Source organism: Podarcis liolepis, assembly GCF_965112155.1.
Source record: "Podarcis liolepis genome assembly, chromosome: 8".
In the NCBI taxonomy this organism is placed as follows: Eukaryota; Metazoa; Chordata; class Lepidosauria; order Squamata; family Lacertidae; genus Podarcis; species Podarcis liolepis.
Window position 1 is genome coordinate 24,751,187 of NC_139560.1, and position 226,321 is coordinate 24,977,507.

The following is a 226,321-nucleotide window of genomic DNA, read 5'->3' on the forward strand; positions in this document are numbered from 1 at the left end:
GTAAGTATTCTTCAAAGCTGTGTTCATCGCCAAGTCTGGAGAAGATTGTTATGGTTGTGCAGCCCCACTGCACTGTTTTATATGTGAAAATAAAATCTCTGCATCTGAAATCTGTAAAATGAGTTTCTTTATTTATTTTAACAAATGTTTTCTCACAAAGAGTGATTGAAGGCAAGGACAAAGGGCAAGGACAGAAGAACCACATGAGACATCATAGAAGAACAAAAATGAAGTGAAATAGGAATTACAAGTCATGGGGAACAGTGGAACCCAGCCTCTTGGATAATGGCGTTGTCCCAAGTAAATCTCCACCCCACCTTCTCCCCCACTGCTGCTATTTGCCATCTGTCTTTGAGCTCTTTGCTCTCCTACTTTTAAGGCTCGCCATTCCTCCTCTGCCCAGTGCCTGACTCAGATACAGCAGGTGCCTACTGGATTTAGAAAATCTACAAATCTATTTATAGTTAACTATTATGGCATTTAAGAATAGCCTCTTGGACCAGACCAGTGGCCCATCTGGTCTAGCATCCTGACCAACCAGTATAGATGTCAACATTTTCCCTTTTTTAAGGGAAATTCCCTTATTCCGAATAGGATTCCTCGCAAGAAAAGGGAAAAGTTGACAGCTATGCCCACCAGATACCTGTGGGGAACCTGCAAACAGGACCTGACCGGCCTCACATTCTATAGTTTCCAGCATCTGGTATTCACTTTTAACTTTTAATATATTTTGTTATTAAGACTTCAAAAGGACAACAGCACTAGTAAACCATAATAACAATAACATTACACATGCTAAAGAAAGAAAAATCATCAATATGGCTTTGCAGAAAACCAAGGTAAGCACCAAACAGAGATTGAGGCAATAAATGAAAGGGAAGAACACCTTCTTCTTAAGCAGGGTCGAATGAAGGGGACAACCAATGTGTGACTAATCAGTCGAACAGTATGACATATATATTGCCAGATAAAGTCACCCTTCACTGGAATAAGCGGCTTCTTATATTGTTTGTTTATGTGTGTCACAAGCACTGGTGCTAACTGGAGGGGGCTTGGGATCCCTTGGCCCCCCCACAATAATTTTCTTTTGGGGGCACCCTCCAAGGTGAAAGGTTTATATAAGTTTTTAGTCAGTAGTACATCTGGTCATTTTCATTGCCTCGCCGCTTACGAAAGTCCAGGCTGTGCGAGTTCCTTGCAAAACGCAGACTAATAACTGCATGTTTTATGTACCTGGTGGTAGGGGCCATCTTGTCAAAAAGAGGAAGCTTACACCGTAGAGACCAACTAAGTTTGTTATTGGTATGAGCTTTCGTGCGCATGCACACTTCTTCAGATACACTGAAACAGAAGATGCCAGACCCTTATATATAGTGAGAGGGTGGGGAGGGGTATTACTCAGAAGGCTGGTGGGAATGGGTGATTGGCTGATAGGTGTGGTAAACCTGTTGGCGACTGTTAACGACTGCAATTGGTCTAACAGGAAAAAGCAAGGGGTGACATGGCTAAAAATAGCTTTATCATGTATGATGAGATAAGAATCTTACGCACTTAACCAATCTGCTTTTACTTTAATCCGTAGGCATAATCAAAGCTGAAATATAATCAGAGTTGAAATATAATTGAATCACTTTGACCAGCATGAATAATATCTATTATCCATAGGGCTTAAAAGCACGTAACACAAATTGGAACTTAAAGCAAATAAAATCCTTAAAAAATACATTAAATTATATTTGTTTGTTTGTTTTTTTAGAGCTGATAATAAAATATTGCTTAATATTCAATAAAAAGCCATCCTTGTTTCTTGTTATCATCTACAGCTCTTTAGCTATGGAAAGTGCAAAATGTGAACTCTTAAGAAGTATAATAAAAAAAGCTGATGGAGAGATAGGAGGATGAGGGAAAAACCTGGTTGAAGAGGAGAATGTTGAAAATATGCTTTTAATTCTAAATGCATCTGGAAGCTGGAAAGCATAATACAAGCGGATTAGGAGATCCAAGTTGTTTGAATGGCTGTGATTACCCTGTGGGGCTCTCTATAAAATTCCAGAGGAAAAGTTGAGGTAGATTGGTTGGCTTGTTTGACAAGAGCACAGCTGAGGTGAAGTGCTTCTCTAATCTTCCCTTTTTGACAGTTCATTACTCACCTCCACTTGCCGTACACACTATATGTGGCCGCCTTTGCAGGTTCTTGTTTAAACAGAGAGAGAGAGAGAGAGAGAGAGAGAGAGAGAGAGAGAGAAAGCGAGAGAGCCAGTGACACTCTCAATAGACCTCAGGAAAAAAATGTATTTATGATTCCAGGCCACGATATCATCTTTATCACTTGGAGCGGGCCGCAGAGGGCAAGCACAGCATGAAGTCATGGAAATCTCTGAACTAAGTAGAACCAGATCTCCTTTCCAGCATATCAAAGCCCCCTGGTTTCTTCCACAGCCCAACCCCGTGCATGTTTCTTCAGAATTAGCAGTGCAATCCTAAGCATGTTTACTCAGAAGTCTGAATGGGCCCCCCAATTTGAAGTGCTGTTTTTCACCTCCAAAGCTCTAAACCAGGGTTGCCAACCTGTTTTGGGCAAATGGGGACATCTAGAATTTTGAACAAGTGATGTGGGCGCCAGTCAGAAAATGGTTGCCGTGGGCGCGTGGTATACTACAAAATGGCTGCCACTTCAGAAATAGAAGAAAAAGAGACAGGGCCACAGCACAGCATGGACATGCCCCATCCCCATCACTTGGGGAAAGATGCCTATGTCAGCCATTGGGGGGGGGGGCAATAAGTGCAGCTGAACATATTTCTGACATGCATCAGATTGGCTGTAAGCCTTCCTTTGCGGTCCAAACTGCTTACTTCCAAACAAGCACACTGGATTCCAGCCTAAGGTTTATTCCTACAGAAAGAGCAAATTATATATAGATAAAATTTCACACTTCGGTTGTCATCTAACCTGACAAACTGAGTTGCTGTCTTCTCCTCTGCTGCCCCCTCCTACCCACCACACGCAATTGCTGGGCTCCGCGATAGTTTTAAATATGCATATATTTTAAATGAATGGGAGCGTACAGATTAGAAGACTTTTATTTCTTCTGCTAGAGTGAGCAATTCTAATTCACGCTACGGCTTTATTGCACAATAACAGCAGGGAGCGTCTGGGCGAGCGTTTGTCATGAGGGCTTAGCACTGCGTATCACAAATTAAAGTGCACCCTAAGGATATCTGAATGCCCTTTGGAGTATAGCCCCAACTGGTATCTAAATAAGCGACCGAAAGCAGCTTGCCTTGTGGAGGTGCTATGCTCACTTCCTGGATGGCGGGTTGGTGTTGCTTACCAGAAGGGAAAGGGGCAATGCAGCAGGGAAGTTGGCACCAGATTGGCTCTGCCAGTGTATTGGCATCGTGCCACCCTCCCCAACACCTCACCCTTCCACTCTTGGTTGTTGTTGTTGTTTAGTTGTTTAGTCGTGTCCGACTCTTCGTGACCCCATGGACCAGAGAACGCCAGGCACTCCTGTCTTCCACTGCCTCCTGCAGTTTGGTCAAACTCATGTTGGTAGCTTCGAGAACACTGTCTAACCATCTCGTCCTCTGCCGCCCCCTTCTCCTTGTGCCCTCCATCTTTCCCAACATCAGGGTCTTTTCCAGGGAGTCTTCTCTTCTCATGAGGTGGCCAAAGTATTGGAGCCTCAGCTTCAGGATCTGTCCTTCCAGTGAGCACTCAGGGCTGATTTCCTTCAGAATGGATAGGTTTGATCTTCTTGCAGGCCATGGGACTCTCAAGAGTCTCCTCCAGCACCATAATTCAAACGCATCAATTCTTCAGCGATCAGCCTTCTTTATGGTCCAGCTCTCACTTCCATACATAACTACTGGGAAAACCAAAGCTTTAACTATACAGGCATTTGTTGGCAAGCAGCAGCAAACCCACCTGCTGAGAAGCTGATGTAGTGGCTCTGTCCCACTAGCAACCCACTTCTGAAAACCACAATTCCCATGATGCCCTGAGGTATTTCTGAGATCTCCCACCAATGTCATGGCTATTAGGCTCTTTCTTCATGTTTCTGGCACTGGGGAAATGGGCTTTCTCTCTTTCTCTGTAAGCGTAGTTTTCGTTACTGAAAACCGTGCGGGGGTGGGTGGGGTGGGGAACTTCCCTAGCAAAAGAAATTGAAGAAGGGAGGACTACATTTTGAGGATTACCACCACAGGCACTATTCTCTTCCTCACGGCTGCCAGAGCCAGCACATAAACAAGGATCTTCCTGAAATGTCAAAATTCTGCCTACCTACAATGCTGTAATGACATCAAGCTGTAAGTTAGAGGATGGTTCTGTTGCCAGGATTTCTTGCAACGGTCTGTAAACTCAGCCAGATTTCTCAAGTGAGGAAAGAATAGAGACAGCAGTGCATAAAATCACGGTGTAGCTAGCAGCTTCGCAATATTATTAGAATACTGGAACAAATTCCCCACCACAATATTGCGGAAACTAAAACAGTTCTTGGGGGTGGGGCAAGATGTAGGTATAAAAACACATAGCGGGGAATGAAACCACATGGGAATGAACTGATATAATGAACTATGTGGCAGAAATTTTAGTAGCACAATGCATGATAAAAGAATTGTTATCAAAATAGCTTTAACCTTCTTCCTTGGCAGCTCACATACAATATGCTAAAATGTCTGTGCCTGTATATTAGATTTGAAATTGTTCTTATATATGAAATTGTTTTTATTGTTGATGCTTCTGTTTTTAAATCACCTTGAGATATACATTTTGAGAAGCGATTCATAAATGGAATTAAATAAATAGATAAAAATAAACAAATGAAACTGATTTATTCACAGCCATGTGGTATCTATTTGTGATGCATACAGATAAGGCCTGCGACATATGTGTATCTGGTAGCTCAAGGTAAATTCTGGGTTTATGTCTTCTGGAAATAAAGTCTATATAATGAAAAGACAATATTTCACTTAGACGGATTAGAGAAAACAGAAATGAAGGCTTGGGGATGGTATGTTGTATTTTATCATCTTCAGGTTCATATTATGTTAATAGGTTGTAGCCAATGCTAGTTGTACTCAATAATAGATCCATTTAAATTAATTAACATGATTACCTTAGTTCAATTAATTTCAGTAGGTTTACTTTGAGTAAAACTTGGAGACAAGGCAATAACTTATTATCAAGACCCAATATGGGAAAATAGATATGTCTTTTTGATAAATGTTTTCTCTTTCAGAAAGAGCCACCAATGAATTCCCCACCACCACCACCACCACCACAGGAGTGCTTCTGGGCCGTCATGAAACCCAGGTGCATTCTGGGAAAAGAATAAAGAAAATAAATTGTTTAAGTGGCTTGTGTCAACCCCAATAGGCTGTCCTGGGGCTCATGAGCCTTGGCATTTGCCTGGCCAGGCCAGGTGCTTATGCCAAGTTTGGTGTCTTGGCTTGTATAGTTTATCATCTGAATTATCTGGTCTAATTTTTTTAGCTCCTGATTTCAGTTTTTGGGGCCATTTAGGAAACTGCTTCATAGCAAGCCCAACTATTAGTCCATCTAGCTCAATATTTCCACATTGACTGGCAACAGTTCTCCAGGGTTTCAGTCTAGTGACTTTTGCAGTCGGTATCAGGGACTGGTTGGACGCAGAGGAATGGTTGGAGGAACCAGCTTGGGAACCCCCAAGGGAAGAAGGCTCAGAGGCTGGGGAGTGGTGCTGGGATGACGATGAGTGGAGTTGCTGTGCTCATTAGACCTAACTCTTCTGTGAAGACCCTGTTTTTGCTAATAAAGAGTTAACACCAGCTTGCTCAGTGTGATTTACTGCTGGCTCACTCCTGTCACTTGGGAATGTCAGGGATTGAACTTTCAACCTACTTCATGCAAAGCATTTGCTGTTCAGCTGAGCTGTGGTCCTGTAGATATATGATGCATTTTATGTTGGTGTCACTCCGTGAACGTCCATTTTCTTCCATGCCATGCATCTGGGCTACTGGAATCCACCTTGGCCCCTTCAAGGTGCTTGTGCAGAGAAGAAGTATCTCTGAGTCCATCTGTGAAATGCTGAAGAGCAACTATGGAATTCAGGCCACTTCCAGGGTCCCATAAATTGTGCCTTGGGTGTACAGTCCCAACACAGAGAGTCATTAGTCTCCATGACGTAAGCATTGCCATTTCCTGGCAAATTTTCCCAAATACCACATCCCTCCCCTAATGCTAAAGGCAAAGGTAAAGGGACCCCTGACCATTAGGTCCAGTTGTGGCCAACTCTGGGGTTGTGGTGCTCATCTCGCTTTATTGGCTGAGGGAGCCGGTGTACAGCTTCCGGGTCATGTGGCCAGCATGACTAAGCCGCTTCTGGCGAACCAGAGCAGCGCATGGAAACACCGTTTACCTTCTTGCCGGAGTGGTACCTATTTATCTACTTGCACTTTGATGTGCTTTTGAACTGCTAGGTTGGCAGGAGCAGGGACCGAGCAAAGGGAGCTCACCCCATCGCGGGGATTCGAACCACTGACCTTCTGATCGGCAAGCCCTAGGCTCTGTGGTTTAACCCACAGCGCCACCCGCGTCCTAATGCTAATGCTACTTAAACAGAATTCAGTTTTCTACACTTATTATGGATGCTTCCATCAGTATAGAGTTTTTCAGTCAGTCAGAACTTTGTATGCTCTCTTAAAATATTTTGGACTAGCCTTTCAAGGAAAGTTTGCAAATCAAGAGTGTTTACGCAATGAAAGCTAGGATCCCAACAAATATTTGCGCTGTAACTTTGCTTGTATACACAGCCTAAGGGTTTGTACAAAGCAAGTGCCAGCTAGATACGTGTTTCCTTGCACAGTCAAAATGACTACTGTACGTTTGCTGTTACTACTAGCTCTACATACAAATACAGCTTATTTGAGATGGGGAAAAACGCACTGGGAATGTCAGAAACCTAAACTCATGAAAGGTGCTGACCAGAAACTGCAATAATCCTGGATCCCTCAAGGTCACCTTCACCTTGTTAAATATAAGGTGATCATTATAACACTGGCTTATTTATCTCTACCCAGTCCAATGTGGAAGGCAAAGAACTGGCAGTGGGAAAAGAGGAGCTTTATGGACGGGTGAGTTTTATGGCCATTTCCACTTGTTTTGTTTATAAGTAAATGTGGGGACATGTGTGGAACAGGAACCGTCAGAGGTGGAAAGCAGTCAAAGCACTCCCTGTTTGCAGGGCTGGTGAGGCAAAAAAGTTCAAAATAAACAAACATCTCGGTTGCTGCTTTTAATAATTTCTTCTCAGCTGCACTGGAGTTTATTGTGGCCTTCCTCTGGCAGGACTAGGTTGCGTTGCCAAAGTTAGTTTGACGACAGTAAGTCCACTCTACAAGTTTCCATGATATTTTTCCAACACATTTGAGGGATGTGTGAAGAGGATTAACGAACTCCTAATGTGTCAAGGCCTTATTTACAAACTGTTTTTCCCCTGAGTCCTTTGGGTTGCCCTCATGGACTAGGGATTGCATATGGCCCTCCATACCTTTCTATCAGGCCCTCTTTAGGTCATACCCCCTTCCCTGACCACACCCCTCCTTAGTTCATAGAATTTGTACTGCCTGTTGAACCTTAGATATGGAAATCAGGTAACTTAACTGGTTTATTAACAGGAATCTATACAGCTCTCTGGCAGGGCTCTTAACAAAAGCTGGCATCATTTTCTTGAAGTCTGAGGGAAGAAGAGAGAGAAGTGGGAGTCTGGAGACTCGGTTGTGCTTAAGGGTATTAATTCACTGTGCGTGCCTGACTACACTGCAGACCTAAAACCTTGTTTACGCTAAGGCTTTGTTGAAGGTTGATATGGATTAGAGGCCATATGTAATGCACAGTTTACTTGGGATTAAGCCCTCTGAAGACTTAGTTCCAAGTAAATATGTGCAGGATCACGTGATTCATGCTCAGTTGCAGTGAAGCATCACTAAGTCAGCCTAGATTTCTAACCTGTCCTTTTGGTTCTGGTCAAGAATTTCTGACTGAAGTATTCAAATTTGGTTTGGCTGTAAAATCTAGGGAATAAATAGAACTACTTCCTTAAAAGCCCCGGAAGGAAGAGGACTCACTGGTCCAAGAAATGAACCAAAGCCCCTTTCCCTAGTTTTCTCTCAGATCCTTATTTCATCTGGAAGCAATATCGACGATATGCGTAGGAGGCTTCAAAGAACACATTTCTCCCAAGATACCACCCAGAAAAGGAATGAGAGCAGTCTTTCTTTCCAGGAAGCCTGATTAAGTGCCCCTTGTAATAATAGTTACGATAGAATGGGAAGCATCATCATATTCACTACTATGCACTGAAACTAACATCCATTCGTCAGCTGACATTTATTGCTGCGACAAAACAGCAACAACTCTTTATCTGTGTCACAGAGCGATCTCTTAAATACTTGCACTGGGGCAACTGCTCACATGTTAGTGACTGGCTCAGGACCCCAAACTGGAGGCAATCCAGCCTTGCCTCATGGTGAAGACTGGTTACTGGCTGAAACTGAGAGACTGAAAACACTGCCACACCATACCTTCAAATCACATTCAACACATATTTAAAGCACAAGACTTCCTGGGAACTGTAGTGTTCCCCCCTCATATGACTACAATTCCTAGAATCATAAACAAACTACAGTTCTCAGGATTCTGTGAGGGAATTTATGTGTTTTAAATGTGTGCCGAATGAGCTTTAAATGTATGGTGTGGATCTCCCCAAGGTAATCTTATGGGTGTGGCAACACTCTCTTTTGTTCCATGGTGTTGGAGCTCCCACCCCAATCTCCAAATATGCTCCTGATTTACTATTTTTAAAAAATAGTAATTAATTTCTGTTGAATGTCCCACCATTTTTACATTAATATTTAAACCCAGATACAACAAAACAACAATTTTATTATTTTTTCTTTCTTTTTAATAACTTTTTATTCAGAATTAAAACAAAACATATTATCCAGAAATATATCATCCTTATTCCCCCCACTTTGCCTCCCTCCCCCTCCCTCCCCCCACAGAACCCACCCATCCCCACCCCCAACTTCCCTCAGTTCCAGTCTTTGATTTCTCTAAAAATGCTGCTTTCTGCATGTTACACAGTTGTATAGATCCTCAAACTATTTAGCTGATTATTATCAATAAAAAGTTTGTGAATGTTTATTCAAAACCAGCCAAGGAGTCCAGTTCGCTTTGTTGTCTTCAAATACTTTGTAAAGGGTTCCCATTATACTTATCCTTGTCCCGTAGCTTGTATGTCAGCTTTGCCAGTTCTGCATAGTCCACCAATTTTTCTTGCCATGATTCTTTAGTTGTGAGGGCTATCTGGCTGCGACATCTGTCACCTCATTGATCGCCAGGGTTGATTCGGCTGATCTGGCTGGCTAGGCGGGTGTCCCCTTCTTCCCTCACCGCTCCATGTGCGTCCCTCCCGAAGCTGCGCGCTCAGTGGAAGAGGACGACCATCCCAGATAGAAGGAGTGTACCATTCTTCAGTCAAGGGTATATATATATATATATATATATATATATATATATATATATATAGCTGCACTCCCCTGTTAGAACCTCCAAACAATTTTATTATTTATACCCCACCATTCTGGCTGAGGTTTCCCCAGCCACTCTGGGCAGCTCCCAGCAGAATAGTAAAAACATGATAAAACATCAAACATTAAAAAACTTCCCTAAACAGGGCTGCCTTCAGATGTCTACTAAAAGTCAGTTAGTTGTTTCTTTCCTTGACATCTGAAGGGAGGGTGTTCCACAGGGAGAGCACCACTACTGAGAAGGCCTTCTGCCTGTTTCCCTGTAACTTCGCTTCTCACAGTGAGGGAACCAGCAGAAGCCACTCAGAGAAAGACTGAACGATGGGGGAGGAGATGCTAAATGAAAGGACAATCCGTTTTTTTCAAAGAGGCTCTGGAAGATTAAAAAGAAAACACTTTATTTTTAAGTTTTGTTTGACTTAGTTGCCCACTTTCATTTATGAAAAATCCCAACTCCACCAGCCCGAGTTTAGGCAGGCTATGCATCAAAAACTCCCCTGGGCTTTGTGTTTAGGTTCTGTATTTATTCTAAATGAAGTCAGGCAAATCTTATTTAGCCATTGATGAGGGAACCTCAAAAGCCTGGAGTTTCAATTTGGATAAACACTGAAATGTTTAGCGATTTGTCTAAATTTAACCTACCACAGATGTGAGGGAATGAAATGTTAGGCATCTAGCAGGGCATCTCTTAATCTGCTGGTTCCAGATGCAAGCTTTTAAAGTTCACAATCCTCAAAAGTTGCTAAATTACAGTGGCCACCAAAGTGCACTTTTCCATTGATGGATATGAAAACCGTTGTTGTTGTTGTTGTTGTTGTTGTTGTTGTTGTTGTTGTTGTTGTTGTTGTTGTTGTTGTTGTTGCTATACTGCCCTTCATCTCAGGATCACAGGACAGTTTGCAATATAAATACACAAAAATATATACCAAACAAAATCCACAACCCCACCCCAGTTTAAAAGGCCCTAGATTGTTTAATTAGCCAAAGACCTGGGAGAAGAGGAATGTTTTCCCCCGGCACCTAAAGATATGTTATGAAGGTGCATTGACTAAAACAGCAGCTGGAGTTGGATGTCCTACACCTCTTGCAAATAGGAAGGTGGCCATTTGCTATTGCCAAAATCAAGAGAACAGCAGAAACTACATTGAGCAACACCTCATCTGTGTGAAGTTAAGGCACAGACCGCTAGGAAATGTCTTCCTGCGCAAGTCACAATGAATTTGGAAATGAATGTGAACTCTTGTACAGCTCCTGGTCTTTCCAATGGAACTTGCATAGGAAATGTTCTCAGTGGGTGCCACCCAAAATTTTCTCTAACACTAGATCCATTATAACATGGGACTCATTACACAACACATATGCCTGCAGGCTTGCCAGCACACAGTTTGCCTTACAGACCAGGCTGTGCTAGCCAGCAACCACTGGAAACATTTGCAGACTTGAGCCTAGGACACTAGTCATCATGAAACTCTTGCTCAGGAAACACACAACAGCTGTAAATGGAAAAAGAGGAAGTTTTTAGTGTAAATGCTCAGAAGTCTTTTCTGGGAAATAAACATGTCAGATACGAACACACAATATTTCAATTGGTGTCACTGAAAATTGCACAGTGGAGCAAACAAATGCAGACTGCAATCTTATACATGCTTACCTAGGAGTAAGCACCATCAGACTCAATGGAACTTACTTTTGAGCAGACATGCATAGACTCACGTCAGTATTTTCTGTTCTGAAGTATCTCGCCTATCGAAAGAGACATCAATGATTGATAACATTTGAAATAAACATTTTAAAGATTGTCCTCTGATTAAAAGTTTTTTTAATCAGTTGACTATCGTGATTTTAAGTGATTAATTAAACCAATTAAAATAAATGCCATAGTTTATCATTACAGATGACATTTTGGATGTGTTTTAGGGATGTGAAGTTATTCAAAGATGCCCTTAATTGATTAGCCCCTTTGCTTTAACTGATTAAAATAAGTAATGATCATGTTTGGATTACTATCACTTGACATTTACTTGACAATAAAGTAAAACTAGTTCACTGTTGGGGAAACCATCTTAACTGATTTCAAGATGTACTTATCTGACAAATCTACCATCTAGACTAAAAGGAAAGTTAAAAAAAAAACAAGTTCCTGAAGAGAGCCCTAAGTGTGGAGCACTTGATATGGCTGATACAGTTCTACCCCCCTCAATGTACTCCATGTGAGACAAGGACTTTCACTCCTGAGAAACAGTGGGGCTTGGGGGCGGGGTCAGCATGAAAATTGGGGAGCATTTCATAGAAGGATGGAGGACGAGTTTAAAAATTCTAATACAAGTCAATGACATTCCTTACAATCAGAGACACTTGAGATGTATAATTAGGTGCAAATATCAATTGGCTCATTAGCTGGTGCCATTGCCTTCCTATAAATGAAAATAACAGCCTAGACTAATTCTGATCTCCTAGAGGACAAAAAAGAGGGTATCACAGGGATCCTGAGATTATAAACACATACCATAAGCACTTGCCTTTTTCCACCAAGACAGAGGTGGGGAACCTCAGGCCCCGGGGCGTAATGAAGTCTTCTAGGACTCTCTGTCTTGCCCTTGGAACCCTTTGCAGGCTGCGCCATCTTTCCCCAGACTACTTGCACCCCAACTTTCTTTGCCTGACTGGAACATGTCCTTGAACATTGATAACACCCTGCCTTCCAGCATTCTGCTGATTAAATCGGGACACACATCTTTTGGTGCTGTGTGAGCCAGCTTGGGCTTCTAACAACTCTCCTAACAACTCTCAGCACCCTACAGTTCCCAGAATTCTTTGAGGGAAGCCATGACTGTTAAAGTGGCCTCATAGCGCTTTAAATGTATAGTGCAGATGTGACCTATGGAAATAATTATTTTGGTGTTCCCCCTTCCCCCAATTCTACACTTGCTGATGTCATTTGGAAGCCAACTGAGATGCCAGCCATTCTGTGTTTTAGGTCTCCTGTTCTAATTCAACCCTCTAATGTTTAACTTTCCCTGAACGGTGACTTCTTTTCAGACTTAAACATTCCCTCCCTCTCTCTTAGAAAGCATCTGTTTCCTGGCTCCCTTTTTAGGAGACCTGGGTGGCCCAAGTCTGCACTTGTTTGAGAAACAAATCCTCACCTACTGTTCAAAGCCTTAATTTTTTTATTTTTTTAAAAAAATATTGAGTATATATTTTCTCCTCCTCCTTGCTTTCTTATTTTTTTTGTAAGCCTGTAACCAGACTCAGTAAAAAAAGAAAAAGAAGAAAGTCTTTCAGACAAGCCAGCCAAAGTAGAAGAAAAATATTCTGAGGAGCAGCATTTAATGTCCTCTGCCCTCAGGCTGGAATCGCGGGTTTGTTTTCGCACAGCTGTGCCATTTGGAATGTCCCCATGTGGCCAAAAGCAGACTCTGTTCTTCCTTTCTTGCCATTTTTCTCACAGATTACAGAAGTTCACACACAGGGATATCTCACACATTGTTTAGCCTTAAGGCTGCCTTCTGTGTGCCTTTAATGGGCACAGGCTGACTCCCTCAAGTCGCTCCTGGGCTCTGAATACACAAGAGAGAGGCTTGTGTGAACGAACAATTTTTGTGACTGGATTCCTGACAGACCCCAAGAGCCTAGCTAGCAGTTTACATATTGAGCAGATAACCTCATGTGTGTTCTTCCTTCATTCAGCAAAACATGGAGATAACTTTTCAGGGAATTTCACTAGTTTTAAGTGACAACAGCCCTGCTGAGGCATAGTGTTAAACTATGGTTCAGGATAATGAGAATCAGCTGCAATGAGCCTTGGTCACATGTCTTCTTCTCTTCTCCTTTCTGCAGATTGGGATGAGTTCAAAAGCTTGCGCTTTTTCATTTTGAATAAACCACAGTTTCCTGTTACTTGGGAAACTGTAGATTATTTGATTGTAGTTAGTTAACAAACCAGGATTCGAAACCATGGTTTGACTCTGGCTAGTTTGAACTAAACACAAATCTGGATGCAACAGGAAACAATGATGGCTTCAAAACTAGCAGCGTAAGTTTTCAATCTCCCTCTCTTACTGTGCATGTGGATAAGAAGTTGGGGAAGCACCAAAGTTTGCCATGCCTCAATCTCAAAACATGAAATCATTGGTGGGGGATCTTCAGCCCCATTTGGCCCATGAGACAGTTTGTGCCAAACCACAGTCACCTGCCATATGTGATTTTAAGTGTGTGGCAGGTAAAGTTGTGACTCTTGCAGAGTTTGAGTCCGGCAACACCCAGATGACTTCAGACAAAGAAGGCTGTCATAAAGGATCCTTTATTGTCCTTATACTTCACCTCTTTCCTAATTTTCCATGTTTTTCTTGAACATTGTTTATATGCTTCATGCTTCCTGTGGAATTTTCCATCAGGGTTGTATAGTGAAGGACACCGAGGCACTGAACATATTAGTGCTGACACACTGGCGAAGGAACAGAGGTCGAGAGGTCATATAGAAGTCTGGATGCCTATGAAGATTCTTCAGATCTATGAATGTGAAACACATGCTATTTCTCTTTGCAAAAGGGTAACTAGTTGGCTTTTAAATTTATTTCTACTACTTGCTTTATTGATTTCATCTAGTAATAATTTATTCCTCATGCTTATTACTCTTTGACTGAAATAGCTCTTTCGGTCATAATTTCCTTTAACAAAAAAATTCTTGCTTCTCCAGCCTCCTCATCAGTCAGAAGAGTTTCTCTCATTGAATTTGATCAAATCTCCTACAATTTTAAATATGCCTTGTTGCCCACCAAGTTATCCTTGTCATTATCTTTTTTGAAAAAGAAATGACTGTATATCTTGGTGGATTATAGATTCATTTTAACTTAGTCTTTAGGTAAAAAAAGAGCAAAGACCGTGAAAATAATTCACAACTAGATTATAGAGCCACAAGTGCCGGTTTATTGTTCAGATGTGTTGCATTCTCTGATAGCACCACAAGAAACCAAGATGATTTCTGATAGCACTATGTGTTAGGGAGGATATCTTGACTGAGTTGTGCCAACTTTCCAAATGTGAGAGAAATCAGTTGAAGAAGCAGCAGGTTGATGTTGGACTGGTTGGATGCAGAAGAATGGTGGGAGAAACCAGCTGAGGAACCTCCAAGGGAAGAAGACTCAGAGCCAGGGGAATGGTGGTTGGACCACAATGTGTGGTCAGAGGGAGAAGACTGGGAAGAGGAGGCGTTGGAAGCCGAAGAGGAAACAGGACGTAGTGAGCAGGGAGAGTCTGTGGCAAAGGGAAGTCCAGACTTTCCTTCACAACATGCATTTATCAATGAAGAAGATGAGAGTGTGAGTTTGTTTTTTTCCTTACATGTAAGTTATAGCAGCCATTTTGCTCTACTTGCCCATGGCTGCTTTAATTTCCTAGCTGTATTTAGGAAGCGAGTGCTGGGAGTGCAGTGGGAGGGTATCGTTTTTTCCTCTCCTGGGCATTTATTTATTGGGTACCTATAAAAAAAAGGAAATAAAAATGGCAGCATGCTAAAAGTATCTGGTAAATCACACAGCGCTAATTGAACTATAGTGTAGGGTTTTTTTTATATATGAATCTGTTTTATGAGACTCTTCTATTGTGTTTATACTATATTTTTGTATGCCACTTGGAGATTCATATATATACTTATATTCAGATTTATTTATTTTTAATTTTTTTGTGTTGACTTCTGGGCTGGGGGATAAAAAAAGAGAGGATATGAATTGGCTCCTAAATGTCCACAGAATATTTTCCTATGCAGGGAAATGTGTTTTTAAGGAAATGGTGATTAACGAGTTAACAACTGTTGCAGAAATGGGCCAAAAGAAAAGGATATTTTGCTCCAAATGCTTGCTGTTGCGTGCTGTCACCAAGTGTTATCCCATTAGTACAAATTGCTGCTTGATGAGACCAAGCTGAATCAATATGGTGAATGTCACCCATAAGCAGAGGGGTCAGGTTGCCGGTAGGGAATATGATCGTGGAAACCAGTAACGATTATGAAAGATTAGGTGAAAAGGAAAGGCAACAAGGAATTCAGAGGCTGGCATAGCTGGAGTGCAACATTTATCTTTCGAAAAATGTTAGCAGTTTGCAAATATTAAGCTTAAATATTGACAGCTAAGCTTGAGTTCACCAGTTGTTTCCTGAACCCTTTTATCTCAGCATTCAAAACTAGCTAATTCTTTTTGTGCTGTGAGAAAGGACAGCTCTCAATGGTGCCAGAAAGCACCTCCTCCCAATAACATGTAACATTTTTTTTAAAAAATGAATTGCTTCCTATGAAACACCTTGTAGTGATTTAACAACAAAAGCTTTAACTGTAACAAACAAGTACAAAGCAATTTCTTATATAAAAACAATTTCAAATCCAATACAGGCACAGACTGGTATAAAAATCTCTGCTTAAAAGGCTTGTTGTAAAAGAAAAATGTTCCATAGGCATCAGAAAAGACAATAGCATATTTTGTTATCCCAAATCTTGACGTCACGGCTCTTTTGTGTTTTCTTGCACCCACAATGGTGCTTTGGGCAGCAATTGCTGGTGCTGGGAAGTCCATAAATTGAGGGTGGCAGAACATAGTCTAAGTCATGTGAGACATTCTATTTTCCGTTCTTGTTGCTTTAATAACATTTAGTTCTTCCCAAAGCCTTGTGGGCTGTAACCTTGAGTACACACAGTAGGGAGTATGGCTCACTGACTTACCTCTGCATAACTTTGCCAACAAAGCTCCGTATAGTAAAAGCTATGGTTTTCCCAGTAGTGATGTTTGGAAGTGAGAGCTGGACCATAAAGAAGGCTGATCGCCGAAGAATTGATGCTTTTGAATTATGGCGCTGGAGGAGACTCTTGAGAGTCCCATGGACTGCAAGAAGATCAAACCGATCCATTCTTAAGGAAATCAGCCCTGAGTGCTCACTGGAAGGGCAGATCCTGAAGCTGAGGCTCCAATACTTTGGCCACCTCATGAGAAGAGAAGGCTCCCTGATGTTGGGCACAAGAGAAGGGGATGACAGAGGACAAGATGGTTGGATAGTGTTCGCGAAGCTACCAGCATGAGTTTGACCAAACTGTGGGAGGCAGTGGAAGACAGGAGTGCCTGGCGTGCTCTGGTCCATGGGGTCACGAAGAGTTGGACATGACTAAACAACAACAACAAACATGTATTGGAGCATAGGAAGGTGCCTTATATTTTAGACCACTGGTTCATCCAGCACACAATTGCCTACATCAGCTGGCAGTGTCTCTCCTGGGTTCTGGCAGGAGTCTTTCTCAGTAGTACCTGGAGATGATGGGGATGGAACCTGGGACCTTCTGCATGCAAAGGAGATTGTTGACCACTGAACTACGGTCCTTCATAGGACTACACTGCCAAACATCTGATGGGTTTTACCCTTATGGAAGCCATACTTGTTCTTTTTCAGCAAGACTTGTTCTTCTATATGCTTAATAATTTTATCTTTAATAACACTTTCCAGCAGTTTTACTGGAACATATGTTAAATCAATTACAGTGTAATTTATCAGATCCCCCTACATCCCTTTTCAAAATTTGGTTACATTGGCCACTTTCTGGTCCTCGTGAATGAAGGCTAATCTTGGGGACAAGTTACATATTTTTGTTAGAAGATCAGAAATTTTATATTTGAGTTCTTTAAGAACTCTCAGATGGATAGCATCTGGACCCAATGATTTGCTGATTTTTAATTTGTCAATAAGGCCTAGAACTCCATACCTTGTCATTTGCCTCATTTCCTCATAGTCACTTCCTAAGAAAGTTAAGTTAGGCACAGGGATTTGCCCTTCAACTCTGTCAGTAAAGACAGAGGCAAATAATTCATTCAGTTTCTATACAATCTCATTTTTGTCCTTTAGCTCACCTTTGACTCCCTTGTTGGCCAAAGGTCAGCCTCTTGCAGGTTTCCCTTTCTAATGATTTTAAGTATTTTTTCATTGTTGGTCTTAATGTTTTTTAGGTAAGTGTTCCTCAAATTCTTTCTTGCTTTCCGCATCTGTTCTTGTCTGCTTGCATTTTATTTGCCAGAGTTTGTATTCCTTTTCTTCTCCTCATTTGGACAAAACTTTCATTATCTGAAGATAGCTTTCTTGCCTCTAATAGTTTGTTAAACATGACTCCGCTAGTTAACCTTGCTGACATCCTCTTAGTCTTGGTAGTACCTTTCCTGATTTGTGGTACAGGCGAACTAATACCAGTGTACTGGAAGAAGCAAAGATCACCAGTGTTGAAGTGATGATTCTTCAACGTCAACTTTGTTGGGCTGGTCATGTTGTGCGGATGTGTCTTCCAAAGCAACAACTCTATTCCAAACTTAAAAATGGAAAGCATAATGCTGGTGGTCAACAAAAGAGGTTTAAAGACTGTCTCAAGGCAGTTTTTTTTAAAAAAATTGTAGTATAAACACCAACAATTTGGAAACACTTGCCTGCCAGTGCTCCAATTGGAGAACAGCCTTTACCAAAGGTGTCATGGACTTTGAAGACACTTGAACTCTGAATGCAAGGGAGAAACGTGCTAAGAGGAAGGCACGCTTGGCAAATCCACACCCTGATCAACTCCCATCTGGGAACCAATGTCCCCACTGTGGAAGGATGTGTGGGTCCAGAATTGGCCTCCACAGTCACTTACAGACTCATTGTTAAACCATGTTTATGGAAGACAATCTTACTTGGCTATGAGTGATCACCAAAGAAGAAGAAGACACTCTTTGTTTTAGCTGAGTTATTATTGTGGTTTCGAATAACCTTGAAGCATTCTGGAGAGATTTGACCCTCTTGACTTTCTCTTTCAACTTCCTTGACAACAGTCTCCTCATTTTTGAGAAGCTTTGTCTTCTGAATTCAAATGTGAGCATGTTGGACTTTATTGGTAAATGCCCACTTGCATATATATTAAAACTGGTAGCACTGTGGTCACTTTTCCAAGTCAGTTCAACAGCACATCCCGGGTGCCACTTAAAATTAAGGTTCTTCTCTCCTCTGGTTGGTTTCACAACCAACTATTCTGCAGCACGGAATTTAGGGTATCTAGAAATTTAACCTTTTTGTCATAACTGAAGCTTGCATTTATCCCATCCGTGTAAAGGGAATTGTCACAAAGTACTGCCACATTTCCTTCTTGGGGAATCCTTGATTTCATGCCCCATTTTGGTAGCAGATGACACGCTTTGTATGTAAACGTTTCCAGGTCCAATCCTCAACACCTTCAGTTAAAGGCTCAGTTAGAAGGGGGAGAAGCCTCTTCTGAAGACCCCGAGGAATCTCTACCTGTCAGAGTAGACAGTACAGAGTATGGACTGAACTAAGTAGTATGTACTGAACACAGAGTAGTACTGAACTAAGCAGACTAATGGCCTTTCCTGGCAAAAGGCAGTTTCCTATATTTCTGCATCTAGACCACTCATTAACTTAATTTACAGGCCTGTTGCAAAGCTAAAATGCTGCCAGGTATTGGTTGGAAAAAGGTTGTATACAAATTGGACAGTGGAACAGCATTAATCTCCACTGAAATAGACCAGGGCAAAATACCACTGTCAGTTTGAATCTCAGTACTTGGTGAAATTGGCACTTAGGAACAGAAAAATATAAACATGTTTATCATTAGATTATCTGACATCCCGTGACCCTCTGGGACCCTAGAGTGTCTCACAAGAAATGAACCATTAGTTAAAATACATCAAATCAAAACAAGACAAACATCACAAAAACAACCAGGGAGCTTTAATAGTTAAAATTATTAAAATAGAACTACATATGGCACAGTGATTCCAGTAGAACAGCAATGAAAGGAATACAGTGATACTTCGGGTTAAGTACTTAATTCATTCTGGAGGTCCGTTCTTAACCTGAAACTGTTCTTAACTTGAAGCACCACTTTAGCCAATGGGGCCTCCCACTGCTGCCACGCCGCGATTTCTGTTCTCATCCTGAAGCAAAGTTTTTAACCCGAGGTACTATTTCTGGGTTAGCAGAGTCTGTAACCTGAAGCATCTGTAACTTGAAGCATCTGTAACCCAAGGTACCACTGTAAAGGGAACAGCAAGATGAGCCATCTATCAAAATTGTACAGCAGTATGCCCCAGCCTAGTGCAATCCACATGTTGAACTCCAACTCCCATCGTCCTTGACCAATAGCCATGCTGAATGGGGCTGATGGGAGTTGTAGTCTCTCCCCCCCACCCCCCCCTCAAACCCAGAGGGGCATTACATTGGGGGAGGCTGCCTTACAGAATGGCCTTCTGGATCAGTGAGTGATTATTTAGCTGAGTATTTTGCTTGTGGACCACCAGATGTCTCTGGAAAGCTCAATAAGCAGGGAACAGTCCCCACCCAATCTGTACTGTATCCTATACAGGTGGGGTGTAGGTGGAGAGTGTATCCCATGCAGGTGGGGAGGGCATCTAGGGTGTAAAACTGGGACACGAGGTAGCCTACTGGGAGATACATGGGAGAGTGTTTCAAAATGCTACATCCTGAGACACCTGCTGTAGCTAAAGACATTTTCTGCTTGCTGGCAACTAATACAATTTGCATCAGGATGTTGGATGCCAAGTCCTGCTTCGCCAGTGGAGATTTCATGCCAGCTGTGGCGACCAGCATTCATGGCATCTTTTGCCCCAGTGGAGCAGTCACAAGGCTCTCAAAAATATGAGAAATGAACGCATAATAAATTCAGTTCTCAATTACTTGTCGTCTTTTTCTTCTTCTTTTAAACTAAAGATTTGAATACATTGCTTCCTCCAGTTTTCCCTCGCGGCAGAAAGGGACTAATGCTATGAAAGAGACTTTTCTTTTTAAAGAAGAGATGATTAAGAAGACGATGAAGAAATCAGTTGGTGCTCCAACCACTTTGGCCATGAAAAGTGGTAAATGGTTTTTGTTTAATGGTTTTCAAATACTATTAAAAGTCTGTTGCTTGTTGTTTCATCACTGACGTAAAAATAAAACATAGCTGATTAAATTGCATCCATGTGGGTCTAATATTGTCATTTTTTTAAATTTTCATATTTGATATTGGACCTGTATAAAAATCCCCTATGGTATTGCTTTATAAATGATTTAAATCTACCCAGGTGATAAAAAGGTGGATGATTTTTTTAAAAAAATGTCAGGGAAGACACCGGAAGTGTCATTCATTTTAACTCATTCAGTCCAAACCTGCCAGGCATCCTCACTTGTTCTGCCAAGCCATTTTGGCTAAGCCATGCTTACCTGCCAATCACCTGGTGCATAGGCAGGTAGAAAGAAATACAAAATATTATGTTTTCTGATTTTGCATTTTTTTGTTGTGAACTGCCCTGGGATCTTTGAATGAAGGACTGAATAATAATGATGATGATGATGTTGATGCAGGGCAAAAAGAGACTTATCTCCTATTAGTGGGACTTCAACGTGCAGTGCAGGGCTGTTTGCCTTTGAAAATAGCCTTGTGCTGTGCTTTAAAGTCCTGATAATCAGCTGACCTTTGGGGCTTCAAAGCACCACACCAGTCTCTTTGCAAGCCCCAGGGTGGCAATTTGGAGTCCCTATGATCAGCTGATTGTTGGGACTTCAAAGCACCATGTCACTTGACATCATTGTGACACCTGGTGATTAAAAGGAGGGTGAACCCCACCCAACTGCCAAATCTGGCCCACGGACAGGGGAGCAGGGGAGATAAGGCTCTGGCTGGATCCAGTTCCCTACTCCTTGTATAGAAAATACTGAATGAGATGCACCAGTGGTCTGACTCTGTATAAAATAGTTTCCTGTGTCCCTTTGACTGGCTCCATCAGTGATCTGACTCAGTATAAGACAGCTTTACTGGTTCAGAACCAGTTTCTTTAGTTGTTGGGTTAAACTCTGGGGGGAAGCATAGATTTTTTTATTTTACTTTTTTGTTTATTGCACAGTTGTTCTGATGGTTTGGTGTGGTCCTTCCGAAAGCTAAACAGCTCCTCTGTGCTTTCTAGGTACTGACTCCCCAACCATCAAGCCTGATGTGCAGCCAGTTTTTGCAACTTAAAGGATTATGTGAGAAAGTACTGTAAAATATCAAGCATGTTCTCCATCAGCCAGGAAGTCTGCTAGAGCACACTCCTGAGAAGGAAACTGTGAAGCTATTGTCAGAGGCCTCAGCTGACCCCACTCTTGGAATCTTTTCAACCACCTGTTAGTACATTGGCAAAGAGAATGGACTATGAGGAGCAATGACTGAAGAGACTGCTCAGGAGGTCTGTGCTAACAAAAGCCTTCATAAGAAAGAGAGAGAGATGAATTACGAATCTTGAAGAGTGATCCATGGAAACAGGTCGTCTGATTAGGGTTCAGGTAACAAATTCCTAGGCTACGGTAAGTTGCAGTATGAATGAGTGGTTTTTATTATGAGCCACAGCACAGAAGAAGTGGACTGCAAATGGAATCCCAATTAAAGGTTGCTGTGGAATGGAGTATATGAGTTTTTTGTCAATCTGTATTTAGTTCAACCCAGTTGCTAAAAAGGATGGGGTTGATCTATACTGTAGTGTAAAATATAATTTCAGCAGATCTTGCAAGGATGATAAAATCTCTATTTGCCATATCAGATTAGATTCAGTTCACATTTAAAGGTGAACCTGCCAAATTTGCACTTTGTGGACAATTGGCAAACCAAAACACAACCATTTTTTCAAATTATTGGAATTTTGCAATGCAGCTCTCCAGCCTAGTAGTGTGCACAATAATGCACAAACTGTATTTGTGACCATAACTTGCAAATATGCAATATATTAGGGGAAATTGCTTTGCAAAAATGTGTAAATTAGGAGAAATCCACACTAAAAAGCTGATGTATTTTCATGAGAACTTTTTAAAAAATTGCAAATTGATTTGGAAATGTGGAGAACTGAACCAAGAACCGGAAAAAAAGAGAAATGATTCATCCATCACTAGTTCTGATAACCTAAGGCTCAGACAGAAGAATTATGTGTAACCAGCATACATAACCCCTGTAAACTGGTCCAGTGGAGCCCAGCCTTTGGCTCTTCTATTTTACCAGACATCTCCTGCCTGGGCTCTTGCTTCCCTCCTTGTCCCTGCCTATTTCTCCTCTCTTTCATTGCTTCTCTTCATTCTGCATACTCAGCCAAACATTGTCTGAAAATTCTGAGAAATTTCATCTGGGTCTTAGTTTCCTCTCCTCTGTTCCAGTTCCCCCATATCCTGTCTCTCACCACTCACAACAAAAGTAACCTAGAAGTCTCTACAATCCACCACAACCCACTTGGCAGTCATCACTGAATCACACACATGAATAATCCACCAGCCTCTCCTGTTATGAATGACGAACTGTGCATCTTGTCTCAGTCTGCACAGGCTTGAATCTGCATGTGGCACTCTAGGCTTAGGAAATGTCTGTGCCTCTCTCCAAAGCAAGTTTCGGAAGGGTGATTCCTGCTGCTACAAAATCCACGGCCATCAGGATCCTCTCACCATTTCCCTCCAAATGTTTTCAGCCTCCCAGCCAGCTTTCCCACCCCTGCCTGATCCGTATTTGTGTTACTTGAGGTCAGTTATTATAAACCACCATTCGCTTCTCAGGAATGCAGTAAATTCAGCGGCTGTATAAATGGAGTTTCTATCGGCGCTCACAGCTCTCAGGCTTGCGACCGCCAGTAATCCCCCCCATTCCAGTCCTCTGCCCCCTTCTCCCTTCCTCCTTCCAACATTAATGGTTTCCAGCTGTGTGTTCTTTGGATATGTCCCTGCATCGGCTTTTTCCATAATGTGGAGCCAGCCCACTTCCAAATCCCAGATGTGCTATTTATTTACTCTGCAGCATCTGGGTCTCGCTACGGTTCTGTCACTGCAACGTGGCAAACTTGTGAAAAATCAGACTGGCAGCCAGTTAACAAGCTGCATTACCCTGTGAGAACATTTCAAAGGAGAAAGTTAAAAGCCAGGAAAGGGTGTGTGTATGTGTGTGTGTAGGAAAGGAGGGAGGGAATGATGGAAATCAGGAAGAAACAGACAATTTTTTTTTCTGTACCATGTTTTACAAGGTTACAGATGACTAGTAGTGACATTAACGTTGGAAGCCGGGGATTTTGCTCTTTTTGAAGAGGGTGCTGGAAACCCAATAAAGTCTATAGGAAGAAGGATTCATCTAACCACTGCCAAGGCAAGCATCTCATTACTAACTATTCCCTGGTCCAGACTCATAAATGGCACCTTCATGCAATCTATTGCAATGTAGGCAAGTGAAAACTGGAAAGTGAGCGAGAGCCCCCACAAATCCTCTGGCTGCACACACACCATAGATTTAAACAGTGCTCCCCCCCCTTAAAAATGTTTAGGGGTACTCTCATTTTCCTACTCATATTGAAATACTGCCCCTCAATGAGGTCGAACTTAGATTCACAAAATGTTCAGGGGGTATGCGTACCCCCAGAAAAAAGCCCATGACCTCCCCCCCAAAATCCTGGGAACTGTAGTTTGTTGAGGGCGCTGGGAATTTCAGCTTTGCAAGTGGTAAAATACAGCCCCCAGAATTCTTTGTGGGAAGTACTTTAAAAATATGGTGTGTGTGTCTGCAGTTAAAGCACCTTGGCAACTGATAAGCCAGCTATGCTTGCACTCAGGCCTCTCATGCTAGCTCAGGATAGTTCAGGCTAAGTGATAGTTAATAGCCACATAACAGCTGTATTTGGGTGTTCCTTCTACTTTCATTGAAGCAAATAGGTGAGTGGGAGCAGGGGCAGGCTAGCAAGTCACATCCCTTCCTGCAGCACATCTCTATCCTTTAGAGCCCTCAGTGAGTTTGAGGACAAAGGTGTCTTCTCTATTCTTGGAGACCCCTTGTCCAATTTAGAGCCTTGGTTTTGTCCTCCAGGCAACAAGGCAGAAGGTGTAGGGATTGGCAGTACACCTCTACTCTGTCTCATATATTTCTTTTGATGCAAGTAGATTGAATGCCTGGCTAGGAGTAGTAAGGTAATGACAGTGGTAGGACTTGATCCATGCTAACTATAGGAAGGCTAGATTTTTTTTTGTCCAGGATTGTCTACTCTGACAGGTAGTGACTTTCCAAGATCTCAGGATGTTTCTTTCACATTACCAACTTCCTAATCCTTTTAAGTGGCGATGCCCAGGACTGAACCTGGGTTCTGCTGCATGCTAAGCATGGGCTCTACAGCTGAACTATAAGTCTATAAGAGTTTAAGTATTTCTCCCTTCCTTTTGGTGCATGTGCACAATATTCCCTAGAAATGTCAAAGTATGATGGCAACAAACACCTGCTTGGAAAAGCATGTTGGGTATAGCAGGCAGTCAAGTTTGGCCATTACTCCCTCTAAGATGGAGAACAGAAAGCAAAAAAAGGACCTGCAATGGCAAAACCAAACATGAAATAGCAATAACCGATAGTGTTATATTTTCACAAAAGTTCTCCAAAAGCACATTATAATGTTGTGAATATACAACAAACAAGAGCAAAAGCTGAATGGTGAATGCAGTTATGCTAATCAGGGTCTACAGTCCACATCTGAAGATGTTCTAAAATCCATCCATGCCGACATTCCTTAGTATTCTGACTGGTCCATCAATATGACTGGTCCATCAATCCATTTCAGGTTATTCTTATTCTTGCAGTTCACCCCTTTCTCCTGTTTTGTTCTGGGTATTATGACACACAGTATGGCATACGAACATTTCCTACCATGTAATGTGGGAAACAGACTAGACCTTCTGGTTCTGAATATAATGAACTGTGACTCTTCCGTGTTGACTTTGTGAAACTCTGTTTTGGTGTTTCCTTGCTGTATCCTGGGGCAGGCAAGGCAAGGAGGGATATTTGAAAAGAGACACTCAGGGCACATGCCACTAATAAATATTCTAGTTTTATTATAGGATGCTAAGAATTAAACACTGATAGAAACTTCCTCAGAAAAAGTCAGGACAACAACAGTACCAATGTTTGAAATTTTGGCTCGGACATTTTGAACCAAGATGATAATGATGATTTTTACAATGGCACCAGGGCTTACGATTACATTTTATTTGACCCTCGAGGCACATGTTTAAACAGATGTCACAGCTGTTAAAAAAATGGAATTGAAGTTTCAGATGTGAAAGGCCAAAAGTCAAAACTTTATTAAGGTCGTCACCCCAGAAACAAGATGTTCTGTAAATCTGAAATACCTTATATAATCTGACTTCAGTTTAGAAGTTGTTTTTCCAAATTTAAAACACAGCTAGTTTCAGTAGTTGCAGGTTCCACAATGCTCAAGCCAAGTGTCCATCATACATGCCCCAGATAAATCAGGTTGTGTACACATGGTGCGATAATGTTCATTCAGTGCTGGATGCAGGTGCTGTACAAAAGTTGTAGTCCAAGTTACAACTCCACCCACCCCTAGGCAGTGGCTAAAGTAAGGAGTGATGAAATAAACTCAAGCAGAGAATGATCTGGATTGAAAATGGCCACAACTTTATTGATTCCATATGTAGGTGGATTTCGGCTCAGGTATAGAGAAGATATCAACCTCATGGTGTCATTATCCCTCTATCTATCTATCTATCTATCTATCTATCTATCTATCTATCATCTATCTATCTATCTATCTATCTATCTATCATCTATCATCTATCATCTATCATCTCTATCTCTATCTCTATCATCTATCTATCTCTATCTCTATCATCTATCTATCTATCATCTATCTATCTATCTATCTATCTATCTATCTATCTATCTATCTATCATCTATCTATTTCTATCTCTGTATGTCTGTAGGAATACTAATTGATGGGAGAGGAATAGAGAACATCACTGTGTACTGGTTGGATTACATGCCACCTGTGTGTGCAGACAACACAGACAGTAGCTGCCAGTTTAGATGGCTTTATTGCAGGAAGGTGTGTAGAATGGCTATGCACAAAAGTGCATTGTGAAAAAAAATGATCCCAGTGCATTTCAAAGGCTATGTGTGTACACAGCTTAGATTTTAGTAGGGTGGCTAAAAGGAGGCAATTCTGGCCCTAACTGCTCCCCTATGAAAAATTTCACCATGTGCCACTGGTACTGTTACACTGAGCTGTGGCCTGAATAATAGCTTTGCATATGTTGTAGAAATGGTGAGGGTTGGGGAGTGAGAAACACCAATTTTTTTTGTGCAGCCTCTTCCCTCTCCTTCCCATTGAGGCAGCATGCAAAGTGATTCTGTCGTGGCTGCTTTTCTGCAATCAGATTTCATCTGTCTGTGCCTTATAGATGGATATATTTACTAGCTTTTAGTTCTTTGGTTCCTTGTTGAATAACTATGTTTGCGCTGAAGCGCTGCCCTGACTGCAGAAGGAGCAGCTTGGGGATTCTGTCAGTCAAGGTATCCCTTGTAGCACTGCAGTAAAACCTGAGGTTTAACTTTCAGGACCTGCCAAACTGAATATGTTCTGGGAGCTGTGCCCTATCAATTGCAATATCACCAGAGATCCTGGAGTTTGCAAATGTCAGATTGTGCAGTTTCAAAGCATGGAACAAGCATACATATTGGGCTGGACAGCATATGCCAGCTTCTATTTATATATATATAGAGAGAGAGAGTGTGTGTGTTTTGAAGTGCTGGGAATCAGATCTATAGAGAAAATGTAAAAACAAAAACAAACAAACAAACAAACAAACAAACAAACAAACAAACAAACAGGTTTGCTATATAAAAATGTCTTTATTGGTAGAAATTCAGGAACTGAAAGGCAGTCAACTCCAAGAAATGTTCACTTCTCCACACCCAGTGCAGTTCTCCAATCAAAATGATCCAATGCAAAAATTATTATATTAGAAGAAAATTGCTTGCAAAAAGCATAATGGGTTATATCAGGGGAAGTGTACATTAGAAGGCAGATGAATTTTCAAAAATAAAATTTGAATGCTGGTGAAGAAATGTGGAGAGTTGACTTTAAGACTGGGAGAAGACAATTAATCACCACATAATTATCTCTGTTGGTAGAGTGTCAGCAGTAGATGACTAGTCAGCCATCTTTCCTCCCAGAAGTTCCCAATCATCAGCACTTTCAATTGTGCCCGGAAGATTGGTAACCAGGATTGGTGTGACATCATCAAGCACCCACCAACATCCTTGATGCTGCATTCTGGACCAAATGATTTTTCTGAAGTTAGCCTCTTATAGAGTACCACTCTTGTATGGAGAGTGGGATGAGGGATAGGGGAGCAAATGACTTCTCAAGGGGCAAAAGAGAGAAATTCAATAATTTATTGGGCTGCATAATGCAAAAATAAAGTAAAATGCAAGCTATGTTTATAGGGCTGCTTTTATACTGGGCCTGGCTATACTTGAAAAACAGACACTATGATTCTGATGGATTGTTGTCACATAATGGAAGACTGGGAGAAGAAACCACATATTCAAATAGACTTGTGAATGTCGAACAATTCTATGTGGCTGATTGGGAATTCTTTTAATATTTTATCTCATTCCACACATGATATAGGTCTTCTCATCAACCATCTTGCTTTCAACTCAAAAAGGAAACAAAGCAGAGAGTCCAAGGGATGCTTGATCAATGCTTATAACTTATCCATAAATAGAGGAAAAGTCTTATTCCCAAATGCACTCTTTTAAAACCTTTCCCACTGGGCAACAGCCTCCCTATCTATTTCTAACATTATATTAAAGTCTGCATTAGTGTGGCTAATTGTTGCCTGGACTTTTTGAGATAAGCAAAGTTCTTGGGCCCATACCAGCTAATATGCAGGCGGCTGGAGGAATATTCAGCAGAGGAGTGTGTGTGTGTGTGTGTGTGTGTGTGTGTGTGTGTGTTAACCCTTTCCCCCACTTGATATTTGTTTCCTACCCTCTAGCTGCTTTTCTTTTACCAGAAGACAAGTCCCATAATCTGTCCCAGCCCCTCATGGCTGGGAAAGTAGCTTGGGGTGCTGCTGTGTGAAAATGGTGTGAAGTGCAATAATTAAGAAGATCTTCCATTCCACTTTTTTGTTTTGTTTTGGTTTTTGCTCCTGCGTGCAGTCTCTGATACTGCTTTTCAGTTTAAAAACCAGCAGAGGGAAAACAAAAGCCCACCAGGAGCCTTTTAACATGGCTCCTGAACATTGCTTAGTTTTGCCCTGTGAGCCAGTATGGTTCCTTAATTGGACCAGTGGAAGCTGTCTTACAGGAGGTCAGAGCTATTTCTCCCTCTAGGTCAGTGCTGGCTATTCTGACTGGCAACAGCTTTCCCTGATCTCAGACCGAGGTCTTTCCCATCACCTGCAACATGACCCTTTTTAAAAACTGGAGATGCCAGGTATTGAACCTTTGACCTTCTGAATCCAAAGCATGTGCTGTGACAGAGCTATGGTCCCTTCACTTAAAAGTGAGGTGAGATTACATCTGGAGACCCCTGCTGATTCCAAGCCATAGTCATCTGTTTTTTCTTGTGTGGCCTAAGAGAGCCCTATAGCCCTCAATATGTTTGTTGGACTACAATTCCCATCATCCCTCACCATTACCCTTGCTGCCTGGGGCTTATGGCAGTTGTAGTCCAGCAACTTCTGGGCCCCATCAGCACTATACATTTGAAGCAGTATCATACCACTTTCAACAGCCATGGCTTCTCCCATAACTCCTCAGGACTATAGTTCATTAAGGGTGAAGAAGAGTTGTTAAGAGACCCCTATTCCTTTCCTGAAGCTACCATTCTCAGAGTGGTTTAATGGTTGACCTCTCTTCCCAGAGAATTCTGGAAATTGTTGCTCTGCGAGGGGATATTTTGGATATTCTGAAGGGGGAAAATTCTTCTCATGAAATATAACAAAGGGCATATCTAGTGTTAGACTGTATTATTTATGCAAATTGTTATGCCGAATTTGTATTTTCCACAATCTGTATACGGTGTTTGTTTTATAATGTGTGGTTGCCAGCGGCATAGCGTGAGTTGTCAGCACCCGGGGCAACGCAAGTAATTTGCGCCCCCTAATCCGGGGCAAGGCAAGTAACTTGCGCCCCCCTAACCGAGTTGCCGCTGGCGCTGCCGCCCAAACGACGCCGCTTGCCCCGAGGAGGAGGGGGGCAGAGAGGCGAGGAAAATGCAACAGCCCAGCAGCTGCAGCAGCACCGGCAGAGGCGGGGCTGTGAGGAGGAGCTGCCTGGCGCGTCCTCCGCGGCGAGCGCTGAGAGCCGCTGCCTGCCGGGCGCCTTCAGCCCGGACGCGCGCACAGCTCGTCGGTTCCGCGAGACATGCGGCTCCGCTACAGCCTGGCACCCCCCACGCTACGCCACTGGTGGTTGCTATGCCTAATAAAGGAGTGATTGAGAAATCTAGTCTACAGGCTTATATCCATTTTATAGCCCTTTAACTTTCATGGCCTTCTCACAACCATTCCAGAAACTATAGTTTATTTAGGGTGCTGAACAGTCTGTAAGAGATCTCCAGGACCACACTCAGAACTATAGTCCTGTCTGGATAATGCTGTTATACAGTTTAGTCACTAGGTGGCACTGGATTTATATTTGGGTATTATTCTTTATTTATTAAATTTGTATACCATCCTTTATCCACAGATCTGAGGGCAGTTAACAACCTAAAAATACTATGTAAAACACAAAATAGATGATAAAAACAGGAACCAAAAACAAAACAAAACCCCAAACCAATAACTCCTTCCCCCACACCCTCTGTCTACTTTGGTCCATTGTTGGAGAGAAGCAAAGTTTTTGTTTACCCTCCTGGTTGATGTGTCCTCGAAGCCTTTCCATGATAGTCCTGGGATTTGTGTAAAGACAACCGCTATAAAACTAGGCTAAGTCTGTGATGCAAATAATACATCCTTAGGGTAAGATGATAGATGATAGGAGCAATGCGGCAGCGAGCTGCAGCTGGCTGGAAAGCAAAACATGATGGGAATGTTGGGACTGTACCGTGGGAACAAAGGGACAGTCTATTCACAATGCTGAGCACCGGATTTAGCTCAGAGTGTAATTTGACCTGTACAGGAAGTACAGGAGGTGGAGCTTGTCTCTCTGCTGTTGGAGTTTGAAGAGAGCAGACGTGTTTCTCTGTACTGCTGCAAAGACAGAAATAAAGACATGTAAATACATTTCTGTCTATCTCTTTCCCCTCCCTGGGGGGAGCAGGGAGCAGGGAAGAGTGGTGTGTCCTCCTCATGCTGAGGAGGATCGCCGATCGCGACCTAGCCTGTATCCTGCCGGGAAACGCAGACAGGGAGGTCAACAAGGAGATCAAGCCGGGTGCCTGGAGAGTGGCCAGTTTCTCCTGATAAGGCTTGAATTTCCAACAGATAGTTCTTTCTTTCCCTTACATTATGAAAACTGAAGAGACCCTTCCTAAAACTGCATTATCAGATAGCTTTCGCCTGGAATCTTGAGCTAAAGCTTCAGTTCTTTCTGACTTGGGACATTTCTTCCCTGCTTCACAATAGTCTGGTGGTTCTTTAGAGAGTGGAATTGTTATATGTTTTTTCTTAGGAGTGACCATTATTTCTTGTTTTTCAGCTCAGGTGTCATGTCAAATATTTTCAGGGATGTGCTCTGCCTTTGGGGGATAGCGAGATTGTTCCAGTAAGCAGCAGCTAGCACCAAGTTCCATCAAGGGGCCAGGAGATGTTTCCCTTTCTGTTGGGAATAAGTTTTATTTGGTTTTACTATCTTCCGGTTAATGGACATAGCATGAAGTTGGTTAAATTTAATGGAGAAATGTCTACAAGAAATAAATGTGTCTTTTCTGTCACTCTTTTTTAAAAATTTTATTCCAGAGGGCTTTGCAGATCTGACCTGTAGTGATTTTGCCTTTATTTGGTCCTTGCTCAGTCTGAAACAAATGGCTCTTTTCAAGCCATCCCCACCTTTTCTTCTCTTAAATGTATTGTCTGAGAGGGTTTTTTTTGCCTCCAGGGCCTGACATCATGGAAAGAAAAACAGACAAACCAACTTAACCAAAATCCCTCTTCCTCTTCCCTAGGACTTGGCTTTCATTTCTTTCTCATCCTAAACTGGTGTTTTGTTTTAAGTTTGCTTCTTTCTACAATAAAATGTTTGAAAAAGCCAGGGTGGGGGAATGTGACATTTTCGGCGGCTTATGTAATTACTAGAAAAACAAATTGAAAGCTTTTGTCTGCACATTTTAACTGCAGTTTAATAATTCTGGGCCTAAGGACTGACAATTATAGGTAAAGTAGAAAACGCTTTTTGAAATTGTTAGAGAAGGTTTATTCAAATCATCAGCTGCTATTCCATTTAAAATGTGGCTTGCCTCTTCAGATTACCTTGGGTGAGAAGGTGCCTTGCCTTTTCGGCCCTCTTAAAAATGCCCGTTTGTTTCTTGTTATCTGGAATGAGTATATCTGGCAAAGCAAGTGAAGCATTAAAAACCAGATCTTAAAAAAAAAAAAATATTGAGGACAGTAGGTGTAACATTTTTGTTTTGACACTGTGAGGGATTTTGAACTATGTGTAATCAGCAGAGGAATTGTGAAAGCTTTTACGGAGTGTGATGTTTTGCAGTTGTTTTGTAAGAAAAATCCCACTGTGAGGAAGTCAAAGGAAGAGCTTGTTTTCTGAAAGCTTAATGGCTGATAAATGCTTATTAATTTTAAATTTGTGCTCATCGTAGGGCTTGAGGACATTAAAAATCTTGCATTCCTCCCACATAGTCTCAGTTATCAGCAGACACTAATTCCTGATTTGGAGACTGCGGTGTGGCTGGCATGGGCTGCGCAATCCACAGGAATGGTTTCCCTCATGCCCAGTTCCCATGCTCTTGATTCAGCAATATGGTGCTGATTGAATCGGGTTTGTGGGAAGCCATGTTTAGATAAGCCAGAGGTTGGGAACATCAGAGCCAAGGGGCTGAATGCAGCTCACCAGGACTCTATTTTGGCCTCAGGACTATTCCCCAGGGGCACACCCTGTCTCCACCACCCTGCTCCCCTCAAGCACTTCCTGCCTGGCTGGGAATGTGTCTGCCATGAACTGCCAGGATGATGGGGATGCGTAAGAGGAGAGAAAGTATCCTGGTGAGTGGTGTAGCTGGGACTGGGACACACCAGGGCAAGCAGGGTATGGGGAAAGAAGTACACACAAGGGGAATCAGATAGGCCACTGTCTCCATGCACACAGTGGGCTCTGAGCTGTAGGGAGCAGCGGGAGCTGCGCTCTAGGAGGCTGAGGCAGGCAAAGATCCACAGCCCAACTCCCTAGCTGGCCAGGTGGGGCTCACTAGCTGTGGAAGGAGGTGTGTGATTCCTCAGCTGGGGTGGGCTCAGAACAGGTGAAGGCCACATGCCTCATCAAGCCCAGATGCTACAATCAGCAAGCAAAGTGCAAAAGGGAAGCAGAGCTGAGGTGCTGCGTCTGCTCAACTGCCCATGTTGGTGGACCTCAGCCCGGATGCTCCTGGACCTCCACAGGACTGTGCTTCGGGTTTGACTCTGGACTGTATCCTGACTGCTGGACTTTGAACTTGGCCTCGTTTCCTGACCTTTGGACTTTGCTTGTGTGGCTTGATCATCAGACTTAGAACTTTGGACTTGGAGTACTGACTTGCTGCCAGGTAGGCCAGGGGTTCAGGACAGCGTCCTTGAACTGTGCTAATGCTTCTCACTTGCCTTGGTGGAGACATGTGGGTGGGTGGGTAGGTGTAGGTCAAAACCACTGCCCTTTGTGTAGCTTGAATATAACCTACAGTTAAGCATTATATCCATTGCTTTGTTCACTTTTGCTGCTGGTTCTATGGGCACCTGAATGATTGCCACTCAGAATGGATAGCCGTGTTAGTGGGCGAGGAGAAGGTGGACCCACTCAGGGAGGGGCGCCACTGAATATATCTTGCCCGTGGACCCCTCAGAACACGGAGCTGCTCAACTCTGATGATCTGGCACAGCATGTCAGTTTGAAAAGTTCAAAAGCCACGTGCCTTAAGGTATGAAAAAGGTGGCATCAATGCTACTTCTAAGAAAGGGGCTACAATCCATCAGAGTATTTTAGAATTTTTCCTAGGCATAATTTCTCTAGAAGGACAACGTTTTCTCACGTAATGCGCTTGTCTTTTCTAAAAATAAAATGGGAGGTTTCTCTGACTATCACATACAAGCTGCCACAAACTGTGTTTGTTATATATAAAGAAAACTATAAAACTTGCAACTACGCTGAAAAATTATGGTGTCTATGTAACTTGGAACGGGGAAAACCACAAACAGCTTCTTCTTTTTTCCCTTTTTGGTTTGCTGGGAGATTTTTTGTTGACAATGTGGAGATGTAATTTCATAGCTGCCGATGGAATAGGATCTTCTGATTGGTTTACCTTCACTTCTAAGGCCAAATGCAGCTTACTAAGCAAGTGTCATGTACCAACCCCAAATTACTCCATTAGGAGTCATAATTTTTCCTGCAAGGTAAAAGAAAAATCAGCAGTCTTGATTTCTGCACACTTGCATAATTCAAATATGTTATAGAGCTTTTTGCAGTGAACCCGTAGTATGGTAGCCAGTTTAAAGAGAGAAATGCCTAGTCTTTGTTTTCTGAAATTTTCTGGTCTTACATTTTCGGTGCAGTCCTATATTACTGTAAATCCAGTTGAGGGGCTTCAGGATGTGATGTAGGTGCCAGTCTGGCAGCAAAGATGGAGGTATGCTGGTGAGACAATGTTTTTTCCACCAGACATCTTCCATCATGCTAGCTGGAAACTGCCCATGTACATAGGAAGTTATCTCATACTGAGTCACACCAATGGTTTGTGTGGCTCTTTATCATATATACTGAGTAGCAGTGGCTCTCCAGGATTCCTGACATTCCCAGTCCTACTTGGAGATGCCTGGGACTTTCTGAGCACAAAGCAGAATGCTACAGCCCTTCCTATGTAGCTGCTCCACACTTCCTCAACAAACAGCCTCATTGAACTCAGTGCTACTTACTTCTACATAGAATCATAGAATCATAGAGTTGGAAGAGACCACAAGGGCCATCGAGCCCAACCCCCTGCCAAGCAGGAAACACCATCAGAGCACTCCTGACATACGGTTGTCAAGCCTCTGCTTAAAGACCTCCAAAGTAGGAGACTCCACCACACTCCTTGGCAGCAAATTCCACTGTCGAACAGCTCTTACTGTCAGGAAGTTCTTCCTAATGTTTAGGTGGAATCTTCTTTCTTGTAATCCATTGCTCTGTGTCCGCTTCTCTGGAGCAGCAGAAAACAACCTTTCTCCCTCCTCTATGTGACATCCTTTTATATATTTGAACATGGCTATCATATCACCCCTTAACCTCCTCTTCTCCAGGCTAAACATGCCCAGCTCCCTTAGCCGTTCCTCATAAGGCATCGTTTCCAGGCCTTTGACCATTTTGGTTGCCCTCCTCTGGACACGTTCCAGTTTGTCAGTGTCCTTCTTGAATTGTGGTGCCCAGAACTGGACACAGTACTCCAGGTGAGGTCTGACCAGAGCAGAATACAGTGGCACTATTACTTCCCTTGATCTAGATGCTATACTCCTATTGATGCAGCCCAGAATTGCATTGGCTTTTTTAGCTGCCGCATCACACTGTTGGCTCATGTCAAGTTTGTGGTCAACCAAGACTCCTAGATCCTTTTCACATGTGCTGCTCTCAAGCCAGGTGTCCCCCTCAAGCCAGGTGTCCCCCACTCTTGTGTAAAGTCTGTCTCTTAAACATTTGCACTTCTACCTATTGCAACCAAATGGGAGTTTAACGTTTTGATTTTCCTTCAATGAAATGGAACATTCAACTTACTTGAGAAAAACATCTTGGTTCTGAAGTTCTTCATGAAAGGCTTCGAGCTTTGCATTTCCCTGCAGATGGCCCAAGGTGTGGGTGCAGACGTCAGTCGTCTCTATTCTGCTGTCCTGACTCTAGCACACCATGTTCTTTCATACAAGTTCCCTTCTGATTGACAAGCCCTAGGATGACTAACGTAATTCAGGCCACCTATTTCCCATCAACAGTCCATTATGTGCCATACACAATGTACCTGGTATTGATGTCGTACAAGATGAAAAGTGGCTGGAGTGATGGAGAATTACAGGTTGTGATGAGCCTTACAAATCATTACCTGAGCAAACTACTGGGAGACTGCAAAGTAGAGGAAGTAGGAGGCATCACTGTACACCCTGCTAAAGAAAGGATGTCTCTATTTCCCCCCCACTCTGTCTTAATGCGGGAAAGATTATTTGTTCAGTAGGTGATTGAATACTTTCAGACAATGCCAAACTGGCCCAGAAGGAACCAGCGGCAGCAGTTCCACTTGGACTGTTTTGAACAGAGGCATATCTTCAGTTGTCCTAGCTGCCTTTTCTGGGATCAAAGGCACAGGATGTGAAATAAAATAAACGAGTAACTTACTTTCCAGGGGAAATCTGATGAATTGAAATTTCCTATTACTGGCCCATTTGTGATATCTCAGTGACCTGTTTAACAATATTAAGTCCCCATTTGGAAGCACTTGTAGAAAATGACACTCTTGCATGGTGTTTACAGCATAACATATTGCAATTCCAGAATATAAGCTAATGTAAGGATATGTTTGCCACACAACATTGACATATTGAAAGGGAAAGGAAGTTGAAAGGCTTTGCCTAACATCTTGTGGTTAAACTATGTGGACATAATACTTAGGAAAGATTCATAGCACTCCTCCACAAATGGTTGCCCATGTTCTCCCCTGAACCATGCTGTCAGCTTTGTTTTTCACTGTTTCTATGCTCCTATGTTTTTTTCTGTTTTTTCTCCTGCCAGTAAAAGCAGCAGCAGCAGCAGCAGCAGCTGTGTCCTCCACAATGCCCTGGACCTACCATCATTCCAGGACATGGTGTGTGTGTGTGGAAATGATGGACACTACAAAAAAACAGTGGAGATTCTGTGAGGTTGCTTTCTTTTCTGGGGCAAGGAGAAGAAAAACCTCAGATTCCTTCTATCTCAAAAAGTGTATTCAGAAAGATTTGAGCACAGCTCTTGACAAACACAAAAAATGCTTAAAAGCAGCAACAACCTTGCAACATATATATTACACTCTACAATGATGTTTCAATATTTGAGCACCATTTTGAGATTTTGCCACATAAGAACCCTGCATGATCAGACTAAAGGCCTATTTAGTCCAACATTTTCCCAGATGCCTGTGGGAAGCCTCTTTTTTGTTATTTTTGAGAGGAACATTTGCCAAACCTGTGTGCTAAAGGCATGGACCTCTTTCATAAAAGCTGGGGTGGCGGGGATGTATATGTGATATAAACAATGAAATAACTAAAATGAATGCTCTTAACTAGGGTCTAAGTGATTCACTCTTGAATATAGCGAAGAGTTGGCTTTTCAGACTTTGCAGTGAAACCCCTAAAATCTCTGTCCCTCTTTACCTAAAACTGAAATGATGTCCCCTAGTATGTGACTGCTTTTGTTCTCTCCATTTAGCCTTCCCTAGACAAACATAGTAGTAAGCTCGCTCATTTCTTCAGGGATCTATAATAGTCTCAGATTTCTGATGTTTTGATTCTTTACCACTGGTGAGCTCTCTAATTCGTATCCCCATTGGCTGAAGGTAACCAGTCTGCCTGGAAGTGAAGCCTGGCATTTAAATAGGGTGGTCCCCTGTCCTATTTTACAGGGGGAAATCTTCTGTTTGAAGGGCTGCCAGCCCTCTATTTGAGAGCATCCTCTGCTTTTACAGGGTTGACTGGTCCAAGCCCAGTTTAAAGGCAAAGAACCCCAAGAAGAGAGAGCGCAGCAAGAGCCTTGAAGTTGTCTCGAAAACACCTGGGCAGCAAGATTGACACAGGTCACCTGGTCACAGTCATCCACACTGTGGAAAGATGTGTGGCATTTTCATTTCACAGTCATGATTTCTATACTGGCACATCTCCATATTCATACAGATATATTAGCACATTGCAATTTTAACGCAAATATGTGCCCTCTTCTTCTGTTTTGGCAATGCCTAGGTGGTCACCAAGGGCCTGGCTTAGACCTGTACACATTTTGCCCAGAAATCCATAAAAACCAAACTTTGGCAAAAAAAAAACACCCCTTCTCTCTATCTCTCCATCTCGGGAGTTTCGCAAGCCTCTGCTGCATAAACAAGATGCCAACACTTAAGCAAACTCAAGGGAGGGGGGAGCCAAAAGGACTGCAAGGGCTTCAATTCAGTCTCTCTCCCCTCCCCCCTCCACCGTACTATGTAAATACCAGAAAGGAAGTGAGCCAGACCTGGATGCTTTCTGATGTGGATGAGATGCTTTGACATCGGTGCAGATGGAAATGTCTATGTGGTCCAAGTGGGCGAGACGAGCTCCACTCTTGATCATGGGAAAACAACGGATCAGTATGCTATCAAACTCTGCCTAGGGTCAGTCCGGCTTAGATCAAGCAGGAAGTGATGTGCTGACATTCTGGGCAGCTCTGAAACTCCGAGTTCTTTTGAGCACAGTTTGTACCCGGAGGAATGAGGCTGAATGTGTTTGCTATTTTTCTCACTTGGCTTCGAGGCTGCTCACAAACTGACTGCTTTGAAAGGTAGCTGGGGAAGGGCAGATGCTGTCATTGCCTTGAAGAGGTTGCACCGCTTTTTCATTGGATTAGCGTTGAAGCCCCAACAATAAGCTGTCTTTGGGGTTCATCCTTGTAATTAGACGTTGAAAGACACACAAATGCGCAGGCAAGTGCGAAGAAAGCGGAGGAATGCCTGCACCGATCGACGGGCAGCCACTGTCTCGTACGGCTGCCTAGACTCAATGAAGGAAAGGAAAACACCACAGTGTTAGTTGCTCGTCAGTATGACCCCATTTAAGATCAATTGCAATGGGATCTAAGCCAAAAGATTAATAGGAATCTGACAGATCTTGTTTGAAAGTATATTTATTCTGTCAGATTTCACGAGTGGTAGCTATTTCTCCATTCAAGCTGAATGATAGTATTCAGCCTGCATACTTACTCATCCTGACAGCTAGAAAGATAAACATGTCAGCATGTGATTGGCCAAATACTTTCCCATGGAATCGAGGCAGACGCTGCCAGCAGTGCTTGCACTGAAAAAAGAGGGCCGTGGCTCTGGAAGAAATACAGGACCCCCCAATGCTGCAAAACAAGCTTTCAACAACAGCGGCCCAAAGTTTGGAATTAGCGTCACAATATGTCTCTGCCCACCATGAACTTCAGTTCGCATTCTAACTTATTTGCAGAAATGTTTGCTCTTGGAGTGTGTAAGAGCAGGCATAAGGGTAAGACTCACCTGCCCTGAGTGGAGTTCATAAAACAAAGAACTGTGCATTTAAAACAGGCACCCCCAAACTCTGCCCTCCAGATGTTTTGGGACTACAATTCCCATCAACCCTGACCACTGGTCCTGTTAGCTAGGGATGATGGGAGTTGTAGTCCCAAAACATCTGGAGGGCAGAGTTTGGGGGGTGCCTGGTGTAAAACATTGAATGGGAATAGCTGGTACCGCCATTAGGGAATAAATCATTGTTTTAATTTAGGGATGGGGAATCTGTGGTTCTCCAGACGTTGTTGGACTGTGAACACCTCTACCTTGGACATCGCTGGCTGGTGCTGATGCAAGTTGAAATCCAGAAACATCTGGAGGATCACATGTTCCCATTCCTAAATTAAAATAACAATCTGTTGTCTGATGGTTAGGGCTAGCGATCCTTTTCTTTCAGTGCTGTGCATGCACAATTGCCTCTTCCAAGGAAGTGAATGGGAAAATTCAGTCATGCAAGAGTTCTGTGTGTGCTCTGGAGCACATGTGGGGCTCGAGATTACAGTGACCGTTTCAAGGAGGCAATCTGGTTGTTGGTTTTTTCCTGGAAGCAAGCTACTTTATGATTCAATCCATTGTTTTAAAATTGAAAGGTGTGAAAGCTCACCTTGGGGAGATAAGTATGTTGATTCCTACTTTCCTGCAGTCTTGACAAAGACCGATTCCTAAAAACACATTTGAGAAAACAATCACGGAGGGTGATGGTTCATTTTAAAGGTGTAGCATGAGCTTCATCTCTAACTGCAAATACGCACAATTTCCTGTTGCCAGGTTCTGATGGGATTCCGCTTAGTGACAGGATACAATTAAAACCATTTATCAAATCTAAGGCTGGGAGCTGACATGTGCGAAGGCAGGTAACTGATGGATTTGGAAGACTGAATTGCTAGTTATCGAAAAAATCGTTACATAGCTCTTCAAACTTTTCAGCGTTAATTTAGAACTCTGCAAAAAGAGACCTCACTGACATGAATTTTGCTCAGTTAAAAATGATATTAAAGGGACATGTTTGTGATAAGAATAGGATATAAGAGGAAACCCTCAAATAAGTGTGTGTAAGACTCTGAAAAGCAGAGACATCACCTTGCCAACAAAGGTCCGTATAGTTAAAGCTATGGTTTTCCCAGTAGTGATGTATGGAAGTGAGAGCTGGACCATAAAGAAGGCTGATCGCTGAAGAATTGATGCTTTTGAATTATGGTGCTGGAGGAGACTCTTGAGAGTCCCATGGATTGCAAGAAGATCAAACCTCTCCATTCTTAAGGAAATCAGCCCTGAGTGCTCACTGGAAGGACAGATCGTGAAGCTGAGGCTCCAATACTTTAGCCACCTCATGAGAAGAGAAGACTCCCTGGAAAAGACCCTGATGTTGGGAAAGATGGAGGGCACAAGGAGAAGGGGACGACAGCGGACGAGATGGTTGGATAGTGTTCTCGAAGCTACCAGCATGACTTTGACCCAACTGTGGGAGGCAGTGGAAGACAGGAGTGCCTGGCGTGCTCTGGTCCATGGGGTCACAAAGAGTCGGACACGACTAAACGACTAAACAATGGGAGTAAAAAACCATGTCACCTCAAGGCTACATAGGTATGGGACTTAACCCAGGACTCTGCTGGGAAGTGTGGGTGGGTGAGCGTGTGGTTTTGAATCTCTGAAATGCCCTAATTCAAATGCTATAGCCCAGGGGTCAGCAAACTTTTTCAGCAGGGGGCCGGTCCACTGTCCCTCAGACCTTGTGGGGGGCTGGACTATATTTTTTTTGGGGGGGGGGAATGAATCCCCATACCCCACAAATAATCCAGAGGTGCATTTTAAATAAAAGGACACATTCTACTCATGTAAAAACACGCTGATTCCCAGACCGTCCGTGGGCCGGATTGAGAAGGCAATTGGGCCGGATCTGGGCCCTGGGCCTTAGATTGCCTACCCATGCTATAGACAGTGGGAATTTCCCCCACAGTTCTACACCCATAGAGCTTTCTGTAGGCATACTAGGAGATCACTGGAGTGACCCCCCCACTGTTCTTCTGCAACAGACCTTAGGATTGCCCTGTTTTTCTTTTACTTTTGATTTGGTTCAAAGAAACCAAACAGAATTAAAGACTACTTATAAAAGAAACACACCCAAAGATTTGAACAATTGCTTATTTTCTTTGAATGTGATCTTTTATTTTTATGAAAAATGTCATAAAATGAAATGAAAATGTCAAGAGCAGATCATACCTTCTGACTTGAACAAGAAAATAATTCACTCACAGTTGTCAAAAATGCCACTCTTTTTTTTTAAAAAAAAACCTTTTTAGCATTCATTCTGCTTTCCCTCCTTGTTTGCTTTGCATTCCTCTCCTTAAATAATAAAAAGAGTAAGAAGTTAAGATGAAAATAAAATGCAACAAGGCATATTGAACATTGTCACTTCGCTTTTGTTTTTGGTTCTTAAACAAAACTTTGCAATAAATCTGATTGATGCTTATCTTGAGATGACATACTGGTTGCATATTTCTCACAGTTAAGTGATTCCAAAATATGCTTTCTTTATCTTAAATTTTAGTTTTCATCCCATGAGTCTTTTAAAAGAAATATTATGGAGTATGCTTTTCCCCCAGAGAGAGAGAATGAGAGAAAATAAATCGGGCCACGAACCTTAAAAACATCCTTAAATGTTACCACTGGGCAGAGTAATCTGAACTCCCAACTCGCCATGCTGGAGGGGTTTGGATAAGGCAAAAGTCTTCTGGCTCTTGCCCAGACATGCACGTCTCTGCCAGTAAGGAGGTTCCACTGCTGCGGAGAACTTTGCTCTGCCCTCTGAAAGCTTGTGTGGGCAGAAGCATAAATGGGCAACTTCAGGGGAGAGAAAAGGCGCTCAGTTGGCCAAAGATCTGCTGGATTTTAAGCTGGTCCAGCTACCAACAAGTGGCCAAATCCAGGCCTATCTGCTCCACCAGCCTGGAACTGGCACAAACATGTAAGTTTTTTCCTACCCCTGCTCATCGCACTTCTACCCTGACTGGTTTGAGCTTCAGGGCCCCTGCTGCTGCCCTCCAGGGCTTAGAATCGAGCCCTTGGACTATAGGTACCACTATAGGTATAATTCCGAGATGTCCCGTATACATCCCTGCCCTATGTGGTACAGATGGGAGACTGCAGTACAGTGGTACCTCGGGTTAAGAACTTAATTCGTTTTGGATGTCCGTTCTTAACCTTAAACTGTTCTTAACCTGAGGTACCACTTTAGCTAGTGGGGCCTCCTGCTGCTGCCGCGCAGCCGCCGCACGATTTCTGTTCTCATCCTGAAGCAAAGTTCTTAACCCGAGGTACTATTTCTGGGTTAGTGGAGTCTGTAACCTGAAGCGTCTGTAACCCGAGGTACCATTGTAACAGTTTCATATGGGTTGCTATGCAGACAGGAATATGTATCCCCAGCCATTATTGAGTGTGACTATATCTGGATCAAGGCCTATGTACCACTGGATTCTCACATGGTTTGTGCACTCTGCTGAAGTGGTTGTCATACAGTAAGCAGTCGTCTGCATTCACCTGAAGAAAGGACCTTTGAAAAGTCAGTTGAGAGAACTTCAGAAATGGGTACAAGAGCTTTATTCCTGTCAGTGGAAAATATTCTTCCCCTAGATGTCAGTAAACAATGCTAAGGTTATAAAATACCAGGGTGGGGTGGGGGATGTTACTGTGCAATTGAAGTACCCTCTCCAAAGTTTGCTAACTGTTTAATCTTAAACAGATTCAGAAGCATTGTGAAAGATTAATGGCAGAGATGAAGAAAACTTCCATTGACACCTAATACAGACCATAAAGTAAATGTTTAAGCAGCTCCCTCACTTTGAAGGCATTGTCAAGAGCTCTGGTGAAATCTACCGCTGCTCCAGCTTGCTTTGGATGCAGTTCTGAAATGCAGCGATATGAAACATGAAAAGCATTTGATTTCGGTGGTTTCACAATATGGTGACAACATCGTAAATTGAATCCTGACGGCATCTCCAAGTTTGAAAGGTATCCAAGTGGGGTAATTATTAATGGCATGCGATTCCAGCTGCCAGGTGTTATGAGACAAGCTGTGCCCGTCCTCAAGGGCTGGCAAATCTTACACATCTGAGCAAAGCTGCTTAAAAGCTGTCAGCCCAGTTAAAAACCTGCCTTTAAGAAACAGCAGAAACCTCTTTTTTTAAAAAAAAAGTTCTGGAAAATTCACTCTACCTTTAAACTCAGGCTCCAACCAGTAAGTCACATGCCCACCAATGAAAATGGCTGCCATGAATGTGTAGGTCAGGGGTGAGCAACCTCAGTCTGCAGAGAGGGCTCAAATGTGGCTGTCCAGGTTTCTGTATCTGCCCCACAGAACTTTCTGCAGCCCCCCCCCAATTTTCCCAGGCCATTCCCCTAACTGGTCTTGCTTCTCCTGCTCCTTGAGTGTTTACCCCTAGCTGGAAGATCTACTTCTTGCTTGTCTGGATGGTGTTTCCAAGGGTTGTATGGGAAGAAAGATACCTCCTCCATGTGATGATGTGATAATCTCCCCCAGTGCAGTGTGGTGTAGTGGTTAAGAGCGGTGGACTCGTAATCTGGTGAACCGGGTTCGCGTCTCTGCTCCTCCACATGCAGCTGCTGGGTGACTTTGGGCTAGTCACACTTCTCTGAAGTCTCTCAGCCTCACTCACCTCACAGAGTGTTTGTTGTGGGGGAGGAAGGGAAAGGAAAATGTTAGCCGCTTTGAGACTCCTTCGGGTAGTGATAAAGCGGGATATCAAATCCAAACTCTTCTTCTTCTTCACCCCTTACAGCCCTTGGGAACATTGCATAATTATGGAGCACCATTTATGGGGACCTTGCCAGACTAAGTTTGAAGTTATGCTGCAGGAGACATGCTCCCTAGCCTTTCGGTGAGGCTGTTATCTCTAAGGAAGTCAAAGAAAACAAAGAAGAAATCTATTTAAAAGACCACCTTACACTACTGTAAGTTTAGATTTGAAGATATTTGGAAACCTTGCAATAACAAAGAGCTTTCTGCTGATTTTATAATGTTGGATTTGTAACTTGGCCAGCAAACTTGCAAGCTGCCCCTGTCCTTTGTGTGATGTCTATTTCTTCCCCCAAAAGCAGCTCTATAAGGCTGAAAGAGACCCAGCTCTGGTCAATTTATTGTGCGTCCATCTAATGAACTCCACTGGGGCAGTATATCCTCACCTGTATCAAAAGGTGCAGTGGGTCCCAGGTGATGCAAACATTTATCCAAATGCACATTCCAGTCATGCAGAAATTTGCATCTGCAGGAAGCTGTGCCTTGATGACTTAGGGCATTTGACATTAACCTCCATCCAAGTCTCGCCTCTGCCAAGGACTCCCTGGGCACCTTTGCTCACATAATGCAGCTATTTCTCACTTTCAGTTCTGCAGTTGCAGAATGAGTGTAACAGTAACCTATCTCACAGGACTGTTGCAGAGATGAATGTCGCCCATCAAAAGTTCTACAAAAGTTGCTATTATCCTTAGCATCACTCTCAGAACTGCTTTCCAAACCAGACACTTCAACTGAGGTCTGACTGATAATGGTCACACACTACTGGAACTAGTAAAAACTTCCCACACACTATGATGTTGTGTAGTTGGAATCTGACCAAAATATAAGCCTCCACTCCTCATCCCTGCCAAAAAAAGAAAAAAAGAAAAAAAGAAATCACCATGAAGATAAATAAGTTTAAAATATTCCCTGGAAGAAAATGCAAAATACACTGTGAAGACAAAGCCACTTGAACACTGTTATGTACTGAAGTTCTCACCCTGGGCCAGCAGGGGGATACTGTAGATAGTTCAGGTCCACATATGCAAATAAGGGATCAAAAATGACGTTCAGTGATTAGATAGTTACAGAAAATGGTTACTGTTGCGTTCTAGTGGAGCTCTATATAAGCAGGCTGGCTGAACCCTTCAGTTCCTTTCTGTTCTGGCCTGTGAATAAACAAGAGCTGTTTGAAGAATCACTTCCCCACAAATTCAGGCTACAAATACATTTTCCCCAAGTTATGGCAAAAGTGGTATAATACCATAGTTCCCCACAGCATTTGACTTTCACCCAAGTCTCTCTGCAATTTATCCAAGTTAAGGTATTAGTTTCAGGACTAAAAAATCGAGAGCTGAAGCCTCTGTAATACAAGTCGGTTCTCTTCTACCAAACCAGCTCAGGTAATTCATTGGGCGGTGGAAGCCTTCAATGTTACACGTGATTTGGGCTAGTTTGCAAGGGCTAATAAAATGATTGCTTATTTCACAGTCCCGAGTGAGGAGTGGTTGCCTGACCACACCCATGGAGGCTGGAAAGGCCCAATGTGCAGAGCAAATAAGAAAGCTATGCACACAATGTGCATTATGTCATCAAGGAATTAGGCGTACGGATTACTTTCCAGAAAACATCTGCCAGTGTTAAGAGGCGGGCACATACCACTTAGAGATATAAAGATCTTACCTAATTGCAATTCAATGTATTCTTGTGTTTTATGATTTTCCTGATACTGTAAGTGAGCCGGAACTGGTCTGTAACCGTAATAATAAAATTCTTCTTCTAAAGATTTGAGAAAAAAGAAAGACTGAAAGATCATGTCATTAACTGACTCCTCTCTTTCCAAGTTTTGGATGGTCGGGACAAACCGCAGGGAAAGGAAACCCACGTTAACTTTCCAGCGCCAAATTATTTCTTTATTTCCTTGCATTCTTGTCCTGCCCCTTTCTGGAGTTCATGGCGGCTCATGACTTTCCCTTGTGCCCAGTCTATTCTCAAAACAAATCTATGAGGTAGACCAGGCTGCAAAGGAGTGACCAGTCCACCATCACACAGCATGCTTCCCCACTGTGAATACTCCTGCCCCATTTCTGTGCTGCTTTCCCCAACCCCGTGGCCACTCCTTTTCCTCTTGCCCCCTACACTTTCCCCACCCCCTTTTATCCTACCAATCATTGGCTTTGCTTTCAGATTAAGATGGGTGAATCAGTTTCTAATTTTCCATTCTTAAGTTTGGTTCTTCAACATTTCCACAACAGTTTGAGAATTTTTTTTTTGGGGGGGGGAGACCTCGTGAAAATTCACCAGCATTTCACTGTGAATTTCTTCTAATATACACAGATAGTTGGTTTCAACTAATGAATCCCACAAGTGGAAGCCCACACAAGGTCTTCTGTGAGGACAATAGGGCTTTCCCCCCCTCTCCTGCCCCATGTGCCCTAAAGGTAAAGGTAAAGGGACTCCTGATCATTAGGTCCAGTCGTGGAAAACTCTGGGGTTGCGGCGCTCATCTTGCTTTACTGGCTGAGGGAGCCGGCGTACAGCTTCCGGGTCATGTGGCCAGCAAGACTAAGCCACTTCTGGCGAACCAGAGCAGTGCACGGAAACGCCGTTTACCTTCCTGCCTATTTATCTACTTGCACTTTGACGTGCTTTTGAACTGCTAGGTTGGCAGGAGCAGGGACTGAGCAACGGGAGCTCACCCCGTCGCAGGGATTCAAACCACCGACCTTCTGATCGGCAAGTCCTAGGCTGTGGTTTAACCCACAGCGCCACCCGTGTCCCCCCATGTGTCCTAGAACCCCCCAATTGGCCCTGGAGGGCAGATTCAAGAGAATCCTTGGAACATCATGGGAGGGGAAGGGCAGATTGCTCCATGAGGCAAGCAGAATGCTTGTGTTGATTGAGTGACCTGCTTAGCACAATACTGATTTAATTCTATGCAATTTTGCCAAATTTACACATTTTTGCAAAGCAGCTCCCCTAATATAAAGTGGTTTTGTAGGTTGTTTTCACTAATGTACATTCTTTCTTTCTTTTTATTTTTTTATTGGTTTTACATAAATTTATACACAATAACTTTAACCATTCCAAAACATAACAATAAAAAGGTTCTTTCGAACTTTCGGACTCTTTCCTTCCCTCCATGGGTTCCATTTAAAATAATAATTATTCTTTTTCATTTTTCCTGCATCTTTTACCATTATTCATCTATTATATAATCATAGTTACCAAATTTTATTTCACTTTACAAGTGTCATTGCATCCCTGCCAGTGATTTAAACTGTCTGCAGTGGTCTTTTAAACAAATTAAGAAATGGTTCCAATCTTTTAAAAATACTTGATCTTCCTGGTTTCTGATCCTTCCCGTCAGTCTTGCCATTTCTGCATATTCCACCAACTTGGTCTGCCATTCCTCTCTGGTCTGCACTAATGTACATTCATATGAACACTTTACCTGAGTATATATGCCTTTGCTTAGCTGAAGGACTACATTTAAAATTGAAAGAAAGGCAATGTTTGGAGGACGAATGTATTTCCCACATTCAGAAAGTGGGAATTCAGTAAGTTTGCCTTCCAATGGGAACTGAATCAAATGACCCCATTACTTGTCTTATGGGGGGGTTGGTCACCATTAAGACCCCACTTGCTAGGTGAGGTGAAACTCAAAAGCACAGTGCAGCAAGACCCCCAACCAGCTGATGTCTTAATTTGCCCATCAGCACTTTCTGGTGTGCGCAACCAGCTTGTGAACAAAGTGAAAAAAACAATATATATACTGTACCTGCTTAAGTTTTTTAAAAGTGGAAGAAGTGACTGGAGATTGAGGGCCCATCACAAAGACTCATACTCAGCTCCCCTGGGCTCCCTCTTAACAACGCTCCTGCTTTAAGCACTTTTTCCTGTTCTTAATGATAGGGGGAAATATTTCCACCGGGCTGATGTATATTTAATAACCTGGGAGTGAGACACTGGCTGGGTTCAATTTGCGTTCAACACAAGGGCTGCCCCCCACTCGCCAGCAGCAGTTCCCGACCGTTCTTAATGGAATTTATTTTATTCTTTTTGAAGGGAGTGATTGCAAACACATCAGGAACACTTTCTGATTCAAGAAATGTCTTGAATGCCTCCAATACATCGGAGAGAATTGAGACGTGCGCTTCGTTAATTTCTATGCGGGAAACTCAGCTCACTTCAACCAGCGATTAATGGTAACGTTTCTATCTTGTGTTGTCATGAGATTTTTATTATGCTAATCAATAAAGAGCAGAAAATTAGTCATTTGGGTACTGTTGAAGGGGATGTATATTTCATGAGGCGAATATAGATGTTGAGATCCACTTTGATATTCACTGGCAGTAAATGGAAGCGGTTCAGATCTTTATGAATGAAGCATAAATAAATACACGGCCCGGGATTTCTGCTGTGTAAGTGCCTGTCCCATTGATGCATGTGATTCACTCTTTCAGCCCTCAGCCCTGGGCCACAGCTCATCCTGCCATTATGCAATTTTATCATTATGCAAAATGGCCAGTGTTCAAATGGTTTCAAATTCAGATAGCTCTAATACAGAATGATATTCTTTTATGGGGAGAAGGAGAGAGAGAATACAGTAAGTAAAGAGCCTTTGAACTAAAGGTAGTCACAGACCACAATCCAGTATGGTGCCTTAGACAAGTGTAATTGGTTGCACATGTACAAGTTAAGCTGATTCGACCCATTTCTCCTTAGGCACAGTTTAATATGCAGGCAAGAAACTGATGTAGAAGATCACTTTTGTTATATGACCCGATCAGGTGTATTCTGTTGTGAAACATGCCTTTTAGTTGTGCATACTGAAACTCCCTTTAGGCTTTAGTTATAGCCTTGCCATTGATGGTGGACCATGGGCAGTTGGTTGTTCCAATTGGCTAAAATGAAGACCATCCATCCTTCCCTGTCAGTGTGGCTCTGAAGCCAGTTTTCTCCGAGTCTATACTCTCTGTTTTCCAAGTGAGACTGGCCCAACAGCTGGCATTCCTGGGGAGTGGCCAGGGCCCTCAACATGTTGGCAGGGGCCACTGTTGACACCTGCTTTGGTTCTCCCTTCCAAAATATTCCAACCTGATGTTCCAAGTGCCCATGAGCAACTGGGCTTATCTGCCATTTAAAGTTCCCATAATGCCCAGGAGCATAGTGGAGAGCTTAATGAAGGCTAGATCCAATTGCCAGGCATTGTTTGGGCTTCTGCTGCTGCACCACTGCCTCTCACCCCTGTCAGCTAAGCCTATCAGTGAAGGATGGGGTCTGTCAGAGGGCCCTCTCAACCCTAGAACTGGCAACAGCTCCAAGACCCTTTGGAGGAAATGGCTATAGTCAATGCAGAGAGCTGTGATTAACTGGCTCTGTGCTTGTCTGTCCTGTGCATTAGTAAATGGGCTGTTAAACAGATCCCACCATTTTCTTGTGTTCTCTCTCTGCCAGAGGCAACTCAGTTCATTTAGGGTAGCTAGCATGCTATATCCAAAGCCTGCACTCAGCATAAGCAAGACCCAAGGCCACCAATATAGTGGCAAGGGGTACATTAGCAAATTCTTCAGGAAACCATGGTTTGGTTAGGATAAAACAAGGCTAACTGTTGAGCTGAGATGATGGTCTAACTGTGTGCCAGGCTGGCATTCGATGCTGCAAATCCCAGCCTGCTTAGCAGTTAAACTTGAAACTTTAATGAATTCTTCCTACTGTATTTTCCAGTCATTCGCGTTGCAGGGTTGATAATGGACTGGGCAGAGTGCTTTTCTCTCCAGCATGACCCGAGTGCTTCTCCTTCTCTTAGGAGTTTGCTATTGTCACCTGCTCCTGAGGGAAGCCAATTACTACTTTTAGTTACCAGCATGCTCCCTCCCCGCCTCACCTGTTCATCTTGGAACACTGTAGATTTGCTTCAAGTGGGAACGCTCAGGACTTAGCTGTGCCTGTTTCAATAAGCTGAAGTTGCTTCAGGAAAATAATTGGCCTTTTGTTGACTGGCCGACAGGTGAGTGGGTCAGGTTTTGCCCTGATGCTTAAGCCCTCGTTGAGCATTCTCAATGTGAGTGAAGTGAGTGGGACAAACAGTTTCGGAAAGTGTGTGTGTGGGACGGTTGTGCCGGGTGCAAAATTGGTTAGGGGTGCAAAATTTCAACACATGGTACTTCTTCAATATAGCTGTGTGCTTTCATCGCTGGACTCTTTTGAAAACAGCTTCTCCATGTGAACCAAGAAGTGACCTCTTCAGAGAACGGAATGACTCTTTTTTCCTTATCTCTGTGGCTGTGATCTCCTGGGTGATGTGGATGCTGTCAGGCAGTTGAATGAACATGCGTACTCCACCCATTTCCCTCCCATCCCCTCTGTGTGGCCCTGGGCACTGGCAACCCACGCTATGCCACTGGGTGAGGTGACGGTGCTCACCTGCCCTCTAGAGAGCTTAGCTGCTGCTACTTACAGGAAGGAGAGAGGCGAGGTGGTGGGGAGGTCTGAGCAATGCAATGACGCAGGCAGGAGGATTGCCTCCTCTGGTGGCTCACACTGCACTGACTGCTCCACCCCTCCTTTTCTCCTTCCCTTTATGTAACCGTGACTCTGGTGTCAGGAGGTCAGGTGAGTACTGCTGCCCCACCATACCCACTGCTACTGGAGACAAATGACTAGTTCCACCCCATCAGCGTTCCACTCTGAATCCTCAAATCTGCAAGGAACCTCCATGAGTACAGAAGGCTCTCTATTTTGGACAGCTGCCCACCAACTCACAAAGGACAACGAGAATAGCAAGGGGTGTGTAGAGCTCGGATGTTCCTCTCCATTTAGAATGCCTCAAGGGGATATCTACAGAGTGTGAAGTCCTGAATCAAAGTATTTACCACCAAATGTGGCCCCCAGCCCTCTCTCTCTCTCAGTCTCTGGCCCTAGGATTTCTCCCCAGGAGAATTCCTGCTTCACACCCCAAGTATTCTTGCCTAGCTGGAATGTGGCCTTGAACTCTGAACATGCCTCTTGCTGGCCTATATGGAGGGCAGAGAGGTGTGCATGTTAGGAATTAGCCTACAGTACATTTGAATCCATTGCTCCACCCACTTTTGCCTCTGGCCCCTCCCCCTCTCCCCATAACTAGATCCAAGTCTGAGAACTCTTCAAGATGCTTTGAACATCTTTATTTTTCTTCCTTCTCTCTCAGTCCCCCCAAAGTGCATATTAAGCAGAAAGTGTGTCAGAATTGTATGCAACACATTTATTTAAACTACTCAGGAGGTAACGGGTTCACCTGTTTTACCGAAAGCTGCTGTGAGTGGCACAGCAGAGCAGCTCTAGAAAAATCACAGAATTTAATATACGTAGCAGGAAACAATCATCAGGAAATCGAAGCAGGGCTGCATAATTAAAAGAACATCTTTGACACAAGCTTTTAAAGGAAAAACAGGATTTCATCACAGCAATAGGCCACGTGCATTCCTTGTCTGCTCTGGAAAAGATCAATCTTTCCCCTCCTCCTTCTTTTTAATTACATTGGTATCTTCTCATCCATGTCAGCAATTACATAGGACACCACAGTCCAAAGAGCAGCACAGAGATTCATCTGGATAGGATCCTGAACTGTCATTGTGTCCCCTTGGGAATGATGAAACCAAAAGTACCTAGTGAGATCATCACGCAAGCTGGCAGCTGTGAAGAGGAAAAAAGTCACTTTGTTGTTATGAGAATTTTACCATTTTGACATTTTCTTGTACCTTGGCTTTGACTGAATCCAGGTGAGCTACTAACAAACAATGTATGGTGAATGAAACAACTTTTAAGCCAAAGTGTCTGGGTTTTTTATGTCTTCCCTTTTAAATACACTTCCCATAGTTTTCTCAAACTTGTAGGAGTAAACGAGACAGCAAAAATGAAGGCTTCTCTTTTTCAGTTATTTGTAGCACAAATGAAATGTTGTACAACAAACATTAGATTGCAAAACCCCCACTGAATTTCTGTCCTTTTTATTGCATTTCTCGTGAAATCAGTAAAAGCTTGACACTTTACATTCTGCTTCTTACAGAATGCTTACTTACATTCTGAACAGCGAGGTGGTTCTTTGGCAAAGAAGGTGGGCTGGTTCTGCTTTTGTTTCATATGCACATATTTGAAATAATGGCTTGGATACTAAGACAAATTAAGGAAATTTTCTTAATTCCCCCTGTAGCCACCTGTGGCCCCTGAAAAGCCTGTCTAGAGTCTTGGGACCCTCCTGAAGAATGTGGAGTACGGTACAGGGGACCAATGTAGGAGGGGCAATTTGTTCTCCTAATGCCAACCTCCTGTTTTAAATTGTTTTACTTGCTGCCATTGTGCATGCTTGTGAATGCATTGTGCGTGCATTTGCATGAGAGAGATAGCATGCGCCTGCATGCTGTGTATGTGCTGTATGTGTGCATTTTTGCATTGTACATGTGGTGAGTACAATGAAACCAAGTACAGGCACGTGGTCTGCATGAGGGAAGTATGCATGCGCATAGCTGACCACACCCACTACTGGCATGTGGTCTTGATAAGGGTGGCCACCATTGTTGCCATCGGGCTGTGAAAAGGTTAACCAACCCTGCCTGAAAGCTTAAAAATTCCCTAGTATTATATTCTCCACCCATTCATCGTTTTTCGTTCAGCAGTCTGAGAATGAGAATGAATGAATGATAATGAGAGAATTCTGCCGTCGTTCCTTGCCTATGGAGGCCCCAAGAAGGCCCACTTGGCACCAGCGTTTTCTTGTTCCAATGCCAGGCAATTTTGTTTTGTTATTCTAGGCCTCTGGGCAGCACCGATGATTGGATGTTTTGACTTTTATTTTGTTTTCCATTATGTCTATCTTCCTATATACATAAAACTGTAAGGCTGTAATCCCGCTTTGTAGTGCAGCGGCCACCCCAGCTGCAGCGTGACAAATGGCAGGCAATCGGGGTAGCGAGGGAACAGCTGTAGGGTGAGGAGGGGCAGTCGTGGGGTCAAGGGTGGTTGGCAAAGGAGTGGATAGGTGTGGCAAGCAGTGCAGGCATGCGGGGGGGGGGGGAGGCAGCCACTAGCGTATACATATCTACTGTATCACTGTATTTTATTCTTACAAATTGCTTTGGGGCATTCTGTTGTGGGGAGCCATTCGTAAATCCAATGAACTAAACTAACTATTTCAATTGACTTCACGCGGAAGGGAAGAGGAGCCCAATGATTATGGGATGCAGCCATATTTTGTTTCCCAGCACATTTGTGATTAATGAACTTGCATCTCCTGTTTGCATCTGTGCAGGGAGATTTTCTCCCACATGTTGGCAACATACAATCCATGCGCTTAATTGGACTCTGTTGAGCAGCATAGGCCCCGGGTATCAGCACTGGAACCAGCTACAGAGTTTTCTGATCGCTGCTGGTGATTACATGGGTTTCCTTCCAAAATAAAGCTTCAAATCCATCGTACAAGTTCTCCTGAAATTGTTGCTTAAAGTGCTATTTCACACATACATGTTCAGTCAAGCAGTTGCAGAAAATCTTTCTAAAGCCCATCTTTTATGAAAACCCACGGCACAGCTTAATTACACAAACAAACTGCTGGCCAGGTGTTCTCCTCATAAGAATAATTATGTTTTTGTATAAAATAACATTTAAACTTTAATTAATTCAAAGAATGTGCTCAGCTTTTCCCCCCCTTGTAATGGATCACTCCATTAAAAGTTTATGTGCTGTATAGGTTAATAGATTTAAAGTATACCCTGAAAAAATTAAGACGTGGGTTGCAAAACACTGTGGGTGGTCTTCTGCTTGGGTACAGAAGATTTTCAGCTCTTCCTCCATGTAGCAGCTACACTCCCCCCAAAGTCGCCCTCCCCCCTTGGCCAGGGCATCTTCCAGAGTCATATCACATGAGGTACAAGGGGCTGCCACCAGATCTTTCCTCCATGCATGGAAGCACTCTGTTCTGTGAGGAATTGGGTTCAAAGTACTTCAGCTGTGTATTTGGGCAACAGATACACAGTCTACCCTGATGCAAGAGCTAGCGACTCACAATTGTCCCACTGGAGTAAATGAAATCGTTTTCAAGGATGTGGTTTTCATAGTGTAAATTACTCTCCATGTCTCTCTCACAATTATGACGAAAATTGAGTATATGGCTCATATACCAACATACATTCTTGTGATGGGGATGTTGTGGCTTTATTGTGTTACTAGACAAAATACTTCCATCTATGGAAAATAAACGTTTCAATTCATGGAACCCAAAAGAGGCAGGGGAATGCATTCATTCCTTACTATAAGTAAACAGAACGGTTCATAATTTGCTTCTACCCAAGAAATACTTGGCATGTCTCACGGATGACATTGTGGTCAGGACCAAAGGTTGCATAAGCTCCCCACAGCCTTATGGGAGCTTAAAGGTTCCATAGCTTAAGCACATCTGCAAGACTGGGAAATTAGACATTTATCAGCTTCAAAGGAGGAGGAAATGCCAGGGAGGGAATTAAAAGAGACTTTCTTTAAAGTGCCTCTTTAATCAGAAGATGAGTTTCAAACAGATGGAAAGCAGTCCAGGTCATCTTCAAGTGCAAACATGGGAATGAAACAGGGTCAATCCTCATACTTTATAACAATAATATGTATTGTTTATTAAGCATTTATAGCACCTAGGCGCTGGAGAAACATAGGAACATCAAAATACAGGAAGCTGCCTTATACTAAGGCAGGGCACTTCCAAACAACCTGTTTATTGAGCATTTGTCCCAATTTGTTTGCAGGGAGATCAGACTGTGTTGGCTATTTAACGAGCATCTGCCCTGATTTGCTTGGGAGAAGGTAGATGATGTGCATCAAGGCAAGTGTTATTCCACACTTTTGACTGTGTTTTTCTATTGCATTGCTTATTGCAGATAGTCTGGCACAGTCATACCTCTGGTTACAGACGCTTCAGGTTTTGCATTTTTGGGTTGCGCACCGTGCTGAACCTGGAAGTACTGGAACAGGTTACTTCTGGGATTGGGCGCTCGCGCATGCGTAGACAAGGGATCACCTTTCCAGAGGCCCTTGCTCCCACCATTGATGGCAGAGGCCAGAGTGTGCCCACTAGGTTTGTGAAGTTGGAGGAGAGTGCTCTTTCTTTTTTAGTTACGAAGGAAGGTATACAATACGCCTCCTCCACTTTAAAGGGAACAGTCATTGACAACTGTACTCTAAAAAGGGCTCCTAAATATATCCTTTAAAGTGCAAAAGAACTGGCTTGCCCTTTCTCATCATTGTTTTGTACTTACATTTTAAGGCATCACTACAAGCACAGGATTAGTAGGCTAGGCATGGAATGACACACACACACACACACACACACACACACACACCCTAGAGAGGAGAGATACAGAGCATCCATTAATAAATCAAAGCTTCATCATCTCAATGAAGCAAAGGGCATCTGCAATGAAGAGCAAGTTTTAAGTATAACAAACAAGTGCATTCTGGATCTCCAGGGAAGTGCATATTCATATCCTTCTAGGATAGCTGTGTTGGCTAGTGTGTTGTGCTGATAATGCCAAGGTTGCAGGTTCGATCCCTGTATGGGACAACTGCATATTCCTGCATTGCATTGGACTAGACGATCCTTAGGGTCCCTTCCAACTCTACAATTCTCCAGTTTCATGATTCTATGGCATGTCAAGTATCTGTTTTTATTTTCACTTATCAGAATTTTGTGAGGCAGTTCTCCAACCAAATAATGTTCTCATATTGTTTAGGATAAGGTGAATTTGACAGATTAAACACACACTCAATTGAATTTCTCTTGCACCCCTAATGAAGTAGTAACTTGCTTGTGTTCAGAAAAAGGTCATTGCTTCATGAGACCCGCAGGGTGTACAGAGTATCCCCTACTTGGCTTACTCTGAACTCCTTATACTCCATCTCCATCAATAGCATTCCAGCAGGGCAGAGAGCTATAAAGTGCTTGGCATTTATCTTCGAGCACATCTTGCTAAACTACCATACTAATTAGAGAAAGGCCAAGAATAATTGGACCAACGGACCATTTTGTGAACCCCACCCCCACCCGTCCCTCTATCTGCCTCCCTCTCTCAAATGCCTTTTAACTCTTTGCAATAAGAGGTTCCAAGGAGTTGGGGCCACAAGAAAACAAGGAAATCATAGCCCAGTCTTGTCAGAAGCTGCCCAACTTCCACTGGCTGGGATGCCTTTGCTCTGTGCGAAGGTGTTCACACCTTGGCTAGAGATGAATTAGGAATGGTTTAAGGACTCCAGCAGGTGTGAAGCTGGTTGGAGAAACAAGGCATCAAATTCAGTCAAACCTCAGTTCCTGAACACCTCTGTTTTGGAACGTTTCAGCTCCCAAATGCCAAAAAACTGGAAATAACTGCTCTGGTTTTTGAATGATTTTTGGAAGCCGAACATGCTACACGGCTTCCGTTTTGAGTTTCCCTATTGTATTAAGGCTTCTGCTTTCAGTTTTTGGTTGTTGAACGTTTCAGAAGTCGAACGGTCTTCCGGAATGGATTATGTTTGACAACTGAGGTTTGACTAGTAGTAGTATTTCATAACAAAGTACAAAGTACAGGATACATATGCTTTTTGGATAACATCACATGAACAGTGCTTGGCAGGGGGTTGGACTTGATGGCCCTTGTGGTCTCTTCTAACTCTATGATTCTATTCTATCATTCTAACAGGGAGTAAAAACTCGGCACTAGAAATGCAGTTGGTGCTCAGAAAACAAGAGTGTGGCCATATCCTAACTTAGAGCCATTAATTTCAATGGGTCTACTCTGAGTAGGACTGAATTGAACACCACCTAATGAACTTAATTTTGGCAGATCTCCTTAGAATATGCCTTAGTCGGACAGAGACCTGGAAAAGTGGCTTATTTATTTATTTATTGGAAGAGTTATGGCTCACCACCAATTATTATTATTTTTAAGGCCAAATGTGTGTGGAGTGTGTGTGACATTTCAATTTTTCGCTTCAAATGCCGCAACATCTAAAGCTAGCACCATTCCGTAGGATTAAGTGAGCCAATTGGTGCCTTTGGCAGCAGACAACACTGAGAATTTTTGTTTCATTTTGGGTTTTTTTGTCAATTTGAGCCAAAATTATCAAGAAGTTAATGTGGTTCCAGTGGGGCAACGGTGCCATTAGCTCTGTCACTGAGCCTCTGCGCTTGAAATTACTGGGTAAAGTAAATGGTGCTTGAGTTACCCTGCTGCAGACCTTGAAATAGTTTCCGGCACAGAGTTTATAAATAACACCCGAAGTCCTGCTGTTTTTACCTCCTGAATCACTGCTCTTGAAAGCTTTTTTAAAAAAAAAAAAAAAAAAAAGGTTTGCACAAAATGGCAAAAGGGAAGCACCTCCTACAGCTGCTGTGGTGCCTAATTAAACGAGGGTCTGTTGATGGGAGGGAAGGAGAGACGAGAGGCACACACACAGAGAAATATATGCTGCTCATCCAGACATTTCCTGTTCTGTTTAACTCATCTGAGTATTAAGTCGTATTGATACAGTAAATAGGGTAAATTACAGCCCAGGATTATCACAGTTACTTTTGCAGCACATTAACCTTTCGCTCATCGCCGCAGAGCATTAGTGGCAGCTGGAGAGGGAAACGAGGCTTGCATAAAAGATGGAGCGAAATCAGGTCGGGGTTCCACTCTGCGGCACAAAAGCTGACGGGAATCAAAAATAACTTCTCCTAAAGTGCTCCCAAGTTAAACCAAAACAGATATAGCCTTTGTTTTGTGAAAACACTCTGGTGGCTTTCGTAAAAACACTCCCACCCAGCTGCTCCCAAGCATTACATAAGCAGATTTTTACTTTAAGCATTACCAACAACCGATAACTGGCATACACAGATTGACAGGACTGTTAGAGTCCACCCACCCACCCACTCACCACCCGCAACATCCCATAATCAGTATTTTCATCTTTAACAGTAGAGCCCAGGAAAAGGCTCAAAGTAAAGATAATCATGTTGACCCATAAGGGGGGGAAACTCTTAAATCTATAGATGGGGTATATCTTTGTTGGGAAAGAACCAGATATATAATACCTAAGCAATTAAGGCCCCATCTGCACTGTAGCAGGATCATAGCCTTTCAAACATGTTTCCTCATTAGGAGGAGAGGAAGACTATTGAAGGCTACTGACAACAATGCAGCAATGTTTCTGGCTATCAGCTGCTGGAAACCAAAGCAGAGGAGAACGCCCTTGTGTTTGAAACACGCTTGCTGGTTTTTCATTGGACTAGATGGGCCTTTGGATTGATCTAGCAGACTTAAGAAATGTCTGACTTTTGCCCCTGATCTAGTCTCCTCTCTTGTTGTGTCTTTTAGACTGTGAGTCCGAGGACAAGGACTGTCATATTACTGATATTTCTAAGCCACTGTGCTATGGGAACCTTTTTTTCCAACTGAAGAGAGGGGTAAAAATACTTTAAAAATAAAAATGTTGCCTTCTGCTCATCAGCTGGAAAAAAAAAACCCCAGCTAGGCTGTAAAGAATGGAATCTCCAAATATCCCTGGATTGTAAAGTGCTTATTTCTCTTTCAGCAGGCTTCAAATAAGAAAAAACACATTGCAATGGAAGAAGAATTTATATGCAATTAAAATTCCAATTCTCCCACCGGATTAGGCTTGCTGTGGATCCAACCGGCAGACAGCATCCTGAGTTCTGGCAACCCCAGTGGCCACTTTGACGGGATTGTGGGATGTTGGCCGCCTGTCAATCACCTGGCTTCAATATGACACCAGGTGATCATTTTTTCTTGGATAGGATGACAAACCATATTGCAAAAGAAAACCCAAGGCAAGTGAGTCCTGGAGTTGTGGGGTGAATTCAAGCCTGCCGGAGGTCCTCATGTCCTGCTTTGGACAGGGGTTGGCTGAGTCCCCCGTGGAGTACTCAGTAGCCCAGTCAATCCCAACAGGCTCATTCTAACTGTCAATCATCAATGGTAACAGCCTGCCTCTCTTGCCGCTGTACAACCAGCAGCACACTTTAAGGCTACCAATTGCACATGAGCTGCCACATCTCTACATGCCCTGCACTTCACTTGTGACATCAGGTGTAGGGCACCTGAGCATGGTTTCGGGGAGAACCGGAGGACAGCTCAGTCGGTAGAGCAGGAGACTCTTAATCTCAAGGTTGTGGGCTCGGGCCCCACTTTGGGCAAAAAGATTCATGCATGGCAGGGGGTTGGACTAGAGCCAGGGGTCAGCAAACTTTTTCAGCCAGGGGCCAGTCCACTGCCCCTCAGACCTTGTGGGGTCCGTATTTTGAAAACACACACACTCCAATGAATGAATTCCTATGCCCCACAAATAACCCAGAGATGCATTTTAAATAAAAGGACACATTCTACTCATGTAAAAACATGCTGATTCCTGGACCGTCCGCGGGCCAGATTTAGATGGTGATTGGGCCGGATCCGGCCCCCGGGCCTTGGTTTGCCTGCCCATGGACTAGACTACCCTCGAGAGCCCTTCCAACTCTACAATTCTATGAATGTATGACCTACGCCGGGTTTAATTAGACCATCAGGCTGCACCCCACCTTAATGGATTAGTATAAATCATGTGCAAGGTGGATGAAACACATAGAGCGGTTCAGCCCAGCCTGTACTCTGCCAATAGTGCGGAAAAGTATATTCCATGCCAAACTTGCATCTTTCTCCTGCAGCTGAGGGTCTGCCTGCACAATATGTTAATCATGCGATTAGCAATCCTGTTGTGGTTTATATGAAAATAAAATGCCAGGGACGGGTGAGAGGTGAATTTCAGCACCACAGTGTACAGGTTAGGAGAGGTTTAAACTTTCCCACTTCAACAAAAGTCTTGATAAAAATATCCCCTCACCTAAGAGTTAGGTAAGGTTTTTCTTACTGCTAATTGCAGCACGGTGTTCCCCAAGATCATGGCTGGAGGGTGGGGAGAGGCTTAAACCACCCCCCTGTCAACATGCTACAGTGCTCATGGCAAACCCCACCCCCCTCACTTGTTCTTTTATTTTTCAAAATACCGCAATCTGGTGGCTAATCACATCATTAAAGCTAGGTCATCAGAGTGACAAATTGATTCTGTGTCACAGTGAGAGCCTCATAATATTACAGCACATCTGGATATCTAGAGCCCATCCCCCACAGGAGTCACCTGGGTCTCTTTGTAAAGAGGTACATAAAAATCCCTTTTCACGGTTTGCAAACAACATGTTCTGCCACCATTTCATTCCTGTACTTTGCATCTCTCCGTGGTGGATGCTGCGGTTGCATCAGTTGAAGTGCAACATTTTTGGTCAGCCCACATTTTCTACTGCAACATCAAAACTGTATGTGACACAATTGCTCAATCCTGCCTATTACTACTACAGTGGTACCTCTGGTTAAGTACTTAATTCGTTCCGGAGGTCCGTTCTTAACCTGAAACTGTTCTTAACCTGAAGCACCACTTTAGCTAATGGGGCCTCCTGCTGCCGCCGCGCCGCTGCCACACAATTTCTGTTCTCATCCTGAAGCAAAGTTCTTAACCCGAGGTACTATTTCTGGGTTAGCGGAGTCTGTAACCTGAAGCGTATGTAACCCGAGGTACCACTGTACTGCCAATAGTGATATTGCCGATATTCTCAAGTTTACAATGGAAAGCGTTTGCAATAAGCTGCTTCTAAGACATGCACAAATGCCCGGATGTGTTTTCAGATATGGATGTGCATGAGTGTGGCAGCTCCCATCATTCCTCCCAAACTGAAATCAAATTCCATTCTCATTTGAAGGAGAATCTACTTAATCCACACTTTCTGAAACAGTACCCAAACCAAAACACGGCCTGCCTTCAAAATTCACACTTCTCTGAATTTTGCAATGTGCTTCTCCAACCAAGTAATGCATACCAAAATGCATATACTAGGGTAAAATGTGCATATAAATGCATACATTAGCAATAATAACACATAAAATGCATTATACTAGGCAAAACCGCTTAGGAACATGTGTATCTTAGGAAAAAATTGTACTAACATGCTGATGAGTTTTATGAGGGGCTGGAGTGCATGAAAAATTTCCTCTGAATATCTAAATTAGATGTTCCTTTCCTTTCACAATCAGGGTTCCATTCCAAGAGTTACCCAACAATGTCCTAAAGTTATTTCTGTATTATAAAACATTCTCTTTCTTTCTTTTTGGTGGGGGGTGGGGTGGGGGTAAAGCAGTGAATCCATATTTTCAGAAATGTATTATTAATAAGTTGTGATTCTCCTTCCACATAAATATATCCCAATGCAATTTGTATGTTCTGTAACACAAAGGAATAAAAGTTCTGTTTAGCAGAATAAAAAGCTAGGCTCCCTTTCAGGAGGCTGGACCAGCCAGTTCATCAGCACTGAAAGGTCCCCACATCCACGAATGTTTGAAAGCCTATGAAGTAATTAATAAAGGCGTTTGTCACAGGCATTGCAGTGTTTGAAGATAGCAGCACTACATGAAAGCACTTCAGAATCTAATTTATTGGTGCCTTCTTGTGAGAACCGGGAAGATACAGAATCTCCTTGGATCTGTTTGGTGTTGTTTTCTTTGGGGACTTGTTTGTTTCCTCAGTGTTTTGTAGCAAAAGCCTTCAATGCTGAGTGTAGAAATTTATGCATGCCTGTCAATGCATTCTGTCCACCATCTTTTACATAATTCTACTTGAATGAATTCAGACTTGAGTTAAATGAGGTCACCAATGGTTTCACAGCTTAAGAGCAACAAAACAATAAAGTCAATCATTTGCAAATTTCATTTTCCCACCTAGTCTCACCATATGCTGAAGTTTGTATTTCCAAAAGACAAAGTTGTCCCCACACCTGTGATTAAAAGTACAATTGAACATCACTTTTGAGAATAGCAAGATGCTGAAATCAGGACCCCAATGCATGTGCAGACACACCTGTGTACTCAAGCGGTAAGATGAGCAAGCGAAAACCAGTACACTGACTATGATAAAAAGTCATAAGAAGATGTTAACCATGGTTGACTCGAGGCTGTCAAGCACCTGCTGTAAATTTAGGCCTGCACAATTAAAGTGGATTAAAGCACTGTGCCACCGTAGCAAAAAATATCAGTTTTAAATTATTATTTTAAACTGACTTCTTCAGAGAATAAAAGTTCCCAGAGGGCAATGTCCTTCAATTGAAAAAGGAATGCTGCTGGGTTGCTGAGGGCAGGCTAGCTCTAAAGTGGTACCTCGGGTTACAGACGCTTCAGGTTACAGACTCCGCTAACCCAGAAATAGTACCTTGGGTTAAGAACTTTGCTTCAGGATGAGAACAGAAATCACGCCACGGTGGCACGACGGCAGCGGGAGGCCCCATTAGCTAAAGTGGTACCTCAGGTTAAGAACAGTTTCAGGTTAAGAACGACCTCCAGAACGAATGAAGTTCTTAACCTGAGGTACCACTGTACTTGAAATGGCAGCAGTTTTTTTCCTATTAAAAAAAATGCTTGGCAACTTTGTCTTTAAGCCTGCCCACTCACCATAGTTCAGAGAATTCACACACACATTCAAAAATTGCCAATTTCCCCTCCATCTTTGTGGTGAAATCAATGGTCCTCTGTGTGGGGTGTTTTGTGTTTGTGTGTGTGAGAGGGAGAACGAGAACAATGGCCCATTTCAGTGGCGCCAACTTGAATAAAATATTGTGGGGGCCCAGGAAAGCCCCACAGTCAATTGCCACACGCAGCACACACAGACCATTTGAATGGCAATGCCCATCAACTTTGGGGGAGGCCTGGCCCTCTCAAATATTTCATCGGAGGGGCCAAAGGGACCTTGGCCCCTAAGAGCTGACTCTTATGGCCAATCTAGTCCAGCACCCTGTTGTCACAGTTGCTAACCAGATGTCTGTGGGAAACCCTCAAAAAGGCCCAAGCATGGGAGTGCACTCTCTCTTCCTGTGACCTCCAGTAGCTGGTATTCAGAAACATTACTACCCCCTTCTGTGGAGGCAGAGGGGGGGGGTGAGGTAAAAAAGGTAAAGAACCCCTAGATGGTTAAGTCTAGTCAACGGCAACTATGGGGTGTGGGTCATCTCGCTTCAGGCCGAGGGAACCGGCGTTTGTCTACAGACAGATTTCTGGGTCATGTGGCCAGCATGACTAAACTGCTTCTGGCACAACGGGACACCGGACGGAAGCCAGAGCACACAGAAACACTGTTTACCTTCTTGCCGCAGCAGTACCTATTTATCTACTTGCACTGGTGTGCTTTCGAACAGCTAGGTTGGCAGAAGCTGGGACAGACCAATGGGAGCTCACCCGTCGGGCGGATTCAAACTGCCAACCTTCTGATCAGCAAGCCAAAGAGGCTCAGTGGTTTAGACCACAGCGCCACCTGCTCCCTACCTGTGGAGGCAACAGCATAGCCATTGGGACTAGTAGCCATCATGGTCATAACAGAGATAGAGTGCCAGAGAAAGAGGTTTTCCCTCAGCCTTACTTCAGATAGCTGAGAAGGAGCTGAAAGAGTAATGGTCACAGGCAGAGGCAGGGATATATCAGGATATGTGGGCCGAGAAATGAAAAAGAGAGAGAGAGAGAGAGGAAGGGCATGGAGGACTTTTAATTTAATTTAATTTAATTTGGCCATGGAGGACTTTGAAGGAATGACTGAGCATTGTGTGCTGGATGCAGGAGCAGACCCAATGCATGGATATACGTAAGGGGTGTCACATAGTCTGGATAACAAGACAGACATATAGTTCTTGGTGGCAGTTGTGGGGCAGTGGGGGCTGCAGTGTTAGAACGCCAGGGAAGAGAAGTAAAAGAGGGAATCGATGAGAGAGTGATGCAGTTTTCACTGAATGGGCAGAAAGGAAATGCTGTATTTTCTCAGTTCTGCATGGGGAGAACTGACAAGACTCTCTTTAAGGAGCAATTTCAATTTTTTCAAAGCCTATTAGCATTAAATTAAGTGCTCACAAAAGATGGTGTTACAGGTTAACACTCTCTCTTGTAATGCAGCCAATAGTTGTTGTTTTTTCTTTAAAGAGTAATGGATTTAACATTTGCGGTTGGTTCTCCAAGAGCCAAGCAATTAAAATTGTTCTCTTGGCATGGTGCTTCAACTTAATAGCTCCTAGCTGGTCAAAAGCACACTCCTTTCATCCTTGTCTTCCGCTAGGACAAGATAATTTTATGGGAGACTGGGTGGCTCATAGAAGCTGATGGAGTGCTAAAGAAAATACACATACCTGTCGCTTGTGTTTGCAAAAACCAAAACAGAACAAAAACAGCTAGGTTCCTAACACTGTAGCCACACATCTAGGTATGTTTTCTCAGCTTTGGCTTGGCAATCTGTGCTGCAGGGCTCAGAATAATATGGTGCGAAGTGATTTAGTTCTGTACATGGAATCAGGAAGACCCGGGTTCAAATCCTCACTCAGCTGTGAAGCCAGGGTTGGAGGTGGAATTTGTTCAGCCTACTTTTTGCAGAGGACTGGAAAGCAGCTAACAACTGGAATACACATTCCTCAGGACGTTGCAGTGCAATTTCAGTCCACAGAGTGTGCACAAAGATAGACATCGTTTACATTAAATAATGCAATTTTTGGGGGGTGGAATGCACTGCAAAAGCTCTTTACAGCGACTTTCGACACTTGAGATGTATATTCAACTTATTTCTGTAATTTTAAGTTGTTTTCAACATTGCTTAATATTGTGTTTAAATGTCCGGATTTTGTTTTAATTGTTGTAATCCACCCTGGCACCTTAGGAAATAGGGTGGGTAGTATGTTGTTGTTGCTGTTGTTGATGCCATTATTTCTGGGAAGAGGGCACACAAAATGTGTCCCAAATGCATACAATGTGCATGCAGATTTTTCATGCATTTGTTTTGGAAAGGCCACTTTCCCCCGCTACCCATATTTTTAGTCTGATGACAAGGACTGTGTCATTTAGTGATTGTTGTAAGCCATTTAGGGAGGCACTAACTGTCTAAAAAGCAGGATGAAATGTAGTAAAACAGAGCCATCCTAGCCACAGCATAACCTTCACAGGTGTTCATTATTCTTATTCCAAACTCTGCTCAGGAGCCTCTGGGATGAGCTATTGCCAGCCAAGCTGGAAGAGGGGTGTGGGCCAGATTTTTCAGGATTGGGCCAAAGGTCACATGACTGAGCTGAACAGAGTTTGCTACAGGTGTAAGTCTCTCCTTTCTCTGTCCCATCCCTGCCACACCACCACAACTCCCCTGAACTGGTCATGTTGTGTGGATGCCTGATTATCGTCTTCTAAAGCAGCTACTCTATTCCGATCTTAAAAATGGAAAGCGTAATGCCGATGATCAACAAAAGAGATTTAAAGACTCTCTCAAGGCAAATCTTAAAAAATGTAGTATAAACACTGACAACTGGGAAACACTAGCCTGCAAGCACTCCAATTGAAGAACACCCTTTACCAAAGGTGTCATGGACTTTGAAGACACTCAAACTCATGACAAAAGGGAGAAACGTGCTAAGAGGAAGGCACGCTTGGCAAACCCTCACTGTGATCAACTCCCGCCCGGAAACCTATGTCCCCACTGTGGAAGGACGTGTGGATTCAGAATTGGCCTTCACAATCACTTACGGACTCACTGTTAAGACATGTTCATGGAAGACAATCTTACTTGGCTACGAGTGATTGCCAAAGAAGAAGAAAGAACACTTCCCTGGAACACCTCTTTTTGGAAATATATGCTAGCCTAAATTATGCCATTTTAAATTATGCCAGCTGAGTTGGGGGAAAGAGTTACGCTGGTGTATCTCTGGCTCAAAAGGGATGAGAGCTACACTTGCTGATGTAGGCCCCCCCCAGCCTCAGCTCAGCTGAGAAAGGCCAAGATCTGTTGAGACTCCTGTGAGTCTTGGATTCTGCTGCAAAGAACCAATTTAAAAAACACACCTTACTTGTGGTTCTGAAGACTGTTATGCACAGTGCCGCATGCTACAGCGGTAGCACTGTGGAGAAGAAGACGCTCGTTGAATCTGCCTGGGATAGCAGATTGTGTAGAGTAGCTCTCAGTTGGCAGCTAATGACAGCAACCCAACAAGGCTCGGCCTTTCCAGGAAGGCTCCAATCCTTTCCAGGCATATTCGCCACAGTACACAGGCAGCTTCTACACTCAATATGCACTTTGTAGGAGATCTTGGCTTTCCGATGATTTACTAAGTCCATGTAAAGCTTTCAATCATTCAGAATTCAACTGGCCAATTCATAAACTAGGTTGGGTAGGTCATTAAAAAAGAAAAAAAAATGCTTATGGGATTTACTTGCCTAATGAATTTCAGGGAAGTTCCTTCACGTGTAAACAGTTCCTTTCAAATATAAAAGAATCAAGCCGTATTTTTAGCGTCTGCTCCTTGGTCTAACAGAAGGTACTTATGTTACACTTTTAGGGGGGTATGTAGAGAATGGGCTGAGGTGGAAAGGGGTGGGATTGCTGTGTTTACTGAATTGCTGTTTCTAAAATGAGAAGCCGATGGGCAGCGTAGCACCAACTTGTCAGCTGCTCAGACAAGACTAATTATATAAATGAGCACTAAAAGGCAGTGGTTGGTATGACTTCAAAGCGGCACACTTATTCTAGGGTCGCCATATTTCAAACAGTGAAAATCTGGACAGAAAGGTTGTTGAGCTCCCCCCGCAAAGGTGTTGAGCTTTTTGGGCAAAATCTCAAAAGAAAAGCTGTTTTTGAGCTATTTTTATGGGGAAACGGCAGAAATGGCACTGCCGACATGGGCTGCCATATGTTTGGATTTTCCCGGACACTTTCCCGATTTCCACTCAGACACTGCTGCCAACTTCAGCATTCCAGATGTACGGCAACCCTACTTATTCATAGTACAGTTCACTCAAATAGGTATTTACCTATCTAGCTTCTTCTAACCAAATGTGCTGGCTGTAAACACTGGTTTGAATCAAAGGCAACACAGGCGGAATTCTGCTAGTCCATCTTTTCACTTGGGATGGGAGATAAATTAGAAGCAGTTCACTACTGTCAGGAGGAAGCCAGCAGTAAATCACAGGGAGTAGGCGGAGTTAAACTCTTTTTTTTATCTAGAAAAAATGAAACAGCCACAGGATCTGCACATGGGTGCCAGGCTTAATGAGCACAGCAACTCCTTTTGGGTAGGTTTTGCTCACATGTCTGCTTACCCCCTTTTAGGGGTGTGGCAACTTTGTGGGACGGCCAGCGCCTCCCCATGCTAATGATACAGGCTGTGTTTTGAGGTCTCTCCTTGTCAAAGCACGAGCTTAGGCTCATGCTCATGCTCCTGGCTTGAAATTCCACTCCACGTCAGCCTGCCAATTTGGCCAATGGTAGGCTGTTCATTAGACCTTGCCAACAAAGGTCCGTATAGTAAAAGCTATGGTTTTCCCAGTAGTGATGTATGGAAGTGAGAGCCGGACCATAAAGACGGCTGATCGCCGAAGAATTGATGCTTTTGAATTATGGTGCTGGAGGAGACTCTTGAGAGTCCCATGGACTGCAAGAAGATCAAACCTTTCCATTCTTAAGGAAATCAGCCCTTGAAGGACAGATCCCGAAGCTGAGGCTCCAATACTTTGGCCACCTCATGAGAAGAGAAGACTCCCTGGAAAAGACCCTGATGTTGGGAAAGATGGAGGGCACAAGGAGAAGGGGACGACAGAGGACGGGATGGTTGGACAGTGTTCTCGAAGCTAGCAGCATGAGTTTGACCAAACTGCGGGAGGCAGTGGAAGACAGGAGTGCCTGGCGTGCTCTGGTCCATGGGGTCACGAAGAGTCAGACACAACTAAACGACTAAACAACAACAGGCTGGCACGGAGGGCTGGTGTGGTCTGAGGGAACAATCAAGCTGCCCTCCGGTCCACTCCCAGGGGATTTAAAGCAGCCTGCCCAGCCTCCAACACCCAGCTCTTCTTCATCAGATCAACCCACCCATTCCAGTATTTGGGCATTTACTCATTGAACTGACCTTGCTATGGCTGTGGTGCTCACTGTTTTTTTGTGGCCGGGTAGGAATTTGCCTAACAGGCGAATTGGCTATGACCTGGAGGTTTTGCCTACCTCATAGCAATCGTCACAACTTTGGCGGTTTAGGCATTGGGTAACCTTAGCCTTAGGGACGCAGGTGGCGCTGTGGCTTAAACCACAGAGCCTAGGACTTGCCGATCAGAAGGCTGGCAGTTCGAATCCCCTGACAGGATGAGCTCCCATTGCTCAGTCCCTGCTCCTGTCAACCTAGCAGTTTGAAAGCACACCAAGTGCAAGTAAATAAATAGGTACCACTCCGGTGGGAAGGTAAACGGTGTTTCCGTGCGCTGCTCAGGTTCGCCAGAAGCAGCTTAGTCATGCTGGCCACATGACCCGGAAGCTGTACGCATTATAGTGCAAAAATGCATTATAGTGCAAAAATGCGTTATAGTGGAGAAGATATAAATGTTAGGGAAAATACGTTTTGCAAAAATGTGTATATTAGGCCAATTAGCATACAAAATTGGGTACAACAAGAAAAATTCATGATAAAATGCTAATTAACTTTTTTACTAAAGTAAATGCAAACTGATAAGGAAATGTGAAGATTGCAGATTTACTGTTCATTAGACCTTAGCTAGACTCCTTAGACTATAACGATGGTCCAAAGTTGCATGCTTGCTACTTTCAAAACTAATTCCCTGCAGAATAATTTCAAAACCTATGAGGTTGTGAGCATTTACATTCATAAATGGTAATGATTGATTCGTTCAGTGCTATTTATGTTGCTGCTATTGGAATTATAACACATTTTTTCAAAGGATGGCCATAAGTCACACAAGATTCTTGTTTAAACTTTTACAAAACCGTTCGGTACAGGCTAGTTTATTTTGTCCGTAAGACAACAAAGTCCAAAAAACGACCAAGTTTTTTCAGTAAACAGTGTCTGGAAATAAAACTGCTCTTCCCGTAACCCATGTGACTGAGTTTGTTTAGGGAACGGGAGGTGAGGTTCTATCAGCACTGCAGAAAACTATATTGGACAGCTGTACTAGATGAAAGGTTGAATTTATAATCTCCGAGGTTAACATAGGCTCATTACACATACATACACAAATTCTTGAGGAAGCTGCTTTGGAGAACGATACAGACCTGCAGTCTGCTGGAACAGACATCACCTCACCACAAAATCCTTCACTTTCAAGATACTAGAAAAATGTAGCTTTCTTTCCAAGTTAGAAACCCAAAACCAAATTAATAGCTGCGAAATGCAATGTGGAAATCTGATTCTTAAAATTAGAACCTTCCTATTAAGGTGAGGTTTTCTAGGTAAATATTTTTTGTCTTTCAAAGGAAACATAAGCATCGTGAATACTTCTGGATCATGTCGTCATCTAGCAAAAGAAGATGAGAAGCCCTGTATCATTAATTATATTACTTATAGTTATATGAATGCCACAATCAGGCCCAATGGAAGTACATCTAAAGCCCCACTAGGCGCTCCCCCCTCCTGCAATTAACAATCATATGGGCGAAAAGTGGGGGTCACAGTGACTGGCCCTGTCTTCACCATCACAATTTTGGTTGCACTCACAAACCCCATCACCGCAAGGCAATTAGCCCGAGAGGCAGGAAATCACATTGGTACCAAAGACAGCTTTTAAGGCTAAGTGTTGTGCACGGAGGTTTTCCAGTGTGGCTGGGGAGAGAAGGGTTAAACTTCTCCTCCTCGTGTTCTGCAGTCCTGATTAAAATTGCCCCCACCCCACCCCAATGCTTGGTGTTTATTTATATTTTAAAAACTTAGGCATGGTTGCTAGTCATACTACCAATGCCTGGCTTAAGATGCAGACGAAATGAGGGCCAGTCCAACTCAGATGGGGCCCTGATTCAAATGCTGCTAAGTGGTTGTGAGCAGCTCACTTGATTTTGGCCTGGCTTAGAAAGATGCTATAATAAATAATAATTATCTCGGCCTTTCCCAATGACCCGTTTCCCCCCCAAGAAAATCCAGCTGCTCATGGGTTGTGCAGAATGCAAACCCCTTTCATCAGACACTTGCGTTTACATTTTTAAGAGGCACACATGCCAGAACATTTTGACCCCCTAGCTAGCAAACCCATTGTGATGATGAGTGCCAGGGGGAAATGAGTGCTATTTAGAGGAACTTTTCAAAACTTGCCTGTTATTTTTTTTTCATTCTTAAAAGCCCTGTGTCACTAAAATGCTGACCTGAAGTTCAAGCTGACCTTATTTTAAAAATGGAGAACACCAGCAACACAGACATGTTGGCATGCCTTGCCATTGTATGGATCTTTCTGGGTTTTTTTTTTTTTTAAATAATAATTTAGTTCTATAAAAGTGAAGTATAAAGGTTGCATTTTATCTATAGTGATTTTATAGAAAAAGAACTGAAAATGTCAAGGCTAAGCCAGGCTTTGATTATCTGCCCTAGAACATTTTACCCTCAGTCATGGGCAAGAACTTGCATGTAGAACATTCATGTTTTTCAACAACTATTTGATGTCCTTGTTTAAATAAACTGGCCTTGGACTTCAGTTGCTGCTCGTCAAGTACTTGCAAAGAGCATGTCGATCCTTCTGTGAATGATGCAACTTCAGCATATTGCTGGGGCACTGTGTTTTAAGCACAGCATTATAGACTTGAGGGTTCTTTTTGCTGACATTCACTACACTCTGCCCCCTGGGATTAAAATCCAGTGGGCACTGTCCCCACCTACACCCCAAACAAGAGTGAAGAGGTGCAAAGCCACATTGCACAGAGGGATTAGAATCATTCAGAAAGGGGAGCAGGTCTCTTTGTACTAAGGTAATGTAAAGTCAGTACATGCCTTCAAAGGCACCTGGTGGTGGTACAGGTGGGCACCAAGAGACGGGCCCTGAATGCCTGGGAGAGCTCTGGAAGCCTAAAGGGTTCTGTGGCAGTGGTGTGCGATGAATTTTTTTTGTAGAACAATTAGGGCCAGAGGCTCAAGCTTGCAAGGGCAATTGTGGGGGAGAGGGTGCCGACGTCACGTATGACCATCATGCTCTCTAAGCCGGTCAGAAGCTACCTCCTAATTTACAAGGAACATGTAGGAAGAAGAAGAAGATGAGGAGGAGGAGGAGGGGGAGTTTGGACATGATATCCCACCTTTCACTCCCCTTAAGGAGTCTCAAAGCGGCTAACAACCTCCTTTCCCTTCCTCCCCCACAACAAACACTCTGTGAGGTGAGTGGGGCTGAGAGACTTCAGAGAAGTGTGCCTGGCCCAAGGTCACCCAGCAGCTGCATGTGGAGGAGCGGAGACACGAACCCAGTTCACCAGATTATGAGTCCACCACTCTTACCACTACACCACGCTGGCTAGGAGACTAGCCTACAACCCCTAGTCCAATTGTACACACCATTGTACGGTGAACTTTATTCTGAGGTCAAGCCTCTGAGAAGAGAGGGAGAGAGGTCCGAATCGTGTCTTCCAAGAGTTGACAAAACAGTGTTTTCCTAAGAGCCTGCCTGGCTGAGCTTCTGAAACAGGTTGCAAAGTTCCATTACACGACTGAAGGACGGGCTCTGGAGAGATGGAGAGCAAAAGCCCCCTTTGTCACAACAGACGAGTACACCAACACTACACACACTCACCAGGCATGCAGCATTCTCTCTTTCTCTCTCACACACACACTCATGCACACATACAGAAGCAACCAGCATTTCCAGCCTCTTGCACTGTAGTGATGGGATGAGATAGCTTCTCTCAAAGAGCAGGCAGGGGACTTTATCCCTGATCTCAGCACTAGGATTGGATCTAAAAGATCCCTGTGCCTGCTCTTTAGAGAAGATAGCTAAAGAGCAGGCAGAGTCGTTTATCTCCCAGATAAAGCTTTGAGGCTGGTGGAGCACTTCTTGTGGCCAGATGTTGCTCACAAAGTTAGCCATCCTTTCCCTATTGGAAAGACAACCATTGGCAAACATAGTACTCAAAGTTAGGACGCAACTCTTACCTCAGCTGTGGGAATCTGTGGCCTTCCAAATGCTGCTGAACTCCAGCTCCCATCATCCTTGTCCAATAGGATGCTATGGGATTGCCCAATCAGCTTGCTATGGCTGATGGGAGTTGTAGTTCAGCAATACCTAGGAGGCCAAAGGTTCCCCACTCCTGCCCTTGGAGGAAGGATGGGATAAAAATGCGATATGTAAATAAACATCACTGTGAGAAGTCATAGTAATTCCTTCCATAGAACCCTAATTCCCTTTTATCTGTTAGCAGTACCTGTCACTTAAGAGACAGGAAATTATGCTTAACAGCTGCCTTATCTCTTCTTTCCTCTGAGGAGGGATGTAACCATTTCAACAGCACTAGACTGTGGTCTCAGCAGAAAGTCCTATCGGATGAATAAAAGGTCACGAGGTTATTGTGCCTTTCTGCTGGAGAAGTTTCCTAGTGGAAGGAGGAGATGTTCAACGTTAATAGACTTGTTCATACCACAGTGAACTTCTCACCTTTAACATTACTAGCTTCCCTGCAGCCTTTTGAGTCATTACCTATCCGACCAAGATCTGGAAGTTGTAGTCAATAGCCTGTAATCTTCTTGGTTCATCAAGTTACACCTTGCTTCAGGACTCTTTTGATCATACTAAAGGGAACAGGCTTCCTTTCCTCACATCTAATGCCTTGTTTGCTTGCTGTAAATATTAGACTATTTGTCTAGCTGGGGTCCCAGCATGCTTTTTCCTACCAAGAACCCTGAGCAAGCAAGATTGTTTTACAACCACATGCACAACATCACATTCTCATTGCAAGCGATGAGCTGTGCCGGTTGGTTAGAACATATATGGAGTTCTATCTTTTTCTGAACTTTGGTTGGGTCCGTGGGGAAAGTAATACCTTTCCCCCCAGACCCAACCAAAGTTCAGAAATAAAAAACAAATCGAAGGCCATTGATTGAAGTAGATTTCCCTATAATGAAGCTATGTCTCATGGGGCTGATGCTCTGCACAAATCAAAAGGCCATCAGTTTTAAATGATTTTATTTAATGCAATGGCATTTGGTTTGCATTTGCTGGAAAGGAAAAGACCACCCATATACACATATTACAAAGCACTTAAAATTGAGAACAGAATATATATTTTTTTGTACTTTTACAGAAAGAGCGTTTGATTTATAATGAGGTCGTCTTCAGCAATCCAAAAAGATCTGGTCCACTGATAATGGTTCTCTATGTGTTTACTGTTGAGCAGTCTTATTTAGGTTTGAGTGAATTCTCTTGATGGGCATTATGTGCCTGGGTTCAATTTGGAACTGGGTTTGGTATACCAAGCTGTTTCTCCAAAATATCTAAAAATAGCATCCCCCTCCGACCAATCTGTGGGTCCTGTTGAACCCCCACTGACTACACTGAGAGTACAACATGTCCTGAATCCATCTTCAGTCCCCATGAATATGCCAACCTCTCTCAAGCCCTAAAGCCTCTTCCTTCCACTGAAACATCATCTCATGGACAGCAGCAATGACCAAGAGGTCTCTCTGCAAATCTTCCATTCATCCCTGGTACCCAGGACATTGCAGCTGCAGCATCCCAGTTCTGAGAATGATATGGTTTCCCAAGGCATTTGAGGACTTAGGAGGGATACCACTGCTCTGGAAGCTACATATTCCAGGACTCAGTGCACCTTTAATGATGTTGTGAGGATTCATGGAGCAAGGAACTATGAGATATGCAGTTCCCAGGGCGCCTGATGTCTTGAAACTTCAAGCACCCTGGAAAGAATGTGTGTGGTTTTTTAATTTAAAAAAATATTTCTAAATTTCTATATTGCTGATGACCCACCCATGTTCAAAATATCAACTTCTTTTCTTCACTGGAGAATGACACTTGATTCATAATGTGGCTGAACAATATAGCCTGAAGATGTTTGTTTACGGAGCAAAATAGCTGCATATATCTCTAGTGTATTGTTAGGTCAGATACCCCAGTTTAAGTGGTTTGAGGAATGAAATACTGCCCGTGAGTAAGATGCAAGGATGACAATGGTGCTGTAGTCAGAGTGCTGGACTAGGATCTGGGAGACCGGGGTCCAAATCCCCACTTAGGCATGTAGCTCACTAGGGCCAGTCACAGTCTGTCAGCCTCACCTCCCTCACAGGGCGATGCGCTGTGGATAAAATGTGGAGGGGCAGAAACATGCATACCAGTGGTGCCATCTTGAACAAAACATTGTGGGCGGGCTCGACCTAATCCGCCCTCCACTGCTGCCCCCTCACTGCACCAAGGTGGGCCAAGGTGAACCCCGGCCCCCAAGACTTGACACCTATGATGCACACCACCGTGAGCTCCTTGCAGGAAAGATGGATTATAAATGTAATATAACTTTTTTAACTGTGTGAGGGGGTATTGTTTTTGTTTGTTACTATGCTGTGCATTTTTGTGTTTTTATATTGTAAACCACCCTGTGATCCTCAGATGAAGGGCAGCACAGAAATTTAATCAACAACAACAACCAACAAATTTAAACATTGATTATATTTGTGCACGTATGTTATTATTATTATTATTATTATTTGAATAATAATAATAAATTATTATTTATATGCTGCCCATCTGACTGGGTTACCCCAGCTGCTCTGGGCATTTCTTGAAACCTGTATAATCCATCCTATATCTATTCACCTGTATAATCCATCCTATATCTATTCACCTGTATAATCCATCCTATATCTATTCACCTGTATAATCCATCCTATATCTATTCACCTGTATAATCCATCCTATATCAACTCACACAAAATATCGAGTAATGCATGATGCAAAATAGTGTCCAAGGCTTAGGTAAATAGGCAAAAGAGAGCCATGGCTAAAATATATATTTGGTTTGCAGGTCTGATAACTGTGAAAAGAGGGAAAGACGAATTGCCTGTGCCAAAAGAGGAGGAGGTAGATTTCAAAACTGGGAGCAGAAGCTGCATGACCCTAACACAGCTAATTAGTCAATTATAAGAGAACTAAATTCCTGTGATTGAATTTGTGACCAAAATAGCTCTTGTTGATAACAAGACTATTCTGTAAGATTAAAAAGAAGAACAGGGAAGAAAAGGGAAAAAATTACTTTCATCGAAGTAGCAGAGCGAATTTTCAGGAATATATTTAAATGGAAATGATGAAGTGTCAACATTTCACGGCATGCTTAAATTGGATGCAATCGTGCAAGCTGTTAGAATACGTACAATTAGCTGCCGTGGTATTACATACCATAAGTATTCCCCTGGCCTGTTTGCAGCTGAGCGGCATGTGAACTGCGCCAAGACGTTCAAAGCTTTTTCTCTTGGACAGAATATGCATGGTGTAATTTGAAGCAACATGAGCCCTTTGAGGAGGGTCTGCCAGACAAACAAAGCAGCTACTCCATGCATTGTCCCAACACTTACTGTGTATTGTAGCATTAGAGAGGGAAGAGGCGGCTCTAATTGAGGTGGCTCTAGGTTTGCTGTGCGTCCTTGGCACGCCCCCACCCCTATCCTGCCTGTGGGATTCCCCATTGTGTTGGGAGGCTGTGGCTCTTCTTTCATCTTCCCAAACTGCATCTTATAAATCTATGCTCCCTGTGGACCAGCAGACAAGTGGGACCTCCCTGCAGCACACACTGGGCATGGAGAGGAGAAGGCAGTGGTGATAGCCCGAACAAGTACGGCAAAAAGTAGCAGCAAAGTGGAACAGGAGAAGAAGGGACCATGGCAGCTGCCCAACCACGCTGCTTGGTGCAGCTGAGCTCGCACGGAAAGGCTAAAGGGCTAGTGGGAGAAGGAAAAAGGCTGTTAAAATGGCTGGCTGGTAAACTTTCGTCCGTATAGTTAAAGTTATGGTTTCCCAGTAGTGATGTATGGAAGTGAGAGCTGGACCATAAAGAAGGCTGATTGCCGAAGAATTGATGCTTTTGAATTATGGTGCTGGAGGAGACTCTTGAGAGTCCCATGGACTGCAAGAAGATCAAACCTATCCACTCTTAAGGAAATCAGCCCTGAGTGCTCACTGGAAGGACAGATCCTGAAGCTGAAGCTCCAATACTTTGGCCACCTCATGAGAAGAGAAGACTCCTGGAAAAGACCCTGATGCTGGGAAAGATTGAGGGCACAAGGAGAAGGGGACGACAGAGGACGAGATGGTTGGACAGTGTTCTCGAAGCTACAAACATGAGTCTGACCAAACTGCAGGAGGCAGTGGAATGCAGGAGTGCCTGGCGTGCTCTGGTCCATGGGGTCACGAAGTGTCGGACATGACTAAACGACTAAACAACAAAACTTTCGTCTGCAGGTAAATAGTTCAGGATGGTCATTTATGTATGTGACAAAAGTGGCTAGAATATTATATGCACAGAAAAGGAAAGGAAAGAAGGTTCCAATGGAGGAGGAATGGCTCTTGAAAGTAATGGACTATGCGGAAATGGCAAAGCTGAAAGCAAAATTAAGAGATCAAAATGATGAACTTTTTAATGGAGAACAGAGGCCTTTCATGGACTATCTAAAAAAATATTACAGTCAAATGAAATTGTGGGCGGGATTCGAGATAAAAGCAGCAGAAGAAAAATGACAAAATAATTGTAACAGAGAAAACTTTTGTAATAGCTAAAGATATAATGCAGTAGAAAAGGTTTGCGTAAAACCACTGAGTAGGTGAGGGTGGGATGGTCAAATGGTGTTTTATCAACAGGAGCTGATTTTTTGGAGATGGCCTTCTGATAGCTCTGGTTTTGTTTTGTAATGAGACTCCCAAGCCCTGTTCAGGTATTCGCAAACTCCATGTGATTAGACTTTCATAAGGGAGAGTGGGAACGCTAGTCCTGATCACCCCTCTGTCTGGCCCTGCTGCCTTCCATTACTTGGAGGGCCGAATGTTTGCAGTAGGAAGTCTTCTGTACTCATGGAGACTCCATGTGCAACTTAGAACCCTGATCTTCTGACATTCTAAACCAAGCAGCAAACCTCCAAGAGCTCCTTGTTGCAGAAGATCATCTCCTCAACATGTGGAAGGTGGTGGTCAATGGTGGGGATGTGATGGAGCGGGTGAGCCAATGGCTCGTTCCTGCTCTCCCTTCATTCCGCGAGGCTGAACATCTGAAGAGGGGCTTTTGGGAGAGGGTAGATGGGTGTAGGTGTTAGAAACAGTGGTTGGTGGTTTGAGCGAAAGAGTATGCTGAGAACATCTAAACGGAGTTAGCTGAACTTAGGATCCATTCAGAGATTGTCCCATGACTCTCTGGAGGAGCCCCTCTTCTGAAAGAATGCCTCCTTCCCTCCATTCATGCTCTGTTGTATGTTTGTAAAGAAAGCTTATGATTGTAACTGGAAGTACAGGAGTGGATTGCGCCCAATGGGGAGTGTGAACCCTCCTTCCAGCCAACTATTTAATGCAAATAAAGGAGGAAACACAGACTGTATTTCAATGCATTATTTTTGGTTTGTGTGTCTGCCCCCACTTACATTTAAGCAGAGGGAATGCTCTGCTATTTTTAGTCCACTGCTCTAGGAAAGATTATTATAAAGCCTAAAGCCTAAAAGAAGATTGTAGGCACACTGCCCACACATCATCTATAACTTTTCCAAAGAGAAGATCAAGCACACGTTATACCCAAGCTTCTGTAGGTTAGCTCTCAGATATGTGTACATGTTTCATTTCTGGTACGGAGCTGTTCAAGAAAAGTCATTGTCAAAACCTGGGGTTGCCACAAAGGAAGACAAATGAAAAAGAGAGGAAAGCAGTAGGAACAACTGAGCAATTTCCACAACTCACTCAGGAATCTCACCTGGTATTCCATCATGTATCCAGTAGTTAATGTCTGTTCCTTCACCGTTTTCAAAGACATCAGTAACATTGATGGGCTTCAGCAACTTCATGATCTCCTTCATGATGTCACGAGCTTTATCACTGCCTGTGAAAGCCAGGCCGGTGGGCATGAATGTTCCCTCATCAGACTCCATCACCATGTCAAAGTTGGAGATGTTCTCCTGAAAGACATAAAGTGAAAACCTTGGGTCTGCAAAGACCAATTTTAAGGAGGACATTGTTTTGGTAACTGTCAGGGAACTGCCATCAGAGGCACGGGAGAAGGAGAGGGTCTCTGATTCTGCAGGGGAAGGTCCAAGCGCTAGAGGGAGACTCAGCCGGGAAGAAGGGGAAGAGAATGAGTGTAACACCAGGGATCCAGGAGAGTAACGGGACAGGGAGGTGCAGGGGCTCCAGGACTCTTCGTTGGAAGTTAGCGAGGAGAGCCCAAGCACCCCGCTGCCCACGCCCACCCTGCGCAGGAGACTCCCGCGCAGTGAGAGGCGGAGACGATTGGGCGTCAAACAACTCTTATGTTGGCAACGCTTTAAGAAACGCCCACAGACAGATTCTACGAGTGACTAAGATCAGCCATGCTGAGATGGGCTGCGCAGTCTGGAGGGTTTAACCAGGCAATCTAATGCTCAAACGGAGCAGGATTACGCACGAGTAACTCCCAACCATTATAGTAACCGTTTCACTTCCTGCACTACCTGCCATGCAGTTAGACAGGAAATGTGTGTGAACCAGAAATTTTGAGTGGAGAATGACACCATTGTAATGGCTAGGGCTCAGTTCATATGCAGCACTGCCGCTCCAACGAATTGGGCCTTGTTGGAACATGGACAAGAGACTAACTGAAGTGCTCCCTCCTTTCTCATCCGCTCTGCATCTTACCCATCTGTCTTCAAGGAAGACCGTCCAAATTGGTGGCCATCGCTACCTCCTTGTGGGAGCGAATGTCATAGTTTATCTGTGCACTGTGTGAAAGAAAAACTTCTGAATCTTTAACCATTCAGCTTCATTGTATGTCCCTAGTGCTCATATTTTAAGGGGGGGGGAGCTCTCTTCACACAATGCATCATTTTATACACATTGATCATGTCCGCTACTCGCCAGACCTTTCCTCACAATGGAGTTGCTCCAACCCCTTAATCATTTTGGTTGCCTGTGGGGAGACAGTGTCCTGGCAAACTGCCCGTTGCTCCTTTAAACTTGTGTCTTGATTGGCTGCTTCCCATAGCTGTGAACTCATTGGGCAACCTGTGTTTCATAGTGTCCACCCTGCATCTGCCATACAGGGATAATAAACAACCTATTTTATTGGGTTTATGTGTGGATTACAATGTGAGGTGCTTTGAGTAAGGTGTTACGAGTAAGAGAGCACAATGGATGCAATGCAGAAGAGCTCAGCCAGTGTGACACAGTTGTTATGAGAGATCAGCCTATTGAGCAGCGTTATTGAACTTGCAAAGTGGCTTTTGAAAAGCCTCAGAGTTTAAACAGCAGGGTGAAGTTCTGGCATAAGAGCTGCAAAAAGAGAAACTTGCTTTATTATTTACTTGCATACTTATTTACAGAGAACATTCTCTGGGAGGCTTGTACTGTAAAAGCCTTGCAGCATCAATAAAATTTCATGATGCAAAACTCAACTGTAAACCAATACAAGAGCAGATCTGAAGAATAATTTAAAATATTGTTGGGAGTTGGGAGGGGTAGTCTACATGTTTGAGTCCCTTCCAATTCCTGGATCCAGCATGGATTCAGTTTCTGGAATGGATTCAATTCTTGGAATAGCCAGGCTAGCTTCCTGGTGAGGTAATGGCCTAAGTATAGGCTGTTAAGGTAACAAAGGAAGTGGTTTGGTGCCAGAGGACAAACGAGTGCTCCTCCCATTGAACACTCTATTAGTTATAAACACAAAGGCCCAAGTTGTATATGTGAGTTGTATATGGTAGAGGCTGCAGGCTGGGCAGCTGAGAGACAGAGCCATGCCTGATTGTGGGTGAAATCCAAAGCTGTGGTTGTGGGAGAAGCAAGACTCTCTTTGGGGTGTTAATGCTGTGAGCCCCTGCACCATAGGGACAGTTTGTATATATATGTCAATAAACCATATATCATAAAGACAACACAGTCCCCGCTGTCTCTCCTTTCGAGGAAACCAAATCCGGGGTAAGTGCCTGGAACCCCTGGAATCTTGCACTTCTCGAGATTGGAGTGGTGTGTGATAATATTTAAAACAGCCTCCCACAACCTGGTGCCTGGTTGGGGCTGATGCAAGTTGTAGCCCACATCTGGAGGGTGTAAGGTTGAGGTACGTCTTAAAAGTCCTTAAGACAATATAAAGAAGCATTTGCCTGGCACTGAAATGACCCTGAAGCAGTCACCAAGTGAGCATCTCTAGGGAGAGAATTTCACAGCCAAGGTGCCAACACCAAAAATGCCCTCTTTGTGTTTAAAAAAACATGTTCCTACTTTTGGAGGCAGCTTTGCTTTCTTGCACCATTGACAAATCTCCAATTTCTTTTTCTTAATTTAAGGTAACCTGAAGGTCACTGTCAGGCTGACTGTGGGGAGCTATTGATAGGGAATGTGTCTAAATAACATTGACAAGTTGCACGTCTGTGCCTTCGGATCAGACAGGAAGGCTGTAACCCAGAAAAGGGCAGAGGGAAAGAGATTGTGAAGCAGTTTGAAGATTGCACCGGGTAAAATAAATGATGAGCACCCCTTTGCTTTTCTGGGCCATGCACAATATTTCTGGCATCACTTATTAAACAATCACTGAGATATAATTAAGTACTTCACACATATCTCCTCCAACTTCTACACAAACATTCATTAAAATCAGCCTTGCAATAATATTCTGAGGCAAGTAGTTATTACCAAATCGAGTGACTTCATCACGGAAGAATATACTCTGCTGAAATCTGCGGACCCCTTGAGAGGTTAATTTGAAGACTGGCTTTAGGTGTTTCATTTTCTTTCATTCTTTCCTTTCTGACCACCCAAGCAGGTATATTCAGTTTCGAAAAGGAAGGTAGGCAATTAGCCGTTCTATGTGTCTCTGCACTGTAGTAGCCATAAATCAGACATGGTTAAGGAGACATAGAACTTATCTCTCTTAACAGCATAAGGAGGTGTGTGGGTTGGTTTTTTGTTTTTTTTTAACACCACCGTTTACTATGGCACAAGCACCCAAATTTGTCACCTCCAAACTGGCATTTCAGCAGCCATTGGCTAAGATCCTTTGGAAGGCAGGGATGAAGTCTGGCTGGGTCAGAGTGAAAGTGGGTTGCTGATGCCTCTATGGCAAAGAGGCAAGTTTCCTCTATTATTATTTCCAACAAGGAGACTGGGGTGCATGTGTGCTTCTTGAAGAGTGCTCCTGGCAAGTGAGCTCTGTTCCATTCACCTAGTGGATCACAGCTCTTAGGCAATGGCATAAGCCTTAGCTGGATCCCAGCAAATGGCTGTGCAACTTAAAGCCTTCCAAGGTATGGCCACACTTACATATCACTGAAAAAGAGGAAACGCATCACCAAAAGAGAGGGCTCACATTTGCATAAAATGCTGACTGATATGTAGAGGTGCAAATTTAGAAAGAACTACTATAATTTTAATAGAAATACAATGCATCTCACCATAATGGGGGAAGGACTATGAACAGTCTGATGCCCAGGTGCTAATTGTAGATGGGCAATTTCAAGGACCTGTTATCTGTTCCCATGGTTCTTTATCTTTAAAGGACCAGACAGCCATTCAAACAGAGGATTCCTCCAAACAGAAGTCCATCCTTTGTGAAGTAGGCCACTCAATTTCAAAGTGTTGTGGGCGTGTCACTTGCTAAATGGACTAGCTTTAGTTCCATCAGTGTGCTGCAAAAACGCTATTGTTTATTGATGACAGAAGAAGTCATATAAAGTTCCAAAGTTATAATACTTGTGTGTGTGTGTGTGTGTGTGCGCGCGCGCGCGCGCGTGCCTAGTGGCCAGGAAATAAGTGCCATTCTAAAGGAACGCCACAGAATTAGCAATGATCCCCTTCCAAGAAGCGTGGAATCTTAAGAATCTAGGTTTGAACTGTGTAGCATAATCTCTCTTTCTCTAAACGCTTGGGGTGCATTCCAAACATCACAATAAATCTGAAATGCATATAAACCAGAGTGCCATATAGAGAGAGAGCTACGCTGCAACAACTCTGGCTACATCCACATCATACATTCAAAGCACTAACACAACTTTAACAGTCATGGAGAATCATGGGAACCGCCGTTTGTGAAGGGTGCTGGGAATTGTAGGTCTTTGAGATCAGCACCCTTAACGAACTACAGTTCCCATGATGCTTTGGGGAGAAGCCGCGGCTGTTAAAGTGGCAAAAGAGTGCTTTAAATGTGAGGTGTGGGCAGTGCTTCCCCCCACTGGGGGTACTGAAGGGTACGCAGTACTGGCACCTACTTTTCTAGAAGAAAAGAACTGGGTGTGGGTGTAACCTCTGATTGGCAGATGACAGTCATACTTAGCATCTGTACGTGCATTAGAGACTTCAGAGCAGTATGTGCGTTACCTCAATAATCAAGACAGAATGCAAATTGGTATGATTTAAGGTAGATTTTCAATCTTTTCTTTTTTAAAATCCCACTTGTTAATTTAGGGACTGCCCAAATGTTAATTTAGGGATTGCATACCACGTCCCCGCTTGCCCACATTCATCGTTCATGGCTGAAATGAAACTGAAGTGGGGACTTCCTAATTCATAGCTCAGTCCCTTAGCAAGTTTGCTACATCAGAGTCCTGCTCCATTGTCCATTTACACAGCATGACGACAATGAGAGGTGGCGCAATCTCTGCCCCCAGCCTACACGTGTTTGTGAGAATGACTGTAAGAAGTTACATGCAAAGGGACAATAATAATTTATTATTTATACCCCGCCAATCTTGTAGTGGGAATCTGTGCTAGCTGAGGTGGTGGCAGCTGCCCTCACCACCCCTTCCTCCTCCTCTTATCTCTTCTCCTGCTATTTCTGCCTCGTCTTCCTCCCTCCCTGGATGTTAGTGGTTAGTAGTGGTGCCGCACATCCTGCCTCGTCCCCTTTTTGCCACTGCAAGGGCAGAAGCCATCTTTTCTCCTTCTCCATGCCATGGTCAAGAGCGTTGCATTCTGGGCCAGGCAGCTGAGAGACCGCCTGTACTGCCACAACGGTGTGTGTGTGTGTGTGTTGTGGGGGTTACATGCTTCAAGCATGTGAAAATTATCTATTACAATTCCCCTTACCAGTTTTACTGAAGTGATAAATCTGGCAACCAGTACCAAAATTCAGGCTTTCACACACACAAAAACCCTGTTACCATTTGGTGAGTGCTGTCAGGAAAAGCCTGCTTTTTAATGGTGTATACAGCACCACACATGGCTCGCAAAGTTACTCACTGTCATGAGAGTCTGAGGATCTGGCTCATGCTGTTGCTATTATGGGTGCTTGTAAAGCACAACTTTAAAACATTATCTCTGCATATAAATCATGAAAACAGGAACTGAATAAGGGCAGCAAGATGTCTTTTAGGGGCCAATTTGAGCCTGGGTGGTGAGAGTTGCATGAAACAAATATGTTTCCATCTCACAATGGTGGGAGAAGCAACCAAGGATCTCACAGTGCTAATATTAACTTAGCAGGACAGATTATGAGAAAGAGAAAGAGAGAGAGAGAGAGAGAGAGAGAGAATGTTTTATTATGGTAGATTTTTCAGTTCATTGTTATCCATTTTTGTAATGCTTTGCATATGTTTCTAATATGAAACCAAGAACATGAACCACCCTTAGCACATGATATGGCTACACCCCTCACCCACCCCATCCCTCCATCATTCCTCATGTATTACTGTAACCGTTAATTTTGAGCATATGTTGGGAGATGCCTTAAAAACAGAACTTTTCTGCAGAGAGAAACCAGTATGGGGGGAAAACACACACAAGGCAAAACAGATCTCAGATGTGAAAAGTGGGTTCATTGCCTCCTGAAGACCATCCTTTAAGAGTTTATTTCAGCAGAATGAATAACTGTGAGGTATAAGAAGTCTGCCTGGGGGGTGGGGTGGAGTGAAGCAATGCAAACCCCTTCAGAAAGCATTTTTACTTCTGCTACGCAAACACTTTAGAAATGTATTAAGAGTGTATATTTGTATGAATTGTTCTGCCCTTCGTTTCCTGTCAGACGACGAAAAAATAACTGCTGTTTGTCAAAACAAGCTCCGATCAGGCTATATTCTCCTAGGTAATTTAAGTCAAGAGTGACTGTATGAGCCAAAGATTAACTGTGGGCTCAGCTGTTTCCTCCGTCTCTCCTCATATTGGAGGACTCATTCAAATATGCAAGCTCATTAAAATATCAGTCCACTGAGATAATCACTTTCGTCAGGCAACGATCTGAGCTCCTGCCTCTGACTGTACAATGTGACACTCTCACCACAGTACATGACAGCAGGGTGGGGGAAATAAGTCAACACATTTTGTCAAATGGTATAGCTTACTTAACTCTCTGTATGCCTGCTGACAGGGCCAGGCTGTGGGCATTGCAGCCACATCCAAAACTGGAGAGCACATTCTCCACTCCAAGGCCCCAAGATTGGTAGCATCATCTGGTAAAATGGAGGACAGCAAACTGAAGGCACAATTCTGTCGACCATACAAAGGCAGGACATAGGAAGCTGCCTTACAGACCAACTGATTCATCTAGCTCCATTTTGTCTGCACTGACTGGCAGAAGCTGTCCAAGGTTTCGGGCAGAAGTCTCTCCCAGCCCTACCTGGAGATGATGGGGAATGATATTGGGACCTTCCACTTGCAAAGCAGATGCTCAATGGCTGAGCTATGGCCCTTCCTCAAAGGGATGGTTCACCAGTTCTGGCCAACACAGAGGCTTTTTACATAAATGATGGAAATGTAAGGAAAAAGAAGGAACCTTTTACCACATGTGGTGGACGTGCCCCAAGGTAAAAGACTTCTGGGAAAGGATTTATAATGAACTGAAAAAAGTGTTGAGAAACACATTTATTAAGAAACCAGAAGCCTTTTTACTTGGTATAGTGGGGGTGGTGGGGTGAAATCCCCAAAAAGGATGTTACTTTTTTTCCTTTATGGCACAACAGCTGCGAGAATATTACTACTGAAGAATTGGAAGAAATAAGATTTACCAACAATCGAAGAATGGCAGATGAAAATGATGGACTATATGGAACTTGCTGAACTGACTGGGAGACTCCAAGACCAGAGAGAAGAGACGGTGGAAGAAGATTGGAAGAAGTTTAAAGAATATTTGAAAAAAAATGTTAATATTTAAATCTTAGAATAGCTTTGGAAGTGGATACAGGCTGTAGGGTTAGAAGTAGAAGATAGTGTATTTTAAAATAGTATTATTTGTAAAGGATAAAATGTGAAGACTATTGTGGTAAAAGTAAGTGTAATAAAAAAAGGTTAAAAATATGATATATGTAAACTGCTAAAGATGAGGTAAAATGAAAATCAGATGGGGGGACTTGGGGAAGCTCGCCTAACAATGTTTAGAAAAAATAAGGATAAGACAAGAATTTTTTGTATTGTTTGTTTTTCTGTTTGTGTTGTTTATTTGTGTTATAAAATGAATAATTTTTTTGGAAAAAACAAAACACAGAGACTTTTTACTGGTGTTGATGTTGCATACCTGTAGTACTTTTTATGCCCAAAGATGGCTCCAAGGGCTATCTAGTCCACCATCCTGTCGATCAGATGCCTATGGGAAGCCTGCAAGCAGGCATGAGATTAACAGCACTCTCCTCATGTCTGATTCCCAGCAACTGGTATTCAGAAGCATATTGCCTCCGACAATGAAGGTAGAACATAACCATAGAATCATAGAATTGTAGAGTTGGAAGGGTCATCTAGGACAAGGGTCATCTAGGACAAATGAAGGAGTTGCCCTCCTGAATTTAAGCAAGTCTGGGTCTGCATAAATGGCAGTCCTCCTATCGATGCCTCTTTGAGTTACATGATGAAAGAACACCGGGATATAAATGTACAAAATAAATGCAGGAATATAGAAGTGCTAATGGTGGAGTCTGGTGGTACATGTTTGTACCCTGCAAAAGAACTGTAATACTATTATTATGCTTTCCATAAGTTCCGTAGATTGGAAAGCAACAAGGTGTGGTCTTCCTGTGTTTCAAATGTAGAGAACAGCTCTCTCCTAGCCCCAGGAAGCCATGAAGCAAGGTATAGAAGAAGAGTAATTAATAGGTCGTTAAAATCCACGAACTGGCACTTTTGTTATGCATTATTATTTCTCAGCTCCCAGGAAGCCATGAACTGCCATTGCTTCGATATGGTTGAATTCAACTTTTGGCCTTTTTTTGTTCAGATCTGAAGTGAGCTTTTGTTAATATTAGAACTTGACATGCATTTTAAACAGGTCATTTGAAAGCATCCTAAGAATTCAAAGTGGAAATGTGTCCATGTACAATACCAATTCTGGCTGCTCACTTCTTTCTCTACCCAAAAACTCTCCCATATGAGTGATTTTTTATTAGTCTAATATGGGGATGACTAACAGGCAGCTCACAGACTGGATCTGGCCATGAAAGCATTTTGTGCTAAATGCTGTCGCTATTATGAAGTATTAATAAAACACCACACATGATTATAATGCTTGCATTTTAACTACTGTATTTTTACAGCTTGGGTTTATCCAAGCAGAAACATCTGGACAGATTTGCTGTATATCTTAAATCACTTTTGACCCCCTCTGCCTGAAATACAATGCTTGATCAATACTGTCATTACCACTGACAGTAGTACTGCAAGTCTAAGATCAGCATACAAAAAGCCCTCAGTAACACAACTCATTTACAACTCATGCAACTTTAATGGCTTAGATTTGGCACTGAAGGTAAGCAGCTCTCTTGTGGTTTCGACATCTATCTGGTAGGCAGGGTCGACCCATCCGTGATCAGACTGCGGCAGCTGCCTCAGGCGGCAGAATTCAAGGGGTGCCTCTGTGAGTGTATCCCACCATAGCTGCTGGAGAAGTGAGACAGTGGCTTCTGGGTTCCAGTGAAATTTTGAAAGAGCCCTACAGACCACCGTGGGATCTTGCAGGCCTCTTGCAAAATCTCGTCAGGACTCAGAAGCCAAAGCCATGTGATTCCAGTACGGGGGTGGCAGCATATGATGCAAGTGCAGATTGGCATCTTCCTGTTTCGCCGACTGCCACCCTGCCTGTAGCCTTTAAAACTCAAGGAAGTGTCATAACCTGGCTAGCCACAGAAATCGAGGCCAAGCTGAGCATGAACAAGTCATATGAACCTGGTTTCCCAATGCAAATATAAGGATAATATTATCTTCAATCAGAATATCTCCATTATTTGGGAATGTGCTCTTCACCATGCTATTTGGGTTAGCCATGTTTAATGGGCTGTCAGAGAATAGTCCTCTGTTTGAAGGCAACCTCTCTTTAAAGCAGAGTTGGAGAATCTCTGCCCCTGATGTTGTTGAAGTATGACTTCCACCATCCCTGGACACTGACCATGCTTGCTGAGGCTGATGCGACTGGTAATTCAGTGGCATCTGGCTGGGGGAAAGATTGCCCACCGCTTAAATGGTATCATTTCTAACTCCTATTTAAATATAAATGGGGGGGGGACCTAAGAAGGGAAATTAGAGGTATTGGTGTTACCCATTGACAGTTTGCACCTAGGCAGCAGATGGAGCTGGCACCAACATAATTTAGTCACTGATTTCCCCACCATGCTGAGATGTACGACTTTTCCACATAAATCATAGTAGTTATTTCTAAATTTCATCTATATGTATAAATTAGCATATATAATTTTAAGCAAATCTTTGCCCTTTTTCTGGTACCCTTTTTCATTGATGCACTTCCTACCTTCAAGATGTGTGGCTAAATATTGCAATTGGTTTGTTTGCTAGTCTCCTCAGTACATAAGACAAAAAAAATACACTGACCACCTTTGTTAAGTTTTCTACTAGTATGCTAGCAGTAATACCTACACTTGTGTGTCACCATGGAAGTCTAGAAGTTCTGCAGCTAATTATAGCATTGCAGTAGCTTTTCTCACCTCTCCCTCTGTTCGTGTGTAGTGAAATGATAATCACCTTGCTCAGGTTTCTAATAAAATATGCGGATCTGCAAGTTTTGTAGCTTGAAAAGAAACGAGGACGAAATGCAATCTAGATATTCTTATAGGATTAGAATGATTTTGAGTTTCTAATTGTATTCTTATATTTTTGTGTATGACTCTTGTCGGTACATATTGTTTTGATATAAACTGCATTGCGGATCAAAAAAAGTGGTACACAAGAACACAATATGTAAAAATAGCCCAAAGAAACTGAATAGAAGAAGAGGGGGCCATAGGTTCTCCACATTTGACTTAGTGTCGATAAGTGTGTAAAGAGTGCACGTGAAAGGGCTTTGAAAGGGCTGGAAAAAATGCTGTAGAAACAGAAAGCTCTATTAAGATTACACTTGCTATGACTTCTTAAATGCTGTGCCTCCACCCATTTTAGCACTGGTGGACAAATACCACAAGAATGGGGTTATGAGGTTGTTCTCTCCCTAGACCCCCCACACCTCCAGCTGATGTTACTGCCTGAAGAATTAGGCCAATGCAAGTAGTATAGAGGCCAAAGCATCTCCAGAAGAAACTCTGAGAAAGCAAATAAATTCTCTGCCCCAGGCGTCCGTTGCCTGCATCTATTCTTATCTCCCCTCCTTTTCATGACCCTCTACACTATTTCCTTCTCCCTGACTGCACACCTCTTAAAAACATATAACAGTGCTGACATGAAGGGGGTGGAAACACCATTCTTGCTTTTGTGTGATGAAAAATTCCTGCTATCTTTGCTTAAAACACACACATACCAACAATTGCCCATGCATACAAACAAGCTTCACGAGAAGCTGCAACATAACAGGTTCACTATTAAGTCTCCGTTCTATAGTCCTAATTCGCAGTAAGACACTGGAATAAACTCATTCACACCACATAGTAGCCTTTGACTGGATTTAACCGTCCAGGGGTCCTTTACCTTTACCTTTTACTAGTCCCCCCCAAGCTGAAAATCATATTTGTTTGCTACATGAAACAAAGTGGACTCCTTCTGATGTACTGGCCCATGTATCAGTTTGCAAATTGCTGTTTGTCTGCTCACCTTGGTGTAAAGGTAAAGGTAAATGACCTCTGGAAGGTTAAAGGTAAAGATAAAGGACCCCTGAGAGCTAGGTCCAGTCGTGAACGACTCTGGGGTTGCGGCACTCATCTCGCTTTACTGGCCGAGGGAGCTGGCATTTGTCCGCAGGTAGTTTTTCTGGGTCATGTGGCCAGCATGACTGAACCACTTCTGGCGCAACAGAACACCGTGACGGAAACTAGAGCGCACAGAAACGCCCTTTACCTCCTGCCGCAGCGGTACCTATTTATCTACTTGCACTGGCATGCTTTCAAACTGCTAGGTTGGCAGGAGCTGAACAGAGCAATTGGAGCTCACTCCATCTCAGGGATTTGAACTGCTGACCTGATCGGCAAGCCCAAGAGGCTCTGTGGTTCAGACCACGGAGCCACCTATGTCCCTTGGCATATAGCAGCATGTATTTCTGAATGTCTACATGGCAAAGTGCTGCACAACACAACTAGCTATTTAAGACTGCACATAGGAGTGGGCTAGGCATTTGGTTTGGTTCCACCTCTTAATATTAACATATCTGAGTATCTATATCTATCTATCTATCTATCTATCTATCTATCTATCTATCTATCTATCTATCTGGCCTGCACAGTGATCAGTGTACTGCTCTGTATTTTGTTATATTTTAATCTATTACTATGACCGTCTTACATTTTACAGTATTCTATATTGCTATAGATCCTGAAGCTGAGGCTCCAATACTTTGGCCACCTCATAAGAAAAGAAGACTCCCTGGAAAAGACCCTGATGTTGGGAAAGATGGAGGGCACAAGGAGAAGGGGACGACAGAGGACGAGATGGTTGGACAGTGTTCTCGAAGCTACAAACATGAGTTTGACCAAACTGCGGGAGGCAGTGGAGGACAGAAGTGCCTGGCGTGCTCTGGTCCATGGGGTCACGAAGAGTCGGACGTGACTAAATGACTAAACAACAACAACAACAATATTGCTATAGATGGGGATGGGGTATGAAAACATCTGTTGCAATGACTGTTGTTGCTGCTGCTGATTGGTGCGCTTGAATGAATTGATTTGTTAGTATAGTTCCTAAAGAAAACATCAAAGAAAGCTTTCATTTTATCTCAGTCTTAGATGTGTCCTAGCCTTGCTTGTCAAAAGCTGACACAAATCATATTTAATGTGGGGCCATTTGTTGAAAAGAGCAGTTGGTGGCTCTTGAGATGTCTTGGAAAGTAACATGGTTGTATAAAGAGGCTTATTTTGGACAGTTATGAGCCTGCCTTGGAAAATAGGGATAAAATTGATTATTTGACAATGGAACTTTGTAAATGTCAGACACTTACAATGTTTCCAAAGGGCCTCCAATATTCATGGCGTTTCTGACAGTTACCAAAGGATGTATTCTATTACTATTCGGCTGTGCTCCAAAGCAGCGCTCTATGATTATGAATGCATGTGGTATAAATTAATACTATGAGGATATCTGTTTTGCCACCGTATTTGCCTCTTGCTAATAATTATTCTCTTAATTGAAAAGGTTTAATTATGTTCTCCTTTGCAATCAGCCAGTCGCATAATAAATCCATCCTCTTAAATGAATTATCCAATCATCTTTTAAAAAGTAACCTTTAAAACTTAAAAGATGGAAAGTTAAAATGATGGATCATATTTGTCTGTGAATAATTACTATCGACAAGAGATGTTCATATTTTCACAATCCATTTCTTGCAAATGTGTGCGGCAACTCTGCGAAAGGTTAAGATGTTTTTTGTGCAAAAAAGGCATTATTTACAGTATTAATCAGTTTATATTTGCCACCTCATGCTAATTAGACTTCTCTGTCGATAGATACATACCAAACATACAATTACAGCAGACAGAACAGGTTGCATAGAAAAGGGATGGGGGGGGGGGAAGCCTTCGAAAGCACATTTTATCTTGCTGATTTCTTCCCATCCTCACAAAAAGCAATTTCCCCCATCTAGATGGTATACAATAGTTGGGTATAATTCAGTAATGCTCAGGGTCTCTTTTCTACCCCCCCCCCCAATTATTTAGATAAATCTTTCATGCTTAGAATATTAAATGGAATTATTTATAACATTTCCCTGTCAAGATTTTCAATAAATAAGATTAGCAGCAGCACAAAGCAAGGGAGCATGAGTCTATTGGAAAGTGATGCTGAGGGAGAAAACCCAGGGTAGAATAAGCGTTATACATGCATGGATGTGACAAAACTCTGTCATCTTCTTGTTAGAAAAAAGCTGCTTTGAGAGGGGGCAGTTTGAAGTTGTGTGTGTATAATTTTGCCTTCAGAGACCTTTCCCCACGGTTCTCCCCCTCCCCCAATAAACTCATTTAACTCATAAACTTAAATTTAGAACTCCACAGGGAGGGGAGTTGCACAGAAAAGGGGGGAAAGGTTTAATCTCCTCCTTGCCATTTCTTCAAAATGCCACATCTCTCTAATAAAAATGGATTCCACATGTAAAAAACACAACAGGTTCCATTTGGAATGGTTTTACCTGTCTTATAATTGTATCAATTTTATGTTTTCATAATTGTATAGAGTATTGCTACTCTAGGACATTATGGTGAAGGGAAGGGAAGGGAAGGGAAGGGAAGGGAAGGGAAGAAAATCTTGTATACAAATACCATATTTTTTGCCCTATAAGACTCACTTTTTCCCTCCTAAAAAGTAAGGGGAAATGTGTGTGCATCTTATGGAGTGAATGCAGGCTGCACAGCTATCCCAGAAGCCAGAACAGCAAGAGGGATCGCTGCACAGTGCTCCCTCTTGTTGTTCTAGCTTCTGGCTTAGCCTCTCAGTCCCTTCCCCCACCTCCTGGAAAAGCCCCCAAGAGCCGTGCTCCCTTTAAAGAGCCGCGCGGAGCCCTTCTCCCTTCTCGGGGAATGCATGCGCCGCACACATGCTCCACGCGGCTCGTGAAAGGGAGAGCTGAGCAGAGCCTGGGATGCATACAGGCTCGGCTCAGCACTCCCTTTAAAGAATTTTTTTTTTTCTTGCATTCCCCTTCTAAAAACTAGGTGCATTTTATGGAGCAAAAAATACGGTAATTTGTTTGCAGTGTTCAGTTCTGCCCTAGGTGAACACAATTATATTTATTTCAGCAGGACCACATAAGAGAAGGTTGCTAGTGAACCACTCCTATGGGTTGGTGTACACATGTAGACCCATTACTAGACTTCTAACCACCATGGGGGTTCAAGTAAGTCCTCTCCCCCATAGTCAAAGTATTCAGGGGGGTTGCTGGGGTCTCATGGCTCAGTCACACTTCCTCCATTGATGAACATAGCAACTCCACCATCCATGTGTATGCCCGTGTTTCTCTCTCTCTCTCTCTCTCTCTCTCTCTCTCTCGTGTGTGTGTATAAACACAGACATGTATATGAACATATATATGCATACACATATACCTATATAGTTTGCAATTGGTGGCTTCTACATAAAGTTTACTTCTTAATTTTTGAGGAACTAATTATATGAAGTCATAACTAGGTTAGCAATGACATGTTTATACAATGATCACATTGGCTCAGAGACAATTTTATCAAGTTATCCCTCATTTCATACCATCCTTTGAAGAGACAATTGCAAACAAATCCCACAAAAAACATGGAAATGCTGTTGCATGTTACATTCAGCCTAATTTTTAATTTTAAAAGGATTGTTTAAAAATTTATAAGGTGCCACAAAAAATGTCGGCGATTTTCTGAACATGTTTCATTCTATATGGCTAACACTAACTGGCAAAAAAAATCACATTCTGAAGCTGTCGTAGAAGCATCCTTCTTGATCTGAGTCCAACTTCTTGTCATAAAGTACACCGTTAAAAAAAACGAGGCACATAGCATAACCTCTTTTGCTCCTCTTTTCTTCCAGCCCAAATCGCAAACAGTCAATTATTTCTGAAAACCACTGATGATATCCATAAGATCTAGTCATGGCGGAATATATTTTTAAAATGATTTTGCAAGGCGGGACAAATGCAGAGCATATGCGCAACTTGGCATGTAGTAAGCCATGAAAGGAAAACATTGTCACCCCCAGGTTGCAAGGCACAAAGATATCAGAGTCAGCAACCTAAACTGAAAGAACTGCAGGCACTCTGCTGCAGTTTGTAGGAAAGCCTCACAAATCATGATCCTAAGGGCCTAACTACATTTGACTATTCCTGTATGACTTGCAGCCACATCACTGGTTTTACTTTATTTAATTGCAGGCAGCCAGAGAGGGGGGATTTTTTTTTAATATCAGGAATGCAGTGCACAGTGAGGGGTGGTTTAACCCTTTCCTCCCCCATTGCACTCTCAATGAACACCCCCCTCCCCTAGTGTTGCAGTTCAGCTAAGGACAAAAGATCCCATGATGCTAATGGGAGCTTCCTCCTACCCCAAGCTTGACCTCAATCTGTGGAGATTTTAATCAAGATCAGAGTGGGAAAGTAAAGGGTTAACCTCCCCCCTCCAATCTACTGCAGTGCTGATAAAAATGTGGTGTTGTTGTTGTTTAGTCATTTAGTCGTGTCCGACTCTTCGTGACCCCATGGACCAGAGCACGCCAGGCACTCCTGTCTTCCACTGCCTCCCGCAGTTTGGTCAAACTCATGCTGGTTGCTTCGAGAACACTGTCCAACCATCTCGTCCTCTGTCGTCCCCATCTCCTTGTGCCCTCTATCTTTCCCAACATCAGGGTCTTTTCCAGGGAGTCTTCTCTTCTCATGAGGTGGCCAAAGTATTGAAGCCTCAGCTTCAGGATCTGTCCTTCTAGTGAGCACTCAGGACAGATCCTGAAGCTGAGGCTCCAATACTTTGGCCACCTCATGAGAAGAGAAGATGTACACTCCTGTAATTAAAATCAAGAACAAACAGGTTGGTGTGACTGCAAGTGATGCAAAGAAGGGTGACTGTTGGGTCTATCACACACAAGAATGTGAAAAAACCTCCCTGGGAAATGTTACTTCAACTGAAAGGGCTTTACCTTTCTTCAAAATTTCTCTGAAGTTTCATCTTGTCGAGGAAACTCTAAATTCGCTTTAAATTTTGCTTTGTGGAAAATCAAGTTAGCAGCTTGGCAATATGTAGGGCAGCCACCCCCAACTGGTGCCCTCTGGGTATTTCTGGGCCACTGCCCCCATCAGTCCCCATTCAGCAAGGCCAAACTATGATTTGGGGTGTTGCTCCACCCTTGGAGGCTGCTGGAGGAATTCTCAGGGGAGGCAAGGAAAAGAACTTCTCAAATCATGGTTTGCCTATATGTCTGAAACGAAACAATGGTTTGGAATCTAAGTTATGCTTAGTGCAAACGTTTTATCTAACCCTCTCTTTGCCCTAGCTTCTCGGATGATGGCGTTTGTTTCTGATACTTATCTGGATAATATGCCTTGTTTGTTTCCTACATCCTAATGGGGATCCTAATTTTCCCTCATAAAAACTGGGCTTAGTCTCTAGGCCAAAACCATTTCATAGCTTCATTGCTTCCCTTCATCCCATACATTTGAAGTATGAAATTAAATAAATCAAACTGCAAACGGAATGGCTACTGTCATGAAATACATATTGCTCCACCAGACTGCTTACTTTATGCATCTTGTAGTATTGTTCAGCTCCTATTCCGCCTTGTTCTTCTCCAGTCCAAAGCAGTAGGCGCAGAGTTCTCTTGGGACGGAGCCCTTAGTTATTTTTAAAAAGAAAAAGAGGGGGAATTAAGTGAACAATTAAAAAAAAAAGCTCTATTTGAATTTGAATTAGCTTCTTCTTCTAAGCATTTATGGGATAACCCTAAACTAGGAGTGGACCACTCGCATCACATCTGAGATGAGGGCCACTTTTGCATTTTTATTACCACAAGAGGGCTGCATGAGTATGTGAGGAGGAGAAGAGAAGCACTTTGGTCATTATTGTAAATGTTTTCATTCAAATGCATTTCCTGTTAACCACCCTTTCCCTTCTGCATCCCGCTTCCCTCTGTCTGCACCTCCACAGGTCTCTCTGAACCTCTCTGTCTGTTTGTCCGATGTCTTTGCACCCTGTAGCACACACACTCTCTTCTCCACAGGGCAAGGGCTGCAGCACATGTTCTATATGCAGGAAGTCCCTGGTTCATCTCTAGGCAGGGCTGGGAGAGCCATTCTCAGTCAGTCCTAGATGGCCTTGGTGTAAGGCAGCGTCCCAGTTTCCTAGATGTTTCCTATGCTCTACGTTCCTATGTTCACATCACCACAGGTCAGCATCTTCATATCTGCGACCCATCACTGCCACATGTCTTTCAGTTACCACCCTTTTCTCTTTCCTTTTCAATAGTGCAGAGAGAAGGGCTGTAGCTCAAGGGTAGAGCATCTCCAGAACCAAGGTTGGGCAGTTTTGATTGGCATGCAGAAGGTCCAGGTTTCTATGATTCTATCACTGGTATCTCAAGGTAGGACTGGGAGAGAACCCTGCTTGGAGCCCTGGAGAACTGCTGGCAGTCAGTGTAGACAATACTGAGCTAGATGGACCAAAGGGTCTCAAATGTTATGAGGCTGTTTCCTATGTTTGGTTGTTTGTACCTCTCCCTGCACTCCCAGGTCCATTATCCTGAAGTTCATCCACAAAATGGTAAACTGTGGTTTGAGCCAATGCACTGTTAGGACCATTAACATTAACTAGAAAAGTCCATTTGAAAACTATGTACATATAGGCCTTTTCTTTATTCAAGCCATCTCCTACATCTTCTGTGCAATTTAACTTAAAGAGTTCAATTGGTATTACTTCCAGGTAAGTTAGTACAGTATAGCCTAGCAGTCCATAATCACTGGTTGCTTTATTTCAGTCTGTGCCAACCCGGTGTCCTCTAGATGCTCTGGACTACATTTCCCATCATCCTTGACCATCGGCCATGCTTGCTGGGGCTGATGGGAACTGTAGTTCAAAACATCTGGAAGGTACCTGGTTAGTGAAGGCTACTTTGTGTGTGTTGTGCATCAAAGGTGCAAACCAAAAATAAGTGGATAAATGCAAAATATTACAAAGTGTGTGTAATGTAGCAAAATAAACTGGAAGGCACAGAGCTACAAAAATAGCATTTTATGACTACAAGCAAAACGGGTCTGTTAGTTTCAAGAGCAAAACGTAAAAAAAAATCCAAGAGATTTACTCGTGCGCTTCTTAGTTACTATTACAGCACAGGATTAGAGCCTGCTTTCCCTTTCAAACCAGCCAGATGGCCAATGATGTCATATTAAGATAATAAAAACAGTAGTCACATTAAAGCCATCACATGTGGTCTCTGGTCAGCCTCGGGTCAGGTGTTTAGTTTTTGTGTGATCTTTTAAAAGTCTGCAGAGAAGCCTAAAATTCTGTGCTTTTTGGGTTACTGGTCATAAGATGCACCGGATGCTGGTAACATTTCAGATGCAAAATAATGCAAGTTTGGCTCAGCAAATGGGGGCAGCATGTTTCAGAAGAACTAGGGGGATTACTGATAATAGGCACTAAATGCCAGGGAGGGATTAGATTGTATAATATGCATGTGTATATATAAATGGATGCAAAAAATATATATGACAGGGCTGGAAAATGATTTTCCACCTTCTTGGGCATCTGGCACCAAATGATGCGCTGCATAATGCACTGCAATGTGGGGTTTCGAGTAAGGGGGCACATGATAGAGATGTAGGAAATTATGCATAATGTGAAGAAAGATGTTTTTATCCCTTTCTCTTACTACTAGAACCAGTGTCAAAAATGAAGCTGAATGCTGTTGTCTGTTCTGAAAGTACTTCTTTACACCGTGCAGCTAACCAAAGGTATTTGCTACCACAAGATATGTTGGTGGCCCTCAACTGGGGTGTCTTTAGAAGGGGGTTAGACATATTTATGGAGAAGAAGGCTATCAATAGCTTCCCATCACAGTGGCTATATGTTATCTTCTGGATCAGAGGTGGTGTGCTTCCGAATGTCAGTTGCTGAGGAATCCTAGCGAGAAGCACGCTGTGGTCTCATGTCATGTTTGTGAGGCAAGGCATTCTCAGGGATGTCTAGACTGCTTGTTCTGCTAATTTCTTAGTTCTCAAGCTGCACTGTTCTGTGCCTCAATATAGGAAAATTGATCAGTTGCCTTGGACTGGTCACTTAAAGACTTTTGTGTTGGAATGCCTGGTCTGCAGTAACTGGTCTGCAGTAACTCAGGTGCAGATTTGCTTTAGAATATGCAAGTTAACCCAAGTTGCATGTGGTGCAAGAGGTACAGTGGTGCCTCGCAAGACGAAAAGAATCCGTTCCGTGAGTCTCTTCGTCTTGCGGTTTTTTCGTCTTGCGAAGCAAGCCCATTAGCGGCTTAGCGGATCAGCTGATAAGCAGTTTAGTGGCTTAGCGGATCAGCTTATAAGCGGCTTAGCGGCTTAGCGGATCAGCTGTTAAGCAGCTTAGCGGATCAGCTGATAAGCGGCTTAGCGGCTTAGGATCAGCTGATAAGCGGCTTAGCGGCTTGGGAAAAGGGGGGGGGAACCCCGCAGGAACTCGCAAGACATTTTCGTCTTGCGAAGCAAGCCCATAGGAAATTCGTTTTGCGAAGCACCTCCAAAACGGAAAACCCTTTCGTCTAGCGGGTTTTCCGTCTTGCGAGGCATTCGTCTTGCGGGGCACCACTGTATCTGGCTGTGCCCCCAAACCATGCCTCACATCCAGCTCCACCCCCATAGCCATGACTTGAACCAGGCTTTGATTAGCGAACCTTGGTGTTCTAGTGGTAAACAAAGCCAATTCTGCAAGCATGATGTTTGTCTACCTGCTGTACCAGAGGATCCCTATGGCATGTAGCTTTCTTTGCTTGCAAAAGTGGCACTTTAAGAAGAGTAGGGCATTCCGCCTTCTGGTTGTGAAGGTGGAGTCTTAAAATGAATTGCAATCTATTAGAAACCTGGCTTCAGCAGGCACTCTGTAGCCAGCGGCACCCATTGATAAATTTGGGCACGGCAATTTGACTCTTTCATTGGCTCCTTGAGAGGAGAAACACCAGCACTCCTTATGCACCCACTTTTCATGCAAAAAGGAAAGTAAAAATAAAAACCAAACTCCTGCCCGAATAGTTGTAGCTTTAAATCTGTAAGCTATAATAAGCAAGCAATGTATTGAACAAAGTCTTTCAAAATCCATATGACTTTCCTCTTTAGCTGGTTGGGATTTTAAATGGAGGTGCAAGTTACATATGTCATGAAAGTAACTGTTGCATTGATATTGGATTGAGAGGTTTAGCAAAGTGAATTACTTTAGATTTTTAAATAATATATTACTTTCTTTTTGCAGAGCTGAAATATAATACAAGCAGGATGTATATGACATGTTTCATTATGGTTGCTTATTCATTTTTGGCAGCGCCTCCCAGCTTTTCCATTCCAGGGGAAGGGAAGGGGGAAGATCTGATTTCACGAGGCATAAGAGATTCCCTGAATGCCACCGGTATTTAACAGTCTGAGTGGAAACTTACTCAACACCTTTTAAACAGCACCCGATGACAATACAACAGACTATCTATAACTTGGATACAGAAAACATGCACAATGCCTACAGATTTAGCTGCATATTTCATTACAGCAGCCGTAGATTCATGTGTCAAATGCATGACTAAGATACAATCCCAAGCATGGCTCAGCGCCGTTTTCTATAAATAAAACAAGGTACTGAATTTGCTTTCCCACCATGGTCTGCATTTTTTAAAAAAGTAATACAATGGTGTTTCCATTCATTGTGTAATTTGACCTAGTGAGGAATCACTCCATTCAAATCAATTGAGCAACAATTTCCTTACAGCATTTTAATCCATTGTTTTCTACAGTCTAGGGCAAGAGAGGGAAACCCGTGGTCTCCAGATGTTGCTGACCATTGGGCCTGTTATCTGGAGCTGATGAAAGTTGCAAGCCAACAGCACGCAAAGGGCCACAGATTCCCCAGTCCAGATCCATCAAGTTCAGTGGAGTCCCAAGAAGAATTTTACTAGAAGGGTGAAAGGACCTGCCTCTATCCTCATCTTGTTTAATGTACTAGAAAGCTAAATCCTTGAAATAGGGGGTGGGGGTGGGGCTTAGATCCAATGTGTGAAACGATTTCAAAACAATAACCAAAATCACAGTGCTTAGAACCATCTATTGGATTCAGAACCATGAAGCATTTAATCATTTTTTGTGATCTATTTAAACATGCATTAAGTGAAGCACAGGCAATGCAATGCCAAGGGTCTGCTCCTGTATAATAATAATAATAATAATAATAATAATAATAATAATAATAATAAATTATTTATACCCTGCCCATATGGCTGAGTTTCCCCAGCCATTGGCAGCTCCCAATCAAGTGTTAAAAACAATACAGCATTAAATATTAAAAACTTCCCTAAACAGGGCTGCCTTCAGATGTCTTTTAAAGGGAAGATAGCTGCTTATTTCCTTCACATCTGAAGGGAGGGCGTTCCACAGGGCGGGTGCCACTACCGAGAAGGCCCTCTGTCTGGTTCCCTGTAACCTCACTTCTCGCAATGAGGGAACCGCCAGAAGGCCCTCGGTGCTGGATCTCAGTGTCCGGGCAGAACGATGGGGGTGGAGACACTCCTTCAGCTATATAGGACTGAGGCCGTTTAGGGCTTTACTGGCCCCATTAAGCTTTTCTCTTCATAAAATTATCTTCTTCTCCAAAACGACCAGTCTATGGACGAGCCAGTAAAAAGCGATATCTGAGCCTGTGCAATCTATGTCGTGTAGATTGCCTACCCTGGTATAAAACAATGAATTTTGAAGGGCTGTAGCTCAGTGGGACTTACTTTGCATGCAGAAGATATCAATCTCTGGCATCTCTAGGTTAAAAAAAAAAAAGACCTCTGGCTGAAAGCCTGGGGCACTGCTGTTGGTTAGTGTAGATTTGGTGCCCCTTACAATAGTTCGGACTGCAAATCCCATCAGCCCTAGCCAGGACAACTGAGCACCAAGTTGGTAGATATTGGTGTAGACAATAGTGAGCTAGATAGACCAATGGGTTGACTTGGTATAAGACCAATGAGCTGAAATAAAAACTAGTGTCTTAACAGCAGCTTAGTGCCAACTCCAGGTTAGAGGGAGGGGCTTAGCTGTCCACTCCCACTGTGCACTGACTCCTCCCACATGGTAAGTGGGTGGCAGCTACTACTACTCACTAGGATTGGCTGCCTGTTTCCCACACTCTCTCCCTAGAAACACGGATGGTAAGGAGGTGGACTGTGGGAGCGGAGGCTGGGGAACTGGAAGGTGTGGCGTGGCTAGGCAGACTATCCACTGTCAGGGAGAAAAAAAAAGATCTGCTGCACTGCAGCAGTATAGGAAGTGTTCCAACTGTCTGAGGATTTCATTTGGTCCACATTAGCCTGAACTTCCTAGACAAACATGCTAATCAGAATGCAGTTATTCCTCACTTTTCGCATTTTCTGAAAATTGTAATTCAGTTTTTGGTTCATAAATATAACACAGGTGTGTAAAATGTGTATTCTAGGTTAAAGGCATTTTTTAAAATGTTCATTTTGGGCTAAAATGGGTAAAAAGAATCAAATTTTAAGGGAAAATTGCATACAATAGTGTACGCTTTGTAAAAAAATAGATACATAAAAAATGTGAATCATCGCATGCTGTTTTAAAAGATGTGCTGATTGATGCAGAAACAAAATGGAATACTTATGAGCATTTAAGGTCCTCATTCCTACTTTGAGGATTGCCATCTGATTGGGTTTCACTTTGATTCTAATTTGATTTTAAGATGTATTTTAACTGATTGCTTGATTTTATGGTAATGTGTCATATATTTGATGTTAGCTGCTCTGAACCTGGTTTTTGCCGGGGAGGGCAGGGTATAAATAAAATTTGTGATGATGATGATGATGAATAAACAGGGAATTTTCTTACACTGAGGGCTCACCCAAACCTCAGCTTGCTCTGCTGCTTTCCCCCAGGAAAACCTGAAGTTTTCCTCTGATTGACATTCGCTCCAATTCCGCACTAAAGAGCGGGTTTTCCTGAGGAAAGTGGCAGGGCAAACAGAAAACTGCTCAGCCCTGTGCTTTCTAGGCTTTCTAGACAAGCCCTGAGTCAGACCATTGGTTCGTCTAGTTCAGTACTGTCAACATTGACTGGCGTAATTTCAGACTAGGGACATGCCTATCACTACCTGGAGATGCCAGAAATTGAATCTGGGACCTCCTAACACATGTGAAGCTGACTTGAAATAGACTGATCTGTCTGTCCCTAGTGCCATCCCACAATGAGGTAGAGAGTAAATGAATGAGGAAGCACAAGAGCGGCTCAGCAGCCCTCTCTGTCTGATGGTTGGGATTTGTCCCAGAGAAAGAGGAAGGACAAATGAACAGGTAGGAGTTCATAACTAGGAGTAGGAGGAGCAGCAGCAGCAACAACAGGGCTCCCAAGTCATCAGTAGGTCCTGACAGGGCTTTTTTGTCAGTCTTTTTTGGAGTCTTCAACTGGCTTGTCAGTGGAGGCCACAATAAAGGTGGTATGGCATGAGATGTACTTTGATTTTCAGGAGCAGGAACCCACAGAAAGAAAGAAAATTACTATTAGGGATGAAGAAGAAATTCTGTTTGATAAGCATTATGTGGAGGGGAAAGGGCACTGAGAAGATGGAGAGATCTCAAAAGGCCGAGGGCTCAGGTGATTCCGGTTACAATTTCAAAGATAAATCCGACAGAGAACATAACAGATAAAGGGGAAAGGAGGTGCGCTAAGAGGCAACAAGCACAAAAAAGTTCAGTGTTGGACATCTTCCCTTTAGTGAAGTAATAGGCCAATTAAAGATGAAATATACAGTAACAGACACAAGGCTGGACAAGGATTAGAAGTGCATCTGTGAGTAATCTGAGCTGAGGTAATAGCTGAGCTATGAAGTGGAGAAAAGAAGGAACAAATGTCAAAATGATAATGTTCTAGGGAGAACTCTCTTTAGAGAAGGATGTCAAAAAGTGAAGGTTGCATAGGTACTTTTGAAAGGGTCAGATTCACACCAGCGGCATACTGATGAGCAACCAGGTCACTGAATTTTCACCTAAGGTTGTAGGATCTGCAGAGCTGGTAATGCATTTTTTTAAAATGATCTAAAATAGCATTGGAGCCAGACTAAAATTATTCACAGTTTTCCCCTTTTCAGAAATGTTGCAGCACTTCTCAAGAAAAAAGTTTGCTGATTTATTTACATTGCCCTCAGTGACATCATCACATGTTCAATTCTGATTGGAGATGCAGCATTCTGATGTCATCCAGTACTTTTCATGATCCACCATGACTGAGTTAGTGGACAAGTAGTGTGAAGTGAAGGCACAAGCCTGGGGCTGATCATCAGTGAGCTGCGCACAGGTGAGCTGAAGCGAGCTGCTCGCTAGGCCTGCGGAGCCTCCTTTTATTGAGACAAATATGCAAGCCAGGCAAATACATTTTGGCCTGTAACCTTTACACATCTTCCGTCCCGAGATCTTGGGGTGGTACAAAGTTATTTTGGCACCCGTTTCCACAGCGTCATTTCCCCCTTGCACAGTGTATGACGAAGGAGACAAAAAGGTCTCAGGGACAAAGGTTACAGACAGGACACCGCAGACTGCTGAGACCGCAAAAGGTCAGACAGAGGGAACGATGTACAGACAGCTGTGGCTTGTCTGGGGGGGGATGTGCCCTGCACCCCAGGGTCACACGTGCAGGCAGACTGTGACTGCCTGCTGGTGGGGAGTGTGCTCCCTCCAGACCCCACTGCCCACTCCGCGATATCCCTACAGTAGTGAACTGAGGAGAAACAGAAACTATTCACATTACAGAATCTGGGCTGGTACACCAAACTCTGGTGAGAAAAAGCTCCAATGACTCCAGAAAAAGCACATGCAAAAGAAGCGGTGTGGCATTCAAGACCTTCTATACCCCACAACAAAACCTGAAGTGGAGAAGTGATCATAATGCTCACCTCATCTTTAAGACATGCACCCCAAGTTACTGACGCTTCCATTCTGACCTAAGGTGTGATGAAACTCAATGATGGCCTGTCAAAATGTATGAGTGCAAATACTAATCATATCATTTGCTGAACTCCCAATGCTAAACACCCTAAGAGTAACCTCCTCCACTATCTAGACAACATCCTTTCTGTGATAGCATCACATCCCGGCTCTTTTCCAGGATGTGCCTCTTTTCCAGGAAAACTAACCTAAGGTTTAGATTGCAAACAAAGCAAACTTATGTCAGTTTCCTGAACATTGCTTGTTTGGTTTCCAAGTCAGCTAAAACACACACACAAAACCTCTAGTGCAACCACCTCAAGGCTAAGACACATGACTACTGTGCTATTGTCAGCCATTTCCCCCTCTTCGGTGTGTGCTGAGGTTGCTCCCTGCTGTGCTTGTAGAAAGTTTTAATGTGGTGAAAAGGCCAGAAAGTCACATCTGACATTATGAGAGTGCTACCACAAGTGTGGGTGGGTGGGGAGGGAATCAGCTAAAAAAAACCATGCAAATCATATGTACCAGGCTTTAGCTCTTTGCAGCAGTAATTACAGTGGTGCCCCGCAAGACGAATGCCTCGCAAGACGGAAAACTCGCTAGACGAAAGAGTTTTCCATTTTGGAGGTGCTTCGCAAAACGAATTTCCTATGGGCTTGCTTCGCAAGACGACAATGTCTTGCGAGTTCCTGCTAGTTTTTTTCCCTTTCCCCCTCCTTTTTCTAAGCCGCTAAGCCGCTTATCAGCTGATCCGATCAGCAGATAAGCCGCTAAAAGCGCTAATCCGCTAATCCTTCAATGGGCTTGTTTCGCAAGACGAAAAAACTGCTAGACGAAGAGAATCACAGAACGGATTCTTTTCGTCTTGCGAGGCACCACTGTATTCTTTTCTGTCTGCTGTCATCATCCTTCTATAGCAGTGGCATCTCACAGGCAGCATTCAGACTCTGACACAATTTTTCCCCCGCCACTGGACCCATGGGGACAATGAAGGGCCGGCATCTTTGGACAGCTGCTGCAATCCTAGCAGAGTTCACCACTAATGCCTGCCCTGGGCTCCCCATTGTGTGAGTGGCTAGGTCTAGATGCCATTTTTATTTCCCACAACACCCTAGAGCAACGATACATTGTGCAGGAGCTTAAAATGGCAGCCAGAAGCTCCTTCTTGCTCTGAGGACTGCAAACCACTGCCAGATAAGCCCACTAGGAAGATGAGACCTTCCAGAGGATCTCAAACTAGAGCTGGCCCCAGGAGACTATTGTGGAAGAAAAAGGGAACATCACAGCGAGGAGAGCTTGGCTTCATCTTATGACTGACAGCAGTTCCTCAAGATCTCAGGCAGAAGTCTTTCCAATCGGGTGCCACCTAATCTGTTTTTTTAAAAAAAAAGACTAAGGATGGCTGGCTTTGAGCCAGGGACCTTCTACATGCAAGGCATATGCTTTACCACTAAGTAATGGTCCCTTCTCTGGAGCTCCTGACACTGTGCATTATGCCCACCCCTAGGAGTTGGCCACCCCTGTTCTATATAATTCCTTTCTTTATAAAAACAGATTGATTGCTTTCCTGCTCATTCCCAGCCCTGGGTTATTTAGAGTCCATAGATGCAAAAGGAGAGTGTTCCAGACCAGAAAGACGTCATGTCCCCTCAATCTCATTGACAGAGAATCATAAAATTTGTTTTGGCCTTTGAACTCAACCAAGCCATGCCATTGACATTTTGCTTCTGTGTTTTTCCAAGTGAAGTAAAGAGATTGAATACTAGGTTTATAACCCTTGTCATTTTCTCCCCATCTCAATGACATGGGACTTGTCTGTCCCCAGGATGCATGGCACATTCTAACGATATAATATTAATTTACAATAAACCGACTGCAAAGAGAAGGCAGAGGACTCATTCTCTCTCTCTCTCTCTCTCTCTCTCTCTCTCTCTCTTTCTCTCTTAATATGTTTTTATTGATTTTCCAATACCATTCCACTATCAGCCTCATTAATTGGCTAAAATACCAATTTTATCCAAGTAATACAATTATTAATGCCAATTATTCATATGTCAAATTATATGATTTTATCAAACTGTACTCCCAGCGTGCTAGATTTGAGTCTTCGTTCTTCTACATTTTTTCTGCGTTTCAAAATCTTAACAATTTTCATCCCATTCCATTCAGATATAATAATCCCATATAAAATTGCTGTAAGGACTCATTCTCAATAGGCCCATGCATTCTGGTGGTGCACAGCTTTATGAAGAACTTGAAATTCAACAGCACCAAGCCATAACTGATAATCTTTATTTTGATGGTGGTAAATCTAGGCCCAATTTCACTGTGAGACACCTCCCAACTAATATGATGAAAGCATGTGCAGTGGCTACAAATGCATATGTTTTCGAGCTTCAAGAGGAGAGACGATAGGAAGCACACGTGATTCATACTTCCTATTTCCTGTCCTTCATAACATCCAAAATGGAGGTCTTGACTATCTTTCCAATGAAGTGGCTGCATGGAAGCACCAAAACAGGAAAATAAGTCATCTGTGCATCCTGTTCCCCTAATAGCCAAGATCCTAAGATGTGAGCCCAAGCCATATAACTGGCCAAAGTCTTGGGACCTTCTTAGGGCTCCTGTATGTGCAACATTTTCTGGCATGGATATCACATCCTATAGAAAATCTGCATGTACTTTCCATGCAGTGAAATCTATTTGGCCGTGCATTAGATTCCCACAGCATATACACATGGCAAAATAGACATGTGTAGATTTATCAGGGTGATATACAAATGCTTTCAATGTAATCTCCTGTTCTTATCTATTCTATATGCCTACAACTGCAAGATGCAATTGATCTCTTTGTGACTGCAAGAGGTGTGGTGGAATTGTGAATGGAGTTTTGCTCAGTAGGTTACAACTTGTTTGGGGCTCATTTGGTGTAACCGGTGACTTTCAATTTTCTGACTCGACGTCACTTAATGGGAAGGGTTTCTCTCTCTTTGAACTTGTTTTAAAAGGAAACTAGATAGTTACACTATCCTAAAGTTCTAAATTATTAGAGTACAGAGAGCACTTCATAGTTACTACCTGCTTTCAATTTAATTTGACAAAGTCTTCATTTACAAATGAGGTTCGCTAGCAGAATTAGCTCTGAAATTGTTTACAGGCTCTTCCTTTTACAATCCTTTTATAGTTCCAGTTGAAAAACTGGATACCACCATATAGACATTACTTCTTTATACCCTACAGGGAACTAGTTACTAAAGTTCTTCATGTTTGATTGCATGACTGCTTTGACAGGTTTGTGGATATATACCAGTTGGATGAGGAAAAAATGGGACAACAGTCTGAACAGACACTTCTCGGTCACAGGAGCCATCTTTCATTTCAGTTACTATGGAAACAGCAAAAAGAGCATATTCCATGGCCTGTTTGGGTGCATCTGGGTTCTCTATTTTCAAGGGGAAAACTGTTATCTCTGATCTTTGTCCACTGGAAGCATTAATGCCAATGTAACCATTTCCCAATAACTGCAAGAGACTACATTTTCATGGAAATAACTCCAAATGGGATCTGGAACAAAACTAGCTGAGAGGTACTGACATGCTTTCCTTATGCTTCACCCACCTTTATTTTTTTTTAAAATATGATATTTATTGAAAAATTTTGAAATTACAAAGAAGAAACAAAGCAGAAAAAGAAAATAGAAAAAACAAAGAAAAAACAAACCACCTCAAACAATACAAATTCAAAAAACAAAAATACACCGCAAACAAACAAAAATAAATCCATCTTTCTCAAATCCTCAACTCTCATTACCTTCTTTCTTTGACCTCCTTCTCCTCCCTTTTTTTGTATCCTGGTTAATAATTATGCAGCAAATCCTTTCCATATTTCATAGTATTCTGTCATTACATTACCTTAATCTATTTCCATCTTATCTTATAACCTTAAAACTTAAATCTTATTTTTACCGACTTCTCACAACCATAATATTCTTACCTAATTCTTTCAACATTTTTGCTAGAGCCAAGTAATTTCGTCCCAACATTTTTCTAACATTCATCAATTTTATAAAACAATCTTAATGATTGAGAAATAAAAACAATCCAATCTTCATCCAGTGCCCCTTCCTCCTGGTCCCGGGTTTTGTCAGTCCTTTTTATCCCATTGATCTAGCGCATTAACCTGGCAACCTTATATCCGAGGCCCTTAAATCTCTTCCATGTCCCTTCCGCAGCTCTTCTTCATATTCTCCTTTCACTCGTGGGAACTCCAGCTTGGTGATATTTTTGACCCTTTTCAACAAGTCAGCCCCTTTTCCATAGTCCAGACTCAACTCCATGTGGTATTTAAGAAGATGTTTCAGAATCCCTCCGAAATTGAGAGCCCCCACAGCTCCAAACATCTCACGGCCCATTGCCAGACTCAGAAAGTCCAAACATCCTTGCATAGGGGGGTCTATCCAATCCCCCATTTCCAGACCAGTCCAAACTTTATCTTTCCAAAGCTGGCTTTTTCCAAGTTCATTTGTCGAATCCAAAAGTTCTTGTACCTGCAAGGCCGCCGCTCCCTCCATCTCTGGCACCCAAGATTCAGCAACATCCTCTTCTCTCATCTGCTCTGTCAGGACACACTCCTGATCTAATTCCTGGGTGGGCTCCACATAGTTTCCCACTGCCTGTTCAAAAATTCTGGCCGCATTAGTCATCAAATCCATCTTCTCACTTAACTGTTCCAGTAGGGCACTTGTTTTACAGAGAGCACACAACAGAGCCTCTGAATACATTGTCCTACAAGGTCACAAGTCCATTCCCACGATTGTAATCTGAAACAGCTACAAGCTCCCTGGAATTAGTTACAGTTTCACAGTCTCCCTCTAGGGGGAGAACTTCTATTTGTTCTTGCAACAAAGTATCCTTTTTGAGATATTTTGTCAATATTTGTTCCTTTAAAGTGTGAAAGGAAACAATGGAATCACTATGTTTCTCTTCCTTTAGCTATCTGTCAAAAACGTTTGTCTCTGGTCAATGAGCTTCAAAACGTCAGTCCTGACACCCCGCTCCAGGATCAGGACGGTGGAAAGTTACTTTATTTTAAACTCACTTCTGCAGGTTTAAACAGTCCAAAAAAGATCCCCCTTCTTCTCCTGCTGCCGAAGGGGGGTTCAACAATTTTAAATGATGAAAGCCAATCCTTTAGAAGCGATTTTCTGAGCTCTAGTTTACGTTGTCTTTGCTTTACTCTGTCTACAAAGAAACGGAAGGCTGACTTCCTGTTTAGACCTTCCCGTTTCAGTACCAAATTAAAGTAAAAATTTAAGTCCAATTCCTTTCTTCTCGCAAGTCCTTATTTAAAGTCCGATTGTTCAAAGTTTAAGTACTCACGGTTACTTATTTTAGAAGCCAAATTGTCCCAGGAAAAAGGCAGCGCTCTCCGGCAACGGCTGTGCGGCTTCGCTCCACGGAAATAGCAGTTGACTCACAGCACCGCGCCACTTCCCCCTCTTCACTTCGGAGCCTGTTAGTGGGTTCCTTTGCGGGTTGGGGGGGCGCTAAGGGTGCCCGCCGAGTCCCATGGTCACAGGCTTCATCCGCCTGTGATTTTTAGCTGGGTCCCCGCTTCGCCGTATCGGAAAAGACCCGTTTCACGCAGAGCTAGTCCCTCCAGTTCAGAGGGAGTCCACCATTGCCGATGGCGCCACCCCGGAAGTCGCTTCACCCACCTTTAAACCAAAAGCAGAAATAGGAGGCTGCAATTGTGAGTAGAGCAACATTCCCCAACCTGGGACCTTCCAGATGTTTCGGATCACACTTCCCATCAGCCCACCAGATTGCTTGGGCTGGTGGGAGTTGTGGTTCAAAATAGGTCTGTAGAAGGTTCCCCTGATCTGATTCACAGTCCAATATCCCTATCTCTAATGCCCTGTGCTTCCCTCCCAATCAGGAATCCATCATCTCAGCTATCTTGCCTCTTAGCACCTTTCCTATAACTTGTGGCCACAAAAGACACAAACCATATAGTCCCAAGCCTAACATTTAAGAAATTTTGTTCCCATCCAAATTATGATTGGGGAACTCAGGGATCTCGGTCAGAAGCAGTGTGTCTATGAATACCAATTGCTGGCAATCAGAGGTGAGGAGAGTGTTGCTGTGCCCAGATCCAGCTTGCGGGCTTCCCATTGGCACATGGTTGCCACTGTGATAACAGGTTCCTGGACTTGATGGGCCTTTGGCCTAGCCCAGTAGGGCCCTCCTCTAATGCAAAAAGAAAAAAAAAGTGTCTCCAGTCTGCCACTAGCTGAATCAAAACAGTAGAGTACAAAACACTGACATCTGAAGAGAAGCAAAAGAAATTCTAGAGGCCCAAATCAATGATAAACTGCATCTTTAACAAAAGTCATAAAAGGTAAAGGGGCCCAGTCATGGCCGACTCTGGGGTTGCGCCGCTCATCTTGCTTTATTGGCCGAGGGAGCCCACGTACAGCTTCTGGGTCATGTAGCCAGCATGACTAAGCCACTTCTGGAGAACCAGAGCAGCGCACAGAAACGCCGTTTACCTTACCGCCGGAGCGGTACCTAATTATCTACTTGCACTTTGACGTGCTTTCAAACTGCTAGGTTGGCAGGAGCAGGGAACGAGCAACGGGAGCTCACCCCGTTGTGGGGATTCGAACCGCCGACCCTCTGATCGGCAAGTCCTAGGCTCTGTGGTTTAACCCACAGCACCACCCGCGTCCTGAAGTCCTAAAGTCATACTCACCCTATAACTATTCTGTATATACTAAAACTAAGGATGCACTACGATATGTTTGGATAGTCTCCATTGACCTAGTCACCAAGAAATGGGTCTTTAAATATACTATCTGTCCAGTAGCTATTAATCTCTTTCACAGCCACCCTTGGAAGTAAATATCCCATCTCTGTAATTAAGGAATTGGAAGCACAGCCCAGATTCAAAGCATGGTTTCTTCTGACCTGTTCCCAAAGCAAGGGTGGTAAAGGGAAAGGAACACCCACCTGGCTGCAAGCAGCACAAGGAATGTAGTTTGAATAAGAAATAAAAGAAAACCCCCAGGCTGCTGACTTTTGCACAGGAGGCATTCAGCACTGCCTTGGCTATTTCCAAAAGGACTCGCTCACCACACAGGTGACCTTTTGGGTGAGGAAGCAACAGTGCCAGTGGCCAACTTGAGCTCTGAAAGATGTCTAGTTTCCCAAACAACCTCAATGACAGCTCTCCAACACAAGAAGCAGGGAGGATCTGCAGGACCCCCCAAGACTGATTCCTCATGCCAGGGCATTTGGCCTTCAGAAGACTGGCCCTGTAGTTAGCTGGCATTGTCCTCCTCCCAGAATAAGCGGCGAGGGACCTCATGATCTCAGTAATTAAGAGCTTTTCAGCCACAGACATTGCAACCCAAACTCAAAGGGTGCTTTCTTTTGCTCACCCCTGTGATGGTCTACCAACAACTCAAAAAGACGGTGGTCAAAGGAACTTATGCCTGGACTCAGGCAGCATAAGGAATGTGGTTGGAATGAGGGCAAAGGGAGGGGAAACCCCTATAGTGACTTGAATACAGAAGGGAGACTGGTGTTTTGTATATTTTCCATCTCGCTTTCATATCCAAGGAAAAGCAAAACTGTTCAGTCTCTGAGGACTGAGCAATTATCAGTCCCAAACACATCTGGCCTATTTGCTGGGAATCATTCTTATATAACCTTTCACATGCATGCTCTGGGGTGGTGTGGTGATAAACAAGTCATTTTCATTAACGCTAAAATGAGCTGGCTATTCCGTGTTTGATAACGGTGTCCATGCTGCACCATTGCCTATAAATTTCATTTCTTCCTTTCCTTTGTTTGCTGGCATCTTGCAATTCTTGAATAGTTCCTGGAGGCTTTTTCTGTACTACAAGCGTTCAACATACGTCACAGATTAGCTAGTGAGCTTACCAAAAATACTACAATTGTTGAGCAATTAACAACAACAACAAACAAACAAATAAATAAATAAATTTAATGACACACTGCAACTTAGAGCAATGTCACTCTGATTTGTTGCTGTTTGCTGTTATCATCTTGATATAGTCTTAGTCTTACATCTCAAAGGGATTCTTGAATCTTGTTAATGGTTTGCCTTTAGTTTTATTTCTAAGGCGGCAACAATAAGGTTTCTGTTGTATGTTTTGTCGTTTCTGTGGCAATACATGCCACTCCAGTCTCTGAGCAGGGCGAGATTCCAGGCGCTGACCCTGGGTTCATGCTTCCTTTGGAATGAGGCACAGCGGAGACTGTGGTGTCTTTATGATATATGGTTTATTTACACATCTATACAGCCTGAGCCTATGGTGGAATGGTTCACAGCGTTAACATCTCAAGAGGTTCTGACTTTTCCCATAGCCACAGCAGCCTCGGACTTAAGCAAAACCCCAACTACTGTTCTCAAACATTGCTCTCATTTTCTCTCCAGCCCACTGCTTACTGTTTCTGCTGCATAATGCCTAACTGTAATCCTAAACCCCAACCTAACAACTGGCATTGTCTTTCAAAGTAACTCTCAGTTGAGGGAGGGAGCCCACTCTTTTGCATTTGCCCTTGATTCTTTGTTGTCCTAATCACTCATTACTTCCAGGGTATCGGCTTATGCAAGAGGCTAGTCCTGTCTTAATTAGCTTTGGTCCCATCACAGGAAGCACCACCTTGGCTTAATTAGCTTTTGACACATAATTCCAGAGGGCTAGAAGTGCCACACACAGGCTCAAATACACACATGGGTCTAGCAACCAGTTTTAACACACAGGCCTTAATTAAATTCTAACACTAGCTTGATCCAGAATTTAGGGAGTCTTGCACCCACCAACTCACAACACTATCAGTTAAGAAGTAAATTGAATTAAATGAGATGTGTACTGATTTAAAACCCATCTGGCAGAACCAGAAGCAGGGATTTTACCATAATATCAGAGGACTACATAGTGTATACTGAAAGACATAACATATCTTCATTCCCTATTCCATAAGATTTGTCTCCCCTCCCTCTCCCTGGTCACCCCTTCTCTGCAAATAATTAGCATAAAACCTCATTGATTTAAGAATTTAGGCAAAAAATAATATCGGTGGCAGAAGGGAATGTACTCCGAATGCCAGTAGATATTTGGTTTTAAGATGTAACATGCTCAAATTTTGCCGCAATCAAATTCAGGGCACAGTGTTCCAAAAAGCAGACTTGGGGTGCTTTCTGATCTCACAATGTAAATAATCAGTAAAGCACTGAAGATTTTTCTAGCAATTATAGCTGAGGCAGCTTTTGGCTAGAATAAAGTAGTGGTTCGTCTTCTGCCTATTGGTTAATTTCTGGATTATATACCAGAAAGCACAGGGTGGTCCCTATGGTCCACAGGGGGAAAATAGGCTACAGAAAAGAGGATGCAATAGCAGCTGACTAGGCTGGTGCATAATTGGAAGAGAGGAGAAATGGTGCTAAGTATAGGTGCCTGCCTTGAATCACTTACAAGGAGTAGTCAAAGCAAATAGATTTAGGAACAAGAATAGGGCGAACACAGCAGGAAGGCAAAAAAAGAAAAGAAAAAAAGAGAGACGAAACAGTGAGAGCAATAGATAGTTTGCTGTACAGCAGAGCCTGACCTAGAAACAATCATGTCCTGTCATTAGGAGTTTTCAATTCTAAATAGTTAGCACTATCTGGGAAACTTTTAAAATAGCAAGAAAGCTATAATGTAGTTGCCACAAGGGCCAGGAAGAAATTCGCTTCAGTTCACGCTTAAAGCCAAATTTATTGAAGTCACACTCCCCCCACCCTCCCAAAAAATAGAGAACTGAAACACATCCGTCTTTTGAAATTTGCATGCATCTGAATTTTCCAACGCAGTCCTCCAACCAAGCAATGTTGGCAAAAATGCATGCAATAGGTAAACGCATGTGTAAAAATGAATATGTTAGTCAAAATAGCCAGCAAAATGCATTATATTAAATAATATAATATGCACGTTAAAAATATGGCGTATAATTCAAAGGGAGGTTTTGTTAATTTAAAGCTGTTAAAAGGTATTCATTTTTAGTATGAACTAAGACATGTGTGTGTTTTTTAAAAATACGCCCACTCTTCATCTGCTTTAGCAGATATCACCAATATTGCAACTAGTGAAAATTAGAAGAGCAGTTCAATCTTCTGGGACATATATCTAAGGCTGGAACACTTTTCAGCATTTGGGATGCAATGAGAGTCGATGGGTGCAGAAATGGAAATCATTAACGAATTTGACTGCATTTCTCCAGCAATTCTTTTGATTGTCAAATTCAATTGTCTCCTTTTGGGATATTCATTGAATTCACATGCCGTCCTCCATCGATTCATTAGTATTGACATTTAATGCTCCAGTACATATTCAGATTAGGCATTGTATTCATACCTCAGCAAAGAGGATTTAGTTTGTGTGTTCATTAACTTTAGCTTTCAAAATCTAACTATTTATCTTGTAGAACTCTGTAATCCCAGAATACACAACTACCCTCTTTTTAGACAACTTTGTGTGCCTGTTGAAGCAAACCACTAGCCAATCATTTCTACTGGACTGAAGTGCCAACTCCTAGAGGCCAAGCCCTTTCTCCCCCCCCAATATTTTTGGGAGGGGGAGCCCCCCAATATTCAAAGACGGCAGCGGAGGCCAAGCAACGAGCCCATCACAGCATGGTTTCAATGGCTGGCTCCTTCTCCTCCTCTTCCTGCCACAGAGGGGAAGGAGCGAGGAAGCAGGCCCCTGCCAGTGGTGGTAAAAGGAGGAGGAGCTGATGGCCATTGAAGCCATGCTGCCGCCATGTTTAATTCCACCGCATGGCTCCTCCTGATGTCACACACCTAATCTCGTGCTCAGCATCACACATGCAACATTGCCCATTCTCCCTCAGAATGGTGCCTCTGCTATGGTTTACTGGGCAAAAGAACTTCCAGTGGATTATTTTCTTAGCATCTGTGCTGCCACGACAGTTTTTATGATCTTACTGGTATGGTATGAAAATCATCATTATCATCACCATCAATTAATTTATACACTTCCTACATGCCAAAAGAAGCTTCTAAGAGGTTTACAAGTATACAATCAATTATACAATCTTTACATAGCTAAAGCACACAATAAAATAATTCCATAAAAGCATTAAAATATCCAGAATTAAAATAAGACAATAAAACAAGCCAGTTAAAAAGCATAGCAATTAAAACAGTTTAAAAAGCAATCAAAACAATTAGATCAGTAAGTTCATATTCAGGGAAATGCTTGCCCAAACAGCTGTGTCCTCAAGAGCCAACAGAATGCCAAATGCTTATGGAGTCTCTCTTATTTCAGAGCCACTCCTTAGGGACCACCTAAGTCCTTATATCCCAGCTCAACCAGTGGTCATTCTCCAAGTTTGCGAGACTCATCTGATAGGATCAAGAAACTGAGCCTGTAGTGTTGTCAGCCCAGTATGGTGGAACACTCTGCTAATAGTGATTCAGCAGGCACCTTTTGTTTTAACATTTAAACACCTAGAAAACATCTTTTGGTATGGCTTTATCCACACCTGTGTTTGCCTCATCTCTTTCCCCCAGCGAAACCCAATCTTTCACGCTGAATTGAAACAAATGGCATTCAGGTTTTCTACGGATTGCGGTTTGTTCCGATTTATCACTAAAGGGTGGGTTTTCCGGGATAAAGTGGTGTGCCAAAGTCAAAACTACACAGACCTGAGCCCAGAAAGTGTGGGAGAAGCAGAAAACTGCTCGGACTCATGCTGTCTAGGCATGAGATCAGTGGAAGTGTGGATAAGCCCTAGTAGTACAAAAATCTTTTGATAAATAAATAAAAACCTCAGCATCTCCAGCTAAAGAATCAGGAAAGGAAAATCAGCAAAGAATCAGGGGTGAAAGGAAAGACCCTCAAGAAGAGGCCCCCCCCCCAATGGATGGAGAAACAGTGTGACCTGGGGTAAGTCAGCTTCTTAAGTTTCCTGGGTAAGGGACAATAGAGTGCCCCCTACACTGTATATATATTTGGCTTATGGAATGTATGACATTATGCAAAGTGATCCTGATGAGCACGACTTACTATATAAAGAAGCTGTGATGTGACCAAAATCAGGAGGAAGGAAGAGACTTGTGGCTGAGCTCCTTAAAAACGAGATGAGTAACTTCACAAATTCGTTCAGTTAAATTGTTATGGAGTCCTTTTATGGTATGGAAAAAATAAGCAATAGACGAGACTGAACTGCGAATACGTTTCCCTTGAGACTGAAGCTGAATAAACAGCTGAGTCCCCAAGATTCCATATGGTGCTTAACTCATTGTAGCGTAGCATCTTCTGTAGGGTTATTTTCAAACAATATTTCACTTCAGGAATGGTCAGTCTCTTCATCCTTAGGGGATGTATCCTCAACTGAGCAGCTCAAGGGGGTGAGGGATGATCATCACTTATTGCCTTTATGCACATTGGCAAGGAAGGGTCCAGCCAACCAGGCAGAAGAGTGGATATTGCAGAAGCTCTAGCAGAGGTCTCTGTGATATCACAGAGGTCTCGAAAGCACCTTCCCATTTTTAATAGGAAGTCTGCTTTGCCAGCAAAGGCAGCTCACATGGTTCAAAGCAATACTTTGACTCTGCCCAAGTGACTTCTAGGCTACTCGATACTTTGGGGGACCGAATAAGTGAGAGACGGAACCTCGTGTGCTACCATGCACCACATCAAATGACACTTCTGTCTTGGCAGGCACCCCATGCAGGATTAGAAGATGTTCAAGATCCTCAGTTTGGAAGGCTGCCAGAGAAGGGTTGTCTAGGCCAAGTCCAGCATAAAGAACTATAAAGGATTACCACTTGGACAAGAATCTGAGGAGGCACACAAGTCTCTCAGTTGCATTCTTTCCCACTATGGCGAGATGTACTGTATATATTTAAATTATAGCAACTATGTCTAAATTTGGAATTTATGTATCTGAATTAGCACATGCTAATTTTATGCAAATCGGTGTTCCTTTTCTGTACTCTCTTTTGGGTGATGCAATTCCTCTTTTCAGGGGCAATGTGCAAGTGATTGTTTCATCTGGGGGCCTCAGTGCTGGGGCAAGGGCCAAGCAGGTGAACTCACTCAATGGTCGGTACAGTGGTACCTCAGGTTACATACGCTTCAGGTTACATACACTTCAGGTTACAGACTCCGCTAACCCAGAAATAGTGCTTCAGGTTAAGAACTTTGCTTCAGGATGAGAACAGAAATCGGGCTCTGGCTGCGCGGCGGCAGCAGGAGGCCCCATTAGCTAAAGTGGTGCTTCAGGTTAAGAACAGTTTCAGGTTCAGTACGGACCTCTGGAACAAATTAAGTACTTAACCTGAGGTACCACTGTACTTGTCAAGATCAGCCACTTTCAACTGGGGTTGGGTGAGCTGGGGAGGCCACAACAACCTAGAAGCATGGGATGGATGCTTTAATTTACACGCAAAACACCCCCTCACTCTATTTAATCCTAGGGAATAAGAGTGGGAGTTGCAAGCCAAAGGCAAGCCATTTTTTCCAGCCCCTGTAAAACGGGGGTCAAACAGATCTGCCTTATAGGGCCTTTATAAGGATTATTTTGAACTTTGAATGCTATTGATGCTAAGCATGGAAGCCAGTATGTTGTAGTGGACAGAATGTTGGGCTGGCGTTGAGGAAATCTGGATTGACATCCCTGCTTAACCATAGATCTTGTTGGGTGGTCTTGAACAAAGTGCGCACTCTCTCAGTCGATTCTACCTCACACAGTAATGATTAAACTGGCCAACCATCTGCACTTGGCCCTGAGTTCCTTCAAGGAATATAACTGTGGCACATAACAAACAAATAGATTTATCCTATAAAAGCAGGGTAGAGCATCCTGATGGACATCACCATGGACCGCTTAATGGATGCAGATAAAAGAGATCGCAGGTGTATACGATATGGCTCATATAGTGTTTTCATGAATACAGCAACACTACAGTCAATACAGCTGTTTCCTTATTTTGGCTTTCAAGACACAAAGAGACTTCAGTTTCTGTAAGATCACAGATCTGAAAAAATATGAAAGTCTTGCCACAATGTTGCTACTATTAGGAGGGGAAACTCTGAGAAATAATTGTGTTGCAAATGGCCAGGGATTCAGGGAAATCCACTTGCTATCGCTTATTTTAAAAAGTTTAAGCAGCGTTGTCATTCTTTACTCGTTAGATAATTTTTTTAAAGGTAAATATTTACCAAGATCTTTAATGAGCGATAATGCTTCCCATGATATAAATGCTCCACCACCGTCATCCATGGCTCCTTGCCCTACATCCCAGCTGTCCAGATGTCCACTGACCAGGACAACCTAAAAATATAACACAGAAAGGATAATTACACAAAAGTTCTGTACTGGGACAATCAAACTCTCCAGTGACCCTTCAATCGTTTTACCCATTCAGAGGATTTAATTCCTGTAGCTTGAACCATGACTGCACAAATATGTTCTTAAGTCTAATGATGGCATTGCAATTAGTTCTGTCCCAATGGGAAGTGATATAAGATGATTTTGTATTTGTTTAAATGGTCAAGTTGCTGGCCTGATCATTCCAACATGCAACTGCAAGCGTACGTCAGTAATCTTTGTTGCTAGGCTTTAAATACCATAGATCAGGTTTCCCAAACTTGGGTCTCCAGCTGTTTTTGGACAACAACTCTCATCACCCCTAGCTAGCAGGACCAGTGGTCAGGGATAATGGGAATTGTAGTCCAAAAACAGCTGGAGACCCAAGTTTGGGAAATACTGCCATAGATCAACCTCTTCCCAACCTGGCTCCCATCCAGATGTTTTGGAATACAGATCCCATTACCCTTGCCCATTAGCCATGCTAGCCTAGGATGATGGGAGTTGTAGTCCAAAGCATCCAGAGGGCACCAGGTTAGGGAAGGCTGCCTTAGGCTATTATAATATGATGCACTAATATCATAGCAGAGACATCCGTATAGTTAAAGCTATGGTTTTCCCAGTAGTGATGTATGGAAGTGAGAGCTGGACCATAAAGAAGGCTGGTCACTGAAGAATTGATGCTTTTGAATTATGGTGCTGGAGGAGACTCTTGAGAGTCCCATGGACTGCAAGAAGATCATTCCTATTCATTCTGAAGGAAATCAGCCCTGAGTGCTCCCTGGAAGGACAGATCCTGAAGCTGAGGCTCCAATACTTTGGCCACCTCATGAGAAGAGAAGACTCCCTGGAAAAGACCCTGATGTTGGGAAAGATTGAGGGCACAAGAAGAAGGGGACGACAGAGGACGAGATGGTTGGACAGTGTTCTCAAAGCTACAAACATGACCAAACTGCGGGAGGCAGTGGAAGACAGGAGTGCCTGGCGTGCTCTGGTCCATGGGGTCACGAAGAGTTGGACATGACTAACCGAGTAAATAACAACAACAGGAGTCATTGAGGGGCTAAACTGCATGCTATACACCAGTCCTTGTAACAAAGCCAAAATTGTTTAAAATGAAAAGCAGCATCAAGAGCCTGCAATTTTGATTGGAAGAGCAGTTTGGGAGAAAGACCCCTTGCCTGTCAGCTGTTTTTCCACTCAAGTATCCCCAAGATGTCCCCTGGGGTTCCTCAAATGCATATTTGCCCTTGTCAAAAGCCCAACTATTCATTCCCCAGCTAAACTTAGATTTGTTTACTGCTGTGAAAATTAATGTAAAACCCATTCTTTAACAATAACTTTTTTGCTTTTTGAAACAAAAGCAAGCCCCCCTTGTGCTCACCACAAGACCCTTTTGCCTGGAGCTGACATAGTTAGTTCCCAGTGGGAACAATGGGAGCTGGCAAGACTTAGGAAGTGGTGGTAGCTCTGCCACGGAATCTCACCGCCACAAGTTTGCTGGGAAACTTAGTTGCTGGGAATAACAAATAGGATTTTGGACTTATGTTCTTATGAAGCGTCTGAGTGAGTATATATTGGGGGGGGCCGCTAAGGTGACCCCTCAAGTGAACTGTTTACACATTGCCTTGAGTATTCCAGTAAGTGCTGTAACTCAGTGGTAGAGCAACTGTTTGGAGTGCAGAAGGTGCCAGGTGCAGTTTCCAGGTAGGGCTGAGAGGGATACCTGGTGTGAAACCCTGGGGAGCCGCTGCCAGTCAGAGCTGGGTGGACCATTGGTTTGACAGTTTTCTACGTTCCTAATAAAAGTATCCAATGATTTGCAAGCAAGCAAGTAAATGCACTTTAAGATACCTAGACACAGATATTGGCTCACACAGTAAATATTTCAGCAGGCCCTCTCATATTTGGCAGAAGGTGACAGGAAAGGAAAAAAAGCAAAAACAATAAATGGGATGCTGTACACAACAGAATATCGGAGATCCACCAAGACAAGTTTTTTAATAGCTGGCATGTGAACAGAAGGAGATGTTAACCATCAAAAAGCGTATGCTGGCATGACTGTCAATTGAGTGAGCTGTTTTCATCAAACACTGGATGACGAAAATGCACCTATGCCTGGAAGTGAATTATGGCCTAGTTTATAAGTGAATTGAAAACCTGAATTTACACCAGAAGTGATGCCTTTCCCATAGCAGTGAAGGACTACCCAGCTAATATGGTGAGAAGTTCCCTGGCAACCATAGATTTGCGAAAAGACCTGATGGAGAATTACTTTTTGTTCCTGTGAAAGAACTCGCATTACAACAGCAGGGATCTTTGAATCCGAAAGTGGTGTAATCTGTCATGGGAGCAGAAATTGGTGGCATAAAAGTGTACGAGCAAATTTCAGAATGTTAGATAAAGAGAGGCTGCTATTCAAGTAGCGTCAGAAAAAACAGAGGAAGCTGCCTTTTACCAGGTCACACTCTTTGACCATCTGCCCAGTAATGTGTACTCTGACTGGCAGCAGCCCTCCAGAGTCTCAGACTTTTACATTAACTGAAGCCTGGAGACTGCAGTGATTTAACCTGGAACCTTCATTATGCCAAATATATGGTGTACCAATAATCCAGCTCTCCTGGGGTATTTCTCCTCAGAAGTATGAAAAGTTATGGGATTTCAACAAGAAGTTACAGCATATTCATGGATCAAAAGTAAAGCAGTAATAAGACTGCACCAAAATCTTTGCAGGACCAAATAGTATTAAAAACAGGATTGTGTGCGAACACCCTGATAGAATCATGAACACAAACCATCACAAATGTGTGCAAAAAAAAAAGATGTCTGGAGGAGCCTCCAAAGGTTTTAATGGGGCTGGTGGTCTCTTTAAATGGCAAAGTATGTTGTGGTAAGTCCATTCTGTTGCTTTAGGGGGGCCTCCTGCTCTGATGAGTGGGGCCTTGGACCTTTGCCCCCAAAGTTCCATCCTGATGGCACTACTACCTAGGAGCAGTGGTGTAGCATGGGTTGTCAGCACCCGGGGCAAGGCAAGTAATTTGTGCCCCCTAACCCGTGGATTTGCGCCCCCTAACCCTAACCCCCAGATGTTGCGCCCGGTGCGGCCGGCCCCCCCTGCACCCCCCACGCTACGCCACTGCCTAGGAGACAAAGCACTGGACTCTTTCCAAAGCAAAACGCCCTACATACATTCTGTGGAAATATTACATACTATTACATATTTATAATCTCACATCGTAAGAGTTAATCTTCCACAACATTTGTTTCTAATTCAGAGTTAGAGAGGTTGACCACATCTCCCTTGAACAGGCATGGCACAAACACAGGTATATCCCTCACTTTCTTTCTTTCTTTCTTTCTTTCTTGTTTGCTAGTTCACAACCAAGAGGAACAACAACATATCCCATGCCTTCCGACATGATTTGCAAGAGCAATGCAGCTTCCCCGATACAGGCGTACCATTTTATTCATGTTTAATATACTGAGGAAGCACCAACATGTGCATTCAGGATCATGTTTTGCCTGTTTCAGAAAGGTAATTAAGGATTAGGGCTATTTCTAGGCAACCCATCCATGTGAGCCTGGGGTTTACTACAGTTTCACGGCTAAATCACTGCCTTTTTGTCCCCGAATCCTTATCGAGGATAATAGCAGAAGAGAAATTAAATGCTGGGTACATTTCAGATGCACGATGACTAATTCAGTTTCCTGGCAGGCCAGCACTATGACGATTATCCAGCACTTGTCAGTCATGTGCTGTGTTCTCACCAGGACAAGCTGTTTTTAATAACAACGAGGAAACCAGGCAGAGGGGGTTCTTTGTCCTCCCACTCACATATGCACAGCCATATTAGGGAGTTGCTTCTTTTTTTAAAAAAAAAAGTCAGGATGCCCTAACTTCTCCCAAAGCAATCTCCCACTCCACGTTTCTTCTTATTCTCAAGTCTATTACAAGAGTGTGTAAAACATCATAGTATTCTAGTACAGGACAATCTGCTTGTGTAGCAGCTCTTATGCTTTCTTTCAATGGGTTCTGAATCCAGTACACTAGGTTCCTTATGGCTCTTGCATGCTGCCCTTTCAGCAAACAGGTCTGCTGTGTGGCCCATCAGAAGGAAAGATTTCCTGGCCTAAAATTCACATTTTCAAAGGAGTCTTCCCTTAAAGGCAGCTGATGCATGGCAGTCAATGCATTTCCCCCTTCATGCAACACTCCTGCACAGTAACATTTCATTGCGCTATCCTGTCCGTGAGGATAGATGCTATTGGACCAGCTTCTATCAGCCCAAACTAGCATAGCCAATGATCAGGGGTGATGGGAGATGCATCCAGCAACAGATGGAGGGCACGAGGTTGGGGAAGCTAGCAGTAGTACATGACAGGGTGACATCTCATTGTGCTATCTTCTCCATGAAGGGAAATCTTGCAGAGGCAGTGGATAACTATAGGTTTACTGTGGTCTCCTCTTGATTGTAAAAATCTGCTGAACTGCCTGAGAGGGTGAGGACCCAAAATGAAAGTGTCACTAACAAAGAAGCAAACTAGATGTGATGAGCTCCTTGTCTGTTTTAAAGTAAATAGCATCCATATGGTGTCTCAATCTGGATCAAGGACATGTGGAGAGAGGATTTAACTCTTTGTACCTGCTACAGTCCTGATCTAGATTGCCCCCTCCCATGGCTGCTCTTTGCATTGGGAGGAAAGGCCCCATTGGCACCAATGGGAACTTTTCTCCCAATGCAAAGAGCAGCTGTTGGGGTGTGAGTTCCCCATCCTTCCCCCACCTGATGGCTGCTGTGTACTTTAAAAACACACACAGTGTAAAGGACTGGAAGAAAGTGATGTTTAATCCCACCCATTATCTTTGGCATTTGATTTTGGGGTTGTTGTTGTTCTTAAAAAAATGCTCTCCGGTTTTCTTTTTTCCTGTGGCAAGATGTGAGAGCATGAGCACAGGACTCTCCTTTTCTCCTGTTTAATAAGCTTCATGATTTCAATAATTGCTAAGCTGGGACCTAGTACCATAAAATTTTAAGACCTAGAAAATATGGACATATGCTTTGCAAAGGGGTTGTAAAGCTACATGCACACACACACAAAAGAAAGACTGCAAAGTTGAATCTTTCAACTTACACTTGAATCAGTTTTCTCACCATGTTGTTGTTTCTTTATTGCAAGTTGCTTATCATTTAACAGCTCCTAATTAGTAACATTTATCATTAATTTCTTGCTAACAATATTCCTGTTTTTACAGAGTTAGAGAACACATCTTTTTCCTCCCTGGCTAACAGCGAACCTAAAAACAAGTGTAGAAATATTATGATTCTGCACTACCTGTCACCTTTCCCTCTCCAGTCAACCTCATTAAAATGGGGGGTAGGGAAGACCTAAACTAAAACAAGGGCAGGAGACTGGGCCTTTCAAGAGATCTGTGGGTCTTTTGGATCCAGCAGATCCAAAGTCACCAGTCACTGAAATACTGTTTTGGGGCTTTCTGTCAGCTGCTATCATTACGAGAACTGCCAGCATCTGATTTCTGTTCACAGTGATAATTTTCAGCCATTGTTCTTACTTTGTTATGAACATCTTCATGGTTGCTTGCCAAATAACCCCCTAGTATAATTTTTAGCCTGCCCCATTGCTGCAGTATGTTAGGGCAGAGGCTCCAGCTTCTCCAGAGTATTGGAGGGGGGCCGACACAATTCGGTACAGCTCCATCTGGTACAACGGCTGAGATCCTACCTGCCTGTGGACTGTTTCACCAAAATGCATCTCTGGGTTATTTGTGGGGTATAGGAATTCATTCATTTTCTCTCTCCAAAATATAGTCCCCCCCCCCCACAAGGTCTGAGGGACAGTGGACCGGCCCCCTGCTGAAAAAGTTTGCTGATCCCTGGACTAGATGACCCTTGCGGTCCCTTCTAACTCTACAATTCTAAAAAAAACACCTCACATTTTTTGACAAAGCACCACAGAAAAGCTCTTCTCATGCTGAATGTTGTTCATGTGCTGCTTACCCCAGTTTTCTTTCCCTTTCGTTTTTTCTTTATTTGATACAAATATCAAACAGAAACACCAATGTACAAATAAAATTCCAGGACAGAGAAAAAGCCCGACAACTACAATGGCCCGACAGCTGAGCAAACAGAATATCTACTGTAGAAGACGACAATTGTTCTCAGATTCGTCAGACAGAAGGACTTAAGGCATCATAAACAACAGGAGCTGATTATAATTCTTCAGACACTTGAATCATTAATTGTCGAATATTGCACTGGAAGCATCCTCGTAATGTCAGTACAAGGATATGTCCAGCCCAAATAAAATGACTCCACTCTGCAAAAAAGGCATCCTGCTATGATTGCCATTTCAGGACATGGATATAATGCCAAAGCTTCTCCGAAATGACTGTTCCCCACAGTTTACTGTACCAGAGATCTATGGCAAAAGTCCTGTCACTCCTCCACAGTTCTGTTATCTCAGGTCTAGCAAAACTGCATTCACTTTTTTGGTGTTATAACAGCTGCTTGCCCAGTTGCAGTGTTGATCTCCTTGAACACCCCATCCCAAAATCTCACTACCTATGGGCACTGCTGATTACAGTCCCACAAAAGTTCTGGGGGAATTGCAACCCAGCTTGTGTGCCAATCTCACGGGGGTATAATACCATCTGTCGATTGTTTTTAATGTATTCTCACTGATATACACAGAAGCAGACTGTGACGCCTTCACCCTGCATATGCTATCCCACTGAGTAGAAGGAATTTCCTCTGCTTCTTATGTAGAACGTTGTTCATGTGCTGTTTGCCAGCTCTACGATTCTACGAATCTTACTTCAACGCTGACAATGGGACAGCGCAGTCCACCACAACTGAGGTAGCAGGCTACTTTGAGGGTCTCAGGGCAGGGCATGCAGAATTCGCAGCTTTGTCCTCCAGCCAAGAGAAGGTTCAGGAGGAACAGGTGGGAGGCTGCTGCCTCCAGCATCAGTCACTTGAGGCAACTGCTTCACTCTGCCTAGGGGTGGAGATGGCTGTGCCCTTATCCCACAGTAGCTTGGTGGTCAGAATTCTGTAAAGAGAAACTGATGGTGGAATATTTATCAGGTGCATAAGTGTGATAGGATGTGTGGTTAAAGTGGTTTCCTAAACAAGATTTCTCTCTCTCTCTCTCTCTCTCTCTCTCTCTCTCTCTGTGTGTGTGTGTGTGTCTGTGTAGAATGAGATTTCTCAGGAGGAAGAGGGCACATCTTTTAAAAAAGCTACATTAAGTCTGGTTTTGATACTACTATAGGACTAATGAAGAACGAAATCGATGACCGACAGCAAGCGGGCTAACAGGGGGTGAGGAGCAATTAGTTCCCTGAGAAACAAAAGACATCTGGGAGGTAGAGCAGAGCAAATGTACAGCCTGGGTCGGCCAATTCAGGTGGTGTGTCGTAACAGACTTCATTGTGTTTTCTTCGCCACACTAAAGTTAAGAGCGCTATGCTCTCTGAGGTCTCTTTCATTATCTACATTCCATGTGGCCAATTAGCAGGCATGAGGGTATTCTCTGACTAGTGGCGGGGAGCGACAAAGAGGATGTGCCTTTATATCCCATTAGTGCTCTTCCTTTCGGCCTCTGAGAGGTCACAAGGAAACCAGACACTTTACTTCCAAGACATAAAAAAGAAAAATAGATGCTCCCCCAACCCCTGCCATGCACACCCTGGCTGCCCCCGTTAAAAGACTGAATCCTGGATCACCCTGCCGGCAGACAAAACGTGAAGTAGAGAAGACTGAATGGCCATACAAAGCCTGCTTTAAGGAACTTGCCACTGAAGAACACACCAGGGGAAGATATCCAGCAGCTCATGGGTAGCTCTTGTGAGTCCCCGTGACAAGTCGCTCCTCGTAATTCACGAAGACATAAACCAGGGCTGGAAGAAATGCACTGCGGATCCGCATGGATTAAAACGCAGAAGTGTGTGCATGTGTATCCAAATGCTTCACAACTGCCTAGGAAGCAATTGGATACTGACAAGCTGGAACGTGTGCAGAGGACGCCACCAAGATGATCAAGGGTCTGGAAACGTAGCCTTGTGAGGAACAGTTGAGGGAGTTGTGTATGTTTAGCCTGCAGAAGAGGAGACTGAGAAGTGATACGATAGCCATCTTCAAATATCTGAAGGGCGGTCACATGGAAAACGGAACAAGCTCTTTTTCTGTTGCTTCAACTAAACATTAGGCAGAACTATCTGATGGTAAGGGCTGTTCCAGCAGTGGAATGGACTACCTTGGAAGATGGTTGTTTTGGATGTTTTAAGAGGTTGGATGGCAATCTGTCAGGGATTCTTTAACCATGATTCCTACATTTCATCAGATTGGACTAGATGGTCGTTGGGATTTCTTCCAACTCTACAATTCTATGATTCTAAATTTTCAGTCATTATACCACTAATGTTGGGAGTATGACTTTTATTTGTTATCCAGGTGTGTATACATTTACTTAGTTTTCATAATTTAGTCTGCCTTTCTGGCTAGCCATGACCAGGATAAAGAGCCACTGAATTGCCCTGTGCTTCTTGTGGTCTATACAGCCCAATATTGTCTGTTCCAGACTCCCCCAAGCTGGCACCTTTCAAATGCTTCATAAAACAACTCCCATCAGCTCTCTAACCCAGCCAAAATATATGGAGGGTATGAGATCGGCCTGGTGATAGCTCTCCAAGGTCCCTGGTGTGGGGTTCTCTCCCAAACCTTGAGACTTGTTATAACTGCACTGAAACTGGAGCCACCTTCTGCATGTTCTCTCCCACTGAGCTATGGGAATGCCTCAAATGGCCAATGAGGGCATACTGTGAATCCTGCTCAGCACAACAGGAGGATCAGGGTGGAGCTCAATCCTGGGTCTTAAGAGACTCCCTTACAGGACAAAGAATGGTCACTGTTATTGATCTCAAGTAATGTCCCTCCGATATCCAGTAGTGGCAATTTATTTTACTTTATTTATGTATAATATGTGTGTGCTTATAGATACCGTATTTTTCGCTCTATAAGACGCACCAGACCACAAGACGCACCTAGTTTTGGAGGAGGAAAACAAGAAAAAAAATATTCTGAATCTCAGAAGCCAGAACAGCAAGAGGGATCGCTGCGCAGTGAAAGCAGCAATCCCTCTTGCTGTTCTGGCTTCTGGGATAGCTGCGCAGCCTGCATTCGCCTGCATTTGCTCCATAAGACGCACACACATTTCCCCTTACTTTTTAGGAGGGAAAAAGTGAGTCTTATAGAGCAAAAAATACAGTATATATTTGTGTGTGTGCACTTGTGGGCATGCACAGAGTCAGATAGAGATAGATAAAATTGCAATCAATTCTCAGGGATGTGGGTGGCGCCGTGGCATGCTTTCAGAGTGTGAGAAGGATCATGTGAACCTCCTTTGTTGCACCATATCCAAGACCATCTCCATCAGCTCAGTCAAGGAGGAGTTAATGCATTCATTTGGTTGGACTTAACCACCTAGTGGCACGGAGGAATTATTGCCTTCAATTACTGTATAGCTACCTCCCAACTTGGGACGCGGGTGGCGCTGTGGGTTAAACCACAGAGCCTAGGACTTGCCAATCAGAAGGTCAGCGGTTCAAATCCCCGTGACGGGGTGAGCTCCCATTGCTTGGCCCCTGCTCCTGCCAACCTAGAAGTTCGAAAGCACATCAAAGTGCAAGTAGATAAATAGGTACCGCTCCGGCGGGAAGGTAAACGGCGTTTCCGTGCGGTGCTCTGGTTCGCCAGAAGCGGCTTAGTCCTGCTGGCCACATGACCTGGAAGCTGTACGCCGGCTCCCTCGGCCAGTAAAGTGAGATGAGCTCCACAACCCCAGAGTCGGCCACGACTGGACCTAATCGTCAGGGGTCCCTTTACCTTTAGCTTACAAACAAACAAAAATCTCTAACACCATCGGATGCTCCTCACATCTGGGATGAATCCAGTGTCCTGCTAGCAATCTATATAGGTTCTCCTCTCCCTGGACTTGGGAACAGAATGTGCAATGCAGCAGCAGCAGCAGCCAACAGCTAAAACAGAAGCAACCCAAAATAAGAGCCTTGGTTGGTTTTTGGCACTGAATTTGCTTGCCATTGAAAGGAGCTCTAGAAGCTAAGTCTGCGTAACCTCTGGCTCAAATTAAGCCTTGTTCCCCAATTTCCAAAAAAATTGGCTTTATCTGGACTCTTCTCTCCCCAACTTTTCTTTTCCTTTGCATTTCGGCTTCAGAACAAAGCCAGATTACCCTTTGCATCCTCATTATTTTTTCATAGTTTACTGATCTTTCATTAGTTGCTTAGAAAGCCAACACAACTGAAGAAGCAAAGCATCTGCTTTGTGAGCCGGTATTTTAAAATTACAGTTTCATTACACTCCCCCCCCCCCCAAGGCTTACTGACGGGGAACATAATGCTGAAACAAACAAATCACAGAGAAGTCAAAACAAATACTTTCCTTCGATTCATTTTCTTGACAGCTTTCACTGACGGACTATAATTCCCTCTCTCCCTCCCTCTCCCTTCCCCCACCCCCATGCCCAATCTTGAAAGAATTTTGGAGCTGGCATCCCATCTTGTGAACAGCTTTCAGGCGCATGAACAAAGTGAAGCGGGCTCTGTTTTTAACGGCAAGCCTCAAGTCAGTGATGTGGAGAGCTCTGGCACCACTACAAAGGGCAGGCAGAATGGGTGCAGTCTAAACAGATATGGCTGTTTGGTTTCTGTTCCGGAACTGCTGAGCACAGAAGTAAACTGCACGGACCATGTTTGCTTGCTCTGAATATCCCAAATAGCTAAGGCTTGATTAAGGGGGCCCCTTTTCTTTCATCTGACCAAAAACGAAAAGGGGGAAAAGAAAAGGGGGAGGGGGAAGTAGCCCAGGAAGTTGCTTCAGTATAACTGGTTTTTTTAATGTTGTGTGCTTTCAAAAGTACATTTGCTACAACTGCACACAACAGCTTAAGGAGAAATTTGTTTTTGACACATCCACAATCCAAGAGCAGGAAATTTGGAATTCACACACTTGTTTCAGCTCCTGCCATTTATGCCGGAGTATTCAGCCGCCACTTACAGGGGAGATCCTGAAATTTCTCATTCTGAATTCAATACGAAGCCATAATGTTGCCACAGAAATGTCTCCTGAAGTGAAATTTGAAGCAAATCAGGGGAGTTTTTCTTTCAAAAAAAAAGTTCCAAAGGTTTTCAAGGAAAGCCAAAGGTCTTTCATTAGAACTATTGTTTTTCATTTCGGGTGGTGCTGGTGGCCTGAATGTCCCTGGGCTGTTGATGAATTTCTACTAAAGCAAAATGGAGGTTTTTCTTAGCAGGCCAGAATGAGGTATAGTAAACCATTTTGACAAGCTCTGAGATTTTTCTCAGGCAGAGTTCAGCACATCACCTTGCTGTGTACATGCCTTGAATTGAACTACAATTATAAGCTGCTAATCTGCATAAATCTGAACACACCTGGTTGCTGAGGGACATGTCAACATGGTGATACTTAAGTAATAAAAGATGTTTCAGAATTTCCCTTTTCATTTATCTACTAACTATTGATACACATGTGACTGTCAGTTGTGCGTAGAATCCACTGCTGTTAAACAAGGTGCCCCAAAATTGCTGACAGAGAGCTGTTTCGTTTTATGCTTAAAGCTCCCAGAGTAAAACGATGAGACCCAGAATTGAACCACTAATCAAAGTGCAAGAGTGCCAGTATTTGTTTCCCAAGTCCAAATAGCATGCTCCTATTGATTCAACCTAAAATGGTGTTTTTGGTGCCACAAGATTATGTTATTTGACATGTTTCATATCCTGCCTATCTTTCAAGGAGCTCAAGGCAGCACACATGACCCATCTAGTCCAGGATCCTGTTCTCACTGTGGCTGACCAGATTCCTGAGGCAAGCCTGCATAAGCACAAAAGCACTCTGCCTGCCTGTGATTCCCAGCAACTAGTACTCAAGGGAAATTTTAACCCGGATCTTCCAAGTGCTAGTCTAACACTCAGACCATTACACCGCACTGTGTTTCATGTTCATGTTCTGGATCTTAACGTTACGATTCAGTTTGCTGAATTCTCAAGTGCATATCTTGTACTTGGATCAGTGAAAAGATGGTGAACTTTTTTTTTTTTTAAAAAAAGGAGTACAATAAATTCTCGGGTTGTGTCCTCATCTAATTGGTTAACGCTGTTCCTTAAATCTACTGCCATGTTGGTTTGCTTGCTAAATCAATGAGATTTCAGCCAACAGTAAAACACTTATACACCACTGATTTAGGGGCACAAAATATTCTCTATATTACATCTAAAGCAACAGTTGCACAGCTTGCATTCTCTGATTTAACTGCTCTGGCTTTCTCCTTTTCTTGCTTATTGAGGTCTATTACCTCAAAAGACCTGCTAGACTGCATTCCTGCATTTGCGGCTTGCCAGAGCTGATGAAGAAGCTTTCGCTACCTGTCTACTGAAAACCTACAAATTTCCTATAAAACATTGGTCGGGGATTTATACTGGATCATTCACACATCATTCCTCAGTATTATTTGTTCTCTGATGCTTCCACAGCGTTACCCCATTATTGCTGTTGCTGGAAGGTCACTCAGATGTTATAATGGAACAAAAGTGAGACAACCCCCACCTCAAGCCTTGAACATTTGTGGTACGAAAAGTTACAGGATTTCAGCTGGAAGCTATACACAGGGACATGCACAGAAAACTTCTGCAGGTGCGAACAATACTGAAAGCAGGATCATGTGTAACAACCGCAATACCATCATGAGCACAAATTCTCATGCACAGTAAAGGTGATGTCTGAAGGGGCCCAGTGTGATGATGCAAATGACAAATAAAAGATGACTGCCAGCCTATAGGTGGAATGGGCTGAGGATCTGTTATACTGAACTGTCTAAAAGGTGAGATGACAGTAGAATAGATTCTCAAATACCAAAACCTGACCATATGTTTATTAGGTTTTACTTGAGGTTTTTAATCACACAGAAGTTCTGCAAGAATATATTGATGCTGTAAATCAAATCCCTTGAACACCCTTTATATACAGTTGGAAGCGATGAGCTAAGCCACTCAAGTTAATGTGATATTTGCTCCTAACAAGTGCAAAGGTCACTATGGTACTTCATATCCCACAACCATCCCGATTTCAGCAGGACATCCTGGAATTACAGAAGCTACTGATTGGATCCTGGAATGTCCCATTCTTTTGGTCTGGTGTTCTGGTGTGAGTCAGCTGGCTCGCACCCAGACTAAAAGACTGTTTCTTTCACTCTTGTGTGAATCAGCAGACTCCCAGGAGAGCGTGGGACCCAAAAACAAGTATCCTGGTTTTGATTAGCGGGATGGTGGAGTGTATGGTACTTTTCCTTGCCACCTGATCCCAAAAACAGATGTGCAAGTTGAACTAGGATTGCAGCTTTAAGATGGGGGTTGATCAAGAAGACTTCTCATGGATCTCTTCCAGCACAGTGGTTTCAATTGTTAAAAACTGAGATTTGGACAAAGAAGAACCCGTAAGAATGGTGGAAATGATATTGAAGTGCTGGAGCACTTTCCCCTATTATGAAAATTGCTGTCTCTAAACTGTAGTCTTTTGGAAGAAGAGAACCTTTTGCAATTCAGACAGCACAATTGAAAAAAGATCTAAAGACAGAAATCAAAGAAGATTTAAAGGAAATTATGATGACTCAAGTATGTGAGCAGGTTCATATGTGACCAAACTATCATGTACACTTCTGTATCGGCAACTATGCTACTTTAGAAATATGCAATTGGTGTGGTTGTGTATGGAGAAACAAATAAATGTGGCAGAGATGTATGTATTAACAATAAGACTTTGGGTTTTGGCGCTGGTGGCAAGCTGGCTTGTCCTACAACACTTGATAGACAATAGATCACTCTCAATTTGTAGTTAATGCTGCTTCAGCTAAAGTCATTGTTTGTTTTATAAAATGCCTATTTTATCCCATTCAAAAACAAAAACAACAAACGCATATGAGATTAATAAAGCCATAAAACCTGCCTTACTAATTGTTAACACTTGGGGAAACCAGAATGCACGGCATCATTTACATTTTTACAGAGAGAGAGAAAATTATCAATGTGTCACTATACCTGCAATTCATCATTCTATACAGCTCAGCGAGTACATTACAGTCACAGAAACTTCATTGAATAACATTTTAAATTCTTTGCCCTCAAGGGTCCTGTGCATCTGATTATACCACGCAGAATTATCTGCAAACATTGGAATGGTGTGCTGAGTTCATAGATTTTAAAGGCCTTACAGCATGTGGGTATAATCACTTCTTGCTCGCCTCTCCCACATGCTATGCAATATCCTTTGCAAATGATATACAATAAATCGAATGGATGTGATTAATGTTCGTCATAAATCTGCTTTGGCTGCAACATTTAGGAATTCACTTAAGGCAGATAAAAAAAAAAAAAGCTGAGCTCTTTCCCTTCTCAAGAATATCCTACCTGCTATAAACTCAACCTTGACAATCTCTTTTTAAACACAAAATGTGTTCTGCACGTCACCTGCAACCTATTCTCTTTCATCCTTTAAGGTTCTCCTCCAATTCTATCAGAGTAGATTAAAATTGATAACTGGCTTCAAGAACTGTTGATCCTCTTTGAAGTTGGGGAGTTTGCCAGAGAACCCATTTAATTTAATGAAACCAAAATTGGGCAGGTCAAGAGGACATCCCCAAAGCATTGCCCAGAATCGGAAGCTTGAGAAATGCTTGCATTTTAAATCTTCTGCATAAAGTGGTTGAGTCAAAGGAATTGCCAGGCATGGTCATGTGAGTGGAGAAATACAAGTAGCATTTTTATATAGTTTTTTTTAGTGCCCTTCAAACACTTACAGGTTGAAGGTTCTGTCTTTTAATTCAAGAAAGAAATCAGCAGTGCCTTTTCTTACCTGATCATTTAAAAAGTCAGATTAAGGATGCAATTATATGCACAATTACCCTGAAGTACCCTTACTCTTGTGTTTCAAGGGATGAAGTAAAGAGCTATTGGATGGTGCTTTAATTGCCTTAGATCCATTTTTAAGACATGTATATATGGCCCTTTAAAAAGGCAATTTAAAAAAGGCAAACCATATTTTCAGAGGTGTGCATTTTCCATTCACAGGATGGCTGTTTAATGTATCCTTATGAATGCATGTGTGAAAATAGCTCTGAAAAATAGTTCACCCATGCAGCCTGTTCCAACATGTTCCTCTCACCTGAATGTGGATTAAAAAGGAACAAAATAAAATCCAGTACACAGACCCATGATAACCTTGGAAGAGGTTGTAGTGACATCCCACTATGGCAGGTGGGGTGCAGCCAATCCATCTACAGCATTGATGATGCTTTGTTACTCTCAGCAGCATCCTATACAGGTCTATTCAGAATTAAGGTCCAATGAGCAAAACAGCTGCTCTGCCACGGAGATACAGTTTGCATCTCTGTCTGTTGAGAGAGTCATTATTTTTATTGCTTCAGTCACTGTCCAGAAAAGCAAATCTGAAATGCAGATATATTGCTCTGACTCCTTGTATGAAAGTGTCTCCACAACTCTCATATTCTAAAACTTTAAACATAAAACCCCCGGAAACGTTGTCAAATGCTTTCTCAGCGTCTAAAAAAATCAAAGGTCCAATGAGTTCAATAAGACTTACTTTCAGATAAGAGTATATTGCAGGGGTGGGGAACATGTGGTCCTCTATATGATGCTGAGGTCCTCAGTTCTCAAAAGCTCCAGCCATATGGTGTTGAGGCTCCCAGCTCCAGCCAGTATAGCTAATAATCAAGACTGGTGACTGGGAGCAGCCACTGGGACCATATAACACAGGTCCTAAAAGATCTACATTGGCATATATTAGAGAAAATAACATTCAGAATGCATGCTGTTAAGAGAAAATTGAATTTAAATGTGTCTGTTAGGCAAACTTACATGCAAAAACGCATATAGCAAGAGGAATTTGTACTAAATGCTAATGGATTTTCATGATGGCCGAAACCAATGTTGAAATGTGGAGAATGAAACAAAATCAGAAGAAACTGAGAGAAAACGAAATGGATGCAAGTGCTCATCCCTAGCTACCAGTTTGACTAACTGTTCCGGGGAAAATTTTCCTCTACACTTTTCAACATGGGGAAAGAACCACACAACACTCACTTCTTTTATGTCCCCTGCACAAAATCATGGTTGCACTGATAGTTGTATTCATATTCCACCCAAAACAGTGATTTTCAAACTCTCCATTATCATCTTCAGTAATCCTCTTTTCCATGCTGAATCCTGTCTCTAAGATTCTGCAAGCAATACAATATAAAAGACTATCTTTTCCCTTTCCCTTTCCTCTCCTCCTTTATTTAATATGGACAGTTCTGTTAACCTGAAAGCTAGAATGCTATTTTGTTCTTTTTAGTTGGTTCTCTGAAAATTATTACAATACTGATTCTACCCGGCAGTGGCGGAGCTTCATACTCCGACACCGGGGGGAGGAGAGCAGGTGGGGGCGGGGCTGGCACACATCCTGGGGGCGGGGCATGCTGCGTGTCCTGGGGGCAGGGCACCCAGCGTGGACACAGCTGCAATGGCACCCTGCTGGGATTGCACTGCCAGGGCGGTACGCTCCCCCTGGACTCCTCTTCCTCTCCCAGTGCTATCTGGATAGCTCTGTCATTTGGAACAGAATGGCTGCCTGCATTTTAAAAAATAAAATAAAAACACATAATTTTAAAGGATTCCACATTCACAGTTGCTACCAAAAAACAAAACAAGCAAAAGAAGAGTGAACAAGTTGTGTCCTCTTTAGATAATTACTTCCAAGTGCCTTCAGGATTACAGCAGGTGAAGTGCAAGAAGAAAGATAAGTCTTTCTGCAGGTAATGCAAAGTGACAGTAGTCGAACTGCATTGACTTTAGTGGTGTCACTTAGAGATTACAGTAATGTAAATGAACATTATAAGTCAGTTAGTCCCTGGAACATTTTCTGCTACATTTTTCAAAAATGGGTGAAGAACCACTACACTCGCTTTTCTTATGCCCCCAGTGCAAAACCATGATTGCAATTCATATTCCATGGTTTTCACGATTTCCATTTTCATCTTCAGGAATCCCCTTTTCTGCATCAACTTATCTGCTGTAGAATCCTTGTGCAATACAGAGACCACCGTAGGACACACCCTGATCTCAGTTCATGCATAGCATGGTTTGGGGGCCTGTCATTTACCCCATGTCAACCCCATGTCATTTACCCCATGGCACCCAACTTCCCCCTATGGCTGCGTATTGCAAAGGGAGATCAGTATGGTTGAGTCAGCTGCAATTTAGGATAATGGCCCTTACAAATCACTTCAGTTGTCAGGCGTAAATGGAACTTTATAACAAAAAATAGCAAATGGGCTCAAAGTAAAGATGTGGAATATGCTCTGTGGGAGGTATGCCTTTCTGTAACATAGCACAGGTTAAGGTATCTATTCCCCCCCTCTGTTTTTGCATTTTCCACAGTATGCATATGGAAAGACCTGAGTTATCTGAAAGGCTCCAAAACATGAACAGGAGTGCCAACCATTTAACCTGGCAAATTAAAGACAGCCAGATTATTCATCGTGTGTGTGTGTGTGTGTGTGTGTGTGTGTGTGTGTATACATGTATATCAATGAAACTAAAACTACTATACCACGTCACCCCAAAATCAAAAGCATAGCAGCACACCTTGAAACTGTCTAAGGAGTCAAGAAAATAACTCAGCGGCCTCCTCCAACCATACTGTCAAAGCTCAAGGCAGGACTGATTGAGATTTGGTGAGCACTCAATTCTGACATCGCAGAATAGATGGATAAATACTGTACATGTTAGGCTTTCTTATTATTATGTCCACAGCTCCAGAAATACAATATATGAGCAGCTGTAAACATGATGAATGGATAGGCCTGCATACTAAACCCCTGCGGACATCGTCCATTCAGCAAGTTAGCGTATACTGCCATGTGGATAGTAAAGTGGTTGCAGAACCCTACGTGTGCTGGGCCTCTTCAAAAAGCTCTGACCAACAACAATCCTATGACATAATGACTCTAGAAGTCCTTGTGTAGAAGAACAAACAAAAACCATTTTAAGGCTGCTTCATACACTAGATCTGTTCAGATATAATGTTTAAACCACAGTTTAGCGTTGTGTGCACAAACCATAGACTCACAAACTTATTTTTGCTCCTCAAACATGACTGTGACGAGGAGATTGGAAGTATCTGGTTTTTTTAAAAAAACTTCCTTTTCTTTTGCTTTTCAATTACAGTGGTACCTCAGGTTACATACGCTTCAGGTTACAGACTCCGCTAACCCAGAAATATTACCTCGGGTTAAGAACTTTGCTTCAGGATGAGAACAGAAATTGTGCTCCGGCAGCGTGGCGACAGCAGGAGGCCCCATCAGCTAAAGTGGTGCTTCAGGTTAAGAACAGTTTCAGGTTAAGAACGGACCTCTGGAACGAATTAAGTACTTAACCTGAGGTACCACTGTACATCCATAAGGAACTATGGTCTGTTTAAATTATGGTTACCAAACTAATCAGGATCATAAACCATGGCTTGATTCTGGCATGTTTGAACAGGACATGGTTTGCATTAACCTTAGTTCTCCAAGATGCTATGGAATGGGTAACTACAGTCAGCTTAAAAGGCAAAGCAGATGCTTTCAGTTCTGCCTCACAAATTTGCTAAAAGAGGGGAAGCACTTGCTGAGTCTCATGTACATATTTTGGGTGCAAATGCAGTGTATGCCAAACAAATGCAATGTGTGAGGGAGAAAAATAAATCATGTTTTGAAAGACAGGCATACTGCTCATACATGCACCAAAGACACATAAATTGGTTAGGTTTCCTGCCATGTGTGCGCGCATGCCATTGAGAACGCACATTTATCTCCCATAAGGTGTTACATTCAACATAAAAAAATTCTATACTGCACCAAATTATATATATAATGGACCACACTTGCTGTTGTGTGTGAACATACCCAATTATTTCTGTGTATAAAAAACATAAAAAACCTGACCCAATGCACAGAACAATATTCCATCTCTGGATTCCTTCCAAGACCTTGTTAGAAACTGCAGCCTATATTTATGTGCAGATTTATTGCTGCAGACATGGGGAGAAGGGGAGAAAGACACACACACACACGAGCGCATGCAAAGGAAACTATAAAGAAACACATCTTCCAAATACAGTGTCAGTTACAATGAGAAGCTCCTCAGAGTACTTTGGCATATAAAATGCGCTCAGAGAACATCAAGCAGCATATAAGAAAAGGGCATGGGAAAATTCACCCAAAAAGCAAGAAGTTTCCTGAATGAAAATCTGTGATGCATGTGAACTGAAAGGGCACAAGCAGAATCGGCCACCCATCACAAGATGCTTCCGAAAAGCACGGCAAGATGCAAGTGTACGTTTCAAGCATTTCTGACTACCTTCACTCACAAAAGAGCTGCACTGGGTTTCCTATTGTCAATTATTTAAAGGCTGGCGAGGCAGAGGAGGAGAATGCCTCATGTTCCACATGTCACAACAAACCAGCTTTTCCAAGAAATTAGGTTTCTCAGATTTCAGAGGTTATTCTGCTGCCAAGAACTAAGGAAATAATAGGAACACAGGAAGCTGCCTTGCTCTTATGGGTCCACCCTGCACAATGTTGTCTACTCCATGGGTGGGAACCTCAGCCCTGAGGGCCAGATGAGGCCTTCCAGGTCTGTCTCCCTGGTGCTCAAGACACTTCTCATGCTTCTTGAGGGCTTTTGCTTGACGGAAATGTTTCCATGAACTCTGATAATAATGCCTCTTGGATAATAATTCCTGGATGGAGAGAAGTACGTGGAGTTGGTGTGTGTATAAAACCTCTGGTTTTTACTGTATGAAGGGAAGGCAACCATACCTGCCTTGTCCACCCACCTCTGCCTCTGATCCAACCCACCACTCACATATGGTCCATGAGGAAATGCAGCCTTTGAGGTTAATCCCCCACTCCTAGTCTTTTCTGACTAGAAGTCACTCTCCAGGGTTTTAGACAGGGGCTACAGCCCTTCTCTTTGTATCATTCCTGTGCTGTCCTCACTGCCAGAAAGTAGGCCTTCAGAAGGGCTCTAGATTGGTCTTCCACCAAGGTCGCTCCAGCCATGCTCTTGCTGCTTCATCTTCAGTTCAACACCAGAGCTTTGCTCAGGAGGTATCGTGACACTGCTTAGTCAACCCTTATTTGAATTATCCATGAGGGTTTCAACCTGACAGGCAGTGGAGCTGACTGAAAATCCCTCAAGGGCTATTCGTCCTCCACTACAAAATGCACACAATTAAATAATGCAAAAGAACAATTTAAACCTGAACCAGTGACTTCCAGGGTAAGGTTCAGCTTCTCTACTTTCAATATTCAGGAGTGTATTCCAGAGAAACTCCTGCAAAGTCCCCACATATCTGCAATTAAGGGAGATGACTCCAACCAATTCCTCCTCATTTTACTAAACCTGGGAAAACAAATTGAGTCCCATATACCTCAAGGTTAAGTTTGGACTGTGGATGGTTAGGTGCACACATAGGTGGGGGTTATGTGAAGCACTACTTCCATTACTAATACTGAGATTATGTTTTTATATGGGACAGATCGAATAATATTTTCACAACAATCCTGTGAGATTGGAGAAGGGTGGTAGGTCAGCAGTACAGTGTCTGCTTTGCAAGCAGAAGATCCCAAGGTAATCCCTAGGGCATCTCTAGGTAAGGCTGGGAATGTCCCCTGTCTAGAACGCTGGAGAGCCACTGGTGGTCAGGGCAGGCAACCCTGAGCGAAATGGACCAATGGCCTGACTCATAATAAGACAGTGTCAGGGTTGGTTCAACTGCAAGTTGGCATGGAGACTCAGGGACAGGCAGTAAAGGTAATTCTTTACTCAGGGAAACAGAATACAAACAGAGAAACCTATGGGCAAGACTGGCTAAAGCAGTTAGCAAAATGGATGATCTTCTCTCTACATCTCCTCCTTGGCTGGATGTTTTCCAAGCAGCTTTAAACTCTATTGAGGAGGGGGCCCCTGTGTTCTCTGTGCTCTTTGTTCTGCTACATACAAGGCCCTCTGTGTCCTTGGAGACAAGGGAGGAGGCAAGCATAATACAGTAGGGCCGGTAGGCTCCTGTGAAGTTGCTGCAGCCTCTGTTCTCTCCTCAGCAGCCTGTCCTGCATCTGCAGTGCTTTCTGTCTCTGGTTCATCTCTCTCACTCAAGCCTGTTGCTTGTTCAGCATCCAACCATTTTGCCCCACCTTCAGCCTCTGACCTGTCTTCACTGACCCACCACCACTCCCCTGGCTCTGATCCTTCCTCCTCTGAGGATTCCCTACGGGGTTCTCAGGCTGCAGCCTTCCACCACTCCTCATCATCCAGCCAGTCCCTGCCTATAATATAATTAAGTTGAGAAACAGTGACTTAACTTGCCTAAGGCTGTCCAGGAAGCTTCATGGTTCAAGTTGGACTCTCTGCATTTGGACCTTGCATTCTATTTCCTTTGATATTTTATATTAATCCTAGCTGGAAAGCAAACCAGTAATCACTAGCAGCCTGCCTAATCCACAGCCCATCCCGTCAAAGCTAGCTTAAATACAAATACATTGACATAAATTGGTTAGAAGTTAAGCAGAACCACAATTATTCTGGACCCTTTTCTGAATATTTATTGCATAATCAGAAAACCTCTGGAGTGCTTTGCCCGTCCGTAAGCATCTATGTTCATAATAATCTGCCATTTGACTAGCACTAATAATAGAGGAATTCAAATGTGTCTATACTCTCTGACAGCTTTCAGGCAATATTTTTAAAACAAACACACACACATACATTGCATTCACGTCTACTGCTTATTGATTCAGGACAAATATTTCAGGCTGTTTTAAAGCCACCATAATTTAATGTGATGCTTTTATGTCTGCAGTGCTACTGACAAATCCTTAGACACCCTCAAAGTTGGAATGACCAAAAAAAAATGATTGTATAATTTTGCAAAATAAACAGAAACAGGGAAACAGTAAAGATAATGATCTTGCAGGGCCCTTTTGTGTCTTTGAAGAGTCGCTAAAACAATATTGCAACATAGTGTGTAGAAATAGATGGTGTGAGGGGAAATGGAAGGGACAAAGGCACAACCTTGAGAGTAAAATTTAAAAGTGACTACAGCTTAGATAAGGAAGGAAGGAAGGAAAGAAGGTGAGGAGACCTACAAGATTCAAAAGAATCTGTTTATTATAGCCTAATTTGTGCTTTGATTCAAGAAAGCTCTGCACTCTCTTATAGTTTGTGCTCCCTTTTATACATTCGGCTGAACACCTGACTAGGGCTGTGGCAACTATCTAAATATTTTTTTTAATCTCACACCTGAGCTGAGGAATGGAACCCAGCATTCCAGACCAGCTTTGCAGCTAATCTTTGCAATATGCATCAAGATACATCACAGGATTTCCACCACAGGCAGCCTATCAAGAAAATTGCAGGAGGTCTGACTGTACAGTCCCCACGAATGAGCTGTAAAGATCAGCCTAACAAATGGGAACACAAGAGAAGAGAAAAGAGAGGAGAGACTATGAATCAAGTTTCTTTCTCACTTCCCAGGACCACAAAGATGCTCACTACATCATGCCTCTGAAGCAGAAAGCAAACTGAAAGAGCCAGAATGCTGACCTAACCAACATATATACTATTCCAGGACTGGAGTGGTAGAAAAGACCCAATCACTGAGATATGGGTGGCTACAAAGCGAAAGCCTTATGATAAGTAGTCCAGGAGAGTGAGATGGCCTTGAAATGGGAGATATGGGTTCCAGTCCCATCTCTTCCATGACGTAGCCATGGGGCAGCTCCTCATGTTTCAGCTTCAATTCCTCCACTACAAAATGTAAATAATAGTAACCTAGCTGACTTAGCTGACAGTGCTCTTGTAAGGCCAAATATAATTTAGAATGTTAAAGCTACTTGCATAACAAAAATTCTCCATGAAAGCAACAGCAGGACCTATAGTATGTGTGTGGTGCTCTTCAATCAATCAATCAATCAATCAATCAATCAATCAATCAATCACCAAGCTGTCTTAATTAAAGAAAAAGCTTGTAATTGTTGTCAGTTCCACACTTACAACAAAACACTATGTGTATTTACGGAGAAGTAGGGATGCGTCTCCCCCGCAAAATTCAATTCAGTTTGCATTGAAAGGCAAACCTACCTTATTCACACTTTCTGAAAATATACGCAAACCATAGCACATTTGTCCTTCAGAATTTGCATCCTTTGGGAAATGCACATACCAGTGTAAAATGTACATATAAATACATACTTTATTGAAAATGATGTAAAAAAAAATGCATTATGTTACGGGAAATTGTGTTGTCAAAATGTGTATGTTAGGCAAGATTGCATACACAAATGTATATATTAGGAGAAATTTGCGCCAAAATGCTGGTGAATTTTCATGAGGACCTTTTATATTTTTAAAAATAATTGCAAACAGATGTGCAAAAGTGGAGAACTGAACTTAAGATTGGAAAAATGAAAGAAACCAAAATTGACTTATTCACCCATTCCCACTCAGAAGTGGTACCCATTGTGTTCAATGGGGTGTGCTGTTAGGTAGGTGTGCACAGAACTGTAGTTTTAATTATATATTAGCTACAAATTAGCTGTCTGACTCAGGGGATATTAAGATGGTAAAGCTCAGTTTTCTTAAAGTTTCTATTCTAAAGTTGTTCCCTTCCATAAAAACTGGATGCATTAAGACCAGTAGCTATGGGGCACGTGAACTGCCAACAATCCCGACCACAGGATTCTTTATAATCCTGTTAAAGCAAGAGGAAAGGATTGTTGCTGCACAGTTACAAGATCTGAGCTATTTTTATATTTACAAGACATCCTGGGAAAATACATTCTTTATTTGTACTGCAAATCCTATAATGGAATCTATGAGGAAGGGATAGTCTTTCTTGAAGCGCTACACATTTGGCTGCTAGAATTCTCACCCTGATCTTCCATTATTAGACAGATAAAGTACAAGGAAAAGCTAGGATCTTCCATATTTGGGTGGCCAAGTGTTCCCCTCCCTTTCCAACATAAAGAGACATTCAAGGGTTGCTCAGTTTGAACAGCTGGTGATTATTTTTTGCAGTGATAGTTAGATGCACAAAAGTCCACTGATCTTGTTTAACTAGGTAAGCAGAATGCTTCATGATTGAAGATATTTCATGACATGAATCCATTGTGACTTGGGCCCATCAAAGACTGTGTAGAAGATTGTGCCAACAACAACAAAAACAACAAGCAACAAGCCACACATACACTATCCTTTTACACAAGCAAGCTACTCTAAGGCAGCAATCCAAATGCACACTTAAAAGTAAAGGTAAAGGGACCCCTGACCATTAGGTCCAGTTGTGGCTGACTCTGGGGTTGCGGCGCTCATCTTGCTTTACTGGCCAAGGGAGCCAGCATACAGCTTCCAGGTCATGTGGCCAGCATGACTAAGCCGCTTCTGGCGAACCAGAGTAGCGCACGGAAACGCCGTTTACCTTCCCGCCGGAGCGGTACCTATTTATCTACTTGCACTTTGACGTGCTTTCGAACTGCTAGGTTGGCACACTTACCTAGATGTAAAACTCATTAAACTCAACAAAAGTTGCTTCTGAGTAGACACATATAAGAGTGAACTGTGGATTAACTGAAGTTGGAGAGCAGCAGCGCCTGGAATATTTTAATGTATAATAACTTGGACCGATTTGACATTTCCATCGCAAATGTCTAGTCTAAGGATTTTTGTGCCCATAAAAATAAAAGCAGCTTGTTTTATATAAAGTTAACTCATTCCCCACCCCAATCATTCCAGTATGTTCTACTGTTTCAAGTTTTTTTCACTTCTTGCCTCAGAATCATAGAGTTGGAGGAGACCTTGCAGCCAATCTAGTCCTGCCCCCAGCTTAATGGAAGGAGGAAATTCAGAGCTCAACCTTCCTCAACAGATAGCTGTCAAGTCTCTGCTTGAACAACTCCAGTGATGGAGAATGACAAAATCTGCCTATTCTAGCAAGCATTTGGCTCTGTGTAAGTTAGTAATTGTAGTCTCCTTGGTTTTTTAAATTACTGCTTTAAAATCCTACTCCTTTTAAAAATAAAATATTTTTATGTCTCTGGATATTCACCAAATTCCCATGTCATGGAGGCGAGAAAGTACTAGGAGATAGGGATGCTGGGTAATTACACTCTAAACAGGCCCAAATACAGAAATTCCCTCTATTTGCATGTTCGCTCAGTGTTCAGGAATGAATTTAAGTCCGCATATTATATATAATTTTTGACATGTCACTTTGTTTGACATTTCCTAATGCTGTTATCCTGAAGCTCAACAGAGGTTTAGAACCCTGTGGAGAGATGGCTGACTGATGGCCCATTAGAATCATTTACTTTGAAAGACAAAACACAGGGAAGAGAATAATGCAAAGTATTTGTTTTCAGTTGAGGGAGGGGCTGCCAAGGTGTGAGAAAGTCACACTGGTTACTGATCTGCAACTAGGCCAAGTTCAACGGGTTAACTACTAGTATACAAAGCCCTTAACATTTTTGGACCAGTTTACCTATGACATTGCCTTACCCCGTATGTGCCCACTTGACCTCTTTGATTGGTGGAATGGTCACTTTTACAAGTGCCACATAATACTTGCACTGCATCTGTTAAGAACTCGATTGTTTAGTGTGGCAGAACTGACACGTTGGAACTCTCTGCCTATTGATAGCATCCAGACACCTTCACTGCATTCTTTTCAGCGCTGAATACATTCTTATCTAGACAAATCTACCCAGATATTTAGAAAGTTTGCGTGAGTTTTAATTTGTTTAAGTCTATTTTATTGCGGTTTTAACCTTCTGTATGTTTTAAATTTTGGTTTTAATTTTCTATTTTTTTGTAAACTGCTTTAAAGTTGTTTTTATCCTACAACCAAGCAGCATATGAAATTTATGAAATAAAATAAATTGATGTATAAAGATTTCATTTTGCTTTTCTTATTATTTCTTATTGTTTGTGTCAAAGGCAACCTATATGCACTAAGACTGCAATTCTAACAATGTTTACTCAGGAGTAAATCCCACTGACTCTACTGAAATGTACTCCAAGGTAAGTGGAGTTAGGATTTCAGGATTAAACTGCCTTTTTTCTGAATTTAAGAAACTATTGTAGTGCAGTGCTCATTATTATTATTTTCATGCGTAAAGAAGTGATCTTTCTTGTTACTTGTTTCTTGTTATCTGCGCTTCCCCATTAATTAGGTGAGGAGAACCACGTGGATTTGACTGTTCATTTCTGACCACCCTAAACCTTCATTTTAAAAGTACAATTAAATTTTAATTTCATTGTGAAATCAAGGCAGCAAGAATGGCTGTGATCCTAATGCCACTTACCTGTGAGTAAGCCCCAGTGAAGTCAATGGGACTCACTTCTGAGAAGACATGGTTAGGTTTATTTACAGTCACGGATGTTATTTTGATGGGCCATTAGTCACTTCATTGACTTTGTCTGTACAAGTCTCTTTTGCTGCAAAAGACTAACATGGCTACCACTCTGGAAATTCGTTAACTTTGAAAGGGACAAATTAATGGATGAGGGGACTATTAACAGCTACTAGATATGGTGGCTAAGCTCTCCCTCCGCAGTTGGAGGCAGTAATTGTTGGGATGCGTCCGGGGAGATCGGGGCATTTGGCAGGCCCCCAGCTGGCTCCAGCCACCGGTCGTCAGTCGGGCGAAGTTCGGTTCTCGGAACAGCATCAATCAGCGACTCAAGCCTCAAAAGCCTTCAGAAACAGAGCACGCTCTAATCAGCAGAGTGAATAACTCTTCACAACGGAAGTGGCAGACAGAGGCACATGCAAGCATATTTACAGTATTTTACTCAGCAGCAGGACAAAAGAAAAACATGTCTGCTTCCCTTCGTGTCCAAGCAAACAGCAGCAAAGCAAAAGCTATATACAATGGAAGTTCCCAGTAGACTGTGCTGGAAGTAAACAGACATGTGACACACAACTCCACATGCCTGTTCTAAAGGTGGAATGGAACAATATCCTAACAGTAATGCTTCGGAATGCCAGTTGCTAGAAACCACAAAGGGGAGCATGATCCTGTGCTCAAATCCTGCTTGTGGGTTTGCCACGGGCATCTGGCTGGCCTCTGTGAGAACAGGATGCTAGATTAGATAGGCCACTGGCCGAATCCAGCAGGCTCTTCTTATGCTTTTAGGATTCCACAGGAACTGCATTTAAGTCTCCTGAAGTCAATAAGGTTAAAAACATTTTAAAAGGTAAAGGGACCCCTGACCATTAGGTCCAGTTGTGGCCGACTCTGGGGTCGCGGCGCTCATCTCGCTTTATTGGCCGAGGGAGCCGGCGTACAGCTTCCGGGTCATGTGGCCAGAGCAGCGCATGGAAACGCTGTTTACCTTCCCGCCGGAGCGGTACCTACTTATCTACTTGCACATTGACGTGCTTTCGAACTTCAAGGTTGGCACGAACAGGGACCGAGCAACGGGAGCTCACCCGGCACGGAGATTCGAACCGCCAACCTTCTGATCGGCAAGTCCTAGGCCCTGTGTTTTAACCCACAGTGCCACCCATGTCCTAAACATTAAAAAAGGTAAAGGGACCCCTGACCATTAGGTCCAGTCGTGGCCGACTCTGGGGTTGCTGCGCTCATCTCACTTTAACTGCATGTTAAATCACAGCCTAGGAGATCAGGACTCTTTGCTTGCAACCATAGCTTGATTCAGTACAGCTAAGAAGTGGACAAAACCTAACAGTGAGGAACTGGTTCCAGTTCTTCCTTTTATAATCCTAGGGAAATGTGGCGCCTCTTCTGAAGCATCATCTGGGAATGCATATGTGGGTGGAAACATCCTCAGCAGCAAAGGACCACATTGTTACTGCTAAGTTAAAGAAACATCTGAACAGGAGTTGCTGGAACACCACAAGGTTCTTTACTGCTTATTTCACACAGGGAAAATATGATATCTAAAAGCAGCCACTCTCACCGTGGTAATTAAGATGTGTTCCCCCTACCCCAAAGAACCATAATTATTGCTTTAATTACAGCACACACACGCTCCCGCACAAATAAAATACAGTGTTTCTGGTTATTTCCATAAAATCGCACACAAATGCAAATATCATAATAATAGTTCGGGCAATGCTACCTAATTTAAATCTCGGCTCCTTTCAATCAGACTGGCTGTCCGTTCTCAGCAACCCTTTCTGATTTTAAGGCTGCAGTGAAAGTTTTGAAAGCATTGTCATCTGTGGAAGCAAGAGCATATACAGTAGTACCTCGCATTACATAACCCTCTGATTACGTAAACTTCAGGATGAGAACGCGGCAAACCCGGAAGTATTTTTCTGGGTTTCGCCCCGCGCACATGCACAGAAGCGCTCTACTGCACCGCGCGCATGTGCAGAACAGGCACCTCCGGTAGCAGAAACCTCAGGATCCGACCGGAGCTCCAGAACAGATCCCGTCCACAACCGGAGGTACCACTGTATTCTGTTTCTACAGGATCTGGTCTCCATCACTATCAGTATGACTTCAAAACAAAGCAAAACACCATGCTGAAAATAGCAATCTTCAGTTGTACCATATTTAAAAACATCCTTGTTCCTGTACTTGCTATACACTTGAGTTAGTCTTGTTTGATAGACTACTAAAAAAATACACCAAAGCGGGGTGGGGGCGGGGGGGGGGGAGACAGACATTTGTCTTCAGGTTGAGCTCATGCCAAATCCGACAAAAGCTTCTCACTCACTCCCACTGCATAACTGGTTGGGTTGGGGAATTGTTTAGGGGGGTTGTAGTGGAGAGGGCTGCTGCTGCTATTCTTGTCCTAATTGTTTAAAATGTTTGAAATTGTTTTAACTGCTTTTTAACTTGTGTAGGGTTGTCATACGTCCGGAATTTCCAGGACATATCCGGAATACTACAGTTGGTAGCAGTGTCCGGACGGAAATCGGCAAAATGTCCAGGAAAATGCGGCAACTTTTCTGTCCAGATTTTCACGGTTTGAAATATGGCAACCCTGAACTTGTGTCTTTTTAAAAAATAATAATGGGGTTTTGACCTATAAAATTGGTTTTGATCTACAAAGCTTTAAATGGCTCAGCACCACCAAACCTCAAGGACCAGATCTCCCCTCAAGAACAGACCCTGCACTCATCATCTAAGGCCCTTCTGCTTGTGGCCCCCTCCACAAGAGGTCCAGAGGGTGGCAACATGAGAAAGGGCCTTTTCTGTGGTGGCTCCCCAGGGAGGTCCACCTGGCACCTTCATTACATATATTTAGGTGCCAAGTGAAAACATTTCTCTATAACCAAACCTTTGGCTGATTAACACTCTATGGCCTTTTAAATTTGTGTGTGGGGAGGGGGTTGTTGGTTTGTTTTTGTTTTATTATGTATTTTGTGTTCTCATTTTGTATTTCTATGTTGTAAACTGTCCTGTGATCTTTGAATGAACAAATTAAATAAAGAAATACAATGCACATATCGAATTATCTTCCCTGTCCATTTATGGGTGTTTCCTATCCATTTATGACAATCAGGATCTAGAATTTACATGTTTTTTGTTATTCAACAGCGCTTCTGCCAAACACAAATTCCAAAAGAGGATTCTTTCCCCGTCAGAAGAAATGAGAATTGTAAAGGATAAGCAAATACGCTCCCATTTCCTTTGTCACAAAGAACCTGCTAAATCAATCACTGATGAGGAAAAGAACTTCATGTTCTAGGATCTTAGCAACATTACGATTCACATCATTTCCAAGATTTTCCCCAGATACTTTAAACTACGATTCCCACCAGCCTCAGCCAATGTGTAGTACAAAACACAAGGAGTCACTAGGCTGGGAAAAGCAGCTTTACTCATTTGAAAAACTAGGCTCAGAATAAAAGGAGATTTCTCATAATGTTTGATGGGATTTAAAGCTAAAAATCGAATATTTTATACTATGGAACAAGGAGTTGTACCCAATGTTAGTGTCACTCAGAGCAGAACCCCTGAAATTAATAAACATGGGCAATTTAGTCCTGCTAATTTAATGAGTCTACTCTGAGTAATACTTAGATGGATATAACCCAGTAATTGCACTTCCCAACAGGGTGGCTACTTCCGCCTCACCCAAAAACAGGAAATGCAACACGATAAAAGACAGCAGAATTTCTCCAGCTTATGCCCCTCTTCTTCTCAGTCTTCTCCTTCTTTTCCCTCTGACCACTCATCATTGTCCCGCCACCAATCCCCGGGCTCTGAGCCTTTTCTCCCCTTGGGGTTCCCCAGCTGGTTCCTCCCACCTCCCACCTCCCAGTGTGGTGTGGTGGTTAAGAGCGGTGGACTCGTAATCTGGTGAACTGGGTTCGCTTCCCCGCTCCTCCACATGCAGCTGCTGGGTGACCTTGGGCCAGTCACACTTCTGTGAAGTCTCTCAGCCCCACTCACCTCACATAGTGTTTGTTGTGGGGGAGGAAGGGAAAGGAGACTGTTAGCCACTTTGAGACTCCTTAGGGTAGTGATAAAGTGGGATATCAAATCCAAACTCCTCCTCCTCCTCCTCCTCCTCCTCCTCCTCCTCTTTATTCCTCTATATTCAACCAATCCATGACAGTTCTCCCTCTTCATGTGTCTTAGTCCGCCACTCCACTCTTGACCCCAGTGAAACCCCGGGACTTATGACAGCTTCCCACTTTGCTCACAGTGCTCCCAAAGTAATGTTGTACCTAAATAAGACACAGCTGCTAGCTTAGCATATACATATTTCCTCTTCGGCAGCATAAAACACGCACAGAGGCCTGTAGACACCCTGTGCACCCCACACAGAGCCGAGTGCCTGAGCAGAGCAACTTCTCAGGGCGGTCATCGCCACAGCAAACATTCAGATAATGTTCCTCTGCCAGATTCCTGAAACATGAGACAAATCACCCCAAAGTGGATGCTGTTTGGTATTATTACAACCGTATATGCAGCTGTGCATTATACGCAGACATGCATAAGGCACCCTTTACAGCACATAAATGTTATTGATGCAGTTGTAAAATGTTAAGGGAATTCCATTATAAGGGCAGCAGATTGCACCGCTTAAGGAAATACAAATCAGCTTGTGACACAGCGAAGGCAGTTTAGAACCTGTACCGCTCAACACTTGGGGCAAAGGAGCTGTACTGAAATAGCACGATTGAGCAGAAACGTCCTGTGAATGTGTAACAACTAACAGCAAGGTGCAGGATCACAGCCACAATGCGGCCACCCACATTTGTGCGTCAGCTTCAGTGCCAGGAGAATGGAAAAGAGAAATCGCATAGAAAATTCCTGACTTCTTGTGCCCTTCTGGATCCAGCCTTGAAGGCCACCATAGCCTTGTACCCCGTTGGGAAGAGTAGAATTCACCAAGGATGAGAGCAGAAGAAAAGAGAACAATTGGGCTCCCAGAGGGAGTGGAAGGAGTTTATAGATGGCCAAGAAATAGGGTGGAAGGTGGGACAGGAGCATGTGGCCAGGACTGGGTGATCATCAACAGGGACACATCACCAGGAGCTCACTGCCTTTTGATGTGGAGCTGCTTAGTTGGGAGAAGTGGATAGTTGGGAGAAGGAAGTGATGTCATGTACATTTTATTTTGTAAACCGCTTTGAGGTTTCCTACAATCAAGCGATATATAAATGTTATTAAATGATGATGATGAAGCCTCCATCCAGAAATAAGCCTCATTGGCTTATATGTCTTACTGCCAGATCAATACAGTGGTACCTCAGGTTACAGACGCTTCAGGTTACAGACGCTTCAGGTTACAGACTCCACTAACCCAGAAATAGTACCTCGGGTTAAGAAATTTACCTCAGGATAAGAACAGAAATTGCACCACCACGACACGGCGGTAGCGGGAGGCGCCATTAGCTAAAGTGGTACCTCAGGTTAAGAACGGACCTCCAGAACAAATTAAGTTCTTAACCCGAGGTACCACTGTATGTATGTGTTGGAGTGCAGCCCTAATTACTTTGGACCATGCAGCAGTATGTAAGATCTCAGGCCACACCAGAATCTTGACTGCTCTTACCTTCATTTTTGCCACACACATCTGCCACTACACTGGAACCTAGATCTAAACTTTCCATTGGCTTTTCAGTGCTGACCAGGCTGAGGCCTTCTGAGCTTTAACAATGTTATAGCTCAGACCATTCCCTGAGGTAATTTGAGGGGCACTGGCATAACATTCCTACTGTGCTTCTTATGGTTTTGAGAGGCTTCCAACGAAGACGCAACAGGTCGGCTACAACAACTTCAACTTGGCACTGAATCTGCAGTCCCTTAGCAGTGCAGACATGCCCACAAGTCTTCACTTTATGAAGACGTGTGGTTAACTTCTCTGCTGTATTCCTACAGTCCTCTGGTATCTGGCAGGTGAAAACTCTTACTGCAAATTGAAAACCTACTGGGAACCGACTAGCTGTTAGAAATCCTGATGAAGGTTTGACTTTTACTTACTGCTCCCCTGGACGATGCATTATTTGCAGAAGAAATAAAGGAAGGAAGGGGGGAAAATAAACTTCAGAACAGAACAGGGTGGGCAGCAAGGTCTACTACCTCTGGCTCAACTTTTACAGATCTATTTGCTTTAACCAGAAGGCCAAATAGCAGAGGACACAACACCACAATACTGGCATTTCCTTCTGAATTGTAAGATCTGGAAACATAGGAATTTGTTTTTGTCAGTTCTGATGCAAACTGACCTTGTCCACATCTACCAGACGAACATGCGAATCGGAATGCAGTGATCCTTTGGAGTTCACCCTTCTCTGAATTTTAAAAGATTTTGCAAATAATGTAACAAAAAATGCGCTGAAGGTGCGTATTTTAGGATAAAATGCATCTAGAAATGTGTACATGGAGATAAAATATTTGAATATATATTCAAATATGTAGCTATTAGTTCTCATGTGCATTTTTTTAAAAAAAACACCTGATTAATGCAGAAATAGGTCAATACAGAATTATAAAAGAGATGGTACCTAAAAGTAGACAGATCTATAAATCAGGTTTTCAGTTTATTAGGTCTTCCAATAAAGATTTTGTTCATGTAGATTAACTGCCCGCCATTTCCCCCCAGGAACATTCAGCTATTCTGTGTATTATACCCTGCTGCCTCATCTTGTTCAGACAAGGGTTGCAACACACGCATACAAACTACCACAGGTGTAAAGGCTTTTCTGTTGACCAGTGCAATGATAGTTTTGTGGATTACACACAAGTATAGAGGATGCACATACTCGCATCCTCTTAGCCTAACAGATCTCTGGCTCATTTGAAGCGGATCAGCAACAGTTTCTGAACCTCAGTTGTTTAGCAGCAACAACAGCAAGACACCTTTTCCCACTTAAACTAGGCTTCCAAAATAAAGAAAACAAATTGGGGGGAGGGCGTTTGCATGAAAAAGCTGAAATCTCAGTTCAGTTCTGGCAATGAAATCAGATAACTTTCATATTTTACTTGTTTTTAATTCTGAATTATAAAATTGTTGTTACCCGCCCTGGGACCTTCTGGCGAACAGAACAAAACAAATTTAGTAACAGTAATAATGGTGATGGTGATAGGCTCGGAATGTGCTCAGAACCACCCTGCTCTTTAATTCTGACTGTATGTCTTTTGCATTTGGCTCAGTCTGGTGGATCTTGGGGTTCTGGTAAAGGAAGAACAAGAAGTAGACCCAACCCTAACCCTAAAGTCTGCCCACCTCAAAGCTGAAGATCAATGTGCATATTAGGGTCCTGTGAAGCATTGGGGTGCATGGTTTCAAATTTTGCTTTTAAAAAACAGAAACCTACCATTTCAACATTCTTTCCACTTTTACTGTGTTTTTGTGAGCGTTTACAACATTACCCAGTCTTTTAGCAATCCAAAACATACATGTGGTGGTAGAAAGGTTGGCAGTAAATGGGACAAGGCTTTTTTCTGCTGAGCTAATCACATGGAAGAGTGCCTTTTTGGGGGTTATATAAGTTTATAAAGCGAATGATGTCATCTGAGCAGTGGCAGAAATACTGCTAAAAAGCTATTTATCATTTCCAAATTATATACATACTTGAAAATGTGCATGCAATTTAACTTTGAAGGGGAATTTAAAAGACTGTCATAAACCCTCTACTGGGGAAGGGGGGCTTCAGAAAATACAACCCCTGACCTCCTCCTGTCCCCAGGAGGATTGATGGAAAGCCTTCTGTCTGAGCCCATAAACTGGTGCAGCGCATGAGTACACTATTCATCTAACCCCTGGCTAGTTGTGTTCCTCTGTCCACCTCATCTTGAATTTTTTTTGCATATTTAGTGCTCTGGATTGCCTTTGCATTGGAAGGGGGCAATCTTGCAGCAGGAGTGTGAAGGGAACAATCTTGCACACAGCCTGGGATGGTCCTGAGCTGTTCTGGCTTTCAAGCTGTGGAGACTGCAGAGACTCCCTGCGCAAGATCTTTGCAAACCACCCTGCTGCTCATTTTCCCTTTCTCCATCACTGGGTCTTTCCAGACAAGCCTCTCTCAACCCTGAGTCCCCAGAGGTTATTGAACTACAAATCCCGTCATACCTGGCCACTGGCCATGCTAGCTAGGAATGATGGGAGCTGTAGTCCAACAACATCTGGGGACCCAAGGCTGAGAAAGGCTGTTCCAGACTGTTGCTATTTTAGAGCAGGATTCAGTTGCACACTGGTAAATGCAGGTTGTGCAATTAAATTGTGCTCTTTTGCAACATACCCATTTTTCATGCACACTGTAATTTTTGTGATAAGGAAAGTGATGGGAAAAGACACTGGCAGTGTGGGGGAACATGCGCTTGACACAACACACACACACACACACACACACACACATATCTGAATTTTTATTGCAAGTTTTCAACACAGAATACAATAAAAACTTGATGCAACATCAAACCCACCCACAAACAAGTGTCAAAAGAACGCTAAGCCTGGGAGACCTTATGGGGTTTAAAACAAGCACTTGCATACACTGAAACTACAAGTGAGTAGGATCTAATAAATAAAAATAAATGAAAGCCAGGTATCCCTGTCCATTGTCACCTACGTGTGTGGCGGCTACACACTCTGCCAGATCCACATTCAGTGGCTGTGAAATGTGTGCACATACGGTAGATCTCCTTTACACAAGCAGGATTACGCTACACATGTGTGTTGGTATGTACAACTAACTCATTCGGATAGCTGCCAAACACATTGCCTGTGCACATGTGGATGGGCTGGGTGGGGCTGCCCAGGACGATGCCCTCATGCATGCTTCCAGCGTGTGAGAAGGATCAAGTGAACCTCCTTCGTGGCACCATACCCAAGACCACCTCCATCAGCTCAGTCAAGGAGGAGCTAATGCATTCATTTGGTTGGACTTAACTACCTAGTGGCACGGAGGAATTATTGCCTTCAATTACTGTATAGCTAAAGGTAAAGGTAAAGGGACCCCTGACCATTGGGTCCAGTCATGGCCGACTCTGGGTTGTGGTGCTCATCTGGTTTTACTGGCCGAGGGAGCCGGCGTACAGCTTCCGGGTCATGTGGCCAGCATGACTAAGCTGCTTCTGGCAAACCAGAGCAGCGCACGGAAACGTCGTTTACCTTCCCACCGGAGCGGTACCTATTTATCTACTTGCACTTTGACGTGCTTTTGAACTGCTAGGTTGGCAGGAGCTGGGTTCGAGCAACGGGAGCTCACCCCCTCACAGGGATTCGAACCACCAACCTTCTGATCGGCAAGTCCTAGGCTCTGTGGTTTAACCCACAGCGCCACCCGTGTCCCACTGTATAGCTACCTCTCATCTTATGCTGGATTGGGGGGGTTAGCTACATGTTGGGGACCAGCACGCTGCTTTTTGGAACGACGCTCACTTCACAGTGTCTGAAATCATAGCCTTCCTGGTTCCACTCCTAGGGCCTGCAAATAGCCGCAGTTGTAGCCCATGTTTGACAAATCCTCTAACTTTTTAAAGCAAAGAAACAGGGGTCCAGCTTATCAGGTAAGGGTTAAGGAACAGTTGTGTGGCTAGGGTTTTGACACTGTCGCTGAGCGTATATAAAAGAAAAGGAGAGAGGAACTTCTTTAGCATTCATTCCTCTTTAGGATTTACTTTCCAATTTCTATTTCAGTGTCATCTGTGAAAAACAAAACTTGTCCGGAAGCCACCCCTTCAGAAACACCACTCCCTAATCCCAGTTGTATGAAGGCTGGCTCCAGTTATTCAAAATGAGGAAACTGAAACTGTATACATGCTCAGGGTGTCTCCTAAGGTACATGGCATTGAAAACAAGCGGCAGAGTGAAGCCCTTGCTGAGACTAAGCCCTGTGCTACTCCTGCACTTTATCAGAGGCAGGGTTGCAACAGAAAGCAATGCCAGATTCAGCCACTGCGACTCACTTTGTGCTACAGCCTGCAAACCTGAAGGGGAAAAAAGAAAGCAGCTGTTTCTTTTTTTACGAGACAAGTAATCTAACCTGAAATTCAGAAGCACAATAATAGCAGATTTGGCCTTCTAAATCTTTGGCAAGAAATCCGAAGTGGGTGGCATATCTATTAACAGCTCTTAAACCATCCATCTTGGATAGGGAACAGGGGTCCCTGAAACACCAGCCTCAGCAGATCTGAGAGCCAGGTGGGTATTGAGGGAATAAAGCAGGTCTATATTTATTAGATGATGTAATGTCATGCATTGTAATATATATCTTCATTGCATATTAAATGCACATTTGGAAAACCCATTAGCTCTGATCTTACGGTAAAGGAGTTACAACGCAGTTAGCAGCAACAAGTAATGAAGTTATCTTATTAAAATTTCCATTTTAAAAGCATTGTTTTCTTTTAAAAGGGAGAATTCATACTTCAGCCATATTATTATTTTTTTTAAATTGGGTGTGTGTGAAACCTTCACTTTTGTTAACAGAAATTCTGCTGAAAATGAGAGTAATTGCCACATCACTTTGAGAAAGAATTATTCTGTGGGCATTTTGCAGTCTGAGGGGAAGGACAAGATGGTAGCCTGAATTTCACATATAAAAATCTTCCTTAAGCACTGGTGATAGGACTGTATCCTTCTCTGCCCCCAAGAAAGACAGTGGCACACATGGCTCGGCCCTCCAATGCTTTGTCACCACTTTTTGCCTAATGGTACAACTGGCCCTGTCTATAAGGAATATAGAAATGTGGAGACGTAGAAAGAGTTTGTCTCTGTGAGTGAGCCTGGTGCTGGTAGTTGTGGGCACATTTTCACCCAATGACAGCTGCTAATGATGGTGCCTGCACCATCTTGTAGTCATCTCTTTTATACCATGCCCTCAACACAGCCATTTTGGTTACAGCATGCCTCTACAACAGCCATTTTGTGACTGGCTCCCACAGTTCTTCCCTACATTTTCTAACGTGGCCACCAGCTCAAAACGGTTGGCAACCCCTGGTTTTAATGTTGACACCAGACCTCAGTGTGTTTACAGTGAATTTGAAAGCATGAGATAGGATAATCTCAGTGGCGTGCTTAATTTGTTCCCCAAGTGTCACCCACCTGCTCGGGGCATGTGCTCCCAACGATCTCTGCAACTGTGTTAAAGGAATCAGCATCAGGGTAGGTTTTGGCTCCCATCTTCAGGGTCACAACAATCTTGGTGCCTCGGGAAGACATCCGGCTCATCATTTCAGCATCTTCCACTGAAATGCAGGCAGTGGGAATCTTGGGTACATCAGATTGGTATTCTTGCATCCCAGTGTGTGGGCTATATGGAAAGTACAAAAATTAAACATGTTATACAGTACATAATGACACTATCCAGACAATAGTGCTCCAAAATCTGTCCAGCTCTGCCCACCCATCCTGATGGATTTTTCGAGATCGCTATCAGCCTTGTTATTTTTAACAACTCCTGAGAAAAACATCCCTTCAGCTACCAAGACAACATAGCCCAGTGCTTAAAGACAGGACTTAGGGGTGTTATGTGAAGATTTTCATTATATATATGCAAAGAACTAGCTGTTCCTAATACATTTATATACTTATGGACACCCCTGAGGTAAAGCACAAGATGGTGCCCTCTCTCCATTCCAGGTTCAAGGGCTGACTGGACTGGCTGTTGAATCTTATGCCCTTTTAAAATGTGGGGTCTTGGGGGCAGGTATTCGGTTTTCTTTTTATAGTGTATTTTGTCGTTTTATGTTTTGATTTTATTCTGTGAACTGTCTTGAGACCTCTGAATATAGGGCAGTATATAAATTCAAAAAATAAATTGTGATGAATATAGGGGTTGCTTGTGCGTAAGTTACCGCCACTCCTGGCTAAGTTGGCTTGTTAAACCTTTCCTGTCTGGACAGCCCTTCACTTCGTGGCTGCCTCAGTCGCTAGCAGAATCCGTCAGTGGGCGTTTCTTAAACCTTTTCCAGCATAAAAGCTGTTTGACGCCAAGTCTCCTCCTACTCTCCCTGCACGGAAGTCTTCTGCGCAGGGAGGGTGTGGGTAGCGGAGGACCCGTGCTCTCCCCGCTGGTGTCCAGCAAAGAGTCCTGGAGCCCTCTCGCCGATTCCCCCATCTGCCCCCCTTTATCCCTGGTGTTACACTGATTTCTTTCCCCAGCTGAGCTGCCTCTCTCCCTGCTGGGGCCCTCTCCAACATCATTTGAGAGCCTTCCCTCCGCCTCTGGCTCCGATGTCAGTTCCCTGACATAAATAAAATAAAATACTTCAACACTCATGACAAGGCATCACCCTCCAATATACCTGTGGCAGCAGGCTAGCTTAAGGGAGTGTACGCTGAGGCATGGGGCCCATGCACACCTTGCTGCTGCCTGAGGCAGCTGCCTCATTTTGCCTAATGGAAGGAACAGCCCCTGTCTGGACACTAACAATTCACAGACCCTAACAGTGCGATCCTACACTTGTCTACTCAGAAGGTACGCCCCACTGAGTTCAAAAAGGCTTGAGTCACATTCAGACCAAACATTTTGTTAAGTTGTGGGTGAACATATCAGACGACACAGCAATTCTTCAGACAGCTCTGGTTTATTCACAGGCCAGAACAGAACTCAGCTGAAGGGTTCAGCCAACCGGCTTATATAGAGCTCAACTACAATGCAACAGTAACAACTTTCTGTAAATATCCAATCACTGAACGTCACTTTCAATTCCTTATTTGCATATGTGGACATGAGTGAAAACTATCTACAGTATCCCCCTGCTGGCCCAGGGTGAGAACTTCAGTACATAACGCATTTAAAGCACTATGATACCACTTTAAAGAGTTGTTGGTTCCCCCAAAGAATTCTGGGAGCTGTAGTTTGTTAAAGGTGCCGATAACTGTTACAGGTAAAGGTACCCCTGCCCGTACGGGCCAGTCTTGACAGACTCTAGGGTTGTGCGCTCATTTCACTCTATAGACCGGGAGCCAGCGCTGTCCGCAGACACTTCCGGGTCACGTGGCCAGCGCAGCACACGCAAACGCCGTTTACCTTCCTGCTAGTAAGCGGTCCCTATTTATCTACTTGCACCCAGGGGTGCTTTCGAACTGCTAGGTTGGCAGGCGCTGGGACCGAGCAACGGGAGCGCACCCCGCCGCGGGGATTCGAACTGCCGACCATGCGATCGGCAAGTCCTAGGCGCTGAGGTTTTACCCACAGCGCCACCTGCATCCGATAACTGTTAGGAGACCTCTATTTTCCTCACAGAACTACAGAACCCAGAGCCATAAATTAACCATAAATTATTCTTCACAGGGAACTTTTGCAGCTGTAGCTTTGAGAGCACCCTTAACAAACTACAACCCCCATAATTATTTGGGGGAAGCCATGACTGTTTAAAGTGGTGAAATGTGAATGCGGCCATATTCCTTGGTAAGAATGCGCAAAATTACCGCCAGAAGAAAAAAAGCACAGAGAAATGTGTGGGCTTGGCAAGAAGCTTGGGTGTTATGAGAAATAACTGACTGGGACCCAGTCTCCAAACGTGGTAACATGATGAAGGCTAGCAATAGCCATGCTTGGCAAAGGCAGGCCAGGGGAGCTACGTAAACAGAGGTGCCAGGGATCTACAACTCCTACTTGTGCTCTGTAATATCTCTGCTCCCAGCTAACATACCCCTTTGTGACCTGAAACTCAGCAAGGCTATCTACGTCCTCATTCCAACAAATAGTATATTCTGCAGGGACCGATAAAAGGTGCCATTTCATCATTTGCTTACCGCCTGCTTATCAAATAGTTAACGGAACAAAACAAAACTTAAATCTTGGGAGTGGTAATTAAGAGATAAACAGTATGTTTTCAGCATGATATAGTTAATGTAACACTACAACTTAAAACAAAGCCAGAATAGGTTAGTATAGCTACACAGCTGTGCCTTTATCACTGGCCAACCACAGAAACCGAACAACATCTAGATAAAACATTGGTTTGTAGTTTGGAATGTGGTGGCAGCCCGGATTTTTCCCCATTCCTTTCTGTTCTTGCTTGCTCATTTATTCTTTTATTCCGAATTTAGAAACTGGGGGAGGGTGCAGGTGTTTTAAATACCAAATCAACTCCCCCCGCCCCCGCTTCCCTCTACCTGCCAGCCACCCAGCAAGCAGGGACTTGCATATGATGAGTCAACATGCATAGGCTTGTACTGTATACTGTTTTGTGTTGCTTAATATATGGAGAAGGGATGTATCTCAGCAATGGGGCATCTGCCTTACATGCTGAAGGTCCCAGGTGCAACCCCCAGAATCTCCAGCTAGTTCTGGGAGTGAAGCCGGCCTGAAACCCTGGGGAGCTGCTGCCAGTCAGTGTAGACAATACGACGCTTGATGGACCAATGGCCTTACATAGTAGAAGGCAACTCAATATGCTTTTCCTATGCTCTGTTGCTTTGATCCCTTTATTGTGTTTGTTGTACCCTCCCTCGAAAAAAATTCATTTTACAAAACCAGGTAGCATTGTTATTATTTGTTGATTCTTTTAGTCTTGTGAGCTGCTTTGGTTGTTGGGAAAGCGGCATATAAGTATTAAGTCAAATCAGAATGTTGTTCAATGGGTTACAGCCTAAATCTATGAAAGGAGTTTACATAACTCATCCTACCTGGGCCAAGACTATCTTCTGGGAGGAAGGGGAAGTCTCAGGGCTCATCCACACTTAGCTAGGCTCCACATTTCTAGGTGCAGGTCGGGACTTTCCAGGTCTGTGCCTGAGTACTGGGTGTGTGCTTTGCCCCTGTGCTTTCCCCATGAAAACCAGCTCTTTACCGCTGGATCCGAGAAAATGGCAAATCCAAATTGCCTTTTGCTCTGATTCAGCCGTAAAGATCAGGTTTTCTGGGGTGAAAGCAGTGGGGGGGGGGATGTGTTTTGACACAGACTGGGAAAATGCAGAGCTGTGCCTAGAAAGTGTGGGGCAAAAGGTAAGTGAGCATTTTTTAAATTATTATTTAATAAATTTGTATACCGCCCTATTTCCACAGGTCTCAGGGAAGTTACAACAAAAATTCACAACATAAAAACACAATATACATAATACAAAAACAAACACAACCTAATAGCACCCCTCCAACACATTTTAAAAGGGCACTGGGTGTCAACCAACCAAAGGCCTGGTTAAAGAGGGGGGGTCTTGCCTGGACCCTAAAGGTGCATATAATGAAGGTGTCAGGAGAATCTCCCTGGGGAGAGCATTCTACAAAAGGCAGTTCTCGTGTTGCCACCCTCTGGACCTCTCGTGAAGGAGGCACATGAAGAAGGGCCTCAGAAGATGATCTCAGGGTCCAGGTAGGTTCATATGGAAAGAGGTGGTCCTTGAGGATGAGTCCTCAATCCTACAATCACTTCCAAGAGCCTCACAGAATCTCCTTTGCTATTGTCAAGGTACAGATCCAGATTTTTAAAAGCTATGCTCAGAGAACAAGTTTAGCAAGTATATGGAGTTGAGTATTATCTTTCTTTTTTTAAAGATTCCTCCCGCATGCCCCGTTCAATAAGTTTATTGTGCTTGTGCTAGCCAAAGGACACAACAATTACATTAAAATATACCTATATACAAACATAGTAATAATAACCATCAGCAATATGAAATAAGAAAAATCAGAAGTGCCATCAGCTAACTCAACTTCAGATTAAACTTCAGAGGCACCAAAACAATTTACAGCAATGTTGTCTGTCTAGCTCTGTCTTTTTCATTTATTTTGCAGCCACTGCAATATATATAGGGAAATTTAATGACGCTCAGGATACTGATCTTAGACTGTCTTCTTGCAAAAACCTGACTCAGATTGTGATGCTTCAACAAATGAAAGACATGTCTGGAGTCAATCAATGATACCAGTTGGAAACAGGATATAAAGCTCGCCTGGATAAAGTGAGCAAAATTACATGATTATATAATGCAGGATAGCCTTTCACAGAATGTTAATGCTGCAGGAAGCAATCCTAGTTCATCCTTAGCAAAGCTTGGAGGTAACATAGCTTCTCTATGAACAGCTGATCGGAAGAGAAAGCTGTTTTCATATAGGCTCTATTATCAAATAAGCCCTATCTACTTTGGAGCAATTTGGAAGAGAACAAATCAAACTGGAAGGCTGTTTTCTTTTTGCCCCAAGAAAGAACTGGCATGTTTCAAATGCATCAGATATCAACTTAGCAATAAATCATTTCCTCTACTTTCTCTGTAGAAGCAGACAAAAATTATTTAACAGCAAAGGGGTGTACTAAGGGAAACGTGTTCTGTAACAATAATCTTTCTTCAAACAGAAAAGGAAGCAACTTGGCCTTTCTGATCTGGTGGACCTAAGGTTGAAGAAATCTGTATTAAAGGTTAAGATGTGGTGTAAGTACCGTAAGACCGCAACTTACACACATTTAACTTGGCAAAAATAAGAAATAAGTAAAAAGTGGGTGGGTGTCTGGGGGAAAAGACTTCAGCAATCCCACCTGCCATTGCAACCAATGTGTTTTGACTACCACGATGCTGTCTACAAATAGTTGCAGATCCACATAGGACCTTCTTGGACTCCCAATTTGGTACTTTTAGGAGGCTGGAAATATATTGCGGAACAGCCAAACAGCATGTGTTGAATGGGCCTTTTCTTTGTGTTTAATAATGACACAATTCACTCCCATCACTTCCACAGTCTGCCACGCTGCCCTTGTTTAAGAGCTAGCAAAGGTGGGATTTGCCCATGGAACCATATTAAATTGCACTGCAGCGCTTGTTAATTGAACAAAGCATCTAAAAGTCACAGATTTCGAAGAAGCGCAATTAACAGAAACAAGGACCCGAGACCTTGGACTAGCTGGCAACTCAAAGACATGCTACACATACTCAGAACATGATTCTCCTTCATTCCTCAGACCCTTTGCCTGAAGAGGCCTTTGAAGATCAAGCTAAATATTTAATCTGCAAATGTTTGAAGCTAAACGACAACAAAAGTACATTAATTAGAAAATGGCTTTGGCTTCTGTTTTGTTATAAAATATGACTAAGGACATTGTAGCTAAGGTTGCATGTACTGTGTGGTGCTTGGGTATGATTAGCCTTATGACTTCCCTACTGTCTGATTTCCACTGTTGCCATGTGAACAAAACAAGATAGAAACCCAGCAAAACAAAACAGATTAATCATAAAAATGGCAACAGTTGGCAGGGACTTAGGGACAGGTGTACTACCATGAAGAGTCATTTGTTTGCTATTTGAAATGGACTAAATTTCAGCTGTAGTGTCCTGTATACTTTATATATGGCTATATCACATCACACATACCCAAAACGTTCAATAATCACACAAGGACGGATTAAGGCATGGGATGATTAACGTGTTTGAGATTTCGCCATTTGCTTTGTGCTTCCCAATTTAGTAGGGTTTACTTGCTTCCTGATTTCACAAAGGGTTTACACCCATCTTATAGAAAAGCAGCAGCAAACATATTCCCAATAGATGGGGGATTTATAGAACCCAAAGAGAGCATCTAATATTGAGCTAATATCATTTGTGAGAGTCGACTACATTGGAGTCATTGTTTTGCCACTGACTTCTGAACAAACCTACTCAGCTGACATTTTCAACATTTGTCTGCATATCCCTTCCTGTGGGCCTTAAAATTCCTCTTGCATTGTAAACAGCTTGTGTTAATACCGGGAGCAGCAGGCATTCAAGGAAAAGGGCTGAAGGATGAATTGATATTCTCCTTTGCTTTATTTTGAGGCTTATACTTTTTTCCACTCTTTCCAACAGGTGTCAGCTACACAGCAAACTCTTGGTTAAATTTAAATGCCCTGGGAAAACTATGATTCAGTGGAACAACAGCTTGGATGACAAATGGTACACTATAACAGATGGCAGTTACTGAAGAAAGTGACAGCATTGATGTCTCGTTCTGGGCTTGCTAAATTCTGGTTTATTTACCTCTTCATTAATTATTACAAATCTAAACAAATCTGCATTCATGATTAGGTTTCAAATTGTACATTTCAGGGAAGCTTAAGCTAACCAACATTAGAATGTACAGGAAAGAGAACACATTTTTCATACTATGTTCTTCAGACACCGGATTATTCCCACGACTCTCTCCTAGGACGCATTTATGTGGAAATGACTTCAAGGCACTGCCATATACACACACGATTGGCTCCCAGTAGGACCTTTGAATGCAAACTGCTTCCAGGGTCTTGCGTTTCACAGGTCTGACCAGGAATTCATTGCATATAGCCATACGTGTGGAACACAGGAGTGGGGTGGTTTCTGAATGCGATGCAAGAAACAGGATGTGTGGTTGAATCCCATGCAGGTTTACTTGAAAGCCCAATTGTCCCTGCCCACCAGGTCCCCAGAAATCACATCTGCCTTACGTAGGTTGCATTCCCTTCTCCCTGGTATGGACTGTCTCAACCTCCTCTCCCCATTTATGATTGCAGTGCTCTTTCCCATGGAGTTTCCCGTTGAGTTCCATTCTTCCTATTGGCTCTATCCACTCTCCCTCACAAATAGCATGCTCTGTACACACAGGAATACTGTTTGCAACATTGTCTGTGTAGGATTCCTGCTCTCAAAGAGGCTTGTTGCCTATAGGTTCTATCTGAAGGCTTCCTCCCAGCTGCTGGGCTCTACTGCAGCTTGGTTGTTGAGACTGTAATGACACCTGTCCCTTTCCTTCCCTTTGAACCTGCTTCTCATGCAAAAGGGTTGTTCTGTGACCTGTGTTTGAGGTGTCAAGGAATTTGAACCCCTGCCTGAGGGATCCTTGTGGTATGGCTCCTCCAAAGCCCTGAAATGTGATACTGGCTGTGCTGGAGAAAGTGCTGCGGTCTCCCTGGAAGCGGGCTTATGCCTTGTTTGCGTACACACCATGCATTTAAACCACATGACTTTCCCCAAAGAATTCAGGGAACTGTAGCTTACCCCTCACACAGCTACAATTCCCAAGACCTTAACAAACTACATCTCTCCAGTGTGGTGTAGTGGTTAAGAGCAGCAGACTAGTAATCTGGTGAACTGGGTTCGCGTCTCTGCTCCTCCACATGCAGCTGCTGGGTGACCTTGGGCCAGCCACACTTCTTTGAAGTCTCTCAGCCCCACTCACCTCACAGAGTGTTTATTGTGGGGGAGGAAGGGAAAGGAGAATGTTAGCCACTTTGAAACTCCTTTGGATGGTGATAAAGCAAGATATCAAATCCAAACTCCTCCTCCTCCTCCTCCTCCTCCTCCTCCTCTTCTTCTTCTCAGGGTTCTTTGGGAGAGGTCATGTGCTTAAAAGTGTACAGTGTGTACACAGCCAGAGTACAGAACAAATTACATGACGTCATCACGGCATTCCCACTCCTCCCATATGTTGACTGGTGCCTTTCCATCATGACTAATGGGGCTGCACCATTGGGAACAACTGTGAGAATGGTGAGTAATGGATTTATTGGGCATTTTATGAGAGTGGTTGTCAATGTTACCATGTTAGTTATTTCTCCCCTGGCTATTATTGTGGTTTGGGTGTTTCTGCTAGGAGAGCACACTGCTATGAGTTTGTGGGTGCCAAAGTTCTAATCCTTAGAATCTTAGTGAATGTTAAAATATGTCAGGCTAGCTTCATGAGGTGATCACCTGGGCCATAAGCCATTAAGGGAAACAAAGGAAAGGTGATAGGTCAGTATCAGAACAGAGCAAAGGGAGCTCTGCTCCAGAAGCAGAATCCCCGGACTTCCGGGTTAGCGCTACCGGCAATGGCGGATTTCCTCTGATCTGGAGGAATCCGCTCCGTGAAAATCAGGGTCTGGACCGCCACGGCGAGGCGGAGACCCATCAAAAACCACAGGTGGGAGAAGCCTGTGGACCTGGGATTCGGCTGGCACCTTTTACGCCTCCCCTACTCGCGGGGAAACCCGGCTACGGGGATCCGGAGCGACGTGGGGTGAGCGGCGCGGTGCTTCAAATCGATTGCTCTTTTCACAGAGTGAAGCCACATTGCTGTTGTCGGAGAGCACTGACTTTTTTCCTGTGGACAATTGGACTCTAAACAAGTACCCGTGAGTAGAACGGAAAATTGGATTATTAAACTTCGTAATTTGGCACCGGAGCGGGAAGGTCTAAACAGGAGGTCCGCCTTCCGCTTTTCTAAATAGCTTGAAGCAAAGACATCGCAAGCTAAAGTCTGGAAAGTTATCTGTAAAGGACTAAATTTCCATCGGTTAAAATTACAAAACCCCCCTTGGAAGCAGGAGAAGAGGGGGGAAATCTTAAATTGTTCAAGCCTGCAGGAGAGGGAGTAAATAAAGATAAATTCCTATCGTCTTGAACCTGGGAACGGGCTGTCAAAGATAGACGTTTTGGGAAAGTTCATTGACTGTGAATAATAACGTATGTTGACAGATAGTCAAATAAGAGAAACATATTGACTCCAATGTTTCCTTTTGCACTAAAAAGGAACAAAGATTTGAAAAACGAAAGCAATTTTGTTGCTGGATCTGCTTGTAAAAGGATGGATACAAATAGAAATTGTTTCCTCTAAAGGGAGCTTTTGAACTGTTGTTGGAGTGGACCTGGGGAACTCTACAGCTGTAGAGATTAAGGATCATGAGAAACAGACATTGACCTTGGACAATAATGTTGACACAGGAAGCCTTAGTGTCTGCTTTGTGCAGGACAAGTGCTTTGTTGGAGCAGCTTCATGCGAAGATGGATTTGATGACTACTGCAATTGATAATTTCGGTCAAACAGTGAACACTGATATAGAACCTGCTCAAGAATTGACCCAGGAATTTGCCCTGACAGGGCAAGCCGCGGAGAAGACAAAGGAGGAGGTTGTTGTTGAACCTCAAGTAATACAAGTTGAGAGAGATGTGGCCTTGCAGGAACATAAGCTGTCGTTTCTGATGACTGAATCTAGAGTGAGTCAGACTTGGAGAGACGGAGTCCGGTCGGGACTGGAGATGGCAAGTTGGTCATATCCTCCTATGCAGGGATGTCCTGACTTTTGGGATTTGGTTTTGGGCCAGGAGGAGATTGGAGTGGTCGAGGCCCTCAACTTTGGAGGGACATTGAAGTATGCTTTGGAATATTTTTTGGATTTTAGTGCTAACCATGGAGAACGGGCTGACCGGTCAAGAAGGGATAAAGACATTCTTAGGTTGTTCCCCCGAGATCTACTCCTCAGAGACAAAGGAAGGAAATTAAGGACAAGACCAGCAGAAGACAAAGTAAAGTGCAGGTACAATTATGAAGAAGATCTGCAGAAGGGACATGGAAAAGAGTTAAGAGCCTCGGACATAAGATCACTAGGTTGATGGACTAGATGGAACAGACAGAAAGGACTGACAGAACCCGAGACCAGGAAGAAGAGACGGTGGATGAAGATTGGCAGAAAGATTAAAAATTCATTTTTAATGAATATTGCAAAATTAATGACTTGGGAAAATCTTGGAATGAAACTATTAGGCTTTAGTAGAAATGTTATAATGAGTTATGCATAAATAAGTTTTTAAGTTCTAAGGTTTTTTCTTTTTTTATGGTAAGATAAGGCTAAAATAAATTAAGACAACTAAAGGACAGAATACAGTGAAAGATGGAAAGGATTTGCTGAGATAATTAATAGTTAGAATACAAAAAAGGAAGGTGTGAGGAGGTCGATGAAACAAGTTAATGAAGATAAGGATATGGGAATATTGAATTTGTTTTTAAATTTATTCTTTTGTTCTTGTTTTTGATTTTAGTGCATTGTATGTTTTGTACTTTTTATTCTCTTTTTACTGATTTGTATTGTTTAATCTCTTTTTTCTTGCTTTTGCTTTTTCTTTTTTTATGTAACTGAGCTTTTAGGGCAGAGTTTTGTGCGACGTGAGGGAGAGAAAACCAGTTGCAGACTGGTAAAGGCAGCAAGCTGTAAAGCGAGAGAAGCAGAGAATTATGTTTTACGTCTGTTTGAATTCAGGGCTGCGGCTATGGGAGAAACAAGGCCCTTTTAGGGTGCTGATGTTGTGACCCCCTCCATCGTAGGCTCAGGTTGTAGGTACAGTCATACCTTGGTTTTCAAACAGCTTAGTTCTCGTTTTGGCTCCTGAATGCCGCAAACTCGGAAGTGACTATTCTGGTTTGCGAACTATTTTTGGAAGCTCAACGTCCGACAGGGCTTCCAAGGTACAACTGTATATGTAAATAAACCATGTATAATAAAGACACCAGTCTCCATTGTGCCCCATTCCCAAAAGAAAACAGACCCTGAGAGTGTCTGGAACATCTGTAATCTCGCACCGCTCAGAGACTGGGGAACTATCTTGCTATAGGATTGGAGGGGTTGGCTTGGATGATGCCCATGGGCCTGTGGTTTTGTATCTACCAAATGGGCAGGGGCATAGGAAAGGGTGGGGTGGGGGTGGTCTGCCCCGAGTGCCATCCCAGAGTGGGGTGACAAAATCCTCCCTGGGCAGATCGCTGCCATGCTGATCGTCCCCCGGGGCAGATCGCCACCACGCCTGTGGCGTTTGCCCTCCTAGGTGTGTGACATCATACTGGATTCATAAGGAAAGGGTTAACTAAGTGCAAAATGATTAACCAATAGGAACCCAAGGGGAGGAGTTAGAGTTGTTAAGAAGTCAGTCTGGAGTTAGAGAAGAGAGAGGGACGATAAGTCTGTGGGTTGGGCTAGTCTGATGTGAGAGAGTGAGAGAATCTGTTAAGAGGAGTCAAACAGTTGAGATAATCAGTCAGAAGGTATTAGGAAGGTATAGGCCGGTAAAGAAACTAAGGTTAAGAAAATTATCTGAAAAACCATAAACTTGTTAATGCTTATGAAATAAACTTGTTTATATGGTTTAATTTTAACAACTGTCTGGACCCAGTGTGTACCCGAGAGTAACGGGTTGGTGGCAGCGGGGAAGCGAGCACAGTGGTGGCACAGGGATCAGTAGACCATTAAACGTCCAGGGACCCTGTGTGATCGCCACCACGCCAAACATCCCCTGGGTGGATCGGCCGGGCCCCGGGTGCACGGCATGTGTGCTGCTCTGGGTGCCCGAGCGGCTAGCTCTGCCGCTGCAAATGGGAGTTGATATTAGAAGGAACTCCAGTTTGCTACAAGCACCCCTATCTGCATGACTGAAGACTAGTGCTGTAGTTCAAAACATCTGGAAGGCATCACATTGGCTACCCTGATTTAAGCTAATGCAGCCTTTCTCAACATTGGGCCCACAGATGTTGTTGAACTACAACCGTAACTGTTGCCCCTGCTAGCTATGGATGATGGGTCGTGGAACAACATATGGGGACCCAAGGTTGAGAAAGCCTGAGCTGCACATTACCCTTAATATTTAGATTAAGTGCCCAATATTCTGATCATCTACACATCAATCCTCCTATTTTAATCAATTTCTGTGACCAAAACATAACTTATGATGCAGAATTCCTCTCAGGTAGGTCCCACTGAACTCAGTAGGAGTTTCTTCTGAATAGACATAGTAATAATAAATTTGGAAATAGGATTGCGCTGCCTTCCCAATTTATTGTAATAATTACATTCTACCTTTGGGGGAGGGGGGGCAAAAGCAAATCAATACCATGCATTCAAATGCTTGGATCGAAGACTAAATATTTGAAATTCTGTTTAATGATTTTTAAGTCAATGTTTGCTTTTTAAGGTTTTATTTTTGCCAAGATTCTATTGCTCTTGGCCCAAGAGGGCATCATTTCGGAGTCTTCTGAAATGTTGACAACTTGGTGCCAAAAGCTGCTCCTGAGAGAAAATGTGGATTGCTTAACAGGGAGATTCAATGTTTGTTTTTCAACCAGCATAATTTTCTATAAACTGTGGAGACTCTCTGGTAGGACCAAGTGGGAACCTCGTCAAAGTCAACTGCAAAACTCCCTTCATTTCAGTAGGACCAAGATTTGGCTCCAACAAAGAAGTGTGGGGTTAATATGTGGCTACCTCAAGATGATCCAAGTACACTGGGTCTACACAGGGAGCTCAGACAATTGTAGCTCTGTGAGGGGAATAGGGATCTCCTAACAACTCTCAGCACCCTTAAACTATAGCTCCCTTAATTCTTTGAGGAAAGCCATGGGTACAACTGCCAGAGTTCCCTGTGAAAAGGGATTGTTTGCTATCCGTTCTTGAAACTGAAGCTCTGTGAGGGGAGCAGGAGTTTCCTAACAACTCTCAGCACCCTTAGCAGCTCCCAGAATTCTTTGAGGGAAGCCACAGCTGTTCAAAGTGGCACAATACAGCTTCATAGCTGTAGAAAGGGCCTTAGTATAGAAGGGGGAAACATATGTTTTTGGCTCCAGCTCCATTACTGAGAAATCGGGTGCCAGCTTTTTCTTCCTGTGGCCCAGCAGGCCTCTGGATGCAGTCTCTATACATCCAATGAAGTGGTCAGGTGGAAACAGCACTTCCAGTCCACCTGTCTTAAAATAAAAATGTTCAGAAAGCCGTGCAACGTGAGCTGACAATGCCTCCTGATGCTGACTGACAAAGGGCTCTGTGTCCAGCTGAGCCCTACTCAGTGCCGTTTGTCAGGGCGGACAGAGAAGGAAAGGCACAACAGGTGGTTAAGAGGAGGCGTTCGAGGCAGACAATCTCTGCTGGCTAGGACATTGTCCCTTGTCGCCTGCAGACATGAAGGATAGGCTTTGTCACCGTGGAGTGGGCAGCAGTGACATTAGGCCTGTATGTCATCCATGTTACTTTTTTGGAGGAGACAGAGAGAGGGAAAGAGCGCAAACGTGGTTCTTTTGTATTAGATAGTTTTTGGGTGACCTCTAATGTTGCAATAGCATCTGAGAATGACGCACAACTCTTTCCACCTAAGAGTAAGATGAAATGGATGCTTGGCACCCCATTTAATCTCTCCGTTCATTTCAACTGATTTATTTATTCATTAAAAAATAAAAATAAGAAACACCCACTGCCATTACCTACTGACAGAGCAGCAAGCTTTGGCAGATTCAACCCGCATTCCTTATTTTCAGACTTTTCACTGTCTTTTAAAACTGGCACTGAAATGTACATTTCCACCTCTAGCCCCAAATGTTGTGCGGTGTGTTATGGGGAATACATTTTTGTAGAGTACAAATGCACTAAAAGTTATTTGTTTTAAGGAAAAAATCCTGCCTATGTGTCATAGCAGGAACTTTTAAAAATCACTGCATGACGTCAGAAGCCATGGCAAGGAATCCCAGACATTAGCACATAAGCAACGGGATGCAAAAGACAAGTATTTTTCTTTCTTCAATCCAAGGTTGCCAACACAAACTATTTTATAAATCACAAATAAAAAGAGTTCATAAACTCTAGGTGATCTCTGCGTGCCAGCATAAGGATATTTCCAGACATGGGCAACTTAGCAGTACTCAATCATTGCTGTTCTTCTCTAAGCTGCAAGCGGAATAGCAACTCTGCTCCCGGCTGACATTCTGCAGATAGGCTTCTAGTCCATATTGCCCCAAGATGGACAGTTTTCATTGGGACCAAAGTGTGAGGTAAAGGGTTAAAATCAGGCAAAGGCAAACTCGGCCCTCCAGATGTTTTGGGACTACAACTCCCACCATCCCAAGCTAACAGGGCCAGTGGTCAGGGATGATGGGAGTTGTAGTCCCAAAACACCTGGAGGGCCGTGTTTGCCTATGCCTGGGTTAAATCCTCCTTCATGGCTCTTCTGATCATGATTCCTAACCCCCCACTGCAGTGTGGGGAAGGGGCAGCAGAGAGAAAAGGAACACATATAAAGACAATGCTATTTGGAATGGTTAAAAATTAAACTAATATAACTTATTTCTAGAGAGAAGTATGGACCATAGAGAATGAAATGGCTAGACCAATCCATACAAGCCATAACTAGCCTCCAAACCTACTGAACTGCTGTGCAATAAGTCATTATGAATCTGTTGCATTATGCTTTTGAGGTCAATTTTCTGAACTTGGGGGGGGGGAGAGGGAAATGAACAGGAAAACATAGGAACAGGTTGCTGTCTTCACAAGGTCATGCAGATACCCCAGAGAAAGTGATTGAACAAGGTGTGCCTATTCCACAATAAATTTCTAGTGTGGAAGCAGCCTAGGTTATTCAATACAATACTGCTTACCATCATGAAAAATGTCCTTGCTTTTCGGTGCATTAATAAATGCGCAAGAGCCTTGACTGCTTTTTGTAAACCAAAGGACTTTCCTTTGTTTTTGTTTTAATTCAAGAGTTCCGTTTCATTTGTGTTCATTATTCACGATCCATTATTAAACAGAACAAATCCTTTAACCGCTTTTTGTGAACAAGGTTTGAATTTCATCATTCTCATTACAGCTCTCAATGTGCTCATTTGGTTCCAGCTGCTCTTTCACACAGCATAACTATATTTCTTCAAGCAGTGCATTTGGCCTTTTTTCCTTGGGAAATCATGTATAACGCAGAGGACTGGCGAGACAACCAGGCTGAGAAGCGTTGCTTTATCACTTGGGACCTCCATCCAAATCAGTCTAGGGGCTTGAGGGAAGACAGAGGATGAAGTTGCAAGTGGAGGGTGCCTAGTGTTGGACCTTTCAAGGGTTAAGTTGATGCTCAACACCCACCTTTGAAGGTTCCCAAGCTTTCAGCTCGGGTGCTTAATGTGTACCACACATTCATGGGGCAAGTCCAGGGCTGTTCAAACAACATTAGTTCCCTCCAGTCCTTCCTTGCTGACGTTAGGAACAAGAGGTGAGGGAGGGGACAAGGAGAGAATCAAAGGCCTTTATGAGTATGTATGTGCTCTGAATCATGCCAGACAAGTACAGATCCCAGAGAGCCATTTCCTCCCTCAGGTTGGGAGGGAAACAACAGCTTCTCCTATTCACCAAGAGGCCGCTGTAGAGGGGGCTGTCAGGAGCTCGTCCTACACTGAGTAGGACCCTGGCAGAGACACATGCCTGACTGGCATGTTCTCTCCCTCCTGGTCGATCGTTCGGGAGCTTCAGAAGCTTTCTTCAGTCCGATGCCAACAGACATCGGCACACTTAGGGATCCACAGAGTCTTCGCAGTTTGCGTAACAGACCTCAGCAACTCAGTATTTTGGCTAATCTACTTTATTTACATATAAACACACACGGAGCACTGCAACATGGCTCTCTCTCTCCCTAGCATCAGACAGCAAAGAGAAAGAACAAAGGACAATAGTCCCACTTCACAGAACACAGTAACACAAACATCCTGTCTCCATCACTTCCCACTCAGTGGAGTCAAAATATACACCATCATGTGATAGACAACAATCCCATGACTGCAATCAAGGAGCAGGAATTCTAACAGGGGCATGGTTGGGGGGACTGCTGAGAAGAAGGCAAATCCAGCCTCCAACAGCTGTTGTTGCCCCAGCAGCAGCAGCAGCAGCAGCAGCAGCAGCAGCAAATGCATTCCTTGAAGGCCAGATCCTCTGCCCCTGTGGATTCTGCCGCCTGAGGTGGTCACCTCGCCTTGCCTCATGGGTGAACCAGCTCTGTACTTCCCCACCCTTTCCCTCATGATTAACCCATGAGAATGACAGGAAAGAACTGTATGAAAGTATGCCACCCTAAATTTTACCACTTTGTTCCTGCAATTTTCTGGGTTAATGGGGCTGCAAATGCATATTTTTCTGAAAGTGATTAACATGGAAATGAGCACTAAACTTCCACTATGTTCTGCTAGATTTTTGGATTTTACATTGTGTGAAAGCTCAAATTTCATGTGAAATTAACAGGGTAATGTTGGGGAGATGGAATTAATTGGCCTTGTGAATGCAGCCGTGGCATGAACTAGTCTTGCAACTTTTTTCTACTATGACCAAATGCTCTAGAAGAAAAACTCACAGACCTATCAAGCATGGCTGCTTTTTAAAGATGGCTACTGCAGCTACTATTTCTGAGAAGTCCCATAAAAGACAGAGCGCAGGCTCTACATGTATAAGATCCCATAGTTCAGGAGGATTGGTAACCTTTTGTAGAGTATCTAAAGGGCTATTGTAAACATGTAAAAACGAAAATAAGATTTGAATGAAGAACTACAATAAAACATGTATCTGAGAACAAGCAGAAAGGATGGGGTATTCAGTAATTATAATATGCAGCAATGTTAGAAAATATGGGGAAACCATGGAGGGGTGGAGGGGAAGCTAAATGATAAATGAATATTAATTGGAAAATAAATATTGTGTATTAAATTTGGGACACGGGTGGCACTGTAGGTTAAACCACAGAGCCTAGGGCTTGCCAATTAGAAGGTCGGCGGTTCGAATCCCCGCGACGGGGTGAGTTCCCGTTGTTCGGTCCCTGCTCCTGCCAACCTAGCAATTCGAAAGCACGTCAAAGTGCAAGTAGATAAATAGGTACCGCTCCAGTGGGAAGGTAAACGGCATTTCCGTGTGCTGCTCTGGTTCGCCAGAAGCGGCTTAGTCATGCTGGCCACATGACCCGGAAGCTGTACACCTCAGCCAATAAAGCGAGATGAGCGCCGCAACCCCAGAGTCGGTCACGACTGGACCTAATGGTCAGGGGTCCCTTTACCTTTACCTATTAAAATTGTAAATTTGAAACACACACACACACACACACACACACACACACACACACAAGATCCCACAGTTCAACACTTCAGTATAGTTGGCAAGACTCAAGGCTTCTGCCAAAGAACTTGAAGGGCCATTGCCAGTTATAGTAGACACTACCAGGATAGACAGACTGACAGACTGACCAGTAATAGCAGACTCACAATAGCAGACTTTTTCTTTTGGTCCTGCTGGTTTTTTTTAGTAAATCTACGCTTTCCCTGCAAAACCCCCCACAATTTTCTGGTTTTCAGAAATCAGGACCAATAGTCTGAAGCTCAACCCGTTTTAATAGCCAGGACTGCAGACAGGCTGTCTCAAAAGGCCCTCACTAGTTTTCCACTGTTTTTACAATCCACTTGCATATCATAAATGTTAGATAGAGCTCATTTCTGAAGTGCCATGATTCAATTTTCATATGCTGTGGGGTGAGAATAAGCAATTGCTTCATTTCCTTACAGTGAAAAGGCCGAAGTACACCTTGCATTTGCCAAAGTTATCAGACCCAAGATGTTCTGCTGCCTGAGGTGAAAGACAAGATGCCCTCCCTACTAAATCCACATACAGAAGCCAACTGGAGTGGCAACTGAATCTTGAACACTGGTAATGGGTCAACATCCTCCACTAAGTAGCTTATGGAATGCAGGGCCAGTCGCCTGGCACAAAGATCTCTGTTTCTGCTCCCTCAACACCACCCTTTAGCATGTTCTACCAAGGCAGTCACCCTACTGCCTAATGATAGGGCCAGTCTTCATGATGATGCCTCAATAAATGGACTCCTCTAGGTTGGAAAAAATATAAAAAACATACAGTCAAAACAAAGCAAAATGTGCCCTTGTTTCAGTTAGCACTAGTGTTTGGTCTAAAGCAAAATTTGTAATGAATGTGCTTGTTATTTCTTGAGAGAAGCCAAAAGAGTCAATAATGCTACCAATAACCTCTCAGAGGAGGTTTCACATATGCCTAGTTATAGTCAATAAAGATAAATTTTGGTGGATGTTTGGAAATATCCTAGTATCACAGAACCTGTATGCAAAAAGCTGTCAATTTTGATTCTAGGCAATGTTGAATGAAAATAATTTCTTCAAGTAACAAACAGGAGGAACCAAATTGACCATCAGACTCTTACTTGAAACTAGGATACTTGAATTCAAATTGCAGCCCCGGGATGGCCTTGAGCACATTACTACCTCTCAACTCCCCACTCTGTAAAACAGAGATAGCAGAAATGTCCCTTAACAAACATTTCTTTGTGATAAAAAATGTTTTTTAAGAAATAAACATTATAAAAAAATTAAACACTAGAAGCACCTCAACTTAGGAATAGCTAATAAGGAATAATATCACTATTTCTACCAAAAAAATAATAATTATCACTATGGTAACTAAAACTAATTTAAGACCTTTTTGATTTCTTGCTGATATATTTTCACTGCTAGGGTGAGAGGCGGCTTGTTTTATTTTCTGCCTCTGGTGTCACAATAATTTGCTGCCCTTGGGTATTATGCACATTGACTTGTGTGTACATTCGTATTCATGCCCCAATATCTTATGAGAGGGTAGTATATACCTTTATAAATACATATTTGCTACTTCACTTCAGGCAGTAAAACTGAGCCAGCCTTGCATCTGTAGGCATGGAGAAGCATCTCTTCCAGCAGACATTTTAAAGAACGTACTGGATTTTTCAGTGTATAAGACTACAGTGGTACCTCGGGCTACAGATGCTTCAGGTTACAGACTCTGCTAACCCAGAAATAGTACCTCGGGTTAAGAACTTTGCTTCAGGATAAGAACAGAAATTATGTTCTGGTGGTGCGGCGGCAGCAGCAGGAGGCCCCATTAGCTAAAGTGGTACCTCAGGTTAAGAACAGTTTCAGGTTAAGAACGGACCTCCGGAATGAATTAAGTTCTTAACCCAAGGTACCACTGTATATTTCCCCCCAATTTTTTTAAGTTTAAAATTGGGGGTTGTCTTATACACGGAATGTTGCAATTATTTACAGTGGTACCTCAGGTTACAAACACCTCAGGTTACAGACTCCACTAACCCAGAAATAGTACCTTGGGCTAAGAACTTTGCCCCAGGATGAGAACAGAAAACGGCAGCGGCGTGGCAGCAGGGGGAGGCCCCATTAGCTAAAGTGGTACCTCAGGTTAAGAACGGTTTCAGGTTAAGAACAGACCTCCAGAACGAATTAAGTCCGTAACCAGTGGTACCACTGTATTTCTTAATTTTGGGCTAAAAAAATAGGGGTCGTCTCATACATGGGGGCATCTTATACAGTGGTGCCCCGCAAGACGAATGCCTCGCAAGACGGAAAACCCACTAGACGAAAGGGTTTTCCGTTTTTGAGCTGCTTCGCAAGACGATTTTCCCTATGGGCTTGCTTTGCAAGACAAAAATGTCTTGCGAGTGTTCCGATTTCCCCCCCGCTTCCCCCCCTTTTTCTAAGCCACTAAGCCACTAATAGCCTTTTAGCCACTAATCCGCTAAGCCTTTAATAGCCGCTAAGCCTTTAATAGCCGCTAAACCGCTAATAGCGCTAATCCGCTAATAGGGTTGCTTCGCAAGAAAAAACCGCTAGACGAAGAGACTCGTGGAACGGATTAATTTCGTCTTGCGAGGCACCACTGTACACGGAAAAATACAGTAAGTTGGGCAGGCCTTCATTTTCCCCACCCCCTTCTCCAATGGTTTACATTTGATTTGGACTGCTTCTCCTCTCAATGCTATTGGGGTCATTGGTATTACTCCAAAGCAAAAGTTAGTCATAGAATGATAGAGTTGGAACGAACCAAGAGGGTCGTCTAATCCAGCCCCCTGAAATGCAGGAATCTTTTGCCCCAAGACATAGGTTACAATATACCGCTTGAATCAAGGGCAAAGCTGTGGAGAAGAGAATTTAAAATTCATGGCCTGTAGTTCACTAAAAGAAAATAATATGAAAATGATATATGGATGGTATTTGACTCCAGTAAAGCTTGCTAAATTGTTCTAAACTATGCCAGAAATGTATAGAGAAAGTAGGTACATTTTCTGATATGTGGCGGATGTGTAAAAAAGTAAAGGGCTTCTGGGAAATGATATACAACGAAACTTAAAAAATGTTTAAGAGTACATTTGTTTAAAAACCAGGTGCTTTTTTACTAGGAGTAATAGGAGAAGAAGTGCCAAGGAAACAAAAGAGACTGTTTATGTATTTGACTACAGCAGCTAGAATGTTACTTGCCCAGAAGTGGAAAGAAGAGAATGTCCCAAGAGAAGAATGGATGACTAAGATGAGGAAAAATTCAATCAATAATGGTGAACCTTTATAGATTACTTTAAAGAACACTGTAAAAAAATTAAAACATTAGCAGGTTTGATGTAACATTTATGAACTAATAACAGAATTAGGAAGAGAAAAGAAGTTGAAATTAATTAGAGAAATATAATTATATGCAAGGAGAATAAAAAGGGGGAAATGGAAACCAGGGAGGGGGGAACCATTTAAAGGCAAATTTGGATTGGATATGTATTTACAAAAGTAAAAATGTTGTTATTTTGAAAACTGAAAATAAAATTTTTTTTTTTAAAAAGAAGGAATCTTTTGTCCAAAGTGGGGCTCAAACCCACAACCCTCAGATTAAGGGTCTCATGCTCTACTCTCTCAACTATGTGCCATAACTTGTGCTAAATACGTTTAAAAGGATGACGTTCAACATTCTCATCACATAGCCAGGAATTTCACGAATAACGCCTGGGGCTCTAGCTATTGAGAGTCTTTGGAGGTCAAATTCCAAACCTGAACTACCAGTAGAACAACAACAATATAATATACACAGCAAATGGTTCCAATCCAAATATCCTTTCTTTATTGGGAGCAAGCCTGCCTCAGAGCATGGAGGCAATCTGAAATACTAAGGGAGTGATCCTGTGTACATGAAGCAGGCATAAAGCAGGCCAGTGGAAGCTAAGTAGGCATCAAGTTACACCTGATCCAAACACCGTTCAGGAGAGAAGCGGCTGCTGCTGCTCTGCCTATACCTGGCAGAGGGAAAACAAACCTTTAAAATAGTGTTTAATGCCAGGTTTCCAGGTCATGAATCCAGTCTAAGTCTACTCTCTCTAGTCCTACCACCTCTAAAGGTAAAGGTAAAGGGACCCCTGACCATTAGGTCCAGTTGTGACCGACTCTGAGGCTGCGGCGCTCTTCTTGCTTTATTGGCCGAGGGAGCCGGCGTTTGTCTGCGGACAGCTTCCGGGTCATGTGGCCAGAATGACTAAGCCGCTTCTGGCAAACCAGAGCAGTGCACGGAAACGCCGTTTACCTTCCCACCGGAGCGGTACCTATTTATCTACTTGCACTTTTTGATGTGCTTTCGAACTGCTAGGTTGGCAGGAGCAGGGACCGAGCAATGGGAGCTCACCCCATCACAGGGATTCGAACCGCCGACCTTCTGATCGGCCAGTCCTAGGCTCTGTGGTTTAACCCACAACGCCACCCGCATCCCCCTACCACCTCTACACCCCCAGAAGGCCCCTTTTTGGGGACTCGCACCAGCTTTTGCTCAGCTGTGCCAGGATGAGCAAGTTACATCAGTGTATCTTTAGCTGAGCTGGGATTGAGGATTAATGCCAGCTGAGCCACGAATCAGCCGGCTGCCAGAGATCCACTGCATCCTGAGCTGCTCATCTCAGCAGATCTTGCCACTGGATTGCCCCACCCCCCAGATGAAAGAAGAGGTGACGTCTGATTCAGACCAAGCAACAAGCCCTTACCTATGGATGGAAAACGGAGTAATAGACTTGATAAGAGATGCCTTCGCTCCCACTTTAGCTGCTTCCACTGCTCCTCGAACTCTGTACAGGACTGTTTCACCATAGCTGACAAACTGCTGGTTGTAAACAACGATCTTTCCATGGGCTTCCTGAGCTTTTTTGTGCAGGTCGTCAAAGGAAGTCACCACTAAGACCTCAGCCGTAATGCCTGAAAATGAAAAATTGGGACAGTTATGGAGTCAGGCCTGACCAAAGACATTTCAGTGCCTGAAAAAATCTAAATGGCACCTCCTCCTACCAGGGAGGGCCATATCTGTCCCGTTTCCCTCAGAATCTCATATTCCAGTCTTAAGTTCTCTACATTATTGCATCTGTTTGCAATTTTTATATTAAAAGGAACATTGCTATGACAATCCATCAGCATTTTTGTGTGAATTCCTCCTACTATACACATTTTTGCATGCACTTTCCCTTAACCAAATGCTTTTGGGTATGTTATCTTCACTAATATATGCATTTATATGGACATTCCCCCCAGCTATATGCATTTTTGCACACATTTTTTGGTTCAAGAACTGTGTGCAAATTTTGAAGGACAGTTGCGTTTCAGATGTATACTGTTTCTCAGATTAGGATTTCATTAAAATGTGAACTGGGCCAAATTTATCCACCATCCCTACCTCCCATTAATCAAGGTGGGACACAAGGTACCAGGAAGAGCTTTGGTACACATCCTGCACATTCCACTGGCATCTGGTGGGTCACTGTGAGAACAGGATGCAGGACCAGGCTTGATCCAGCAGGCTTCTCTTACATTCTTGCATAAGTGCACTGATGGCTCATGGGTCAGATCTGTTCTGTCTTCCACTCTTCTGCCCATAATGGCACCCAAACCCTCAACTTGAGGCAGCTCGCATGGTAGTGGGGCAGAGCCAGACACTTCGCTAACTTAGATGAAGCAGAAAATAGTGCCCCCGTCCCCACATATCAAGGCATATAGTACCCACAGGGATCTTTTCTTCCCCTTATGGTAAAGGTAAAGGTAAAGGGACCCCTGACCATTAGGTCCAGTCGTGACTCTGGGGTTGCGGCGCTCATCTTGCTTTATTGGCCAAGGGAGCCGGTGTACAGCTTCCGGGTCATGTGGCCAGCATGACTAAGCTGCTTCTGGCAAACCAGAGCAGTGCACGGAAACGCCGTTTACCTTCACGCCAGAGCGGTACCTATTTATCTACTTGCACTTTGATGTGCAAGGTTGGCAGGAGCAGGGACGGAGCAACGGGAGCTCACCCCATCGCGGAGATTCGAACCGCCGACCTTCTGATCGGCAAGCCCTAGGCTCTGTGGTTTAACTCACAGCGCCACCCGCGTCCCTTCCCCTTATGGTAGTAATAAGTTAAATACCTAACAATTTGCTCCTCTTTCATTTACAGGTAGGTATCTGAAGAAGTGTGCATGCACACGAAAGCTCATACCAAGAACTAACTTAGTTGGTCTTTAAGGTGCTACTAGAAGGAATTTTTTTATTTTGACTCCTCTTTCATGTCACCCAAGGCTCTTCAAGTGGGATTCAGTCACGTACTGTCAAGTTCAGGTGGTGCAATTCAAGTTGATTTGAAGCGCTTGCACAACAAACCCTGTTCCTCCCCCCAAAACTGGACTTGTTGTGATAAGGAAAGTGATGGGAAAACACACTGAGAAGTATGGGACAACATTTGTTGATTCAACCTAATCAAAGTCCCCTAAATCAGAGTCAACACTTAGTGTCTAACCTCCCTGCATACTTTTTGCAAACCAATCAAGATGTGCAATAAACAGGTGGTCTGCAAGCAACTCCCAAATAAGCTGCCTGAGACGACTGCCTCACCCTACCTAATGGTAGGACCGGCCCTGTGCATGGATATGCAAGATGACAGCAATGTGTACATTTCTAAGGAAGAGGAAAGGTGGCTGCATTAGAAGAGTCTTAACCTGGGATGGCCAGCCATATGGCAGAGGGGAAGCTGACCCATAGGCCTTAGGGAATAGCAGTTCCCAGCACAGTTAACACTCCCATATTTCCAAGATAACGCATGTGTGCCTTTTATCATTCCTGCAATACGCTAGAATTCAATAAAATAAAACAAGGGACAATGACATTATGTCTCCTGTCAGGAATATAGATTTGCAGGGCTTCAATTATTTCCATTTTAAACACACCACACAGCTTCAAAGTATTGATACAATCTGACCATTGTTTTGCTTGGTTGCTGAGTAACATGAAACATTATTATAAAGGGCAGAATCTGCCAGGAAATTCTCTTTCATGAAGTCCTCTTTGAAATGAAACCAATGTTTTTCATATACAGATATTTTTTAACCCATGGGTGGATGTGAAAGTGATTTATAAAAACACAAAAGCAGTGGCCGGCCTGCAGTAATTCCCCTCAGTAGGCTTTGCTTCTTCTCTTAAAAAAAAAAAAAAATAACCCCAAAGATCTGCAGTTTCTGAATTTCTAGTACAAATAAACTCTTAAGCAAAAAGTAAAAAGAAAACAAAAAACACCCACTATAAACATTTCCTCTCTGCCTACTCTGTGGCCTTGCCTGAGAGAACAAATAAATGTTTATAGTTAACAGTGGTAACCAGATGGGATGGTTTTTTGTGTGTGCTCATACTACATATATTTTCACTGAGCATACATTTGGGAACCACGTTTCATGGTTTTTACAAAATCGTTCGCAAGATGACCACAATGCTCAAGATCCAATCTTGCAGACGAGTTACAGAAGTAAGTGGACACTGTTCAACAACAAGAGCAAGGCTTGGCTGCTAAATATAGAAGTCGTAATGGATGCCTGGAATTCCACCACTGTGCATTTCACCTAGAAGCCGCAAAACACGTCAGTAAAAGCTAAATGCTGGAACAAATGTCACCCCCCCTTACACACACACACTTGGTTTGTGCCAAGGCCAAAGGAAAGAATGAAAAAGCACTAAAGTCTCCTTTCTGTTCTTCAATTTGTAACTGTAAATTGTAATTACAGTGGAACCTCGACTTACGCACAGCTCTACTTACGTACAATTCCGGTTACGACATTCAGTAGGTGCTTTGACTTATGAACTTTCCTCTAGATACAAACAGAGGCCTTGCCAGCTGCCCAGAGCTCGTTTGGCCGGCTGCGGAGCAACGTTGAGGCATCTGCTGCCGGGGAGAGGGCCCCCATCCCACCCCCAAAGCTGTGGAAGAGGTGCCGCCTGCAAGTGGCACCGCAGGGCGCACTGCAGCCCCAAACCCCGCCGAGGAACTAACCTGAGGAAGTTCAGAGAAGAACCTGGCCTGGCAAGAAAAAAAAGTGACCCTGGCCAAAGTGAATCAGCTCTTTACTGACCCTTGCCCCACCCCCCAGCTTGTAGCCAGGTAAGCCCACCCACCCTCAGTGCACGTAAGAAAAAAAATGCTATTTTTTATCTACAATACTGTCTTATTTATTTTATAGCACAGTATATTAATTATTGCCTTCATTTTATGGATCTATGGTCTTGTTAGACAGTAAAATCCATGTTAAATTGCTGTGGTTTTTTTTTTGGGGGGGGGTCATCGTCTAGAACGGATCAATTCACTTTTCCATTACTTTCTATGGGAAAGTGTGTCTCTACTTATGTACGTTTCTAGTTATGACCAGACCTCCGGAACGGATTATGGTTGTAAGTAGAGGTTCCACTGTAGTCTTATCTAGATGTTTGCACTAAAGAAGTTTTCAACAGCAAACTACTGCCCGTTTCCTGGCTGCTACATAAAGACATAATATCCAAAGCTCTGATAGAAACACCCCCTCAACATGTGATATAATAATAATAATAATAATAATAATAATAATAATAATAATAATAATTTATTTATACCCCGCCCATCTGGCTGAGTTTCCCCAGCCACTCTGGGTGGCTTCCAATCAAATGTTAAAAACAATACAGCATTAAATATTAAAAACTTCCCTAAACAGGGCTGCCTTCAGATGTCTTTTAAAGAGAAGATAGCTGCTTATTTCCTTCACATCTGAAGGGAAGGAGTTCCACAGGGCGGGCGCCACTACCGAGAAGGCCCTCTGCCTGGTTCCCTGTAACCTCACTTCTCACAATGAGGGAACCGCCAGAAGGCCCTCGGCGCTGAACGATGGGGGCGGAGACGCTCCTTCAGGTGGCGACCAACAAGATGGCGACCAACTTGGGTGGGCTTTGATGTGACATAAAAAGATATCATGAGAGCTACTGGATGAAGACAAAAGGCCATCTAGTCCCAGCATCCTGTCCTTGCAGCGGCCAATGAGAATCCCACAAGCAGGACATGAGGAAAACAGCAATCTTCTCATTTGAGCCCCACCCCTGGTAACTGGCATTCAGCGCCTTCCCTCTGATGCTGGCGGTAGTGCATAGCCATCACTATTAGTAGACACTGATCTTCCTTGATCTTGTCTAAACCCCTTTCAAAGCCATCCAAGTCGGTCGCCATCTTGTAGTACCAAGTCCTGCAGGTTAACTACACAGTGTGTAAAGTGCCTTCTTTGGTCTGTCAGGAATCTTCCAAGATGCTGCTTCATCGGATACCTATGGGTTCTACTGTTATGAGAGACAGAAATATCTATGCACATTCCATACACCCCACTGACTCGACTTTTTGGTAAACTAAAAATCTCCATTGCAACTTTTTGGTAACCTAAAAATCTGAATTGCAACTCATTACCAAACTGGTCTGAACAAAGACATTGGATTCTTATCTCATTATACATGACTAAGCCATCTTTCACCTTCTCACCCCTTGCCTTTTCCTGTAAGATCTATTGCAGTCGTTAAGAGTTGTCAACAGGCTCATCTCAGCTATCTGCCAATCTCCCATTCCCACCACCCTTCTGAGTAATACCCCTCCCCACCTTCTCACTATATAGAAGGATCTGGCAACTTCTGTTTCAGTGTATCTGAAGAAGTGTGCATGCACACGAAAGCTCATACCAAGAACTAACTTAGTTGGTCTTTAAGGTGCTACTGGAAGGAATTTTTTTTATTTTAAAAATCTCCAAACATTGTAACTTTTACTCACAGCTCCTTTTTCAGGTGAGGCGACCAGAACTGCATGCCATTAATCGCTCCATAGATTTCTATAATGGTGTTACGATATTGACAATGTTATTTTCAATTCTTTTTCCAATGACCCCCAACATGGAATTTGCCTTCCCCCCCCACCCCACACCTGACATCTTCATCAAGCATTGCAGGGGGTTGGATTAGATGACCCTTGGAGTCCCTTCCAACTCTACAATTCTATGCAAAGTTGTTGTTGTTGTTGTTGTTGTTCCCATATGTGGAGCACTATACATTTGCTCACACTGGGTGAGCGGGTATTAAAATGACAAATGTGATTCAGTCGGCAGAGATCCTTTGGGAGCTCTTCACATTCCACTCTGAACCAGCACAGGAAGCGCGAACCTGGTTGGGTTCACGTAGAAACACGGACTGAATTAAATCCGCGATCATCCCTATCCTTCAGAGCTCCTTTAGCTGCTCCCACTGCGTTTGATCTGATGCAAGACCAAAGGACAAGCTAATAAACAACCAGGAAGCAGGAAGTTCAGTGCTGCCGGTGTGCTGATGCTGTCCAGTTGCTCTCGATTCAGTTTTGTTTTGTTTTTAATCCAAATAGAGGAAGGTGCTGGAGGGGCACCATGTGTGGGCAAGAGGGTTGAAATCCAATCCAGGCAGGAGTGAAATAATAATGGTGGGGAGATACAGTCATACCTCATGTTACGTTTGCTTCAGGTTGAGCGTTTTGAGGTTGCATCCCGCGGCGACCCGGAAGTACCAGAAAGGGTTACTTCCAGGTTTCGCTGCTTGCGCATGTGCAAATGCGCAAAATGACATCATGCGCATGCGCAGGAGCGGTGAATTGCGACCCGTGCAAGTGCAGACGCGGGTTGCGTTCTGCTCATGTTGCGAACGGGCCTCTGGAACAGATCCTGTTCGCAACCAGAGGTACCACTGTACTGTGATGTGGGCAGCGAGACACACCAAATGTCCAGGGCATTTTCTTCAGGGGGAACTCACTGGAACTCAGTTCCAGCAGCTCTCAGGTGGGTGCCATTGCCATGCTAAGAGAAAGAGGGAGGCGTTCATGGTGAGTTCCAGAACCTCTCTTTCTAGAAAAATAGCAGTGCAGACGCCCACCGGACTGCAGCTCAGACTAGGTCACACAAAATTGGTTTCCTATTGAAAATTCATTACACATCGAAAATATGCCACTTCTGCCTACAACTAGGGGGGAAATAAATTAAGAAAGGTTGTGGGCAGACCTTGAAGTTTGATTCTAGGAACAGATAAGAAAGGTGAGAAAAATCTAACTTGGCAGGCTGTCTGGGCTTCCAAACTCCCCCTCCCCAAACCGTCCCCCGCCAAGTGCCAAGCATGCCAAATCTGAGTACTGAGTGAGAAATCTACTGAAGTTTGCTTGGCATCCAAGGGAGGTGAACTGATAGGAGGCTGCAGCAGTTTCTAATGAAGAGGGCAGCCGTGTACCTAAGAAATGTCTCAGTGACAGGCTCATCCAAAGAGCCGGCGAAAATGAAGCCAGGGATCTGCAGATTTCCATTTTCCAGTAGGAAAAGAAAAGGGGGGGGGGATTGAAGTCTGTGCTGGCTGGCACTGCAATCTACATGACATATCCGCTTCGGTAACAGATGAGCAGAATTGGCACCAGGTAATTCATCCCAGTGCTCCATTTACACACCGCATCAAGCGATGAAAACATAATAACATGTGCTCATGATTGTTCATCAAGGTGAGGAAGAACAGGAGCTATTCCTGACAGCTCCTTGCTGCATTAATGAAATATGTCACCTGCTAGGGAGGCCTCGAGATGCTGCCTCCCTTTCACAGCCTGTACAAGTCCCATCAAATTGCCCAAAGTTGATTTTTTTTAAAAAAAAATGCTATGCTGAGTTTTCTAAGAACAGAAAACATGTCCCCTCAATTTTTTTTTTTAAATACATTTTAAAAAATAGGGAGAGTCAAGTGAATTTGCAATAACACTCCTATGGTGATGGGAGTGCGGATAACAGACAGATACAAAAAGCATCAATTGAAGAGGAACTGCAGTAAAATGGAAACAGTGGTGCATGTGATGAATACAGGACACTACAGTATATGACGCCTTCTTACATCACTAACTGCAGAACCAGGGATGGGGTGAGTGGGATTAAAGCCCTCTTCCCAGGCACCATGGTACACCAGTGTGGTGTAGTGGTTAAGAGTGGTAGACTAATAATCTGGTGAACCGGGTTCGCGTCTTCGCTCCTCCACATGCAGCTGCTGGGTGACCTTGGGCTAGTCACACTTCTCTGACGTCTGTCAGCCCCACTCGCCTCACAGAGTGTTTGTTGTGAGGGAAGAAGGGTAGTGATAAAGCGGGATATCAAATCCAAACTCCTCCTCCTCTTCTTATTCCTTCCCCCGCTGTTTAAATAAAAACTAAGACATGTTAAACGCATTTACCATCTCATCTAATTTGGCCCTTTGGCAAGCTACTTTTTTTCTGGTGCCCTGTGGTGGCGAAGGCTCCAGGTAGCTCTACCCAAAGCAGGTTTCAGGTTTGCTCAGAAGAACATCCCAGTAGATTTGCGGGGACTTATTTCCTGCAGGATCTGCTTAGGGTTGCAGATTAACAGTCATGGCCGAGGCAAGGTTCCAAGACTACATCAGGATGACGAGTCCAAGCGGATTCTGCAAGAGAGATCTGAGAGCAGGGAATTAACTCAGGTCTGCTACTGCTCACGGATCTCGCCAGAAAAATATGTGGATTTTGCAGCCTGACGAAGTTTCACAAGTATTCTTCCACAGAGGAAAATCATTTTGTTGGAATTGGCTCCGATACCTATAGAAGTTTCCACTAAGATGGGAGGAAGCCAATGGTGTATCAAGGAAAATGATTTCTTTTCTAACTTTATATTTCTTTCCAGGACTACGTTTTCCATGATGTGCTCCCCATTTCTCTTGATGGTCAAAGCAGGGGGGGGGGAATGGTTAGTCACCAGGGGGCTGGGGAATGTGATATGTTGAGGGTCGACTGGTAAGAAAAACGCCTCAAATATTTCATAGCCCAATGTACATTCACAGAGAGCCCTAATAAACACAAACACCCACTTCATGTTTTCCACACCAAGGTGTTCACAGTGACTTCCAATTATGCAACTGATTATGCAAAATATCATTTTGACACACCAGGCAAATTGCAGCAGTAAGTTTGTGATAGGAAGGGGAGTTTATTTCAGTTTGCATTTTAATGCAAACCTACCAAATTCACACCTCCTAAAACAATATGCAAACAGAAACACAACCATCCTTCAAAATTCATGCTTCTCTTCAAGTTTTGTATGCACAAAAAAATGTGTATATTAGGAGTAAAGTGTGTATAAGAGCGGCTATATTAATGAAAAGAACATATGAAAATGAACTTTCGGGGAAACTGCTTGGGAAAATGTCAATATTGGCCGAAGCTGCATACAAAAACGTGTAGATTAGGAGAAACATACACTAAAATGCAGATGGTGCAGAAATATTGGAAACTGAACTTAAGACTGGAAAAAATGGGAAACTGAAATCGATTCCTCCATTGCTTATTAGTGAGATATGCAGCAAACGGAAGTCTCACTGCAATTACTTATTTTTGGCCGTGGAAAGAGAAAATTTCTTCTTAGACTCTAACAAAGGTGTTTGTTACAACTGATGCTTCCCACAACATTCTGTTGCTGTTTTGATGCTGTTTTAATGCATTTCAACTCTTGGAATTTTAACTTTGCATTTTATTGATTTGTTATATCTCGCTTGGTGGGGAAGTGTACATATACCCTAAAATAATTCAGCAAACTCAGACATTACCTTCTGGAGGAGTCCCAATGCTGCCACCAAGCCCTAAAAGGGCAATGCTGTAGTTCCGTGGTTTCATCATTATTGCTGATTCTTCCCCCCTTTCCCAGTGTGGGATTTTTGCTGGCTCCAGGTGGACGTTTTCCAGGCCATCTTCCTTCAAGACTTTGTGCATGTACTGGATAGCTAGTTCTAGATTTCTGGAACCACTCACTCTCGGCCCGAAAGTGTCCACAAAGAATGCAAGCCTTTCATAGGATCTGTTCTGAGCCTTGCCATGGATGGCAAGGTCGATAATCTTCTTAGCAACATCTGAATAGCCCGCTATTTCCCTCTTAATGTCTTCAAATGATCTTCGGGGGCCGGCATTGTCACTGCTTAATGGATTCTCTTCGCTTTGAGGAAACAGGCAAATGAGAGCTATTAAATACAGAAGCTTCATTTTTCTCCGCTCTAAATTTTATGGGTCAATCTGTAGGAGGGAGAGGGGGGGAAAGATAACAGGCAGTCATAAAGCTGTTCAAGAGCTGCTCCAGTTTGGGAGCGTGCGAAAATTGCGAAGCGAAAGTTGCGAAGTTGCAGAGGGGCGAGGCCAGTTTGTGGGTGGTCATCTTTAAAGCTAAATGAGAACAACTGAAGACACCAACCCTCACTTTAGTTCAGCTTAAAGGACTACCAATGGAATGAAGCATTGCTGTCTAGTGAGTATGCTGTATGGATGCATTGTTTGATGGCCGGCAACTTTTAGCACACGAGAAAGCAGTTCACCTTGACACAGCTTTTTCTATGGGTTCCATCCACAGGTGGAAGAACTTTGCACCTTCACTCATTGGCTCTGGCCATCATGAGCTCAAAACCTTTACTACTAAGCTCTGCCCCCTGGTGGATGGAGTCTTAGAAGCGGGTGCCATGCTGCATGCTGAGGTTCCAGGTGGTATTACTCAAGGGTAATCCATTTCTCCAGAAACATTGCAGATCAAGTTGAGTAAGGACAGCCAGCCTCTCCTTTGCAACCTCTTATTTTAAAGCTTCACATTCAGTTATGTCCTCTGCATTCTCAATCCTCTCTCAATAATATGTCAGTATTATTATTTAAGTAAACTGACAAGAAAGACCTGTTAGGATCTAGAAGTCTTTGAAATGCTTCTAAGGGTCTTTTCCTAACAGGAAAAAAAACATGGCAAAGAATTAAGATGCAGAATGCATATCAAATACTCTTTATTGCTATACATAAAAGGGGACACACAACCATTATCCGTTCCTTTTAAAATTAACCAAGCTGCAATTAGAATGCTAAATATTACACTCTTATGCGTTGAATGGTAGGGGAGAGATAAAAGAAACCTATAGATGTATCTAAACTGACATTTAAGAGGCTTTGTAACAATAGGACCTTACACTGGAATACTTTATTTTCTGCCAAAAAAAAAAGTTAAAACCCAGTCCCTGTTTCAGTTCTTTAAAACTTCATAACCCTTATTAAGAGCTAATTATAATTGTCATAAGAATAAAGCAGACTTATCTTTAAAGAACTAATCCCAGATGCAAAATTGTACTTTATTCTACAAAGAAGAATATTCTCAGCATCAAGTTGTTCCGTGCAGGGGCGGACTGCTAATTAGTTCATGTATTATTATTTTTTAAGTGCTTTGAAATTGCACAGGTTGGAGGGACTTTCTTCTGTATGTTTTGTGATCCCCCCCCCCCTTTAATGGACTACAGGACACAATCCACTAGAAGTATTTCTTACTTTCTGCACAAGCTGTATCATACCCTCCAACACTCCTCTGCTGAAATTGGGGTGCGTGTCTTCTGGTGCTGCACTCTCGCAAGAGACAGAGGTCTGAAGTGAGAACACAGCCCCACTGCAAGGATATCCTCCTCCCCGAGTTTGGTGGCCATGGCGCTGGAGGGGGGAAATGGGACATTCCAGGATCAAATCAGAAGCCAGTATGGCTTCTGCAATTCCGGGATGTCCTGGGGAAATCGCGACACTTGAAGGGTATGCTGTATAGAAACGAGTGGGAAATACACAAACACACAGCTGTACAGGAAAGATTGTGCCACCAGAATGGTGAAAGGGAGTGGCTAATTCAAGAGTTGCCAACGCAGTGCCTGCGGGCACACATTAACCTCCAGCAGCCTCTGTTATCACCTGAAAGGCCCCATCTCCTCACTGAAATTAGACTTGACAGATAGAAGGCTACAGCAGAAGAGTCCCCCCCCCCCACTGAGTCTAACTGCAACATGGGAACAATTTTGGGGTGTGCATTGCCCCTGGGGAGAGTTAATTTCCCCCATACCCTAATTGTTGTGAGTGGACAATCTCTCTGGAGTCTACAAGCGGGAAGGAAAGATTAACCCTTACATTAAGGGTCCTCCAGGGTGCTGGTGGTGTTCACAACCATTTCTCTAGTTTGATGGCCTTTGAGCTAGATGTTATCTGTTGTCTGCAGTTTAACTGGGCTATTAACAAGGTCACCCACAGCTCCCTGGCCAGGCTTTATACACAGGCCTGCAGAAGGGCTTTAACTAGGCCAGAGTGATGCCTTCCAGATGCAGCTGGACTGCAATACCTATCATCCCCAACTATTGGCCATGCTGGCTGGGACTGATGGGAGTTGGAGTCCAGCAACATCTGGAGGCAACTGCATTGGCCACCCATGAACTAGGCCAAGGCTGGAGAGAAGGAGGGGGAACGGCTGGAAGCAGTGCACTGTGATTGAATGCAACATGGATAATACTGTGTCGACAGCTGACAATTTGATTCAGATCGCCAGCATAGCAGTTGTCTCAAGGTCAGGGAGTACATCCCCCCCCCACACACAGTTCCGTTTGCTCCGTAAGGGCAAGCCCTGCTAGCTCATCCACATCCTCGAGAGAGAAAGAAAATGGCAACATATGAGGAGCTCTGATGGACCAAAGAGCCATCTGGTCCAGCATTCTGTTTTCAAAACTGGCTAGCCAAATGCTTCCAGGAAGCTTAAAAGCAGAGCGCAAAAGCAAACAGATTCCCACCACCGCTTGTCCCAGAAAACATCTGATCTTCATCGCTATACTGACTCTGAACATGGAGCCTTCATCTACCTGTCATGGCTCATAGCATTAAAAAAGAGGGGGGGGGAATCTGAACAGGTGCTATCCATAGACGTCCCCACAAAAGGATACAGAACGGGAAATGCAAACCAAGATGCTCTTGGCAGGGCCAGCATCATAGGCATCTTTGGGTAGCTACTGGGGAACCAATGCCTGCCATGTAACCCAAGGGAGAACTAGGCCTGCCATCAACCCGCTGCCAACAGCTGCACAACCACCTCTCTAACTTGGCAGGATGACATTTCTGCTCATTTGTGTTTTGCTACAGTGATACTTACACATTGCAAAACAGGGAGAGCTAATCACCCACAGGCATGTAGAAATTGCTGTAATTCAAATAAAGGAAACACATCCCTCTAAAGGTAGACTTGCATAAAACTTGCATATGTCTATTTACATGTATAGCTGCACATGTAACAATAACTACCATAATTCAAACAAATACATCTCACCGTAGCAAGAGAGACTGTGACCAGGCAGCCTGGTTGCCTGCTTAGTCTTCTTTCCAGCTGCTATCTGCCCAAGACCCTTGTTCTCCCTTTTTATTATTTATCTATAAACTGGACTTGACTTGGACCAGATAGCCAGTGTGGTGTAGTGGTTAAGAGCAGTGGACTCGTAATCTGGGGAACCGGGTTCGCTTCCCCGCTCCTCCACATGCAGCTGCTGGGTGACCTTGGGCCAGTCACACTTCCTTGAAGTCTCTCAGCCCCACTCACCCCACAGAGTGTTTGTTGTGGGGCAGGAAGGGAAAGGAGATTGTTAGCCACTTTGAGACTCCTTAAGAGGAGTGAAAGGCAGGATATCAAGTCCAAACTCTCTCTTCTTTCAAACTAGTGCTATGTTGAAACCTGCCCCCCCCCCCCGTTTCTCAAAAAGTTACCTTTCCCTGAACAAGAGACTTCTCTTTTTCTGCCTCATTCTCCAGGTGCTTTAGAACTTCTTCAGAATTTTGGTTGCCATAGGTGGTGGTTTTTCCCCCCCCAATATTATTTTTATTCAATTTTTCCAATACAAAATTTATACAATTCATACATCTTTTTTATATCCATTCTCTTTTTGACTTCCCTCAACTTGACTGATACTCCTTCCCTTCTTAATTTCTTGCACATTTCTAAAACCTTACTTCCATTATTTTTATAGATTAAATCTTATTTTGCTCACATTCTAACGTTTCTTCTTACAGAGCTTCATTAAAGCTTACGAGCGTTATTTGATTATCACTTAATTTATGCATATACTCTGTAAACTTTTCCCAATCTTCTAAAAATCTCTGATCTCGTCGATTTCGGATCCTTCCCGTCAGTCTATCAAGTTCTGCATAGTCCGTCGTCTTCATTCTCCATTCGTCTAGTGTAGGTAGCTCAGTGGTGTTTATTGGAAGGGGAACGAGGAGACACATTTCTCTAAAACCTGGCTGCCTCCAGGCTGCCTACATTTCCCAACCTGAAAAGGGTCCATAGGAGCTCACATAGAATCATGGAATCATAGAATTGTAGTGTTAGAAGTGACCCAGAGGATCATCTAGTCCAAACTCCTGCAATGCATCTTAAAAAAATATATCAAAATTAAAGCCAGCACCTGTCAGGCACAGAGTAGGCAGCAGCAGCAGGGGGTATTGGTATTGTTACCACGCTATGTATATTTGTGTTTTTATATTGTAAACCACCCTGTGATCCTTGGATGAATTTAAGTACTTCTTTGTTTTGTTTCTGCTCTTGTTCTCCTTACGTATTTAGTACTTTTATATTGCATTTTTATGCAGTGAGCTGACGTGAGATCTACGGGTGAAAGGTGGTATACAAATTCAATTAAATAACAATCCCCCACCCACTCCACCCCACTTTCTTGTGCTAACAGAAGAACCCAACACTGGGCACCATGGGATCTTCAGGAAAAGCAAGGCTGCAGAGTTCAGGCAAATAACTGATTCATGGAATGAAAAGACACTCACTCCTGACTACCTTGAAAGCATGGCGAGGACAACAAAACCCCATGGGAATTTTCACCAAATTTACTTTCTCCTTTAATAATTTACTGGTGTAATTCCTTTTCTCATTACTTGATGGAGAATACTAATGAAACACATGGGGGATAACTATTATTATTTAGCACAGCTCTACTTTAAACCAAAGTGTGTCTTCTCTAAAGTAAGGTATCTGACCACCCCTAGTGACAATATAAAAAAATTCCTTCCAGTAGCACCTTAAAGACCAACTAAGTTAGTTCTTGGTATGAGCTTCCGTGTGCATGCACACTTCTTCAGATACACTGAAACAGAAGTTGCCAGATCCTTCTATATAGTGAGAAGGTGGGGAGGGGTATTACTCAGAAGGGTGGTGGGAATGGGAGATTGGCAGATAGCTGAGATGAGCCTGTTGACAACTCTTAACGACTGTAATAGGTCTTACAGGAAAAGGCAAGGGGTGAGAAGGTGAGAAATGGCTTAGTTATGTATAATAAGAATCCAATGTCTCTGTTCAGACCAGGTCTCTCCATGGTTTTAAGTTTGGTAATGAGTTGCAATTCTGCAGCTTCTCTTTCCAGTCTATTTCTGAAATTCCTTTGTAGTAAAACAGCTACTTTGAGATCTTGGGTAGAATGTCCTGGGAGATTGAAGTGTTCTCCTACTGGTTTCAAACCAGAGACATTGGATTCTTATCTCATTATACATGACTAAGCCATTTCTCACCTTCTGGAAGGAATTTTTTTTATTTTGACTATGGCAGACCAACATGGCTACCTATCTGTACCTAGTGACAATAGTCAGCCTCCACAGGTAGAAGCGCTTCTGAACAGCAGCTGCTGAGAGTGCTGCTGTGCTTGGTTCCTGCCAGTGGTGTCACAAGGTGGGGATGGGGGGATGGTGTGCCCTGTTTTGGGGGGTGACAAGAAGGCACCCCTCGGGGGTGCCTGCCCTGCTGCCCCAGCCCGGGCGCAGAAGTGCGAACAGCCATCGTGGGGCCGCAGCCTCATGTGGAGGATCTTCTGTTCGGGGCTGTAGCCGTGAGCAAAGGATCCTGTCACCATCCGTACAGCGTTCGAGCAGCGCCAGTGGCAAACCGCTACGTACGACGCATGTGTGGTGTCGCACGCATGTGCTGTACATAGCAACGCTGAACATGCGCTGTACATAGCGGTTTGCCACCGGTGCTGCTGGAGCGCCATACGGACGGTGGTGGGATGCCTCCACCACCGGCAAGAGCCACTTATGGTGAGCCAGGGGCCCCTTCCCAGCCTCCCTCCCTCCCTGGCTCGCCGTAAGCGGCTCCTGCTTTGCCAGTGCCGCAGATGACGAGCTGTGCCACTATGCCAGTGCCCTGGCAAAGCGGCATAGCTCCCCCCTTCCCCCGACGGCTCAGGGTACTTGGGAGTCGTGGGGGCAGGGGCGCAGAGGCGTAGGAAGGGGGGTGGACCACCCCAAGTGTCATTGCTGAGGGGGTGACATGCGGCGCCCGCCCACGACTCCCAAGCCTACTCCAAGCTGTCGATGTGGGGAGACCAATGGGGCCTCCTGCTGCCACTGCGCCACCGGAGCACGATTTCTGTTCTCATTCTGAACCAAAGTTCTTAACCTGAAGCACTATTTCTGGGTTAGCGGAGTCTGTAACCTGAAGCGTATGTAACCCGAGGTACCACTGTATTCTTAATGGTCCCCTAGCTGGCTACCGCCTGCCGTTCCACACACACAGTGCCCCCAACTGGCAATGCATTGTGGGGGAGCAGAAAGTGGCGTGCGTCAGCTGACACCTGTTAGCTGTTGCTGCCCCTGCTACTACACTGAAAGGGGAGCCCAGCAACCCAGCCCAAGGTTTTGTGCAGAGATAAGGAAGCTCATACCTGTGGAGAGGGCAAACACACAGCCCTCCAGACCTCTCTATCTTGGGACTTCCCCCAGCACCTCTCACCAGCCCTCCCTGGGCATTTTTGCCTGTCCAAAATGAGTCCTTGATCTCCGATAACAGCTCTTGCCTGCAGGATGAGGAGGGGCAAGCCAATGTTTGTAGAAACTCGTCAACTGTATACCATGTGTTGCTCTGTCCACTTTCCAGCCTGCTCATCACAGGCATGTGGCCCTGAAATGCCACCCAGATGCAAATGTGGCCTTTGGGAATAGTAAACCTCCCCCATCTCTGGTTTATGGCTTTCTTAGAATCAGAGTTGGAAAGGACCACAAGGGTCACCTAACCCCCTGCAATGCCCTGCAATCTTTTGCCCAACTTGGGGCTCAAACCCACGACCCCGAGATTAAGAACCTCATGATTTATCAACTGAGCTACCCTAGACTTCCTGAGTAATAAAGCCCAAACCACACTGGTTGGTAGCCTTGGTTGAACTCTTAACCATAGTGCAGCAGGTGGATGAAGCTTCTCAGGACTGTCCTCCTGCCACACCCACTCTGCAGCCCAGCCTGAGTCATGAAACCTGTCATTTCCATAGTTTATACAAGATAGGGAGATAACATGCTTAACCACGCACATTAGGGAAGCGAACTTTGAGACAAAAAACATTTGAACAAGAGAAAAACATTAACAGGTTTACGCGAAATGTCCCGAGTACAAATCAGACCTTGGAGGAAATGAATTAGCATAAACTGGTGTCGCATAGAGGCTGCAAACATGTGCCAAAAAACCATCCCTTCAAATCTCACTTCCGACAAAGCATTACACAATCTTCCCTCGACTGTTCCCCATAAGGCTTGGTTTCCAGACCCTTCCTTGATCATCTCGGTCGCCTTCTTCTGCACACCTTTCAGCTTGTCAATATCCTTCTTAAACTCTGGTGCTCAGAACTTTTTTTAAATAAATAAATAAAAGAAAATTTAAGTGTGTGAGCTTAAGAGTGTCAGAACACAAAAATGACACCAAAACATCAAAATAATTACCTAGGAGCTTATTCATAAATCACAGGCTAAATGGAAAGAAACAGAGGCAGATGGGGGGGGGAGAGACACAGCCTAAATGAAGAAAGCTTGAGCAATGCTTCTATTTTTATACAGAATTTCTAGAAATCCTTGTTGACGTTTGCAGATCAAAAGGAGCTAATTCATGATGCCAAATAGGAAATGTGGAAAAGAAACAATAGGCTCAGGTTAATATCCACTTAATTACTAGAAAGGTCTCCTAAATCTGTGAATAATCTAATAATTTCCTAACGATGTTTTCCGTTTGATTCTCCTCCAAGGGATACAGGAAATCATATACCTGGGAGTACATGAGGTGGCTTGGATAACATCGGATTAGACTTTTAAAGCCCTGGGGCAAAGGAAAGAAACTTGCATGGTACACGGGGGCGTCTGGTACAGTTAGTAGCATCTAACAGTCAGCTTGTTATGACAGCTGTGGAAAAAGTTGGCTCAGAGGTTAGCTGAATGTGCAATATAAGAGGAATTATGGCGTTGTTGTTTTTAAGTTATGGGGTTGTTTCCTGTGATGGAAATAGAGCAGCAAAGGCTGAAAACGGAAGAAATTGAGGTATTTCTGAAAGCCTGCTCATACTTGTTCAACAAGAGTTATCTCTGTGTTTGGGGGCTCAGAGTTGTGTTCTGCAATACATTTTGATGGATTTTGAACTGGTCGGCTTTGCCTCACAGAAACTCCCAGAGCAGATTGTGTGTGTGTGTGTGTGTGTGTGTGTGTGTGTGTGTGCACGTCTACACATGTACATACACACACACAAATATGGGGCTGCCACCCCTGTTTGCCAATCCCACCTACCTGCCAAACCTGCTTCCCCCACACCTGGCTGACCCCTCCTCTCTTTACACCTGAACAACCCCTTTCCCTTTACCCCTCACAATGCCCCCATGCTCCGCCTCTTTTAAAGGAGGGTGGGAGGAGTTTCAGAGAGCAGTTTGGGAAACCGCTCTCTGCAACGCCTCTCCCTCTCTGTTACACCTCCCCGCATTTGCATTATGAACACATTGTAGTAACAACACTTGGGGTGGCCCACAGCAGAGCAAAAAGGGGGTATGGCTGGGCGGGGGGCTGGAGGGTCAGATTTGGGCCCATCTCAATGGGGGAACTTGTCGGCCTGGCTTAGGACTAGGGCTGGGTGATATCTGGTTTTCAACATCACGATATATCACCAGCTAAACATTGCAATGCAGTGGTACCTCGGGTTACAAACGCTTCAGGTTACAGACTCTACTAACCCAGAAATAGTACCTCGGGTTAAGAACTTTACCTCAGGATGAGAACAGAAAATGCGCACCAGCGATGCGGCGGCAACGGGAGGCCCCATTAACTAATGTGGTACCTCAGGTTAAGAACAGTTTCAGGTTAAGAACAGACCTCCGGAACAAATTAAGTTCTTAATCTGAGGTACCTCTGTATACTGATATATCACCATGTCTGCAATAAGGATCGAACTATGTATAGGCATTGGCTGGCTTCATGGTTTTTCACACGTTGTGCGTTTTTCATAGCACACACACATAACAATTTGCAATATATTGACAGGTCAAAAACTGTGAAACCAATATCACGATATAACTTGAGACAGGTTTTGGACGATTTATCAAAATAAAGCCCAGCCCGACTTAGGACGGTGGTGAAAGAAATTAAGAATGTTGAATTGATCTAGCACGAGAGATGTACAAATATGGTTGTCTTAAAAACCTTGTTTGTTTATTCTCCTGCTTACTCTTGAAGATGTCCACTCTAAGGCCTGGAACGAAGAAAGCAACGGTTGCAAAATATAAACATGCAACCCTTCTGCTTGTCAAGTGAATACTAAAACAGAGCAGCGCAGCAAGAAGCCTTCTCTATCAAGAAGCATAGCTTCTCAACCCCAATCTACCCTGGAAAATGCAAGTTTCTGGAGTCAAAAGTTGTAATGCGATCTCCCTAAGTTTCTCGAAACAGCAGTGAGTATGGAGCTGTCACTATCTGTCAGCTCTTGCACCGGCAGCTTGGCCAGCCCTGTGGAATTAGGGAAACTGAATACAATCAGACTGTCAAATCAAACAGCAGTTACAAAGGCATTTCTTGGGCACCCTCAAGCAGCATTCCAGCAGAGAAGACCCTGTGCAGTTCCGCTGCAGATAATGAACTCTGAACATTGCTGGGAAGCTTTCCTAGAAATGGCAAAACACCTCTTTTAATGCAATTTGCCGGGGTTTTTCCTCTTTTAATTTGCCAGTAGAATGGATGAATAACTTCTACTTAGGTTTCTCCTCTGAGCTGGAAAACAGTAGGATAACTACCATTTGTAAGATGCTGCCAGATAGTTTTATTTTTTAAATACTTATCCATATACTCACTGGAGCAAACCTGATACCAGTCACTGTAAATAACAAGCCGCACATTGTTCAGGACAGGTAATTTCTGTTGATTTCAGGAGAATTCAGAACAACAGTGTTAAACAAGAAGGCTTTTTTTAAAAAAAGGGTCAGTTTGGAAATATTTTGAATTGATATGCTGGTTTAAGTAACATGATTTTTTAAAAATAAAAAAAAACCCTGTTGTGTATCTCCAAGGAGATGGGGAAAATACTTGGCCTGATTTACACATTCTGTTTTTGGGACATGGCCGTCTTCCCAGACATCACTCCTGGGTTTAAAAAAACTACTTAATGTGTAACAAGAGTTTAAGGGCTGTGCCCATGTTAGATTTATGCAACAAGGCCACACAGAGCTATAATTGGGGAAGTCATGATCCTCTGTCAGACCATTCCTGGAACCCGAATATTCCTTGGAGAACAAAATTGTGAGGGAGCTGGTTAATATATTCCGCAAAAGTCAGGAAAGCAGGTTACTTCATTTTCCTATTTCTGTATAACACAAGGCTGTAACCCTTTTGGAGTGGGGAGGGAGAAGGTCTCAGTGGGTACCTGTGTGCCCACAGGTTGCCACATTGGCAACCGCAGTATAAGGCGTAAACATCATATAAACCAAATGTAACTAAAGACGTAAAGAGACCCCTGACCATTAGGTCCAGTCGTGGCCAACTCTGGGGTTGCGGCGCTCATCTCGCTTTACTGGCCGAGGGAGCCGGTGTACAGCTTCCAGGTCATGTGGCCAGCATGACTAAGCCGCTTCTGGCAAACCAAAGCAGCGCTCAGAAACGCCGTTTACCTTCCCGCCAGAGTGGTACCTATTTATCTACTTGCACTTTGACGTGCTTTTGAATTGCTAGGTTGGCAGGAGCTGGGACTGTGAAACGGGAGCTCACCCCGTTGTGGGGATTCGAACCGCTGACCTTCTGATTGGCAATTGCTAGGCTCTGTGGTTTAACCCACAGCACCACCCACGTCCCTAATGTAACATTAGTGGCATGGATATTGCCACCAGAGCTAGAGGGATGTGAACAAAGGAATCAACATTTGTGATGGGAATTAGCTGGCTTTTTAAGGTGTGCCACTTTGATAAGACAAACCCCGTATTTCAAAGGTGTAAAAACTACATTTCAATTAGTCTGCTTGTCTTGAGGAAAGCATGCTCAGTTTCCTCTGTGGAGTCTGCCATCCAACATCAGAAGCCTCAGAGCCCACCTCTCGCCTTGTTTCCTGTCCTGTTGGATAAGTGATGCTAAATCAGTCTGAGTGCCCAGTGAATGCTGTGGGAGGAATTAACATTTGTTTAAGCAAAGTAAGCTTTCTGTTAAGTGTACGCACTTCCAGGGGGTGGGAATCTGTCATTTGAAGCAAAGTTTCCTCAACCACCATCCTCATTGGTAAGGGTCTGCAATGTTAATTCTTCTATTCCTGTTTATATATAGAGATAAACACACAAATATATACAATTGCTACTCCATCTATTAACTGTGTGCAGCTGAAATTCTGCCAATTTTCATTGGGTGATATTGCTGAGAAGCTGGGTAGCTTTTTCAGGCTATCAGATACGAACGACCCTTTTCAAATTCCTCCAGACACATGGTGGACTGACAATTGCCAGCTGTCTGAAGTTATGGAGTGACATAATTTGAATTGCATTCTATTGTGATGGGGGGGGATCCTTTCTCCCTTTCCATTGGCACAGAAGCAATATGCTCTTCAGGCTAAACACTGGGACTAAAAGGTATTTTATTTCAACCATGTGGACCTTGCATTCAGAATAGCTGTCGGTAGCTGTGATTTATTATCAACTAACAGGCCATTCAGATGTGCTGATGCCAGAAGCGGACAAGCTGGCTATTTTGCAATGAATTTATAGACTGTCCCTAATCCTCAGACCCACATTCCGCTTCTTTTATAGCCCCATGCCGAACCTTCTTGTGACCAATGGACCCTGGGGGTTATTTGGGCCTAAGTGCCTCTGCCTACCAGTCAGACACATAAATTAATAACTTACCCCTTCCCGGGAGCTTGAGAAAAATCAAAGCTTAAACTTAAGGCAGGGTCAACAACTGCAGATGCTCTGCTGTGGCTGAAGGATGAAGAAATTAAGGCAGGAGGAAGGATTGGGTTGAAGTAAAAAGGTGGAAAACGAATAAGAACACAATCCTACACACACACACACACACACACACCCTTACCACAGTAGATAGCTGGAGATGTGGGTGTAAGAATGGCATACAGTTGCCCCTCCACAGGTGGAGAGCATTGCCTGGCGGGCAGTGGGGCACGACAAGAGCACTGTTTTGTCTCATTTCACTTTGAATTTGTATGCCGCTTTTGTGTAGGGACACAGGTGGCGCTGTGGGCTAAACCACAGTGCCTAGGGCTTGCCAATCAGAAGGTTGACGGTTTGAATCCCCGCGATGGGGTGAGCTCTTGTTGCTCGGTCCCTGCTCCTGCCAACCTAGCAGCTCAAAAGTACATCAAAGTGCAAGTAGATAAATAGGTACCGCTCCAGCGGGAGGTAAACAGCATTTCCGTGCGCTGCTCTGGTTCGCCAGAAGCGGTTTAGTCATGCTGGCCACATGACCCAGAAGCTGTACGCCGGCTCCCTCGGCCAATAAAGCGGGAAAAGCGCTGCAACCCCAGAGTCGGTCACGACTGGACCTAATGGTCAGGGGTCCCTTTACCTTTATACACAAGGTGCTTACAAGGTGAAGAAACAACAAAATACATAGCAAGGATCACACATCTTTTAGGGTCATGAGTTCGAGCCAAACGTTGGACAAAAGATTCCTGCACTGCAGGGAGCTGAAACAGATGACCTGCTATGGTAAGGTTACCAGATGTCCCCGTTTCCTGGGGACAGTCCCCGGATTTACAAATCAGTCCCCATACAAAATTCATTGAAGTTGAAAAGTGTCCCCGGATTCATTGAAAAAAATCTGGTAACCTTATGCTATGGTCCCTTCCAACCCCAGATTCTATTATCTTACTAACTATCCAATGCAATGCAAATAAGCCATAATAAAAAATATGATTTTAAAAGAAACAGCTTAGATAAAGTAACATTCAGTGCTCCGTTTCAAATATAATATTACACATTACATCAGCAAATAATATGCGGAAATTCACTCTCAACTGCTACAAGAAATCATTACTTGTCTATAATCAATAAAAACAGCAAGTCGCAATACTTTTTAATTTAAAAAAAACATGCAAAAAGCCCAAATTGAGCAACCAAGTCACATACTTGCAACATTAATTTTATAATTTTTGCGTGAGTGGCAGCATCACACACCTGGCTTCCCAAATCTGAGTGTCGCTGCCATTTAACAAAAGGAGGTGAGACACAGGAGGCGCAGTCGGCATGGGGGTGGCGTCAAGCAGACATTCCTGTCACCGGGCCCACACCATACTGAGTTTCCCACCACTCTAGGGATGCCATACACCTGGATTTTCGCCAAATCAGCAAAATGTCCTGGAAAAACTGAACTTACGGCAACTAGGGCAATCTTTTAAAGAAAAATGCTTTTAAAATCCAAAAAAAGCCCAAACACTTGTGGGGTTGTTGTTGTTGTTTTTTTGGGGGGGGAGGGAGATGTTTCCAAAAATGGTCAACAACTTTGTCCAGATTTTCACTTTTGGGAATATGGCAACCCTACACAACTCATCCCTCTCAGTAAGCAGCAACAACACTCACTCTCGGGCAGCCCACTGTGCAACAACGTCCCACTTCTGGCCCAGTTCCAAAACGCCTCATTTGGCCCAATGTTTGCTTTCTGCCACGGAGGAGCCCCTCCCCCAGCCTTCCTCTCCATCAGAAAAGCCACTTACTCACTTCTTTTAAGGATCCTTTTGTCCTTGTTATCAAGGATACCAATTTACTTTAAAAATTTCAGCAGTTTGCAATGCTAAATCCCATTGGACTCAACCCATCAGGTTCTCAGTGATCATTGTCACCACATTTTCTATGCATGTTTTCAAGCCATTCTGATTTTTTTCCAGAGGGTATTGTGCCACAGTCTACCTCAGCTAGTCACAACTGAAGTTAAAAGCGTGGTTTTCTTCATTGTTTCAAAAAGCACTGTCATTTTTTTAAAAGTGCTGATTCTAGCTCATTTTAATTCATGATCATGTTCGCAACCTGAGCGTCCACTGTATACAAAAGACGTAAGGAGAGACAGGCAAACTGAGTGGTTTTTTGGGTAACTTTGGTGCCGTTGACTTCACCCCCAGAGGCACACTCCATTGTCTCTTGAGACAGATGAATGCCACCAGCAAGAAGCTGTCAGAGGCGCCACAAAATGCAGTTCACGGGGGGGGGGGGTCAGATGATGCTCAGGATTACCTTTCCTTGGCCCCCCACAACAGGCCAAACACCTATGCCCAATCCAAAACAAAACACAGGCAAAAAAGCAAACTACCCCTATCTGAAGTCATAAAAATGTAATTAATCAAAAAATAAATGGAGAGACCATGGGGGGGGGCTTGGCAGGCACAAGGGGGGCACTTGAAGGTGCCACAATGCCCACAGGCACCACGGGGGGGACCCCAGTTCTGCCTGAATGGGCTGCTGCCATTTGCTGTTTTAATTTGCTGGGTTATTTTGGAAATGTTTATTATTATTTTGTAATCTGCATGTTTTATATTTTATTGATTACTGAATAATAATAATAATAATACTTTTTTGTTTCTACCCTGGGAACATACATTTACATTGAATGGATGGGATACAAATGAAATAAGCAGATAAATATGCTCCCACTTAGAATACTAGCAGCCACATTCTCATTTTTTGAAACAAGAAAATGTTTATTTTAGAAAATAAAGATATTGAATCACAATGCGTCCTATAAAGTATAAATTGTCCCTCCTTCCGGCTGCCAGAATACGAAGCCATGCCATTTGCTTGCATGTTTATATCCCAGTGGCCTCAGTTCAGGACTCTTGAGCTGCGCGCTGCAACGGCTGCTGATGCTGTATTCAAGCCATAAATCTCCGAGGGTGGTTTCGCTTTGAGGCAGGAACACCTGACCAAGGCTTGCATGGGCCATCTGGCAGAGACAGATAGCAGGCCAGATAGAGCCATCTCCTCATGTTCCAAAGACATGCCAGATTTGTCCTTTTGTTGCGAAGATGTAAACAAATGGTGAGGAACCTGGATTCTGGTACATGAAACGCAAGAAATATCTCTGGGGGCTAGTGGCAGCTCCCCACCACACAATATTTCCCATTACCGTATCTGCTCCCCCAGCTTTCACACACAATTTACATTCTACACAGAAGGGGGAGATAACATTTTTTCCCCAGCCCGAGAGGGCTGCATGGAGGGGCCAGAAGCGAAGGTGAGCAAAACAAGGGAGAGTGACTCTTAACTTTGCCAAGTAGACTATGTTCCAGCCGTGCAAAAAAGCCAGAGGCACAGAAACCTTTCCATCGTCTTTCCAAGCAAGCATGAGGCATTGCCGCCATTCAAGGGCGCATTTCAGCCAGGCAAAAGTCCTTGAGGAGCACATGGAACAGGATTGGTGGAAAGTATTGTCTGTGGGGATTATGACCTTGGGCAGGGGTCAGAAAACTTTTTCAGAGGGGGTCAGTCCACTGTCCCTCAGACCTTGTGGGGGGCCAGACTATATTTTGGAAAAAGAAAAAAAATGAACAAATTCCTATGCCCCACAAATAACCCACAGATGCATTTTAAATAAAAGGAACACACTCTACTCATCTAAAAACACCCTGATTTCCGGACCATCCGCGGGCCAGATTTAGAAGGTGATTGGGCCGGATCTGGCCCCCGGGCCTTAGTTTGCCTACCCATGACCTTGGGAGTCTCAGGGGCCAGTCATAGGGGTGGAGCTACAATGAAACTAATGGAGCTTAAGCTCCAGGGCCCCTAATCCCAGAGGGGCCCCAGAAGAGACTTTAGTCTACATTGCTTAAAAATTTGAGTTGCATTGATCTGAGTCAAATTTATTCCTTTTGTTGTTGTGTGTATTTCAACAATCCCAAAGTTTGAAAGTCAGTAGCACAGATGTTGTAAGGGTGTGGTGATCTGTCATGGAACAGCCCCATGGAAGAAGAGAACAGTGGTTACCTAGACCTCCTTGCTGGTAGGGACATCCTATTCCATACCCTCCAACATTTCTCTGATCAAAATAGGGACATCCCAAGGAAGACTGGGACATTCCAGGATCAAATCAGAAACCTAGATGGCTTTTGTAAATCTGGGACCGTCCCTGGAAAATAGGGACACTTGGAGGGAGGTCTATAGTTCTTGGTCCTTTAAATAATGGTCCTTATCATCCCTTCACTCCCCCCCAAACAATTTCCCCCCTCAAATTGTGGCCATAATGTGCACTCCCTAAAGGGGTAGCCAATGTGGTGCCCTCCAGATGTTAAAGACCTCAACTCCCATCAGCCCCATCCAGCAAGGTCAATGGACAGGGATGATGGAAGTTGTAGTCCAAAACATCTGTAGGCACCACACCAGCTGCCCCTGCCCTGAAGCTTCCAAGTTTAATTGGAAAAGGAACGTGTAAGAGCAGAGAAACCATTTTTCCTCTCCCTGTATATTTGGCTCTCTTAATCGACGGAGCAGATTTACGCCTTTAATGCCCTTTCTGGAGTTAAACCAAAGCTTTAATGAAATAGTGTTTCCAAAAGTGTATTTTGTCAAGGGAACGTTTCCAAATCTAATTCTCAAGATACTTCATTTGCATTGAATTATTCCGCCACCAGAAAGAAACACAGCCCAAAACGTACACCTGGCAATCACACAGCTGCCTCAGCAAACCGCAGCTGGGAGGGAAGCTCAGATAGAAGAAGAAGAAAGTCAACCACAAACGCCACAGGCTGTAAGGATGACGTGAACCTAAACCAAGTCAAGAAAGTAAGCTCAGCTCCAACTGCTATCTAGACTCTGCCACCAACTGGGGTACAAAGGGTGACTGGGAGGCTGTGCCCACTGCCTCTCAGCAAAAACAATGCCTAGGGAAAGGCCATAGCTCTGGAAAGGTGTGGCACCTTTCAGACTAGCCGAGTCAGGGTGCAATCCTGCACGCAGTTAACAGGGAGCAAGCCCCATGGAAATCAGGGGCTTACTTCTGAGTAATGTCCAGTGGCATGGAGGCATTAAAAACTTACAGCAGGGACTCCTTCTGAACCACAGACACTTTTCAGTGTTAGTGGTGTGCGAACTGCATGCTAAACCACAATACCTGAAGTTTAGGCAATATCTTTGCAAGGGAGGAAGATGCAGAGAAAACCGGAACAACTTGGGCATGCTTCTGTGACCTCCTAGCAATTCCACCACATCTGCCACTGAATTCAGGCACTGACCCACCCCAGACTTGTTTAGCTTGAGCAAGGTGTTGGTCTAGCGGTTGAAACAACTCTACGTTATTCAGCCATGAATATTCAACAGGAGAGCTCTGAATACTGAAATTTGCTTCCCCCACCTGATACAGACCCAAAACCTTTGCATAGGTACGAAAACAAGCAGTTATTCATCAACAGAGGGTGGCAGCTTAAATTAGTTGCTTGTGGCTATCTGGACAGCTGAGAGAATTCAGCTGCACATATATAACTGACTTTGCACTCCAACAATTAATTCACTTTAGACCAGGCTCCCCTATTACTCACACGTAGGCCAAGCCAGCCATTTTTCAGCGCCTTCTTCATGAGAACAATAGAGAACTCACTTAGTAGGGATGTTTTAGCTCGTGATAAACTTCCAAAGCATGTTTTTCCATGCAAACATTAATATGTCTAGGACGGCGGCAGTATTTTCAAAGTTATGGTGCAGGTGCAAACACAGTCTTTGTAAATTGCCAGAATAAATCAAAATTACTGTTCTAAGAAATATCTGCCCTGCTCTCAAGTGTGCCTGACATCATGTATGATGCACGTTCTGGCATTTCAGAAAGTAGAATTCCGGTTTGTTTAATTTCACACTAAAGGGAGTAGCATCTGTAAAATACCGCTTTCCCAGAAATAAGTGGGATGGGGTGGGAATTATTTCAAAGGAGACAAAGAAAGGGGTGGTTTGTAAAAAGGAAAAGAAAATATATTATTACTTATAATGTTAGGTGAAATCGGATCCTCCCTTAAAGAGGGCACGTATTGCGGTGAGACCTGGACAACCGACACCCTGTGTTGTGAGTGGGTACACTGGTCTGCCACAACACCCAACTGGTAGGTCCCTCGAAGCTGGGTGCAATCTGGCCAATGGGACGCAGCCTAAACAGTTCGAGGGACCTATTTTATGCCCATGCACATGACCCAGAGCTTCCTCTTTCGGTGCGTGCATTCGGAACACCTGCCCACCTCTCCCTACTTTTAGGGCTTGTTGCGCTTGACCTTGCTATGCCGTCATGTGTCGTCTGTCATTGGGACAGGGCCACGGCAGGAATTTCCCCCACTTGGCTGATTGGCTGTTGCCATTTGGGTTTTGCCTGCTATGCAGCAAATCGTCACAACTTGTAAGGTTGCAGATAGGCTCTGGTTCAAGTGATAGGGATGGGAGAACGCTCTCACCATCCCTATGTGAATGGTATTCCGTTAAAGGAATCCAGGGACTCAATGGTTTGGTCAACCCCTGTGAGGGGGTTGTGCCCATGCCCGAGTCCAGGGGGACATTTGGGTGGTGGAGTTAGCCTGTTCCCAGCTTTCCGCTTATCTAGGTGTTCACCCTTGGCTGACCTATGCTGGTGCCCTGGATCAGCGCTACCTGCATGGCAGGGAGCTAGTCAAACCAGAGCCTATGCAACCAGCCACTTTCTGTAATGAAAGTTGTGGCCTAAATTCTGCCAAAAACCAAACCAAAATTTTGAGTCAAGTGTGAATTTATTTAGGGGGGAGGTTTCTGGGTCTGAACATGCAAAACATCACACACTGGAAGCATGGTTTCAGAGCTGCTAGCCGTAGTCCCTAAGCAAGGAAAAACAAGGGCAGCCTGAGTCAATGGCAGTGTACGGATCTGCTGCCTGAGGCAATCACCTCACCCCCACTTTATGGGCAGGCCGGCAGGCCCCAAGGAAGGGGGTAAGAAAACTTCCACAAGGATATACTCCTATACCCAGTGACTTCCTTTTTATTTCAGAGGAACTTACATCTGAATGAATATGCAGAGAACTGGGAGCCACGAGTGTCTCCCCAAGAGGAGTGAATTTGTTTCCATGTTCAGGAGTGTGGCCTTGTGTCCTACTTTATAGAGAGCAGTCCTCTATTTTAAGAAGTCCCGTTTCAAGATCTGCCTGGTCCAAGTCCAGTTTAAAGATGAAGAATTATACAAAGATAAAGGAGGAGAGCAGCTCCCTTGAAGTCTTCCACCAACATTTAGCACTTGGACAGCAGACTGAGCAGAAACACAGGTCTTCTGGTCATATGGTCTTTCCCTCTATAGTCAAGTATGTTATATTTCTGCTTAAATATTTCTGTTAAATTCTATAGTTGCAGCAATGCATCTAAATGAGATCTGCACATGTTATGCCAATCTGGGTTCTTTTAGGGAGTTAAGCATTTCCTCTCCTCTTTTTTTTTGGGGGGGGGGGAGGGGGCAACACAACAAATGAGAAAAGTCCTCTCTCTCTCTGGTCTCCATCCACCTGATTTGGAGGAGGCGCTCCAGTTGGGACTGTAAAGTTTCACCAGGCTAATTCAGTAGGAGCAACCCTCCAGACAGCTATGTCCAAAGCTGTTTAGGGCTTTATAGACAATGACCAGCATTGGAAACAGATGGTAACCATTGTGTCTGTTTATGTTTATGGTGAGATATGTTCCCTGAAGCCAGCCCCAATGAGTAACCTAGCAGCAGAATTTTGTTCTAACCAAAGATTAGGGATGGGTGATATCTGGTTTTCAGCATCGTGATACATCACCAGCTAAACGTTTTAATATACGGTACCTATATATCACAATGTCTGAAACAATGATGGAGCTCTGTAGAGGAATTGGCTGGCTTCATGGTTTTTCCCACATTGTGAGTTTTGCATAGCACACACAGAGAGAGAAACAATATATTGCTATATCACCCAGCCCTACTGAAGATCCTGTTAATTCTTCAATGCACCATATCCTAAACAGCTGAATAGAGCATGAATTTTACACAACTTTCCCATCCCTTAGCTTTGATTAGCTAAATGCACAGCGTACAGTAACATTTTTAGACCTTCGGTCATGTCTCCACAAAATCAACCACACCAAATCCTCTGCTTGCACCCACGGCTTTATGTTTGAGCTTCTACCAGTTCTCAGGCAAACCTTTTCAACCTAGGAGTTCACATATTTTCTCTACGAACCCTGCCCTGCTACACGACACCAGTGCTCATCAGCATACCGCCAGTGCTGTGAATATTTCGGGGGGGGGGGGGATAAAATCTTGATCCAAAACAGGCCCTTTGGAGTGACTTGCCAGTTATTTTATTCCCATGGTGCCAGCAGCCAAGTTCCATTTCAAATATAACCCAGAGTTTCAAAATAAAACCTGGAAATCCGTCAGAATGCTTATATTAATGCATTAATAATGAGATACTTGTGGTTTTCTGCTGGTACATTCGCCACCAATGACAAATGTGAGAAAGGTCAGATGGAAAGATGCCCTTGATCCCAGGACAAGAAGATAGTGGGAGCTCAATGTGCAAGAGAATGCAGTGCTCTTGTCAACACAACGGGTCAAAGGACAGGCCAGGAGGGCAGACACTGGGAGTAGTTTTTTTTTTAAACCCACCAATATCCTGCTATTTGTTTTCTTCCTTCTCCCCATGTATAATTTACTAAGACATCTCTGCCTCCAGCTATGTTCCTTCCTCTGCAAAATTTAAGCCATTGATTTTCAATAAGCTTGGGAAGCAAAGAATTTGTATTTTTGTACTTTCCCGTACAAATTGCGACATCGGATGTACCGACCTTTTCAGCAAGGGCAATTCAGGCAAGGAATGTGGAAAAAAATGGAAAACCAGCTCAGCACCATTTGCATGGAAAGAAGGCAGTTCGTCTAATTATTAAGAGTCTCTAGATTTGTTTAGCCGACATGGAAGCTGCATTCTAAAGTGTGTGCGCGCATTCCTGATCATGTAATTTTTCTTAAGCAGGAAAATCAGAAACATCTGATTAGTCAACTAAATAATTGTGCAAGCAGAAGGACTTTCCCTTGTGCAATGGGACCTCAACGCTCCTCCTTCCCACACCTAAATCTATTCTAACATCTGGCTTGTGAGCCGTGAGGTGGGGAGTCCCAGTGCACAAGTGGAAGTCATTTTCCTTGCACAATCATTTGGTTGAATAAAGCCCAAAGTTTGCTTTATTTGCACACTGTTATGATGTGAATTGTTGAGATAAGAATGGGAGCCAGGAGCTTTTGAGTCTGGCCTACAGATATGATATACCCAACTGTAGAGAAACGCGTGTTTGGACCAGCCCTAAGAACACCATTTAAGAGTGCCCTGAGGAATCCAACCAAGAGTCCATTTAGTCTAGTATACCATGGACAAACAGATGCTTCTAGAAGGCTTTGAAGCTTATCACAGAGGCCAAAGCCTTCCTGTTTGGGTCTCCTTAGTTATAATGGCTATCCCTCATGAATCTAACTCCCTTTGAAGCCACCCAAGCCAATGGCCAGCATCACCACACACAGGGACAGTGATCTGCACACCTTTAGTACGCATTGTGTGAAGTATTTTCTTGTGTCCAGATTCTACTGCCAATCAATTTCACTGCTGCTGCACATCAAATTGCCATTGAGCTGTCAACTTCAACCCCCAGATCCGTTTGCTGAATAGTTTCAGGTCCCTCCGGGCCAATGCCTCTCCACGGCATCACCACAGCAGGAATTGGGAATCTGTGTGCTAAAGATGTTCACAGAATCATAGAGTTGGAAGGTACCACAAGAGTTATTTGTCCAACCCCCTGCAATGCAGGGCTTCAGCTCCCACCTGCTCCATCCAGCAGTGCTAATATTCCAGGATGGTGGAAGTTGTAGTAGTCCACAACATCTGGAGGGCCACACATTCCCCTCTGTGGATTTACAGGCTATCCTGGTGAGCCTTCCCTTAAAGAGGCTGTAGGTAGAATTACAGTGGTACCTCGGGTTACAGATGCTTCAGGTTACAGACTCTGCTAACCCAGAAATAGCACCTCGGGTTAAGAACTTTGCTTCAGGATGAGAACAGAAATTGCGTGCCGGCGGCGTGGCAGTAGCGGGAGGCCCCATTAGCTAAAGTGATACCTCAGGTTAAGAACAGTTTCAGGTTAAGAACGGACCTCCAGAACGAATTAAGTTCTTAACCCAAGGTACCACTGTACTTCCCATCCTTACAGACACCCCCCATCCTACTAACTCTTCTTAACTAACTACTCACCAGGAGTAATAGACCACACAGGAGAGGATGCAAGCATGGGAACTTTCTCCTGCAAAACACCCTGGTGCCACTTCTGCCCCCATAGCTAGTAAGAAAAACACTGCAACAGAACCTAATGGCATCAGCCCAACATCAAAGACTTATCCCACTGCAGAATGTACATAATAAACGGGCATTAGAAATGATGTCCAGTGAGGGGCCATTTCAGTCTCTCAATACATTCTGGCTATGTTCATACTTTTAACCCCCCCCCCTCAAAAAAGAAGGGGGGCACCAAAAGGAGACCCCAGTGGGAAACTGTTAAATTGGAATAATTTGCAGAATTTGGCATTGTTGGGTTTAGTATCGGCTGGGAGTGCCTAGCTCACTGCGAAAATGCATTCATTATGGACGCTGCTCATCTTGGTTTGCCAATTCATTAACAGTTGGGAAAAGCCAACACCCAGTTGGATGAAAAGATTGACTCCTTTTGTTATGCGACTGAATCTAATTTTCATGTGGGCTCTGCATGTGACACACATCTCGCCTGCATGGCTGGCTCTTCCGGCTTTACTTTACAATAACAAGTCTTCTCACAGCCCAGCCATATATGTGTGAGTGCATTTATGTGGGGAGGGGCAGGGAGGATAATGTTTCACGTATTAGCTATCCTGCTGAAGCTAGCTGCTGCTATTATTGGGGTTGCTTTGTGAACTGCATGCAGTTTGTGTAAATGTGTTCTTAATATACAGTACTGAATAATATCCAACCCTGCCGTTCTGCCTGCACAACAGACTTCCACTTGTGCAACAGAACTTCCCTTTCCTCTTCTTCCCCCACCCACGAAGCCCTCCCTGCACCCTCAAAATAGTCACAGATGGTTAAGGGACCCTCTGGATCAGAATTTGAGGAAGGGAAGTCCCTTGCACCATTGTAGCTTTATCTATGCTTATGTTCTTAGATATATAGTACGTCAATGGAAGACCTTTCTGTGTAAGAAGTAACTAACAAGTTCAAATAAAATCATCATCTGATGAAGCAGAGTTTGGCCCATAAAGGCTTGTGCCAAAATTAGTATGCCACTAAACTCTTGCTGTTATTGTTTGAGGTTGATGTGAGATCTCTTTTGCATTAGATCCGATTCATACATGCAAGTTATAACTGATGCAGATAAAAATTAGCCTGTGTGCAACCCAGAACTTGGTTAAGTCCACCCAATTTCTATATATGTGTATTAGAGGAATATCTGTCAAATACGAGATAGGGGCGCCAACATTTCCCTGTCTTTTGGCAGATTCGAGACTCACAGGTAACATTACTCAGGTAAATTTGCCCAGCACAGAGATCTTCCGTGTCCCCTGCAAATGTTGCTGTAGCCCTAAGTGTACATATCCCTCCACCAGCATGGGATGGTGGGAACTGTAGTCCAGTGACCTGTAGGGAGCCATGCGATCCTCATCTCTGATATAGAGGCAGTGTTGGAAAACTTTCCCTGGTGAATATTAGTTTTGCATGCAGTTGTTAAAGGCTGTCTTTTCTGTGAACCGCTCTGAGACCTCCAGGTATAGGGCAGCATACTACTACTACTACTACTACTACTACTAATAATAATAATAATGTAGCCTGCCAAGAAAGAAACTGTATACCTGAAGGAGTGTCTCCACCCACATTGAGATCCAGCGCCGAGGGCCTTCTGGCGGTTCCCTCATTGCAAGAGGTGAGGTTACAGGGAACCAGACAGAGGGCCTTCTCGGTAGTGGCGCCCGCCCTGTGGAACACCCTCCCTTCAGATGTGAAGGAAATAAGCAGCTATCCTATCTTTACAAGACATCTGAAGGCAGCCTTGTGTAGGGAAGTTTTTAATATTTAATGCTGTGTTGTTTTTAACACTTGATTGGGAGCCGCCCAGAGTGGCTGGGGAAACTCAGCCAGATGGGTGGGGTATAAATAATAAAATTATTATTATTATTATTATTATTATTATTATTATTATTATTATTATTATTATTCTGGTAGTCCTGTTCGCTCAGCCCATACAAAGCACACAGTCACATAGACAAAACCCTGGTATGCCCATAACACAATGCAAGGTATACTTTACTGAGAATGGAAACTTACTCAGTTCAGTGGAGTTTACTTCCAAACAAGTGTGCACCGGATTGTTGCCTTAGTGACAGTGGGTGGAAATAAATAGTGAGGGAAACTCCATAAAATTTCTGTACCAAACTACTATTAGAGGAGCAGAATAATAATAATAATTTATTATTTGTACCCCACCCATCTGGCTGGGCTTCCCCAGCCACTCTGGGCGGCTTCCACGGAAACCAAAAAAAACACTAAAATATCATACATTAAAAACTTCACTGAACAGGGCTGCCTTAAGATGTCTTCTGAATGTCAGGTAGTTGTTTATCGTTTTGACATCTGATGGGAGGGCGTTCCACAGGGCGGGCGCCACTACCGAAAAGGCCCTCTGCCTGGTTCCCTGTAGCTTTGCTTCTCGCAATGAAGGAACCGCCAGAAGGCCCTCGGCGCTGGACCTCAGCGCCCGGGCAGAACGATGGGGGTGGAGACGCTCCTTCAGGTTTACTGGGCCGAGGCCGTTTAGGGCTTTAAAGGTCAGCACCAGCACTTTGAATTGTGCTCGGAAACGTACTGGGAGCCAATGTAGGTCTTTCAAGACCGGTGTTATGTGGTCTCGGCGGCCGCCCCCAGTCACCAGTCTAGCTGCTGCATTCTGGATTAGCTGTAGTTTCTGAGTCACCTTCAAAGGTAGCCCCACGTAGAGCGCATTGCAGTAGTCCAAGCGGGAGATAACTAGAGCATGCACCACTCTGGCGAGACAGTCCGCGGGCAGGTAGGGTCTCAGCCTGCGTACCAGGTGGAGTTGGTAGACAGCTGCCCTGGACACAGAGTTAACCTGTGCCTCCATGGACAGCTGTGAGTCCAAAATGACTCCCAGGCTGCGCACCTGGTCCTTCAGGGGCACAGTTACCCCATTCAGGACCAGGGAGTCCTCCACACCAGCCCGCCCCCTGTCCCCCAAGAACAGTACTTCTGTCTTGTCAGGATTCAACTTCAATCCATTAGCCGCCATCCATCCTCCAACCGCCTCCAGGCACTCACACAGGACCTTCACAGCCTTCACTGGTTCTGATTTGAAAGAGAGGTAGAGCTGGGTATCATCTGCATATTGATGGACACCCAGTCCAAACCCCCTGATGATCTCTCCCAGCGGCTTCATATAGATGTTAAAAAGCATGGGGGAGAGGACGGAACCCTGAGGCACCCCACAAGTGAGGGCCCAGGGGTCTGAACACTCATCCCCCCCACCACCACTTTCTGAACACGGCCCAGGAGGAAGGAGCGAAACCACTGTATAACAGTGCCCCCAGCTCCCAACCCCTCTAGACGGTCCAGAATCAGGAATAAACGGTAGCAACTTTACCAAAAATGCTAGATTCCTCCCAAGAACTGTCCTCTGCGGTTCCTGTTCTGCTTCCGATGCTTGCAGGAAGGAAGCCCTGGTTACTGGACAGTGAATCCAGAGGTCCCGGCTGTTAGCAATGAGCAGCAGCTGGAAAGTGGGGGCAAGAATGGTGGAAGAGTACCTAGAACGTTGTCTCGCTCATCATCTCCTGCCACTGACAGCGCTATACATTTTAATGAAATGCCTTTAATCGTGCTGAATATCTAGAGGTAGATCTCCCAGCAGTCATCAGAATACTGGCTGCAATTTGCTGTTCCCTTGGGTTGTCCCCACCCGCACCTGTCAGGTTCAGTAATTGGCTTTAATTAAAAACACAACAGCAGAATTGAACTGACTATGCAAGGCTATGTATGGCAAGCGCAACTCATCCTAGGAAGGGAAATGTGTAACACCGGACTGGACCAGGAAGCTGCAAACATCACCCCTCCTCGTATCTCCACTACACACAATGCTTAAAGATAATCAATAAGATCCTCTGGAAGGTGAAAAGCAGGTCGTCAATACAATCTATCCATTCAACTGCGCCGCAACCCCAGAGTCGGCCACGACTGGACCTAATGGTCATGGGTCCCTTTCCCTTTAGACAAATAATAAGTTGCAGAAGAAGGTAAGGTAAGGCTCCCCCTCCTTCCCGTTTTGTGGGCTGAATTGTGAGCAAGAGGAGAAATCCTATACGGAGTTTCCGCCTGGTTCAAGGAACCACGAGCCGCCCCCGTGAGAATAGCTGCTCCCTTGACTTCAGGACACATTTTTTTAGTTTCTGCAGGGGCGTTTCAAGAAGCGGCGGCCCTCCCTGCGCGCAAGCGTGCGCAGCCGGCCCGCCAACCACGCTACTTTCTCCGGCCTTAAAACTGCGCAGCCGCGGGTCTTTCCGGCCCGCAAACGGCTCCCGATCGGCCTCCTGCCGTGGAGAACGCGGGGGAGGAGCGGGGCTGTTCACCAACCTTCCTCTGGAGCGAGCGAGCAGGTGGCGGAGAGGAGAGCTCGAGGCCACGTCCCCTGTGCAGCAGCAGCAGCAGCAGCGTTTGGCTGAATGAACCGGAGAGGCGCTTTCCTCCCTGCCTGAGCTGGCCGCCCGGCAGGAGCATTCGCCTCTCCAGCGGGTACAGACGTCAGCCTCGCGCGCTGCCTGTGCGCTTTGGAGAGGCTCTTCGGTCACAGCCCGGCGAGGAGGGCCAGAGAGCCCCTCGCCTCCGTGGGGTGTTGCCAGGAGAAAACAAACCAAGCTCTCTCTTTTTTAATGATCCCAGCACCAAAGGCATCAAGACCAGGCCTGTGCAGAGCTTGTGCGAGGCCCCGGGCGGGAGTCTTGGGAGAAGGAAGTTATAAACTAAAAAAAAAAAAGGAGCTGGCAAAGTAGCTGGGATAAACCAGTTCATTGCAACATCTCCCATGCAGTGTATTTTGCAAAGCTACTACAGTGTTACAGATGCTTTGGGTTACAGACGCTTCAGGTTACAGACTCTGCTAACCCAGAAATAGTACCTCGGGTTAAGAACTTTGCTTCAGGATGAGAACAGAAATCGCGTGGCGGCAGCGGGAGGCCCCATTAGCTAAAGTGGTACCTCAGGTTAAGAACAGTTTCAGGTTAAGAACACACCTCCAGAATGAATTAAGTTCTTAACCCAAGGTAGCTTTGGTCACACCGGCCGACTAGTCATCCAAAGAAAAGGTTGAATTGCTTAGGACTAGAAATAGAAGCAGGTAAGGAACGATATGTGGGCTGATGTACCTACATTTGGCATTCAGTGGCCATCTCCCGCTCATCCTTGCGCCAAGTCCTGCTGATGCAACACTGGCACCAGACATGTGGCTCTGACAGACTTGCAGGCTATGAGATGCGCCACTGCGGTGGTTGCATGTAATCTGATCTGAAGCTACATGTAGGCATAGGGGTAGCCGGGGGGGGAGCTGCCCCCCTAAATCAAGTAAATGAATAAAAATAATTAACTGAGGTTCTGCCCCCCCTAACAAGGAGATTCACCCACCCCGCCCCCCAATATGAAGCCTGCCCTCCCAACATCATTTTGGGCTCTTGGGCTTTGGGACTTCCCCATGGCATCTGGTTGGCCACTCTGAGAACAGGGTGCAAGACTAGATGGTACATTTGCCTGTTCCAGCAGTATCCTCTTTTGTTCAAGCCTGAGTTCCTATTATTCGCAGTTTATAAAGATGTCACAGAACATCTATCCGTAAGGCGATGAAGTACAGGGATGATTGAATGACTCACTGTCACTCACAAAACACATTCTCAGTTCTTAGTGACTATAATATGTTCACATCTATTCGCTTCTGTTTCTTCCCCTTTGGGTCTGGTGACAGAGGTTTCATTTGCAGTAGTAATAGAAAAAACTGTCCTCGTGTTGGTTTCATTGAGGGGCCCCAGAAAACATATCCGTCATCTCTTTCCTCCACCTCACACTTTTTCCTTGCACTCTCCTTTGGTACCCTTGATTTTACTTCCCTGTTTGTCTCATTAAGAGGAGAGTCATAATCTGGCCATCTGCCATTTTTGTTGCTGTATTTCTTTTTGTTTACAAACTTCTCTCTTTTCTTTTGAATGGTGGAAAACATAACTAAATTTGATGGTTGCAGAGACAGTGTTACATTCAGCTCTTTAAAACAATCTAGCTCACTGATTATCATTTTTGTTTTTTGTTGTCAAAGCATCACGCAAAAGGTTTGTTTCAGTGAACCTCACCTCTCTTTCCCTAGTCAACTGCCAGGCAGAGACTCCTTGTGTGGCTTTGCCAAATGATATATGCTACAAACCTACAAGCTTTCAGACGTAGGTATGTTGATATTGAGCAAGCTTAAAACTAAAAAAGAATTATGTGCGCACATATAAAGTCACAAAGGAGGTCAGGATTTTGCTTCCATGCAGTATCTGCTTATCTGTGAAAAGGGGACATTGCAAATGCTTTGCCTAGATTTCTTTCCCACCCCCCTAGATTTCTTCCAGTAAAGTCATCAAAGAATGTAGTTATACCTGTCTTGGAATACAAACTTGCCCTATTTGTAATACTCAGCAGCCTCACCAACTGAGGAGCATTTCCTACAAAGAAGTTATTCATCTTAGATCATACACTGAATGCCTCCCCCTTCCCCTAGTCCATTAAATGCCGGGTCACCAGGGAAAGCAAATTTTCTAGGACACCTTTGTCCTTCGTTTGGATGCCAGGTACCCTGGGAAATGATGTTTCCCAGAATTCTTGGCATATGAGACAGAGCATCAAAGCACTAGGAAGGGGAGTTTAGGCCTCCATTGAGACTTCAGTTGTTGCTGCTGCTGCTTCTACTGCTATCACAAAGTGCAGAAAGCCAGAGAACAGCGGCTCACAGCAGAGTTGAGGGAATCAATTGTACCTTACTGAGCATTGGGAAAGTCAGCAATATTTGAATTTGGGGATTAGTTTTGTCATCTTTAAAGAAAACCTCTCAATTTGCTGGTCCCAATTCCAAATCAAGCTGGTGGATTTTCTTCTGTACTTAATGGGCAGAAAGACTGGATTCAGCTTGTTATGGCTTTTGTAACAGTGTATTTCCCTTCCACATTTCACCCTTGAGGGGGAGGTGAATGGGAATTTCCTTCCCTTAATGTATTGGACAGGTCAGAAGCAATAAAGTTATGGGCACCTCATGATATCCACTTTTGTTATTTGTTTATTTAGCTGGCGGTACTCCAGACAGCTGAGTCCCTTCCCAAGACACCTGGATTCTGGAAATGGTATCATATACATGTTTTGTAGTGTTTAACTCGTTAGGCTTGGGGCCTGCTGGCACTCAAAACAGAAATAATTAACCTAAAATACTAAATCTCTGGCATAATAATTTGCTAGTAAATCATTTACTACTTGGGGGATTAGTACATGGAGCAGAGAAAAGAAAAAGGAACCAAAAAGGATGTTGGAATATACAGAATGCTGCCAGGTCCAATATCTGCAGATAAGCTTAAAAAATACAATAACCAAATCTGACCCCCTTCAGAAATTTTGGACTCCCATCAGCACCACTGCTGTAGTCCCAAACATCTGGAGGGCACCAAGTTGGGGTCACTTGAATTAATGTCGGACTGGAAGGTTCACAGTAGCACCATTTTGAACTTGTTTTGGGTTGCTTTTTATGCAGGCAAATTTTCCTACTCTGCCGCCACCATTCCTTTGAATTTCTGTGTCATTTCTTTTGGAGAGCCACATTTTTCCAAAAGTGAAAGAAAAGAAAGCTTCTGCTTAGGAAATGCTCCTAAAACTCAGTCCTCATGAACTGCTCCACCCAGATTTAGACTGATATGTATTTATCCTGAAAAACTTAATGAAATTACCAGAAGACTTCCTTGGTATGTCTGTCAGTGACATTAAGATGCACCCACCTGTTTTCCTCCCCAGATGTTGGTCTCTTGTGTATTTTTCATACACCAACAGGTGTATTGCGATACAGTCAGCACCATAATAAATTCAGTGAACCATTCAGATTAAGGTTCCCTCTGATTCAGTGACTCAACCTTTGCAGTTTCAGTGTAGGAAAATGGGAAGTATTAAAATATGCTGACATTGCACTTCAGTTTCTGAAAAGTGCCATGGTGCAGTTCCTAGTCACTAAAGCAGGTGTAAGCACTCTTACACCACTTTAGCAGCCATGGCTTCCCCCAAAGAATCATGGGAACTGTAGTCACCAGGATTCTTTTAAGGGGAATGGCAGTTGATAAAGTAGTATAAGTGTTGGTGGACTACAACTCTAATCACTCCTGATCTTTGGCCATGTTGGCTGGCGCTGATGGGAATTGGAGTCCAACCACATCCAGAAGAGCCACAGACCATAACAGTATCTCAGCAGCTTTGGTGATTCACATTTCTTAAAGCACAATTTTCCTGAACCCCTGGCCTACCTGGCAGTAAGTCAGGATGCCAAGTCCAAAATCTGAGGTCAGTCCACACAAGTGAAGTCCAAAGGTTCAGGGTAAATTCAAGTCCGAAGTCCAGCAGTCAGGATATAGTCCAGAATCAAACCCAAAGCACAGTCCTGGAGCATCCAACTCATCGTGCACCAACATGGGCAGTTGAACAGACACAGCACCTCAGCTCTGCTTCCCTTTTATACTTTGCATGCTGATTGCAGCATCTGGGCTTGATGAGGCATGTGGCCTTCACATCTTCTAAGCCTACTCCAGCTGAGGAATCACACACCTCCTTCCAGAGCTAGCGAGCCCCACCTGGCCAGCTAGAGAGCTGGGCTTTGGGCCCTTGCCTGCCTCAGCTTCCTGGAGCATCCCACCTGCTGCTCCCTAGGCCTCAGAACCCTCCTTGTGGGCCCCTCTGGCTCTGGTGATGGTTCTTGCTGCTCTGGCTTCTGTGTGCTGACCCTCATCATTCTCCGTCACCCTGTGAGTACTTCATATACCAACCTCTCCTTCCCCATCCCTTGCTTGCCCCAGTGTGTCCCAGTCCTGGCTACACCCCTCACTGGGATCCTCTGCTTCCTCCCCGTTGTCCTGCCAGTTCATGACAGCAATTGTATTTCAATGTCTGTTGTTTGCATTTAGGACATCATAATCTTCCACTCCTTTGTCCTGTCAATGCCTCTGTGAGGTAGGTTAATATTATTCCTGCTTTACAAACTGGAAACAGAGACACTGTTAAACTAGTAATGGTTTTTCTATGAGTTCTGAACTAAGTGGCTATTTTTATTTTTTAAATTATTTTTATCTAGCTTTCCAGTTGTGCTGACCATTGCTTCTCGTTCAAATGGAAGGTGCAACAAATCTTCCATTAAGGAAACTCACGCCATTCCTTTGTGCAAGCTCTTAATTTCTCAGGTTTGTTCCTGTGTACAAAATTACCTGCCCTGGAAAGAATAAAAGGGAGTTTGAATGTTTCAAGTCATTGGATGTCCAGATAAAACAGGGATTCATCTCAGTGTCTCTAGTGAGCTTGCATAGCAGATCATTCATCTCCCCATGCAATGACTTTTCTGCCTACCGTATCAGCAATTTTTAAAAAATGCAACAACAAGGTAGGGCTTTATGTTGCATCAGTGAAATCCTGTTGTCTTGGGTGCTGTTATTCGGAGGCGGGAGTTGCTGCTTTTCCTCCAAATTCTTTGCATTGTTCATTTCACTTTCCATCAATTAAATATGAAAACCTCCACAGAGGCAGGAAGGAAGAGGAACTTAAGACATATGAGATAGCTTAAGCGATGTGATGTTTGCTGGGTTTTAGGGGCAAGGGAGCGATGAGGGAGAATCACCAGATGTTCAGATATCACAGTGATAGGTTTCAGGAATAAATTCTACAGCTGCGGACCAGCTGCCAAGAACAATCTATGCCACACAGTTGTGCTATTCTCTCTTGTACTCGACAGTTCCATGGTTCTTTAGAGCATTGGAGCTGTAGCATGCTATGAACATTTGAGAAGGCATTTGTGTCAGGAAAGCCCAAGCCGCTGTTCAGAATTCCAGTTGGGAACTCGCCCGTGCTGCAAGTAGCGGAGCAGTGTGCAGTCAACAGCCTCAACTAATGAGTCCTTTGGCCGGTGGTGTTCCTCCAAGAAAAAGGTGATAGAAGAACCATTTTGTTGAAAATGCAGAAGATAAACACATTCAGGGCTAGACATTCTTTTAGACAATGCAGTTGGACCAGTGTTAGAGTGGTAAAATTTGAAGCACATCTTGACAGCCCCATAGCCACACCTCCCAAGGAGAGTGCAAAAATACAAGGAGCCCTGTGGATCCATTTTGTGTAAGGATCAAATGACAGCCATGGATTAGTAAACTACTCTTTCTCTATGCTAATGAGAATGTTAGAAGAACCTGGTGGATCAGTCTAATGACCCATTTAGTCCAGCATCCTGTTCTCACAGGGGCAAATCAGATGCCTATGGGAAGTCCACAAGCAGGACATGAGCCCAGCAGCGCTCTTCCCCCCTGTGATTCACTGTAAGTGATATTCAGAGGCATACAGTCTCTTGGAGGCACAGGTTAAATCTGTGTCCAGGGCAGCTGTCTACCAGCTCCACCTGGTACGCAGGCTAAGACCCTACCTGCCCACAGACTGTCTCGCCAGAGTGGTGCATGCTCTGGTTATCTCCCGCTTGGACTACTGCAATGCGCTCTACATGGGACTACCTTTGAAGGTGACCCGGAAACTGCAATTAATCCAGAATGCGGCAGCTAGACTGGTGACTGGGACTGGCCACCAGGACCACATAACACCGGTTCTGAGAGATCTGCATTGGCTCCCAGTACGTTTCTGAGCACAATTCAAAGTGTTGGTGCTGACCTTTAAAGCCCTAAAAAGCCTCGGTCCTGTATACCTGAAGGAGTGTCTCCACCCCCATCGTTCAGCCTGGACGCTAAGATCCAGCACCGAGGGCCTTCTGGCAGTTCCCTCATTGCGAGAAGTGAGGTTACAGGGAACCAGACAGAGGGCCTTCTCGGTAGTGGCGCTCACCCTGTGGAACACCCTCCCTTCAGATGTGAAGGAAATAAGCAGCTATCCTATCTTTAAAAGACATCTGAAGGCAGACCCGTTCAGGGAAGTTTTTAAGATTTAATGCTGTACTGTTTTTAACATTTCATTGGGAGCCGCCCAGAGTGGCTGGGGAAACTCAGCCAGATGGGCAGGGTATAAATAAATTATTATTATTATTATTATTATTATTATTATTATTATTATTATTATTAATGCTGGAATCAAAACATTGCCATCGTAACAAGCAGACACAGATGGTTTTATCCTCCTTAGAAACCATCCACGTTGGTGGCCAAGTTGATGTCCCCAAGTATTTTGAGAGGAGAAGAACTTTTCTCTTTTCTTTACACCATGTATAACTTTAGACACCTTTGTCATGTCTCCCATTACTTGCCTTGTTTTCTAAATCAAGAGGTCCCAAATGTTGTAACCTTTCCTAATTTCTCTACCCCCTTGATCGTTTTGTTTGCAAAACAACAGTAAAACTTGAAAGCCTCATCCTCTCAGTCACTCGCTGGAGCAAGGAGAGTCCATAACCTACCCTCCGCATTCACCATCTGGGGGACCAAATCAGGGCCAGAGCAAAACACTGGCATCTGAGGCAAACCACGGTAAGGTTGTCCCCTCCCTGCCAAGCTAGAAGAGGGAGTAAAGATCTACATCAGGAACAAGGCGGGAATGAAGATTCATCGGAGGTTTTTGAGCAGAGGTTGAGTGGGCATCTGTCAAAAGATACTTCAGCCATGGATACTACATGTGTAGGGAGAGAACTACCTACCAAAATTAAGAGAAGTGTGAGTTTCTAGGGTGTTTCATTTTGCATTTTGATTTGGCAGGCTTGCTGTTAAACGCAAACAAAATCCAAACTTAGGTTTTGTGCACCACCTCCTACTCGTGTTACCTCTGAACTCTCCTGCTGAAATAAATCAGCTAGATTCTGACGTGCAGCATCGCTTTATGCATTTTTGCAGCTCACAAGGCTACTCTTCAGGAATCTGATGTCATGGGAATCCTGTCACAGGATTCATTGTGGGAGCAAGTCGCTCATGAAGAGAAGATGTGTTGTGCAATGGCTTTACTCAGTAAAGGAAATCCAGGAAAGGATTTCCAGATTTTCTTCCTGGCAGCAGCAAATATCACAACTGCACAACTGGGACAAGAACGCTACAACTGACCAATTTCCCAATAAACTGGGATGACCTTTTATAGTGGATAACCCAAATTGCCTCTTCTGAACTGAATCCATCCTGTATTTGTTCTAAAGCACTGTTTTTTTGCCCATGAATCCAGGGACCGTATTACACACACAAAATGATTTTTAATGATTTTATCTGGCCAAACTTCACTCCAGATTTTCGCATTCCGAATTTTAAGATAACAATGAAGGATTGTTATTAGTCAGTCTACAGAGATGGTGTTGGGACTTTGTTCATTGTATTGTTTTAAAGCCTGAAGGCTGTGTGGGATTCTGTTATTGAAAATTCATTATATTAAAGTGACGGTTGAAAGTAGGCAGATATAAAGAGTGTGCTGTTGATTTTTAAAATTAATATATTTAATGTCAGGCTACACTATAAAGTTACCTGACCTAGTACTCCAGTACCTTGTGAATTACCATTCTAGAGAAGTTTGCCCAATTCAACCTAGATTCCCTGGATTTTATTCCCTTTAGGAACAAAATAGCATTGGATCAAGCTACATGCAATCTCCCTAAAACACAGTATAAGGCTGAATCACTCTTGTGTCCAGAAAAGGAAGAACTGAAGGAAATGTTATGGAAACTCTAGGACATGCACAGTTAGGGCATGGATGATGCTAAACACCTGCCCAGTACCAGTAAGTAAATAGTTCCTGAAGGGAATAGTTTAAGAAGTTACTGTCCTTCTTTCACCATCCAGATGTCCTTGGTTTCCATCTGGATTGAGAGCTATGATCTGCCAAGGGAAGAGAGGCATCTGTTAATCACTAGACTTTTATATAAATATATAATTTGCACCGTATGTTTTTCACAACAGGCAGGGTTTGGACAACATTGCAAGCTGTGGTTCCTTGGAAAATGGAAGTGACAATTTCCAGAGTCACAGTTAGAAGTTGAAAGAAGCTTGCAGAAAAGCTCGGCCTGTTCTTTTTAATGCTAATGTCAGTTATATGGTAACTTTGATTCCTTAAACTGTGACCAAATGTTATGTGGTGTTTTGCTGTTCAGTGTTGCCGATTTCTCACACCAGATCCAGGACATCTCCCATGAAAAATAGTTTCCAACTTGAGTCATTAAAAAGTCTAGATAATGATTGCTCTTCTCACTCCTACTCACTTGCACACAACAGAATGGATAATGTCTTCTTGGGCTGGTTACTTCGATTTGACAGGAGTCTTTTTCTAACCCTATCCCTATGGTCTTAATAACTCATGCATAAATAGATACTTCAAGAAAAAAAAATCTGTTTATACTGAAAAGTAAGTTTCTGCAAGAAAGATATTGACATTTTCAATGGAAAGTGTTTTGCTAAGAATTTATGACAAGATCATGGTCCAAATTAACAAGTATGTACAGTTCCAACAGGGGAAATGGCTACCAACTCCAAAGAAGCTATAGTAGAGGTAGGTATATTGAAGTTTATCGAGTTTATCTTGCCAAGTTGCTTTGAGAGCTTTCTGCATAAAGCAACTAACAAAGGCCAGAGTTGCCACCTCCTCCTAGCAAATAGAAGGTGCTGCTGGTCTCTTCCCACCTGTGTTCCTGAGGTAGATCTTCACTCGCCACGCCATTTTGTGGTTCGCCTCAGCTGCCAAAATGTTTTGGGCCAACCCTGTCCATAGCTTAGTTGTTTGGTGAAGAATTACAGTGATACTTTGGGTTAAGAACTTAATATGTTCTGGAGGTCCGTTCTTAACCTGAGGTACCACTTTAGCTAATGGGCCTCCCACTGCCGCCGTGCCACTGGCACTCAATTTCTGTTCTTATCCTGAGGTAAAGTTATTAATCTGAGGTACTGTTTCTGAGTTAGCAGAGTCTGTAACCTAAAGCATCTATAACCCGAGGTACCACTGTACTTTCTTTTGTCTGAAGAAAGTGTATCTGAAGAAAAGAAGTGTGCATGTACACGAAAGCTTATACCCAGAAAAAACTTAGTTGGTCTCTAAGGTGCTACTGGACAATTTTTTAAATTTTATTTATGTATTTATTTCTTTTGTCTGTCCTGAATTGGTTTGCAATCTGGTTTATTGGATGACCTGAGATCTGGTATTGTGACTGACAAGAAAGAAAATCCTCACAACATGCATAATGGTATAACCCCCTGCTTTAGTCATCTTTTTTCAGGTAAAATAAAAACCTTCAAAGGTTTTATTTATAGCTTTTTCCCACAGAGGAGTTGTTCCAGCCCCCTGATCATTTTGTTTCCCCCTTTCCTGCAACTTTCCCCAGCTTTACAATATCCTTTTTGAGAATGAACAATCAGAACTGTCCACATTATTCAAAAAGTGAGCACGCCATTGATTTGGAAGCATATATGTAATAAACTATAGAGTCTACCACAGAAAGCAATAAGAACCCTTTTGTAAAAATACAATGTAAAAATGACCAAGCAGTCCACTGAAGGGCGTGTTCAATATGTGTTACTATCTAAGAACCATCCAACAATATGTTTTTCTGCATCGGAGGAAACGGCATCAATTTAACTGTACTTTGTTCTATTATTGTATCGCCCACCCACTTTCTATTAAATTACGTAGCTCTGCAACGAATTTGAGAGTAATAAGCAACAGGAGCAGAATGGTTAAATATTAATTTAAGCCTACCAAGAATTATACTTGGAAAGTTAAGTTGTTGTCATTTTGGCAAGAACAATAATTAATCCATGCTCCCTGAAAGATTCAGTGGGTTCATCATCATTTTAATTGTCTCTTGATTCAGCTTCAGTCAGGCTTTCTTGGATCCAGTACAAAACAAATGACTACACTGCAAGATGGGTGGGAAGAACAGAAGGCAACCATGTTTTGTCCTTTCTTCTGACTCAAAGTCACAGCTTGGCCCAAGATCCAAGAGAATCTCCTGAAACTGAATCCAGACAAGACTATTGTATCGCTCAGTACAGTGGAGACCCCACACTCTGTGTTTCTTTACCATCCTGCTGTCTTCACTGGGAGAAGAAAGTGTGACGCAGTGCAGATGGCTTTCACTGTTTTTATTGATGTGCTTTTATCTTAATATTATTCGTTTTCATGCTGTATGCTGCCTTGGGCATGTGAAAAGAGAACGAGGGGGCTCTCAATTTAATAGACAAGAGTCCTCATCCAGGGTAGGGCCCTTTCTATGGCATACTATTGCCATTTAAATTTATTTATTGAGTTAATCTATACAATGGCTTGAGTCACTTAACAAAGTCACTCCCACTTACAAAGAATCACTTACAGAGCACACAAAGGAGTATTTTCCCTCATGCATCGTTTTAGATACAGTATTGAACCAAAATGACAGAGTTCTCTGGATCCAGAATCACAGTGGTACCTCAGGTTACATACGCTTCAGGTTACATACACTTCAGGTTACAGACTCCGCTAACCCAGAAATAGTGCTTCAGGTTAAGAACTTTGCTTCAGGATGAGAACAGAAATCGTGCTCTGGCGATGCAGCGGCAGCAGGAGGCCCCATTAGCTAAAGTGGTGCTTCAGGTTAAGAACAGTTTCAGGTTAAGAACAGACCTCCGGAATGAATTAAGTACTTAACCAGAGGTACCACTGTATATGTATTTTAGCAGCAGAGTTGTGAAGCGTCTGCTAGTAAGCAGACTGAAGATCAAGAGTATAAAATTCTTCACCATGACAACAAAACTTGGCCTGTAGGAAACATGTAGGGTTGGCTCTAGAGAAGCACTGCATACCTTCCTCTGAGCCTGAAAATCTGCTGATGGGTCAGTGGAACTCCTGGAATGGTATGGAATGGGGCCCAGAGGAATCACCCCTCTGCTTGCACAAGGCACTTTTGGATCCAACCCACAGGGAAGATTCATTCCAGTAAAATTGCCTTTAGAAGCATAGTCCATACTGGGAAAAGACATCTTTTGCATTATTTGAAGTATTAAAAAGTTGAAAATTCAAAATAGAGGAGGTTGAATATTTAGGACGCAACCCTTATCCTTGCACCCCAGCCACTTTCCGTTGGGGCCACTTCTGCACCCACAGTTCTGCTCCACATGCCAGTCAGAGGGGCAGCAGATCCCAGATTGGTTTAGTTATTCCCCACCCACACCCCAAATGCCTCATTTTGGGGGTTTCCATTGGCTATTCTGCACACCTATTCAGCAGGTGGAGGAGGGAATTCCGCACAGGAAGAGTGATCCTGTCCCTTCATCCAGTCCACCCATCTCCCATTGCAAATGTGGTGGGGGTAGATTGCATAAGTAGATGCTTTAGTTCTGACTGTGCAATATTCCCCATTTAATATTTGGCCTACTCAACCTGTAAACAACCTGGAATTATGCAGAAGACTTTACATCAGACCATGCAAATGAAATAACTGTGTTTGGGTATAGTAGACTTTATGTTGGCATTTGGGTAGCAGCAAAGGCTTTTTGCCAAAATTTCATCTTGGTGCCGTTATTTCTAGCAGCTGTTGTTTCGTGAGCTTCGCTTCACTACGTTTTGTGCAATTAATGAGCACTTGCTGAACACCATTTTCAAGCGGCTCAGCTTGTGGCAAATCAAAAGAAGCATGCGAAGTATTTCAGTCAGCTTTCAAGTAACTTATTAAATAATTTTCTATAGCAGGAAAGCTGCCACTCGGTCTCTTGCAAACAAGCAAGCATAGTGTTATTTGCTAGGTCAAATGGTGAGATTTTATTGGAATAGCTACTCCATTATGCAAAGTAAAATGAAGTTTAATCTCCTGCCACACGAGTTTCCAATATCACACCCTTCCAAGGGAAAGGATGCCCCTCCACGCGCCTTTATGTTGTACATCCATTGTAATTTGCGCTCGTGATGGTATCCAGATGATTCTACGCAATCACGCTTCCAATATTGCTTGGGACTGCAGAAAGTTGAGATTGTACACACCACTTCATTTCCAACCAAGGAATGTTCCTTGGCTTCCTGCCAAAACCTTGCAACTTTTCAGACCACCCATGTCCTGGGGTTGTTTTTCCCTACCCTGCTTTTGTTGTGCTACAGAGCAAGAATTCCACTCCAGATGCAAAATACAACGTGTTAATAACAGGAAAGCATCGCAGAGCAACTGCTTCTAATAGGGCAGAACAATGTGTGGATGGTCCTGCATAAATCAAACACTTTTTCTCTTTTATTCCATCAATGACATGTTACACACTGTACCAGCAAAAGAAGCCAATCCAGAGAGACTCAAAGCCCTACGTTGAATGTGCAAGTTGTAAAGAGATAGGGTGTGTGTGTGTGTGTGTGTGTGTGTGTGTGTGTGTGGTACTTCGGTTTTTTCACTTGTCCAGATTACTGCACTCTTCTCACTGAACTTCCTTATTCAGGTTGCATCCTCCCCTCTTCTGTCAGATCTTTGCATCTCATGAAACCCTCTTGCCTCTTTGACATACCCTCTTCTCTTTATCTTCTCCTAGTCTCTATGTTGGCTTGGTCACCCAACTTCCACATGAACCTCAAAGTGCTTGGCTTTTAAGGCTGCAGTGCTCCATTTCCGTATTAAATCTGTTTTTGAAGCTCCTCCTTGCTACTGCGGGATCCAGTCTCTCTGCTATAGGATGCAAAATGTAATTTTTGCACCTTAAAAAGAACAAACACCATTCCAGCTTGTCATACT

At 43.5% G+C, this 226,321-nt stretch overlaps 1 protein-coding gene and 2 long non-coding RNA genes across 6 annotated transcripts; 1 reads left to right on the forward strand and 2 right to left on the reverse strand.

Annotated features, from left to right (window-relative positions):
* Positions 1–9,574: 9,574 nt before the first annotated feature.
* Positions 9,575–38,303, reverse strand: LOC310713439. The gene is made up of 3 exons (XR_014529246.1): positions 37,794–38,303; positions 11,261–11,316; positions 9,575–9,946 (listed from the first exon to the last, which is right to left on the reverse strand). It is a non-coding gene; the product is annotated as an uncharacterized lncRNA (long non-coding RNA).
* Positions 38,304–50,870: 12,567 nt separating this feature from the next.
* CPQ (carboxypeptidase Q) lies at positions 50,871–213,388 on the reverse strand. Of its 4 annotated transcripts, XM_083517356.1 has the most exons (9): positions 213,013–213,376; positions 187,617–187,691; positions 185,879–186,338; positions 176,977–177,184; positions 154,741–154,948; positions 116,903–117,014; positions 94,239–94,330; positions 77,426–77,627; positions 50,871–51,316 (listed from the first exon to the last, which is right to left on the reverse strand). In XM_083517356.1, the coding sequence occupies exons 3-9, from the start codon at positions 186,306–186,308 to the stop codon at positions 51,156–51,158; spliced, it is 1,413 nt and encodes a 470-aa protein (XP_083373482.1). In that variant the 5' UTR covers positions 186,309–186,338; positions 187,617–187,691; positions 213,013–213,376; the 3' UTR covers positions 50,871–51,155. The 4 variants fall into 4 exon arrangements, with proteins under 4 accessions (XP_083373482.1, XP_083373481.1, XP_083373483.1 ...); XM_083517355.1 differs by lacking the exon at positions 187,617–187,691 and having other exon boundaries at positions 213,013–213,388; XM_083517357.1 differs by lacking the exons at positions 187,617–187,691; positions 213,013–213,376 and adding an exon at positions 195,764–195,885.
* Positions 213,389–214,341: 953 nt separating this feature from the next.
* Positions 214,342–221,549, forward strand: LOC310713448. The gene is made up of 3 exons (XR_014529257.1): positions 214,342–214,856; positions 215,740–215,795; positions 221,207–221,549. It is a non-coding gene; the product is annotated as an uncharacterized lncRNA (long non-coding RNA).
* Positions 221,550–226,321: the final 4,772 nt, after the last annotated feature.

Coding starts and splice junctions, on each gene's coding strand:
- CPQ (XM_083517355.1), bottom strand. CDS start 186,308: ATGAAGCTTCTGTATTTAATAGCTCTCATTTGCCTGTTTCCTCAAAGC. Junction 177,185..185,878: donor CATTGGGACTCCTCCAGAAG/GTAATGTCTGAG, acceptor TTTCATTTTCAG/GCATTACGGCTGAGGTCTTA. Junction 154,949..176,976: donor ACTCCGTTTTCCATCCATAG/GTAAGGGCTTGT, acceptor CTTTCCATATAG/CCCACACACTGGGATGCAAG.